The 237,456-nt window shown below is 59.8% G+C and overlaps 2 protein-coding genes across 6 annotated transcripts; both read left to right on the forward strand.

Annotated features, from left to right (window-relative positions):
• Window positions 1-8,816: 8,816 nt before the first annotated feature.
• ZNF469 (zinc finger protein 469) lies at window positions 8,817-129,032 on the forward strand. Of its 5 annotated transcripts, none has more exons than XM_055306721.1 (3): window positions 8,817-8,830; window positions 113,119-113,188; window positions 116,315-129,032. In XM_055306721.1, the coding sequence occupies exon 3, from the start codon at window positions 116,398-116,400 to the stop codon at window positions 127,693-127,695; it is 11,298 nt and encodes a 3,765-aa protein (XP_055162696.1). In that variant the 5' UTR covers window positions 8,817-8,830; window positions 113,119-113,188; window positions 116,315-116,397; the 3' UTR covers window positions 127,696-129,032. The 5 variants fall into 5 exon arrangements, with proteins under 5 accessions (XP_055162696.1, XP_055162692.1, XP_055162695.1 ...); XM_055306717.1 differs by lacking the exon at window positions 8,817-8,830 and adding an exon at window positions 78,670-78,736; XM_055306720.1 differs by lacking the exon at window positions 8,817-8,830 and adding an exon at window positions 78,694-78,736 and having other exon boundaries at window positions 113,122-113,188.
• Window positions 129,033-136,780: 7,748 nt separating this feature from the next.
• ZFPM1 (zinc finger protein, FOG family member 1) lies at window positions 136,781-205,313 on the forward strand. The gene is made up of 10 exons (XM_055307238.1): window positions 136,781-136,888; window positions 163,218-163,346; window positions 165,802-165,930; window positions 187,322-187,455; window positions 196,219-196,321; window positions 198,117-198,329; window positions 201,206-201,439; window positions 201,725-201,820; window positions 201,896-202,042; window positions 202,238-205,313. Exons 1-10 carry the CDS (start codon window positions 136,849-136,851, stop codon window positions 204,067-204,069), a joined length of 3,057 nt encoding a protein of 1,018 aa, XP_055163213.1. The 5' UTR covers window positions 136,781-136,848; the 3' UTR covers window positions 204,070-205,313.
• The last annotated feature ends 32,143 nt before the right edge of the window (window positions 205,314-237,456 follow it).

Here is a 237,456-nt window from a genome sequence, read left to right on the forward strand (position 1 = left end):
GACTCAGGTAGGTGCAGCGGCTGTGTGCGAGCCCCGCGCCATCCACAGTAACACCCCAGTGATTTGGCACCAGCCATCTGCCTGGCCAGAAAGTACACGATGTGGGATGAAGGGGTGAGCTGGGGGGCCTCTCACTTTCTAAAAAACACACAGGTTTTGCTGACCTGGTTTCTCTAATCAAAAGCTTCTCAGCAGCCTGTCGTTTTTGAAAAAGCTGGCACAGAGCCCCAAAACAAGCCCTGCTGCCCTTGTGCCACCATGGCGGAAACAGTAGCCTTGCCAGAGTCTGCCACCTCCACCCGGGGCGAGATGGCAGATGCTGGAGCACGAGGCCAAGGGGGACCCCAGACAAGTCCTGCCACGCTGTCGGCCAACTGCAGCGCTGGGCGGAGGTGGACGGGGGGTGCCTCACTCTGGGCTTCAGCAGAGTCTGGGGGCTGCGGCCCTTGGAGGTGTCAGTTAAGTGAGGGCAGGGGGACAATGCGTCGTCCCAAAGACTCCGCAGTGCAGGGCAGGGGTCCCACAGGCACCATTCAGTCCAGCGCTGCGCCCCAGCAGCGGGACTTCCCAGGCGCAGTTCCAAGAAGCCCCGCCCACACGGCCACCCCCCACTTCCAGTACCTGGTCCCCTCCTTGCGGCTGCCATACCAGCTTCACAGCGCCTCAGACCCTCCAGGCTAATGAGAGGAAGCCAGGGGAGGAAGTGGCAGTGCCAAATAATTTAGACCAAATTGCCCACTGGGTTCCAAGTTGGCTCGGCCCAGGGGAGGGGACACCAAGCAGGGGGATCACAGGTCTGGAAGCGCCTTGCCCATCCAGGATGGCCCGTCCTGCAGCTTCCAGGGGTTCTGAGTCCGCGCCCCACACAGAGGGGGAGGAGGCCCTGGGTCCTCCCAGGGACGGGGTGTGAGGGTGACCACGTGCTGGACTTGGGGTAGTCTGGCGGGGACAGAGCGGTGATGCAGGTCCTGGGGACTCCTGGGGGGGGACTCAGGGGCGGCATGTGCACTGCTCCAGGAAAGGGAAGCCCACAGCCGGCCTCCTCCCTGGTGTGGACGCCACACCTCGCCCCGAGGACGCTTGGTCTGGGTTTTCTGAGTCTGCGTCCTGGGTCCCCGACCTTGGCGCGCTGCCGCCCACACTCTGGCTCTAGCTGCTGCTGCTTTGTTGCCACGGCGCCCGACTGATGTCCCGCTCACCCCGCTGTGGGTCCGTGTGACTGTCCCATAGTGGCTTTGTGACTCCAGTCTTCTGCCGAGACTTTGCGAAAGCCTGCTGTTTCGTCAGATAACCTTTGGGGCTCCCAGTACATTTAGTGGACACCCCGAGGGAGGAGGGGGCGGCGACTATGCAGCCGTCTGTCAGGTCCATCCGCCCGGGCGGGTTGGCCCTGCGTCCTGGGGCTCCAGGGGTCCTGGGTTTTACTGGATTCCCATCTGGGATTTTGAGCAGTCTGCCCCCACCAACCTAAAGCCCACGCACGAGGCCTCTGTGCTCGGACACCAGATGGGGGCGCCGGTCACACAGAGGCAGCCACGCCCCAGCCTCCCTAGATTTCCCGTGACTCGCTTTTTCTTCCCGACTGTCACCCTGTCATCCTTACATCTGCCTTTCCTCCGTGTTTACATAACCCTGGGAAGAGAACCGCCTGGTTCTCCCGTCACCGCTGGGCTGTCTGTTCACGGTCCCTGTGTCCGTCTCACGTCACCCTGTCTGCCCCTCACCCTATCTCCCTGCAGGATGCAGTGTTGATGTCCTTTCTCTGACATCTGTTCCTCGGCATCCTACCGTAGGGAGGGGCCACCTGCCGGCCCTCGGGGGTGACCTGTGCGTCTCCTACCAGGACGGACACTAGGGTCACTGCATCCTATGCACCGTGCTGCTGCCAACGCAGGTGCTGGGGCTCATCCTCCACCCTCCCTGCCCCAGCACTCGGGGGGACTGTCTTCTAGAACCCAAGACTGAGAATCTGAGAAGGCCCAGACGCCGCTGTAACTAAAAAGCATACATCAGGACGCTTCCCCGCCGGTTTTCCAGCATGAGAACCATCGGCCAGAGTTGGCATCCGTCACTGGCTCCTTTCCTGCTCTGGAGGCAAAGTGAACACACAGAGTGGAAATCCCATATCTTGACAGCGCTATTGGGTTAAGTTCTGCTGTGTGCACCCAGCCAGCCGCCGTGGAGAAAGCGGCCGGCAGGATGAAGCTGCCTGGGGCCCTCACCGTCGGCCCCACCACCGACTGCATGCAGGAGGGACACACACCCCTGCCCCCTCCAGCATCACCCCACCCCCACCCCCCCAAGCCCAGGAGGCTCAGCGGACATCGCCTCCCCCCGTACACTGACACCTATGTCCACAGACTCCAGCTGGGTCAGTGCCCTTGTCTGTGTGAGGACACACGGACCATGGCTGGCCCCAGAGCCCCTGACCTGGGGCAGCTCCGGGGCCAGGTCTCATTTCCAGCAAGCTCCCAGGGGGCCAGTGCTGTTGGTGCTGGGACCCCATTTGGGGAATCACAGCTCTAAACACAGCTCTTAGTGCGAGTGGCCAAGGGCAGTGCCCTGCTGGGGGAAGCCCTGATCCTCCTGAGATGAAAGCTGACCCTCCACCCACCACGATGGACCCCCCAGGAAAGGAAGAGCCAGCACACAGTCTCCCACCCTCAAGGACCTCCACCCCCGGGGTCTCCTCACACTTGGGGCACCCCACTTTTAGGGTCCTGACTGAAGTGTTTCTCAAAGCGTGACCCTGCACCACCGAGGAGGCTGAGCAAGTACAGATCCCTGGGCCAGCCCCTAGGGCACTTGCCTCACCAGGTCAAGCAGGGACTGGGAATTTGTACATTAAGGAAGCCCCTTCCCCACAGGGTTCTGGTGAGCAACCCTGCCTCCTGAGCTCACCCCATGTCCAGCCTGGGCTCTGCCCCCACCCCTGGGACTCCCCCCCCATCTGGAGTCCCATGACATTGGCCCCCAATAAGCTTGGGGAGATTCTCAGCTTTCGGTAATTTGGGGGCCTCCTCCTCACCCACAACAGTGAATGAGGCAGCCCCGCACCTGGGTCCCAGGTCTATCCTTGCCCCAGTGGGACCCTGGGAGAGCAGGCTGGAGGCCCCTGCACGGTGGGCTGCTGGGGAGTGCCTGCTGACTGCAAGATGCCCCTCAATGTGCACATGTGCATTGTGTACACACGGGTGTTCACACGTAGGTGCATGTCACATGCACGCATGTGTGTGCTTATCTTCGAGGATCTCCCATGCACGGGCACCAGGGAGGGTCAGCAGCACTGCCTCTGAGGCCACACTCCATTGCTTGACATGCTGGGGGAGAGGCATCAGGAGGAGCTGGTGCCAGACCCTGAAGTCCCCTGTCTCCGTGTCTGGGCCCCCCATCCCTGCACCTGTCTGGGAGGCGCTTCCCTGGCTGGCTGTCCCTCCCTTGGCACTGCTGCCCGGGTGCCTCTTGGACGGGTCAGGCATCAGGCAGAAGGGGTGTTTCTGTGTGGCCTGTGATGTGCCATGGCCTTGCGATCACTTCTCTCTAGGCTTCGTCTGTGCTGTGACGTGACATAAGGATGCCTCGGTCTGGGGTCACTCTAGAGATTACAGGACATAACACCCCATGTCTGGCATGAGAGGTGCTTCCTGGATGCTGGCTGGACCCATCAGGGTGCATCCGACTCCCAGCCTGCCCCCGACTGCCAGGAAGCGCAGTGCTCGGGGGCAGCCACCCTGCTTCCCAAACTCCCTGACCCTTACTCTATGTCTGGTACTTCATGCCCAGCTGACAAACGGGACGAGGTCTCGGTTCCACCAAGGCACATCTCGACATGCCCCCCCCAAGTCCCTGCAGGAGAGCCCCACTCCTTCATGGGGAGCCCCAGAGCCAGGCAGTTCCCCAGGGGTCCCCTGGGAGGGCAGTACCTGCCCCTCAGCACCCGCACAGCAGAAGAGGGCAGGCACCTGCTCAGCGTCCTCACTCCTGTCGCCGCTGGCTGGGGCGGCCCACCAGGGCCTCTAGACAGAGCAGACGTCCAGGCTTGACTGTGGCCTTCCAGCCGTGTCCGAAAGCCCAGGGCGGCAGCAAGAGTGCCCGGCTGTGTCCCCTCTCCTAGCCTCCTTGTCTCATTTTAGCCTCACATGCTCTTCAGCCCAAAGCTCTGTCCTCAGGCCTAGGGCACGCCACAGCCGGAGTCCCTGTGCTGCCTTCTGTGGACTCTCCCTATTGCTCTTGACACATACCTCACCTCGTCACTACAAACAGAACTGCGCCCCATGTGCAAGACTTCCCACAGCCCCTGGGGGACACTGAGGCCCAGTGGGGCAAGGGCCCCCCAGCCCAACCTGGGGCTCTCGCCCCAACATCCTGACATCCCCCCATTCCGCCCCCGGCTGCAGCCCCTTCCCCAGCACAGATGGGGACAAACAACCAGCCCACAATGCTGCACTCGGGCTCTGGGTGAGTGCCAGCCTCCCGTGCCTGCAGAGTGAGTGGGACGTGGGACTGGCCCAGGGTCCAGGCATGGGGCCTGTTTGTCACCATGACTGTTCCCTGGCCTCCGTTAGCCATTACACTTTGTCCTGCAGCAGGGGAAATGGAAAGTAGATGACCCGATGTGTCCCAGCTGCACCTAGACACCCAGTACCCGAAGCAGTCACACTGGCTTGAAAGAAAGTGTGCACGGCTGTGTGCCTCTGCTCAGTACACGTCTGGCTTTTGCCTCCTGCTTCTTATCGCTCCTTTCCGGGAAGGAGAGGCGGCTGCTGGGTGGGCCGTGTCGTGTTGGGAGGCCCCGTGCGGAGGCTGACTGCAGAGCCCTCTGGCTTTGAGACGGGGACTAATGCCTGAGCCCTCTCTCATTCCTTGGCTCATCTATTCTGGTTTTCGGCCCCGGACGTAGTTTGGGCGTGGTCCCTGTCCAGGGCTGGAAGCCTGGAATCCTTGCTGTCCTTACTCGCTGTGTGGTTTGGGGCGACTTGCTTTGCCTCTCTGAGCCCCAGATGAGGGGTTCTCAGGAGTCAGTGAGACAGGCCTGGAACGTCCTGCCCAAGGGCTGGCTCCCAGCAGAGCTCAGCAGTGCAAGCCACCGTCATCTTGGTCGTTGTTGGTAACAGCTAACCCCATGGTAGCACTGCTGTTACAGGTTTGATGGAGCACACGGGGGCGCAGGGACAGGTCTGGCTGTCACCAGGGAGGGGCGGGCAAGGGACTCCGGTGCCTTCAGGGGCCATGGAGTATGAGCCCCGGGAAGGCGGTGCAGCCAGGACCAGCGCAGGCACAGGTACACGGCCAGATGCTCCAGTGCCTGGGGAGTGTGCGCGTGCAGGGCGGGCTCCTGGCTAGCCCAGGGGAGGTTTGCACTGTGGGGAAGGGAAGCCCGAGGGAGGGGGCAAAGCAGGGGCTGTGTCAGGCTCTTTAAGCCACACAGACTTGCGATCCTGGGTGAGTAAGTGAATGAATGAAGGAAGTTGCTAGTGGAAGCCATTAGGTGCGATCGGCCTGAGCATGTGTTAGGGAAAGAACTACCTTCAGAGAAAGACCAGGGTGGCTCTGACCCTGATAGCGCCTTCTCCACACAACAGGGGCCGTTATGCACAACACTTGTTTTTTAGGAAAAGACAAACACCCCAAGAGGAAAATGGACAAAAAGGTTGAATACACATTTCACAGAGAAAAGATCCAAACCAATAGTAAATGTAGGAAAAGGTGCTCCCGTTATTAGATCTCAGGAAATGTGATGAAAACCCCCTTGAGACACACCGTCCACTCACCAGGAGGCCTGGGGTGATCGGCCGTCCCCAGCATCCAGGGGACACGGAGAAGTGGAAGAGATGTGCATGCCCGGAGGGTGTGAACTGGGAAGCCACACACCTTCCCTGCCCACTCCATCCGTGGGGGGAAACACCTCCGTTAGCCCAAGCTGGACACCACCTATATGCTCATCAATAAATGCACAGACAAACTGTGTTCACACCATAGAACTTGCATGCAGACGTGGGCAAATCTTGCACATGGAAAGATGCTCCACATCCCTCAGAGTCAAGGAGACACACATGAAAAGCACCGTGAGACCCCCGATCATGCCCGTCAGGACAGCGCTGTTAGGAACACTCCGGAGTATGGGCGAGTGGGTAGAGAAGCTCATCCTTGCACCTGCTGCCGGGGTGCGAAGAGGGGCAGCTGCATGAGAATGGTCAGCGGTTACACTTCTGGTGCACCCCCAATGGAAGTGAAAGCAGGGTCTCATGTTTGCTCACCCACGTTCACAGCCTCTTAATTCACAACAGCCAACAGATGGGAACACCTGCATCCATCGATGGCTGAGCAGGTCCGCAGAGCATGCTACGCACAGTGGGGAAGAGGACTCAGCCCTAGAGGGGGAGAGGGCTTCCAACCCGGGAGACAGAGCAGGTGCACCCCAAGGTCATCAGGCATGCAGAGGTCAGAGCGCCACAGCCGGGCAGATCCCATGGGATTCCACGTATGCGAGGTCGCTGGATTCGTCAGATCCATAGGCACAGGGAGCAGACAGTGGAAGCAGGGCTGGGGAGGAGTGTGCAAGCTTCCGCTTTACAAGCTGAAAAGTCGGGCTGTGGGGACCGTCAGGGGCATAGCTGCACAGTGTCAGGAATACACTCAGTGCCACCAAGTCTACTCTTAAATATGGTTAGGATGGTAAATTTTATATATGTATATTTTACCACAATTATAAATAAGAATATTGGGGTGTCGGGGGCTCAGTCAGTTAGATTTGGCTCAGGTTTTGGCTCAGGTCATGATGTCAGGGTCATGGGCTTGAACCCCATGTGAGGTTCCACACTCATCGGAGAGTCTGCTTGAGGATTGTCTCTCCTCCCTCCTCCCACCCCCAGCTTGCACTCACTTGCAATCTCTCTCTCTCTCTCTAAAAGAAATAAATAAAAATATGATGACTCTCACAGTGGAATGACAGGAGCCACGCTGATTCCACTAAGAACAGGGTGAGCACCCCACCCTGCATCGGTGGTGGCCTGGCTCCAGGGAGCTCTGCTTACAAGGAGCACTCCGCGTGTGGAAACACAACATGCTGCGTGCTGCATGCTCACTTGTCTGTGCGTCTGCTACACGCGGGAACATCTCAACCACACGGAAGGGCTCTCATAGATTACAGGCTGCAGCTTCAAGGAAGACTCACCACATTGCCTTTGGTCTCTGGCCTCCACGGACCGAGAGCACGGCTTCTTGGGGCCGATGGGGCCCTCAGTCCTGCGTTGTGGGAAGCTGGCTTACCGAGCACCACCAGGCCCCGGGGAAACAGTGGGCTGTTTATAGACACATCCACGCATGCACGCACGCCCTGCGATGAAGTTAAAAGGAACGGGGGTCTGAGAGCCGCTCGCCCTCCCTCAAGGTCTGGGCCCTGGAGCCACTGGGCCCAGATGTCCCCGCCCCCCAACCTCAGTGCCCGGGAGACTATGAATTAGATGGCCGATGAGTTGGGAGCCCATGCCATATTTGGGCTCTGAAAGCAGCTATATTTTTTGTTTTACTGACAGTCGAGTGATTGCAGATAAAGTAGAAGAGGGTGCAGGGAGTCAGGAGCACCTGGGAGGACAGACATGCAGTCTTCATGAGGGCACAGCTGAGGCCTAAAGACCAAGCCCAGAGAGTCAGAGGAGAGGACCTCTGGGGCCTCTTCAGGTCAGAGTTGGTTCGCAAGACAGGTGCCAGGAGGACACAGGAGGGGCTGCACCCCAAGAGCACCCTTGAAGCCATGGCGTCCCCAGCCACACAGGCACAGCCAGAGCTGGAGGGCTCCCAGACCTACCCAGCAGTACTTCTGGAGACCCCACAGCTCCATTCCCCCTAGTGGCCACCCTGGGAGGAGGCTGGCACAGCTCCTGTGTTGGCATCCTCAGTGGATGCCCGGAGGCTCTAAAGGGTGGGCAAAAGACAGCTCCCTGGGAGTCTACCCAGAGGCTGGATGGAACATGGGCTCCCAACTCTGAGTTCTGTGCAGGTTCAGAGTACATGTTTGTCAGGGTGTTGCTTCCCCCATGCCCCCTCCAAGGCCTTCTGGAACTGTGGACAAGGACCAAGTGTCTGCTTGGCATCCAGCTTCTTGCCACTTTTGCTGTCCGACAAGAGGATGAGCAAGCTCAGAGGACCAACCAAGAGGGTTGGGGACCCCAGGAGGTGCCCAGAGCACAGCTGCTAGCCAGGAGTTCCGGTGTTTACTCAGAATCCCGGAGCAGGGCAAGCGGGCTGGCCAAGCCTCAGAGACCCACATGGACAAGGGTCCACTTGCAGAAGCCTGTAGAAGAGACCCTCCCTGGGCAGGGAGCCCTGCACAGGACAGTGAGTGAATGCCCATGGTGAGGGGGGCAGACAGGGACACCCCTCCTCCCAGGGACACTGCGCATTGACCACAAGAGTACATTAGATTTCTGCCCAAGGACTTGGGTGAGAGAAAGAAGGAAAGTATGAAGAAGGCAGTGCCAGAGAAGCCTGATCAGGCTGTGCCTGTAGGCGACTTCTTATGTCTTGTGTCCACAAGTGTCTGCATGTGACGGTGGCAGCGTGGAAGGAAACACAAACACTGCTCGGTTGCAGATATGGAGTTGGGCAGGCACAGGGAGGGTGACCCTGGGGAGCGCCATCCCTTAGGGCCCTGCCCCTCTGCTCCGGGGCCTGGAGTGTGGTGGTTCTGAGGCTGGCAGGCCCTGGTGCTGCTGCGTAGGCTTTTCCATCCTAACACCCGCTTAACCTCCACAGGGTCTGCTGGTGGCTAAGAGTCAACTGCGTGGACAGTGCCCAGCGGAAGTAGCGTCTGTGACTGGGGATCGCAAAGGTAAGGAGTGTCCTCTTCTCTCTGCAGTTTGATTTGGTGCCACATCCTGCCTTATTTTACAGACACTCATTATTAAGGGTTATGCTACGGATGGTTATTGTTGCACCAGTGCTGGCACCTGGTCAGCATCGAGCTGATGCTGATATGTGGGCAGGTTTCATGTAGATGCTGGTGTGTGGTCAGTGTAGAGCTGATGCGGGTTCATGGGTTAGTTTTGTGTAGATGCTGATTTGCGGTCAGTGTAGAGCTGATGGGTGTTATGGGTTAGTTTTGTGTAGATGCTGGCGTGTGGTCAGTGTGGAGCTGATGGGGATTCACACTGTAGGGTGGTCGTAGACAAAGAGATGTGAGGCAGACATTTGAGGGGTTCTCAATGGCATGGAGGGCGTCCGTCTTCAGCTGGGTCGGCGGCGAGTGGCAGGAGTGGCATAGAGCAGTGCTGGCTCTGTCTGCAGGAGGGCGGAAGGCGGCCCCAGGCGAGCACTGTGGACCACAGACGCCAGCGGGACATCATGACTCTTGGGTCTGCGTTTTCACCCTGAACTCCAGCTGAGCCATGGGGGTCATGTCAAAAGCTGGAGCTGAGCACCAGGTGGCAGCCACCTGCTGCTCAGTTGAGAAGCCCCCAGGGTCGCCTCTGGGCCTGGACAGGAGGCCGTGCCTGTATTGCCTGCTGTACCCTGGCCCCTGGCCTCTGCTTTTCAATTTTCCTTGGGAAGGGAATAACCCTCTGATGTCCACCAGCTGACAATCCTTTGGGGACATCTGGAGCTAGTGTGCATGGCGGGAGCATGTGTAAGACGTGGGGGGTGTTGCTGGGTCTGAGCGCAGCGCACAGCCAGCCCTCGTCCGAATGTCAGCTTCCAACCCAAGATCCTCATCTGCAAGCCGGTCTAAGTGACGGCATGTGGTGGGTTAGGTAAAGCACCACGAGAAAGCACTCGACCGTACACTTTTAAGGCTGTCCTGCCCACCGTGGGGGCCGGAGATCTTTGCTGTGAGCAGCAGCCGTGTCCCGGGGTCCCCAGGGTACAACCCTATCCCCAGGAAGCGGCTGCCCAGGCTCCCTTCTGATAAGGTTCATGAGGGGGCGCACGGGGTCCGGGGCTCCCCTACTTCCTGGCAGGCACACAGGATCCAAAGCATCTTGACATTGAGTGTAAAGGGCATGAGCAGGGCACAAGGGATCCCATTGGGAATGACCCAACAGTCACTTCAGGAGACTTGCCCACCCACCTTCTCATTTCTGGGGATTCAAGACATTGTTGCACAAATAGTCTGCTAGCCTTGGACATTTGTCAGAGCAACGCTGAGTGGTACGCAAGCAGCTGGCCATGTGATGGGCCTTGGAGGGGGTTGGCTGGGACACCTCTCTGGAGCCCTGGAAACCATCCCGACCCCGGCAGGGTTCGAGTCACACCAGGCGCCTCTGTCAGACCCGCTGACTGGCACACTTACAGTGCATTTCCCCTAAAAGGAAGCCTTGAGCAGATGCTGAGCTCTAGTTACGCACCGCGCGCGGGAGGGTTTGGGATGGTGCATGAGGCTGCTGCCCTTTCCTTTGAAATGTACCGAAAACTAAGATGGATCGATGGGCAGACAGGGGTGGCGAGGCACACAGATCTGTAGCAGGCGACGTGAGCTGTGGGGGTGAATCTGTGGCTCCGTCACACCATCCTTCCAGCGTTCCAGACTTGGAGGCCAAACGATGCCTTCAGGGTGTGGTTGTCACCTGCCCCCGAGCTTTGCTTGGGCTGCCCCGTGTCACCACCACCCAGGGCCAGGGGCGAGGGCCAGGCACCTGTCCCTGGACCAACCCGTGGTCTGAGCGGAGGCCAGGCACCTGCTCCTGTACGTGGATGGGGGCTGAGCGTGGGGCAGGGCTGCAGCCACGAGAATGGCAGGGCCACAGGTGTCTGTGCCAAAAACACCTGACCCGACAGATGCAGGGCCTCCTGGTGACTCACGGTCAGGCCACGCATCCCGTGTCATTTGCCTGGCCCACTGGAGACGCACAGTCTGAGAGGCCTGCATTTCCTTCTATCTCTGAACTATCTCCGCACGTCAACACTGGGTGGTCCTGGTCGGTGGGCCGGGGATGTGAGTCTCCTGCAATGACCATGCCTTGGTCCTTGGGGGTTTCACTCGTCCTGTCCCTACTGAGGTGGATGAATTCCTCCATGACATAGGTCCCCAGCTGGTCATCTGAGAAGCCCCATCCTTCCCCACAGAAGCCTTTACAGGTTAGGACTGAGGATCCATGATGCCTTCCCATGTGGCACAGAGGACTGGCTCCTTGAGTCCTGGGACCATGGTCCTAGTTGCCAAAATCTGAGGTTATGGGTGGTCTCAACCCCCAGGTGCTTTCTGCATCTGCCTGTTCGTGGTGACCTCCCCCAGGAGCCAGCCCCCTACACTCCTGCTGGGCACACAGGGGCTACAGACAACTATCCCCTCACACCTGGCTTGGGACCCTGCTGGTACTTTGTCTGGAGCAGATACAGGAGAGGATGCAGCGTCTGCACTGAGGACATGGTGTCTCTTGCCCGATGCCCAGGTGAGCCGCTCTGATCTCAGGAAGGAATGAAGAAATGCCCTCATGTCCCAGGTGCCACGCCCAACAGGGCCCCTTATGCCCCCAAAGCCACCCTCCATGCTCCCAATGTGGCCCACAGCACAGGCTGCTAAAAGGTCTGTGGCCTGCCCTCTTTTTACCCAGCCTGTTATGGAATGTTTGCCGCATTCAGGTGGATGCACACAAAGCCAGGAGAGCTGGATGCCCACCCCCCGGCCAAGACACAGACACCAACCACCCCATTGCAGCTCCTTGGGATTCACCTGCCCCCAGCTTTACCCCTGGAGGTAACCAGACTCCTAATGCTTTTCTTTGGTTTTACCGACAGTGTCCCTACCCCTCTGCACAGTCTGCCTTGCTTGTTGTGAGTTCTGTTACCACGGTGTCATCCGGGGGGCGGGGGGGGGGTCTCATTCTGGCCTCGCTCTATTGCATTGGAGAGCGTTTCTAAGGTGAGTCTGGGGAGCTGTCGGTAGCATGTTCACTGCTGTCTACTCTCCCGTTGGGTGAATCACCAGGCTTGTTTACCCCATCCTCCCACCTGTGGACACAGGGGAGCTTCCAGTGTTTCACTGCGGCCCGCAGACCTGCTAGGCGCACCCCAAGCCCCTGACGTGCCACGGTGTGTCCGGGTGTAAGCGTGCTGCAGATGCCGCATGCAGAGGACGTGCGTGCACAACCATGCCAGCCACGCCCCATGCTTCCAAAGGGGCTGCACCACTGTCCACAGCCACCAGTGGGCAGCTCCGGCTCCAGGTGCCACCAGGGCACCACCTCCTCTTCTTCAACAAAATGGTGGCAAATCTCACTTTTCATTTAGTCTACCTTTTTGCTGCAATTATAAATACACGTCATTTAGGAGAGGAAAGAGTTCTGTAAGGCTTGGATGAGAAACACTGTCCTCCCCAACCCCGACACCATTTCCCATCCTCTCGTAATTACACTCAGTTCATGGCGCTGATTCTCGTGGCCTTTGCCTCTGTGTGTGATGCCCCGTGGATTGCTACCCCTTGAAGTTCCTACCTGGATACTATGTTTGACCTCCTGCACCCCCGGTGAGGTCCATAGCAGTGCTGACGTCATGATGTTCACGCAGCCACGATTCGTGGCTGAGCTTGGTCACGTCTTTCCTTGTCTTACACCTTGTGTTGTGAGTATCTTGGGTTTGTGCTGGTTGGTTGGGGTGGGCTGGCTGGCCTTCCTGCATGCTGATCGCTCGCTCAAACCCGACTCCCTCCCTGTCGAGGGAGTCCCGTGCCAACATTGTCACACCCGCAGATCGTCTCCCATCTCATCCCCGTGAGAAAATCTCTTCTGGAGGTTTTGCTGCACCAGCCTTGACAAGACATCCTCTGTACCTGGTGCCCGAGTGACGCTCTGGGAGCCTCGTCTCCCCATGTTCCCAGAAAGTGTCCCCACCTTGCTCTCCCGTCAGATCCCCTGCTTCTGAGATCCATCATTCACTTTGCACTATCCCATTGTTTTCCTGGAACCTCCCAGGGACAAGTGGCCTGTCTCCAACATGGTTATTCCACTCCATCACTCAGGCCCCTTGGTGGCAGGCCCTGCTTCTGACTCATTACATGCACCTTTGCTCACTCCACTTCTCTTGCCTAGAACATTATCTCCTCCCCCTACACACGTCCAAATCTTTATTTGTCTTTCAGGCTAAATTCAACTGCCACCTCCTCCAGGAAGCCTTCCCAACTCCTCGGTCCTGAGCAGTTGCTTTTTTCTTGTAATCCTTATACTTATTATCTGCATCATTCCTTTGGCACACATGCTCGTATTTATTCACTAGTTCAGCATATGTTTCTTGATTACCTCTTATATGTGCAGTAGCCACCATCCATGAAACCTTAGTATACACAGGCCACAAAGACTGGTGCCATCGGGGACCAGTATTACTTAATCATTTTACGAGTGAAGAAACCGAGGCAGAGAAAAGAGCCTGGCTTATGAGAGTGGTGGAGCTGGGGCCGAGCTGCAGGTGTGACACTCTGGAGAGAGGCGTGTGCGGGCCAGCACGTGCCTGACTCTCTCTTGGTCTGTGCACCTCAGGATCCTGATAGCAGATGCTAGAAGTGCACGAGCCAGCAGACTCCACGGCAGGGTCTGCAGACTCAGTATGCAACCTTCCAAACCACACGCCGGTCTCCCGTTTTGTGTGGTGGGGGAGGGGACCCCTCGCAACATTGCCTACCAGGAAATAGTTTTCTCTGGCCAAGAAAACACTCTGTCATTGAAGGCGATGGGCATTCCTGAGTGTCCGGAGCCCGGGGCGTCTCGGAACACGGGGTGGGGGCAGCTCCCATCTGGGGACTGCATGTTCCCAAGGCACAACCGCCACACGCTCCCCTGGAGCTCCGACGGCAGCAGTGGACACAGGGTGGCCATGAGTGGGGTGACTCCATCCCAGAGAGACGGGGCATTTCCCGCAGACAAGGGGCCGTGGCCGCAGGCTCCTTCACGCCAGCAGGAACTCATATGCGCTCTGAGCCATGGCTGAGGCATCCGCTTGGCTTCGCATTTCCTCCGCAGCTGATGGATTTTCAGATGAAAGGCAAAATTTCCTGTGCTCTTGATCTCACAGTTGTCTCTTGGCTACTTCCCACTTCCTCTTGAACTGTGCCCATGAGGGCGGACAAAGATACATTTTTTTTTGCAGAAAAGGGGAGGATGTTGGAAGATCTCCCTGCACAGCAGGGAACACCCCTTCCCCAATGGACCTGTATCCCTGGACTGCACTCGTGTCATACAGTGAGCTAGTGGGGTTCGGTTCAAAGAGCCCTGAACAGCTGCATATTCAAGAGGGACTCTATCTCTTCCTAAGGGATTCTTCAAGATTCTAGGGCTCTCTATCCTTTCATATATGATTTCACTATAGTGAGCGTTGAGAATATAAACAATCCCAGCTCCCAGTGGGACACATAAGTCATTGTTGATACAGGTTCCTGTCTGGTCACAGCCCCGGGCTCTGCTGGGTCTGAGCTCATGCAGCCCTGCAGCCTCAGGGGCCTCAGCACCCCATGGGTTTTCAGTCCCCATCTGGGGAGTGAGTGAATGAAAGAATGAAGTAGTAGCTGGTCAGGTGGGGTGCTGAGGTGTAAGCCGGCGTCTCCGTGGTCATCCTAGAGTGAGAGGTGGCCTCCCTGGGCCTCTGCTCCCTGGCCGATGCAAGGGCACTGCCAGAACTGCCTCACAGGGCCGCAGTGGGAAGTCAGAGTCACATGTGTGGCGGCACCTTGCAGAAAAGCGCTATGTGGCAGGCGGGCAACAGTGATGGGCCAGACACGGGATGGCAACCGAGGGAGGCAGAGATGAGATGCCGGACATGGGGATTGATGTGGGGGAAGCGGCACCCCATGGACCTCAGGTGCACCTCACTGAGAGGCCAGACCCGCCACTGAGGGTCCTCCTGCTGCAGACCGGCTGTGTGCCCACACTGTGTCAGGGAAGTAGTGTCCAGGGCTCTCTGATCACTACCCTAAGCTATTTTTTCCATATATAAGCACCTCCAGCCTATTATAAAATATTTTCTTCTAGCTAAACTTGATTTTCATCCAAACTTACTTGAACTTTAATTCTCTGGTCCTGGATGGATCCTTTAACTGAAACTGGTCCACTAGACACAGTCCTTCTGAAGAGCAATCATGACCGTTCCAGCCCAGGGATGGCGATCGATGGCAGGAACCCTACAGCTGCCAGAAACATTCCGTTCTCCTGCATTGACTCACACTTGTGGATGGGTAGATGGGTAGGTGGGTTGATTGATAGATTGATCAATCAACTGACAGATCAACTAGTAGATTGGTGGGTGGGCCAATGAGTGGATATATTAAGATAGACGATAGATAGATGATAGATAGATAGATAGATAGATAGATAGATAGATAGATAGATGATAGGCAGTTGGATGATTGAATGTGTGGATGAATAGGTGGGTGGATGGATGGATGGATGGATGGATATGTGGATGGAATGATGTACTGATCAATCAATAGAACAATAGATGGATGTGTGGGTGGATGGATCGATGGACATGTAGACAGTTGGAAGGATGGATGGATGGATGGATGGATGGATGGATGGATGGATGGATAGGTATTTGAGTCAATGGATGGAGCCCCATGCTGCCTCCCTGCTTTCCCTGTGGTTTAGGGATGTAAACTTGGCCTTTTGTGCCATCTTGCAAACCCACTCATTCAATGCCCATCAAAAGCCTTTGCCCAACAATCTGCTGGATCTGTGACCTCCAGAACTCCCAGTGTAGCCAAGGACTCAGGCAAGACACACAAACTTGCAACATTGGGTGGCATGCTCTTTGAAGGAAGAAGTTGCCCATTCACAAAGCCTTTCCTGGTGAACTGACTCCCTTCCCCAGAGCATCCTGAGGTCCAGGGGCTGAAAACAAACACCTGCTTTTTCTCAAAGGACCCTTAAACCTGGGCCTTAGCCATCTCCACTGACCAGTCCTTAACACATAATTGTCTGTTCAGTGAGAGAGTGGGGCGGAGGTAACTTAGTACACCAAATGTCACTTAGGCAGTTCTCTCAGCACTCAAAGGGCATCACAGAGAAGACTGGCAACTATGTTTTTAGGATAAACAGCTGGTCCTTGTAATCACCGAAGAAGGATTTCCCACTGAGTACAGCCCAGGTTGGTGGGGTCATCCCGGGGCACAGTGACCATGAGAGCCCCTCAGTCCCCAGGATCAGCAGGGCCGAAGCCCATGGAGCATGTCAGTGGCTTTAGATGTCCCTCTGTTAAAGAGTTGGCTGTGACAGCTCTGTTGCTTGTGGGTTAGGTTTAGGGTTGCAGTCTGAGAGCGTTGGCTTGCAATGCAGCCTCTCTGCTGTGCGCACTGACACTGTGCCCCATGCACACATGAGAGATACACATGGGGAGGGGCCCAGACGAGGCCCCCAGGGTCAACCTTGTCCACCACTATGCTTTGTGGCACTGAGAGGGCTCATGCCATGAGAGTCATTTCTCCAAGACAGAAGACAGATGTGACATGACTGTCTGTGCTCCCTGCATGCCGGACCCGGCAGCAGATATGGATTCTGCTGTCGATGCACAGATTCCATCTGGCATGGGTCCTGCAACCCGCATCCAGGCAGCCTGGGCTCGCTAAGCCTCACCTCAGGCTCTGCTCTGCAAAGGATATTGCCTCTCAAGGGCAGGAAGTGGCCCCGCCTGGCGGTGCCTTCACAACCTCCCTTCCTCGAGCTGGAGGACCCTGACGTGTTGCAATAGCCCTGAGGCTCCAGAGCAGGACATCTGCTGGCTGCTCCCAGGGCCCAGGGGCGCGGGTGTGCTCCAGCTGTGTGGGGGTGGGGGCCCTGTGCCACTCTGATGCGGTTCCACATGCCGCTGTTTAGGCATGGGGAAATTTGGTGCCGATTGGGTCAGAAGTGAAAACACCGCTGTGGGATCAGCGTATCTCCCGAGCTCCAGTTCTCTGGAGACAGCCACCTGTCTGTCTCCCACCCACCAGCAGCCCCCCGGCCCCAGACACCCTTTCATGCGCGAGGACCGGACTCCACAGGAGCCCTGCAGCCTGCACTCAGTGTGTGTGCAGGCCCGCTGGCCTAGGAGGGGCTGGCATGAGGTAGAGCTTGAGCAGGTGCCCCAGCCAGGGTGGCTCCCCTCGTCTTACGGACAGCCTGGAGCACAGAGCGTGTTTGCAAGAGGCTGCAGTGCTTAGCAGGCACCTGACAGGGCAATGGCCCCAATGTGACAGGCCCACCCTCCATCCACGCCCACTTTTCCTGCAGCTTCTCCTGAGCATGTTTGCAAGCATGCGCTGTCATGAGGCTTCCCCCTGCGCTTCCACGCATGGCCCGGGGGTCACAGGTCTGCCCTGGGCCCTGTGTACCTCCCCCAGCACACAGCAAGCTGGCACAGAAGCTGTTGGACAAGGTCTCCCCTTATTCTATCTGCACCTCTCCTTCATCCTGGCACCCAGAAAGAAGGTCCTGCTCAGAGTAGGTGGACAGAGAGGGAGAAGGGTGAGCTTGGGGCAGTAGGGGCACAAGGGGCCTGCCACCCCAGAAAGCAGGTCCTTCTCTGTCTTTTCAGATTTGTAAAAGATCCAGATCCTTTAAAACCATACCCATAAACAGGACTTTACTGTCCTCTGACCTACCACCCACACGGCCACAGCGCCCAGGGGTGGGGACTGCAGCACTCTGCCTGGAACCTAAGGCTCCCCACACAGCCCCACCTCACTGCCCCTAAATTGAGGGAGGGACTCTGGCCCAGTCCCCAAGTGGCAGCCACCCAAGGGTGGCCTTCCTCCAGGGGTGGACTCTCCAAGCGCCCTACTCAATTAATTACAACTCCTATGGATGTCCCCGCCCAGCTCTCAGAGCCAGGTGTCACCATGCCCTCCCCCACCCCATTCCAAGGGGAGCCCTCTGCTGCCCAAGACCACCTGGGGAGCTCTGTGTAGAGCTCCATTTGACCTGTGTTGTTTGGGGAAAAAGAACTGGACTGTCTTCACTCTGTGGCTGGAGGACTTCCCTCGGCCCGTGGCCGCTTTGATTTCAACAAAGTTGATGACTTTCCTACAGAGACTGTGGGTAGCAGATGTCCGTGGATGGACCCACATTCAGAGCAAGGTCCCCATACACACCAGCAGCCTCACTGGCTTTGGCCTCATTCTGGATACGAGGCCTTCCCTTAGGCTGAGCCAGAACCCACACAGAGCAGAGGATGCGTGTTCTTCGGTAAATCTCGACAGTGCTCGATGGTGCTGCTGGGTCTTGCACACACAGTGCTTTGGCAGTTGACGGGTTATATGTGTCCCTGGCAGGGAGGGTCGGCATCCCTTGGAACGCCTAACATGCGAGTCTTCAGTGGCCTTCCTTGTAAAGTCCCAGCCCTGTGGGGGCCTCCACAGTGACCCCAGGAGTACTCATTGAGGTGGGGGACACGGGCCTTGCCTATGTACTGGCCAGTTGTTCTTTTGGAAGGTGTCTGCATGCAGCATGTGGAGGGTCTGCAGTCAGGAATCCCCAGGCACCATCGAAGGAATATTTTGGGGGGGTTGGGCATCCCTGGCAAGGATGGCTTGGTCTCTGCACACCCTCTCAATGGTCGGTGGGAACTGGGTGTGAGCCCCGCCTCCCTGACCTCCACAGGTCCCACCCAGGGCTCAGAGTCCCTGGCAGGGGATTAGTGTCAGGGCAGCAGTCCTAGCTCAGCAACTACTCCCAGGCACTTATCCTCACAGGAGCACTTTGATGATGGTACAATTGTACCCATTTTAAAGAGAGAGAAACTGAGGTTCAGACAAGCTCATGACTCCATATGGGTGTGGCCAAGCCTAGCTCAAACATGGCCTCTCCCTGTGGAGCCCACGGAGAACAAATGCCTCTGGAGATCTTGACCAGGAGGAGACCCCGGACATCACCGACACCAGGGCATGCATCGGAAGTAGTGGGGCAGAGGTCTGGCCCCGTGCCGTCTGATCCACCTCCTTGCCACTGCCTGGGGAGGCCCCAGACCCGCACACAACAGTTACATCTACGCCCAGACGGTATTAATGGTAAAAATATTTCATCTCTGAATCTGGCTGACAGAGTCTTTCAAGATAAAATTCATTCCTTTTCTGTTTTTCTAAGAGCAAATGTATTTAAATGTGCTGCTTCGTGTGTCCTAAAAAATCTATTTCGGCGGTTGCTTCCCTTGGCTGAGTAAGTGTGGCCCACCCTGCCGACTTCCCAGCATCCCGGCTGCCGGCTTTCTTCCATTATGAGGAAAGCGCATCCCGCCACCTCCCTCTGCTCACAGCTGCTCGTGCTCCTGGGCTCTGCGGTTGGAAAGGCGTCATCATTCTTCTGCAGGGGGGACTTTGGAACAGGACAGTGCATACAGAAGGTGCTCACAGCTGCTCGTGCTCCTGGGCTCTGCAGTTGGGAAGGCGTCATCGCCCTTCTGCAGGGGGGAAGCTGGGTCAGGGCTGTGCATACAGAGGTGCTCACAGCTGCTTGTGCTCCTGGGCTCTGCGGTTGGGAAGGCGTCATCGCCCTTCTGCAGGGGGGAAGCTGGGTCAGGGCTGTGCATACAGAGGTGCTCACAGCTGCTTGTGCTCCTGGGCTCTGCGGTTGGGAAGGCGTCATCATTCTTCTGCAGGGGGGACTTTGGAACAGGACTGTGCATACAGAAGGTGCTCACAGATGCTTTTGGCCAAGGGCGAACAGACCTGGGGAGGAGAGGAGCTGGGTACACTTCTCTTTCCCGGCTCAGGCTTTCTGTGTGGATGGCGAGGCCTGCCCTGCCTCGCGGGCCCTCCATCTGCCCGCTGCCCAGAGACCCCAGGCCTCTGCCTCCCAGCCCGGCTCCGTGGGGCCTGAGTCCCCCCGGATCCCTCCGCCTGGAGCTGGCTGCAGCGGGGCTTCCACCAAGGCGAGGCTCAGCGGCCATGGCAGAGCAGGTGTAAGAGGGTTCAGAGCCCCGTCCCCGAGTGCCCCGTCCCTAGCAGGGCATGGACCGCCAGCCTCCACAGTGTCCTCGCTCCAACTGGAGGGAAATGGAGAGTCTCCTCATTCCCTTGGTCTCTGTCTGTCAAGCCAGCACTTTCACCCCCCTGAGCCTGGGGCCCCAGATTAAAGCCTGAAATTCTGTCAGAGTAGTGGCCACTGGCCGCTTGTGGCTACTGACACGTAAGTGAATTACAATGAAATAAAGTAAAAAATTTGGGGGCGTCTGGGTGGCACAGTTGGTTGAGTGTCCGACTCTTGGTTTCGGCTCAAGTCGTGATCTTGGGGTTCTGGGATCAAGCCCCGTGGGGCTCCGTCATCCCTGGGGAACCTGCTTCTGCCTCTGCCCCACCCCCTGCTCTTTCTCTAAATCAATCAATCAATCTTTAAGAATTTCTCTCCCTCAGGGTGCTTGGCTGGCTCTGCTGGTACAGCCCGCAGCTCTTGAGCTCAGGGTCATGAGGCCGAACCCCATTGGGTGACATAGAGTTTACTTAAAATAAAATTATAAAAAATGTTTAAAAGTTCACATCCCCAGTCACACTGACCACCTTCCACAAGCTTCATCACTCAAGTTCCACCAACCGAACAGACGGTTGAGGCCTTGGAGATGGGTGCTCTCCTGCTCTGCAGCTCTGTGAGTGCCGTCTGTGTGGCGGGGGGGCCCCGTACCCTGGTCTCTGCAGGCCCTGCTGCCCTGCTCCCCCAAGCCTCACAGCCGTGGACACTGTACACCTGCTTCCCAAGGCAGCTCTGAAGAAACTCTCAGCACCCCACAGTTGGAAAGGATGTCCGGGCTCCGGGCTCCGGGCTCCGGGCTCAGCCCCCTCCTCCCGGGGGATGCCTCCAGCAGGCCCACAGCCCCCATCCACCTTGGGCTGACCTCCCTCCCTCATGCTCAGGTCGGAGCGCACAAGCTGCCCCCCAGGCAGACACAGGCTCCCTGGCCCTGGCAGCTCTCGCCACACCCCGCACCTGCTCACAGGAGCCACGTCCTCCTCCTGGGGGTGTCACACAAGTCAAACATGAGGTGTCATCCACTCTTGTCAGAGGTTGCTGACAACATCTGCAAGCTGCCCTGCTCTTGGTGGAGAGATGCCTTTGTATGAGGTGCTGGCCAGCAGGGTGCCATCCAGGGTGGTGGGCTGTGCCCACAGCTCCAGAGTTGTAACTTGGCCAGGGTGAGCTCAAAAAAGGGTCCACACGAGACTTTGAGGACCGGCAGCCCACCCAGATGGTGTGGAGAGAGCCCTAGGAACAGGACACACTGGGTCTATGGCCCTACTTATCTGCAGGTCACCCTGCCCCATAGCCCAGTGCAGTGGCCCCGACCGCACCCCAGGGAGCAGGGGCAGCTGAGCCCACACACTCCATGCAGCAGCCTGGAGCCATTTGGGAACAGGAATTGAAGGAGAAACGGACGCCGTGTGAGCACCGGGAAGGTTGTCCAGATGCCCCCTGAGCAGCGGGATCGGCGTGAGACCTGTGTGTCCACACCCAGCCAGCTGCCCTTGTGTATGTCTCATTCTCAGCCTCTAGGGACTGAAGCCGCGGAACAGGACAGGCAAGCATCAGCCCTGCCATCCTCCCTCACCTTGGTTTTATCCCCCCAAACCACATCTGACCCTGATGTCACAAAACCAGATTTGGGCTTTGGGCTGATTCTTTAGGAGATTTGCTTTGCCTCCTCTGGCCGAAGTGGAAGTTGTAACACATGTTGTCCCTGAAAGAAGGGACCCTGGTGCTGCCCATGCCTGGAGACCGATGGACTTGTGTCTCCTGCAAGGGTCTGGGGGCTGGTTCTGGCTCCTCCAGCTGCCGTTCTGATTTCTGGGCTAGTACAGAACATTCCATGTTCTGTCCCAGAGACACCACACAGCTGCTGCGTTGTGCAGGAGCCTCCTGGACGCCAGGGCAGCGTGGGCCAGGCTGGGAGCAGATGGGTCTCTGACACCCACCTGAGTGGCGCCCTGGAGGGTCTAATGCCCTGGCCTGGCTGTGGGCGGGACAAGTCCAGGCACTGCTGCGTGTCCAGTGTGCATGCATAGCACACCCACGCACACAAACATGCACAAGCATGAAACATACGTGTGCATACCACACACACATGGCCATGCACACAAGCACTCACACACACATCACTGCATAAAGATACTCCATACCCTTTAACCGCCATGCCCCATTGCACCTCCACTCTGGCCCCGACCCCTTTTTTTCCACTTGGGGACTCTGTGGGCTTCAGCCTGTATGGAAATGCAGTATAACAGGGGCCCTTTGGTGACTGGCTGCCTTCCATTAGCATGTGTTCAAGATTCTTCTATGCTGTGGCGTGTGTTAGCACCACGTGCAAGCTACACAATACTCCCTTGTATGGATGCACTGTGACGAGGTTACCCATTTCATGTACCGATGGGTGTCTGGGGTGCTTCCACTTCTTGGCTGTCGTGATTAATGCCGCTGTGAATATGCATGCATGTGCAAGTGTTTCTGTGGACCTGGGTCTTCGTCTCTCTTCAGCACACACTCAGGAAAAATAACATCATGAGGAGCCGCCAGGTTGTCCTCCAAGGTGGAGGTGTCCCTTTACACCCGCCCACAGGACAAGGGTTCTGACTGCCCTGCTTCTCACCTAAACTTGTTCTCTGTCTCTTTGATTCTAGCCATGCTGGTGGGTGTGAGGTGGGTCTCACTGTGGGTTCCATTTGCGTTTCCCCATGACTAGTGATATTGCACATCTTTTCACGTGCTGATTGGCCATCTACCTATCTTCTTTGGGAAGATATCTATTCAGATCATTTTGTTATCTTTGCCAAGATTTTCCCTTGGGTTTTTTGCATATTTTATCATTGAGTTGTAAAAGTTCTTTCTATATTCTGAATCCGAGTCCCTTCTCAGGTAGATGCTCTGTGTAAGATGCCTTCTTACAGACTTGGTGACATCATTTGTAGCAAGAAATTTTCAATTTGATCAAGTCCTGTTTTTCTACTTTTTCCTCTTGCCATTGGTACTTTGGATGTCAGAGCCAAGAAATCACCGCTTAGCCCAAGGTCATGAAGATTTCTTTCTGCTTTCCCCCAAGAGTCTCACACTTTCATCTCTTATATTTTGGTCATTGGTGCTTCCGTTAATTTCTCTGTGTGGTAAGAGGTAGGGATCCAGCTTCTTTCTCCCATATGTGGACAAACCGTTGGCCCAGCACCTTTGACTGGAGAGACCGTTCTCTCCCCACTGAGTCACCTGGCCGCCTTGTCAAGACTCACTTGACTATAAATGTGAGCATTTGCCTCTGGACTCTCCACTCCACTCCACTTACCCACATAGCTCTCATCCCAGCACCACACCATCGCGGCCACCGTGATCTTAGGTTAGGCTTGAAACTGGGATGTGTGAGTCTTCCAATGTTATCCTTCTTTTCCAAGATTGTTTTGGCCATTCTGTATCCCTTATATTTCCACATGAGATTTGGGATCAACTTGGCAATTTTTGGTTAAAAAAAAAGAACCCACTGGATAGGGATTGCATTTAATCAGAAATGGGACTTTACAGTTGTATGATACTTTGGGAGATTAGGGGAGGCCAGGGGAGTCTTTCTCCAATAATGAGTTAAAACTGAAAGGTCAGTGCCCAGCCCCATGGGGTGGGTGTGCTATGCCATCTCAGAAAGAGAAACCCAAGGCCCACAGGTGCTCCACTGGGGGCAGCTGCCCATGGCACAGACCCAGCAGGTTGTGGCCATTGCCGCTCCACCATTTCAGCCACATGGGTGCCTGACTCCTGGCTGGGCCCTGCAAGGCGGTGCTCGCCCCAACACCAGGATCCATAAGAGTATATGTATTCCTGTGACCAAGGGAGTGACCAAGTGGCATGGAAGACAGCCAGCAGGCTCTCAGGCTTTCCTGTAGCCACAGAAGGCAGAGATGAACACCCTGGGGACCCCCAACCTGAAATACCCCATCTCTCCTTCCTGCCAGAATTTCCAGGCAGTTTTGTCTTGTTTGGTTATAATGCTGCCATCCTGATCAAAACAGGCAGGGGTGGGTCCAGCAAGCCTTGTGAGGGGGCCAGGCCAGACACTTTGCCCCCAGTCCTCTTTGGTGGCCCTTCCATTCTCTGCCCCTGGCTTTGCTCATCCAAGAAACAGGCATAAGTCTAGTTGAGGGGCTGTTGTCCATGATGGAGAGACACAGATCACCCCCGACAGCAGGCCAGAGCACGGTCACCTCCACCAGTGAGCACAGAACACACATTTTAATGGAACACCTCATTCCCTGTCAGGCTGGGAGTCAGCTGAAAGCTGGAGCCTCTCCACAGAAGACGTATTAGCAGATAAAATTCCAATTCCTCACACATCCAAGCCCCAAACTCAGAGCTTCTGGCCTGAGCCTTCCTCTCCAGTAACGCTTAATCCAAATAAATACACCTTGGATGGCGGGGTTTGGATGGAGTCGTGGGTTAGTGGGTCGGAGAATTTAGGGGAGCGGCTGCGTGAACTGCCTCTTGCTTACGGTTGGAGAGGATCAAATCAATCCCAGGGCTGAAGCCCTTTACTCACAGGCTGACCCGGCCTCTTCCCAATCAGGCAGGACGCATCCACAGAACGTCACCTCTTTTGGTCAGCAGAAGCAGAAAATTGAGGAGCCGTCCACGTGCGCTCCTCCAACCTGACAAACTTCCACTCCTATGTCAGAGCCCCAGCCAGTCATCACCTTTTCTATGCAGACTTCTTCCTTCTCCCCAAGGCGGAGCACCCACAGCCCCTGGCATGTGTCTCCTTTTCCCATGTGCAAAGTGTGGCTTTAGAGGGTCCATGTGTCCACCTCACCCCCGGTCCCGCTTCCCCTTTGCACACCACAGGCAGAGGGTAAGGCCCTCAGGAGAGACTGGCTGGTGAACTGCTAGAGATTTGCATCCCCTCAGAGCAGAGGGAGGAGCACATGTGTGATCTGCAGAGAGAGCCCTGGGGTCTGCCCTGCACACCCCCTGCCCTGCTGCAGACACCACTGTCCTGTGGTTTCAGGCCACACCCATGTCCCCTCATGCCAGCCCTGCATGTACTGGCCCTGACTGGCCCCTGCCCTGCTCAGGCTTATGTTTTTCCCACTGATTCCCCGCTGCACATCTTTCCAACCTCAGGAAGTCTGTGTGAATGTTTTCCCAACTTGTCCTCACTGACCATTACCCCAGTCCCCAGGAACTCACAGGAACTTTCCAGAAATCTCCCTTTATCTCCCAGAGCCCATCTGGTTCCGTTTAAGGATTCACCATATTTCCTCCTGTTTTCTGAGCCGCTGAGCCTGGCCTGTCTCCGAGCTGAGCTGCCTCTTTCCGGGGCGGTGAGGAGCCCAGATTTCATGAGCTGCCGTGGGGGGCTCCCCATGCCTGCACATGCAGTGGAACCGCCTCAGGCCTGGCAGGCAGGGCTCTTCCTCCCCCGCCTAATCCAGTGACCGTCCCAGCCCCAGGCCGGACGCACAGGCCCCTCATCACAAGGATTGACCACAGATTCCAGCATCAAAGGCGTGTCCCCATATGACGAGAGGGACCTTCCCTCCCCCACCCCAGAGGCTCAACTGCGGCCCCTACGGGTCTGGATGGCCGGCTGGCAGCAGCCTCCATCTGACCAGGCCCCCTCTGCCTCCCAGAGCTGCTGGGCCGAGCTAGGGGGACGCTCCACAGAGTTACAGCTGCCCCCCTCAAGGATTAGGACACTGCAGCCACCCCCTCTGCTTGATGCTCTTCAGTCAGCCGGGTGAGCAGGGGGGAGCCTCGCCAGCCAGCACCCTTCTCACTGGCTTTGGGACCAGAAATCGCATCATGAGATCCAGTGACCTTCCTCCCGAGCCCTTTAGGAAGTTGAGATGCCATGGTTGTGCTGGCAGCTGGCAGGAGCATCCGGGAAGCGGGCCCGCTCTGTGTTCCGTTCTCATAAAGGAGATGCCTGGGCCCGTCCCTCAGCTACCTGGATGCGCTGTCCCCAGCGTATAGTGGACAGGGCAGGACCAGCATCTCAGAGTTAGTTGTTGTGCCACAGGGAGTGTCTCACGTGACCATCTCTGGAAAAGGAAAAGAAGCGTCCACGTAGAAGCATGCAGAGGCCACCTCCGGAGGGACCCGTGCCTGAGGGGGAGCCCTGCCGAGGCCCACCTCTGCACTGGTCAGGGCGTGGAGCAGACCGGCACCCACCCGGTCATCTCACGGAGGCTGGGAGGGACCTGCAGGGACCGAGCAAAGCCCAGGGATATGCCGATCTTTGCAGGGAGTCCAGGTTTATGGGGGAAATCAGACCGTTTGGTGTGTGGGTGCCAAACCAGCCTGGCGATCTGGTGTCCCCAAAGGACCTGGTGACAGAGTCGTGTTATTTGCTGCCAGGCTTCGGTGGGGTGGCTGGGAGCCTTGGCCTCTGGGGTTCTTTGAGGGGCGCACAGCTATGTCCTGCCTTGGGTGCTGGGATGCTGGATTTGGGGTTCCAGCTGCTGGGAGGCACACGGGTAGAGGATCTGGGGCATCCAGATAGGGCAAGCACGTGATCCCCTACCAGGTCGTCCTGAACCTTCACAGGGCAGTGGGCAGGGGTGCCCGGGGCAGGTGGCTCAGGAAAGCTGGACTTGCCGTCCCCACCCAACTGAGGCGTGTGGGCAGGCCCAATCCACCAGTAAGTAATCCAGACTGGGAACCCGTGTCCTGTTGGCCTCAACTCAAATGGGGGCCATGGAGACAGTAGGACTGGCCCCCAGTGTTCTCTAAATAGGGTACACATGGGACCCCATGGTGCTGAAAAAGGTTAGGGAGTCCCCTCGGGCAGAGCCGTGTCTGGGGAGGAGGGTGGCTTTCTGAGGCCTCCCGAGGGAGGTAACCCGCCTGGAGGGGGGCAAACGCCCACCCAGCAGCCAGTCCCAGCTATACCCTGCCCCTGGCCTTGGCCTACACCCCCCTCCAGCTCTGACAAGAGGTGGCAGGGTAACCCTGCCCAGACACGGTGGGCTTGGTCCCCCTCCTTGTCGCAGTGCCCCATCCCATCTCCCCCTGGCACTATTTCAGCCCCTCCCTGATGAGCACTGGCCCTCATCAGCATCAGCATCTGGTTCTGTCTGTATGCCCCCTGCCTGGCATGGACCTTCCTGCCAACCATTAATGGGGTGCAGGACCCTTCCCACCTTGTGGCTGGGAGACCTGAGGTTCTGCAGCTTGGAATTTGTGCCGCAGGTCAAGGGTCAGAGGTGAAAGGCCGCTCTGAGACCGTCCCTCTCAAGGCTTTTGCTTGATAGACAAAGAAACGTATAAAGTTCTCTAGAGACAGAGGGTTCCGTCGTCCCTAATCTTTACCGCTGCACAGCCCTAACTGCACGGAAGAGAAGGAACATGCTGGAAGATGTCCCAGGCAGTATTGTCGACAGAGTCGGACAGGAGCCCGGGCATAGGCCAGCGGTCAGTGGACCCCATCCAGGGCGGGTCCGGTCGACCCGAGGTGCGCAGCCCGGCGGGAGACGTCGAGGTGTCCTCTCTCAGAAGGCCAGGGGTGCGTCACGCGTGCTTACTGAGGGAGCTCGCGGAACCGCGTCACACCCCCCTTGGGATGTGAGAGTGTGAATGCCATTTTCAAAATGCCTCTGCTGTGTGGCATCGCCCTCACGGTGGAAAGCATGCACTTCTCAATACTTGCTGTTAATAGTGATGCCGTCCATGTTCATCATTTTAAAATGCGGACCCTGAGGGTCTGCACGGAGACACCGTGGTCTTGAATTCCATGTTGGCTCGACGGCCGTGTGCATACCTGTCCGTGTTAGTGAGGGGACCTCCCCAGCCCCGGGCTGGCAGGCAGCCCCCTGATGGGACGAAGGGGATGGGGGGCAGGGGGCTGCCTGCCAGCCCGGGGCTGGGACAGTTTTAGAAAAACAACATAACAATAAAATGGCTAGCCAGCTGGTCGACCAGCTAGCCAACAAACACGGGGCCTGGAGGTGTTGCCAGGTGACCTTGGGTGTCCCCAGAAGGCGCTGGACTGACTCATCTCTGATGTCCAGGTGGCTGTGCCCGCCTCAAGTCAACAGAGAGCTCGATCAGGCCCCGGGGCTTTGCAAATGGGCAGAGCGTGTGCAGGGTCAGGTGAGCAGTTGGAGGAAATGTTGGCCGGGAGGGTCCTCCTCACTCTGTCCTGGACTGACCAGGCTGCGGAGCGGGCCCAGCCTCCCGGCTGTGGGGAAAGGGGACACATCCTGATCTTCCAACCTCACACATTATCTGACAAGCCTGATCGTGAGCAAGAAGAGGTCAGGGCAAGAGGTGGGCTGGCCCATGCAGCCCTGGGGGCAAAACTGGCCCCGTGGGAAGTCACAGGGACCAGGCTTGTGTCTGGCAAGCCCCCGATCTGTAGAGCAGGGTGGACCCTCCCACAGGGGCTGGTGCTGCAGTCTGCAGGCAGGATTTTTTCACCTGGGGGAAATCTCCATGTTTGTTCCTAAGGCCTTCACCTGACTGGGCGAGGCCCACCCTCACTGTGCTGCGACATCTCTCAGGGTCAGCTGATGCTAGAGGTTACCCACGCCCCAGATACATCACGGCAGCACCCAGATGAGTGGAGGAAACAGCCTGGTCAGGCTGACACACAACCCTGACCACTGCACCCTGTGAGGCAGGATGGGGCAGCAGGCGGGCCAGCCACAGCATCACAGGATGACAGGCCACAGGAGCCGCAGGCCCTCTGCCCCTCCCCAGGCCCTAGCCTCTTCCTCCCAGCGTCAGGTGCCATGTCCTCACATATGAGGCCTCAGAACTTCAGAGCTGGGTCCCCCCCACCCACATTGCCCCCAGAAAACCAAGGCCCCTCAAAGAAGAGACTTACCCTGGCTGCCACAGCCGGTTTCGGGCAGACCTGGGCCGCATCTGTGGCACCCATGCACATGTCGCAAGAGGTGCACGTGAGGCCAGCCTCGGGGAGCCATGCTCATCCGCTGACCTCTGCCTGGCCCTCTCTCGCATGCTCTGGGCACATGGACCCTTGAGCCCTTGGCGGGAGCCACCCTCAACTGCCCTTGCTAACAGGGAACACCAAGTCACGGCTTTCTTGATAGCAAGCAGTACTTCGTGGCTCTGGCCCCAGACGGCAGGAGCAGCCGCAGCCAGTCCACTTAACCCTGAGGGGCTAGTTTACAGGGAGGGTTTGTGCGGGGTGGACTGAGGCCACCACTCCCAGGGACCCGGCCGCCGCCTCGCTGCTGTCCCAGCTCCGTGGCATGGAGGTGAGCTAAGCGTCTGCGGCCCCCACCCCGGGAGAGCATATGACCGACACGGTGCAGGTGCACACAGGCCCAGGAGCACGAGGCCCAGAACCAGGTGACCCCAGGCAGTGCCCAGGAGAGGGAGCTCAGATCCCAGGACCAGTGTCCCTGTGAGGATGGGACAACAGGACAGGCCATCTGGCTGCAGCCCTGCAGCTGTTAGCTGCCCTTGCCTTTGGGGCCAGGTAGGGCTTTGGTGTGCCCTGTCTGCGGAGTGGGGACAGCCACCCCTTAGCCGCTTTCTTGGCTTTCACACTGCACAAGCAGGTGCCAGGCTAAGTGACCACCTGCCACCTCTGACTCCAGGCAGCCACCCTCAGGCTCTCTGTGGGGCTCAGTGGGGATAGCCCCCGAGTCCTTCTATACTCTTAAGTCCCAGGTCTTCTGAGTCCTCTGTAAACTATGAAGTGCCAAGCAACTGGGGGTTGAGGACAACTCCTTCTCCACCACTGCAGTGAGCACTGCTGCCTGCACCTACCACCTGCCACCACACTAATCAGGCCAGTGCCTCAGCCTTGCAGCAGGTCAGTAGGGCCCTGTCACGACCTGAAATGGCGACTGCTTAGCCAGTGAACCTGAAAAGCCTGTGAGCACTCCCTCACTACCTACTCTGCATTGCGTTTGGAGAACTTCTCGTGTTGTGCAGCAGCATGAGGCATTGCGTCAGCCACAGGAGCCTTTGTGGGCAGGAGGCTGCTGCCATCACAGCAGCCTTAAGAACACGGGAAAGAGGGGCACCCGGGTGGCTCAGTGGTTGAGCATCGCCTTTGGCCCAGGAAGTGATCCTGGAGTCCTGGGATCGAGTCCCGCATCAGGCTGCCTGCATGGAGCCTGCTTCTCCCTCTGCCTGTGTCTCTGCTTCCCTCTTTCTCTGTGTCTCTCATGAATAAATAAAATCTTAAAAAAAAAAAAAGAAAAAGAACATGGGAATGTGGTATCTGCAGTGCCCAGGACCTGCTGGGAGATCAGGAAAGCAGAGGTCTCCCCCCCCCGCCCATGGTGGTGACGGTCATGCACCAGGATGGGCGCAGTCTGTCCCAGGCACATGCCGGAGCCCCTTTCACACACCCCACCCCCAACCACCTGCAAAGGCTCCTATTATTTCCATCCTACCGGTGAGGACAGTGAGGCACAGAGAGGGCAGCAAATTGTCCCGGGTCACACAGCCAGCACGATGGAGCCTCGATGGGTCCCATGATCTTGGCACTGGGGCCCGTGTCCCTCGATCTTCGCCACCTGAGTGGTCACCTGACAAAACACCCTGAAACTTCACTGCTGACAACAGCAGGAGTCCTTCCCATGCTCACCATCTGCCCGGGGCAGGGCCTGCGGGGAGCAGCCCTCCTCTGCACCATGGAGCAGCTGGACAGGGCTTACAGGTCCTCCTGCAAGACGGCGCCCCACAGTGGGCAGGCACGTGGTGCTGGGTACTGGGGCCTCTGCAGAGTCCTTCCTGGGGGAGCTAGGACCCCAGGAGGCAGGTTTCTCAAGGCCTGGGCCTAGGCGCCTACTCAGGGCACTTCTGCTGCTCCGTTTGGTAAAGTCCAGAAGTCCCATGGAAGGGGACAGAGGCCTCCCACGCCCCCCCTGTGGGGGAGTACGAGAGAACGGGAGCTGTGTCCATCTGGCCGCTGACCTGCCCAGAGATCTGCGGGTGGCAGGTGGCCGAGGGAGGGCCTGGACCTTTGGTCCTATGCCAGCCTCATGCATCAGCCTTGTCACCTGTAAGATGGTGGAGGGCGGGCTGGACCTGTTGCCCCGCGGACAACTCGGGGTCCCAGCTAAGCATATTGCCATGTGCGAGAGTCAGAAAGGGTGGAGAGTGGTCGCCGTGCCAGTGAATCTGGCTGCCACGGCCCCGCCCTGCCGCCTGCCAGGGGCTGCTGCCCACAGGTCCACCCGAGGCGGCCCACGCGCTCTGACGGAAGCCCGGGCCCTTTACCTGCTGTGTCCGGCCTCAGGCACAGTGAAGTGCAGGCTCCCGCCCACACCGCAGGGAGGGGGTCCCGAAGCTCCCCAGGTGCGTGACACGTAGCCTGCTGCAAGAGACGCCACCGAAGCCTGCCGGGCGGTGGCCACCTGCTGTGGGTGGAATCGTGCAAAACCTGTTGACAAGGCTTCCCGGGGTTCATTCGGGCACCGTGTCCACTACAGGATCTCTCTGAATAGTGGCCAGAGAGGGGACACGGTCCTGGCGTTTTGTTCACTGGGGATATTTTCAGGACTTATCTCCACCCCAGGACCAGCTGGTGGTCTCTGAGGGTCCCGGGAGGGGACAAGGCCAGGGGCCACAGAGGCACCCATGGGGATCATTCTCGGCTCGGACCCCAGCCCCCTGCCCAGGAGCGCTGGGCCCCTGCTGCACACCCGACGCTGCCCCTCTGCCCTGTGGGCTGGGGCCCGACGGCGATTGCCCAGGACGAGCGTCCACTCCAGATCCTGTTAAGTCACTTGCCACAGTGTAAACAGGAAATGGCATTAGCAGAAGGCGTGGTGCCACAGGAACCAGCCACAGGACAGCCACGGCCTCCCCGGGGCAGCTCCCCAGGCCCGGGCAGCACTGCCCACGGCCACTCAGCGCCTGGCTGCCCGACCGCCACCTGCTGCAGCCTTGTGTGTCTGTCCTGGACTCTGGGCGTTGGTGGAGGCCGGGCTGGACCACCCCGCTGCACAGACACGAGACCGAGTGTCAGAGCCTCCCACCCGGAGCCGCCATCTACAGGCGAGTAAGAGTCCACACCGAGCGCTGGCCCAGCAAGTTCCGCCTGCAGCCTCACCGCTCCCTGCTCACACTCCGACCACCGGCCACACAGGGCGCCCACGCTTCAGTTCACCAGAACTTGATAAAATTGTGGCACCGCACCGGCCATATCCCAAGCAGCCACCCATAACTGGTGCAGATCTAGAACACTCCATCCTCACAGAAAGCACTGTGTCTCGACCACGGGAGAGGTCCCCCCCCCGCAGCGCCATGTCCTGGGGCTCCCCTGGCTGAGTCCCATCCGTGACCGCAGTCCTTACTAGTGGGTGTCAGGCGCCACCACCACCCCTGCCCCAGGTGAGGCTGAGGCCCAGCTCACACCTCTAGGAATCCAGAGCACTGGGCTCAGACCAGGGCTATCCTGCAAGGCCACGCAGGTCAGTGCCCACCTGGAGGTGGCTGTTGGGACCACAGCGGGAGACTCAGGGCTTCTCTCAGAACATCTATTCTCCATTTGTGCCCAAACGGCAAGAAACACACTTCCCCAGTCGGACGGCAAGGCCCAGGCACCCTGGGGTCCAGGAGGGGATGTGGCCCAACACCAGCCCCAGGGGCACTAAGAGAGCCTGGCCAGGAGGGGCCTGGGGGTCCCTGGCCCCAGAGACAGGAGGGGCCTGCAGGGCTGTTGGTCCTGACCCAGCTGAGGCCCTAGGCCTTCCCCAAGGCCACCGCACAAATCCACAGGAAACCAGGCCGCCTCGTTCCACGGGCTCCACACACATACCCTTTCCCGATGCAAACCTACCCTCGCCTCTGTCCCACGCAGCCCACAGACAGAAAGGCAGAACTCTCGGCCCTCCTACACCGCGACCTCCTCTCCCCTTGGGCCTCGGTCCCTTGGCTGTGGGTCACTCAGCAGCAGGCCTGCAGTCATGGAAGCTGTGAGCCCTCGTGTGTCGTGCAGTGGCTTTTGCTCCTGCCATCACGTCCCCCTCCCACACAGAGCATCTGGGGTCACAGGGATTAAGATGAGTAACCTGTGTCTGACTGCGGCACGTACGCTAAGGGCAAGGGGTGATGACAGGGCCCGGCTGCTGCCTGGGGGTCCTGGCCTCAGGGTGCAGGTGAGCCTTCTCACACTCGAGGCTCACACTCCCGTGAGGCTCTCCCAGGGCCAGCGGGGACGCCATCCCTCGTGCCCTCCTCCCACCAGAGGGCTGGTGGCTCTGCTGCATACACAACACCCCTGCTTCCCTCCCTGGGGCTGACGCCACCCCCAGACGAGCCCACCGTCTCCACCCCACACACACACCCCTGTCTGACCAGGCTGTGACCCGTGCACCCTGGTGACCCTGGCAGGAGCAGAGGGCAGGAATGCTGATCCTGGTTGGTGACTCAGCACACGGGGTCCCTTTGTCCCGTCACCTCCCGACCCTGAGGCGTCTCAGCAGCTGAGCGGAGGTGGGCCCTGGGTCTGGGTCGGCTTCTCCACGTGGGCAGTGAGCGCGTCCCTGGGTCCCTGAGCACACAGCTCGGAGCCAGTGCTGGCACGGTGCAGCTGGGACCGTGTGCCATGTGCCACAGGGACAGGGGCTTTCTGCCGTGACCATCCTCCTCCTGACACACTGGACTCGTGGCTGCTCCTGAGAGGACTCAGAAGGGAACACGTTGCAGAGGGTCTGGGATTGGGTTTCCTTTGGTAAAGTCCACATAACGTAAAATGAACCATCTTAGTGATTCCTCCGTGTCCAGAACAAGGGTGTTGGGTACATTCATGTCACTGTGCAACCACCACACCGCCCATGGGCAGAGCTTCCTCATCTCTCCAAACTGGAGCTGGGTCCACATGAAGCTCTAATTCCCACCCGCGGCTCCTCTCCCTGTCCCCACGCCCTCTGGTTTGATGCCACGGCCCCACAAGGACAACAGCGTTGGTGTCCTACCCTCCTAGTGTCCTCCCGCAGGCTCTCCGGGGCCCACGCTCCATCCTGCCAGGGGGCCTGAGCAGTGTTGGGGGGACAGTGGGCGGCCCCGTCTCAGGTGACCTGGACCCTCAGAGAGGCTTTGTCCAGGGAACCCGGCATTCCGAGTAGACAGCTAAAGGTTCCCAGGGTTCATTGGATGGAGACGGGATTGCTCTGATGCGGGTTCCCTCCTCGGCTGCTGATGGGGAGCCTGACGGACCTACCCCTTCTCACACCAGGCCTGGGCTGTGCAGAGGTTTGACCCGCAAACAAACAGGGATTCAATTCCAGGAGAGAGAGCGGTAGGGCGTGGGGCTGCCCAGAAGTGCGGGAGCTGACACCGACCTGGTGACGCGTCCCCGCAGGGACCAGGCTCCCACCGGGCTGGGCCGCTTGGCCTGGGACAGCCCATCTGGGATGTGGGGAGAGAACTGGCCGTGGTTCTTGGTCACTTGAGTGGCATCTTTGAGGGGCGAGATGGGGCCAGGCCTTTGTGGGAGTGGAGTGTTCACATCTGACGTCCTGGGGCCAGCCGGGGCCATACCATGTACTGCCACCGATATGGGACGGCCAGTGTGGGAGGGGGCCATGCGGGCCCAGCGAGATGCGTCCTGCGAGACTGAGGGCCCAGTTGTGGCACCAAGTCCGCTCCTCCTGTCCTCCCGTCTGTCCTCGTGCTGCTCCCGCCCGCCTTACTCACACGCCTTCTGAAGACCCTCAGGAGGACCCAGCACCGCTGTCGGATGTGGGTTTGGGGTTTCCTTGTGGAAACAGCTGGCACCCACACAGCAGCAAGAGCACGGCGTGGAATAGCCGTTCAGAAGGCCAGGCGTGTGCATCGTGCTCAGCATCAAGTGTCCCTGACGATTCGTCACAGCCCCAACCCCACCTGCCCGCACAAGGGACTCCCTGTGGGGGTGTTACACAGCGACAGACACGCTCTGCCACAGCAGCACCTGCACACGGTGTGACTTCATGGTCCCCGTGTCGAGAGGACGTCAAGGAATCTGCAGTGTGACAAGCCACCAGGAACGTCCAGGGCAGGGAGGGGCGCCAAAGGGCAGTCTAGGCATCCTGGGGGCTCAGCACCTTCTGCTTCTCGCTTGGAACAACCAGCCGAGTGGACGCCGGAGGAAGTGTGCCCCTTTCTGTATGCATGCTATGGTCTGATTTTAAAGATTATCTAAAATGTTTTTTAAAAGAAAAAAATTCTCATCCCACCATCGACCTTGACCTTGGCTAAGCCACATAACCTCTCTGAACATCCACTTCCTGACCTGTGAAGAAGTGGGAATAATGGCAATGCCTTCTTCACAGCACCTGAGAAAACATCGCAGGCGCCCCCCCGTCCAGGCGCACCCCCCCCCCCAGGGCCTGGCCAGGCCAGCTAACATGAACAGATTTCAGTTGCCACGGAAACAAGCCTCTCCAGCCCCAGCATGAGAGCAGCAGTCAACTCGTTCTGCTTATCAGTCTGAGCAGATGGCACCTAGGGGCCAGCACAGCATCTCCAAGGTGTCCTGAACCCTAGCGGGTCCTCCCTGATGCTCTTATTTTTGCAATCCCTGGCTTTACCTCATGGTGCAAGATAACTGCTCAGCTCCTGCCATCACAGCTCCTCCCCACTTCCCCTAATCCAGATGCAGGCAGAGGAGGACAGCACTTGGTGTCACACACATCACTTGCCCACACTAACCAGAACCAGGCACATGCCACATCAGGTTGCTGGGAAAACCAGGAGATGGAGTCTTCCTCTAGGACAAGGCCTGTGGAAAGTTCTAGAAGGAGAGCATGGGCAGTCGTCACACCACACTCTCTCAGTGACAGCTGCAGTTACTCCTATGACAACCACCGGGTGGTGGGCACCAGAGGAGGGAAACAAGCTCTGGGGAGCCGGGGCCAGTGGGGGAGCTGGCCCAAGGCCGGGGAGGGCTCCCTTCCAGCCACAGCGAGCACCCGTGTGTGTTGGCTGGAACTCAGACACACGGAGGAGAGGCAAGGCTTCCAGGAGACAACTTCCCAGACGAGGTGATGGGTGCAGAGGATGTGCAGCTCCGCCAAAGGGCTGCAGCAGCAAAGGAAGGAGGAGAGCGGGGCACAGGGGCCTCCTCACACTGCGCGTGTCCCGCTGCTGCCTGTAGCAGGGTGGGGGGTCTTCCCAGGAAGCTCAGAGACTTCCCACCTCTAGACCTCCTGTGTTTTGTTAAAATCCAAGTGTCTGGGCCCTGCTGCTGCCGGCGCCCCCAAGCCGACCCGAAACACTGGCAATGGGGCCTGGGGTCTGCTGCCTGTACTGGGGAGCCACTGAAGACAAAAGAGCTGGGCAGTGGCATGGTCACCATTGTCTGTGACCCGGCTGAGGTGGGACTGTGGCAGGACGGCGCCCAGGCTCCCAAGGCCCAGACTGTCTGCTGGGCTCTGCTCCCTCAGCTTTGCAGAGTGCGTGGATGCACTGCTAATAGGGCAGGTCTGGTGGCCGTGGGTCCCCATGTGGACCCGGCCAGAGGATGAGAAGGCAGGATGCCTGTGATGTGATTATATACCCCCACTGATCCCTTGTCCAGACGCAGTGGGGTCATCCTCAGGTGCCCCAGTGTGGCAGGGCTGGGCGGGGTGGAGCAGGTTAGAGGAGCAGATGGGCACTCAGAGAGGCGACACCAGGGCCTGTGTCCCTGGTCCTCAGAGGCAAGCGCTCACTGTCCCGGGATGGGGCACCCAACTGCACCTGCATCCCAGGAACCCCTCGGTCCCAGATAAGGCAAAAGGTCGGTCACTTGGGCTGGGAGTTGGCTCTCGTTGAAAACAGCGCTCTCTCAGCTGTTTCGTGGGCTGCAGAGGGAGAGAGCGCCCAAGGCCGGGGAGGGTTCAGAGCTTACCCAGCGTGCTTCCAAAGCGATTGTGAGCCAAACACCAGGAAGGAACGACCCAGAGGTCGGTGGACCAATGCTAAACAAAATGCAGCACATTCGTACAGCGGAATTCTATTCACCCATGCAAGGAAGAAAGCGTGACACAGGCCACAGTGCAGATGAGCCTCATAAATGTCACACTGTGCAACAGAAGCCAGCACAAAGGACCACGCTGTAGGATCCCATTCCTGTGAAGTGTGGGGGAAGCAAACCCACAGAGCCAGAAACCAGGTCAGTGGTCACCAGGGGCCAGGGGTGGAGCAGGGGCCGAATGATGGAGAAGTTCTGGAATTCCATGGCATTGATGTTTGCCCGTGAACTGTGCGCTTGGAAAGGGGGAGTTTGACAGTCTGCAAATGATGTCTCCATAATAAGCAAACCAAAACCAAATTAAAAGAGTTAAAACTGCATGATTGCTCATTTCTGGCAGGTCATGGGGCTATTTCCCCAGCGAGCACACCCCAGGGACCTCCTGGGGCAACGACAGGTGCAGACCTCCTGGCCTCCTCCCTGTGCCCCTCCTGGAAGGCTCAGGGCCACCAGCAGGACCCAGCCCCGCTCAGCAGGGAGGTCCCGGGTACCACCTACCTTCCTGAGATGCCCTCATGCTGCCAGCAGGCAATCAAGGTTTTGAAAATCATACAAACTGAAATAGCAATGATAAGAAGCCCTAAACTGCTCACAGCATTTCACCTGGTAGCAGAGAAGCCTCCTTTTTGTAGGTTGGACATTTCCTCCTGTGGAGTATGACTCTGGTTACCTTTAAAGTCACAGAAGAGTGAGGTCCAAGTGAAGGAATACACCCCATGGCTCTGGTGTGTGTCAGACAGGCCCCGGGGCCAGGGGTGGGTGCCAGGCATCCAGCCCAGGCCTTCCAGGCCAGGTGATGCAGGAGCTCACATCCTCCCTTCCCACTCTTTGTTTTGGCAAAATAACTAGGAATTCTGCTAGAAGGAGAGAATTCAAAGAATTTAGGAATTTCTAGCCTGCATCAGCCTCTCACTTTCCTGGGTAGATGGCCTGGCACCCTGTGGCAGAGACCCAAGCACAGAAGCAGGTCCTGAGCTTGGGGCATACGGCGCTCAGAGGGATCAGCCGCAGCTCCAGGTCCCGGGAGACGAGGGGCGGAGGTTGGTCTGTCCCTGTGTCCATCTTCCTGATGCCCTCAGAGGCCAGCTGCACCCAGGTCTGTGTGGCCAGGTCTCCAAGGGGTCGGTTTCAGCATCACCCTCATAACTGGGGGCATGGTACCCCATCCCAGGCCAAGGGAATAAGACCTCAGGTGCCTCTTGCAGGGGGGTTCCCTGAGGGCCACAGAAGGGACTCTGGCCTCATTCCTTGGAGACCACATCAGTTCTCATTTCTGCCCTTCAGTCAGCAAGTGTCCAGCTCCTGCTCCATGCCCGACACTTTGCATGTTGACCAGAGAGGCTTGGCCCTGGTTACTTGGGGCCTGGCTGCTCGGGCTGAGCAGCCCTCAGCTGCTGAGCCACCTCAGCCCAGTCCCAGACCTCTCCCCCAGTAAGCACCCTCCTGACTGGCAGTGGTTTCCCCAGAGCAGGTGGCAGAGTGGTGGTTGGTTTTTGGAAGGCAGCCTGCCTTCCCAGGCTGCCCGCGTTCCCTTCCCTTCACCCAGGGGCACCGTCTCCAGGCAGCCCTCCATGGGCTTTGCTTTGGGAGAGCCCGTCCTGGTGCAAGAAAACCCAGATTCTGCTCTGCAAGTGCTGACATCTCTGAGAAGACTCCTGGCTGGTGACTTCGTCCCAGGAGGGGCTGATATTTTGGATGATTTGTGGTCATTTTCCTTTTAAAGGGACCATGACTGCTTCTAAACTGACAAGGACATTCCAAGAGCCGGGAGATGGGCTGGATGCAGACGGACAGGCCTCACTGCTGGCCCCCATGGCATCCCGGATGTGGAGACACATGTGCAAGGTCAAAAGGAGACTGGCCCCGAGGGACACAGTGAGATTCTCCATATTCTGAGGTCTCTGAGAAGTCCCCCTGCCCCCACGCAGGCAGGTGGGCAGTGAAGAAACACCCACGTGACAGCTGTCGATGCAGGGACCCTGGATTGGCAGCCCCCCCTGAGGAGCAGGCCAGAGACAAGCGCTCACCAGACCCTCAGAGATGCCGGCAGGGTCTTCCCATTGTGGCGCCCAGGGATGTGGGAGCTGAGTCACTGGGAGGGTTCCAGTGAGGCCCCCACGAGCCTCCCACGAAACCATCCCATCAGTCATCAGAGCCCTTGGAGTTTTCCTGAGAAGAGTATAGAGAACCAGATGGTATCTTGGCAGCCACCTAATTGCAGGGGTAGCAGCCATCTAATCGTGCATCCTAGGAGTGGCTGCACATGGGTTGGGGGCTGAGGGTCTTCCTCTTTGGAGCCCTTGTGGCCAGGCCATCACATCACCATCACCACCATCATCACCTTCACCAGATCATCACCATCACCACCATCACTATCACCACCATCATCACCATTACCATCATCACCATCACCACCCCTATCACCATCATCACCACCATCACCATCACCCCTCTGTGGAGACACCCATGAGTCCTGGAACCTCAGGTCACAGGCTTTGGGGCAGTCCCCTCTTTGTTCACAGGAAGACAGAGGCCCAGAGTGGCAGCACCTTGTCCCCTGGAGCTGTGCCTAGCTCTGGCCCCTTGGCCATGGGCCCTCCCCCCAGCATAGGCCTTTGGAGTTCCAGGATCCCTTTCAATAGACAACTGTCCTCATGGTCTTGGGAGCAGGCACAGGGGATGGGACTCTTGCCACCCCCTCCTTGGTGTTTGACTGTCATCCACAAAGCCACTGAAAGAGTATTTCGGAAACAAACAAAACTGCATATTCTGACAGATGAAGGATGGAAAATGAGTCATAGGGAACAGCATTCCAAATGCGCTGTCCCAGGAGGTATTAGGGGGTCGGGTTTCAGAGTAGTGTCCAAGAATGCTGCGGCTCATTGCAGGAGGGTGACGCCGTCCGTGCAGGGGGCTGGCCGGTGTGCCTGGGGCCCAGAAACACCCGTGGGAACTCTTGACACAGCTGTTGGCACACACTCTGCCCAGCCCGAAGGCTCTCATGGCTTCACAGGCACCTCCTTGCTGGGCACAGCCTTGCAGTCCTCATGAGCCTCGCCTGGGGCTGGCCTTGGGTCCCACTCTGGGTCTGAATCTGGGTTGTCTGCAGAGTCCATTTAGTAGGACTTCTGTGTGTCTATGGCAGGCGGCCACCAGGTGCGTGCTGTGGGGGTGGCAGCAGGAAGGCCTCCCTGCTAAACTCCGGGGTGCATGCATTGAGAAGGGGCAGACTGGAGGAAGGGATGGTGGGACCCTCTCCAATACCAAATGCCCAGGACCATGATGCCACAGCTTCAAATTCTCCCCTGGAGGATCTACACAAACCACCTTCGATGTGGGTACTGCTACCCCATTCCACAGATGAGAAGACTAAGGGTTCAGGTTGTACCTACAGTCTGGGTGCCCAAGATCCAGGGGTCCTGCCTCCCCACCCACAGCCCTTCCCGTGCCCTCAGAGCCCCTCAGCTACACTCCCAACAGGTGATGCCCACCCAGGCGAGCTACTGTCACCCCATCTGCCGTCGCAGTTTGGCTGTGATCCTCAGGATCCTCACTGGAAGGAGCCTGGATGAGCTTACATCACGCCCCCAGCCACACTCTGGCCCTAAGCAGAACGGGCGTCCTCATGTCCACCATCTACCCAGGAGCCCTCGCTGCCCCGTCCTGGGGACCAGTGGGTACAGCCAGCTCAGAGAGGGCTTTTGATTTGCTGGTCATGGAAGAGGGGTCCCCAGGTGACTCGGGGTGATGGTCAAGAACTTGGGGCAATTCCTTCCAGTCTGATGGACACAGGGTTAGAGACGTGCCAGGAAAGGGGACACTTCTGCACAACCCTCTCGGCCACACTGCCCACCTTCGGGAGGAAGGAGCTTCTGCTCCTCCAGTGCTGCAGCCTGGGAGGCTCCATGTCCTGCCGCCAGTGCTGGGGGCAGGGGCCTAGTGGGAGGGCGTGACACTTGGACACTGAGGGTCGGTGTGAGCTTGGAGGTGGTTTCAGTGCATGTGTGAAGGGGAGGCAGCCAGGACGTTTGAGCCGCTTTGCTCTGTGTCACAAATGTCATCCCCTCTTCCTGGGACACTGGGGACATGAGACACGGTCAAGTACTGATGAGGCAGGGCTGGCTCCCCTGGACGTCCCACGGCACCCTGCCCTAACCCTCAGCACACACCCGGCGGCCATGCTCTGCCGCACACATGTCGTGGGCCGCATCCCAGCCGAGTTGTGACAGCCTTCGAGATGTCATGGGCTGCCTGAAGAACCCATTCTCGCCCAGACGTTGAGCCTTTCAATGTGTCACATTTTGCTGTTGTGGAGGACGCTGTGGCCAGTCCCATGAACTTGGGATCCTCTGTTCACCATCTGCTTCTCCAGGTGGGATTCAGATCAAGGTGTTTTAAAAGCTGCAGGTCTGCTGACCCAGCTCCGAATGGTTTACAACAACACGACTCTGCCTGGCCGCGGAGAGGCCTGAGACCCGACCCTGCCAGTGCCTTTGGGGACTCACTGCAAGAAAGGAGGGTCAGAGGCCAAGCAGCCCGGTGGAAGCTTGACCCCGGGTGAGGCCAATGGCACAGTTGGGCTGGCGGAGTGTGAAAGGTCACTCACATGGGACCCACTGGGAACAGTGAGGGCGTCAGCCACCTCCGTGCTGACCTCGAAATCAGTTCTGGGGGTATGACAGTAGGAAAACAGTGAGAGGGACCAACCGCCCGCTGGGGAGACGCCACCTCACCAGGGGACCAGCAAAGCCACACAAGGGTGTGCATAGCCCACGAAGCTGGGAGCCATGAGCCAGACCTGCAGGGGGCCTGGTGGAACCATGCCCTTGAATGCACGTCCAGATGGAGGCTCAGCAGGTGCCTTTGCACGGTGTGATAAAGGTAAGCATCTTGAGATGAGACAAAGCTGGATCAACAAGGGCCCTAACTCCAATGGTGGGTGTCCTAAGAGGCAGGCAGAGGGAGCTTGAGACATAGACAAGGTGGAGGCAAAGGTGGAGCTATGCGGCCACAAACCCAGCTAGGAGAGGTGGGAAGGAACCTCCCCTGGAGCCTCTGCAGCGAGCACAGCCCGGGACACCTGGATCTCAGACGGCGGCCTCTAGAACCTTGAGCAGATGAGCTTCCATGGCTCCGAGCTGCGACGTTCATGGTGCTTGCTAGCGGCAGCCTCAGGACACTCGCAGGGGTCAGCTCGCTCAGCCGGCAGGAATGGCCGAGTCCAGTCCTGGGTTGTCCTTGCTGCAGAGCGACCTGGGGGCATGCCAGCCCCAAAAGGTCCTTCGTCCAGGATACCGTGGTAGGAGGGCCTGGAGCCCATAAGCCTTGGAGGCAGCCCCCCCAGTGCTTGGCAGCAGCCCGGAATCCACACCCACCTTGGGGGCTTGAGGACTTTACTGCCCTTCAGCTGCTCCTCCAACAGCCGCTGCTGCTGGTCCCTCACCGGTGCCGCAGGGTGAGTCCCTTGGGTCAGGACATCAGTTCCCAACTCTCGATGACACGCATGCTTCTTGGTTTTGCTCACCCCTCTCATGAGCATCCCTCTTGGGCTGGCCGGCAGCGGGTTCCCATGGCAGTGGTGAAGGCCAGGGTTTTCTGAGCTGGGACAGGCCAGCTGTAGCGTCCACACACAGGGTGCTGTGTGGGAGCCGCTTCAGCAAATACCTGGCCCCATGGTCCTAGGAAACAGATAGAAATCAGCCTTGGGCTTGCTCACGCATCACCCGTGTGGCCTTAAGACCCCTAATGGGTTGCCTGGACCACTTGGGTGGCATCTCACTCTTCAGTCAAAGGAAGCAGCCAAGAGCCCAGCCGTGTAGCCACTGGTGGCGGTGTCTCTGAGCCACCAGCACTCCCGCTTTTCTTTGTCCTGTGGTGCAGATTTTTCAGTTATGCAGTGTCCTCTCCCACCTCCGGAGTCAGAGGTGGGGTCTTTCCTTGCATCTCCTCCAGCTTCTGGAGTTGTCTTTGGTCCTTAGAGTTCTGTGGCCTATGGCCTGTCTCCCACGGCCTCCTTGCGAGGACACCGTCATTGGCTCGGGGCCACCTGAGGTCCAGTGTGATGTCATCTTAACTGAAATCCATCTGTGAAGATTCATAAATGACACCATGCTCGCAGGTTTTGGGTGGACGTGAATCGTAGGGGGGACTCCACAGGTGTGTCAAGGGAGGATAACCCACCCCGAAGCCAAGGCCTGAGCTCCCCGGGCAAATCAGAGGCCCAGGCGAGACCAGAACCCAGGACTCTGGCCCCCAGCCTGTGACCTCGCCGGCCGACCAGGCGCTGTAGCTCCCAGCTCACCCAGCTCGCCCAGTGACCAGGTGCAGTATACACACGTGCTTCCGCTGGCTTCTGTGCTTGCTTGCGTGAGGGCGCGGCCTGCAATAGGAGTGGAGCTTGCAGGCCAGCCTCCCCGGGCCTCCCCGTCGGTCTGCGGCTTCACTCAGCACCATCCTGGCAAAGTCATCAGCTCGGGCTGTGCCGCCTCTGCTAACGATGATGCCTGATGTCGGCCGGTCACTTTACAAAGTATTCTCCCAGACCTGTCTGCTCAGCCCTCAGCCCCTCCCCGTGTCCCCTCCTGCCTCCCTGGCCTCACCCCAGGCCCTGCTCCTGAGGACAATCATCACGGCCCCCTCAGGGCCAGGGGGGCATGCAGGTGCATTCTCTTAGGCAAACCCAAAAGGACTGAGCACTAGCAGAGCCACACAACCCAGCATGCTTCTACCTGCTGGAAATGGGCACCTGGGAGCCGTTTCTGGAAGCACCACAACTTTAAATGTTGCATGTGATGTGGTTGTGTTTTCAGATCAGTGCCAGGGACGGTCGGTCTACCCGCCAACCTCACATGGCACGTTCCCTGCCTCCACACGCAGGAAAGGAGGGCGAGCAATGGATAAGCACAGGTTGGGTTTGCTGCTGTGTAACAGCCACCCCAAAACTTAGCCCCATGATTGCCCATGTTACAGCATCCTTTGGTCCTATAGCAGGTCAAGAGCACGGGGAGGAAGGACAGGTTCTTCAGCTGGTGTTGGTGACGGTCACTCCGTGATGGGCAGGGGGCAGATGGGCTGCTCTGGAGGGTCCATGCACACTGGACTGGCCTGTCGCCTGGGGCCTGCAGCATGGGGGCTCGGCTGTCAGACCACCTCCATGTGTCAGCCAGGGGGGAGGGCTTCCTTTGGGGTCCTAGGGATTACAATCCGGAGACTCAGAGTGGACGGAAGGGAAAGTGTGTTCCAAGTTGCAGCAGGGAGAGCAGGCTGTAAACCGATGAGGTTCCATACTTGCTTCCAAGGAGTGAGGGTGGCTGCTGACAGCCTTCAACCATCCTCTAGGTCGGTTGGCTGTTCAGGTGACACATGGCTGTAGCTCTGTTTCACCCCGGGGAAGGGCCTGCTTCCCCAGCACCCTCTGGACCCTCTCTGAGCAATGCCTTCCTCACCTGTCACCCATCACTTGTCACTCGGGCATCTTCTCTCACAGCAGGTGGCTCAGACTCCTCGGGGGCCTAGAGATGACCGGGTGCTGGTACCTCCTTCCCACACCCCACAGGTCAGACACAGAGACCAGGAGGAGGGGAGGAGGAGGGGGGACCCTCCAGAGGGACCAGGGTCTGGGGGAGAGGGGAAGAGGAACAGGGAAAGGAGGAAAGGGGAAGAAGAATGGGGGGGACCCTCCAGAGGGACCAGGGCCTGGGTGGGGTAGGGGCTGGTGTCCAGGCTGGGGAACAAGGCTGCAGGGCTGCTGGCTGCCACCCGAGGTCCTCTCCCCCGTGGCCTGACTGCCCAGTACCTTCCTCCCTCCTAGAGGTTGCAAACTTTTCCTGTAAAAGGCCAAGGAGTGATAAATCTTTAAGGCTTTGCAGAATACATATGGCCTCCGTCACTTTTTTTCTTTTCTTCTCTTTTCTTTTTTTTTTTTTTTTTACAATCCTTTAAAACTGTAAAAACCATTTCTAGCTCACAGGCCGTATGAACAGCCTTTGGGCTCTTCCCCCTCCGAGTCTGCCGGCCAGCTCGTGGAGCAATTGCAGAGGGCTCACACCCTTCACCTCCCGCCCGGCAGTGACCGTCTCTCCTCGCTTGCTGCCGTCACAAAGGCGCTGAAGCTGCCCTCCTGGCGCCTGCTCCAAGCCCCGGGCAGAGACCCCACCATTGACCCGGGGCCGGGTGGCCAGAGGCCATGTCACAGATGGTTAAAATGAGCCCTTTCCTGCCTCAAACTCAACCAGGGGAGGTGACAAAGGACCTAAGACTTTCCTTCCCCTGGAGTGAGAGCACCGCCCCCAGCCCCACATGAAGTCCATGGGCCGAGGGAGAGGGGATGTGATGGGGCATGTGGTGCCTTGCTCTGCACCCCAGTGTGGACATGCTCTCTGGCCCAATAGCCCATCCAGGTAGCTGCTTCTCCCAGCAGATGTCGGGGTGGGGGCCTGTGCCGGGCAGTGGGGTGACAGAGGTTACATACCTGCTGTGGTGTCCTGTGCAGCAGTGCGAGCCTGCAGGCAGCCCCAGGCAGCCAGGGAGTGGCCCAGGAAGGCTTCCTGGAGGAAGGAGTTGAGTAGTCAATAAATGGGTGATAGGGACCCAGTTCACTGCTCCTTCTAGGCAGGCATAGAGACTGCAGCTAACCTCTGTGAGCATTCCATTTCTAGAGCGTGTCTGCAGAACATTCTAGGCTTCTTCTGACCAACACAGGGCTCCTGAGGCCAAAAAAAGACTGTGACTCACCTGGGACACATGGAAAGTCATGGCAGAGCTGGGGCTGGATTCCAGGTTCCGGGCAAGGGGCTGCTGGCAACTCACCGAGGGCCCACCCCGCTCAGGACCTGGGGGCCAGTTCCAGGGACCTCGTCAGGGGGTTGGGGAGACTTGGATGTGCCTCTTGCCATCCTGGTCTCGCCTGGGGGGCACTGTCTCCAGCAGTGGGACCTGGGGAGTAATGCCCTAAGAAACCAAGTTGGCCAGAAAAGCACATTTCCTTCCTCTGGGCTTCCTGCCGCCTCACAGGAGGAAGAGCAGGAGACCCAATGCTCAGGAGGTAACATGTCCATGAAGGGGATCTTATTTTTCCTAACAGACCTGGAAGGGGCAGCCCAGGGCGTGGGTGGGCTGCTTTCCCGGTGTGTTCTCGTGGGGATGGAGGGCTGCCGAGTGACAGCAAGTGGAAAGCTGGGCAAGGGACTTGGGGACCAAGGTCATGGCAGTGCCAGGGGCAAGGGGCTGCTGAGGGCAAGGGAATCGAGGTGCTGATGGCAAGGGAATCGGGGTGACTCAGTGTTGACATGTGGGCCTGGAGACATTGGGGATGGCCGGCTAGAGAGACAAAATGGGAGAGGATGGAGCCAGGGAGGACACGGGGAGGGACAGCCTCAGGCCGCAGCAAGGGGTGGTCCTGATGTTGCCGAACTAACCTCAGAGAGCCCCCATGCTGAGGCAAGTCCTGGCCCAGGAGAGAGGAAGAAATGGGGGGAGGAGACCACAGGAGGCAGGGAGGATGGGCTCCCAACCAGGGCCCCTCCCTGCACAAGGCTCCCCGTAGGAAGAAATGCTGGTGTGGCCAGCCGTGCCCTGGCTCCAGGCATGCACAGTTACAGGGTGACACACGCTCTGGCCGGAGACCCTGGTGGGAACCAGCCCCACTTACCTGGACGGGCAGTAGGACGGGCAAGGCTGGTGCCTGAGCCCCCAGCCTCCAGTGAGCCCAGCAGGCCGCTGTCCGGAGTCCCCCTGTCCAGTGGCAGGTCAGGAGGTGCGGGAGGCGGCCAGGGCATGGGCATGCTTGCCGTGTGACACACCACGCTGGGGCCCCCAGCTGGGTGCACTCAGGCCTGACACGGGAGACCTGCTCCTCCCGGGGAGAGCCTCTCAGTTCCCCGGCTTCCAAAATGGGCTTTACAGGCCGGGGAGGGGCTGACCCATGAGACCGGAGAGCGGCATTTCTACCAGACAAGGGACACGCATGAGCCTCATTCTCTGGCTGGCCAAGTCATTCCCCTTGGGGCTGCACACATCCCCGGGCTGACCAAGTGTGCACATGGCTGGTGGGCAGGCAGCCAGGACCTCATGGCTGGGGGCAGGTGGCAGAGAAGCGCAGGCCAAGCTGGGAGGGTCCGCTGGCCCTTGATAGGACTCGCAGCATCCGCGTGATGGCGTGTGCTGCTGACTCAGTTAAGGAAGGAAGTGTGGACTGTGTGTAGACACCATCAGCACACGTGTGCATGTGTATGCGTGTGCACTCGGGGCCGTGAGCACGCCCGCTGCACCGCTGGGACAGATGAAGGACGTGTGAGTGAGGAGGGACCTCAGTGCAGCTGTGGCAGATGCATGGCACCACCACCCGGTGGGCACAGTGAGGGAGCTGGAGGGCCAGGTGGGAGTCTCCGCACCCCACTTGTGACTTCTCAGGAAGCCAAAAAGGTGCAGAAAGTAAATGCTTATTTAGGAGCCGGGGCTCAGGGAGTGTGTCGGGCATATGGGCCAAGGTAGGCCCTCTGCAGAAACGAAGTCCGTGAGCCGCCCAGCCCGGGGTGGGATCCGCGTGAGGAGGGGCGCATTGCTACGGGGGGCTCAGACTATGTGTGGCAGAGGCGGACACAGGGCTCCGGAGGCGGAGCCCTCACCCTCTCTGGGCCTCTGTGATCACAGTGCATGAGGAATGTGGGGACAGCTCTCCCCAGGCCATGATGGATCTGGAATACAACCAGAAAGTACCCCCAAAGCATCCGGGCTCTGGAGAGGAGCTCCTTGAGGTTGACGTGTGTAGATGTATGCCCGTGTCCCAGTGGTGAGGCCAGGCTGGCCCTGCAGCTTCCCCCCAGACCATCTCCCCTTGCACCCACACCTCAGCCCCAGGACCCAGGCAGCTTGATCCCCTACATACTGCCCCTCTTTCGCCCTGTCTCCATCACCCAGCTTTTGGGATTTCCCGGGGCAGTCTAGACTTTGATGTGTGGCCCCGACAACCCCAAGGGGACAGCTGTGTCTGTCAGAGCCGTTGCCAGCTGGCCCAGAGACCCTGCAAGGTTCTGGAAGAGGCTGAGAAGACCACTCATCTTCCGCATCACCCGTCCTGCAGGTGACAAGCCTGAGATGTGCTGCGAGCTGACGTGGAGACCACGGTGCTCACGGTGACCGAGGCTACAGAGCTCACAGTGGCCAAGGCCGCGCTGGCCCATGGGCCCTCTGGGGCAGCCAGATGGCTGGCCTGAGTCCACACCCATAGGACTGTTGCATATGTGTGCACTCTAGCGCGCAGCCACCAGCCACAGGACGCGTGGAGCACTTGAAGAGTGCCTGGGTGAGAGAAGAATGAAATTTGCAGTTTCATCTAATTTAATCAGTTACATTTGAATCGCCACAGGTTAGCTAGTGGCCACCATATTAGATGGTGCTGGCGCATTGGCTGAACACATACACTCCGGGGACACATACATGGGCTCGGATCCCAGCTCTGCACTTTGTGGCCACGTGGCCTTGAGCAGCTCACTTCCCCAGTCTGAGCTCACTCCTCCAGTCTCAAATGGAGGAATAGCTGCTCCACAATAAGGAAGCGGGCCTATTGGTTTAAAAAAAATGAATAAATTTAAATAAATATAATTTTTAAAAAGGACATACAATCAGATGACCCCTGCAAGAGCGGGTATGCAGGAAGTGCTCTGCAGACTCTAGCTGCCCTCTCTCCCTGTGCCTACAGTCTTCACCAGCTCTCGATCGGTGTCCATCAGCTCTGGCTGTGTAACAAGTAAGCACAGGAGTCTCCGTGACAGGCAATAACCGTTTCTTCTCACTCACTCATCCCTGGGTCGGCCGTGATGCATCTGACCTGGACTGTGCTCGGTGGAGTGCGGCTCTGGGCTGCCCACGTCCTTCCTGGTCGGTGGGCCTCTAGGGCTTGCTCCTGTCCCAGACGAGGCCAGGAGCTCCCCAAGGAGCCTGGACATGCAGCTTCTCCTTAGAGCCCTAGCTCGGGACTCACGCATCATCCCGCCCACCCACATTTTATTGGCAATGACAGCATCCAGTCCTACCCCAGAGGCCAGGGAGGACGGAATGCATATTCGCTGAAAAATCTGACCTTCCCATCTGGTGTATGCTGATGAGGTCAGGTCACAGGCTCCACTTTTTCATCCAAAGGATGGTGCCAGTTTAGGGGGATGAAGGGTGAGGAGCCCTGAGTTGAGGTCCTCAGTGACTGCGTAGCAGTGACCGGGGCACACGGCTCCCCTGGGGACCCCAGGCCCACCTTGTAATGAGGGGCTGCTGGCACACGGTCCCAGGACCCCTCCATGTCAACATTTCGCAGCTCAAGCTCGGTCACTGCAGTCCGCTATTACCTCCCTTGGCCCCTTGGGGACCCCCCGCATGGCCTACTTCATGCAAATTCACCAAGAACTTCAGGATTACAACGCACGTAGGGTCATTTTCCAAGAGGCTCAGTGGAACATTGGCTGGACTTCCTCGCATGCTGATGAAGCTCCCAGGGCCTGAGAGGAAGGCAGATTCTGCGAGAGAGGTTTCTGGCGGGAGCTACCAGTGCCTTCGCCCCCGCCCACCCCTGCTGGGGTGTCACTCACCCTCCCCCCCCCACCCCCTGCAGTGCCCCTCCTGACCTTGCCTCTGCACACCTGACCTGTCCTGCTCTTCCCTGACCACTGCAGCCTTGCTGTGCCTCCCAGTCGAGTGACACCCTATGGCCTGGCCAGGCCACCTCGGAAGGACGGGAGGCAGATGGCCTCCTCCCTTTCTAGGGCTCTGGGGTGCCGGGGTGTGTGAGAGGTGGGGTTCTGGAAGGAGCCACGGTGTGAGCGCTCCACTCAGATTTCTGGCTAATGTGCTGAACTTAGCAGCCGAGAGCATTGAAAAGGGATTTTTATTCCATTTGTACTCTTCCCTTGCTAGTGCCCAGCTCATGTCTCCGGGGACAGAGATTCTTGGCTCCAACCCAGGCGCGTCTCCAGATGATGTCCCCACCCTGGGCCCCGCCCCGAGGCACCGGGCAGGGAGCAAGGGTCTGCTGCCCGGTCTGCTGGCTTCCAGATCACAGGCTTCCGGCACTGGCAGGGCGCTCTGGGAAACCGCGCCAGCGTGCCAGGACCTTCCCAGCCTGACCCGACCTGGGCCCTCCACAGTATCACCTCCCAGCAAGCGAACCCCCAAGGCAGGGACCAGGGGCTGCACTTCCAAGAAGAAGTGAGGGCTGCCTCGCCCACCCTGTCTGGCCCTGGGGCTCTGCACACCCTGTTCCTCCTGCTTCTTGACTCCTGGTCTCCGTTCACATCTCCTCCACCCCAGGGGCCCTCAGCAGAAGCCCAGGGCACAGCCACTGTCCCTGGGCTCTGGGGACCTGTGGAATTGTTCCAGTCCCCCTTAAGAGGCTGGGAGGGAGCAGCAGGCAGAAGGCCTCAGACCCTCTCATGCTTCCCAGAGATAGGCCAGCATCACCGCTGACCCCAGGGGCCTGAACGGACCTGCCACACTCCCCACAGCTGGGGGCAGCCTGGCTCAGCGGAGTGTAGATCTGGATTCAGTGCCCCAGAGGGCAGCAGGTGTCAGCATTTCTGCTCCCCCAGGAGGGAGGACAGCCCCCACACCGGTAGAAGTGTCCTGGGGCTGCCTAACAGAATAGCACAGGCTTAGACTATGGGCATCTCTTCCCTCCTAGTGTGGAGGCCGGGGTCTGAGATCCAGGTGGGGCAGGGCCACACTCCCTCGGGGGCTCCACAGGAGGGTCCTTCCCACCTCTTCCAGCTCTAGGGGGCTCCGGACGTCCCTAGACCTGGCCACATCCCTCCAGTCTCTGCCCCGTCTTCATGTGACCTCTCCTCTGTGTCTGTGTCCTAACCTCCTCCACTTACTGGGTCACTGGTCACAGGATCAGGGCCCACCCTACCCTCATGTGACCTCATCATAACCCGGTCACATCTGCAGAGACCCTATTTCCAGGTATAGGCACCATCCCAGGTACCAGGAGGTAGGATGGTGACACATCCGTCAAGGGCACCCCCACACACACTGACCTGCCAAGACTCACTATTTGCCTCACACTTGGGCCAGGCCATGGCCCCCCGGGACAGTGGGTGAGGGGCAAACCCTGTCCAGAAAGACCAGTCGGATGAGGGAGGGACAACCCCAAGCTGAACGCAGGAGCTGGTGTGCTGACCTGAGCCCGGAACCCTCTCTGGCACCTGAGCCCCTCCCAGGCAAACAGGATCCAAGGGGCCTCCTGATGGGACCGTTTGGGACTCAGGACCTGGAGTGGATGTAGGGGAGCCTTATATGCTCTCCCGCCTGACCTGGGACCCCAGGTATCCAGGCAAGGACCTCTTCCTTTCTGCAGACCCCGGATCTGTGGGAAAGGTCACAGGGGACACCACAGGGCCCTCAGCATCCCAGATGGGCACGTGCACATGTATGTACACATGGACCTTTCTCGGGGGCCAGGGCTAGCCCCGAGAAGGCTGGGGTGTGAGCCTGCCAGTTCCTCCCTCCCAGCTGTGGGCCCCGGGCAGATGGTCAACCCAAGCCCGGTTTCCATCACTTCACTTGGAAAGACCTGAAGGCACCCAGATGCTGCAGGGCCAGCATGGCCCCAGCCAGAAGGCAGAAGCTTCCAGCAATCTGGAAAAAGAAGCGGGGCAGCCGCTGGCCGCCTGCTTGCCAACATCTCAATTCCAGATACACAGCCTGTCATCTGGGCACGCCCCCACTGGACAGAGGGAAACTGAGTCTGAGAGTGAAAGGTCCTGCATCTCACCCTAGGCGCTTCAAACACAGCAGCACATGCCACATGCCACACATGCTATTTGCATGTGCTCCTCTCCATGCCCCACGCTTGGGGGGGACCCCATCCCAGGAGCCAGCAGGGCCCCTGTCGGCAGGCAGCCTCTCCCTAGCAAACCCCGTATTCCAGATGGTTCCTTCCCCTCACCCCTACCATAGGGGCTGACGGTGTAAACACAGAGCTGCTTTAGTTACTGCAGGAAAAATACTTTCCACATTTGAGGAGAAGACAGCCAGCCGCGGCCCCTCTGACTGCCTCCTCAGCTATCACTGCCTGCTCCCGCCCTCCGGGCCCAAAGGCGGCTTCCTCATCAGCCTCCCCCGACCCCCCCACCATCACCCCCTCGCCGGGCAGCCCGCATCCACACGAACCTCGGCCAAGCCACTCACAGCTGTGCTGGGCAGCTCACCTGGCCGCTCTGAGCCTGTTTCCCTTCGTGGAATGGCCACTCGGGAGCCTGTGGATGTGGGAGCACTCACGCCAAATGGGCTGGAGTTAAGTGAAGATATTGAGACAGTCGTGCAGGACGGGTGGGCGCAATGTCCTCACATGGTCCTCACGGAAGACGCAGGAAGGTCAGGGTCGGAGGGAAGGACTCATGAGGATTGAGGCCGGGGTCGGGGTGACACAGAGCCACCAGCCAAGGATGCAGCGCCTCTGGACGCTAGACGAGGCAAAGCAGTGGCTTCTCCCCTGGACCCTCCAGAAGGAAGCAGCCCCCACCCTGCGCCCGCACCTTGGCATCGGGCGAACCTGTGACACTGACTCTGGCCTCCTGACCGGCAGACCGGCACAAGAATCCATGCGTGTTGCCTTATCCACCTGTGTGATGTATTACGGCTCCGCCAGAAACCCAGGTGCCCCTGCCATGCTGTGTGACCTCGGACACAAGGTGTCCCCACCCTGCTGGGGCCTGGTCTCCTCGTCGTCCAGGGGTGGCAGCAGGTAGGCCCTCATGGTGGGGACTCCGCAAGCCATCGCCCCAGTCACCCAAAGCAGAGGGTGACGGGGACTGTCACATAGCTTCTCCTTGACCTCACACACACCCAGGCCCTCTGGCGGAGCTGGACAGCAGAGCGCCGTAGCAACGGGGGGGCCCAAGGCCAGGCCCTCCCTCCATACCTCCCCCCGCTGGCCCTGGTGCCCTTAGCATGGGATGGGGCTGCCCCAGCAGCCCCTGGTTCCATGGAGCTGGCGGTCTTCCCCTGACCCCTCTGTCCCTCAGGCTCTGTTGGCTTCCTCCCTGGAGCCTGGGGGTTTGTTGTCAAAAAACCTTACATTAAAGGACAAGGCCTCAGGAAGGCTCTGACCCTTCGGGCGCGTGCTTGCAGACGGCGACTGATGTTCTGGTTTCTCCCCTCTGTGTGGTCAGGGACACATGCTGGTGCCGGTCACCGTTTACAGAACCAGCAGCAGTCTCTGGGCTGGACATGGCCCCCGGCGGAGTCCACCCCCGTGCAGCGCCGGGCTGGCAGGGGGCGCAGGGGCTGGGGCGCGCCCGGGCGCCAGGGCCTGCCTCGTTTCTCCTGTGTGCGCGGGAGAGGCGGTGCATGCCTGACGTCCGACTCTGCCGTCCACAAGTTTCAGACCCAAGTCATTCAAGGGACAACGGACAAGATGTGGCCAAACCATACAACGAAACACTCCTGAGCCCTCAAAGGAGCGAAGCACTGATGCTTGCTAAAACCTGAAAGCCTGAAAAACCCGATACAAAGTGCGAGACACCCGCCACCATGTGATTCCATGCACGTGAAACATCCAGAACACGCAGGTCTGTGGTCGCCAGCCGCTGAGCCGGGAGGTGCAGAGATTAGGATCCACAGCTAACAGGTTTGGGGTTTGCTTTCATGGTGATGAGAGAGTCCTGGAACCAGGCAAAGGTGACAGTCACCTGGCCTACAAGTGAACCTAACGTCAATGGGTCGCACAGCTCCCTTACACTCAGCGGCAGGAGGGAAGTTTATCCGCGTGTATTTTCTGATAATAATAAAGTTCGTGCAAACACAGAGAAACAGCGAATGAAATTTCTCTCTAGCAGCATCTACAGCATCCGTCCTCGCCATCACCCAGAGTGCGCTGCAGAAGCGGAGACCCGTCCTCGGCATCACCGGAGGGCCAGGCACGGCTCTGCCCCATGCACCCACGGGGCTCTTTGGGCATCCAGCCTCCATCTCATCGTATGGACCACGGGGCTGCGTCAGGGCGCCATTGGAAGGGTTGTGTGATTGGCACGTTGGTAGTAAGCGGCCCTGAGTGTAACCCACGGTGGGAACAAGCCCTTCACCTCCCCGGCTGGCAGCAGCCATGGCCTTGAGGGTCTTTGCCCCTCCTTCCTCCCTCCCCGGGCAGCCCGCGGTCACAGGAAGATGTCCCAGCCCCGAGGACTGTGCGACCCCACAGTGTGGAGTACCCAGTGCAGAGTGCTGTGCCCTCCAGCTCCTGCCCACAGTGGGTTCCTGCAGGGGCGAGGGGCCGGCCTGGCCTGGGAAGTTGGAGTCATGCTGAGGTTTAGGCCTCAGGATCCTTGGGCTGTCCAGGCAAGGGTACGGCAAGGAGCAGGCCAGAGGGAAGCCAGGCTTCGGGCCAGACCCCCTGAGCCTGTGCCCTGCAGGAGGGAGTTCTGCTAAGCAGGCTACGGGGCCAGAGAGCTTTAGGAGAAGACAAGGATGGCCAGGAAATGCCAGGGCACCACCCCAACAGTCAAGTCGATGGTGTATGTGCTCAAGGTCCCAAATCCGACAGCAGAAGGGTTTTCCCAGTGCTCAGTCTTCTCATTCGGGATGCTACTCTCCCACTAGCTGCACAAGCAGCACAGGGATCCTGACCTCTTAAAACCCAAGCTGACTGGGTTCTCCTCTGGTCAGAAACCGCAGATGGCTTCTTCCCACCTCACTCAGGATACAGCCCAACATCGTTCCTCCTGTGACTGTGACCGAGGAGGCCCATGACTAAGAAGTCAGTGAGTCAGCCTCAGCCACACTGCCCTCCCTCTCAGCTCCCAGCAGCCTCCTGCTCGTTTCTCAAGCCACCAGTAGGTTCCTGCTTCAGGGCCTTTGCATGGCTGTGTCCTCCACAGGACACACTCTCCTTTCACTCAGGCCTCAACAGCACAGTCTCTGGCCTTCTCGGAGAGGCCTTCCCTGCCCACCCAGTCTCTCCTGTGGCACTTCCCACCTGTAGGAGGTTGAACTACTCCCTCTGAAAATTCATGTCCACCCAGAACCCATGGGCATCACCTTATTTGGAAATGGGGTTTTTGCAGTAGAATTAGTTAAGGATTCAAAGGAAGTTGTATCAGATTAGAGTGGGCCTGACACTCAACGGTTGGTATTTTTATAAGAGGAGAGGATGCAGAGATACCCAGGAGAGACAGGCATAGAGAGACACCTGGGCCCCCAAGCCTGCCCCACCCCAATTTCAGACTCGGGGCCTCTGCAACTGCAAGAGAATATATTTCTGCTGTCTTGAGCCATAAGGTTTGTCGTTTGTTGGGATAGCGGCAGAGAACTAACAGGCCACCGTGCCGAGGACAGGGGTGTGAGGGCGGGACATGGTCCCCCAGACGGTGGCTGTGTTCTCAGGATGGCTAACAGATGGCCATAGCTTAGCTTTAAGGTGTCCCATGATGCTCTGGTATGCGGAGGCAAGGCAAGACTGCGATCCTGTGGATCTGTCGACATGACCCTGTCAATCGCCTCACATGTTTGCTGTTTTGGGGGTGAGAATCGGTTAAGATCCACAGGACAATGCAAGTCCACAGGTCAGTGTAGTTCACTGTGGTCACCACAAGTCCCCAGAGCTTCTCCATCTTGTCTCCAGTAGTTTAGAACCTGTGCCCAACGCCTCCCCACATCTCCCTCCCCCGGTCCTGGATGACCACTGTTTTCCTGTTTCTATGAGTTTGACGTTTTTAGATTTCACATATAAGTGGGATCGTGCGGTATCTGTCCTGTGTCTAGCTCGTTGCATGCAGCATAATGCCTTCCAGGCTCATCGAGGTGTGATGACAGCAAATGGCGGGGTTTCCTTCCTTTATAGGGCTGAGTAATAGCGTCTTGTGTAAATACTGCGTTGTCTTTACCTGTCCTCCCGTCGGTGGGCACTCAGGTTGCCCCCTGTCCTGGCGGCGACAGTACACAGTGCTGCAAGGAGCATAGGGTGCAGACACCCCCTCACCATTCTGCGTTCATTCCTGCTGGATCTGTGGCTGGAAGTGGGATTGCCGGATCATGTGGCAGTTCTGTGTTCCACGTGCGACTGTTCCCACGTGCTTTCCTATATTGCACATGTGGAATGTCCTGTTCCCCCCCACCGAGTCTCCATGCCCTCACCGACGCCTATTACCCCACGTCTCTTTGATAAAAGCTGTTCTAGCAGATGTGAGGAGATAGCTGACCGTGGTTTTGATTCGCACTTTCCTGATGATGTGTGATGCACCTTTCCATACACCCGTTGATCATGTGTATGTCGTTGGGAAAACGTCTGTTGGGTACTTTGCTCGCATCTTAATCGGATTGTTCTTTGATTTTTTTGAAGGGTTTTTTTGTTTTGTTTTGTTTTGGTTTTTTTTTTTTTTTTTTTTTTTGCTATTGAGTTGTCTGAGTTTATTATCGTTTTTCTCTATTAACCACTTATCGGATGGATAGCTTGCAAATTTCCCCTCTTTTGCAGGTTGTCTGTTCACTTTGTTGATTCTCTCCTTTGCTGTGCAGAAGTTTCTTCATTGGATGTGGTACCAAAAGCCTATTTTTGCTTTTGTTGCCTCTGCTTTTCATGTCAGATCCAAGAAAGTCACTGCCAAGACCAGTGTCAAGGAGCTTTTCCCCTCTGTTTCTTTCTAGCATTTTTACGATCTCATATCTTACATTTAAGTCTCTTATCCATTTTGAGTTGATTTTTGTGGATGGCATCAGATGAGGGCTCAATTTTATGTGTGTGTATATGGTGTGTGGCTGGTCCACTTCCCCGACACCATTTATTGAAGAGACTGTCTTTCCTCCAGGGTGTATCCCTGGCTCCTTTGTGGATGATTAGTTGACAGTATGTGCCTGGCTTTGTTTCTGGGCTCTCTGCTCTGCTCCCTTGATCTATGTGTCTGTTTGTATGCCAGAACCACAGTGTTTTGATTACTAAAGCTTTGTAATATAGTTTGAAATCAGGAAATAGGATACCTCCTGCTTTTTTCTTCTTTCTCAGGATTGCTGTGGATTTGGGGTCTTTTGTGGTTCCGTTTGAATTTTAGGATTTTTTTCCATTTCTGTGAAAAATACTATTGGAATCTTTCTAGGGATTACATTGAAACTGTAGATTGTTTTGAGTGATAAACACATTTTAACATATTAAAATAGACATTTTAATCCTTCCAATCCATGTGCACAAGATGTCTTTCCACTTATTTTTGTGTCTTCTTAAATTTCTTTTATCAGTGTTTCAGATCTTTCACCTCCTTGTATAGTACTCCTCACTATTTTAAATGGAATTTTTTCCCTAATATCTTTTTCAGATAGTTTATTGTCAGTGTATAGAAACACAATTGGCATTTGTATGTTGAATTTATATCCTCCAACCTTACTGAATTTATCTATTAGTTCTAAGAATTGTTTGGTGCAGTCTTTACAATTTTCCACGTATAAGATCATGTCATATGCACACAGAGATGATTTGACATCTTCCTTTCCAATATTAATGATTTTTATTTATTTTTCTTGCCTAATTGCTCAGGCCAGGATTTCCAGTGCTCTGCTGCTTACACGTGGTGAGAGTAGGCCCTACTGTCTTGTTCCTGATCTTAGAGTTGTCATCACTCAACTGTAATGCTAGCTGTGGCCTTGTCATACATGGTCTTTACCACACTGAGGCACAATCCTTTACTTGGTTTGTTGAGTATTTTTATCATGAAAGACCGCTGAATTTTGTCAAGTGCTTTTTCTGTATTTATTGAGACAATCATGTCATTCCTATACTCCATTCAGTTAGTGTGGTGTATCACATTGGTCAATTTGCACAGAACGAACTGTCCTTGCATCCCAGAGATAGATCCCACTTGTTCACATGACGTACGATCCTTCCAATGTGCTGTTGGATTCCATGTGCTAGTATTCAGCTGGGGATTTCTGCATCTGTCTTCATCAGGGACGTTGGTATCTAGTTTTCTTATGGCATCCTTGTCCGAATTGGATGTGAGGCTGATGGAATGCTGGCTTTGTGAAACCATTTTGGGAGTGTTCCCTCCTCTTCAATTTTTTGTAAAAGTTAGAAAGGATTGGCATCAAATTTTACCTCAAATGTTTGGTGGACTCCACCAGTGGAGCTGTGTGTCTGGCGCTGGGCTCTTCTGTGTTGCACGTTTTTTGATTGCTGTTTCATCTTCACACTTGTTACTGTTCTGTTCACATTCTCTGTGTCTTCATGAGCCAGTCCCAGTAAGTTGTATATTTCAAGGAATGTATTCACGTCTCCCAGTTGTCCACTTTGCAGGCATATAATTGTCCATCCTCTGTATGCCTGTGGAATCAGCTCATTTCTGCTTTTACTTATTTGAGTCTCCTCTCTTTTTTCTTAGTCTAGCTAAAGGAGCCTACTTATCTTCTCAACAACATGGCTGTAAGTTTACTTGGGCTCCTCTAATTTCTTTATCATTTCATTTCTTTCTTCTCTGATCTTCATTGTCCCCGTCCTTTTGAGCTCTTCTGAGCACTTCTAGGACAGTGCTTAGCACACAGTAAGCACTCCATAAATGCTCGGGGATTCAATTGTTGAACGAATGGAGGGATGACTGAGAAGCCAAGGTAGCCCCCCCCCCCCGTGATGCCCCCGCACCAGAGACCTCTCCTTTATGGATAGAAACAAGGCCCTGGGGTAGGGGCACGTGGAAATCTGGAGCCCTGTATCAGGGCAGCAGGACCTGCTGGCATTCAAATTCTCATCCACCACTCCCCTATTAGGACATAAAGGGAGACAAGAGAGCAGTACTTCACATCCTGGCTTCCCTGGCAGCTCTCTGAGGTCCCCAGGAATCCAGGATGAGAGTCTGAAATGGCGAGGCTGGAATGAACACAGACGGGGGCACAGGCAGTCTTCACAGTAGTTACTAGTGCGTCTCTGAGAGCAGATGGAGCCAGATCAAGTCCTTGCTTTGTTCCTTATGAGACACACAGCCTTGAGTGAGCTGCACAAGCCCTCCACAGCCAGCATCCCTTGTAGAATGGGATGAGGAGTCTCCTTGAGAGCAACGTTCCCAGGATTAAATATAAGGACATGCGTGAAGGGCTTGAAGCTGTGCCAGGCTCGTTAGTGTGGATGGAATAGCAGCTGCTATTAGCAGCACTAATTCATCTAAACCCCTGCGAATCTCATTTCTATTTCTAGCCTCTCACCGAAACGAGGTTCCACAAGCTTCCTCTTCTGTGTCCTAGAACCACCTCTGCCGGCTTCAGAGGGGCTCCATAGGACTACTGTTCCCGCGTCTGATGGGCAGCTGAGAGCAGAGCGAGGTGCTGCCAGGGGAGAGCTGGAGATGAGACAAGCCTGGGGACCCGAGCAAGGGCACCTAGGGGCTGGAAAGACTTTGCCATCCAAGTTCCAGCCCGGCTTATCTCCCCAAGCCCTTATCTCCCCACCGTGATATGCGGGGAATGTGGACACACAGCCCCATTTCCCACAGATCTCAGGTGTGCAAGGCCAGGGGGGCGGGGTGCTGGCCAGAGCTGGATGCCGACTCCACCTGCATCCATCAGGTGAACTGCTGGCTGCTCGGTCCCACCGAGCCTGTCTCTCAGCTGTGCAACCGGAGCATCTCAACACCTCCATGGTATCCACAGTGTGGACACTGAACAGACCCGTGGTCCATGGCTCTCAAGAGCTGGGCCATCTGGTTTCCCCCTCCAGCTCCAGCAGCACAATCTTGAGTAACCCCCTGACCTCAGGGGCCTCTGTTTCCCCTGCTGCACCGCACAGACACTAAGATGTGCAAAGTCCTTATATCCCTTGCCACTCCAACCTCTGCAGCGCTCATCACTCCCTGTGTGCAGCCCCTCTCTTGGGTATGAAGCAACTTCACACCCACTTACCCGGTTGGCTCTGTGCCAGCCTGAGGGACTGAGCCTACCGGGAAAAAACAGAGTTAGTGCCTTGGGCTCCTATATGCTCAGGGGCGCTCTCACTGAGCCCAAGAGTGCAGCCTGCCCTACCTGCACCCAGCATGCATCCAGTCTGGGCCCACCCGCACCCACCTGCTCTCAGCCTGCACCCACTTGCTCCCTGCCTGCTCCCAGACCGCACCCACCTGCTCCTAGACTGTACCCACTTTCTCCCAGCCAACTCCCAGACTACACCCACCTTGCTCCGAGCCTGTACCCAGCCTCCACCTACCTGCACCCACCTGCTCCCAGTCTGTGCCCAGACTGCAAGGTGGGCCAGCTGCAAAACCCACTTGACAGAAGGGAAATCCTCAGGTTGCCACAGCTGGCAGTCCAGGCAGTGGGACAGGGAAGGCCTGCAGAGGACCAGGACAGGCCTGCCCTCCAGAAGTGTGGAGTCCTGCAGAGGAGCAAGACCTCAGGGCAACAATCTGCAGCATGATGTTTGCTCTGCATGACCATGAGCAGATGCAGTAGGAACAGGTAGGAGGGAATGTCAGAGGAGGTGTTCAGGCTAGACCTGCAGGGCAGGCAGGAATTCCCGAGAGAGGATAAGAACAAGGCTCTATACTGTAGGCACCCCCTCACCAGCTGCTGTCTGCTGCCCTCACCCTGTGCCAGGTGGGCCCTTCACAAAGGCTGGCCAAATGAGGGCTCAGGAAGAGCCTTTAGCCTTGTGAGGTCTCTCGTTATCATTCCGGGCATGGTCGTGTACCCCACACCTCTCCCAGGGAGACAGCACCCTGCAAGCTGGGACCAGTGGTCTTCTCGAGTTCTTTTAAGCGTCAACCAAACGACCTGGAGGCCCTCCCTGCTCTATTTATAGATCTGTGTGTTTTCACGAAAATCAGATTCATATGCTTAATTCCCTCACATACACGGCTCATGTCTGGGTTCCCCAAGTGGGGGCTTCTGCCTAAGGCTCGGGAGCCTTCCGTGCCCTGAGGACCTGTGCCCCACCCTGCCCCTCTGTAGGGGATCCAACGTGGGAGCCATGGAGCAGAGGCTGGAGTGGCATGCTTGTGGTCAGACCCCTCAGCTCTGGGTGACCTTGGGCATTTATGCTCTCTGAGCCTTGGTGGGCTTCCAAGGAAAGGGAATGAGCAGAGTCCCCATTTGTAGAGCAGTGTCAGGACTCAACCAACCATGAAAGAGCTGCTCTTGATTATGTGTACATGTGTGTTGGTGTGTGCATGTGTGCTTCTGTGTGTACCTGTGTGTGTGCTAGTGTGCATGTGTGTGCTGGTGTGTATCTTTGTGTGTGCATGTCTGCTGGTGTGTGTGGATATGTGCATGTGTGTATGTGCTGGTGTGTACCTGCATGTGTGTGTACCTGTGCATATGTGCCGGTGTGTACCTGTGTGGTTGTATAATTATCCTCATCATCACCATCATCACTATTTTCCACCAGCTAGCAATGGGTTCAGATCAGAGTTTGGGGACGACCAAGTCAAGGAGTGGCCAGGTGAATGAAGAAAGCAGCTTGGAGGAAGGGAGTTGCCCCCATCTCCATAGCCCTGTGTCACTGACCCCGCCTGTGTGTGGTGACAGCCAGGCAGGCTCCCCATCCCTGCGGGCCGCCTAAGACCACTCCAGGCAGGAGCCACAACCAGCTCCATGAGATGGGGAGAGTAACACCAGGCCAGGGGCCCACAGTCTTGCTAATAGCTATACAAGCTTGGGCGAGTACCAGACAGCCTTCCGGAAGCTCAGCTTGTTCCACTGTGAAATGGGGGTGGAGTTGTGCTTGTTCACACATGGTGGGCACCCACCCTTCCCTGTAGAGCCCCTAGAGGCCTCGGGCTGGGCTGCTCCTGGGGGCTTGAGCACTCCCCATGCTATCTTCCCCCAGCAGGTGGAGGTGGGGGGTGGGGAAAGCTGGGTGTGTCCCCAGGGAGGGCCCTGTGCTCTTCAAGAGTGTGAGACAGATGGGACTGGGGGGGGGTCCTCTTGGAGGCTGTGATGACCAGATGTCCTAAGGAGCTTTCAAAGCCAGCAGAAGCAGGACCCACCAGCAGTACAGCTGCGCAGGTGCAAACACAGCCCCTCGCCCACCCGCAGGGGACAGTCCCTAAGTCCCAGAGGTGGGAGGTCTCCATTCAGGGTCTCAGCCCACCATGTGTTCAGGAGTTCCATCCTGTCCCAGGGTCTGGGGGCAGCAGCAGGGAAGTGGAGGGTGGCCAGAGGTGTGCACAGGATGGCTCTGGGCTCCGAGGCAGCAGCCGGGAAGGTAGGGAAGCAGGCATATTTGGTTTGAGTTAGCTACAACTCAGCCCAAAAGCACGCCAAGTCTATTTTGAGGCTGTGCAGAGTTATTTTATTTCCCATCCACATTTATGGGAGATCATGATTCAATTAATCCTTTTGTTGCCCGTGCAATGAAAAAAATGTGCAATGTGCTTTAAATGTTTCCCAAACTGTGTTAGTCATTAAGTGAGCAACTCAGGCCTAGAGGAGGTGTAGACAGGGAGGCAGGAGGAAGCCGGTGGTGAAGACCGAGAGTCTGTAGCCTTCATCACCCCCGGGGGCAGCAGGCTGCCTGGAGGGGAGGAGAGCACAAGTACACACTCGGGCACCTTGGGCAGGCTCCTTGCCTGCCGGGCTCCACACAGCACCCTGCCTGCCCCGCCAGGCCTGACATCAGCCCAGGAAGAACAGAAGTGGTGTTGTGAGGAGGCCCAGCTAAGTCAACAGACCCTGGCTGAGGGCTCAGACCTCTGACCCCTGGGACCCCGCCAGCTGGAAGGTCCATGCACCAGAGCAAGGCTGGCCTTCCCATTGGCCTCCCAGGGCCTCCTCAGGCGGTGCACCATGAATGGAGCACCGTGCAAATATCAAATCATTTATATATAGAAAACCACACCCCGAATGTCTCCCAAGTGAACCCACCCATCCATGTGACAATCACCAAGATCCAGACATTCCAGTGACCCCGAACCCTGCCAACCAGGACACTCCCCAGAGTTACCCACTAGTACCCACTGTCTACCCTTCATCACCAGGGATCAGGCTCACGGTTTTGAATTTTCTGTACGTGAGATCATTCAGAATGTAGTATTTTGTGTCTGGCTTTCCTTTAACCAACACTGTGTGTCTGAGACTCAGCCACATCTCAGGGTGTATCGTATCCCATTGTGTGAAGGGACCACGTTTTATCATCCACCCTGCCGTTGGCAGGGATTGGGGTAGTTTCCTATCTTGGGCTCTTGCGACTTAACTGCCGTGAATGTTCTTGAACGTGTCTGTGGTGCTCACGGGCATGCCCATATTGGCAGGATGGTCCGGGAAGCAGAACTGTGGGTCGCTGGGCAGGCTTACACTAAGCCTACCCACATGCCACCAGCACACACTCAAAGCATTTGCATCAAGCTGCACCTCCACCCACCAAGCCCATGTACTCCGGTGGCTCTGTCCCCAGCCAGCTCTTGTACCATCCGTCCTCATGCTTTGTTCTGTTGCTTTTTCTCTTTGTCATTCTGATTTATGTGTGAAGGGACACAGTGTGTTGTCATCAACACCCCACTGTTATCTAAGGACATTCAGGGTTCTTGCATCTTATAGGCCATTGAGATTTCCTCTTGTGAAGTGTCTACTCGCCATTGCTTCATCCCTTCAGGTGCTGTTGTCTTTTTCTTACTGATTTTAGACATATTTAAAGATATTCCCTGAATACCAGCTCTTTGTTGGAAAAAGCATTCAAATATGTTGTCTGACTGTGTGGTTTTTGTTGTTTCTTCTTTTCTTTCCCAACATTTGGTTATAAAAATGTTCACACCTAAAGAAAGCTTCAAAGAATTTCACACGAGCGCCCATAGACCTCCAGCCACTCCTACAATTCACACTGAGCACACTGACTTTGTTATACCCTCTCTGCATCTATAAATGCATCAACCCATCTTATATTTTTTTGATGCATTTTGAAATAAAATACAGAGATTGGTGTGCATTGCCTAAGACACTTCAAATGTGCGTCATTCCCTAGAGCCAATGTTTGTTTATGGCTCTTCATATTCCCTCTTCAGGCAGACTTCACACACAATGCAATGCACAGATCTTAGGGATGCCATTTAATGAGTCCCAATGAACAGAAGCTGAAACCTGTCATGGTATGGAGCTCCGGGCAGTGTCCTCATGCCCGTCCCAGGGCATCCATAGGGACAACATACTACAGGGTACCCCTTACACAAAGATCTAACAAGCAAAGCTCCTCTCCGGTGGAAAAGATCAGAGAAGTGAATCAGAGTGATTTTCATTTACCTGTTGGTGACAGATGTGGGCACCTTCCTCCGTTTAGATGGGTTCCAACTCTGCTCATTTTTAAAAAATTTTGTTCTAGTTCTTTTCATAGCCAGGACACCTGTCCCACATCAGATACACGTTTTGCAAATATTTTCTCTCAGCCTGCAGCCTGCCTGTTCATTTTCTTAATGATGGCTTTTGTTTTTAATTTCATTGGAATCTAACTTAAAAGTATTTTTCATATATTGTATTGCTTTTTATGTCCTAGGAAACTTTTGTCCATCCCCCAAGCTGGGAAGATGCTCCTCTGTTTTGTTCTAAAGGCATGACAATCTTAGCCTTTCCCTTCAGTCCTGCAATCTGTATTGGATTGGTTTGGGGTGTAGACATCCAGTTGTGCAGCATCACTCTTTGGAAATGAAATAACCACATCAGCATGGGTCTGTCTCTAAAGTGTGGTTCTGTTCTGTCCACCTACATAGTGATGGCTGCACCGGGACCCTGCCCCCTGGTTTCTGAAGCTTTAGGATGAGAAGTCTTGAATTTACCTAGGATTGGTTCTTGAACTGTGCTCTTATTTTTTTATTTTATTTTATTTATTTATTTTTAAAGATTTTATTTATTTGTTCATGAGAGACATAGAAAGAGGCAGAGACACGGAGGGAGAAGCAGGCTCCCTGTAGGGAGCCCGATGTGGGACTCGATCCTGGACCCCAGGATCACACCCTGAACCAAAGGCAGACACTCAACCACTGAGTCACCCAGGTGCCCTGTGCTCTTATTCTTTAATGTTGCTTTGGATATTCTTGGTTCTTTGCATTCTCAAATCTGTTTTAAAATAAGTTTGTCAATCTCTAACAACAATGACAATTAACTCCCAGTAAGATTACCAATGGAATTGTATAAATTTAAGGATTCCTATAGGATACGGAACTCTGGGCAGAGCTGTGCTCCAGTCCTCACAACAATCCACCCACATGTCCACCAGTCCTGATGCCCCCTCTTCCTTCTTTTCAGAAGATCTGAATTTCCATCCATTTTTTTCCATCTCAAGAACTTTATTTGCATTTCTCCTAACACAGCTTAGCTGCTGATGAATTCCTTCATGAAATGTCTTTACTTCACCTTCATTCTCAAAGATTATTTTTGCTGCATGTAAAATTTGGGGTTAACAGTTTTCTATTGCCATTGTAGCACTTTAAAGATGATCTACTGTCTTCCAGATTTTAATGTGTTTAATGAGAAACTCAGTGGTCATTTGGATCATTATTCTCTAGATTTTGAGTGCCATTTACTTTTGGTTGCCTCCGAGATTTTGTCTGTATTTTTGGTTTTCAGAAGTTTGACTCTGAAGTCCCTAAGTGTTCTTTCCCTTGTATTTCTTCTGCTTGGGGTCCAGTGAGTTTCTTAAATGTATAAACCTATGTCTTTGACCAAAGTGGTGAAATTTTCAGCTGTTGTTGGTCTGAATAGTTTCTTTGCCCCATTCTCACCTCTCTCTCCTCCATGACACCAATCATACACATAATAGACCTTTCAATATTCTCTTGTAGATCCCTGGGTTCTGTTAGTTTTATTTTCAATATTTACCTCTCTGCTTCCAGATTAAATAGTTTCTATTGGTTTATGTTTAAATTCACTGACTTTCTCTCTGTCATCTCCATTCTTCTATGAATTCACGATGAAAATCTCGTGAATTTTTAAATCTCAGACATTGTATTTTTTTAGTCCTAGAATTTTCATTTGCTTCCTCTTCATAATTTTTAGTTCTCAGCTGAGATTTTCTGTCCTTTCACTTATTGCAAACATGATGTTTAATATTCTTGAGCATAGTAAAAATAACTCTGTGGAAATCCTTGCCTTCTGATTCCAACACCTGGACCACATCAGGGTTGGCTTCTGTTGGTTGTCTTCTCTCTTGAGAAAGTGTCATGTGTTTCGTGTGTCAAGTAATTTTGGATTGTATCCTGGACATTGTGAGTGACCTGTTTTAGAAATGCTACACTCTGTTTTATTTGTTCCTTCACGTTTCCACATAAATCTTAGAATCAGCTTGTTGACTTCAAAAAGACTGCTAGGATTTTGATTGGAATTGCATTCGATCCATAGATCAGTTTAGGAAGAATTGACATCTTCACGCAAGTGAGTCTCCCAACCCATGGATGTGGTATATCCCAACATTTATTTGGTTCCTATTTAAGTTCTCTCCGTGGTTAAGTTCTCACAGTTTTTCTGTGTAAAGGTCTTGCGCATCTTTCATGAGTTTATTCCTAGATACTTGATGTTTTGTGATGTTTCAAGTGGCATTGATTCTTAAATTTCATGTTCCAACTGTTTTTGGAGACATTGAAATAGCACTGTTTGGGGATCTCTGACTCAGGCCCCCACCCTTCTGAGTGTTAGCTGAGTAATCTTGGGCCGATCTCCAGACTTCCATTTTCTTATCTGCAGAGTGGAAGCCATGCCTATTGCTGGATATTTGCTGAGTTTTTAACCCTCTGCATGCAGTCTCCCTTCTTTTTTGGTTTACGTTGCTCTGCTTATCTTCTGGAGGTCAGGATGGTGTTGACCTCACCCATAACTCCATGGGTAGGCCTACAGTTCAGCCCATGCAATCAGAGCATCAGTCCCCTTGGCCACTATGATTGGCATGTGACTCACTTACAGACAGTGACTCTGTGCTCTAAGGCTGTTGGAGAGAAATCAGATACCATTTGCCACTAAACCAGAATGAGGAGGGCTTGATGCGAGGATTGTGGTACCTATCTCACTACCACCAGCAAGAGACTGCCACTGCGCTTTCCAATTTCATGAGCAAATATTCCCTTTCTAGCTTTGGTCCATTTGGGCTAGGTTTTGAGTTGCTTGCCACTAGAGGGTCCTGGCCATGAGCAGTCAACTCTAAGGACTTGGCTTGACTGCAGACTGAGCTTAATTGTGAATGTCCTCCACTATCCTTGTAGTTCCTGACAAATAAGATCTGTGATTGGGGCAAGTGAGAAGTGAAGGTCCCATTTAACTTTCACAGCAGAGGATGTGTGCCACCATACAAACCCTCACAAGGAAAGCAGAATTGGGCTGCTGGGTTCAGATCCCATGTCCTCCGTATCCATATAGTCATCATAGGCAGCTGATTTCTCCTCACTGTTAATGGACTGCTGCAGTATCAGTGGGATGGGGATAATTCTGCCTCCCTCAGAATTCTTGTAGGTAGTAGAATTCGACAATATATACAGCCTGACAGCTTGGCACATGGTTTGCACTCAAGACAACCCGACTCATTCTTATCACTACCACCTCAACCAGTATATGAATGTCCTGTGGCTACTTAACAAATAACCAGTTATCACAACTGGAGATCCTAGCTTGATTAAATCTGCAAAGACCCTTTTCCAAAGAAGGTCACAAGTTCCAGGTACATATGTCTTGGTGTAGAAAGGTACACTTCACCATCATCTTCATCACTACCACCACCATCATCATCACCATCATAATCACCACCATAATCACCATCATCACCATCACCATCATCACCGCCATCAACTTCTTTCACTTGAGGACAAGATCCACATCTTCCTTGTATGCTCTTGGCACCTACCATAGGGCCTGACTTACGGTGAGAACTCAGCAAATACCTATGGAGTAACTGAAAGAATTTAGCATATTAAGCTCCAGCTATATACCATGTTCTTCCTTTGAATACTAGTGGCATTGTATAGTGAGTTAGATGTTGGGACCTATGTTATGTCACATCACTCCTCAGGACAGTCAGCATTTTGAATCCATGTTATAGGTGAGGAAATCAAGGCACAGGAGAAGCTAGGCCCAAGGTCCCAGAAGTAGTGGTGGAGCTAGGATTTGAACACAGTCCAAGTGGCCTGGAGGCCTGTACTTTATCTCCACCAGGAAGCCCATGCAAAATGGCTTCTGCCCCTCCTCCCCTCATGCTTAGGGCACCGGAGCTCCTACCAGATAGCAAACATAGAAGGGGTTTGAGAACTTCAGAAGGAAGCATACATCCCAGCCGCTCTGATAAAACAGAACCGGCATTTAGGAATCAAAGCAGGCGACCTGTAGCCACAGAAGAGATCACTGTGTGAGCGCTCCTTGTGCTGGAATCAATCCTGAGTGTGTGCTGACCACCCACTATGCGCCAGGCACCGCCATCTCCCAGGGGTGCCTTCATGAGCCAGACTTACACTTGGTCACCAGCCAGTCCCTGGCTCTGGTCTCTGGGGCCTGGGCTCAGGGTTCCATCCAGAATGCTGAACAATCCGATGAAGAAACCAGCTTTCCAAAAGACTCACTTATTAAAGAACAAAAGCAGCCCTCTCCCAGAGTGGCCCCCACACTGGCGGACTTGGGGAACGTGGTGAGCACAAGTCCCCCGTGCCCGCACATGAAAGCACCCCTATCCAGCTCAATTCCGGACGAGCATCCTCCCTCCAAATTATGAGAGAGGAAATGCAATATTATTTTAGGACTTGCCTCCGCATAATAGCCGAGGAGGGCAGAGAGAACAATCCGGCACTTATATCAAACACAAACAAGCCTGCTCTGCTCTCCTTGCCTCTGCCCCAGGAAGGGGATTTGGCATCACGGTTCTGTGCCTTTCTGGACAGAGTCAGTCACAGCCTGATTGGAACCGAGGAGAGAAGCGTGAGGAGGAACCCAAAACCCGTCATGGGCAGCTGCACAGGGCTCTTCTGAAGACAGGACATGGCCCCTGCCACCACCTCAGACAGGAGGCAGGGCAGCTCTGTTGTTTCCCTGGGCTGGCCTGATGCCCTCTGGTCGCCCCTTCTCTGAGGACAGAGCTCAGTCATCGGCTACAGGGAGCCAGGGATGTGTGGCCTGGAGATTGTGACTATAGGAGACCATGGCCTTTGCACTCCTTCTAGCATCTGAGGGCTAGTCATCTCCATGTTCTTCCTTGGTGGGGGCAGTGGTGGGAGGGGCCTGGCTTTAGGAAGGGCATGAACCACTGACCTCCAGCCCCAATCTAGGAGTGAGCCCTTCCCCCGAGGAAGGTCCAGCATAGACATCTCTCCTGGGGCAGGGCTACCTCCTGCTGGGTGCCCACAGACAGGTCACCTGGCCTTCTGAGGCCTGGTGGCACTCCCACCAAGAGGACCCCATCCTGGCTGGCTCCAGTCTGGCAGCAAGGATCCAGAAGCGCACACAGCCTGTGACATGCATCCCACACACATCACCTGACCTAGAGAGTCCCTATTCAGCTGAATCACGTCAACGCCCACCTACCAGGCCATCCCCTGTCCCTACCCATCAAGTGATCATGGCCTTGCCTGACATGCAAGTGAAAAGCAAATGATGTGCCAATCCACCCCTCTGGCCCAAGGCCTGCTGTTTCTTCCCTGGGCTCCTCTGCGTTCCTCAGCAGGTAGGCAGAACTGTGTCTGTCCTGGTCGTTCTCAGGTCAGCGTGGTGCTGGCACAGGGGCTCCAGTGGGGGCTTCCCGGCAAGACGAGGATGGCAGAGGCAGCGCAGGCCATGCAGGAAGAGCATGGGAATTGAAATTGGACACAGCAGGGTTTGCTGCCAGCCCATGCCCATCCCTGTGTGACCTTGGACAATGCCTTGGCCTCTCTGGGCCCTGCCCCTCATCTGGTGGTGGAGTGCTAATGTCACAGTGCACGTTCACGTAGCTCTCCCCAAGCCTGTGGATGTTCTCCCATGGGAAGATGCTGTCCCACTGCCCCATCTCAGATGAGAGCAGGCTTTCATGGGGCTGGGCAGACAGGTGTCATGGGAGGCCTGGGGAGAAGCTCAGCCCCAGCTGCTGGAGGCTTGGGCACAGTCACAGCAACCTGCTCCCACTCTGCCTGCAGAAACCACACCGCCTGCTCCGTCCTGTCCTGAGACCCCACCTCCCACGTCCCCAGGAGCCAGCTGGTCCTGGCAGCAGAGGCTCTCAACACCTGGGCTAAAGCCACTGCTTGTAAATGCATTGCTTCCCTGTTTCAAAAGTAATGCCTGTTCTTTTTTTTTTTTTTTAATTTATGATAGTCGCACACACACACACACAGAGAGAGAGAGAGAGAGAGGCAGAGACACAGGCAGAGGGAGAAGCAGGCTCCATGCACCAGGAGCCTGATGTGGGACTCGATCCTGGGTCTCCAGGATCGCGCCCTGGGCCAAAGGCAGGCGCCAAACCGCTGTGCCACCCAGGGATCCCCGTAATGCCTGTTCTTTAGGCAAAGTGTAGAAACTACAGCAAAACCCAAACAGGGAAATTTCAAAATCACCCTTGATTTAAGGGCCCAGAGACCCCGGGACCGACTCTCCTGCAGGCACGCTGCCCCCAGGAGTGTGCACTGATTTTTGTTACCTCCATTATAGAACAGAAGTCCCTCATCACCGGCGTTTTACCCTTAACACATTCGGAGCGATCCCCTAGGACAGTGGCAGCGTGGCTTCCACAGGGCTCTCGGCTCCAGCATATCTAGCTAAGCTGCTCCTATTGCGGATGTTCATGCAGACTGCTTCCGCCTTTGATCCCACCAAGCGCAGCAGGGATGCCGCCTCACCCCCCAGCGGGATGCCACTGAATCTGATTGTTCCTCAGGACGAATTCACAAAATGAAAGAATGTTCCAGAAAATAGCAGGGCGTGCGTTCTTCATGTCCCACGTCCTGGCCCTCCCAGAGCATCCTTGATGATTTGCTGAGGAAGGCGGTATCACATCACGTCCTCTGACATCTCATCACGATGGGTGCAGGGCTCTGGGTACACTGCTGTTGCTGTGCACCTGCTTCTCACCCCTGGGCACCTCAGTGTCCCAGGCCAGCCCGAACAAAGGAGCACAGATTGGGCCTCTCAGGAAAAATAGAAACCTATGCTCTCCCAGTCTAGAGGCCAGAAGCCCAAAATTAACGTGTCACCAAAGGCTCTGGCGAGGGTCCTTCTTCCTCCCCCAGCCTCCAGGTCACCTCATTTAACCTGATCACACCTGCAAAGACCCTATTTCCAAGTAAGGCCACATCCACAGGTTCAGGGATTAAGCTTAACTGTGTCTTACAGGGGACACAACTGGACCCATGACATAGCACTTGTCTCCCAGTGAACGGAAAGAGAAGGCTTTTCAGAGACGACAGATCTGGGACCCGCTCCATGCCAGGCTCTGTGGGATCTGGGAGGGGCTCAGAGAGGAAAGACAAGCCCCCAGCTCTCGGATGATCACAGGTTGAGGATCCCAGGGACCAACCCTCCAGTCTGCAAGGATGGGATGACCTCTACCCCCTCGAGTATGTCCCAGTACCAGGAACAGTGGCCCCCAGATGTCTGCAGAGCGACAGGTTCTGTGCCTGGCTCTCCCCTGTCTGTCCCACATGTCCTCAGCCCTCCTTGAGAGGCGGGAACAGTCACTCTGAGGTCACCCTGAGGAGGAAACCAGGTCCAGGAAGTTCAAAGTATGCCCTCCAGGTCACCAAGGCTGGATTGCTGGTTCCACTGGACTCCCTAGAAACCCATGTCCTCCTGTACACTGCTTATTCCTTTTTCTCTGGAGATGGAGTGGCTCACCCAGGGTCACACAGCGAAGAAGCCTCAGAGCCAAGACTCAGAGGTGCCACAGATCCAGCCCCTCCCCTGACCTCAGCCCTGGGAGTGCACTTCCCTCCAAATGCAATGACCTGCAACCGCAGCTGGAGACACTTCCACTCTGCAGGCTGCAAGCTGGCCTGTCTGTGTGGCCTCCCGGGTGCAGGCCAGCCCAGCCGAGAAGCTGCATGCTTGTCCTCTGGCTGCTGGGCCACTCCAATCACATTCGTCTGTGCACACCCAAATATCTAGTCCCCGCGAAAGAAAGAGAGAAAGAAAGAAAGAAAGAAAGAAAGAAAGAAAGAAAGAAAGAAAGAAAGAAAGAAAAGAAAAGAAACACCATCACTTGGGGCTGGAGCCAGGTCAGCAGAATGCCCCTGGTATCCTACCCTGGGATGCCCTGTGACAGAGGAACACTCTGCATGTTGTCAGGCACTCAGACACTCTGCTCATGCCAGCCAACAGGCCCCTTCAGCAGGGCCAGCTGCCTGTCAGCCACAGGAAGACAGGCCGGGACAAGACAAACATCCCCTGAGGGAAGACACACCATGTTCCCCGCTCTCACCCCCAACACTAGCATAGAGAGCAAAGCTAGTAGGGGCTTCTGCCCCTGCCCCTGCTGCCTATAGAAAGTTCCAGAGCATCTGCTCCAGAGTGAACTAGAAGCTGCTTATGTCCATTTGAAGACATCACTGGCCCCTTCCTACCTTTTAAGAAAACTACGTTCTTTGCTCTGTGTAGAATAACAAAAACAATAATGAGGAAGAGGAAGGAGAATTCCTGGAGCTCTTGTTGTATGTGGGCACTGGGCAACATTATATCTCATTCAACCCTAATGTGCCCCAGGTAGAGGGTCTAGGATTAGAGATGCTAATTTGTCCTAAAATCCACGTCCAGCCACAACATGTACAATCAGCTTCACACATGGGGCTTGACTGTTCAAAGGGCTTGGCACACATCCAGTAGTCTGCCCCCCCATAATAACCTTGTGAGAGAGGCTAGGCAGGACTGACCATCTCCGCGTGAAAGATAGGGAAGCAAGCCTAAGCTCCAAGGGGTGGGGTGATTGGCTCGGTCTCCAGAACGCAAATCCACATCTTCTCATTTTTGTGTTGGAAAGCTATGCCATGGCTGACATGTGTTCATTGCCACCCTTGGAGCAGGTTTGGCTTGAGGGATTTGATGCTCCTGGTTCCTGCTCTTCTAGGTTGTTTAACTATGAGTGAACCCAGCCAGCCACCCAGTTCCCACAGTGGAGTTGGGCTGCTTACTCTAAGTGAAGTCGATGCATTTGTTATGCTTAATTTGGGGTTCTTGGAGGTGTCAGGTTACATACAATGGGGTGTCAGGAGTCTTCTGGGTGGGCATGCACATACACAGAGAAGTAACCTTGAATAGATGTGTCTCTGCACATGTCAAATGCCGATTTGTTGCTAGACGTCTGGGTGAAGGCATGACCAAGATAGGCTTTGTTGAAACACAGAAAATGCAAATGTCTGAAGGAGGGAGGACTCCTGTAAAACCACTGGGTGCTATAAAAAAAGCTGTTAGTTAGAAAACCTTAACCCTAAAAGAACCCTGTAGGCATTATCCAGCTCAATCCCATGATTTCATGGATAGGGAAGCCAGACCCCAGGAGGGGAGGCAGTGGAGCCAATGTCACCCAGAACATAGGTGCCCAGTCTGTTCCTGCTGTTGAGCTCTCTGCCCTCATGCACACTCCCATACCTGCCACCCAGCCAGAATTTAGCACCCCTGTGAGGTTCTGATGTAAGCAAGGCAGGTGAGAAATAGGAGTATTCTTTGAGGGAGAGAATTTGGGAGTACTGAAAACATTATCACCATCATCACCACCAACACCACCATCACCACCATCATCACCACCATCACCATTACCATCATTACCATCATCATCACTACCATCACCGTCATCACCATCACCACCACCGTAACCATCATCATCATCATCACTACCATCACCATCACCACCATCACCATCATCAGCACCATAATCACTACTATCATCACCATCACCACCACCATCACTATCACCACCATCACACCATCACCACCACCATCACCACCACCACCACCACCACCATCACCACCACCAGCACCATCATCACCATCATCATCACTACCATCACCATCACCATCATCATCATCATCACCATCCAAATCATCACCACCACCATCACAACCATCATCACCACCATAACTCTTGACCACCATCATTGCCATCAAAACTCTCATCACATAATGCATTAGCAGTCCACTGGCTCTGTGTCACTCTCTTAACCACTTTACACACATTATGTTATTGGACCATCTTGACAACCACATGAGTTAGTTTCTATATATTCCTCCAATTTGCACGGGAATGAACCAGAGCTCAAACAAGAAATGTGGTTTGCCCAAAGTTGTACAGCTGGCAAATGCAGGGCGGTCTCCCCCACTGCCCACAGTCACACATTGCTAGAGACACAGCGGCTCACTGATGTACAGCACATAGGGTGTCTCCCTGTGACAGTGGGAATATGTCCCAAGGACTGGGGGCAAGTAAAGTGAAACAAAGATGTGTAGAGAGTGAACAGAGCAAGACGGGGCGGACAGTGGTCAAACCCGTCAGCAGGACAAGATGGCAGTACTTCCCCTGGCAGGGATGGGTGGGGAGCCACACAGAGGGCCTCTTGGCTTCTTGACATCGACGCAAGATGTGAAGCCCCCTCAGAAGAGCTGGTCCAACCCTAGTTTGTTCCAAGCTGTCTCTGCCTCCCTGGGCCTCAATTTCTTTATCTGCAGAATGAAAAGTCTGGACCAGGGAAACCCGGGTGGCCCAGCGGTTTAGCGCCGCCTTTGGCCCAGGGCATGATCCTGGGGACCCGGGATCGAGTCCCGCTTTGGGCTCCCTGCATGGAGCCTACTTCTCCCTCTACCTGTGTCTCTGCCCCTCTGTGTGTGTGTGTGTGTGTCTCATGAATAAATAAATAAAATCTTTTTTTAAAAAAAAAAGTATGGACCAGGCTTCCTCCAAGAGTCTCCCACATGTCCCCCAAGGTGGCCCTAATATCCTCAGGTGCTGAGAACTGTCTGTGTCATGTGGTTATACCAGTATGAAGCACAAATGTTCCCTGGAGGGAACAGGCTTAAAAGAAGGGGTCTCAAGTGTCCAAGAGGAGATGTACATGTGGTGAAAGGACAGATTTAAGCCACCAGGGTGTGTGGAGCACCACACAGGGTCAGGCATCATCTGAGGAGTGGGGCATGTAAAGATGAGTAAGACCCAGCATCCCAAGGTCCGGCAGAGGAGACAGCCATGCAGACAGGAGGCAGGTGTAGGGTACAGCAGGATGTGTGCGTGCGGTGACCATGGGGTCTACAAGAGGAGGTGGCTTCTGAGTGCGTCTTGGAGGATGAATAGGAGTTTGCTAGACTGGCAAAGTGGGCAGGGGGAAGAAACAAGTACAGGGAAAGTGAGGGGCACTTAGAGTGACACGGAGCAGCTCAGTGAGGCCCAAGTCGAGGTGGGGAAGGCAGAGACGGGGAAGAGGAGACACAGGCCCTGGAGCAGGAAGGTAGATTGGGGCTGGTGTGGAAAGGCCTTGAGCCTCCAGCTGGGTGCGCCAGTCATCCCGTGGGCACTGGGAGGCCATGAGGGGCTGATGAGCAGGGCATGACATGACAAAGTCCATGTTCTAGAAGGACCGCCCTGTGGTGCTCATGGACGGTTCTGCAACAGGAAGGATGCAGTTCTGTTACTGACAGTCACCCACTCGTGCAATTCCCACATAACTAGAACTGTGATCACATGTGATCGCGCCGGGGTCCGGGACTACTGGTCCTGAGCAGCTGCATCCATGGCCCGGAGGCAAGCTGCTCCTTGTGGGGCTGGCAACGGCGCGGCTCCCTACGTGACGCAGAAGTATTTTGTTTGCTCGAACACCTGGCAGCAAGACACCCAGACAGCGCAGGGCCCAAGAGAACTGGCTGCCCTCGCCCAGACCTCGTGGACACAAGAACACCAGCTCTGTGGGCGTAGGTGGCAATGGGAAGCTAAGCATTCCCACGTCAGTGGGTCCAGTGCCCTGGCCAGGTGGTGACCACCAGGCCCCAGGTGCCCGCTCCCATCTGCAGAAAGACAGGGAGCGCGATGAGGACTGGGAGGTGGGAGGGCCGAGCTCGCTGGTTGAGTGGTACTGTCTGCCCTGCGTGCTGGAATGGAGCGATCTGAGCAGCAGTTCCATCATTCAATATTTCGTCTGATGCGACTCCTGGAGGGGATGGGGCATAAAGGAGCACGTGCAGTCTCCTCTAGTGGGTATGGAGGTTTTGTAGAATGAAACAAGCCTCCAGGAGATTGTCCTGCCCTACATGGAAGCATGTGTCCCTCAGGCAGCCCCAGCACCTCGGTGACCGTGGGCTGGTCGAGCGGTCAACGCTGGGGTCAGTGCAGGAGAGAAAATGCTCTCCTCTGGCTATGGTGACAAGGGTTTCTGGGGGCAGTCCCAGCCAGGAGACGCAGCTGGTGCAGGTCCTACAGAGGAGGGGCCCAGAGGCTGGAGGTGGGCAGAACTTGCCAGTTTTGGGACTCTTCTGATCACGCATAAGTGACGGCCCCTGTGGAGGTGTGAGGGCATGTGAAGGAGAAAATGGAGAAAACAAGTCCCCCAGGAAAGTTACTGAGAATGGTACCAACAGGTAGCACCCATTGGATTCCCAGTTCGTGGTGCAGCCGTCAGTAGCCTGCAGACCTCCAGGGCCAGGACTGGGAGACTGAGCCAAGGGGTGGGAAGTCCCCTCGCCAAGGTCTGCAGGGCTGTGAACCCAGAGCTCTGCGATACTACATCTCAGACCAGGCCCCGGGGCCCATACAGCCTGGCGGGTCCCCAGGTACCTTCACCTGGGGCCATGCCACCAGAGACACAGCGGTGACATGGCCCCACCCTCTCCATTGTCAACAGGATGCCCTCCCGCCATCCCCAAGCTCCTGTTCATTCGTTCACTCAACAAACAGTTTCCTGTGTCCAACCCTAGTGCAGGCACCGAGGTGTGAACACACGCTCACATGGGCATATGCACATGCACACTCACATGTGCACGCTGACACACACATGTGTGTGCACGTAATCACAGACATGCATTCCCTCTCATGCATACTCTCACATGCATGTGGACACAGGTGTATGCCCACACTGGCATGCACATATGCAACTACACACACACACACTCTCTGATAAAAACACGGGCACACACATCTTCTAATGCACACACAGAGCTGAGGTCAGCCCACCTACCCGTTGCCGTGTCCTCCTACCCGTTGCCGTGTCCTCCTGTTCTGGCGTTGGTGTCTTCCTGGAGGAGGTGTTCTTTCAGGCACCACCAGGGGAGGCAGCATCACCCTGTGGTGCCTGGTGGGGTGTGGGGTGGACACCAAGGACAGCCCGTGCTGGGGCCCAGGGCTGCCCGAATGTCTACCTATGTCCACAGCGGGACTGGGCTCAGCAGGCTGGTTCCAGACCCAAACCCACCAGCTCTGTGGTCAGACAGGGCCCCTACTCGCCTCTGCAGGCTGGACACCCCAAGGCCATCGGTCTATCCCTGTCCCTTCAGAGATTCACAGACATCTGACCACCAGCCTTTGTCCACCATGAAGCTGTCAGCGGGGCCAGAGCAGCAGGTGGCAGAGCCGGGGGCGCGATGTTCCTTTAATGTCACTAAATGGAAGAAGAGCTGGCCTGAGTTTGGGGCCAGAGAGGGATGGATAAGCCATTTGGAGAGAAAGTGATCCCAGGGAAACTTGCCACATTTTTTCTAGAAGAATGTTGGAAGTTTTGGTGGCCAGGTATGGAAAAAGAAACCCTCTGTACACTGAAGTCATTCACGGCGAGTGGAGCGGAGGCGTTTACACAGGCCCAGGTGGTGAGGGCACGCCGCTCACAGAGCCGCCCCTGCTACAAGGGCCGGTTGTGTCCGCACGCCTCAGCCAGTCACCCCGAGCAACACGAAAACACACATCAATGCGCCTTTTACAGCGGGGCCCTCCTCACAGGCTCCAAATACACGACCAAGCTGAACAAAATTTAAATTTGTAGTTATAGGAAAAAAAACAAGGACAGTGGCGTTTGGAGCAGGACAGCTGGCTCCTTTCCTGCAGCCGGGCCCAGTGTCAGGGGGCGTCCAGGATGCGGAGCGCGAGGAGGCTGGACCCGGAGGAGGCTGGACCCCGAGGCCCCAGGCCAGAGCTGAAGGCTGCTGTCCTGCCTGGGGCCTGCCCGGGGCACTACCACTCCTCCAGCCGTGCTTGGGTATCTCCACCGGGGCCCTCGCTCTGCAGCCACCCCATGAAAGGGCCCATTCATGCACCAGGCTGCTGGCTCGGGTTCCCGCGGCCTCTGTTTTCCTTTCATTAGAAGGATTCCCATATTGAAGGCCCGCAGCAGGCTGTGTCCAGGATGCTCTGCCGAATGCCGCGAGGCGCACAGCTGCCCAGCTGCCTGTGGGTCCCAGCATTTTCACGGACGAGTCTGGCTTACCAGGCCCGAGGGGGAGACTGAGGCCCAGGTCACATGGCTGGCAGATGGCAGAGTTGGGCATTGGACCTGGGCCACTAGTCGCCCACCGGCCCTGCCGGGAGGGGCTCAGGAAACACTGGCGTTCTAAGCCAGAGTGGAGGGCAGGGAGGGCTTCCTGGAGGCAGAGGAGCTGATCCCGGGAAGGGACAGAGGTGGGCGGTGGGCTCTGGGAAGTCCTGCGTGCCCAGACCCTCTCCCAGCCTGTGGGCCCCGTGACCCTGCCCGGCCCCTACGTGTCAAAGTGTGTCAGTGTTGGGGTGGCATGTGTCTGTGCCTGAGACCCTCCTCAGGAAGGGCGCCCCTCCACACTCCCTTTTTGCTCACAAATGGGGCCATTTAAAGACAGGAAGACAGGGGCAGAAAGCATCGGCTGGGGTCTGAGTCATGCGCCACCGTCAGTCTGGAATGTCTCCTTGGAAGGGCTCGCTGGGCTCTGGCCCCACCCGCCGCCACTCACCCAGCCTTGCTCCCTCCCTCCCGCCTCCTCCCTCCTCCCTCCCTCCCTTCCCATCTGCCACCCCCATCGCCATGGCCGCAGACCCCCGAAAATGCCAGGGTCTTCCATGTGGCCACACAGGAGCCGAGCTGCAGTGGACGCTGGGCCTTTGGTAGGTAAAGATTTTCATTTCCATGTGTGTGTTCCTTTCTGTGCTCTAGAGCCTGTAGGTTTTTCCTGATGCCCTAGACCCCGGGGCCAGGTACCAGAGGGCATGGGGGGCATCAGGGCTTGGCAGCGTCTGCTGGGGGACAAGCACTGGGATGGTAGGCTCACTTGCTCCTCCTCCTTGGATGCTGCTCTTGGATCTAGCTTTCCCCGAGACCCCCCCAGAGACCCCCAGCCACCATCAGGGGGAGCGGGGGCTGCTTCATCATGCCTCGGGGGGCTGGCACTGCCCTCCTAGACTCTCGGTTCTCCCTGAGGGGGAGCATGTCACTACTGCCAACTCCTAGGCAGGCAGGCAGAGACTCAGAGAGGTTGCTGACTTACGCAAGGGCACACAGCTAGTAGGGAGTGGGCAAGGCCAGGCCCTCCGAGTCGTTGGCTCCTTGGTGATTTCTGGCAATGTTGGTTGTGTTCCTACTTTCCAGTCATCGGGGCTAGGCGCACAGATAACTGGAAAGCCTCAGGTCCCATGTGCGCCCCTCTTTGCTGGTAGCTGCACTCACGTGTGACGATGTGACAAGGCATGAAAGCCTCCACGTCCACACGCTCTACCCAGCAGCCAAGACCCCCAGGGGGAGCAGTGGGAGGGCCCCTCTGTGATGCTGAAGTGTGCCCCCCCACACACCTCAGCCAGGGGCCCCACGGCCCCTCACAGCCCTGCCCTTGACCTGGGCTTGGCAAGGCGTCAGCAGGCGTAGGAGCAGCTGCTCAAGGGCCCGGATAGGCTGTGCCAGTAACTCCTGCCTCTCCAGCCTCTGTCTCCCTGGCTGGCAAATGGAGCTAAGGAGCCTGAGGGAGCCCACGGGTCACAGGTCACCTTGCCACGGAAGCTCCAGGAAGGCATAAACATCCAGCATGCCAGGTCACGGCCCCCAGCCTGCTCCCAGGTTAGAGTCCGGTCTCCCAGGGACGAGGGCCTCGGCCTTGGGGATCCCACCAGGTCTGGGGTGGACCTGCATACAGGGTAGGGGCTGGACATGGCTTTCAAGGTGTGAGGCCTCCCGTACGGATGGGTGTCCAAGGCCAAGGCGCTGTCAGTGTCAAGCTGGAGCGGCCATGTGACACTATGCCCCTGGAATTTGCCGGACGCTTCTCACTCCTCCCACCCCTGCTCTGGCTTTGAGTACGTGGTTTCATTTTGACATCAGGCAGAAGGCAAGGGGATGACTCAGGAGCACTGACCGGCTTTCCTGGCACACGCGGGGGCACAGGAAGCCTCTGCCCCTTGAGAGTGGCCAGTAGCGGGTGTCGGGCCCCGGGTGGCAGAGGAGGCATGGCCGGGGAAGGTGAGCTGGGCTTGAGCTCCGTGACTTCGGGCTAGTTGAGTCAGCACCTCCGCTGTGCCGACTCCTGGCGGAGAGCGAGATTCAGCACGGATGGGCATTTCCAGCCCTGTTACTTCTCAGAATAAGGGAGCAGGGACTCCGCTGGGCAAGACCCTGCCAGCCTACGCCACCCCGCATCCCCCGCATCCCCTCCCGCTGGGCAGCTTCTCCTGGGAGGGGTGGACGAAGCTTCCCTCAGCCTTTGGGAACTGGGAAGAGGGGAAGACGCTGCCTGCACCAGGCCGGGAAGTGCTTGGGGTCCACCCCCAGGAGACTGTACCCCTGCAGTATCACTGACATTTGGGGCCACATAGATAATTCTTTGTTCGGAGGCCATGCTGTGCATCATAGGAGGTCCAGCAGCCTCTCTGGTCTCTGCCTGGCAGATGCCATCACAGCTCCATAGTTGTGACAGTCAAAAATGTCTGCAGACATTGCTAAATGTCCCCATGGGGGGCATCATCGCCCCCAGGTGAAAATTGCTGGGTTATGTGAAGCAGGTGGGCCTGGAGGTTTGGAGCAGGAGCTCAGGGGCTGGCCTGGTCGCTGGTTGGAGGGCTAAGGCCCCCAGCTCTGTTGGACAGGGGCCCTGGGGCAGAAGAGGCACGTTCGAACCCTCCCTGTGCAGTGGGAAGTGTAGAAGCCCACCTCCTGGGGCTGTCAGGGCCATGGCTCAGCTCAGCACCTGGCCCAAGGGGGAGAGCCAGGCCGCTCTTCAGAATGCTGCGTGGGTGTGGCAGTAAGCGCGGCACTTGCTGACCCTCACACCTGAGGGGCGCTCAGGTGCACCATGGGCTGCCCACGCACGCACGCGTGCACACACACACACACACACACACACACACACAAGTTCTGAAACCATGGGCTTTCTTAGAAACAAGAAGAGGCCCAGTGGGAAGGCTCGGGAAGCAAATACCATCTGGAAACTTCGTCCGAGGCAGGGGACCCCCACGCCAGAAACATTAGGAAACCAACTTGATTGAAATACCGATTAACTGGAGGCGGGGGGTTCTTAGCCCCTTCCTGTGCCGATTTTCATGGAGAAGGAGATCCCAGGACCCGGAGGCCCAGAATGATGCCCCGGAAATGTGAGCTGAGGCTTGGGCTTTCTGAGTGCCCAGCAGGACTGGGCAGCGGGGGCCTCTGAGTCCCTTACCCCTGGTTCAGTTCAACTTGTCCAGTCCACCGGCAGAGATGTCCTTCCTCCACTGGAGCGAAGAGCCACAGGAAAATAGACCTTGATATGCGGTGTGTTTTAGCTTATCATAAATCGAATGTGGAGCTCAGAGCCCCAGCACATTGCCCTGGGGGGGCCGAGGGGCCAGGCCATTGGCTCCTCTCCAAGCAGCATGCAGGACTTGGGCCAAAGGCCCCGTGTGTCACCTATACCTTGCTTTACATGATAAAGGTGCTCCTGGGGGGGGGGTGAAATTTGAACTTGAGTAAGTTAAAGCTCCCTAGCAGGCTATCAGGGGGACACTGTTCACAGGACAGATTCTGCAGGGATGCCGTTCCACAGAGTGAAGAAACCCCCCCCCCATCAACTCCCACACCTGGTGCATCCACTCCGCGGGTTTTCTAAAGTAGAGGAGGGAAGACGGCTGTCCTCAGTGGGTGCCTCCCTGACCTGAAGGGGGCCCACGCTGGCACACCAGGGGCCAGGCCAGTGTCCCATGGCCTGAGCTGTGTGGCCTTGGGAAGGTCCCTTGACTTCTCTGAAGCTTGATGTCCTCATCTGTGAAGAAAGCCATGCCACGTGTGACATTTATGGGCCAACCCGCTCTAGGGCCCGCGTGGCTCCCACTCCCCACTGTCTGTGTTCCAGAATGCAGCAGGCCACTCTGTGGCAGGCCTGAGGCTGGGCCAGGGCACCCAGAGCAAAAGTGCTAAAGATTTAAGGTACGTCAGCTCCCACCTTTGAGACGTGGGCATCTCCTCCTGGAGTGCCTTCTAGGTGCTAAACTGCAGGACCACAGAAGTTCTCCCAGCAGGTGCCAGGTGGCGGTTGTGGCATGACCCCCACCCCCATCCTCCCTACTGAAGGGTGGGGGAGGGGGGGCGGGGATGCTTCAGACGCTGGTACCTCAGAAGGGCTGGGGAGGGAGGCCGGGAGGGGGTGGGGATGGAGGAGCTCTGGGAAACCACAGGGATACACACGGATACACTTAGGCCCCCAGATCTGAAACCCCTGCTGAATCCGCACCGAGAGCACAGCGCTGCCAGCCCGGCGTGGGCTGCCAAGGGGGCATGAGCGCTAATCTGGCGGCTCCATGCCTTCCCCGCCAGGGACCTCATCGCTAGAGCACATCCCGGGAAGCAAACACCTAGGAAGAGCAGGGCTGAAAACAGCCGGGGGGCCGCGGGCTGAAGCAGTGCCTGGGGCCGGGCGCTGGCCGGGGCTGGGCGGAGGGCCTCGGGAGCACCCCGCCGCCGGGCGCCTGTTCGCGAGGATTGGCCCCGCGCGCGGCCCGACCTGGGAAGCGGGTGGAGGCTGCTCCCCCCTCTCCCCACCCCGCCCGCAGGGGCAGAGCGCGGCGCAGCGGCGGCGGGGCGGCTCGGTGCCCGGCGGGCGGGCGGCCCGTCTGCGCGGCCCGGGCGGCCTGCGGTCGGGATGAGGACTGCCCTCCGCGCCCAGAGCGCCGGGGCCGCCGCGGCCGTGCCGGGAGCTCGATCGCGTCCGCCAGCGCGGCGACCGGAGCGGGGCCCTCGGAGCGGGAGGTGAGTGTGGCCGCCGGCCGGGCGGTGCGCGGGGACAGGGCTCGAGCGGCGGGGCACCTGGCTGCCCGCGCCCCGCCACGTCCCGGGCGCCCTCGGCGGCGCCCCCCGGCGGGGCCGGACGCCCCCCGCCCCCCCGCCCCCGACCCCGCGCGCCCGCCCGGGACGCGCCGCGCCGCCAACGCCAGGGCGCGCCGGGGGCTCGGCGGGGGCCGCGGCGCCTCGAGACCGGCCTCCGCCCTGCCCGGCGCGGCTGGCGCAGCCCCGGGAGGCTCCGCGGGGCACTCTGCAAAGTGCAGCCCGAGGTCTCGCAGCTGCGTGCCCGCCGGGGCCTCCGGGACGCCGGGCCTCGGGGAGCGGGGCCGGGAAGGGGGCGCGCGGCCGCGGGCCGGCTCATTCATTGCGGCCGGAGCCTCTGGGCCCCCGAGGCCGGCCGGCCGCCTCCTCCGGGCTGCCCCCCCGGGCGCGCCTCCCCGGGCGCTCCCCCGGGCGAGGGACGGCGGGGCGGCCGCGGGGCAGCGCGCGGGCCGGGGCGGGTCTCTCGGGAGGCGGGGGGCTCCGCGCGCTGCGCGCTGCGCGCCCGCGGGGTGGCCACGCGGCGCCCACCCCCGCCCGCGCCCGCGCCCGCGCCCGCGCCCCTGCCCCTGGCCCTGCCCCTGGCCCCGGCCGGCTGGGCGCGCCTAGGGAGTGGAGCCGGAGGGACCCGTGGGGACGCGGCGCCGCGCGGCGGCGGCCGGAAGGGAAGGCCGGCCCGGCTCGAGGGGACTTCCCGCGGTCACCCAGACCCTGCCCCTGCGCCCGGGGCAAGGAGGCGGCGGGTCCGAGGCACAGACTGGGGTTCGGTTGGACTGGGTCCTGCGCCCTGGCGGCGGCTGAGGCCGTTAACCCCTTCCAGGCCGGCCTTCAGCAGCCCTCGGCCCCGCGTAGGGACTGTGCCACGTGTAACTGTGTGGGAGCCTCACTCCAAGACATCGGTGCCACCCCGGCTAGTGAAGACACTGAGGCTCAGAGAGGTTAGGGGCCTGGGCCAGCGCTGCACAGCCAGCGAGCAGCAGGGCCTGCTGGCCTCTCCCCACCCTGACACAGAGACTTCTGCCCGAGACCGCCTGTCGGTGTCTGGAGGTGCCCAACTAACGTGTATGGAGCCCTCCCGGTGCCTCTCGCTGCCCTAGGAGCCCACAACCCAGCCAAGCCCCCTGTCTTCTGATAGCAAGCAAGATGAATGGGTAGAATGGCAAAATAGTGTCACCCCGGGGCGGTGGGCTGCTGGGAAGCCGGGCAGTCACCCCGTTAGGAAGGGCCACCTCTGAGCTGTCCCCACAAGAGGGCATGCCCTCGGGTGCCATGTGCCCAGCCTGGCAGGTTCCAGAACCACCGGAAGAGTGTGCCGAGAGCCTCACCTGGGAGTGGGAAGAGGGGAGGCTGGACCCCTTAGGGGAGCCCACAGCTCCCCTGTGGCACATTGGCCCCAGGAAGCGTGGGTGAGGGTGTGCAGCCCCCCTGCCTGGGCTCCAGGCCGCTGTTGCGGGGGGCCGTGTGGAAGCCAGCGAGTGCCAGGACTTCAGGGTCAAAGAGAGCTTGGAGGTTCTTCAACTCCCTCATCACTGCGAGGTCTCCAGGTTACTGATGCTGCTTGAATACCCCCAGCAATGGGGACCTCACTCCCTATCACAGCAGCCCACCCCACGGTCTCACCCCTGCAGTATGCCAAAGATTCCCGGAAGGTTCTGTTGCACGTTGAGGGGGAAGCCTCCTACCTGTGGTTTCTGTTGAATGGTCCTGTCATCCTGAGCAGCACACAGCACATCACGTTAACTCTTACACTCGGTTGCCTTTGGAGAATGTTAATAGAGAGATTATGTCCCCTTTAGGCCTCATCGTGTCAGGCCCTGCGCCTTTTCTGACTTGACATTCCATGTCAGGCACCATCCTGCCTCCCTTCCCAGGAGAAAGTCAGTAGGTCTCTTCCCTGGCTGCACATTTGTGGAGAATACCAGGGTGGCCTGGAAGCAGGACCTGCTCCCACCTCCTTGCCTCTGGAACCTCTCCACCCCTGATGGTGCCAAGGATGCATGTGCTGCTTGACATCAGTTCACGCTGCAAATTCCTCCAGAGCCCAGAGACTTCCCAGCCAAGCCCCACCCCCACCGTCCTCCAGGACTTGACTGTTGCTCAGATTCAGTTACCCGTCTGCTTCCTGATCCAAAATGAGGGGCTCAGACTTTGGGGCAGGTGATGTCGTGCTTAGGGGTGCAGGCTCCAGAAGCAGCTGCCCAGGGGTTGTGTGGGCAAGTCCCCCACGTCTCCGAGCTTGATTTCTCCATTGGGAGAATGGGGGGACCTCACAAGTACCAGGGGTGGGCTGAGGTACAGGGCACCCATATAGCAAGGGCCTACCTCCTGCAGTTATGAGCACGGCAGACGCTGGCTCCTATGGTTCCTACACACACAGCTGGGGACACCCCACGGGGCCTTGGGAAAGGGCTCTGCAGGTGCAAAGGGCCAGGAAGGGTACACGGTGCTGGCAGCACTAGTCCAGCAGGGAAGGCCTCTTAGGGCATGGTGGTGAAGCCCAGGGCCTGCTGAAGGCTGCCTTCTTGACTTCTCCATGGTCCACCTCCACCTGGGTTCATTCTAGATGCGTGCAGGAGGATTGAACCTGGGCAGGGTATGACCAGCCCACCATTCCACCCCCTGCCTTCTAGGCTGACCGCCATCCCACTCTGCTCTCCTCCAGTGACAGCCATGGAGTCCATTCTTAGGGTGCTGCTTCCCCTGCCCACCTACTGCCCTGGACACCCAGCATCCTGTCCTCCACCTCCAGCAGCTGGCCACCTTCTTGCCATAGCGGGTGGTCCTCTGCCCCATCAGAACTGCCCTATCTGCTCAACCCTCAGCCCTTCTAGCACCCCACCTTTCCCTTGTGCATGGACATCCCCACCTCTCAGCCACACAACACCTTTAGAGCCCCGTCCCCACCAAGCCAGACGTAGTGGCCCTCAGCACACACAGCTGGGGGACTGTCACCCCTTCCCTGATAGCATAGGTTCAGGATGCACTGGAGAGTAGCCTCAGCCTGGGGGAGGATTTGGAATGGAGAGGGGTGAGCACTGAGATGGATGGCCTGGCCGGCACCCGGGGCCCTGCCCTCAGCCTCTCCCTTGCTAGCGTCGCCTCACCATTTGCCCTGGCAGCCGTGCCTGGGGTGGAAGACACTGTCCTCAGGGACTGATCTTGTACTTTGGTCCCACAGTGAGGTCCACTAGGGAGCCACCATTTCCCTGGGCCTGTACTTTGAGCAGGCTGTTCGCTGCACAAAGGCACCCAGCCCATGCCCTGCTCAGCAGGCCTCAGCACACCAAGGGGCTGTATCCATCCTAAGGAGCCGCCCAGAGGCCCCAGACCCGACCGGTGGCCCCACGTTAGACAAATGTGCTATGAGCCGGGGCCACGGTTCTGCTCCTGAGGACATCACACCCCCTCATGTGTGCACACTGGAAACTGCCCCTCGAGATTCCTTCCCCCTCATCAGGTGCTCTCAGGCCTCCGGGACCCTCGATGTCATTCTGGGTGGACATGGTCCCTGGGCCCAGGCGCATCAGGCCAGTCTGGGGAGGGTAGGAAGCAGGCTGGCATGCCTGGCAGGGACGCACCCAGGGATGCTGGGGGCCGCCGTGAGCTCAGCCAGCTCCTGCCCGCGGATGTTCATCAAAGCCTGCGGCTCCGCCCCCCCGCGCTGCCCTGCGGTTTCTGGTCCCGCTTCCCAACCACCAGAAAGTGAGCTCAGCAGCTACACTGGCAGGAGTTTGGGGGCTGTGACCCCAGCGTCAAACTATAGGTTTTCTGCTCATTACTCCTCTGGCTCCTGTCGGGTTTGAGGTGGTCTCTGAGAATTACCTCCTGGTTTAAACAGAGCTGGCTTTCGGAAGGAGAGCCCCAAATATGAGTTCCTGGCATGCCTGTGGGCGGAGCCTGAAGGTGGAGGTGGGAAGGCAGGGCTTGTGCAGGGGCTCTGGGGTCCCCCTGCCCTTCCTGGGGTGCTGGGCCCTGGCCCCCTGCCCACCCATTCTCCCCACACCTAGCACTCCATGTAAGGCCCCCTCCCACCCCCGCCTGCCCCCAAGGGCTGGCAGCAGAGCTGTCCTCCCATCCCCCAGGGTGGCTGTCACTCCCGGTGAGGGTGGACAAGGGCCTCGGGGACAAGCAATGTGGGCTTGGGGGGCCCCCAGAGCCCTCGGTCAGGTCCCACTCTCTGGCTGCAAGGCCCCTGTCTTCCAGGCACACCCCGACCCCGAAGACCACAGCCAGCAAGGGCTGGAGGCCGCATGCGTGCATGCGTGCAAGTGCGTGGACAGGTGGGCGCCCACGCCAGCAGCCCCCTCCTCGTTCCTTGCCCCCTCCTGACCGGCGGGCTGGAGCCAGGGCAGGACGGGGACATTCCATCCCTGGCCGCCTGCTCATAGCTTCTGTCCCGACTCAGGGCTGCTCACAGGGCCTGTGTCCCAGCCAAACAGGCCAAACAAAATCCACATTCATGAACGGCCATTGAGGCTTTCTGGCGGCCTGGGCACAGATGCCGCCTGCAGATGTGACCGTTGCCTTTCCCACATTCCTTCGGGGCTGCCGGGCCAGGGTGGCTGTGTGTAAACAGGGCCTGCCCCTCCCGGCCCTGCATGCGGCTGGCTGGGCGCTGCCCTCTGGGGACACTGTGGAGCAGGGCTTCCCTGGGATCCTGGCAGGAGCAGGGGTCGTCAGTGCAGAGATGCCATGACCCGGGCTGGGTGGAGTGCGGGAGCCAGGACTGGGTCCCGGTACTGGAGGAAGTGCCTCCTTGGCAGGGGCCATGGTACCAGCTGCTGACGGGCATCCCGGGTTCTAGACTAGCCCCACTGGGCAGGGCCTTCTCGGGTGTGAACGTAGCTCACAGAGCATAAACTGGTGGTTTGGACCATGTGCACGAGTTCATGCAAGCACCCCCGCCGTCTCCTCCTGGAACACATTCATTCCCCCCAAAAAGAAACCCTGTACCCTCTGGCGGTCACCCCCCCACAAGCTCCCCAGCCCTGGAAACCACGAATCTCCCTCCTGCCTCTGTGGATTTGCCTATTCAGGACATTTCACATGAATGAAATCACACAGTATTTTTCTTTTTGTGGCCGCCTTACTTCGCTCATCATAGCGCTGTCACGGGGTGTCCACGTCGTCGTAGGCTGCCCTGGGGCCTTGTTCCTCTTTACAGCCGAGTAATATTCCACGGGGTGGGTGGGCTACGCTTTGCGCGTCCATCATCTGCTGTCAGACTTCCGGCTGTTGTGATGAGAGTTGCTGTGAGATCTGTGAGGACATCCTGGTGGGGCACGTGTTTGTTTCTCTAGGATGGAGTCTGGGCGTGGGTCGTTGGGCTCCGCTTCCCGCCGGCACCAGCCTGTGAGGCTGTGAGGGCCTCTCCTCCCCCCGTCTGTGCACATGGAAGTCGGGACAGAGAGGCAAAGGCACTGGCTCAGGGTCACATGTCAGGGCAATGGGGCCCTGGATTCAACCTCTGCCCGAGCGCCAGAGTCGTGAGCACACAGATGGGGAAGTCAAGGCAGAGAAAGTGGCAGTCACAGCCTCAGGGACCTTCCTGCGGGAGGCTCTGCCCTCTGGCCCCTGCCCTGTCCTGAGGCTTCTCCTGGGCACTTAGCACCCACAACCCCACTGTCCTCACGATGTCCTTCGATCCAAGGGCCTAGACCCTCAGGGAAGGACCCTACTCCACCACCAGAAATGTCCATGTCTTGTTCTCCCAGCCTCCCCCACAGGGACCTCTGGCCCATTCCCAGGATGACAGCACAATGCACAAAAGGCAGAACCGCATGGGTCTGGGACACTGATCCCAGGACGCTTGAATATCACTCCCTGAGGTCCGGTGGTCAGGGGCTCCGGCCTGCCCCAGAGTGGGCCCAAGGAGCCCTGAGCCTGTCCCATGGCTAGTTCCACAGCTCCAGCATGCACGATCGGAATGGCATATCCACAGCTTCTACCCCAGAGAGGTGAAGTCACTTCCCGAAGCGCACCCAGCTTGGAGGCCCAGGCCAGACCTCTAAACCTGACACAGGGCAAGAGCGCACACACCTTCCCCAACTCCTGCGGGCCATGGGCATGGGGGCCCCTGCCCTGGGTAGTCCCAGCTTGGCTCTTGCTGATAGGGGTCTCACATGTACACAACCACATCAGAGAGACAGGTGCTGGGGCTCAGCGGCCCCCCAGGGCAGGCTGGCTTTTCGTTAGCCATACATAAACTCTGCTCGGAGTTGGAGAGGACAATGTCCTCCCCAGGACAGCCACAGAGCTAGGCAGTCACCTGCAGAAGCCCCTGTGGGACCTGGCCACACACCTCTACCACGGCAGGAGCTCGTGGTCTGGCTGGGTGGGGAGGGTGTCTAGCGGGACCGGGGGAGCCTAGGATGAGATGCAGTAGGGAGGAGCTGAGTGTTCTGGCCCCAGAAAGAGGAAAGCAGGACGAGGGGAAGCTGGGAGGTGGCACAGGTGTGGCCTGTCCAACCCTGGGATAGTCGCCACTCCCCCACTCGGTCGTCCAGAGCTGGTCTGCACACCGGTAGGAAGCTGGGCACTTGGGCAGGTGGCAGAGTGAGCGCTGTCTGTCTCCCTCACCCGGGAAGGTAGGCGGCTGTAGCCACGCTACAGGGGAGGAAACAAGTACAGAGACGGGAAGGGACTGACCACAGCCTAGGAGCAGGCCAGGCAATGGGCAGGTCCTCCAGCCCCCATCCCCGCCAGCAAGAATCCATCTAAAGGGCCGGCACTGTGCAGGGCTGACCAGGACCAAGAAAGCCAGCGACCAAAGCCTCCTCCTGTCCCACCGTCCATCCCGCAGCATGTGGCCATCAGGGCAAGGCGGTGTGTGAGCATGTGTGAGCATGTTCGCATGCACACGGGACGGCACCTGTCCCCAGGAGCATTGCTCCCCTTGTTCACCTCCCACTGCACGTGCTCCTCATGCTATCTAGAAAACTCCTAACCATCCTGCAGAACCCACCTCCAGTACTGTGCTGCCTCTCCTCTGGAAAGGCTTCCCTCCCAAGGCACCACGGTCCCTTCCCCTCCTGGTGCCTTTTAAAATCTGCCGTGTGTGTGTAGGTCCTGCGTGCCCGGTTCCTGGAGGGCCCGCCCTCTTTGAGCTCTTGGAGCCTGGCCAGGCACAGGCATGGAGCAGCCTCGGAGCATAGATGCGGAATGGATTTGGGCCCTCGTGGGTGGAATAGGCTCTCTGCAATCTCAGTAAACATCTGGCCACAGGACCTGGCAGGAAGCTGACCTCGAGGGTACCACTCGGCTGGCAGCTGTGCCCCATTTATAAATACATGCTAAACTCAGAGCAGCCCACATGCATTCCTGCTCCCCGCCCTGGAGCGCCCTCCCAGCGGAAGAGAGACAGCCGGCGGCCCTCTGCGCCTGGCCACGGCGGTCACTCCTGGTGAGTGGGAGCGTGCCCGGTCCAGGGTCAGCTCAGGGCCTGCGGAATCCGATTGTTATCTGAGTGCGCTCGCCGACCTGCCCAGCGCCGAGGCTGCATTTAGCGCTGGGAAAGGCTCCCCGAACCGGCAGCGTGCTTTTCTTGGATGTCTAGGCTGTATTTATGCCGGGTTGGTGCCTAGGGGAGTAATTAAAGTCTCCAAGCTCCCGGAGGGGCCTGCGCACCGTTGGGCAGTGGCACCTGGGTCTCCTGTGTCCCTCGGAGCCTGTTGGGTAAAAGGGCACAGCTGGACCCTACCAGGCAGCTCTAAGCTGAGCCCCACAGCAACCCAGGGACCCGGTCACAAGGAGGGGCTGGGGGTACAGCTCAGCGGGCAGGTGTGGGGTTCCGTCACAATACGTTCCCACCTGTCCTGCCTCCCAAGATGGAGACGAGGGCCTGTGTGGCTACGAGAAGCCTGGAAATGAGCCTGGTCCATGGCATTGTTCCAACAGGAGGCGAAGTGGATGCCGTCTCCCCAGCCTATGGTGTCTTGAGCGTGTGCCCTCAGCAAGAGCGGCAGGGGCCCCAAGTGGAGGCAGCCCGCCGTCTACACCAGTGCCAGCAAGAGAAATGGGATGCGGGTCACGGGGTCATTTCAGACTTCTCATGGCCACATGTGGAAAAGAGAGGGGAGCTGTGAATTTCATAACAGTTTCCTTAACCAACATAACCATGCACTTTCAACCCCACACATGGTCTGCACCCGTGAGAATGATCCAGGAGACGCTTCAAACCTTTTGGACTCGGTGTTGAGGGCAGGGTAGATTCACAGGCGTGGGGGCATCGTGGCCTGGCAGCGGCCAGGACACCCCGCGTCTGCCCTGTGCTACCTACCCCTGGTCACATGAGTGTGTTCCCTGCTGGCCGGTCAGGCCCGCTCATTTCTTGACCCTGGAGGCCAGGATATGTGCCGTGTCCAGGGAGTGACTGAACGAGAAACTCGGTGTGCAGGGATCGTCAGCACCAACACATCCCTGCAGTCTCTGTCCTCATGGTCCCCACAGGCACCTGGCCCATCCCAGGGTGCCCAAACTTCCCGACCTGTCCTGGACTCCCTCGATGCTCCCCTGGACAACCATTGTACCACACCTTGACCCCTGGGACAGCGCTGCAGCCCTTGCACCTAGGCTTCACAGCCATACCTTAGCATGGGCAGCCCCAGCGGGCTTGGGGAGCCCCCAGGCATGAGCTGATCCTGGCACCCCTCTACCTGGTGGCACACTCCATAGGCAGGACCTCAGCAAATGGTAGCATGGGGATTTCTCCTATGATCAGGGATAGCCAGCCTGGACAGTGGAGGTCAGTGCATTTACACATGCAGGCGTGCGTTAGTGTCCATGACGTGTGTGTAAATGCAGTGTCGTATCCATGCATGTATCACACTACACGTTACATGTGCTGCTGTGTGTGGGACTCGCTATCAACTACGTGACTGTGTGCACATGTGTGCACAGGCCGTGTAAACGGCCTGTTTGGCCTACCATGTGCCACACCTGGGTGCCAGGCGCCGTGCTGGGACTGTGTCCAGGTCACTGGCGTGGCACCCATAGGACCCGCCTGTGGAGACGATGCTGCGATCTGCTGCCTGGAGGCTCTGAGATGCATGCGCAGCACCCGTCGAGGGTTTAAGCCCTGATGTGCAAATCTAAAGTCCCTCCTCACCTGTGTTTGGTCGGGACACAGACTGGGGCGGCTGAAGTCTGTGCCCATGGCCCCACGTCCTCTGCGCCAGGACCTTGTTCTTATCAGTCCTGCCAAGTGGCCCTGATGGGTCAAGAGTACCTGCTGCGTTCAGACGGCCCCGCACCCCCTCTAGACACCAGTCTCTGAGGTCACGACCCTTGGCTCTCCGTGGTGAGCTCTGCCACCCCTCCCCTGGCTGGTCAGGCCACAGCAGGCACAGGCTGCTCCTGGGGCGCTCTCGGGGGGACGGAGTCAGGCCTGCATGGGGCAGCTGCCCACAGGAATGCCTACCACCCTGCAGCACTCCCAGCTCCTGCCTTCTCCTCGTTGCCCCACTGGTAGCTTGGCCTTCCGCTGTGTTTTACATGTCCTTATGCTTGGGGTGGCTTGCAAGTGAGAGACACAGTTCACACAGCATGCAAGGGATCTACTGGCTATAAAGCCCTGGAATAATAGATGGGCTTCAGGCGCTGCTGGATCCAGGTTCCCAGACAGTGCCTCAGGAGACAGCCTCTCTGCATCTCATGGCTCTGCCTTCCTCTGTGTTAGTGCCTCTCTCGGGAGACCTTCCTCAGGGTGGCAAAGAGGCCCCCAGGGCTCCAGCCTCTGTCCCACCCCAGCAAGAGGTGCCAGGGAAACCTCTCATTGGTGGATCCATGCCCATTGCTCATCCAGTCAGCATGGCCCACGCAGGGCGTGGGACAGATCTGGGTCTTATGGGCTCACCCTTCTTTCCCCCTCCCTCATTCTTTGTCCCATTGTCATGTGGGTCTGCTATGAGGGAAGTTACAGTAAAGAAGGAGGGGTATTGAGCTGGGAAAATCCAGGGCTTTTCAGGGACTGGGAGGGCAGGACTGTGCATCTTCTTTGTCAGTGATCTTTGCCCAAGTGAATATCAATCCAGTCATCTAGATGGCTGTTACGTAAGTATATGTGAGACAGAGCAGCAGTGGCAGGGAGGAGAGAGATGATAGAGGCTCCTCCGCAGAGTTTCTTTCAGTTGTTTGAACCAATGTTTCAGTTGGGAAACTAGTCCAGGATGACCTCAGGCTTCTCCTGGCCTGCTGTCTCTGGGCCCCTTCCTGTCCCCTGTCCTGTCCCTGGCTGCCTTCCCTGGGCCTGCTTGCCATGCTGGGACAAGGACCCTCGGGTACAGGTCAGTGCCACACATGGAAGCAGGTACCACACCAGTCAGCCTGGCAGCGCAAGGCCTCGTCAGCACGCTGGACAAAGCCGGGTCAGAGAAGACAAAACAAAAGCCTCAGAAAGCACTTTCTACAGGCAACTAATGAAAATGCCAGAAGAAGCCATCCCCCTGCTTACCCAGGTGGGGCCTCTGATCCCAGCTTCCCCGGCCGTGCAATCAGAAGGACCCTCTGTGACGTCTGGCCCTTCACGGTGACCGGCGTGGTGATGGGGGTCCGGGTCCTCCTGCCCCTCATATCCGCGCTGGCTCTGGGCTCAGGACACAGATGCCGAGTCAGGCATGGGGGCCAGGCGAGCGAACGGTGCCCCAGGATGGAGACAGCACTTTCGCAGAGGAACTTGGATCTGGACCTCTTGCTCAGCCAGAGCGTCCAGGGTGGGCCTGTGACCAGACAGCCACATGGGACCCAGGACCCTTCCCCACTGCAAAGCAGTCATGTTCGTGGGTGATGACACCCGGGAACAAAGCAGGTGATGATGACGCCGAAGCCGCAGCCGTGTGGCGGCACATACCCTGCTGATAGCCTGACCCACCCCGTCTCGTTTCCTGCCCAGCCGCCCCGTGTTTACAGATGAGAATGCAGTGGAGAGCCCTTGAGAACCACAGCTCCCGATTGCCGGGTAACAAACAACCCCAGACCCAGGGCCTTCAGACAGTTCATCACCTTTTGTGACTCCACAGGCTGGTGGCGGTGCTGCTGCCGCCTTTGCCCTGGCCACTTGGGGGCTGCGTCCAGTTGGCATGTGGCCCTAGGGTTCGAGCAGAGGCCAGCGGGTGCTCTGAGAGCACCTCGGCCAAGCAGCCATCTCCCCAGGCACCCCTCCTAGGAAGAGGGCCAGGCTGAGCCCATGGGCCAGCAGGAGCTCCTGGACCCCAGGACAGGGAACCCAGAAGGCAAGGGCCCCACTCCAGAAGCCCCATTGGCCCAAGAGTGACACAAACACCGTGGGCCCTGACCCCCTGGGCTGTGTGACTGCAGGCAAGTCTCTGCACTTCTCTGCACCTCAATTTCCCACCGAGAAGGGGATTACATCATCACGACAGCCTTTTGAATTAGCATGAGAATCAGCCAGGGCAGTGCAAGTGGAGGGTCAGGGCAAGGTGCTCGTCATCCACACCTGCCGGCACAGCCATCAACGGGCAGCATGAGCCATCTTGGGTGCATCCAGTCCTGATGCTTCCCTAGCCCACAGAGTGACCTTTGAACCCCCACGTCCTTGTGACCCCACTTTGCTGAAACAGCTGAGCGAAATCTGCTGCGTGAACTCATGCTGGCATTCCAGCTCCCTCCTGGACCTGGCAGCTCAAAGCCTCTGCTGCAAAATGAGCCACCAGGGATGGCAGTGCTATTGTCCAGGTGGGGGAACCGAGGCCCCTGTTGGCAGGCTCAGACCTTTAGGGTGACTTCTGCTGCTCACAGGGGGATTTCCAGCTGGGCAGGGCTGAGGGCTAAGGGCCAGGCCAGAAAAGAATAGGCGGTCCCTACAGGCTCCTTCCCTAGATCAACCGCTCTGTGGGAATGGCAGCAGCGACAGGCCTCGGGCTGGCCCGTGGATCGGCTGGTGGCTACAGCATAGGGTCTCCCCTCAGACTGAGGGGAGCTGGGGGGCCAGGCCTCTCAGTGTTCTAGGCCGGTCACTCTGCTGATTCAGTAAGCTCTGTTCTCGGGGTAGAACAGGAGAGTCTTCCAGGGCCCCAGCATGGTAAGCAGGCCCAGGGAAGGCAGCCAGGGACAGGACAGGGGACAGGAAGGGGCCCAAAGACAGCAGACCAGTGTCTCCTAGGGGATGGAGGAGCATCTACTCCAGGGGAAGGACAGACCAAGTTGTGTGTCAAGTGTGGCTCCCCAATCCCTAGCTTCAGCTCTGGCCTGCATGGGGCCCTCCAGAGGCTCAAGCAGAAAGGGGATCCAGACTCCAGATGGCGGCATAAGGTCTCTCCTCCCATAGGACCCCATGCTGACTGGGAGTGAGCCCAGGGCAGGGGACAGCTTGTCTCTTCTTCCAGCCATGGGACAGAAGCTGTTGGTGATAGTGCTGTGGACACCCATGCCACCCAACTCCACTCACATCAGGTCCTCTTTCCAGGTGGTGAAGGTTACATGGTGGGGCAATTGCCTACTCCAAGATTTTGCTTCTTCAGCTGTACAGTGAGCCAATGGCTAAAGTATAGCCCTCAAGACCCCAAGACCTGAATTCCAGTCCTGATGATGGAGAGATGGATGATGAATAGATGGATGGATGGATGGATGGATGGATAGGTGGGTGGATGGATGAGTGGATGGATGGTTAGATGGGTGGGTAGATGGATGGATGATGAATAGATGGATGGATGATAAATAGATGGATAGGTGGGTGGATGGATGGGCGGATGGATGGATAGGTGGGTGGGTGGATGAGTGGATGACTATGCTCTCCAGGCAGTGTGCCAGGCAGAGACACAACTGTGCACCTGTCTGACTAGGCCCTGTCCCCCAGGAGCTTCCAATCTAACACAGGAAGCCAGTTAATCCAGGTGAACAGGTGTGTGGAGGACTCTGAGTCATGAACAGGCACTGCACATGTTGCTGGATAATGAAATCTCAGCAGTGTGATGAGGGAGGATGACAAGGAATCCATCTAGGGACACTGCAGTGGGGAGAGGCTGCTACGTGACCATGTCAAGTTTGAAGGGCCACGTGGACAGACATTGTGCATCCCAGAAGAGCCTCAGTTTCCCCTGGCCAATGCCTGTGCCCCAGGCCTCCACGGTTACCCACTTCCTCTGTGGCCTCACAAAGGCTGACTCTGCCAGGAACTGGGGGTACAGAGAGGGACCAGGCCTCGTGCATGCTCTGGGTACCTTCCCTCCTATTCCTGGGACCTCTCTGTCCGGATATACCCCCATATGTCTCCCTCACCCAGTTCATCCCATGGTAGAGAAGCCAGCTGGGGAGGGTGGCTGGGGACAAAGCCCGGGTCACGCGGCTAGTCAGGCTTTCCTGGGTCTGCTGATTCTCCCATGTGACCAGCCTGCACAGAACAGAACGACCCCATAAAAAACTCTGCTCACCCTCGGAAGATAAAACTGTAAATGCCAACACCCAGCCACACATACCAGAGGTCAAATATGTGGGAGATACGTATAGATCAGGACACTTTCAACTTTTACAAGGTCCAGACCCTTGGAGGGGGAGGAGGGCGGGTGGAATGCAGGGGTCTAGGAGAGAAGCGCAGAGCCCAGGACCCCATGTCCCCAGGCTGGGACTGGGGCACTAGTGGGTGCACCAGTCCCGTGGGGTCTACCCAGACTGGTCCCTGCCGCCTGACACCCCATGTGGCTTAGCAGTCACCCCGGGTTTTTCTCTGACACCAGAGGGTTGATAGCCGTGCAAACCGCTCCAACTGGGTTTGGTAGCCCTGCCCTTATTCTTGCTGCATTTTTAAAAGCAACTCCCAGATGCCAGATCGTTTTGCCTGTAAAGACTTCCAGAAAAGCAGTGGGCCCTCCAGGGACAAACCAGTGGTCAGCAGTTGGGTGTTTCCAAGAGCATATTAACGAGTTACCCGTGCAAATGAGTCGTTGGCCTTTTTCATTTAAACTAGAATGAATCTGAGGCCCTCCCTGTGGCCATATCCCCTTTCAGCCCCTGTTCCGTTGGGTCCTCTTGGCAGGAGAGGAAGGGGAAGGTCAGGAAACCCAGTCGTAACAGAGCCGCTGGAAGCGACAGTCCCTGGAGCGTGGATGTCGGTGTCAGGTCTCATGGGAAGATCCGAAGCCTTAGAGAACTTTGGATGCCTCTGGTGCAGGGTGGTTGCTTCGAGGTGTGTGCGGCAGGTACAGGGGATGCACCAGTGCATGAAGGGATGTGCTCATAGGTGGCCTGTCCCTCTGAGGGGCAGGGTGGCAGAGATGGGGGCAGGGGGGCAGCAGAAAGGAGGCACCCACCACTGGGACAAGTGGCCACGTGGGGAGAAAGGTAAAAAGGCAAGTCACAGGGTGGGCCAGGCCCCTCAGGACAGCCAACTGCCCATGGACAATAAGACCAACGCCCAGCAGAGTGACCTATGAGGCCCCGGATGACGCTGTATTGGTCAGGACATTTTTCAAGCCACAAGAGAAGAGAACTCAACTCAAAATAGATTAAGCAAAAAGGAGACCACTTGGCTCACAGAACTGGGCTACACAGACATGCTTCAGGCATGGCTGGATCCAGATGTAACAATAGTGGCTTCAGAGTCCAGTCTAATGGGAAGAGGAGGGTCACCCTGCTGGAAGCGCATGTATAGAGAGGAGAGGAGGGTGCACCCCAAAGCAAAGCCAAGGTACCATTGCCAGAAACAGGAAGATGGGTGCTGGGCCCGCAAGAAACAGGTATCCACACAGAAGACCATCTGCAGCTGCAAGGATGGCCCAGGGGTAGAAATGGGGCCAAGCAGGAAGATGCAAGCCCTGAAGCTTAGGGTGCAGCCCTGTGCAGGATGGGGACTACAAGCTGGCAGCGCTGGGTCGGATCCACCCAGTATGTGTGTCTGCTTTGGCCACAAGCTGTTTTTAAAATCACAGAAGTCCACACGAATCCCCAGGCCTCTGTTGGAAACCCAAAGAAGGCGTCCCCGCTGGGGCCGCGATGCCACCAGGACACGTGGGTGGGGCCGAGCAGCTCGGCGCCCCAGAGGGAGGCAGGAACGGGCCACCACACTCCCCGCGGCCACCCCAGCTCCTGCCTCCCTTGTTTCCACCGGGCCGCTGGGGGCCTGCCGGGGTCTGTGGCTGAGGTGCCCGGCACGGCTGGTAGAAATAAGACTTTGCTGCACGTACGTGGGAGCAGAGCAGGGGCTTCGGGGAGTCCCGGGGGTTCTGTGTGTTCAGGGGCCCCCCGGAAATGCAGGCAAGGTCGGAGTCTCGGGCGTCCAGGCCAGCTCCCCCCTCCGCCCCCGTGGGGCCGCAGCGTCCTTGCCAGGCAGCGCCGGCCGCCCCGGGACCCCGGCCAGAAGTGCCCTCCGCCCCGTGCTCTTGGCCCAGAAGCGGCAAAGCCCCTGCGGCTCAGCAACGCGAGCTGGCTTCTGCGGCCCCCGACGCCCACCTCCCGCCCCCCAGACACACACACTGGAGCGTCTTGGCAGCTGGCGGGCGCTAACGTGGCTCCGTTGCTTTGGGGGACTTTGAAGGGAACTAATTAAAACCAGCTGAGATGTGAAGAGATGGAAGGTGGCAGGAGCCAGGGACAACTTTCCACAGGGCCCGGAGCGAGCTGCCCCGCCGCCGAGAGCCGCCGCGTCCGGCCGGGCCTGCGATGGGCCAGGGCCGGGCGGCTGCCCCTCTGCGCCCAGGGCGGGGGGCCGGGGGGGGCGGTGTGGCAGGAGCGTGCACGTGCCCAGGGCTCAGGGTGGCCGCCGTGGGAGCAGGTGGGCGGTGACTCGCCATGACCCCTGGAGTGGCTGCCCCCACACTGAGCTCAGCCCCTCCCGGAGGCCCCCAGCAGAGGGGATCCCTCCCGCCCACCACAGCCCAGCAGCCTCTCGGGGTCTGTGGAAGACACGCTCTTCCCTGCTCTGTGCTAGAAAGCCAGACACTGACCTTTGAGTGAGAACTTACAGACCCTCCTGCCCTCGGCCTGTTAGCAACTCCGACTGCGCCGTGTGCGCTGCTGCATTGATACAGGGTGGGCATCTGCAGGCACCCACCACTCTCCCTCTCTCCATGAGGCTTCGGGGACCAGGCTGTCAATGCCATTTCGGGGTGCCAGGGTGCTTTGCTTTTATGTCCTACAGTCTCCTCCTTACATAAAAATCAGCGTAGATGTTTTATTTGAGGGGAAAGGACCACCAAGGTGTGCATACAGCATGGGAGGTGGTGACATGTCCCAGTGAGCCCCCCCTGACACCCAGGGCCGGTGCACCCTGACAGCGGCTGGAGGACTCCTGTCCCTGTGACCCCTACAGGACCACAACCGAGCCGGGAGCCCAGTGCTGGTTGCCGGCCGTGACTTGGCAAGTGGGAGTGGCGTGGAGACCACAGAGGCTTGGCTGGCCCAGAGGTACCTGGGGCCTCGTGTCCACAGCGTGTGCTCACACCTGGTCCATGGGGCAGCCACATCTGGGAAACCCTGGGGAGCCAGGAGCAGGGTGACACAGCTGTGCATGGGGTCCCTGCCCAGAGAGAGGCCTGTATGGCCTCTGCTCCACGTGAGCCTGGGAAGAGGTGTGCCCCGTCCCCGGCACTGCCTGTCCCTGGCACTGCTGCTGCCCAGTGTTGCTGGTTTTGCATGATTCCATGTCTGAGTCAACTACCATCTCACTGAGGGTCCACCAGGTGTCCAGGCCAGAGTAGATCCCCGACTGCGCCATCTCTGAGACTCCCTGATGCTCACTGTCATGCTCCCCATTGTTTGTGGGGGGACATTGAGGTGTTGACAGAGGCATCATGACCCACAAGGCTGGATTCCATACTTGCACCAAAAATTCCACATTTGGAGAGAGTTCCCAGCCACCTCCCATCAGCAACCCCAAAGTTCAGGCAGTGGTGCCCTGGGCCCTGCAGACGCCCCTGGCTCCAAGCCGCAGAGCCCACTGTTTTGCACGTTGGGACCTTAGCAGAACAGGGGAACCCTATGTGTGTACACACAGCCTGAGTGTGTGCAAATGAACACGCACACAGGCACACGCACACACAACCTGGGCATGCACACACACAGGTTCACACACGCACACACACACACAGAGCCTGGGCATGCACATGGCCCCACACACTGGGCACGAATACACACACAGGCTCACACACATACACACACACAAACACACACACACTGAGCATGCACACACACTCCCACACACAGGCTCACACACACACAGTCTGGCCGTACACACGGACTCGCACACAGGCTCGCACACAGACACACACACAGCCTGGATGTGCACACACACTCCCACACACAGGCTCACACACACAGCCTGCATGTACACACGGACTCACACACAGGCTCACACACACACAGCGCCCTGGCTCCTGCCTTCCTCAGAGCGGCCCTGAGGCAGGAACCTTGTATTAGGCACCACCTGCTGGACGGCTAAGGGGACGGGAGGCCAAGGACCTGGTGAGACCCCAGCCCCTGGGAACTGGCCCAGCCCAAGCGCCACCCTACTGGCCAGAGTCCCAGGGCTGGGCAGGCGTGGGTGATACTTCTTCTCATGGGGAAATAGGGTCCCAGAGACATTTTATAACATCACTTTCTAAATATCTAAATTCCTATCTTACGTCTAGGTCAGTCCCTGCATCCTGAGGGCAGTGATTGATGGATCATTATAAAAATAATAGTAATGTGATAATAACTTTCACTGAGGCATATCACGAACCAAATGCTTGACAAATACTGTCTGATGTGACCCAACAGATCCCATGAGCAAGGGCAGTCGTCAGACCCATTTACAGCTGGGTAAATGAGGCTCAGAGAGGCTAAATCAGCTACCTGAGGTCACACAGCAAGGAAATGGTGGTGCCTGCACTTTGACCACAGCTCTCTGCTCCTTCAGGCCCACTCTCCCGGTGGGGGACTGACTGGCCTGTGGCCCCCAGTCCTGAGACGGGCCAGGACCCCTCTCTCTGGGTCCATTGCCTTACCCGGTTCACACAACAGTGGGGGGAGGGCAGAGTGTGGCTTTCTAGTGTATGGAGTGGGGTTCACTCTGCTGCCCTGGAAGAGGAGGGATCCTGGGGACATGATGGTGGGGTGGGGAGCGTGGATAAGCATGTGGCCTCTGCTTCCTCTCCATCTCCTGCAGCAAGCACAGGCCCTGGCACCCTCACCCCGCAGCAGCAGGAGGTGCAGGCTAGGCTCCAAGGCAGGGTCACCCGGGCTGGGGCTGAAACACCTGGAGGGTCACCTTCCTGCAGCAAGGTGTGTGCTGCCCCATCCTTCCCTACCTGACGTGCTCCCCACTCACGAGCCTCTAATAATCTGGGCCTCTCCAGTGGTCCCTCCTAGTGGAGTGAGAAGCCCCCAGCAGCCTGGGAGAGCAGGACCTCATTGTGGCAGGTCCCCCTGCCCACAGGCCCCCAGGCACCCCACCTCATTCGGGGAGGGACCCAGACTGGGTGACTGGAGCCACTGCACCTCTCGGGCTCCTATGTGGGCCTCACCCTTGCAGATCCTCACTCTTGCCTCATCTCCTCAAAGGCCAGAGGGCAGGGATGCCGGTGTCAGGCACCCCACACACTACCAAAGAAAATCACAGTCACGGTGCCTGTTTCGGCCCCTGGCAGATGTCCTGCTTTCTTCCCACTTTGTCTCCAGCTGATGACAGTGAAACGCCCAGAGCGCCGGCAGGGACGGCCCTTCTGCGGGGTGCGCCCAGAGCCCACACCCCCTCTGATGCCAGCAGAGCCAGGGCTTGTCTGGGATCAATACCAGCTTCATTCCACTGTGCCCCGGTGGCCCCTATTCCCAGCAGCCCTTCTGCAGAGGCACCTGGGACTGGGCTGGGCCTGCGAGGGGCCATGGCAGGGGTTGCGCAGCCAGAGCCCCCAGAGCGTGGCTGGACTTGGAGGTACCTGCCCATAGATGTCCCCCCTGGCTGCCCTGGCCTCAGGTCATTGTGCTGGGAAAAGAAATCCCCTATCTCACCATGACTCAGTTTCCTCGCCTGCAAAATAAGGGGACCCCAGAGAGCCCCCCATGAAATGGGGGTCACAGCTGTGTGCATCCCTTGGTGACACTGGCAGATGGGGTGAGGGGGTCCTGAGACTGGGGTGGCCAGTCACATGAGCAGAGACCAGCCGTGGCTATCTGGGCACAGAGCTCCAGGTGGACAGAAGGGCTGAGGGCTCCGGGGGGTAGGCTGCTGCTGTCTGGTCTGCATCTGTGAGGCTGGCTCTGGTGGCTGGTGGCCTACAGGATGGGGGGTGAGCAGGTGCAGAAGCAGGGGAGCCAGCGGGTGGAAGGGATGGGGGGGAGGGGACAGATGTGAGCCCCAGGATTTGGGCCATAGCAGGCTGGGGAAGAGTGGGCCATTTATGCAGAAGTGAGGGGTGCCACCCTCGTTGGCACCAGGGGAGGGTCCTTCCCACCTCTTCCAGGTCCTGGGGGCTCCGGGGTCCCTCGGCTGCTGCCACGTCATTCCATCCCTATGTCCTGTTCCTGCGCCCTGACCCAGGTCACACGCACTCACAACTCCCACTGTCCCCGTCTGCCACAGCACCCCAGCAAGGACAACTCTGGCGGTGGGAGAGCCAGCCAGCCTGACCCAGACCCTTGTATGTGAGCCACTGCAAGGAGAGGACCCTCGAGCAGAGGCTTCCAGAGCCAGAAGCAGCTGGGCTGGGAAGCTTTAGGGGAAGCATTCCAGGCAGAGGAACTGGCCAGTGCAAGTGCCCTGAGGTGCATGTGGCCTTGGGCTTTCTAGAAGGCCCAGGGGCAGGACCCTGAGGTGCAGGGGCTGTGGACCAGGGCAGAACCAGGTGGAAGGTAGCCTTGTCTGCACCTAGAAAGATCCCTCTGGCTGCTTTGGGGAGGATAGGAAGCCTGACACGGCGTCACTGTCATCCAGGAGGGAGATGCTGGGGGCCTGCAGCCTCTCAGCTGTCCCTCCACCTCACTTGCAGGATGCAGATGGAGCCCCCACCTAAGGGCTCTGTTCCTGCCACATGGCTGAACAGGCCACAGCATGGTCCTCGAACCCCCTCCCCCCTTTCAGTGTCCTGGGGACCCAGTGAGACCCCTTCTGCCCCAGGGAGGGACTCAGTCCTCACCAGGCGGGGCAGCAGATGGCGGGGCAGGGGAGGAGCAGGGTCCACATGCTGGTTGTTGGTGGTCGGGGTGAGGGCAAGAGGCCACAGGCTTTAGCCCGCCACCCTTGCAACCACAGCCCAGGGAGGGGCCAGCCCACCCCTAGCCTCCCCAGGGAACCGACCTGGCTCCTGCCTGAGGCCCCCACCACTCGGCCCACCTCCTATCTGTGCAGCCCCTGTGGCCCGAGCCCTGAGTGCACCCTCTGGGTCCGCTGCCCACAGCTGTGTGATGTGGGTGTGGGCTTCCCGACTCCTGCGGGGGACACACCAGCTTCTTTTTGAGGAAGGATTTCCCACTCCATGGGGCTTCTGGAAATCCTAAGAACTTTCCAGGGTACAGCCTGTCTTTTGTTAGCTGTGAGGTGAAGAGACCTGTGTTCTGAGGACCTGACTACCCTACCTGGGGCCCCCAGGGGTGTCAGCCGGGTGGGGTGACATCTGTGTCCCCATCCGCAGTCACGTCCCAGTGCCGGACAGAGGCTCGTGGTTGAGATTCCCGGAGCTAGTGAGGGAGGAACCACGGGGCCAGCGGGTGAGGGCGTCTGTGGGTGGGCACAGCCTGGATTGCGCACCGCCCGACCGCAGAGAGGGCACGGGAGACCCGCCCAGGCCCACCCCGGCTCCCGCGGCTTCAGCCCGCCCAGTAGTTAGTTTTATGCGAGTTTGTAGTCGAAGGTTGAAAATGAGCAGATAGCGCCCTAACAGCTGGGCTTCTGGCCTTTCCTGGGGCTCCAGAGGGCCTGCGGCTGGGCCAGATCATGGGGTGCACGGCCGAGGGACTTGGGGAGCCGCGGGCCTGGGGCCAGTGCAGCCGTGACCCTGCGTGTGCAGCGGGTGCCAACGGGGTGGCCCCAGGGCCCTCCTGGAAGAAGCATGTGATCTCAGCCCTGTCCAGGCCCCGGGGACCCTGAGGCACGTGCAGAACAGAGGAGCTCGGGCCCCAGGATGAATGGCTGAGCCGGCAGGGCCGGGGCCGAACCAGCATGCCTGGGGGTGCGGGGGGAGGCCGTGGGCAGGACCAGGTGGGCCCCCGGGCCTCTTCCGCCCCTGGCGCCACCCCCACCCAGGGCACCACTGTCCAGTGGCTTTGGCGGGGCAGGCGGCTTCTGGCCTCTGCCCCTGGCAGGCGGAGCAGAGCACATAAAGAGCTGGTAAATTAAAGCCCAGACAGGGCAACTTTCAGGAGGCTGCGGCCACGAGACCTGGTGGCCCTCCTGTGCCGCAGAGGACATGTCTGCTGACTTTCTATGAAAGGAGAGCTCACCGGGCTGTGCGGAGGCCCTGCGCTGGCCGGGGAGGGAAGGCACCCCTGAGTACCCGTCCCCGGGGCCTAAGCTCACTGCACAGCATGCTGGGCCTCGGTGTCCCCTCTGCACAAGCTGGGGGGTGCTGTGACGGCAGGGGACCAGGAGAGCCGGAGGCGAGGTCGTGGCAGGCATGGGCTCTGTGGCCTTGGCCTCTGTTCCATCCTCTGTGAAAGGGGAGACAGTGGCAGTGCCAACACAGCTGGGGGCAGAGGGTCGCAGGAGCCGCAGAAGACCCCACTGCTCGGGTCCACACGGAGTGCTTGCAGGATCACAGGCCCTTGAGGGGCTCTGGGGACAGTGGGGAGGGAGCCCAGTCCTGGGGGCCCCCACTCTGCCTTGTTTGCTAGGAGGGCAGGTGATGGGCACTGTCGGGGGAAGCATTGAGAGGCCAGGGTGGCTGGGGGAGGCGAGCTGCTCCCAGGGTCCTTGAAACCCCCCTGGAGGTTGTGGCTGGAGAAATTCTGGGCCCCTTGGTGTCAGGAGTTGGGGGCCCCCTGGGGGGCAGGCAGAGCTGCAGGGCCCTCAGGCTGGCCCCTGGGGTTTATCACCCCCTCGGGAGGGGGAGAGCCCGCATGTCCCCAGGAGGGCAGAAGGCTCTTGTGTCGAGGCCCAGCAGTCGCCGCCCACAGGAGCCTCTGGGTCTGTGGCCCCCAGAGCTCCCATTACCCACAGGCTTTCCTCGGAGAAACACTGAGTGTTGCCCTTACACGTGAGCATCTGCTGCACATCAGGCAAGAGTATGGGCAAAGGGTGGACACGGCCTGGCCCAGTGGACGGCTGGCAGGGGAGAGCACGAGGCAAGTCGTGGGTCCTCAGAAGTCCAGGGAGGCTGTGGGGCTATGAGAGCCGGGACTGGAAAGGCGTCCAGATGGCAGCTTCAGGAAAAGGATGGTGACGGGCAAAGGCTCTGTGGCAGGTGGGAGGATCCAGAGCGAGGCCCATGGAGTAGGGCACCCCCAGGGCTCATCAGGGCCAGAGGCTCACCGAGCACACAGCTCAGCACCCCCAGTGGGAGAGTCACCTGCCCGCAGGAAAGGCACCCTTGGGAACACCACTCAGAGGGCAGTGGTCAGCTAGATGAGATGGGCCCGAGAACAGTGTGGCCAGGCCACCCGACTGGGGCTGCCCAGAGCCTGGCCAAGACCTCATGAGGAGGACAGCAGGGCATCTGGTCCTGGACCCCAGGGAGCCTCCCCGAGAACAGAAGCAGGAAGGTGACTGCCCTGAGCTGTGACAAGGAGGCCCCCACCCCAGGTGCAGCCTTGAAAGGGTCACTTTTCCTGTCAGGGCTCATGTCTCTCATCTGAGCAACAGGGAGAATGGAGGAACCAGACCCTCCTGCCCTCCCCCAGGCCTCCTGGCCTCCTCCCAGGGACCCACCTGGCCTCCTCCCCAAGACCTCCTGGCCTCCACCCAGGGACCCTCCCAGCCTCCCCCCAGGGACCCTTCTGGCTTCTCCCCCAGGACCCTCCTGGCCTCCCCAAGACCCTCCCAACCTCCTCCCAGGGACCCTTCTGGCTTCCCCCCAGGGATCCTCCTGGCCTCCCCGCCAGGACCCTCTTCCAGCAGGAATTCCAACTGTTCAGCTCCATCTGCGAACACAGACCCAGCTTGTCCCAGCGGGCAGCAAGAGGCCACAAGATGGTGGATGGAGCTCGAAAGTGTCACAAGCCCCGGCCCCCCACGTGGCCCCCATGACCTTGAGCCCACCCCCTATACTCTGAGCCTCAGTTTCAGCTCCTGTAAACTGGGGTTCAGTGCCTATTTCCCACAGCTATGGCCGAGGGGCCCAGGGTGCAACTGGCACCTCACTGGGTGGGTTGCCTGCGAATGCCTCCCCTAGCCCACAGTCTGCACCCACTTAGGGCCTGCATCCCCCCAATGGGTCCCAGCTGTGGAGGCGAGTTACCCCGACTCAGCAGGCCCTGAGCGCTCAGGGCCCCTCCCCAACCCAGCTGCCCACCAGCATGCTGCTAATCCTTTCCTCTTTGGAAAGTGAAATTATAATCACTTTTAATTGAAAAAGGAGGTTGATAGGATCCTGAACCTGACGGGAGTAATTAACGCAGCCACCGGGCCTCCAGGGAAGCTCATTCATCACATCACTCAGGAGACAGCTCATTAAACCCCGCTGTCCCCACGTCCCCAGCACCGAGGGGAGAAGGACTCCTGTGGAGGCCTCACTCAGCACCGGATCCCTCTGTCCACAAACGTCTGAGGTCTCCCGGCCTTCCCTGGGGGTGTCGGGGTGCTGGTGGGAATCCCGCAGCCGTCTGCCAGCTCACGACCCTCCCTCAGCCTCAGCTTCTTTGTCTGTGAACCTGGCCCTCGAGGGCAGCCCCACTGGCTGGAAGCAGGGAGGACAGACCCCCGGCCCGGGGTAGCAGGAGCCAGGCCCAGGCCAGCCAGCTCCCCCGTGCCGGGGCCTACCCATTCCAGGGTCAGCGCCCAGCTCCGGGGTCTCTCTCTAACCGGGACCTGACTTCCGTGCCCACAGGGCTTCTCCCTATGCCACAGTCAGGGTCACACAGAGCAGGTGATAGCCTGCAAGTTTCCCGAGGCCCAGAGGGTCTGGGTGACCCCCAGACTGTCCTTCCAGGTCCTCTGCCCACCACTGGCCACAAAGTCTGGGGACCGCTTGTGCCCTAAAGCCCCCAGGAAAGTGAGAGCTAACAATGGACTTTTATCACCAACAGTTGCGGGCTGAGTTGTCTGCAAGAAGGGACGATGACCATCTATCTTTCCCCCATAATCAGAGCCTTGGGAAACTTTGAACACCCTGTACCCTAGAGGCCTTCCTGGGGGGCCAAGGCCAGCTGGGGGAGGGGGGCACTGAGCTTCCTGCCCCCCCCCATGCTGGGGCCCTGATGTGGGTCGTGGGGAAGGACAGCTACCAGGTCTCCAGGAGGGGATGTCCGCTCCCACAGAGTGCAGGGGGACTTCAGGCCTGCAACCGTGGTGGGGACTGAGGGCTCCAGGTACCTCCCAGCTTCCTCCTCTGCCTTTTGGCCGCTGTTCCCTGCCTGGCTGGCAGGGACAGTGTCCATCAGGCTGGCAGCCCCCACATGGGGGGCAGGCCTGGCTGGTGCCAGTCCTTCTCCAGACCAGCGGCTCAGCACCCAGTGTGTCTTCCCTCCTCTGGGGGGCCAGGAGCAGGGACCCCACCCCAGCCCCCACTCCTGCCAACAGCTGCTTCCAGCTTCACTGGAATGTTACCCCTGCCAGGAGCCCAGGCCTGGCCGCTGTGTGGCCTCGAGCAAGCCAGCACCCTCTCTGAGCAGCAGCTCCCCGTCTATGAGGGGAGCACAGTAAACCAGGTGCCCCCACAGGTCCTCATTCTAGAATCATAGAATCACAAGGCCAAGCTGCTCACTAGGCTTTAGTTTTCTTTCTTTCTTTTTTTTTTTTTTTAGGCTTTAGTTTTCAACTGTTAGTGCGTCCTAACAATCCATCAGCCTCCACATCCTGACCCGCTGCCCTGGGGGAGCTGTCTTTCAGCTTTGGGGCAGCAGGCACTTGTTCCATACACCCCTGGCATGGCTGGTGGCTTCCTGGGGCCACTGAATCCCAGTGTGACCCCAGCGTGCCCAGCCCCAGCAGGGAGCGCCCCAAAAGGCTGCCACCACCCCCACGGTCCCTGTCCCTCTCAGCCGGTCAAGGAATAGGTCAGGGGCCAGCCAGAGTATGCCAGGTCGATCTAGGTACAGTGTTAACAAGTAGGATATAGGATGCGCTCCCAAAACCAGTGTTGGCTTTGCCACCAGACGTACCTGCCCTCGGGTGCCAGGGCAGAGGTGGAGAGCCCAGAGCACCACCTCTCCTAGGGCAGCGCCTCCTGCCTGCTGGTGCCTCCCAGAGGAACGGGGTCCAGGGCCTGAGAGCGTGAGGCCCCCCCACAGCCTTGTGGAGGGCCCATGGGAACCCGGGTGAATGCATAGGTAGAGGTGTGCACGTATGTGGGGTGGGGGTGTGCTGAGAGGGGGATCTGACCCATCTCACAGACAGACAGCCTGAGGACTGCAAGGACTAGACAGACCCAGGCCCTCTGCAGCCTCTGCTGGACCCTGAGAGTGGGGCCTAGACCTCATGCTGCCTGCAGTGGAGGTTGGGGCAGTGTAGCAGTACGCCTCGGAGGGCCAGAGAGTGACCTCGGGCAGTGGCCGGGCTAACTCCATGGTCAGGGAGGATTTCCTGGAGGAGGTGGCGTTGGAGCTACACCAGGAGAAGAGGGAAAGGAGACACATCCTGGGAAGGAAATGACCAGTGCGGGAGGCGGGAGCTGGCCTGGTGTGCAGTGATGTGGAGAGTGGCAGAGCGCGAGCAGGTGCCAGGGAGGGGGTGGGGTGAGAGCAGAGGGCAGCAGGGCAGCAAGAGCAGGGCAGTGTGGTGGATGTGCAGATCTCTCAGCCATGTGGCACCTGAACCAGGAGCTTAGACACAAAGGCACAGGATTCCCTACAGCCCCTGGCGCCTGGGTCCCCAGCAGGCTGCCCTCCAGAAGACTTTCAATTCCCCAGCCTCCCTCTGTGGCCCTTCCCTCCCCACCTGTAGGGGATGGTGTGGTCACTCCCATCCTGCAGGTGAGGGCTCAGAGGTCCCTAGAGAGACATCCAGGCTCCTACCACCTGGGACTGCTGGTGCCTGGGGTTTTAGAGGGCACCCGTCAGCGCGGGCATCCATCAGGGACCGCCCCAGCCAGCACAACCCCATCACAGGCTGGTCAGACCCTGCCAGTCCCTGCCTGGGACCCCAGGGCTCCCACTTCCCCGGGGGGCCAGGTGTGCTGCCCTGCCCAGAGGAGGGGGCGTGCTGTCTGGGAGGGGCCAGGGTTCGTCTGACCAGCGGACACCTAAAGTCGGGGAGCTGAACAGCTGCTGCCAGGAGTATTCTTGGCGGAACAAAAGGCCAGGACCAGGGGCCTATCTGTGCCACAGGGTGGGTGACAGCTCCGTCCCACAGCAAGGGTCCCTGCCACCCCACCCGTCCCCTCCCTGTCATTTTCGAAGACTTCATCTTCTCCCCATGTGCTGCTCTTATCTCCCTCTTGTTAAAGGATCTCAAATATGCACCCCGATAAGGCGGACAAACACGCTTCCCGGCCCCTTGCAACGCCTGCGTCCACTTTCCCCAAAGTAATTAAGATAAATGCAGCCGATAATTTGCACTGTATTCTTAAGCGTACCCTCGGGCCGTATCATAGATATAATTCCACCTGCACGGGTTTATCTGAGCGCTCGGGTAACAGATAGTTTTTAAGCAAAGCGGCGGCGTTTGAAGGAAAAGGAAAGGAGAGTATTTGTGGAAGGAATGTCACGGGAGCCACGCCGTAGCGCCTGGAGCCCCGGCTGGTGACGGGCAGCCCCGGCATGGCTCAGACCACTGCGCTTGGTCCCCCAGCACTCGGGGCGCGCCCGGCTGCTCGGCCGCCCGGGACAGGGGCTGGGACCGGCGTGGGCACTGGTGGTGTGGCCTCTGCGGGCAGGGCCTGGGCCTGGGGGCGGGTGGGGTGGCCCTGCTGCTCGTGGAGGACCTGGAGCCACAGGCCACACCCTACAGAGCCGGCAGCAGGGTCCCTGCCTGCCTGTCCACTGCCCTGTACCCCGGGGAGCAGCCACAAGCCAAGAGTGGGGCGTACTCGGGCAGGCGGGCAGCAGGGCCAGGGGCTGGGGCAGAGGCAGAGCAGGGACCAGCGGGCAGGTGCCTCCCTGCCTGTGGTGTGGGGGTGATGGGGGTGGATAAGGGGAGCCCCAGTCCCTGACGATGTGCTTGAGAGGCTCTGCACTGCCTGTCGGGCCCCGTGCCCTCACTGGACCTGCTCCCACCTTTTGCCGCATCACGGCAGCTGCTGCCACGTGTTCTGTCCCAGCCCCCAGCACCCCCGCACCTGCCTGTGCCTCCCTTGGCTGCCCCACCGAGCGAGGGGCCTGTTTCCCGTCTGTCATCTGTGAGGGGAGGATACGGGATAGCACAGGCCTCTCAGGGCGGCCTGGAGACCACGTGGGGAAAGGCGCACAAAGCACCAGTATGGGGTCTCGGGGGCTGAGGGCGCCGTGCAGAGGGCTGGCACAGGAACCTGTGTTGGCGGCCTTGTATGCATGTCCCGACCTGCCTGACCCCACCCCCCAGCTCATCCTACCACTGGCTGACGGTTCTGGAACTCCAGGTGAGGGCGGGCTGGGGTGCACAGAGTACCCAGGAAGGGGCTCACCCCTGGGCACAGTCTACCCCTCCCAAAGTACCCCCCTCTGAGACCACCACACTGTACCTGACAGCCAGAATGAGGGGACAGGAGGACAGATAGCTCTGACAGCTGAGGAGATCGCCAGTAACTGCGGGCTAACCAGTATCTCACGGGTGGATACACTTCCAACCAGGAGGGCTTCTGGGAAGAGGTGGACGGGAGAGGACCACGGAGTGCAGACGTTCGCAGGTGCCTCCTATGTACTGGTCTGCATGGAAGATGGGATGTCCACCACCCCCTGACGCCAGGACTCTGACGGTCCCTAGTTTACAGGTGAGGGATGGTGGGCTGGCCCCACTGACCCCATCGCGCACAATCTCCCTGGAAGTGGATGGGAAAGAAGGGAAGAAGGCATCCTGGGGGGCGGATGGGGGTCTCAGGAGGAACGGCCAGAGGAGGAAGGGACAGGAGAGCTCTCGGTGGATAGAGGAGCCAGGATAAAATAGGGCAAATAGAATGAGGAGGAGCAGGAGCAGAAGCCAGATACCCTGCAAGGGCTCGAGGGGTCATGGGGGGGGGGGTCCCGGGAGGGTAAGGATCCAGGCCTATGGCAGGACCACCTCTAACCAGGAGCCACTGCCCCACACCCTGGCCAGGGCCAGCTGGCACGACCATGGTCTTGAGTTACCCAGGCAAGGGGCCGGGTAGTGTTTCTGAGGGAAAAGGAGGTGCCCGCACTCCTGGGGGTTCCCTGGGGCAGACTGCATGTGAGAGATTGGATCTCCTGACTTCAAAGGGGCCCAAGCCCACTGAAACCCACACCAATGCACACCGAGGGGCCTTGCCAAGAGCCCAGGGCAGGGGCGGGAAACCGAGACCCTGGGCATGCACACTGCCCCGCCCAGCCCACAGCCTAAGCCCCATGGGTGCCGTGGGCATAGAGCGCCCTTGGCTCCTCCAGGCAGAATGTCTGGCCCCTGTCCTGGGGCCAAGTAAAGAGGGTGCTGGGTGGCTCAGCTCTGCCCATGGGCTCAGCACCCCCAGAGGGGAAGGGGTCGCTGGGACGGGGCCCACAGTGCAGAGCACGGTCTCCAGTGGGCCTGCTTCTTGTCACCACGCTCCACTATGTGCTGTGACAGACAAACCGTGCCACCTTCTGTAGTTGTCTGACTGCCCAACAGACTCCAAGAGGGAGACACAGGAACCACCTCACATGGCATCCGGCACAAATATAAAGATGTCTGAACAAATGTGTGGCCGCACGGAAAGGTGTCATGATGGCCCTGCATTGGGCCAGCCTGACAGCTCTGGGGCCAGGCACACTTCCTGCTCGGGTGCAGGACTCAGATCAGAGCCTGGGATCACAGGAGGAATCTGAGTCGTGTAGGCAGGCAGATGAGCTGCCGTTGCTGTGTGACAAATGGCAGTGGGAAGCAACAACCATCTGCTCTCTCAGTTTCAAAGGTTGGAAATCCAGAAGAGGCACAGCGGGGCGGGCTGGCACAAGGCCTCCCTGGAGGTTATGCTGGCAGGTTGGGGCAGCCGGCTCATCCGGAGGCCCGAGTGGGGCTAGGGAGCCACGTCCCCCCGTGGCTGCTCACACAGCTGCAGGCAGGAGGCCTCGTGCGCTCAGTGTCCTGCAATGTGGCTGCCAGTGGACCTCCAGTGGGCTGCTGACCGCAAGCAGGATGGAAGCCCCAGGGCCTCGTATGACCTGATTTCTAAAGCTGGACACCCTCGATTGCCCCCTATTCTGAACATTAGCGAGCACCGAGTCCAGACAACGTTGAATGGGAGGGAAAAGCAGAGAATTTGTGGCTGTATTTTGTAGCCTCCACGGGGCTGCTTTGCCAGGCTCTCTCCAGATCTCCCCACCCTTTGACCGCCATCTCTTTTTCAATGTTATCACCTGCAGGCTCTTTGTCACCCTGCTGTTTGCGGGAGCCGTGGGGGGGCGGGGGCGCCACAGGCATTGTCTGTTCATCCTGCGGAATATCCCGTAGCTGCGTGTGGGTGGAGAGAGTAGCAGGCAGACGCATACGCAGCAGGCTCCTTGGGGAGTCCCGTGCAATTGTGTCCAAAATACGTTGTCAAGGGTAAATAGGAAGGAAGGGGACGCTGAGTGTGGCAGACCATCATTGGTTGAAGAAAGGGGGGAAATGTGAACATTACTCATATTTGCTGGTATTTACATCAGGACGCTCTGGAAGGGAACACACGCACCTGCCCCCAGTGCTGACTCAGCAGGACACGAGGCAGAGGGCGCCCGGGGCCCGGGCCCGGCATGAAGCTTCTCTCTGCAGACCTTTGAGCATCATCTCGGGGTTGGGAACCACACGGATGTATCCTCTCTGCACACATTTCCTAACAGAAGGAGATATAAAGTAATCACCAGAGCTGGGGAAATGCAGGCAGCTGACCCCAGCCCTGCAGGGACCCCCAGGCTCAGCCTCTCAAGCTCACCCATCTCCCCGCAGCCCCCCTGGCAGCCCTGCTGGCTCTGCACGCATGGGTGGGGTTGGGGGGGGACCCTACTTGGAGCCACTCCCTCCAGCCAGCTCCTCTGGGCCTCTCTACCCCAGCCACGCACCACATGGATTCTGACACACTTTTCGTTCTCTCAGCAGCCAAGAAATCCTCATTCCTCAGGAAACTGACCTGCGCAGCCTCCCAGCTGAGGGCCTGACTCCCCAGGTATGTAGCTGAGGACAGCTGGACGCTGTCAGGCCTGCACCTGGCCAGCTCCCTCCATCTCCCCACCCTACCTCCCCGAGAGACCTTCCCCCAAATTCTGCTGTCGGGGGTGGCCACAGGGCTCCAAACCACAGCCCTGAGCCCGGGAGGGGGTGTGGGCAGCAGGGCATCAGCAGCCAGGCCCCTCCCTCTGCAACATCTCCACAGCATCTACCTGTGCCAGCGATGGAACAGTTAGGGTTTTAATCAGGAAAATATGTCGGTTCCCAAACGCTTTCTGTTAGATGTCTCAGGAGGAGGCATTGGCTTATCTCACCCCCTGCCATGACCCTCTGAAAAGGTTCTGGTATTACCAGGTCACAGAGGGAGAGACCAAGGCTAAGGGAGGCTGGATGGCATGCCATCATGGGGCGGGGGATCTGAGCAGGGGCTGCTGACCCTGTGAGCCCCTCACCACCCACTCACCCTGCCCTGTGGACACAGCTTGGGGCCTGGGTCTGCAGGGCCTTCATGCTATCGCTCCTCCAACCTCACCTGCCACCCTCTGGAAGCCACACCAGTGTCCCAGGGGCTGGTGGGCTCAGGGCTGTGAGGAAGGCCCCATGAGGTCAGAGGCGCTCACTCACCCATCCACACACCTGATCCCATGGGCCTCAAGGCCTTTCACCCTGGAAGCCCTGGGCCTGGGGCTGGTGCTGGATCAGCCTGAGTCCTGCCCCCTTGGACTGTCTGGGGGCTCAGGAGGGGAGGTCCCACAGGCCAGAGCCCTTCTCCACTCCTAATGAAGGCAGACACCAGCCCCTGGGGGTTCTGGACAGCCACCCTAAAAATGGGGACACGCTCTGGCTGTGAGGTGTCCCTGCCGTCGATGGCAGTTGGTGGGGGTACCTCAAGAGATGCCCTGGCTGGGGTCAGAATGCACAGAGACGGTGCCACACACTTGCCCATTGAGTTCACTGGCTGCTCACTGTGGGCCCCACTTCACATCCTCCAGGGGCCACACTGTCACATGTGGCCCCACTTCACATCCTACAGGGGCCGATCCAGCTCCCTTGGTCGCTTCCCAGGACGCAGGACCCTTCCTAAGTGTCCCCAAGCTGCCCTGTACCTGCCTATGCCCACAGTCCCAATTCCTGGGTGCCCTCTCCATCCTGGTACCCTAAGGCTGGCCATCTGCACCAGCAGAGCCAATGCCACCTCCTCCAGGAAGCTTCCTTTGATCCCACAAAATGGCCAAGCACCCCAGCCACAGTTGGTGAGCTCAGGCTTCACAAAGGCAGCAGGAGGGAGTCTGCTCAGCAGTAGCATGAGTCACTGCTGCTCACATCTAGTGACCACATGGAGCCGTGTGGCCAAGCCTGCTGGCCGAGGAACAGGCTGGGACAGGCTGGGATGGCCCTTCTACCCCCCAGCGCCCCAGAGGGAGTCTTCAGAGCAGAGCTTGGGGACACTGGTGCTCAGAGTGAAGAGTATGCCCTGTGGCTGCAGAGCCCCCGAGAGCAAGTGGGGCTGTGGGACCAGAAGCTTCTGCTCCCCCTTAAACCCCACAAAGGATGCCCAGGTAACCCAGCTCCTGGGTGGTATCACAGCCTGGGTGGGGTGGGGGGCGGCCAACAGACCCAGACTCTCACTGGGCCCTAGGAAGCCTAGGAGAAGCACTTGGAAGTCCATCAACCATTGAACCTTAAGAGAGGACCCCGTGGGGGCATCCCTGCAAGGTTGAGGGTGTGGAAGCTGACCTTTCCCAGCCATGAATGCCGCTGTGTGTGAAATCCCAGACCCCGGCAGGCCCAAGGTGCCAACTCCCTGCCCCCGGGGGCCCGGGATCCACATACACAGAACTAAGCAAACCACTCAAGCAGCACCCCTTCTTTGAGGGGCCTGTCCTGCATCTGGGGCACAGTGACCAATGTCATCTGCAGTGGCACCAGCCGGGGGACTCCACCGAGACCCCCACGTTCCAGAGGCCAGGAAGCTGAGGGCCTTGCCCCCAGGTCACACAGCTGGGAAAGTCCAGGAGGGGGTCGGCATCACAAAGGCCTTGCCCCCTCCCCCAGACAGCGCTGCTCTAGAGCTCAGGAGGCTCTGCAAGGGGTCCTGGCCCGGAGCACATGTCTGGACCATGTGTGACATGGCCCAGCCTGGAAACGGGGCTGTGTGGGCATCCCTGGGACCCGGTACCCTCCACCAGCCAGGAGGCCCCTGGCTCCGTTCCCCACCCAGGAACCAGGTTGGCAGGAACAGCTCTGGCCTCCCAGGCCAGCAAGAGAACAGAAGTAAATGACAGCAGCTACTCAGAAGGAGCACAGTGCTCCTCTTACTATCATGTATTCGTTTGACAAACTTCACCCAGAAGCCTTTGCCCCAAGGTCTCCCCATTCCCAGAGGGAGAAGAGAGTCGAGGACAGCCCCCCCAGCAGGCTGGAGGAAGGGGCAATGGGATGTGGGAGGCCCCTAGGATATGGGAGTGGCACCCTCTGCCAACAGCACTAGAAGCACACCTGCCCAGGAGACCACGGGGAGCTCGTGCCCCAAATGCCCTGACACCCCTCCCCAGGGGGCACTCCCCAGCAGGCCTCCAAACGCAGGGAGGAAGCAGAGCCTGGCGCCCCTAGAGACACCGATGCAGGCCCCACCCTGGGGTACTGACCAGTGGGTCCCCAGAGCGTGGGCAGGGCCAGGCACAAGGGCCAGATGTGAGCCTGAGGCCAGATGCAGGCGTGCGTAGCCTTACCTCCTTCGTTCCCACAGCTCTGCCCCCCAAGTGAGGCCCCTCCTCCCCGTCCCTGGGTTCACTCCTGATCCTACCCAGGTTTATCCCACTTGGATGGCCCCCGGGTGCCCATCATCCCCACCGCGGGGCCTCCACAGATCTAGGAGCTTGTGTGCCATGTGGGGTCCTCCCACCTAGCAGGGCTGCTTTAAAGGTGGCCGGGGTCTTCCTGGATCCTCTCCCCAACAAAGGGAACCTCCTCTCAGTCTCTCAAGAACCCTCTCCCTCACCTGTGAAGATGCCACTAGATGCCACTAGAGCCAAGCCCCCACCCCCAGGCAGGGGCCTCCGAGCAGCCTCCAGGGAGCCACAGAGCCCCCAGGCTCCCCCCTCACCCTGTGCTTTCCTTGCAGGCTCCATTCAGGACCATGACAGCAGGCTTCTCCAGGGGCCCCCTTGGACCACCACATCCTCCCAGTGCCCAGACAGAGGGGCCATGCCTGGGGAGCAGCCCCGCCAAGCACCGCCCCCAACCATGACCCGAGACCTGCAGCCCTGCCAAGCAGCTGGTGGCACAGGGGGCTCCTCCCAGCCCCCTGGTGAGGACGGTGCCCCAGCCAGCAGGCCCACCAAGGCCACAGGCAACGGAGCCCAGGCTGTGGAGCCTCCAGAAACCCGGCCGTGGCAGGCTGGGGACGTGGAGCCCAAAGCCCCGCTCCTGAGAACCCAGTCCCTAAGCAGCCTCCCGGGGAAGGGAGGCAGCCCCCGGGCCCCCCCGGGGAGGGGCTATGCACAGGCCCTACCACAGCAGGCCAGCAGGGCAGACGGCAGCCCTCAGCAGCTCTACACTCTGAGCATCTCCGGTTCAAGGGCCAGACCCACGTTGGACAAGACTCCCGAGGGCCCACGGGTCGAGGACCCTGGCCCCCCAGAGGCCAAGGCTCCACCGACCCCGGAAGAGCTGAGTTTCCAAAGGTGCTTCCAGGAGACCCCCCCCAGCTTTACCTCCACCGACTATACCTCACCGAATGCCACCTCCGGGCTCCCGCCGCTCAGGGCCCCCCCGGGCAGCAACGCCAGGCCCTGCAGGCCAGCCACCTACTCGAGATTCCAGGCCAGCAGGGCAGATGCCTGGCCTCCCACTGTTGAGAACAGCTTCCCAGGTGCTAGATTCGGGGTCCCTGCTGCCAAGCCAGAGCCTTTTCCTGAAGGGGGCAGCCCCAGGGTGGCCTCCTTCCAGTACCCCTTCCTGGCCCTGCACGGGGCCGGCCCAAAACCCTTCCCTGAGGACGCAGAGAGGGCGCTGGGGTTTGCTTTCCGCCAGCCTAGGGGAGCATGGCCAGAGGAGGCGGGGGGCACAGGCACGGCCTACCCCCTGCCTGCCCTGCCTGCTCCCCAGCCCTCACCCTGCTACCCTGGCCACCCTACCCTAGACCCCCCTGGTGACCTCGGTTGTGCTCCCGCACAGCCTGGTGCTGCTCACCCGGCCCCCAGCCCCTTCTCGGAGAGCACAGCCACCTTTCCGGACAGTTTGCACAAGAGCCTGACCAAAGCACTCCCTGAGAGACCGCCTTCAGCCCATGATGACACGCTGGGGAGCCCCAGGGGGCCCCCAAACTCTCTGCCACAGAGGCACTTTCCCGGGCAGGCCTATGGAAGCCCTGGAGCCAGTGGAGTGGGTACCAGCCCGGGGTCTCTGGACACGGAGCTGGCCACTCCAGGGCCCCTGGCCACCCGACTGCCCCAGCTGTGGGACCCTGCTACAGCCCCTTACCCCACACCCCCCCTGGGCCCCCCAGCCACCACCAGGAGTGCGTTCTTTGAAGGCCAGCCCAGCCTGGACCCACATCTTGGCCTCCCCCGGAGTCCCCCGCTGCCCTGGCCCCAGGTGCTCCCAGCCACCGGGCCTGGCCCCCACCGAATGGAGGTGCTGAGCCGGCTGCCTTTCCCCCCCGGGGCCCCAGAGTGGCAGAGGGGTGGCCAGGGAGCCCTGGGCACCGCCGGCAAGACTCCCGGGCCAGGGGAGAAGCTGGCAGTCCTGAGAAACAGCCCCGGCCAGCACGGCGGCAGCTCCCCAGGACTGTTTGCCTACAATGGGCTGAAGGACCCCGGAGCCCAGCCCCTATTCTATGGGGTGACCCAGTCCCAGGTGTCACCCCGGGCGACCCCCGGCCTGCCCCCTCCCAGAGTGGTGGGTGCCTCTCCCTGCGAGTCCCCACTGCCCTCACCTGCCACCAACACGGCCAGCAGCAGCTCCTGCTCATCTCTGTCCCCGCTATCCAGCAGCCCAGCCAACCCCAGCTCAGAGGAGAGTCAGCTCCCTGGCCCCCTCGGGCCCTCCACCTTCTTCCACCCTGCCACTCGCCCCCAGGAGACCAGCAGCCCCTACCCATCCCCTGAGCCCCCACACGCCATCCCCATGCACTATCCGCCAGAGCCCGTCAGAGCCTTTCCGTTCCCCGCAGAGGGGCTGGGGGCCGAGGGCGCCTTCAAATGCCTAGAGCAGGCCCCATTCCCAGGCTCAGGCCCCAAGGTGGACAGCGGGGGGCTGGAGGACTTCCCCCAGGAGCCGCCCCCCTACCCCACCCACCACTTCCCCCTCAGCAGTGCCAGCCTGGACCAGCTGGACGTGCTGCTCACCTGCAGGCAGTGCGACCAGAACTACAGCAGCCTGGCCGCCTTCCTGGGGCATCGGCAGTTCTGCAGCGCGCTCCTGGCCAAGACCAAGGATGGCCACCCACAGCCCCCGGGGCTCCCCGGCCCCCCCACCACCCCCAAAGCACCAGCCAGCGGGAACCCAAGCCCACTCAGCCACACCAAGACAGTCCCCTTCCTGCTAGGTGGGGACCTCCGGGCCGAAGGCAAAGATGACCCCCTGAGGACGAGTTTCCTCCCTGGCCTGGCTGCCGCCCCCTTCCCCCTCCCGGCCACCGAGCTGGACCCGGAGGATGATGCCAAGCTGGACAGCCTCATCACCGAGGCGCTCAATGGCCTGGGGTACCAGTCAGACAACCCTGAGATCGACAGCAGCTTCATCGACGTCTTTGCTGACGAGGAGCCCTCTGGCCCCAGAGGTCCAGGTGCCGGGCAGCCCCCCAAGACCAGGGTGGGGACCATGCCAGAGAACAGAGCCCAGCCCCCACTCCCTGGCGAGGCCGCCCCGCCAGAGCCCCAGGGCCCCCGCCCAGGGAATGGGGGCTGCCTGGCCCGCAGCAGGCCCAAAACCCGCTCCCTGGGCCCAGCCCCCGCACAGGCAGATGGAGTTGGCCTGGCCAGCCAGCAGAGGAGAGGGAAGCGGTTGACGTTGTACCAGAAAGAGCTGGACACACCCAGCACCACCAGGAGCCAGAGAGGCCCCAAAGCCCCATGCCTGAGGCCGAGGAGGAAAGGCCACGGGGCTGACCCCACCCCGCCCCGTCCCCGGGACCTCAGAACCCAGACCCCCAAGAGCCACGCAGATCACGCCCGACAGGCCCTGCCGGTGGAGACCAGGAGCTCTCGGCGTCTCCGCCTCTCCCCGGGGAAGGACTCCAGGAGGAGGAAGCTGCGTGGCAGCACCTGGAGCAAGGAGCTCATCCACAAAATCGTGCAGCAGAAGAACAAGCGCCACAAACGGCAGGTGCGGTGCGGCCAGGGTGGGCGCCTCTCCCTGGTACCCCCCAGGCCCCTGCCTGGCAGCGCAGAGGACCAGAGCCTCGGAGAGCACCCCTGTGCCTCAGAGTCCGAGGAGGAGGATGGCTCACGGCCGCAGGGCTCCCGCAGCAGAGGCCGGCCCCGCCAGGGCTACGGGCGGTGGCGCCGAGGCGCCAAGCAGGAGGTGGATATGACCCTGGGTCCCCAGGAGGACGGAGGGCAGCAGAGGCCCAGGGAGGTTGTGAGGCAGGAGGCCACAACCGTTAGGGGCTCCCCGGACCCAGAGGAGAACCGTCCAGCACTGGACTCCTCCCAAGAGACCCAGAACCCCAAAACTGCTGAGGAGCTCCCTCCAGATGCCACAGAACCTCCCAGAGGGGCTCCAGGCCCGTCTCCAGCCTCCCGTGGTGAGAGCCCCCGCCCCCCAGCCCCGGAGCAGCCAGCACCGGCCAGAAACGACCACCATGTGTCCCGTGGGGGCTCCCCAGCTCCGGGGGTGGACAGTCTGCCGGGTGCCTCTGCGTGCACGGAGCCAGCCATCTCCCCCCACGGAGAGGACCCCCCTGCCTACCCGGCAGGAGAACTGCTGGTGCCTGTCCCTCCCGCTGCTGACCCCACCTACCTTGAATCTGCTGTCCTGTTTCTGAAGAGCCCTGATCTCTGTTGTGGCCCTGCTCTCTTTAACGGAGACTTTCTGGAGGATCCAATGGCCAAAAAGGGGCCCCAGCCCTACAGCAGCCCCCACAGCAAATTGTTCCTTGGACCCAAAGACCTGCCTGGCTGTTTCCAAGAAGACCTGTACTCCAAGCCCTTAGCTCTGGACACTCCGCCCACCAGCAGCATGCACCCTCTCAAAGATGGTGTGGGCACCGATTCCCTTGAGCCAAAACCACCCAGGAATCCACCCTACACGATCCACGCAAGCCCCAGCAAAGCCGAATCACTGCTGACTCTGGAGTCCACGCCACTCTTCTCGGGGCTGACCATGGACAGATTTGACCCGCCAATCTACAGCAGCCTACCTGGAAGTGAAGGCACCCACTCGTCGTTGGTGTGTGCCAACCCTCCCCCAAGGAAACCCCAGTTAGAGCCGCCATACTCCCCGTTTCTGCCTGATAAGGGTTGGTCCCTGCTGGAGGAGTCCCCAGTGCTGGCCAGCCACATGGGTCATCTTCCTGACCTCTTGGGGGAAAAGGCATTCTGTAGGAGGTGCCCTGGGGAAGGGGCAGGGGCCACCAGCCCTCCCTCTCTGCCTGGCAAGGTCGGCGAATGTGGCATTGCTTTTATGGGCAACCTGTCCGAAGACGAGTTAGAAATCAAAAGGCTGGTCGCTGAGTTAGAGAGTCAGCTGCAGAGTAAAGGTGTGCACGACACCCCAGAACTGCTGTGCGCGGCTGGGCACGCAGGCAGGACGCACACGGGCACTGACGCCCCTCTGCCCACGCATCAGGCTGCCTCGCCTCCCAGGGACTCATTCCCTGAGGCTGACCTCACCGGCCTTGGGGAGTCAACTCCACACCCAGAAGGGGCAGAAGCAGCAGCGGCCACCACGGCAAGGGCTTCGAGGAGCACCCAGGAGGAGTGGCCCTCACCCCACCCAGGGGAGACATCCCCCTCCCCCCATGCGCGTGCAGATGGGGCATCTGGGGCGCTTGTAAATCTCAGTGGGGCTGACCGCAGCTTCCAAGCAGAGTCGAGAGCCAGAGTCTCCAAGACAGGCCCCCCCAAGGCTGAAGGGGACTGCAGGGTCCACCCAGAAGTCTCTCTGCCCAGCTCTAGAGAGCTCTTTAAGCCTCCACTGGACATGAGGAGCTTAGCAAAGTGCAGCCCCAACCGAGAGCCTTTACTTCCCAAAAATAACAGAGCCTCCAAGATGCGGCAAAGCACGGTCCTGCTCCTTCCCAGCACGCGGACAGGTGGTCCCCTCCAAGAGCCCAGTGAGCTGGAAGCGTTCGGCAGCCCACTTGCCCAGCTGGCACCCGACTTGGCACTTCGGGGTGCCGGGGTTCTGCCTCCAGCTGCCACCCCCTCTTGTGGTACCAGTCATAAAGATGTCCCCCAAGGATACTCTGTAAGCAGAGCAGGCCAGCCAGAAAGAGCTGGCCTCCCCCACTCTGGGGTGGGAGACATAGGCCTCAAGGGTAATGAGGAGTCTGTACCAGTGGGGGCCTCCCCAGGTCCTGCCTGTGTGCCCCACACCAGTCCTGGCAGGAAGCCCCAGGACCCAGCCACAAGCCCCCTGCGTCAGCTCCAGCTCCTGGTGGCCAGAGCAGCTGGGAGTGAGGAGGGTGCTGACACCCAGAGCCCTCGACACAATGAGTCCTCAGACCTGGAAGGGGACAGCGTGGAAGGTGGGGATCTAGCCTACAGCCCCACCCAGGATGTCCCTACAGCAGCCCGAGGTCAGTTGGAGCCTGAGGCTGATGGACACCTGGACTCTGTCAGCCAGGCTGAGATGCTCAAGGGCCAGGGCAGAGTCACGGTCAGTGTCAAGGCTGAAGCAGCACTGGCCAAGCTGGCCGGGGATGCAGACCGGCTAGGGGGGCAGCTCCAGGCAAACGGGGTGGTCTTGGGCCTTCAAAAAGAGGCATGGGCCACCCCAAGCCCTGCCTCCTCTGATGCAGAATCCTTGGTACCGGCCTTGGTGGTATCCCACGTCCAAAATGGGCCTGAAGGCCAGACTGCAGAGGGGGCAGCCAGCCCGGGCCTTGAGAAGCAGCTGCTGCTGGCCGGAGAGAGCCCTGCACCCCCCATCAGAGGCCCGACCACTGGGACCCGCTCACCCACTTTTGCAGCCTCTCCCATTCCCTGCGGCCCAGAGCACCTGCCCCAGGAAGACCCTTCAGGCGAGCTGAGGGGGCTGCTCCCAGCACCTTCACCCTGCAGGGACCCCAGCAGCCTGCAGCTCCCACCAGCCCCCTCCCCTGCCTGGCAGCCTCCACAAAGGGCTAATTGCGCCCCAGCCAGCACAGAGACCGGGGCTATGCGACCTCTGTCAGCTCCCCCATCTCCAAAGACAAGCCCCAGTGGCTTCAAGGGAAGCCTGGCTCACCACCCTCTCCTGGGGGACCACAGGCCCCTGGAAGACCCTCCTTCGGGCCAGACTGGCTTTATCAGTATCTTCACTCCTGCCCATGGGGAGGACCGCCCTGAAGGCAGCACATCAGGACCTCTAGAGGGTTCCAGAAAAGAGAAGCCAAGGAGATTACCTGCATCTACCACCCACTCTCCCCCACTGAGGGCCAGCTCCCCGAGAGTGACCATGGGAGCCACTACCCTGCCCGATATGTCTGCCACTGATGACATGGGGGCAGCCAGAGGCCCCAGTGTCGATCCTCCAGACCGCCGCTGCAGGGGAGCTCCACCCAATGCCAGCCCCAACAGGCTGCCCATGGGCTCTGCCTCCTCAGACCTTTCAGGCAGCAGAAAAGGCCAGGGTGTCATCGCTGTGCCCACCGACCCTTCCACATGGGGGACCCCAGGGCCAGGTTCCTATGCCTGCCCAGAAGGCATGGCGGGGGCCGGCCGCTCTGGTGCCATGAAGGCCACTGGAGCTGCCAGCAGGGCCCCAGCTGCCACCTGCCCGTCCACGGAGCTCCGCAGGGGCAGAGCCACATCTCCCGGGAGCACAGCCAGTGTCTCCAGACCCAGCAACCTCAGAACTGCTCACCACACCCCCCAAAGGGACCCCATCAGTCCCCAGGGCACCCCACAGAAGCCCATGTCCCCAGGAAATGCCCCCCAGGACCAAGCCCCCAGCAGGCGGCTCATGACTTGTGATGTGTGTGCAGCCTCCTTCCGCTCGGGGCCGGGCCTGAGCCGCCACAAAGCCCGGAAGCACGGGCCACGCCAGGGTGCTACCACCCAGCCCAGCCCACCGGACCCTCCGGCTCCCCGGCCCCGGGCCTGCCATACCCCTGGGAAGAAACGCCGCAGGGTACCTGGGAAGGAGAAGCTGAGGCAGGAGCCGAGTGGCCCCAGACGAGCTCTCAGGACGCCTCCTGATCAGGCCACAGAGGCTCCTGAGGATGCATTGGGTCCTCAGAAAGCCCAAGGACTCGGTGTGGGGGACACACAAGGCTGTTACCGCAGGGGGGATCCACGCCCCCCAGGCCCAGGCGAGCCAGGAGTGGACAGGAGGCCTGCGGAGCCCAGGAAGCAGGGCCGGTTGGTGAGGGACAAGCGCGGTCCCAAACAGGCAGAGAAAGGAGGGGGCCAGAGGCGGGGCAGGGCGCCCACGGACGTCCCCAGCAAGTCGGAGGGGAAATCGCAGGAAAAGGTGAGAAAGCCGAGACCAAGAAGGTTCCAGCAGGCAAGTGGTCCTCCAGTCTGTCTGGGTGAGATTTCTGACAGAAACCACTGGGATCCGTCCACTGCGATGGCCAGTCCCCCAGGGCCTCTGGGTAGCCACCTCTCGACGGGAGCCGAGCTAGATGCCGACGCCACCAGACCCAGGGTGATGGAGAACACAGGGGGCACAGATGCAAAGGAGACGCCAGCACAGAGGTCACCCCGGGATTGGATGGCTTGTCCTGAGGGGATGGAGTGGGTGCCTCCTGGGGACGGGCCCAGGGGACAGAACACAGCCTCGGCCAGGGGGTGCTGTGGACCCAGGGAGACCAGCATGTCGAACATCTGTGAAGAGCCGTCGAGGACAGCCAGGGCTGAGCCCGCAGGGACCAGCAGAGCAGGAGAGAGCGGGTCAGGGCAAGGAGCCCAGGAGGGGCACGGGCCCCCCTCGCACCCCCCAGGCCCTCATGAGACCTGCAGTTCTGGCGGCACCAGTAGCAGCTGCCCCCAGGGCCCATTACAAGACCCAGAGGCACAGGCCGGGGTCCAGGAGCAGGAGGGCACTGGTCCTGATGCCCCCGGCCCGAGTCTTGGAAACCCTCTGAGCATGTTTGATGATGAAGCCTCCTTTTCGCAGCTCTTCCCTCTGGGCGACCGCCTGACTCGGAAGAAGAACCCCCGTGTCTACGGAAAGCGCTGTAAAAAGCCAAAGGCGCCACCACCACTGGAGCTCCATGGCAAGGTGGAGGGCAGCATGGTGCTGGCCTCTGCCCGCTTGCCCACAGACCTCAGCGACTCGGGCTCACTCTGCCTCTCTCTCAAGGACCCGTGGGGTGATGAGGCCACAGGTCTGCCGGAGTCCTTTCTCCTGGAGGGCTTCCTGAGCAGCAAAGTGCCCGGCATTGACCCCTGGGCCCCCAGCCCAAGCCTGTGGGCCCTGGAGCCCAACCCAGAGGCAGACTGCACAGAGGACCACCGGTCAGAGAACATTCCTGAGCTGCACATGGTCCCGGCATCATGGCGAGACCTGGAGCTACAGGCCCCTGCTGAAGAGATGGCCTCCTCTCTAGGAGACGTGAGCCCAGAGCCCCCCGACCTGGAGCAGGAGCGATATGACAGCGGGCTGCCCAGGAATGCCGTGGATCTTGAGATACTCAGTGCCAAACTGGAGATGCAAGACCTGTGCTTCTTGGGACCCTGTGACGATCCTGTGGGTGTCCCCAGCACAAGCTTCTTAGACTTTGGGGCCGCGGTGACCTCCCGGGGGCCACAGAGCAAAAGGCCACAGGATGCGCGTAGGGCAAGAGAGGAACCAGGCCGGGACCGGCACACCAAGGCCAGGAGGGCATCGTACAAGTGCAAGGTGTGCTTCCAGCGCTTCCGCGGCCTGGGTGAGCTGGACCTCCACAAGCTGGCCCACAGCCCCTCGCCACCGCCCACCTGCTACATGTGCGTGGAGCGCAGATTCGGCTCCCGAGAGCTGCTGCGGGAGCACCTGCAGGAGAAGCACGTGCAGAGCAAGGCGGGTCGCTGGGCTTGCGGCATGTGCCTGAGGGAGGTCACCGACGTCTGGATGTACAATGAGCATCTTCGGGAGCATGCCCTGCAGTTTGCCCGCAAGGGGCAGGCACGAAGGTCCCTGGGGCACTGGGAGGGGGACAGGACCGTCACACACTTCCTGGGCAGCATCATGGGACATGCGTCCAGACCCAGTGGGGACAAACGCTCAACTGGCAAGTCAAACGGGGGCCCCGTAGAGGCATTGGGGCAACAGACAGGAGCTGGGAAGGAGTTCCAGAGGGAGAGGGTGAAGCCCAAGGCCCCTGCCAACACCTCAAACCCAGACGCCACCCTGACACCAGGCGGGGCTTTGGCCGCCAGCAGCCCGATGGCCTGCGGGAACCCCACTCTTCCCAGCGGCTCCACCAAGATGCCCCCCAGCCTGTCCCCGGAGCCCTGCCCTGGCAGCGAGCAGCTCCTCCAATCTATCCCCATGCACGAGGGCTGCAAAGACCCCTCCCGTGATTGCCACCACTGCGGGAAGCGGTTCCCCAAGCCCTTCAAACTGCAGCGCCACCTGGCGGTGCACAGCCCTCAGCGCGTCTACCTGTGCCCCCAGTGCCCACGGGTCTACTCTGAGCACAGCGAGCTGCGAGCACACCTGGGGGAGGCGCACGGGGTGAGGGAGGAGCTGGAGCTGCCGCACACCCCGCTGTATGCCTGCGAGCTCTGTGCCAACGTCACGCACATCAGCAGGCGGTCCTTCGTCTGCAGCTCCTGCAACTACACCTTCGCCAAGAAAGAGCAGTTTGACCGGCACATGGACAAGCATCTGAGGAAGGGGCAGCAGCCCTTCACGTTCCGTGGCGTTCGCAGGCCTGGCGCACCTGGGCAGAAGGCCCCGACCCGCGAGGGCACACTGCCCAGCAAACGGCGCAGGGTGGCCGCACCCAGCAGCCCCCCCAGGCCTGGCGCCAATGGGCCTTTGTCCTGGGGCAGCAGCCCCACCCAGAGCGAGGGGTCACTCCCGGGCCTGCTGCAGCCCTGCCCGGAGGCGGCTCCTGGCGCCACCAAAGGGCAGCCCAGGACCCCGGAGAAGCCTTTGGATCCTGTGGGCCACCTGGTCACAGGTGGCGATGTGCCCTCTGACCTCCAGGAGCTCCTGCCCCCGGCTCTGTCTCCTTTCCCCGCAGCCTCTGCTGATGGCCAAGGTGGCTGCAAGCCGGATGGAGCCCTGGGGAGGTCTGAGGGTGAAGCTTCTCCAGGCAGCCCCGGGCCTCTTCTGCAACAGGCTCTCCCACTGGGGGGTGCTGTGCCCCGGCCAGGGGCCAGAGGCCAAGATGTAGAAGAAAAGAGGGCTACAGGCCCATTCTCAGGGAAACGCAGGACCCCAAGTGCCCCTGGCAGGTGCGCCCCTGACCACTGCCTGGAAGCCCCCTCCTTGCTCCAGAAGGAGAAGCAGGTGTCCACATGCCACATGGTGCCTGAGGGAGGTCCAGGGGCCCCCTCCCACAAGGGCAGTGCCATCAAGCATTGGGGCTGCCGGAGTTCGTCAAAGGATGGGTCAGTTCTGTCCACATCCAGCAAAGCTCCCAGGTTCCCGCTGCAACCCAAGAAGGCTGTGGCCAGTCCGACACCCAGAGAGCTAGTCCACGGCACTGAGGACAGGCCAAAGCCCACCACCCTCAAAGCCAAGCCGAGCCCCAGCTCCCAGGGTGGTGGAGGCCCACGGCACAGCACCAAGATAGGTGGCAGCCAGGCCCAGCCAGCCAGCGGGCAGCTCCAGAGTGAGACAGCCACCACCCCAGCCAAGCCCAACTGCCCAAGCCAGGGCTCCGCCCCAGACAAGCACCCCCCTCGAGCCAAGGGCTCTCCCAAGGGGCCAAAGGAAGCTAGTGACCAGGAGCCCCGAGGAAACCTGGGCATGAGGGAGAATGAGGAAGTCAGCGAGAAGAAGAGGAAGGGCCGGGCCCCAGGGTCAAGCAGGATCGAGAGTGTGGGGGGCTTGGGGAGAGCCCACCTGGTCCCTGACAAGCATCACCGGGCCCCCCGAAAGCAGGCAACGCCTAGCCGTGTGCTCCCCACCAAGGCCAGGCCCGGTAGCCAGAATGGCACAATGCCACCCCAGCCCTCGGGGCCCGGACACGCCCACGGGGACTGCAGACGTGGCAAGGAGGGGCAGGGCAAGTTCTGCCCCCAGGGGAGACCCCTGCAGAAGCCCTCCAAGAGGGACAGGGCTGTCCACAGTGCTGAACCTGCCCATTCGCGTGCCTGCAGGACCGCCGCATCCCAGAGTGACCTGCTCAGCCAGCTCTTTGGGCAGAAACTGACCAGCTTCAAGATCCCTTTAAGGAAGGACCCTCCTGAGTAATTTGTAGATGCAAGTGAGTGCCTGGGAGCAGGGCTTGGAACGACCCGGTGAGAGGGGGCTCCTGTCCATGCTGATGCGCCTCCGTCCTGAGAGTATTGGGTGGCAGCCACATGGTAACCCGCTTGACTTCTGCAAGCGCCAGGTGGCTGGGATTAGGGCTGAGACTGTGACACTTCAAGTAGGGCGCAGGGTGGACAACAGTCTCTCTCTAGATGGAAGCTGAGGGTGAGTCCCTTCAACACCAAGCAGCTCTTTCCTCGAGGCCAAGAACTGGAAGAGGGAGCCACCCACCCCATGTGCCCCATCGCCCAGGCGCAGTACGCCACGGATGCTCCACCTGAGGGTTTGCACGGGGTCACCCTCCCCCCTCCCCGAGTCACCTAGCAGGAAAGCGAGCCCAGGCCACCAGTCACCGCTTCCAGTCAGGTGCTGGCTGGTGGCCCTGAGTGTTGTTCCTGCTGTTGCTGGAATCCCATTGACACTGCATGTGGGGGCAGGGCTATACCCTGGAAGAGTTGATTGTGAGCCCCCCTCCCCCCGTGGCCCCAAAGCGCACCAGGCCTGGCGGTGGCCACTGTCTGTGCTGCTGATGGAAACGCTCATGCACCTCGACCCCTGGGGATGTAGAGAAAGCTGCTCGCCAGCCAGCTCCCTCCGGCTCTCCCTCCCCAGCCCCCTGCCTCTGCCGAAGCCCTTTCTAGAGCCTTCTTCCCACAAGGAGCTCTCCGCTGCAAGTATCAGCAATTTTACTCTGAATTTCTGGTGCTATTTCATGTTGTAATGTGAATTCAGGCTTCCTTGGTGTGTTTTACCTGGGGGATTGGGTGGGGAGACCGGCCGGGGAGGCGCCGCACCACGGGCCCACCAACGCGGGCGGCCCAACAAGTCTTTCACTGGCTCCCCGGCTGCTGGCAGGCTCCAGTCCCATGGTCTGGTCGCGGTCTCGATCCACCACGGTCGGAGCTGCCAAGTGGGACACTGCGGCCGGGGCGTGGCGCTGCCGCCCAGTCAGGGAGGCATCTCGTGCACTGACATGACCCAGGGGTCGGCGCGCATGTCCTGTATATGGAATCGTGTCTTCAAAGGGGGCAGGAGGGTAGGAAAGGCTTCCTTCTGTTCTTAGGTATCTCTGAGGTTCGTGGTTTGTGTTGTTCTGTTGTTGTTTTATTTTCTTTTTTACCTTGGGTGCAATGTGTGTGTCAAAAGTTTTTATTTTGATATTTTGAAAGAGACCAAATTGGGCCCAAATTGCCTTTCTAGAAGGTGCTGTGTGCCACTCAGAATGCCTTTAGTGCTGATGAATAAAACACGGGGACTCTGAGGTTGTACTGTGCAAATCATAGTGAACTCAACCTGTCAAATATATCCTCACTATTTTCACAGAAAGTCTCCAGCTGTGGCATCTGTCCTCCCGCCGGCCCATCCTGCCAACCCCACGTGAGCCCAGGGCCTAGTCGTAAAGTGCCAGCCTCAGCTGTCACCAGGGCCCCATGGTCCTGCAGTCACACACACACCCCACCCAGCTGGGGACCCCGGGGATGTCAGGAAATCGTAAGCATGGCTCAGTCTAGGGGACCGGGGAAGGCAGCAAGGGCAGTATGAAAGGTCAAGGCAGGAGACACCACCCCACTGCAGGCTCAGACCCTGAGGTCCCCATGTCCTGAGGATAACCCCCAAAGACTCCAGTGTCCAGGACAAGTGCCTGCAGAGCACGCAGGGCTGTCCAGAGTCAAGCACCAATCCCCTGTCATGCCCCTGGCAGCCCAGGGCACGAGGAGACACTCAGAGGGGGATTGTGTGCGGGGAAGGGGGGTCCACAGGTGAAGCCGTAAGTGGGGTATCCACACTTCTGCCCCAGCCCACAGGGCCCCCACCCACTCCTGTGCCCCTTCCTCAGCCAGGAACACCCCTCCCAGGTGCTCCCGCCCCTCCCATCCGTGCACCCCCAGCCCTGGGGGCCCAGGTCATCCCTCTGGCATTTGCACCTACTGTGTGCTGGGAAATGAGGCAGATGCCATCTCTGCCTTTGGGGGCTTCCAGACAGATTCTGTGAGGGGGGGGGGCTTTGGTTTTCTTGGGAGTTCTCTGTAGCAGGGCCTCAGATGCGGGCACAATAGGGCACAGGGCTGGAGTCTGGGGTTGGGGTGGAGTGAGCCTGGGCTGTGTTTGACAACAGCCATCTGGTGACTTGGGGATGCAGACCCCTGGGGCCCGGGCAGCTCGCAGACCTGGGGCAGCCGGGCACCTGCGGCAGCCCAGTCCCAGGGAACAGCCCAGATCGTCATCAGATGTGGTCAGCGCCCGCCTGGCCAGCAGGTGGCAGCATTGGCCCGGCGCGGTCGCTAAGGCGGCTCAGCCGCTGTCGCCTCAGGCAGGGTGCCACCAGCAACCACACGCCAACCCCAAGCGTGCGGGCACCCCAGCCTCATCGCCAGGCTCAGAGACCCAGGCTGACTGCACAGCTTCCCCCACACCCACCTCACCCCGACTCCCTGCGAGGCAGGTGATGTGGTGCATCAGGGGTGCCTTCCAGAGGGCCTATGCACGCCTCCCAGAGCGCCCCATCTGATCCTTCTGGACAAAGACAGGGGAGGGTTGGGTCAGGAGCAGCCGGGAACAGACCCCAGACAGGGACATGGCTCCCTGAGGCTCCCAGGAGGTAGCTGCTTCTGCCCTGGGGCTCTAGGAAGCCAGCATGTGCGGGCTCACCCCTTCCCAGCAGGGTCCCTCCAGGGGCTGCCTCAGGCAGGCAGGGTGGGCAGGGGGAGACCATGTGTTAGCTGCAAGGTCACATAAATGACTGTACTGTTCAGTTGCATCTATACTAGGCCCAAAGCTGACCCTAGGGTCCCCTTGGCCCCACCAGCCCAGAGGCAGGTTGGAGAGATGGTTCCTGGGACCAGGTGAGGGCATGCAGGTGCAGGGACTGGATGGGTGAGCACCTGGACTCGCCAGAGCCAGAAGGGGGTTGGGGCAGCTGCCTGTGGACTGGCCACCAGAGGGAGGGAAGCTGCTGGTAGAAGCAGGCTGTGGCCTCCTGCCCCAGTCCCGTACAAGGGGAGGCTTCCCACACAACCACAGGCTTCCCACAGCATCCCTGGAGAACACGGCAGGCTTCCTAAACTTCGGGGCCACAGAGAATCCTGTTTCCCAGGAGAGTGTGTGGACTGCCACACTCACGTGGTGGGAAGACACGGGTCTGAAAGGACCCCACAGAGACAGAGAAGCAAAGAGCCTCCAGTGAAAGATGGAACCTTGCAGTCTGGGGCATTCCCCAGGGCTGGAGCTCCTGGAAGCACCCCCACAACAAGGGGTTGGGATTGGGGGACCCCTGGGTATTGCCCCATCCCCTGTGACTGTGCTGTGTGGGGGCCCCAGGGATCCAGGCCATGTCCCTGCACCTCATTTCTCCCCGTCCAGTGGGTGGGCAGCAGGCACCTCATGTCCTGGGGAGCGGGAGCCACAGCCCTGGGCCCAGGGTCCCACCACCAAAGGAGTGACAGGCTGAGCAGCTCCCTGCCTGGGCACCTGGAGCCACAGCCCCCTTCCCACCTGGAGCCCTCTGGCAGGGAGGGGGCAGGCAGGGCCTTCCCGAGGCCCAGCGTTTGCTGGGCCCAGGCCTTGGTTTGCTGCTGAGAGACACCCAGCTCATACCTGGGCCCGTGTGCAGTGCCACAGTGAGTACCAAGGGGCAGCAGGGCCGGGAGGCAGAGGGTGGACCTAAACCATCCCCTCTAGACCTCAGCGCTCTCAGCCACCAGTGGGCACAAGAATCACCAACAGCTCTTCCAGCCCTGACATCCAGGGGCTCCCTCTGAGGACTAAGAGCCAGGGCCTGATGGACCCTCCCGCCACAGCCATCCCGGTGTCACCTTCCCCTCCCTCAGGCCTCTGCCCAAGACGTGGGCTCCAGAACCCCCGTGGATCACAGTAGCCTCCCACAGTGCCCCCACCCCCTCCCTGCTTTATTTATAGCCCATTTCCCCCTGCCAGGAGCCCCTGGGCGCCCTCCTCCTGCTGCCCTGAGCCACGCAGCGCACCGTGTACGTGTTGTTCAGGGTCATCCCCATGTTGCCTGGACTCTGCAGTGGGGAGAAGGGAGGAAGGGCGTAGGGCAGGAGGGGAGGCAGGAAGCAGTGCGGAGAGAAGGAGAAGGAAAGGCAGGAGGCCAGTGGGGACTTGAGCGTTTCCTATCTGGTGATGTCACATGACCCCAACTCTCAGGGATTGGGAAATATCCAGATAATATTTCCTGTCTGCGCCCAACACGGCCTTGCCTGGCGGCGTGAATGGCCACACGTGGGCAGCTGCATGAAAGGGGGCCTCTCACAAACCCCTGAGCCCCAACCGCAGCCCAGAGCCCTCATGTCCCAGGATATCTGAGACGCTGGACTCACAGAGGACCATAGGCCCCAGGGCAGGAAAGGCCAGTCCGGTGGGGTCCCGGCCCCGCTCTCCCTGTCCCTCAGACATCCTGGAGGTCAGACAGGATCCTCAGCTGTGGGCAGATGCCTGAGCCACCCACCACCCTGCCAAGTAGGCGACGGAGGCGGCAGCGCCCCCCCACACCCGCCTGCCGAGGGTGGCCCGGTTGACACCTCACTGTCACCAAAGCTGTCTGGGCTCCTCCCCTGCCCCTCCCGCAGGCGGCCTCCTGATTCCTAACTTAATTTATTTTGACATCCTCGCTGCCGTTTGACCTCCTTACAGAGTCACGTGGCGCTTAAAACTCATTATCCCCCCATTGCAACAGGAAGTTAATTAAACCCTTCACAGAGCCAGTGTTGATGAATGTCAGGACAGGCCAGCCGGCTGCCGGCTGCTCCAGGGCCTGCGGCGACCGGGGCGAGGCGGGGCGGAGCACGGCCAGCAGCGCAGGGTCCCCTCTCCGCCAAGGCGCCCACCACTGCCGGCATCCGTTCTGGAACAGAGTGTGCACACTCCCTGGCCCTGTGGAGGCCCAGGCTCTGCCACTCACCTGTTGTGGCCTTGGGCAAGAGACTTATTTCACTTCTTTGAGCCTCAATTTACTCTTCCAGCAAATGGGAATTCTAACAGTCCCTTCTTCAGAAGGCCATTATGCGCAGGCAACGCATTGACCTGTTAGTGCTCGTCACATGTGTGCCAGGCGCCAAGGACACCCACACCCCGCCACTGGTATAAGGTGATGGAGCTCCAGGTGCCCCCAGAAGAGACGCCAGGCCCCACAAGCTGGAGCAGAGACGAGAGCTTGATCTTGTCTGGAGCAGTTGTGGGCTTCCCAGAGGAAGGGCTTTCTGGCAGCAGGAACAGCTTGTGCAAGGGCCCGTGGACCCATAGACGAGGAAGTTCAGAGGAGGAGGTAGAGATGGGCAGGGCTGAGCCCAAGACCATTATAAATGGCTTCTGGGAAGATCCCACTGGCTTCAGTCTGCAGTGAGGATGGCACTGACCTTGTGGGGTCCAGCGGAGTGGGCAGCAGTGGTGGTGCTATGAGTGGGGTGACGAGGACAGGGGCTTGGAGCAGGGTGGGGTGGGGGCACTGTATCAGGGTGCGTCTCACAGCTATAAGTAGGTGAAGCCCTGCTTACGGGGAGGGCAAGTGTCTCAGAAAGAAGGCCCCTCATCCATCCTGGCCTCCATAAATGCTCCGCGGTCTGCTCCGGCCCCAGGCTCCCCCCAGCCTCTGCACCTGCTCTTCCCTTAGCAAGGATGCCCTTGGCACCACTCTTCTGTGAGCATCCTCTTCCTCCTTCAAGGGCAAACTTAGGTTTCTAGAACAAGCTGTGGTTCCCTTGTCACAGCCTGAAAACCAGTGCAGGGCCTGGCTAGTGGGAGCCCCTACAGCCTGAAAACCAGTGCAGGGCCTGGCTAGTGGGAGCCCCTTCCCCACCCCAGCAACTGCCCAAACTGGGGCAGCCCTCCCAGGGTCTGGGGCAGCACAGAGCACACCCTCAGGCAGCCAGCCCACAGGCCAGAGGACAGAGGTGGACCAGGACAAGAGCCCAGAACTGCAGAGGCATCCAGGCCAGAGGAACCCTGAGGGGTCTCACCCCCACCCCCACTTACATACGAGGAAACCAAGGGCCCCGGAGAGGGTCATACCCTCCAAAGTGGCAGAACCGGGATTTGGACCCACTTTTTCCTGGTCCTAGGTCAGGCTTCAGCATGTGGGCTCTGGAGTTCAGCAGCCTGGGGTCACATCCCAGCGTCACCCTGCCTGAGCCTCCGCGTCTTCGTCACCCCCATCGCAGCCCACTGGGTCCCAGTTCCAGCTCAGCCACTTTCTGCCGGTCCTAACCACCAGAGCACAGCAAAAGGACATCGTGAGAAGATATGAACCAGCCCGAAGGATGGGCTCACGAAGGTGGGGCGCATGGGGATGATGACCACCCTGAGAGCCGGTGCCCCAGTCAAAGCCATGCCAGGAGAGGCCTGGGCCCAGACACCCTGGGCGCCTACCCAGGTGGCCTCCGGGAAGCTTTGCAACCCCAGCCAGCAGGCAGCTACCAAAAGCTCAGATCCAGTGAGCAGGGAACAGCCAGGGTGTGGTTGGGCAACCCAGCTCCACATCAGGCACTGCCAACCGCGCACACGGCCTGCACGCAATATTATGTTCTTCACCAGTGGCTTTGGGATGTGAACCCTAGCATTCCTTGCAGACATGCAGGAGCCAGAGGGAATGGGCTCACAGTGGGCTTAACCTGCACACTCTCAGCAACTCCACACCCTGCATCTCCTCTCCCACCTGATCAGGGGCCCCTTCAAAGCTGCACTCAGATGTCACCTTCTCCAGGCAGCCTACCTTGAATTCCTCAGGCAGAGGTGGTGGCTCCTACTCTGGGCTCACATAGCCTGTCCTTTCAGCAGTGTTTCCTGCTCCTTGTTCCTGAGTATCAACAGGCCTCCCCCGATGTGTGGCAGCCTGTGCCAGCAAGGTCCTATGGCATTGCCACTAGTCCTAAACAGGCTGCAGTTTCTTCTTCTGGGCCATGGGGTAATAATATCTTCCCACGGGGCGGACAGAAGGGGCAAAGTACAGAAGGAAACTGCTCCAGAAACAGCTCTGTCCTGGGTCAGGACCTTTCGGCGCCTCAGGGAGGTGTGACCCGTGCAGGAATGTGGGGTCCTGCGCTTGGTTTAACGCTCTAATTTGGCTGCCCTGAAATTCTTAGTTTTTAAGCAAGAAGCCCCATGTTTTCCTTCTGCACTAAGACCCCAAAATAGTAGTGGGTCCTAGTCAGCAGTTTCTGCTCCTGGACCACCCCTGCCTCTGCGGCACTGGGAGAGGTGGATGTGTCCTTGGGAAACAAGTAGCCAAAGTGACAGCCATCTTTCCCTGTGGCCTAGACAGGCACCACTGAGAAAGCATGGCTGTCTCTCTTTTGCGCACCCTCTGCATCCTACTCAGCGCAGATCCCCAGCCTTTGCAGCAGCGCCAGCCTGAGTGCCACATACTGTGCATGGAGCCTCACACCCAGCCCTGGTGCCAGCTCACAGCCCCTCCTTTGGGACTCCTTCCATCTCCCAGGTCCTCGTTCTGTAGTAAGGCCCTACTTTGGGAATGACAGCAAGGCTGTCTTCTTTACAAAAGTCTTCTGCTTAGCCCCTAGGCCTCGCTCACCCCCTATTTCTTCTGAATACGAGGCAGAGGGAGCAGGTACCAAATGCAAGTCAAGAATATGAAAATAAGAGAACACTATTCAACCTGGGGGCACAGTTCCTAATGCAGTGTAACGTGAGCTTCAGTAGAAAATGGGGGCCTCTGGGAGACCGTGAATATGTCCCCAAAGACAGGAGGGTCAGTGTCCACTTCCAGGACTGGAACAGACGACACTGAGCCTGTTCCAGGCTGGGAGGGGACGCAGGTGTCCGCTCAGCCCCGTGGCGGGGCCTCCTCCTTGGGCAAGGACTCCCTGGGAAGTCACAGCCTACTGAGGACAGTGCGGGGCTGAGTGGGGGAGGAGTGCTGCAGGGGCAGCAGGGAAAGGCTGCTGGCTTCTGCAGGCTTCCCGACTTCCAGCCAGACCAGAGCCCAAGGGAGGAAGGCCCGAGGTCCCCATTCTCCATGTGGGGATCGCACCAGGGGATGCTGCTTCCACCTGTCTCGGACAGATCCCCACTCAGCCACAGACAACTGCACACCTGAAATCTGGCCCAAGGCACTGTGGGGAGTCGAGGCCTCGGGCTTCCTGACCCGGCCCCACCGCGCTCGTCCTGCAGCTGGAGGGGGCGGTCTGGAGGGCAGGGGTCCTGGGCGGGGCCGACGGCCTGGGGGCGGAGCCACGGGGGTCAGGGGCGGGGCGCAGGGGTGAGCAGAGCCAGGCGGGGTCAGACTTCGGGGCGGAGCTAGCGCCGAGGGGCGGAGCCAGGGCGGCCCGAAGCGCGGCCGGACGCGGTGCCGCGGGCGGCGGGACAGAGTAGGTGGTTGAATCAGAGCTGGGCCTGAAGACAAAGCTGCGGGACCCAAGGAGGAGCCGAGGAAGCCCGAGGTCTAGCCAGGGCCGGGGGAGGGGCCAGCGGGGCGGGGCCAGCGGGGGCGGGGCCAGCGGGGGGCGGGGCCGTACCGTAGGGAACCAGGATCCTCCGGGGGCGGGGCCAGCGGGGGGCGGGGCCAGCGCGGGAGCGGGGCCGTATCGTAGGGAACCAGGATCCTCCGGGGTCGGGGCCAGCGGGGGGCGGGGCCAGCGCGGGGGCGGGGCCGTATCGTAGGGAACCAGGATCCTCCGGGGGCGGGGCCAGCGCGGGGGCGGGGCCAGCGCGGGGGCGGGCCGGAGGTGCGGCGCCGGGGACGCGCAGGCCCCGCCCCCTCGGCGCCGGCCCGCCCGCCCGCCGGGAGCGCCCCGGCCGCGGCAGCCCGGTTCTCCGCGCGCTGCCCGCAGGTTCCATTGAGAAAAGCCGAGCGGGTGCGGCGGCGGCGTCTGCGCGGGAGCCGAGGAGCCGGCAGCAGCCCGCCGCCCCCGGCGGTCGGCGCGCCCGCAGCGCAGGGCCTGGCCTCCGGCCTCCGCAGCGGCTCCGGGCCGGGCGCGGCGGGCTGGGGCGCGGGCCGGGGCGGCCGCGGAGCCCGGGGGCCGGGGGCATGAGCCGCCCCGCGGCCCCGCCGCGCCCCCGCCGCCCGCCGCCGCCCGCCAGGGGCTAGAGGCGGCCGCCGGGAGGGCGCGCGGCGCCGGAGACATGTCCAGGAGGAAACAGAGCAACCCCCGGCAGATCAAGCGTGAGTCAAACTTTGCCCGCCGGCCGCGACCCCCGGTGCCCCCGCCGGCCCGCCCCCGCACGCTCACCCGCTGGGCTCCCGGCGCCCGCGACCTTCACCCCGCGCCGCGCGCCCCCCGCGCTGTGCGCCGAGCGCGCGGTCATCTAACCTCCGCCGGCCCGGCCCCGCGTCTCGGCGCTCGCAACGGGGTCCGGCCCGCAGGGGGGCCCGCCCGGGGCGGGGGGGGCCGCAGCGGGGCGGCTGGGGGTGCGGCCACCTCGCGTCCTGCCCCTCCCCCGCATCCCCGAGATGGTGCGGCGATAAGGCGGCCCCGATCTGGGCTCAGATAAAGTTTAAAATATTCCATTCTGCAAGTCCCATCCTGATAAGATCGCTCTGTCGGGACGGGCTGAAATTGTGATCTTATCTCGCAGCGCGGTTGACTCTCCCAGGCTTTGTATCTAGAGGGAGAAACAGAGACCGGGAGGGAGCGGGGGCACCCGGGCCGCGTGGAAATGCGTGCCCAAGTGGCGGAGCCGGCCCGTGCCCACCGCCTCTCCGGCTGGCCCCAGAACCCGCGTGACCGGGGTGGGGGCGGGGGCGGCCCCCGCAGCCCGTGCGCTCGGCTCCGACCCCGCGCCCGGCCGCCCGGGTCTCACTCGAGCCTTGCCTGCCTAGGGACAGCCCCTGGAGGTCCGACCTTACTCCCTGCCCCGGCCAAGGCCGCACGTGCTGCAGGCAGGTAGCCCCCACCCCCCCTTATCCCAGGGGCTTCTCCAAACCAGGAAAAGGGGGCTTCTGGGGACCCAGCCCCAGGTCATGACTGCCTCTGTGCTTTTCCCAAGTTTCTCGCCTATTCCGGCCTGTGGGTCACTCCCCAGGGGACTGCGCAGCAGCGGAGTTCAAGCTGCCAGTGCCCCATGATAAAAGCGCCGCGCACTTTGGGCCACTCGGCTGCGCGACAAGCGAGAGAGCGAGCACACAGGAAGCGCCGCTCCCCACCCCACACCAGTAACTTCGCGCCTCTGGGCCACGGCCCGAGGTCGAGGTTTCCTCCTCCGGGGGTCGCATCTCCCAGGCCCGCTGGGAGGTGAGAGGGTGCCTCCAGCCCTCTGACCAGCCCGAGGCACCCGGGCATTGCCTCGTCTGTCCACACCATCAAGGCCACCGGGATACCATGTGCGCGCCTGGGGGGAGTGTCTACCCCCAGGTCCTAGCTCGGGGGATGCAAGCATGGATCTGGATTTCCGTAACCCACTCCCCTAATGTGCACGCGGGACCTGTTTTCCGAAAGTCGCCTTCTATCAAGTCAACTTAAGTATTCGAACCACCCACAGGTCCCGATCGGCGCCGGGTCTCTGGTTTCTCTTTCCCCTCCTCCCCTGTGCGCCTCTGCTCGGTCTGTTCTCTGTGCGTGTGTATGTGTTTCAGCGTGATGAGAGATACAGATAGCGCGGGCAGGGAGATCTCAGGCTGGGAACCGATCGACAGCGCCGATAAGGCCTCGAGCAGGGCGAGCGCCGGCCGGGCCGGGTCGGTGGAGCGCTGCGCCTTGGGGACATGGACCGCGTGGGGCCCGCGGGCCAGCCCCCGCTGCTGACCCTCTGCGCGGCCAGGATCCAGCCAGGGGCAGGGACGCGGCAGGCGGGCCGGGCACCCTCCCTGCGGCCCCCCGCCCCGGGCGCCTCCTCCCTCTGGCAGATCTCGGCGCGTTAAGATGCGAGCGCTGATTGTCACCAAGCGGCGGCGGCGGCACCCGCCCGCCCGCCCGCCCTCTGCCCGCGGCGGTGCGTGCGGCCCTGGCAGCTGCGCGCCCGCCGCGCCGGCCTCACCTGCGACCAGGCCGCGCGGGTGTGGAAGGGAGGGGGCCGGGCGTTTGGGGCCACCGCCCCCCGCGCCCTCACCGAAGCCAGGGCGCAGCTGCCCGCGCCTCCGTGCGCCTTTTGTTCCGCGCGGAGATAGATGTGCCGTGCGATAAGGCGCGCAACCGATGGCGGAGGCGATAGGCGCTTCCATTTATTAACTTCAAACGTGGGAGCGGGGGAGGGCGAGGCAGGAGCGCGGCCTTGGCCGGCCAGATGGCCGAGACGATAGGCCCGGCGGGCTGGCGGGGAGCGCGGGGCAGAGCCCTGCCCGGGGACCCCCGGCCCGCCGAGCTTGCCTCCCTCCCGGGTCGATGGGAGCTCAGATAAGCGCGGGGCCGGTCGGCCGGATGGCGATCGCCAGGAGCGATAAGAGGCCTTATCTGTGGCCACCAGGCCCGGCCGGGTTCGAGGCAACAACAGCACGGGGGAGTCTGGGCGGGGAGAGTGGGGCTCGGACCTGGGCCAGGGCGGGGTGGGGGGGGCGGGTCTGCGCCCGGTCGTCTCCACGAGTTTTCTTCCCAAACATACTTAATTGCCAAGAAGTTGATCCTCCCCTGCGGGTGGTACAGTCCGTCAAAATGAAAGGAAAGTGGCTCTGCTGGCCCCGAGCTCATGGCCAGGGGAGGGGACACCCTCCGGATTCCTAGTTGATGGTGTGAGATAGCCAGAGGTGGGGCTTGTCACCTCCAGGAGGGAGCATGTTTCCCCTTGAATGGCGTTGGGGGTGGTGTGTGTTCTGGCAAGTGGGAGGTGTCCCTGCTTGGAGTTTAGCTGAAAAAAATCAAGGTGATTTCCGTTTCCCAGGCTGGGGGGGGTGGGTTGTAGGGGGGAGCCAGGGTGCTGATGGTCTTTCCAAGCAGGTCCCCCAGATCAGGATGGGAGACCTGCCTCGGTTCACTCAGCAGGTCTTTATTGAGCACTTGCTGTATGCATGCCCTGGGTCCCAGCCCTGGCTTAGGTGGAGGATCCTAAGTAGAAGTCCAGCTGGGGGCATGTCCCATGTACCTCCAGCGAGCTCAGTAGTAGGCCTGCCATGGAGGTGCCTCCAGGGTCAATGGGCTGCCCTCAAGTTCCCCCTCTGAAAAATAGGATGATGATTCCCAGCTGTTGTCGGGGGTGTGAAGGGCTCAGAGGCACCGGACGGACGCTAGGGAAAAGACAGATGCCTGTGTGAGGAGGTGAGGAGGAGGGTGGTCCAGGCCTCAGGTTCCCCCTCTGAAACATGCTGACAGGAGTCAGCCGCCAGGTCAAACTGGTGATGCCGTGGGGCCCACTTGGCAGGAGGGGCCCTTCAGGGACATGGGCCTGGATGCCAAGTGGAAACCCAGGCCCGCCAGGTAGGAGGGGGCTTCTCTGCATGCCCCGCCCATCCCCCTCCAGCAGCCACCCAATCTCCTGGGAGGGCGTTGTTCACACATTCTCGGAGTTTGATTAAACGAATTATTGGTGGCCACAGGATGACTAATTCACTCCATGCTTCAGACTCAGCCTGCACTGTCGAGCCACTCAGCACCTGCCTGTGGGGCTGGCGGTACCTTCTGGTGGTGAGGCCAGTTCCAGAAAGCGGGTGAGGCCCAGGAGGGAGAAGGGGTGGTCCGTCCTTGAGTTTTTGGGAACTCTGCACAGAGCCAAGCACATTCTCCTCCCAAGTACGGAAGCCCCCGGGCCACTTGGCAGTGCCTGCATCTCGCCAGGATGGCAGAGGGGTAAGGAAAGAGGGAAATTGGCCACCTGGCCGGTCCTGATGCAGAGCCACCATGGGCAATTCACTTGCCTTCCACAGCCTCAGTTTACACTCTGTGAAAGATAGGTGTGATCACCTGCCATCCAGGGGTCAGCAGGGACATGAGTCCTCCGCTGACCTTGGCCCCCTCTTCAGAGTCGTGGGAGCATGGGGACCCTCCTCTAGTGAGCCAAGGGGACAAAGGGCTGAGAGTCTAGGAGGACCTTGCTCACAGGGCTGCGGCCTGCCCCCAGGCCTACGTGGGCCAGGTGGACACCAGAGCCCAGCTGCGCCCCCTGAGGCTGGCTTCCACCCTGGCTCTAGATAGTCCTTGGTTTTCCTGCACTCCTGGGCCTCAGGAAAGATGAGCAGTTCACTGATGCACCGGACAGTAATAATATTAACAATAGCTAACATAGACATTACTCTGGGCCTTCACATATCAATTGAAAATAGGTCCTGTTCTTATCACCTTTACGTCTGGGGAAACTGAGCACAGGTTGCTTCGGTTTCTCCCCCAGAGAAGTGGGAAAGCAGAGTAGGACCGCAGGTAGCCCAGCCCCAAGCTCCGAAGCAGCCTGCCTGTGGGCATCATCTACCTTCCTCTTGTCCATCTGCCCCCAGGCTTCTCTGGCTTCAGTCTCCACATCTGTGAAATGGGTCTCTGGGAGCGGAGCCACTCTGGGGTCCAGTGCAGCCCTGGCCAGGTTTCCCAAGGGCCTCCTTCCTGAGAGGCTGCTGCACAGGGGTGCTCCTTGGGGAGCCTCCTGCCAGCCCTGCCCAGGGGCCTGAGCCCTGGCCGAGCCCTGCCTGCCCAGCCAGCCCCTCCCTGGAGGTCACTGGGAGCCCAGCATGGCACCAGCCCCGCCAGGGATTTAAATGGGTCACTTGGGGAAGAAAGGAGGAGGGAATGTGATGCCATTAATTGTACCCCTTATCTCCTGTTTCTATGCCAACCAGACGTTCCCGGGGCTGGACGGCCCGTGAATAATACTCTCCGCGGCCTATCTGCCATCGACGGGCCTCCTCCTGGGGGCAGCTGCTGCCCGCTGATTGGTATCGCCAAACCTGGGGACCCTGGCTGGGCTCCTGCCCTCCTGGCCAACCGCACCCCTAGAGCTGCTGCAGGGTCCCTGTTCCCATTGCACAGAAGGGGAACCTGAGGCCACAGCCCATGTTTATTCCACTGCTTCCCAAGCCGCAGGAGGCCTGGGATGGAAGGGGATTCCAGAAGTGGGCGCAGCAACACCTGCAGAGGGAGTCGGCCTCCATGTGTACTTCCTGGAACCCTCAGCTGTGGCAGGAGGAGGCAGATGGCCTGTGGGTGAGGGCTCGGCTGCTGTCCATCTATTCTTGGTGTGTTCCTATGAGAAAAGGAGCATTGGGCTAGGGAGTTAGGGGGCTAAGGGGCCAGGGGGAGACAGCTCCCATCAGGCAGGAGCCCCTCACCAGGGCCTGTGTTCCAGCTGAGAGGGGAGGATTTCTCACTGGCTTGTTTTAGTTCCTCTCGCCCCAGGGCCTTTGCACAAGCAGCTTAGATCTCTGCTATCTGGGAGTGGGGACTAGGTCTGTCCTAGTCCACATAGTGGGCTTTCCACATAAATAACCTAATGGATATGCAGTGTGAAATGGACGTGGGACTATGGGCAAGGTCCACCCAAGTGACCCATCTGCAAAATAGGGATGATGGCACTGCTGGCCCTTGAGCACAATCATGAGAATCCAAGGGAAATTCACATCCCACCTCCCCTCCCCTCAACTTCCCAGCTGAGTGACCTTGGCGAGCATCTCTGTCCTTCCCAGTCCTGGTTTTCTCATCAGTAGAATGGGTATGACACGGCACCTGCTCCCGTGGCTGTGCCGAGTGCCCAGGCAGGGCTGGGATGCTGTGGTACTCAATAAACAGCAGTATTTGGAGCACACCCAGGGTCCCAGCTCGGGTCCAGAGCCTAGGCTGTTTGTTGCTGGAGGACATGTTGCTTCCACCCACCCCTGCTGACCGGGGGCCAGTGGGCGGGCTGGGGACAGAGACTCTTCCCCCTGGGACCCCAGAGCTTCCATCCCCCCATGTCCCCACACAGGGAGCAGAGGCTGAGGCTGCCCTCATATCCAGAGTAGGAGGCCACCTCAGTGGGGGCCACTGCTTGGCCTTGGCCCTGGCCCCGCCGCAACCCTGTGGACAAATGACTTCTCTCATCCCAGTTCTCACTTCGGAAACAAGAGCTTAATAATGGCACCTCCTTCCCAGGGTCTTTATATGAGGTCTGTGAGATCCCGAATGCGAACTATAAAGTGCTGTCCCAAGGTCATGTCCTTGGATGTGGCAGCCCTGGGAGCTGCTGGTTGCATTACTAAGATTTTGCCAGAAGCCCAGAGGGCTGGACACTTCACACAGAATCCTGTCTCTGGCCTTCCCCCTCCTCCTGCCTTCGGGTGTTAGTTTTTGAAGGGCCTTATGGGCGGGTGCCCTGACTGTACCACACCCCAGGCCAGACCAGGCCGGACGCACACCCCCATCGGTCCTCTTCCTGCCCAAGGATCTTACCTGCCCTTAGCTCATCGGCATTAGGCATTACTGGCTCACCCATCTTCCAGGTAAGACATCCGAGGCCCTAGGGCCTTGTGATGTGCTCAAGGCCACAGGGGAGCTGGGTCTGTGGACCCCAGTGGTGGGCTGGGCCTCTCAGCCCCCCAGGCCACCTGTCCCAGGGCCTCACCAGCCCCCTCCACCCCTCCTCCTTCTCCCTCTTCCTAGGCCCCATGTTTGGGAGAAGGCAGTGTCCCCGCTGGGTCAGGAATGTGACAGCTGACCTTGGGCCAGAGCTGGGTTAGGCAGATAAGCTAGCCCCTCCCCTCCACCCCCTGTCCCTCCTGTCTGCCTCCCCTGGACTAGAGGCTGTGGACTCCCAGGGCCTGGCTTTCCCCAGCTGCAAAAGAGGGGACAGGGTGCCTGTGTACTGCTTCCAGGAGCCCAAGCACAGTCAGACCTCAGAGCAGCCCTGCTTTCCCTTGGCCCAGGAGCTGCAGAAACCCAGCCACCCACAGCTGATAGCTTCCCACTGCTAAGCATTTTGCAGGCATCCACCCCTACCCCTCAACCCCCACCCCGGTGATTCTCCAGGAGACCCTCGAAGGCTGGGCTTCTCAACCTGTTACTCACAGAGAAACGGAGGACCAAAGAGGATGGATGACTCCACCAGGGTCACACAGCACATGAGCAGAATATTAATAGGTTTGAGGAGGTGGTCAGCAGAAGGCCTGCCACAGTTTCCAGGCCGGGGGTCCTGTGTCCAAGGCCCCCCAGAACTGGCAGGCACGCTGCTTCCTGGGCAGGAAGGCCACAGTGTGGGCTCTGCACATGGGTGCCTCTAGGAGCTTCCCTGTGGGTGGCCACAGCCAAGGACGGGCCAGAATCCTGGGGTTCAGGGTAAAATGTCACCTGCCTCCCCAAGACTCAGGCTTCACCTTTGCAAGACGGGGATGTTGTGGGGATGCCCAGCTGGGCTCTGAGGGTGCCTACGCCTCCTGTAAGTCGCTGAGCTTCAGTTTCCCCCACAAGTGGAACATTGGTGCTGATGGTGCAGAGTAGGGAGGCGGATAAGACCTGGTGTAGGAGGTGCAGCCTGGCCCCGGGGTTGGGGTGCCATCGGGGTTGCCTGGCAGGATTAAAGTGGACAGAGGGTCATTTCTCTGTTCCTCAGTCCTTGGGCCTCCTTCCTGCCACTTTTCCCTGGTGTATGACTCAAGCTGTCCAGCTGTCCCGGTCTGCCCTGCTTGCCCCTATCACAGCATCCTGCCTCAGTTTCCCTTTTCTCTTTCAAGCTCCACCCTGCGAATTAGACCCAGGGAGCAGGAGGGGAGGAGGGCCAGGACCAGGGGGTTGCAGCTCCATCCTGCAGTGGGCCTTCCGCTGGGGACAGGGCCTCACAGGCTGTGGCAGTTCAGTCTGGGGCTCTGCTGGATCCTCAGCCCCGTGGTGGGCTTGGGGGACCACTTGGGCATCAGGTCCTTGGACGCTTGAGACCAAAGAGAAGGTGTCTGCTCAGGGCCTCAGGCGGCCACGGGACTTCATATGGCTCCGCCAATCCTGACCCAGCTTGTCTGGGGCCCTGGCTCACCCAGCCATCAACCCCAGCTGTCAGCCTTGGGCTTGCCAGGCACTGTCATCCATAAGCACCACCTGAATACTTACTATGTGCCTGCTGTGTACCCGAGACCTGCAGACACTTGCTCCAGCCACTTTGAGGGATGCTCAGTGATTAGTCCAGTGCATGGGGGGGGGAGACTGAGGCTTGGTTGGTTTAAAGGTCAGATGCAGGTCTATAGCCTTGGCTCCCCACCCTGGGGAGGGGAGGGGGATGGCCACAGGGCTGGTTTCCAGGGGTAGAGCTCTCCTGGCTCCCTGCTGGCCTGGTAACATCCATGCTCAAGTCCAGGAAACCGAGGCCTTCCTGTGGTTCCAGGCAGTGTCCAGCTGTGGTCACCAGGCTATTTCTCACTGGCTATATGACCTTGGGTGAGTCCCTTCCCTGCTCCGGGCTCCGGTGTCTGCTGCCCTGCCCTCCAGCTGCAAGAGAGAGACCAGAGCCCCAGCAGATGGGGTCCATACTGGGACAGTGCCTGGAGCCCTCAGAATCTGAGGGGGGGACTCACATCGGTGGGCAGCCTGTGGGGGAGACTCTTGCTCCACACTCAGACACTTGACCACAAAATCCTCAGGGGGCTGGAATGCGTGGAATGGGGTCCCTTTCTTTGAATGAACAGAAATGTTCTTTATAGGCCGTGGGTGCCCTCCCCTGGGGTGTCCCATGCAGGCAGCCCCAAGGTGGTGGGAAGCCCTTTAACCTTTGAGGGGTGCATTGAATGTACCCCAGGCTGCCAAGGGGCTATGAAGCCAGCCTCAGGTCAGGGCCTGCAGGGCAGAGCCCACCAGGATGTCCCCACCCTACACTCTTTGTTACTGACATTTCCTGCTCCTGGGCTTAGGTCCTGGAAGAGGCCTCAGGACGAGCCACAGGTAGGAGTCATGGTGTTCCCATCCCATCCCCACCTGTTGTGCCCTCATACCACACTCTTCAATTCATGGGCATGGCACAGCTTGGGAGGGCCTGGGACCCCTGGGACCCTGAGCTGACTTCCTGCCTCAGTTTCCCCTCCTGTGCAACATGCTCATGTCCAGCTCTGCCAAATCCAAACATGTTCCCGGAAAAGAGGGATTCTCGATGTTCACTGTGGTAGTCTTGCTGGTCAGGGGGCACCCGGGCCCTCAGGGGCCCCACCCAGGCCAGCTGTCCCCCTCCCTCGGCTTTGCCAGCTGAAGCCCAGTCCGCCCGGAACTGTCTGCCGGCCGGGCCTCTGGCGGGCGCAGGTTTCAGCTCCTGTGATAACTCGGAAAGTTGAACTGGCCCCATTACTGCACTGAGATGGTTGGCGAGATACGGCCTTGATAATGGGGGAGATACGGTGTCTCCGTGGCCAATAGCCCAGCCTCTCCACCCATTAACATTCCCTACCAGCGATCCGTTCCTGCGGCCTATCTCCTCCGTTTCCACTCCTCCCGCAGATAAGAATGGAAATTCTGACTTCATAGCTCACTGATTAAAGTGTCTGGATTTCTTGATAATACACAGATAAATTATGTTTTTGAAAAAGAAGGTAGGGAGGAGGGTGGGGATGGTGGGGGCCCTGGAGGGGAGCCCTTGGCCGTCTCTGCCAGCCTGTCCTGGCCCCCGGGGCCAGCCATGAACCTCTGCGCGCCCTGCCTGCACCTCCCAGGCCTCCGCACCGAGGCAGCAACTGGGGGCCCAGCAAGGAGGGGACAGCTCGGGCCTCCCCTAGAAACGAAGCAGCAGGAGGAGGATGTGTGTTGGGGGGAACAGTGCCTCTGGCCTAAGGGCTGAGGCTCTGGATGGAAGGGAGGATTCAAGGCACCGCGCTACAGCTGGGCGTCCGTACCAGCCGCCCCGGCTCTGACCCTGGGCACGTCTGCCGCACTTCCAGCCCTCAGATTGGCCCCAGCTGTCCAGAAGATGCGGCACCCCAAGGCCAGGGTCCCCACTGTCTGCTGGCACCTAGAGCAGTACCTGGACACACAGTACGTGCCTGGAAATGTTGAGCAGTGGGGTGGGCTCCCGCTCCCTGCCTTCCCCGGCCCGCCAGCCTGGCTGCCACTTGTGACAGTCGACGCCCAGATGGGACTACGGTGCCATCTCCGCGTCTGTCTGGATAAAGCCGCCTCCTTCAGCTGATCCGAGATCCTGCGGTGATGGTGGTGCGATTAGCAGCGATTAGGGCCATGCGTGTGGCTAATCCTCCTGCTGAGGGACAGGTACAGCGGCCTGTGGGTACCAGGCTCCCACAGGGCTACGCCCACCCCCAGCAGTGCCAGAGGGGACACCGGGGCCTCGGGGGTCATCACACCCCCTGGGCAGTGCCTGGGGCCCCTCGGAGGGACTGCCTGGGGCTCCCAGCAGACACAGCACCCATGGCCATTGTTCCCCCTTTCTGTGTTAAATTTTTTAAATGACTCTCAAGAAAGGAGATTTCTCTGTGATCCCCAGAGACAGGAGGCCTGAGTGGGCAGTCAGCAACATTTCTGAGATGTTCTAGGACTGCACAGTCCTAACAATCCTACTGGTGGCCATTGTTAGCTGGTAGCTCCCCTCCCTTTCTGTATGCCAGGCTTGGGCTTAACCTGTGTGACCCTGTAGAGTCCCAGCAGCGCTAGAAAGACCACCTCTGACTTCATTTCTTCTCAGAAGAGGACTCGAGGCTCAGAGAGGTTGAGCAACTCATCCAAGGTCACACAGCACAGAAGGGAGCAGTAAAGACTGACCTAAAGGCCTAGTCAAGGTCTAGGTCTCCATCAGAGCTGGTGGTTCTGGGTTGTTTGTAGCCATTGCCCCTCCCCTCCCCTAAGAGGTCTGCTCCCTCCATTTAGGGGAGAAAGGCCCAAGCACAGAGAGGGTGAGTAAGTACCTGGGAGCACACAGCCCTGTCTAGGATCAGGAGATGATGGGGTGCCTCTACTTCTGCTTCTCTCTGGGGGTCATTTCATCTGTCCCCAGAAAATAGGTCCCTTTGGTGATAAAACTGGTTTCTTTCTGTCTTTTGGGTTTTGTTTTGTTTCAATATTCTAAAGGAAGTCAGCTATTTCCAGTAAAATGGGTGCATGTGTGGGGGAGGAGGACAAGCGTAGTATGGGGTGACCAGGGTTCAAAGCCTGCCCCTTGGGGTGGGTAGCCTGGGCTAGAGACTTAATGTCTCCGGACCCCAGCTCCTTCACCTGTGCTCTGGGCACAATCATAATTCTGACCAGAGACAAAGGCAGGAGAAAAGGGGGAAAGCGTCCTGGGCTCGTGTGTTTTAGGGACTGTGTTCTCCAGGGACTTGGCAGGGGTTGGGGTCTCCAGGGCTGGGACTGCCTCCCCAAGCCCTCCCTGCCAGCTGCACTCCCTCTGTGAACCCCACCGGCAGCCTTCTTCCTGGCCTGATTTTGGAAATAGCTCTAGGGTACAGAGGTGTGGGGCCCGTGTCACACAGTGCTGTGGGTGGTTCTGGAACACGTGTCCTGTGGCCTTGGTAGCCAGAGGAATACAGAGGGAATGTGGGGGTCCAGCCTGCCCCTGCACCTCTGGCTCACAGCCATATTCCTGTTTTGCAGCTCAGTTTCTACATCTGTAAAATGGGGCTGAAGATGCTCAGTCCTGCCCTAGAGGCCTGAGGCTGGGGCGGGGGGGGGGGGGGGTCTCTGTCCTGCCCCACCGGTCCCAAGAGGGCTCACAGGGCTTCCCAGAGAGAGGGGCCCAGCCTCCCAGTCTCTCAGCCACTAGCCCCCAGGCACGCCCCTCCCTTGCCCATCACCTCTCTGGGCCTCCCTGCCCTCATCATTCCCCCTAGGGCCCTCCATGAAGCCATGAGGGCAGAAGCACCACGCCGCTGCCTTCCCCGCTGTGACCACAGCCCTTGGGACCCCCACCCTTCCGGTCTGGAGCTCTGGGCCAGGGCTGTGGGTGTGCTGGACAGAGCAGCAGGCATGTGAGCAAGGGAGGCCCCCACCCCAGTTCTCTGGCTTGGGGGCTGGGGGTGGGATGTGTTCCACCTTACCCACCCACCCCCCAACAAGAAAGAAAGAAAAGGGAACTCTGATAAAAGGCGATAGGCCTGTGTGGTGGAGGAACCCTATCGCCTTATCTATCTGCCTGCTCTCTCTGAGCCGGTCTGTTGTTCCCCTTATCTCACCCCACCAAAATGCCAGGAACAAAAGCCCGTGCACACTCACACTCACACTCGCGAGCCCACCACCCTGCAGTTCCCGGAGCCCCAAGAAAATGATGCCACTAGATCTGCTGGGGGAGGGGGAGGGGGGGAGGTGCTGGTCCTCTTAAAATCCTCGTGATCCTCATCATTATTTTGCAAAGGAAACTAAAAAATAGCCCTCCCTGAGAAGAGGCAGCTATAAATGAGAAGTTGCCCTGATCGCCTTCCCTGGAGGGAAGGAGCCCAGTCTTGGGATGAGGGGTGAGGTCCCAGCTGCGCCGCCACCACCACGTCCTGGCTCTGTGACCTTGGGTCAGTATCTTTCCCCCTCTGAGTCATTCACAATGGGCGGGGTTGGGGGGAGTTTGAGGATTTAACCGAGCTTTAGAGGAAAAGGAAGAGCCTGTACTATAACCAAAGACCTCCCCGTGTGCAGGTGGCCATTTTGTGTCCCAGACCTGGGTCCGGGGCAGGTCATCCAGAGCTTGGTACTCCCAGAATCTGCTGCCTCAGAGGCCAGAGCCCGGCTCCCCAGCGCCCAGCCCAGCCCCCTCCAGCACCCTCGACCAGCTACCCCAGAGCCCAGCGCGCAGCTCAGCCCTCCCCAGAGCCCCTAGCCTCGGCCCCCCAGAGCCCAGCGTACCCCCAGCCCCCACCAGCGCCCCTAGTCCGGCCGCCCCTCAGTGCCCAGCTCTGCCCTCTCCAGAACCCCTAGCCTGGCCCCCCAGAGCCCAGAGTACCCCCCAGCCCACATGCCCCCCAGCGCCCAGCCCGGCTCCCCCAGTCCACACTCCCCGCCCCTGGCGCCCAGCCCAGCACCCCTCGACCAGCTCCCCCCGAGCCCAGCCCCACAACTCTCCCCAGGCCCCGCCCCCGCAGCCTGGGAATGTCCTAATCTCTATGCCTGCAGCCAATGGAAATAGACATGCAAATGAGTGGGAGTGAGGCCTGCGGATTGGCTGAGCTCCATGTGTGAGGCGGGGCGTCTCTGGAGGGGGCGGGGCTCTTCTAGGAGCAGCCCTTAATTTATGGAGGCGGGGGGCAGTGTCTTGCCCAGACCTAGATCTCCTGATGGAAATCCCCACCCCCACCCCGCTCTGGAAGGGCCAGCCTTTCCGTGGCCTTGCTGCTGAGGCCATCCGTTTGGCCAGGCGCATGGGGATGGACAGTTGGGCCTTTGGATGACCTCCTGCTGACCCTCAGAGCCCAGACCCCACAGCCTGAATTGGGGGACCAGGACTTGGTCGTTCCCGAGATCAGCCCTGCCAACTCTGACTCCCAGATGGGAACACTGAGTTCAAAAATGGGGCGGGGCAGCTCAAGGCCAGCAAGCTCCCCCTCCCCCAGTCTGAGGCACCTCCAGACTGTGCATGCTGACCACCATCTCTGCCCACCCTCTCTACCCCCACCCCACCCCCACTGTGATCTTTACCTCACACTGCCAGGCTCACTGTGGCTCCAGGCTGGGATGGCCCGGATCCATTTGCCAAACCTACCTTCCTCCCAGTGAAATGGGAGTATCTGCCCTGGCTGCCTCCCAGGGCAGGGTCTGCACTCTCCGACAAGCACCGGCTGCTCCCTGGGCCTCAGTTTCCCCGACCACACAATGAGGATGGAAACAGGAATATCTCAGGGGGTTCCTTAGTCTATCCATGGCTGTGGTGTATTCTAGAAACCTGGGGTCTTTCGGATTATCCATTTTCAGAAATTTACATGACCAGAGACCATGTCTGCAGGAAGTGCTAAAGAAACTTTGGGGGATTCTCATGTGTTCAAGGTCACTTTGCACCCCACAGATTGGTCGGTGAGATGGGGTATAGGTAGGCCCAACTGCCCCAGGGCCTGGCTGGAGGCTCCCCCAGTTCCACAGCACCTGCCAGGCTCCGTGACCTGAAAACCAGCCACAGGCGTGGGCGTTTCACAAAAATGCATAAGTGGAAAATAGTAGAGGGGCAAGGAGGGGACATGTTGGCTGAGATCTAAGGGGAGGAAACAGGGTGGGGGCTATTGGACCAGAACCAGACTGCTGCTGTGTGACCTCAGCTAAGTGCCTTCACCCCCGACACGATGGGGTGATCTGTGTCCCAGGGCACGGAGCAAGAGGGGCCCAGCACTCAGGAGTGGAAGGACAGCACCTGGGGAGGGGTCCCTCCAGCACCTGCCTCAGAGTCTCTCCACGAGGGCCCCCATTCTAGAGCAGCTCTGTCTCTCCCAGGACAGTGCAGAGCATACAGTTAGGTGCTCGATAAATATTCCCTCAGTTGATTTCAAAACTTCCCCACCCCAGCCTCTGTGCCAGGATAGCAAAGCAAACCCCTGGGAAAGAGGAAAGTGGAGAAAAGTCAGTGCCTTCCAGCCAGCACTGCCATGGGCAGAGCTGTAGAGGCCAGGGAGTCCAGGTCCTCACCAGCTGCCAGGGAGGACCCCCACCTTGCAGCAGGGCTGAGGCTCACTTCCTGGGGGTGCTGTGTGCCTGGAATAGGGACCGCAGGCTGACTTCTGGGTGTCTGTGCTCTGTCCCTGCTGTCACAGAGCCCCTGGCTGCTGGAAAATAGAGAGGGAGCACCCGAAATGAACTTTAAGGACAGAGGGACCCTCCTGTAGCTGGGGTCTAGGGTAACGAAAGCCTGGTAGCCTCTGGAGCTGACTGGTGTTGTGTGTAGGAAAGAGCCATCCTGGCAGAGAGAACAGCAAAGGCAAAGGCTCTGAGAAGCGATGAGCTAGCACGGTGGGGAGAAGTAAGAGCCCCTGCCATGCTGACCAGCTCAAGCAGGGCTCGGCTCCCATCCCGGCGCTGCCCCAGGACAGGCCCTCCCTTCCTGTGTGCCCTTGGCAACCACATCACAGGCAGGCCCAGGATGTGAGGTAGGACCCAGGAACTTCGAGGCTCCTCCTCTCCCTCCTCCTCCTCATGGACCAGACTTTTCCTCTCCACTTACTCTGTCCCAGCCAGCTGGGCTTGAGGAATCCAGATGCAAGCAGGGTTCTTGACCCACCAGGCTCATCCTCAGGCCAGCAGCCAGATTTGGTTCAAAAGCTATAATGTCCAGGCCCTGAGATGACCACCATCACCATGGCTCTCATTCAGCCTAAAGGGGTCAAGGCCATGGGCTGTGGAGCCACACAGCGGGCTGCAAATCCCAGCCCCACTGCTCAGCGGGTCCCCTGGGGCAGGTCACTAAGACCCCCAAGCCTCAGCCCCCTTCATGAGAGACCAACAGGGCCAGGCCCTGACTAGCAGCAGAGGCTTGCCCAGGACCATCCATAGCATAAGCCAGTGGTTCGGCCTCCCTCCTAGCCTTGATACAGCTCCTGGCGTCCCCCAGCCCACCAGCAGTGCAGGGCCAGGCCCCTGCAAGCCCTGGCCTCAGTCTCCATGGCCAGCAAGTGTCCTGAGGCAGAGAGCTGGTGGGGAAGGCCATGTCACTGTGGAGGGCTGTGCACACAGATAGGGATGTGTATCTCTGCATCCCCTAGGACAGGACCAGGCACTTAGGGAGTACCTGCTGTGTACTCCTGGGCACTGGGCTAAAGACTTTTTTTTGTTTTTTTTCACTGTGGACAAAGATCCCAACAGAAACTGTCCCCAACGAGCACTAAATCCCCCATGCTGTCTCACTGTCTCTCCTTCCTTCCTTGGCCCCTGGCAGCCTCTGTTCTACTCTTTCCAGAAACGTGAGGCTGATTTTCAACCCTTAGTTTTCATTTGAGGCAAGTAGGCCTGGTAGGGTTTGAGTCCAGGTGGACCAGATCCTGTGGCTGTCCTGGCCCCCGTGTGCCTCAGTTTCCCTATCTGTGCAGTGGGAACAGGGTAGAGTCGCTGCTTGGGACCTGTCCACACCGCAGAAAGGGCTAGCCCAGAGGACCCCACTTCTGCCTCCCTGCGTGGCATCCCCAGGGGCTGGAGACACAGCTCGGGGATAATGGTCACCAGTCCGGACACTGGTCTGCCCGGCCTGGGTGTGCACCCGGCCCCTGACCCCCAGGGCATCGGGGCCGGCCTGGAAGAGGGGCTGCGGTGCCCCGGCGGGAACGCAGTCCTGGACGTGGGGCAGCAGGGCCCAGAGTCCGCTCCACTGTGCAGCAGCTGAGGAGGTGCCTAGGAGGCCCGTCCCAACCCCCACCCCCGCATCCCCGCCCCCCCATGGCAGGGTCCCGTCACCCTGGAGCCCTGGCCCCTTCCGGGAAGCCATCTGCCAACATCCAGCTGACGCGTGGGCCGCGCCGCCGGCTCCATTAGCCCGGCCCCGCTCTCATCCATCAGCCTTATCCGGCCATCTGCAGAATCAGTGCGCAGCCCGCGGCGCCCTCGCGGGCGCTACTTCCCTGTCTCCGCCCCAGGGCGGCCGCGCCCGCCTCCTCCCCGGGCCTCCCGGGCGCGCCGTGGTCTCTGCCCGGCCACGTGGTGCGCGCCCCGCCCAGGAGTGTCCGCGATCGGCTGGGGCTGCGGCAATCTCGGGTAATCTATCAGCGGCTATCGGGCCCATCGGAGGGCCGGGAGCGGCCGGGCCCAGAGATGGCGCCAACCCCTAGCGGTGATAAAGTCTCCGAGTTCAGCGGTGATGAATGCCGAGTGAGTGCAGGCCGCGGATAGGATGTGGACTTGGCAGCCCGCAGCTCCGGCTGAAACCAATCTCTCCCTATCAGGCAGGCCGGGCTTTCCCAGGCCCGCTCCCCTTCTCTCTGCCTCGCCTGGCCCGGCCCCTGTCCCTGGGGAGGGGGCGGGGGCTGGCCCACTGGCCCTGGCCAGAGAGAGGATCCATCCTGAGCCTGAGCCTGAGCCTGGCGGAGGGCTGCCTGGGGGCCGTGGCTGGCCTGGGTCTCCCAAAGCCCAGCGCTCACCTTGCTTCCCACAGGGGAAGGATCCCAAGCAAGGCCATGGAGGTGGCACCCAGCTGGGGGCTGCCTGGAGGTGGTGGCTGGCCTTGCTTCCCTGGATGTGAGAATAAAACCCTGGGGAATGAGATCCCCCTGCCTCTTCCCCACCCATCCTTAGCCACCACGCAGGACCCCTTGGCACTCTCAGTTCTGGGACTTGGTCCTGGCAGTTCCCTCTGCCCCGGGGCATTAATGATCGCAGCATAAGCAGCACCTCCCCTAAGAAGCCCTTGCTGCGCACCCCCCACCCCCTGGCCCGTCCTCCCCACCGTTCTGCATCTTGCACCCGTCCTTGCACATCATGGTATCTGGGATGGGTGTCCCGCCCTGGTGGGCCCCATGTGCTCACCGCTGACCCGACACAGCACAGAGGAGCCCTGGTGGAAGAAATCCCAGTGTGCCTTTGGGGGAGCAGTGGTGGGAGGCATCTTTACCTCCCACAAAGCCCTCTCCCTCCCTCCCACCAGCACCTCTGCAAGGTTGGTGGGTGGGTCAGTCCCTGTGTGTCACATGTGTAAACCAAGCCCTGGGTGGGTCCCCTAGGCTGGCAGCCCAATGGGCCTCCATTGTGCCCTGCCCTGCAATGGCCGCAGACCTCTGATGGGACAGGTGGGGTCTGCGGTGGCTGTTCTCTGCCTGTTTCCTCTGCTCAGTGGAGCCTGTTTCCCTACAGGCTGGTGCTGCTGAGAGTCCTGGTGGAGCTTTGTAAACTGTCGAGGGCTGTGTACACGAGTCCATAGCTCCTGCCAGGAGAGGGACCCAGGTGCCGCCCCTGCCAATGCCCCTCCCCCACAGCAGAGAGGTGGATGGCCGTGCCCAAGTGGCAGAGAGGGGTGCGCTGGCCTGGGTCATGCAGTGCATAGCTGGTAGAGCCTGGGTCCTCCTCAGGGAACAGACATCAGAGGGAGGCCAAGCAGTGGTCACGCAGCAACCAGGCAGGGAGTTGAGAATGAGGAAGGCAGGGAGGGCTCTGTGAGCCACAGTGTTGCAGAGCCAGGAAAGGAAACTGAGTCCCAGTGAGGGGAGCCACGAGAGATCTGGGTCCTGACCCCCTCCCCCAGCAGAGGAGGAATGGGTGAGGCCCAGGCAGGAAACACCACGTGTAGGGCAGGGCTCAGGACGAGGAACAGACAGGCCACTTGTCCACTGCCCAACTGGGAGACCTTGGGCGCGTCCCCATCTGTGTGGCTGTGTCCCCAGAAGCAGGCCTGTTTCTCCTGCCCAGCTGCCCGTAGGCCTTCCTGCCCTGAGAGGCCTCCAGGGGCAATGTCTGCAGGGAGTGCCGGGCTCACCCTGGGCCCCCGTGGGGCGTGGCCATGGGGCTGGGGCAGTTGAGCCCCCCCGGGTTCCGCCTGTCGGTTACGGGGCTGGCCACAGGAGGAAGTGGTGGTGGCTGGGGCTGGGATATGGATGAGGACCCCCCCGGGTGTCAGCACCCTATCTCCCTTTGTCTCATGTCCCCAGCCTGGAGTCCCCACACCTACCCAGGCCCTAGAGACCCCAGGGAGGGCCATCCTGGCTTGTGTGTTGCCCCTGGGGACCGGTGGCAGACTTCTGCCCCCCCCCAAGCCTATGGGCAGCAGTGCTCCCTGGGCACCTACTGTGTGCCACGCGCCACCCAGAGTGGGGTGAAGCTAACACTCTGTGGACACGGTGGGCGCAGTGGCGTCGGCAGAGCCAGGCAGGGGTGGAAGCTCAGGCCAGGATAAGATGGGTGCTGGTGTGGGCTGCAGTGGGCCACGCCCCGTAAGAGTTTGGCTTTCACTCCAGGAGGGACCGGGAGCTGGGGAGGTGAATGAGCAGAGGTGGGCAGATGGAGGCGTGGCTTGGCAAATGTGAGTCAGGAGGTGGGTGTGGTGTTAGAATCCATGCTGACGGCCCCAGGAAGGGGCTGGGGAAGCTGACTGGTGCGTGCGGGGAGGGGTGGCCGCAGGGTGAGGGGTGCCCGAGGCCCCGGGACGTGGTCTTCCCAGCGCTCTTGGTTACAACACCCCAGGCCACACGGAGACAGGAGACATGGGACAAGACAGCCACATGAGCGCTTGTTGGCCTTCCCCCCGCCTGCCGTCTCCCCCGGGAAGGTTCTTTTGTGTCCTGGGCACCCTGCAGTGAGTTCTGGTCATTGCCAGCCCTCCTGTGAGGGAGGGTCAGAGAGGCTGTGGGCAGGAGCCCTGGGAGGGCGCGATGACTGAGGGCGTGGATGGTGGCAGGGGGCGGGTGCTGTGAAGGGCCCCCAGTTCTACCTGGCTCCTGGAGGGTGGGGGGCGGTGGGCGACGCCCCCACTGCTGGCAGGCCCTGGCTGCATGGGACCCCACCCGTCTTTCATCAGCGCTCCTTTGCAAGCTGAACCACCCTGCAAAGGATTCATCTCTGTATGTGAAGGATGTCTCAATAAAAGACTTCCAATCCACTGAACGCTGAGCAGGTCATAGCACTCTTGCTCCTGGGTTCCCGGAGAGTGTGGGGCCACGGCACCATTGGGAGCACCGCAAGTTCTTTCTTGATGCTGAGGGCATTTCCTCGCCCTCCAACGGCCCAGCTTGTGGGGACAGCAGCCCGCCGGCCACCCGTGGCCCAGCTCACCTTGGACAGCACCAGCCCCCCCACTCACTCCCCAGCGTGACCTGAGGGCTTGCTGGCCCAGTGGCTACGTGTTGGGGTCTGGCGCACAGACCCAGAGCAAGGCAAATGATCGTTTATGCACAGCCTCCATCAGGATGGCCTGACCCGCCCCTGCCCCCACTCCCCCCCCCCCAAAGGTGGGGTTGGCTAGGGCGAGGCCTGAGAAGTAGAGGGTCTGGGACTCAGATGTCTGGAAGAGGAGTAGTGAGCTTCACGTTGCAGGGCACATGTGAGCACCATCAAACTGACCCTTAGTGGGAAAGTAGAGAGCCCAGCTGCCCAGCCCTGACCGCTGCAGGCGGCCCACTCAGAGTTGGGAACAGAACTGGTGTGGAAGGGTAACCCCCAGCACATGCGGAGGTGCAGACACCTGGTCCCCACTCTGAGCCAAGGTGCCTTCTCGAATAAGCCAAGATTATCTCGCCAACATCCTCTTGTGGTTGCCCTGAGCTGTCAGCGGGGACTGACCCTGGGTTGAAGAAGCCGCTGGCGGGCCACTGTCAACCTCATGGCCCTGGGGCAGGCAGGGGTGGCTTCACCACCTCCCCGTCCCCCTACCCTGGCCAGGGAGAGCCAGGCTCCATGCAGGGTCTGTGCTGGGCCTCCCCAGAGCTCCAGCTCCCTCTCCTGGGTGCCTGCACCTCTCCCAGGTGGACCCTACCCCTTTAGGGCTATAAGCTCCTAGGAGGCAGTGAGCCAGGAACCTGCCTCTGATCTAAACCTTAGAGAAGCTTCTTAAGTTCTCCGTGAAATGGACTCCTCCCCCCTCCCTGGCCTCTGTAGCTTTCACTGGGGGCCTAGACCTGCCCCTTGTCGCTCCTGCCACCTGTGCCCACCCATTGCCCACCATGCCCCTGCCACCCACCAGCAGCACAAGCCCGACCTCATGGGACCCAAGCTGTCTGGGGCTGCTCTGCGCTGGGCTCTGGGGCTTGGGTGTGGAGACACCTTTGCCTTCAGCGGCACCTCATATACCAGCTCCCACTGCTCCTCCTAGGCTGGCCTCACCCCCAGCCCTGCTCCAAATACCCTGCTTCCACCTTGCTTCTCTCTCTCCACCTCGGCCTGGGAATCAGCTCAGCTGCTTGTCAGGATTGTGTGTGAAGCACAAGTCCCTGGGCCCCGAAGGCCAAGGGTGCCAGGCCAGCACAGCAGCTGCCCCTGTGGTCTGTGCCTCAGTGTCCCTGTCCATCAGACACCAGCTGCATTAGAGACCCTCCTTCCTGGGAGGGGACTTAGGAGTGTCCCATCCAGCTCACCAGGCCCAGGGAAGGGAGCACTTCACCAGAGGTCACCCTGTCTCCTGCCAGCAGGTCGGGCTTTCAACCCAACCCTGTGTGCTTAGGGGTCCTGGGCCCCTGAGATGGCCAGCCACGGCCCCCAGCCACCCAGAGCTCCAGGAGCAAGGCCCCCTCGGGGGAGCAGGGTGTCCCCTCCATGGCCTGAGCTGCACCCCCGCCCCCGGTGGGAAAGGCTGAATCTGTTGCAATTTTCCCTGTGTTATCGGGGCCTTATCTGGCCACCATGTGCCACCCAGAGGCCAGGGTCTCTCTCCTGGCAGCACTGCACCCCCACCCACCCACCGACTGCCCAGGGCCAGTGAGACAGGAGGCCAAGGCCTGCCAGCACTGCCCCCTTCCAGGCCTCGGCCCTGCCCACCAGCCCCCACCCCCAGAGGGCAGGTGTGGCACACCCCCCCCCCCGGAGAGTTGAAACAGTAACAGCAGTTGTAGTTGTAATAATAACCTGTCTGTGCTCCGTACCAGGGCACCACCGTGCTGAACCCTGACCCCAGCCCTGCTTTCCATGTGGAAACCAGGCCCAGGGAGGTGTGGCCTGCACAGAGCCACCTGCCTCCATGTCCTGCTCTACCTTCTGCCTGGAATGCTTTTCCCTGGGCCAGTTCCAGGCCACTCCCTATCCCCTTCTAGATCTCTATCACTTGTTGCCTCCTCCAGGAAGCCTTCCCTGACTGGCACCTACACCTCTCCTTCATGGCAGTGGCCGCACTTGCATTTTTATTTTTTATTTTATTTTATTTTATTTTTTATGATAGCCACAGAGAGAGAGAGAGAGAGAGAGGCAGAGACACAGGCATAGGGAGAAGCAGGCTCCATGCACCGGGAGCCTGACGTGGGATTCGATCCCGGGTCTCCAGGATCGCGCCCTGGGCCAAAGGCAGGCGCCAAACCGCTGCGCCACCCAGGGATCCCCGCACTTGCATTTTTAAATTTGCTTTCTTGGAGAGTATATTCTGGTTACCCTGGGGTCTCCAAGGCCTGGGACAGAGTCCGGCCCTCGGTGGACCCAGGAAAGGTTGGCTGGGTTAATGAATGAGGGAGTCAAGGAGGGGTGAATGAGAAAGCAGTGGTTGAGGATCAGGCCCAGGGTGAGGGCCGCAGGCACTCCAGCAAGAGGGGCAGGGCTCCATGGCCCATCAGCGTCTACCCACCCCCAGGCCAAGGGGCCTGCCTTCAAAAGCCAGCCCTGATGCAGGAGGGCCTCTGGGGCAGTTGTGTGCCCCTCTCTCTTCTCTGTAAATGGGATATAAGAAGCACTTCCCCAGAGGGGCATAAACAACCCCAGTGCTAGGGGGGCACAGGTCAGGGCTACAGGTAGACTCAAGTCTGTGGTCAGGCCCCGAGTTGGGTGGGGGGCTCCAGGGGATTGCTGTGGTCATGGAGTGCACGTACAGTCACCTCCACTGGATATGGGTATAGTGTGTGGATCAGCCAGGAGGCCCGGGGCCTCTGGACTCCCCGCCCAGTGCTCGGAGACACCCTCACCAACTCCCTGCCTGACAGGTCCACCCAGGGCCCAGCATCTCAGGGGATTTTGCTCCCTCCACAGAGACCAACTCCGGCTTCCTTAGAGGCGGTCATTCAAAGGGCCCCCCCACCAGCTGCCTCGCCATCAAAGCCAGGAGGGGCCATTAGCTGTGCAGCTCCGGGACTCGGAAGGGAGCGGGGATCATCCCACTGCACAGAGCCTGTCTCCGTAATTCAGTCTTAAAGCATGAAGAACGGGAGTTGATGAAATTCTGCTATCAGCGCCCAGCCAATATGCAAACTATCTCGCCCCCAATCAAATAGCTATTATGTTTTCATTTCCATTTCCACGTCCGGCTTAATGAGCAGGAGACGGATCGGCGCGGGGCGTCTGCTCGCCATGATAACTGAGGGGCTCCGGGCAGCAGGGGCAGCGCTGTGACTGCCATCATTACCGCCGATGCCCCCAGACAGGGTCCAGCCTTGGGCACTGGCCTCTCTGCCCTGCTGGTCCATGTGGTCGGTGTCACCCTCGATCCAGGTGCCCAGAGGGAGAAGGGAGGCATGGGGCCACCCCTGTGCAGCCGAGGGCTTTGCCTGAGCCAGTGTCTGCAAGGGGGCCGTCCGTGTTTGCAGAGGGTCCTGGCCTGCCTATCCCCACCATTTCTTCCTCAAGGGCGCTGTGGACAAGTCACCTCGCTTGCTGGACCTCAGTTTACTCATTTGCAAAGTGGGCGTGACCTCTGGGCAGTGTTGAGGGGCCTCAGAGGAGATCTGCCCATGGGGACTGGCTCAGGGCACTGCCTGCCGTCCACACACACTTTCCCCACCACCCCTACACTCTGGACCACCGGGCAGGGGTGATTAAGGGAGAACACTGTAAATGCTGAGCACAGGGCTGGTGTGTGACAGTGGTGCTTTGTAAGAGCACGTGCCACCCCCAGGCCCCGACCCCATCCCCCAGGCCCTGCTGCACAGCAGGCGGTGACAGCTAATGATGTTTAGTGCTCACTTACTATGTGCCAGGTCCTGAGCTCAGTCGCTTCACCCTGTGAGGTAGGAGCTATTGTGGTTTCCGAGCACTGAGAGGTAGAGTGCCTAGCCTGAGGTCACACAGCAAGGACACTTGCCATGTGTGGACTGGCCTAGCTCTTGAGGTCTTTGGTCAGAGAGTGCCCCCAGGGGCCAGGCAGGGGTCATTCCTGGCACAGGGCAGCCAGGGAAGCAGCAGTGTCCCCTGATGCGTGGCCAGTGGAGGGACCTTCCTCCCTGAGCCGTGGGTGGAGTGGAACCCCAGGGTGTCCCGGGGGCGAGGTGGCAAGCTCTCGGGTGCCTTTGCCATGGCACATCCCGCTCGTGGGCTCAGAGCGATTTGCTGCTTGGCGGCTGTCTCTGGCATTATCAGAGCGGCTTTAATTGTGCTGGAACTGAATTAGCGGCATTAGAATAAATTGCAGCAGCCCGGCAGCCTCTTTCTTCACGCTCGTCGTCACGCCTTTGTGCGGAGCGGGGGCCTTTGTTCTCTCATAAACGGACCCGCCACGAGCTTGGGGCCTCCCTGGGTGGCGGAGGCCCACCTGAGCGAGGCTCCGGGAGTCGGGGCTGTGTCCCCAGGGTCAGGCCCGGGTGGGGAGGGGGTGGTGGGCTGTGCCCCGGCATCTGCCCCCGTGCCGGCCCTGAGAGCGGGGGGCTTCATACTGGTCTAGCAGAGCAGGCGGCCAGGTCCTACGGCCATTCAGCAGGAGGGACCGCAGCTCAGGCCCATCCGCTTGCAGCTCTACACGGGCCACAGGAGGTACGGGAAGGTCTTGGAGGGTCCGGCTAGAGGGCTGACCCCAGAGGCCGGGTTGGCTGCAAGCCTGCTGGCCACTGTGACCAGCTCAGGGCCAACCCCAGCTGGAGGCCAGCCTCCACCGCAGCCTCTGCTTCCCTGCCCAGATCACGCCAAAGGAGGTCACAGCAGGTCAGGCTTCCCACCTGCCCCAGGGGCACAAGGTGGACCGGTCGGGGGTGTGCCCGGTCCTCCTCAGAGCCTTCTCGGTCCATGTGAGTGCGTCGACAAGAAAGCAGGAGACTTGACCTGGGGCTGGTGCTGGGCAGTCTCAGCCCGGCCACTGGGTGGAGAGCACCTGCCCATCTCCTGTAATTACGGCTCTGGAGTGTCCCGGAGGGTGGGACTCAGGTCGGGAGCTGGAATCCAGATGGCTGCAGCTGGGAAACACCCTGCCTGGGACTCTCTATGGCTCCCCAGTGCCTCTGGGACTAGGACCTGCTCCTCCCCCGGCCTCTCTCCAGCCTCAAAGCCTAGCTCAGTCCATCCCCAGGGCCTCAGCCCAGAGCCCTCTTCCCACTGTCTGCCCCTCTGAGCCCTGCGGTGGCATCGCCCCTGTGCTCTCCTCCTTCATTTACTCCCATTCCTCACTCAACAGCACTTCCTGTTTGAGGCCTGTCTCTGGTTCTTGATGGTCTTCCCAGGGGGCCTGGGAGTACCCTGCAGAGTCCAGGTGTCCGGGGTACCCCTGCCCCCGGATGTCAGCGGGAGGTAGGAAGGGCGTCCACCCCGCTGTGGACACTTGGTTTTCCTTGCTGAGGCCAGTCACGTCTGCCTGGGACCAGGGATTTGAGCTGAAAGGCAAACAAAACGAGCTTGCCTACCTCCCTGCTCCATGGAAATTGCTAGACTGGGAGAGTCAGGCTGGAGCCTCATTTCTCACAATATTGCTCATTCCATCAGAGTCTCCCTGGACCACTGCCACGAGCCAGCTCCCGTGGCCCGTGGTGGATGCTGGCTGGCAGCAGCAGGCTTCACCCCTGGGTAAATGCAGCAAAGGAGGGGAGTGAGACAGGACTCCAGGAAGAAGACTAGGGGTTTGGTGAGAAGCCTCTGAAACTGGACAAATTCTGGTCTCTCTCGGTGTTTTCTGGGGAGAAGGCACAGGCCTTCACCAGGTCCCCACACGGGTCATGATGCACAAGAGGTCACAGAGGCATGAGTCCTGTCAGATCTCCATCAACCACTGCTTGCTTGCCGCCAGGGACGGGGAGCTCAGCCTCTGAGAGGTGGCCCTTCTGTTCCATGTGTCTCGGGTGCCATCGAGAGCGAGCCCCGTTCCGTCCCTCGGGCACTCCTGACGAGTGGTTTGCAGGTGTTGTCATGGCTTCCAAGTGTTTCTTCTTGCTCTTTCCTCAGAGCTGGGGGACCTGGCTGCTATGGGGTTGGCATCCAGGCCCCAGAGGGACCCTGCCCCAGGGCCACACCCAGATGGCAGCGTCATCTCCCAGACGACCGGGGGGCAGAGTAGGGGCAGGACAGGTGGCTAGAGGAGCAATTTGGGAAGGTAGCTAGGGCAGGAGGCAGCTCTGGGCCACAGGCCCAGGCTGAGAGTGTGGGATGAGGAAGGGCACCTGCTCACCACTGTTCCCTCTGCCCGCCCCCTGGACACATGGCTCTGACCTCAGGGATGGAGGCTGCTGTCCTGACCAGCAGTGGGGGTGCCCTGGCGGGGCTGGCCTCTCAGCTAGCTGTAAGGCAGGCTCTGCGAGCACCCCCTGCAGGAGCCCCCCAGGGAAGGTGGGGGCTGGGATGAGGTGGCCAGGCCTGTGCCCCATCAGCCATTTCTTCCTCCTGTCAGTTTTTCTGAGCACTTCCTGTGTGCTGGACAGGGGGCCTGCCCTCTGGAAACTCCCAGACCTCAGCACCTAAGTGCGGGGCTTCTCAGAGGACCTGTTCTGGGCCCAGGCTGGGGGGCTTACCCTCATGTCTCAGGGGCTATGGATGTGCTTTGGGGCTCTGTGCACCCCAGAAATATGTACCTATGGGTCAGGCAAGGGCTGTGGTTCATGCAGCCCTCAGAAGCCCCCAAACCAGCGGAGGCACCATTGCTGGTCTCACAGCTTAGAACAGAGTGGAGGGGATGGCGTGCCATCCCCTGGTTCTAGCGAGACCCCAGGAGGGGCCAGGACTACCACCCTGGCAGGAGGGGGTCAGTGGCCAGCAGAGATACAGAGCTGGTGGGGTCAGGCAGCTGGGGTGACCCCAGGAGCTGGAACCGTGGCAAATATTGGGGTTGATACACAGGTGGGGTGTGAAGACAACCTGGGGGTGCCCCCTCACAGCCTCTGGCCCTGTGGGGTGGGAAAGCCTGTGTGCCCATCTGTGCCCAGGACGGGGTCAGGAGCCCAGGTGCCATTGCCCCTCAGAGCCTCATGGATGCCCTCCGGGCTGTGTCTGCAGGTTCCCTTGGAGACGTGGAGGCTTCAGAAGAGGCCCAGGCCATGGACACCAGCCTCCCAGAGCAAGAGGCAGGAGCACCAGAGCCTGAGGCCGTGGGAGAGCCCGAGCCCCTGAGCCCTTCCAGTCCAGGTGAGTCAGTGGTGGGTACACGGCAGGCCAAGCCTGATAGCCTGCGCTGCCCCACGCCTTCCCATGTCCTCACCTGTGCCTTCACGGGAGCTGGGATCTTCTGGGGACGCTGTTTCCTCCTCTGTGAAGTGTGCGTGAAGCCTGCTGATGTCTGGCGCTGGCTGCTGGGCAGCGGGTGGCCAGGGGCCTGACCCTTGGGGGCCTGGCGGGCCAGGGGCAAGAGATGTGTACACCCATACCACAAGGGGCTCTAGTACAGATGGGGAGACACAGGCCCCGATAGAGAAGGTCTAGCCATGGCCACAGAGTGACCTCAAGAAAGCCACACCCTTTGCTAGCCTCCATTTACCCACTGTGGGAGCAGGCAGTGGGCTTCAGCACACATGGTCTCAGAGCATAGCAGGTTCTCCTGCTGTTTTACAGACAAGGGAATGAGGCCCAGAGAGGTTAAGTGACTTGCGCATGGTCACACAGCCTGGAAAGCAACAGTGCAGCGATCCAGCCCCAGGTCTGGGTTTAGGTTGATTTCCCTCCATATCATGTCTGCTTCCCCCGCCCCCACCCCTGGCACCAAAACCTTTCCTTGGGCCTCCTTGGTGGCAGTTTCAGGGGTGGGGGGTACTGCTGGGGAGACACTGGGGGTGAATCAACCTGACACCAGGAAGCCTGCTCTGGACAGGTCCCCAGCAGACCTCAAAGGGAGGGCAACTTCTCTAGCCAGCTGTATCCCAGACGCCCCTGGGAGGCGAGAGCTCCCAAGGTGGAGGTGGTGTGGGGGTGGTCAGCACCCTCACCCCTGTTTTCCTGAGGAGTAAGTTTGGCATGGGGGATCCAGTCTGCCTGCTGAGCCCGACTTCTCTCCCTGCCTGCCTGCTGTTGGCCATGGCCGGGGTATCTTACCCCCACTCAGTGCTGGGATGCTCTTTGCTCACAGAGGCTGAGTGACCCCCAGGCCGTAGTGTGGCTGGGAGATGTAGCCCTGAAGTGGGCTGTCTCGGGAAGGCCATGGTGGGTGGCATGACCAGGAGTGCGGGAGAGAGGGGGTAGAGGGTGGTGACACTGAGCAGAGACTGGAAAGATGCCCAGAGAAGGTGTACCAGGTGGCCGCCGACCCCTGCCAGTCCCTTCGGGACCTTTGCCCTGGCGAGTGGGTGGCAGAGCTCTGCTGGTGGGGCTGGGGTGCAGAGATCTCAGGCAGTCTGTGCTCACTCCGGACACCCCACCCCCAGCATTTCCCTATCTTGAAGCATCTGCCCCCCCACCCCAGGATGGCCACAGGCCAGGCACCCAACAAACCCCATCCTCTGAGATCTGCTGGCCCCTGTGCCCCTTTCCACAGTGGCAGGCTCATTAGGAGTGGGGACTGAGGCTCCCATCCCCCAGTGCTCCCAGGGACAGTGGCCGGGGTGTCCTTGTCATTCATGACTATGCCCTCTGCCACCTGCCTCATCATCCAGGCTGGTGGTGCAGCCCGTGTGCCCCCAGCTTTTCCCCAGGACCCGAGCCTCGCTGTCTGTGACCATGTCTGGGTGTCTGCAGCAGTGCACAAGGGGCCCCTTATCACCACTGCCATCATTGCTGCTGTGAGGTGCTGTGCACTAACGGGGGCGCCCCGATCTGCCAAAGGGCAAGTGGCTCTTACTGGTGGACTTTGACCCGGTGGCTTTCCAGGGGAGCCAGGCCCCTTATCTGATCAGCTAGCCAGGGCTGTGCAGGATGGGGGCGGGGCCCGGGAAGGAGCTGGAAAAAACAGCCGGGGTTGCACCTGGCACAGGCCATGGTGATAACGCAGCGAGCGATGGGGGAGATAAGGCGGCAGGAGCAATATCTGCCTCTCGGGCGGGCCCTGCACGGCTCCCGCGCGATGGCTGGAGCTCAAATACCAGCCACGTTGATTTATAGCCAAAAATAATAGGACTTTTATACTGTGTGATTGATTTATTTGATGTTAATCACAGCCCTTATCTTGGGTATTAATAATCTGCTGGGCATGTGACGTCACCAAGGGGGGGCTTTTATGGGAGCTCATCGATTGGGGGCTGCGGGAGTTATCTGGCTCAGCAGGGAAGGCAAATATGCCCTTTGGGCTGGAATTGGGTGCAGGGCCTGGCTTGAGGGGCCCCCAGCTGCCGATGGAGGAGACCAGGGAGCCAGAACCTGCACGTGTGCCCGCTGGCCTGGGTGTGCCTTTGAGGCCACCCTGCCCTCTAATTATTAACTGCAGCCGGAATAGCAACCACAGCTGCAATTAATGAGGGGATGAGGGGTTCTAAAGGCTGAGGACAAAATTGAGGGGTCTCTCCCCCCTTTAGAGCTAACCTGGGTACGGGGTGACCTTGGGCATGCACCCACCCACTTGGGCCTCTGTGTCTCTCCTGGCCACAGGGTGAGGTGGGCAGGTTGGGAGAGTCGGCGCCCAGGGATGGCAGGGCCTGACGGTGTTCTCTGTCTGCAGACGCTAACCCCCCACCCCCACCATCGCCACAGCCCCCCACGCCCCCAGGAGGCCCTGAGGAGATGGAGGGGCAGGAGGAGCCAGAGACCATGCTGGAAGAGGAGTCTGGTGTCTCCTGGAGTGGGCCAGGTAAACCACACCTGTGGTCAGGGGTCGGGGTCTGGCAGCCCCAAGACCCAGTCTTCTGGAAGTCCTGATGGCATGGGTGGGACGGGCCTCCTTCGCCTTCTGGCTGAGGAGGTTACTGGCGACCCTCTGGGCCAGGACCTATACTCATGCCAAAGTCCAGCCAGCCTGTGGGGCCAGTGACACCACTGGGGGCCATACCAGTCCGTCGAGCTACACCCGGTGCCCACATGTCCTGAGGGTTCTGGGGAGGCATTCCCATCAGATTGGAAAAGAGGGTGGGGAAAAGCACGAATGGAACTGGGGACAGCCAATGCCAGGGAGGTGGTGTGCCTGGAGAGCCATCCCAGGGTGCGGAGGGGAGTTTGGCAGTGCAGGATGCAGGCCTTGGCTCCACCTGCCCAAGGCTGCAGCGCAGGGAGTGTCTTGAGGATGGTCTTGTGCCACCGTTGTCACCCTGACCACCAGTTTGCAGCCAAAATTCTGACTGTGGCAGTTGTGGGAGACATGTCCTCCCTCCTACCCATTGTGAGGAGGGGGATCCTGGGCGTGCCATGTGTTTCCATTCTGCATAACTCTGGGGAATGTGGGACTGCATGTTCCATCTTTGGGCACCCGTATAGCTGGTCCTCAAGGGCTTGGGGCAGGGTCTTTGGGGAGTGGAGGCCGTGTACTCGTGCCAGGCGTGTGCAGACACAGGAAGCATTCATTGAGTACCTGCTGTGTACCAGACACACAGCGTGAGCAGGTGGTCCTCAGGGAGTATGCAGGCAGGTATAATAAGAGTGAGGCTCAGGGACAGTGGGGAAGAGCCCACGGTAGGGCCTTGCCTTGCTGTAGGGTCAGGGGACCCTCATTCCTCCTTTCAGGCCATGGAGGGACAGGTTGGCCTGGCAGTCACAACCAGGATAGTGACCCCCAACCCCATGCGGAAAGCACGTCTGCTCTCAGCCTCTCTCACCTGGATGGGCCTGGTGTTGCCCAGGAGCAGAGCATCCTGAGTAAGACAATCCTGGGGGGATCCCCTCTTCTGCCCCCAGCAAGGAAGCAACACTGCTGCTCCTCAAAAGAGATGTGGCTCCGTGTCCCTCAGCCCCCACACCCCCCATCTTGGGGTCCCACTGATGGCAGAGGAGGGGCCCGTGCCCTGGCAGAGAACATGGCAGCAGTGTGTCCTGTCTCCACCGAGGAGCAGCTGGCCAGGGGCAGGACCTGGGACTATGTGTCCTTAAGGCCCTCAGTGCCTAGTCAGGCACCACTAAACCTGACACCTGTGAGTGCTGGGGTCTACCCTGGGGCCTTTCTGCACACAGGGCAGTGCTGTGAGGCGGGGCAGGGACCCTGTGGTCAGGCTGCCTCAGTTTCCCCAGCTGCAGATGAGGCAATAGTAAGGGCCCCACAGAAGCTAGGTCAGCCCTGCCCCGGGTCCAGTGGCCTGTCACATTCCAGTCTTTATCAGGAAACTTTGTGCTGAGATGGGGGGGAGGTAGGTACCATCTACTGGCCTGAGAGGCCCTGACTGGCCGCTGGGCAGGTGGCAGGCTGAGGCCACAGCCGTGGAGGAGAGTGGCCGTGGGGAGGAGAGCACAGGAGACCCCACACCAGCCTGAGGTGGGCATGGGGGTAACCTCTCCCAGTTTATGGAGGACACTTGGGCACAATGTGACCAAGGGGCTTATCCATGCTCACCCAGCTGGGAAGCAGCAGAGTAAGGGACAGACCCAGCACCCGGCTCCAGAGCAGGGCCCCCCTCACCCTACAGGGTTAGAATCATCACCCCCGTTTTTATAGATGGAGCCACAGAGGCCTCTAGAGACTGGAAGCTGACCCCAGGGCAAGGTTGGCCAAGGGTGGCCATGGTTGAGGGCTGGGGTGCATCCTCTGGGGCCAGGGGGCTCCCTATCATCCTCCGCAGATAGAAATTTCTGTGCAGTGGGCAGCGATGGGCCGATAAGCTGCCGCTGGCCAACCGCCGTGGTGCCTGCCCCCTATCAGACCCCAGACAGGCCACACTTATCGTCCGCCAGGGAAGCCAGAGAGGCCCAGCGGGTCCTTATCTCAGGGGCCGCCCGTGCCAGCGATGGGACAGTGGGGCTTTGCCAGGGCCTGGCCAGGCCACTGTCCCCAAAGACAATGCCCACCCCAGTGACCTGCTATGGGCACGGGGAGGGCAATCGCGGCCTCTGCCCACAGTCCTGGCCTGCCCACCCCCCTTCTCTGAGCCTGAACCGCTCCGCCCATCCTGGGAGAGCACCTCCACTCCCTGTGTCTCAGGGTCTGTGTCTTGTCTATGGCTTGCAGCCACTGCTCTGTCCCCACCACCCAGCTTGGGGACCTGGCTTATGAAGGCAGCCTGGGGGACATCAGCCAGCTTGAGCCCCAGTGCACCTTGCATTGTCTGGCTTTAGAGCAGTGACTGGGCCCCTAGCATCTCCCATCTGGCCTGCGTGAGGCAGGACGCGGTCACCTCCCAGAGCCTAGGGCTCAGCACACATCTGGCACAACGCGCACTGCTTACATACACCTCTCTATGGCTGTCATCTGCTGGCCAGGGTCAGGGTTCACGGGGCTTTCGGAGACCCCGTCCCTTCCCCCTCTATGGGACCCATCACCCAGGGAGCCCCAGGAGCAGGTGACTGCAGCCCAGCAGAGTGACCGGGCCTCAGGGCCTCTCTGCCCCAGCACAGCGGGTCCAGTGGGGCCGCCCTGCCTGAGGTCAAGGCCCAGAGCAGATGGCCACGAGCGCCCCCAGGAGGCACCCCCAGGGCACCAGGCAGGACACACCACAAACACAGGGGCGGTCCTAGATGTGCAGGGGCGTCACAAACACTGGAGTGTGGATCTGGGACTCAAGAGGGAATTCACTGTCTCCTTGATCTGTTCCTGCCCCCACCTGATACCTGGTGACTCCAGAGCCCCAAAAACAGTCTAGGGAAGTGCTCAGGGATGTGTCTTCATTTTAAAAAGTTGTGAGCTGTGTTGGCAGCTGGTGGCTTAGTTCTCAGGAGTTGCTGGTCACCTGGGAACCACTGGCTCTGCTGAGAGGCAGGGTGTGCCCTGGACCATGTCCAGCTTTGCTGAGCAACTGTGGGCTGGTTGCTGACCTCTCAGGGCCTCTAAGAAGAGCAGTAGCTTCAGGGCAGCCTGTGAAGAGGTCATCCCCACAGCACACAGAGCGCAAGCCCCAGCATCCTCCTCCTGCCCGGGTAGCCTGGGTTCCTCTGGGAGCTGAGGTATAGGCAGGAGCCCCAGGAAGGAGGCACTCAGGGCAAAAGGCACTGCACCCCTCAGCCAGCCCAGCCACGTGGCCCCAAGGCAGGGGAAGGCCTCTCTTCGCAGTGTGGTCTCGTCCCCCCAGACACTGTCCCGGGCCCTGGACACAGGAGTCCCCCACTGCACCTGGAGCCAGCTCTCCTGCCACTCAGGAGCCTGGGGCCAGGCTAGGCTGGAGACCCAGCTCAGCACTACTGTGTAGTCTCAGGGGTGTCCCCTCTGTCTTCTGAGCAGTGGACAGTAGCTGCCACCACAGGGGGTGAGGGCCTACACCCACTGCTAGATGAATGCCCTCTGCAGTGAAACGGGTTGGTGTGCTAGGATGTCGTCCACACCGTGAGCTCAGACCAGCCAGCCAGTGAACTCGGAAGTATGCGAGGAGGGAGGTGATCCCGGTGGGAGGGAGGCACCCCCTGCACAGCCCTATAGGGCAAGGAGAACCTATGGTACAAGTGGAGAGCCTGTATAGGGCCTCAGGGGTGCGAGGGAGGCCCCGGGCCTGAGCGAGGTGCAGGGAGGGCAGGGAAGGGGTTACAGCCCAAGGTGGCAAAGGTACCCCCAAGGGCTCGGGGAGGGGGTGCTGGGCTGGGGGCTTTGAAGAGAAAAGGAATTGGAGGCAGGAAGGGGGCGAGCTCAGTATTTTTATCTTTGAAATGACCTTGTGTGCTGGAGGGGCTGGCTGTTTAAAATTCTGATATGCAAATGCCTGAGAGCTGTAATCTGTAATCCCCAAAGCATGTCTGGAGGGCAGCTGGCCAGGAGCTCTCTGCCTATGAGGGGTCGGCCCCCCTGCCACCATCCCATTCCCTGCCCCCCTCCGTCTCCCCACCCAACATCTAGAAAGAGCAGGAAGGCAAGCAGGCAGGCAGCCCCTGTTGGACTGAGAGCCTCCAGGATCCCATCCTGAGCGAGAGTCCCAGGCCCATCACCTATCTCCTGGTCCCCATCTGAGCCTCTGTCCAGTGGCAGTTAGTATGCCCTTGGCCTGCCTGGCCAGGTCCCAGGGAACCAGATGAAGGGAACAGCTGTGTGTTGTGGGGTGGGGGGTTCCAGGGGCATCCTGGAGCCTCCTCTGCAACCAGCCTCGTGGGGTCCCCTCTGGCCTGAGCAGACCCTCAGCCAGCAGAGGGAGGGGGACATTCCCTGGCTGCCTGGGGCGGGGCGGCCTCCTCTGGCTTCCCTCCCTCCCTCCGTCCCTGCCTGCTGTGCCTGGCACAGGGCAGCCAAGAACCGCTCTCCATCTGCCCCCCTGGGAGGCAAGGTCCAGAAGCCCTGGATGGGGAGCAGCATCACCAGCTGCTGAGTGCAGGGCTGTCCGCTACAGGTGCCATGCCAGGCAGGGAGCCAACAGTGAACCTGTAAGACACACAGGGGCTCCCCACCAGCTCTGGGGAAGGAAGAAGGCAGGCGGTGGTGAGGGCACACACGGTGGCCAGCTTTGTGATCAGAGCCCCAGGAGTGGGGTTTCATTCACCCACAAGTGCCTTGGAGTCTGGAACTCTTTCCTGATGACCACTGTTTATGAAACAAAATCTGATTGGCCAGCATCAGGTGTTACTTCTTTTGTCCTCATCTCAGGCCCTGGAGGCAGAGATGGGGAGGCTGGCCATGTCCTCAGAGCCCTGCAGGTCAGCAGAAGCTTCCCCACGCTGAGGCCTAAAGGACCAACAGGAGTGGTGTGCCGGTGTCCAGACAGTGAGCTGACATGTGCAAAGGCCCTGAGGTTTGAGCAGCGTGGGTGTGGCTGGCGCATTAGACAGGATGGGTGCAGATGGGTCAAGGTTTGGGCTCGGTGCCATGGAGCATAGGGAGATGCCGTTGCTGTCTTGCCTATAAAATGAGGGACTGGAAGGTTTTAAGTGAGCTGTTTGGTTTGCTGCCTTGCCGGGGGCACAGTGCTGTGAGGGGCCAGAGGAGGCAGCTGCTTCCTGCTGGAGCTCTGGAGTCTGTCCCCACCGACCCCTGGGGTCCTGGAGAGCCTGCTGGAATCTCCACCCCTGGAGTGTAAGCAAGGGCGTTGGGCTGCCTATCTGGGCCGTGCTCGGCTGACTAATCTCACTACTGGAGTTTCTAGGCAAACCTCAAGGTTTGTTATCGGGCAGCGGGCGGTCGGGCTGCCGAGGCAGGACAGGCTGTCCTGATGGACAGCCCGGGAGATGGACCGATAGGGCCTGGCCGCACATCCCCTCCCACCAGCTCGGCATGTGTGGGTGGGAAAAATCATTTCAGCTATTTGGCGTTATCGTGGGGCCTGGCACTGCAGCCCGATAGGCCTATTTGTCTTAGATTAACAAGTGGGGGAGGGGTGAGGGAAAGGGCAACGGCGGATGGCAAGGGTCAGCCTGGGGTCAGCTCCATGACCAGACTCAGGGGCTGGGTCAGGAGCCAGCTCTTGGTGTCCCAGGGAAGGGCGTCCACATGATGGGGCCCCTGGGGGACGTGTGCCAGAGACCCACACAGCAGGCCCTCCCCGTGTCCTGAGCCTCCCCTCTTCACAGCTGAGCAGACCGACTCCAAAAGATGGGGGGCAGTCCTGAGGGGGAGTGTTGTGCACCCCTGGGTCGGGCACACCGCAGTTGCTGGTGACAGTGGGGGTGGTTCCCCCTTAGGGGTGTGTCATGGGGGTGACACAGGCCATGGAACCAGAAGAGCACAGTACCTATGGCCCAGCAGTAGGCAAGAGGAGGCCATTTATTCACTCCACAAACACTTGTACATGTGTTAAACACCTGCCTGGAGCCAGCAGTCAGGTGGCTGGGGAGACAGACTGCCTGGAATGGGGGCAGTGATGTCACGCGAGGAGGAGCCATGCCCCACCAAGCCCACCCTGCACCCAGACCAAGAGGCGAGAGCCACTGCTCTGGGGCTGGTACACCAGGCAGAGGGCATGGTCAAGGCGAGAGCCCCAAGGCCGGAGCATGCCCCACTAGGTCCAGGGTGAGTGCAGGGGTGAGGAGGGAGGAGGCAAGCTCAGAGCAAGGGGGCTGCATCGCAGAGGTGGTTGTCTTGGAAACGGAGTTCAGCTGTCACAGGTTCCGCCAGCACAGGCCCAGGGTGGCTGACTGATCGATGGCCACCTTGGCTGCCCACTGCCCCTGGCCCTGAGCCAGAGCTTTAGTCCCTGGGCCAGGGGAGGGGCCTGAACCCTCCACCTGTCCACCTCTCTGAGCAAAGCTCTATAGACAGGGCCCCCAGACCAGGGCTGACAGGGGGGCCATGCATGAGCTGGGGGCCTATAATCTGTGGCTGGCCGGGCCCACACACATGCCCGGTGGGCACTGGGGGCCGGGCGCCAGGCTACACACAGCACCTCGGGAAGGCCAGGTGCAGAGGGGGGTCTGCAGCAAGACCTCCTTGTCTCCCTCTGGTGGGGGCCCTTGAGGCATGGAGCTGGCCCCAGTTGCCCCCGGGGCTGGGCTGCTGACCCCTTGACCTGGGGCAGCTCCTCACTACGATTAGTGGCTCCTTACCATGGAGGTGCCACCCACCTGGCATCCAGATGGGCCCTTGGCTAGTTCTGTCTTCCACCCCCAGCAAAGACGCCTGGGTCCCAGGTCCCCTAGGGGACCTATGAGGGGGCAGATGGCCAGTGAGCAGCTCTTCAGCAAGACTCAGACCACCGTCCTGCCAGAACTCATCCCCATTTGCTCACTTGCTTGTGCTTTGGTTCATTGAGCACCTACTACTAGACCACCTACTGTCACCTACTATCTAGTCCCTGGACTAGACAATGGGGTCACAGCATGAATAAAACAGCCTGGCCACTGCCCTCCCGGAGCCACAGCCCATGGCAGAGAGACAAGGACTAGACACTAACACCAGGAATGTTGACCAAGGAGAGCAGAGGGAAGGGGGTGGCACCCATGGGGATGTGCACAGACCACACACGGCGACCGCACACAATGGGGGAACCACCCTATGGGGTTCAGCCCAGCAAATGCCCTGCATTGGGTCTGCGGGGTGGAGGGAGGGCTGGGGGCTGGGGCTGACCACTGTCGGGGCTGGGCTGGATGGGTTCAAGGGTGGACTTGAGATCCCTATGAGATGCTGCACTCTGTTCTACAGATATGGACATTGAGGCTGCCCCAGTGCTACTGCTGGACACTAGCACTGGAGGTGCTAGACCCCCATGGGGGGACTGAGCCGCCTCCTGGGGAGTAGCCCTCTCCTAGCCCCATCATGCGCAGTCCTCAGGGACTCTCCCAGCCCCTCCCCTGGTGTAGACACTGCCTGATGGAGGGCAGACGGGCAGCACAGTGGCCGACAGGGAGCATGGTCAGGGCCCGAGTCCTCCGCCATCCGCAGCGCATGGAGGCCCAGCCTGGCCGCCTGCCCTGTACTGCCCGCTGACCTCACCGGCCTTCCGGGAGCGGCTATCTGTGGCCAGGGTGGCCTATCTCGGCCGCAGGCGCTAATCGAGCCCGGCTTCCTCCTCCGCCCTCCCACCCGGCTTCCTGCCCCAGCCAGACCGCCCCCTGGCCCCAGGCTGTGTCTGTGCTGCCGCCTGGGCCCTGCCAGCGCCTCCCAGATGTCAGGGCGCTGCCAGTCTGGGTCTGCCTGGCTGCACCTGGGGGGCCCCTTCCAGAACTTTCCTTCCCTGTCCTCCTCCTAGACCCAAACCCAGACTCTCCCCAGCCAGGCCATGTGGCTGGGCTGCATCAGCTCAGTGTGCTCAGCCTGTGGCCTCCACAGTGAGTGGGCCACAGACACGGGCCTGGGAGACACCCAGGGGACAACAGGGTGGCATCTGACACAGGCCCTTCCTGCCACAGCCTTGCTGTCACCTACGCACCAACCAGCAGGGCTCCTGCCCTGAGACCAGCACTGGTCCTACCACTTGGACTCCTCTTGGTGTCACTATTGGCGACACTAATGGTGGTACTGTCCCTATCGTGTTAGCCCTGACCAGTGGGGTCCCCACCATGAGCCTCCACCTGTCCCCCCTCACTGGGCTCCTAGGCCTACTGTGCCCGTCCGTGGGCTTGGGCTGCTCCTCGGGGACAGGGACAGGGTATCTGGGCTGCCTGGAGGCATGAGGAGGGCTGGGGCTGGGCTGGGGTTGGCGGGCAGCAGGAGGGCTGCACAGGCAGGGCGCAGCAGCCCCTGGGCACGGTGTGGGCCCTCCCTGTGGCCATGCAGCCTCTGCTGGGGTGGGCCAGCATCTCCATCAGGCTGTCCCCCCTGCCCCGGGACGGAGACCAAGGCAGTGCTGCCCTGGTGCCGGCCACCGGCTGTCACAGGATCCACCCCAGCCCAAGAAGTGGGTGTCAGTCATGCCCACCTGACAGATAGGGAAACTGAGGCTGGGGGACATGCAGCGGCCCTCTCAGAGCCAGGATGGGAGCCGGGCCCTGCCTGCAGCCCTCCTGCCCGCCCCTCGGGCTTTGACACGTGGTTCTCCGAGACCCCCTCCCCTGCTGCCAGCCAGAGCTCGCTCTGTATTTATTTATTTATTATTCCTCTATCTTTGTACGTAACTTCTGATTTCCTCACCGTGTTTTTCCATTACGGCGGCGGTGGACGCGGCCGATAAGATCGGTCCCCGGAGATGGGACAAAGGGGCCGCCATTGGCTCGAGGGCTGGTCATATCCTGCCCGAAAGGGCCGGGCTGGGCCCGAGATGTGGCGTGATGCTATCACTGGGGCTTTTGTGTGTCGTCGTGGGGAGGGGGCCCCTTGTCCGCCCACCCCCCTGCCCCAGACCCGCCTTCACCCCAGACAGAAGGCAGATGCCCCTCCTCGCCACCCCGCCCCCAGAGGACCAGGCCGTGGCCAGGCAGGTGCTTGTAGGTCAGGGCCTGCACGGGGCGGGCTGCTGGGCCCTCGGCTTCCCTGAGCCTGGGTCGTACCCCTGCCGCCAGCGCTCACAGACACCCGAGTGCTCTGGCTGGAGCTCCAGCTTCTAGGAGTTTATCCCAGAAGAGTCCCCTCCCCATGGACAGGCCGAGGGTGGCGAGGAGCGCCCTCATGGCCATCTTGATGATAGGAAGCCATTATTTATTTTTTGCTGACCTACGAAATCTCTGTGAGAAGAGGGAGAAATGATTCTAAAAGAAGCAAATTCCCCACGAATCCCTAGACGTTTTTCCCTTGTGCGCACCTCCCTGCACACGCTCGCATGGGTTGGCCATAGGCAGCACTGAAGGCTGCAGGCAGTAACAGCGGAGCTGGGGCTGACGTCGGGTGGCCGCGCTACCGCCGCCTTGGTCCCCACTCTCCCAGCCTTTACTGGTTCTGCTGAATTCCCCTTGCCCCGCCCCAGGCCTGGGGCAGCCGCAGCCCCTCCCCTGATGGCCTGGGCACCTTGCCGGGTCTTCGAGGGCACGTGCTGCCACCCTGGCACATGAGCAACAGGCAGGGGTGGAGGTGGGAGCGAGCCCCGCACTGCTGAAGCAGAGACACCGTCGGGGTGTCAGCCATGGGCTCAGCGAGAAGGTGCAGAGACCCGATTTGGGGCCCTCTGGGGTGAAGAGGTGAGGTGGAAAGGAGCTGTATGTGCTTCATGTGGAGGGCAGGGCTTTCTGTGTCCAGGCCTCTCGCCCCCCTTTCCCAGGCCCCAGCCCAGCACTGTGCCCTGCCTCCGCATCCAAGGACCTGAGGGACAGAGCACTGGATAGGGCTGGACCCCTTGAACTCAGCCACCCACCTTTCCATGTGGCCAGGTCCTCTCTGACCCTCGGTCTCGCCTGTGAAGGGGGAGAACCACCCCCACTATGGCATGGTGGGAGGGGGAGGGGGCCCTGAAAGCAGGTGTCTGCAGCTTCCACACAGTGCGGGCCACTCCCTGGGACCCAGCTTCCCTCCCATGTGCAGGGGCGTCCTTTGTTGGGTGGGACCAGTGAGAGATGCAGGACTTGTAAAGGATCTGCAGGTGCTCTGGGATTATTGCCTTTTCTGGGAGGATCTCCATAACCCCAAGGGGTTCACTGGGCCATAGACAGGGGCTCTGTCCCATTCTCCATGACGGCGGCTAACCTCAGTGCTTGCTGTTACCCAGGCCCCACCCCTGGCCCCTGGCAGTGACAGCAGGAGGAGGGCTGTCCCTTCACCCTTGCACCCTCTGCTTCTGCCCAGACCTCTCCCTTCCCACCCACCTACCCGTCCACTTACACAGGAGAGTCTGGGCCTGGACCCCTGGCCACGTCCCAGCCCAGGCAGGGAGCAGGGTGGGCTGGCCAGGCTGGAGGCCAGGAGCTGGTGAACTGGAGGCCAGTTGGGAAGGAAGGGCCCTCAGTGGCATTGCCCCCTGGGGGCCAGGACACCAATAGGAGCCAGAGGAGCTGTTTGCACAGGAGGCATTTCTTTGCCTTATCACACATCCTGCTTCCAGCCTGCTGCCAAGACAGAACAGGGCTGGGAGGGCCGGAGACCCCCACCCTGGCTCCCAGGCCTCAGGGTCTCCCAAGGCCAGAGTAGCCAGGCCTGGGGACTGATGGGACTCCTTCTGCCCACTTCCTTGCTGGGAAGACTGAGGCCGGGAGACCCAGGGCAGCTGGCTCTTCATGAAGGCCGGAGGGACTGTGAGTTCTCAAACAGTGAAGTGCCAGGAAGGTGGCATCTCAGGACTCTTCAGAAACCTTGGGGTGATGCAGGGCAGCAGCCAGGGCCCAGCGTGCAGACCACCCCGTCTCTCCTTCCTGCCCATTGAGCTGCTCGTGGCTTTGTGGGGGGGCGGGGGGGAAGGCATAGTATCTGGGAGCACAGCCCTCCCCCAGAAACCCTGGGTTGGAGGTCCAGATGGGGCGACCAGAGCTTGAGGCAGCCCTGCCATAACGTCCCCCAGACCTGCCTCTGAGCTGCCTGCAGGGCCTCTTCCAAGGCTCGCCCTGTCCCAGCCCTGCAGACCCCCTTCCCTTAGGGCCGTCACCCCATGGATCCCCACAGGATCCCCACAGGCCCCACCCTGCACTGCCCGAGGATCCCTGGAGGCCCCAGCTCCGCCATTAGCTGGGGCCAGGGTTCAGCCCGATAAAGATGGGCTGTTGTTCTGTGTCAAAAAATCAATACTTTCCAGCGATGTTCCAGCGATAGCAAGAGAAGTTCCCAGGCACCAGCTGGTGGGTGGGGCGGGGGCAGAGCTGGGGGCTGCAGCGCCCCGGGCTGCCCTCCCTGCCCATCCTGCCCCCTGGTCAGGGCTGTAGACCCACAGAGGGGACCTCAGTGCCCAGCCTCCCGCCCTTGCTACCCCGGGGCCGGGCAGGGTATTGTGGGGAGGTTCTGGGCCATGGCCCTTCTCCCGGGCCTATGGCTCGTCGGCTGCTCTGGGGTGTCTGGCACTGACTCTGCTTCATGCCACCACCCTCCAACCCAGCTGCCACTGGGTCCCAGGCTCTGCAAGGGCCTCCCAGACACAGCCGTCCATAACCCCGGCCTGAAGGTCCAACGGCCCACGGGAGAGGCTGAGTGAATGGAACAGAGCGTTCCCCCCCCCCCGCCCCAGCTTTAGGTCAGAGGGTGGGACTCGGGGGTGCAGCAGAGCAGGATGCCAATGACATCGCCCCCACTGCCAAACCAGGCATACAGAGGTCCCAGCCAGGGAGGGTGTCGATAGCCATGTCCTGTGGTGGCACTGTGCCCGGCACCCGCTGGCCCACAGCAGAGCCGACCTCTGTGTGCCCCGGCCAGCGCCCCCCACAGCTGGTGCCCAGGAATGTCGCCTGCCTGCCAGCTCCACCCCCAGGCTCAGGCCCGCCCCACGTGATACAGCCAGAGACAGGCTGGGCTGGGCGAGCCTCACTGAGCGGCAGAAGGAGGGTTAGGACACGTGGCACCACGCCCAGTGGGCGGGCACATGGGATATAGGGCCACATCCAGTGGAAAGTACCCCCAGGCAGGTGCAGTGGGCCAGGCAGCCCGCTGGGGGCTCCTGGCAGACAGGCCCCCGCCCCAGGGAGGAGCTCCTGATGAGGCCTCAGGGTCTGAGGGCTGGGACCCACCGGCTCCAGCCTCGCCCCGCTGCTTAGGAAGGAAGGTTCTGGGCTTGAAACCCTTTGAAAACCTCAGGCCTGGATGAGAAAGAAAGCCTCCTCCAGGGAGGCCTCAGGCTCTGCACACCCCACCCAGCCTGGACACTTGGGGTGCCTGGGGACCAGGTGAGGCTAGACACCTACAACCAGGCCTAGAGGCCAGTGGGGGGCCTCTGAGGGCAGAGGGCACCAGGGGCCAGGGCCGAGAAGCCAGGAGGCCCTGCGCAGCAGGTCAAGATGCTCCCCGGGAATGATCTCTCTGACTCCCCATCCAGGACATGGGCACTGGCCTTGGTCTGGGTCATATCTCCAGTGTCCAGCACTCCGTACGGAAGCTAACACAAAGATGGCTGAGGACTGGCCCTGTGGCAGCACCCAGAATAGGTGCAGGGGGTGGGCCGTTGTCCCCGGGAAAGGCGTTCACTCTGAGCAGCCACAGCCCTGCAGGAATGTGAGCCTGGCTCTGCCACGCGTGAGCCCAGAAGTCCCAGATCGTAGGTGAAACCTGATTTTTGAATGATGACAGCCAGGGTCCTTGTTTGTATACGTGTTCTCAGGTCACAGGTCCTGGCCCTCCCACCGGGGTCTGGCGCTCCCAGGCATGCTCTGTGGGGCAGCCTGGGTGGACAGCCTCACCCTGGGCCCCTGGGAGCCACTAAAACTCTAAGACTTTAGGTGACTTGAGCTGGTGATCCAGTGTGCATCTGTGGCCCCTACCTGGTCTGATCTGGCCGACAGCGGCGCACATCAGATGCCCTGGGGCCTGGGCATCAGGATCCTCTCCCATCTGCCCCACTCCATCTCGTTGCTCCTACCTGTGAAATGGGGACAGGGCTGTGCTCCTGGTCTGGGGCGCCCCACCACTTGGTGTGCCAGGTTCACTGTGAGTGAGGACATGCTGCCTGAGTTGGGGTCACTGGGCTCTGTGGCCTCAGACAATCCCTCAACTTTTCCAAGCCTTGCTTTTCTCAGCTGTCAGAGAGCAAGGGAGATGGACCCTAGCACTTTATCCCTGTTGTTCAGGTGTGGGAGCCTGGGGCCTGAGGTGGGGTGGGGTCTTCCCAAAGGTACTATGCCCCCTATCACCATGACAGGGAGGGCTGGAATCAGGCTCCGCCCCTTTCTTCCTGTGGCATTCAGGTGTGGCTTGATCCAGGGGACATGCTGGCTGGCTGGTGCCCGTAGCTCTGAGTCTCCTGGTCCTGGGGGCCCAGACTGTGCCCTATCTGCATTCCCCATGCCCTGCAAGGTGGGGTAGCACTAAAGACAGCCCCAAGCCTGTCAGCACCCTGGGGCAGGGGGTTCCCATTGCCCCAGGCCTAAAGAGGCCAGCCCAGGGGAGAGGCAGCAGCAGGACAGGCTCCTATGCAGCAGCTGGCAGCCCACCATGCACAGAGACATTGCTGATCCCCCTGAACATGCCCCACACCTTCCTTGTGCCCCCAGACAGGGGCCTCCTGCTCAGCCTGCCCCCAGCCCCCTCCTCTGGCCTCATTACCGCATCTGTAATTAGGAAGCAAAATAGCGGCCAATGGGATAGGCCCAGCAGGTCAGGATGTTCCCAGGAACTGATGGGAACTTGCCCCCTCCAACCAGATCAGGGAAGGACTGCACACGCTGTGGCACCACCACCCCCATCCCGGCTAGCAGGCTTCGTGGCCACAGGCCTGGGGCTCCTGAGCTTCAGCTGGTGCCCACCCACCTGGCTGGGCTCTCAGCTCATCTCAAGGTGATCATCCAGGAGGTGGCCCTCCATGCCTGCCCATGGCCCCTGATTGGGGCATGCACGTGACCAGGTTCTGCCCGCGCCCCTCATGTGCAGGTCCAGGTCTCCCCATGTGCTGAGCCAGGGGTACCCAGGTGGGCTGGTGGTGGCTCAGAGGCGGGAGTGGGGGCCGTGTGGTGCTATACTTGAGCCCATAGGAAGCCCCCTCACCACCCAGAGCAGGCTCTGGTGTCGTCTGTTTTAAGAGTGGGTCACCCCATGGCCCAAAAGGCTGAGAGCCCTGACTGCTGGGGGGCCGTGCTCGCTGCAGTGCTCACGGAGCGCTCGCTGTCCGGCCTGTCCTGGGCTCATCTCACAGCGGCAGAAGCCAGGGCGGGGAGGAAGTGACCGTCCAGCGGGGAGATGGCCATTGTGGGACACAGACCCGGGTTCTAGAGCTCTTGGGGCTGGCAGAGGCTTCACCACGCCCACCTCAAAGCAGCACCGTTCCAGTAGGATGGTCAGCCCCTGGACAGTGGCCACATGGGGCAGGAGGAGGAGCTCCCCGGCCTCTCCCTGTCCTCCTAGGACCCCACCTGCCACCGAGCTCATGGCTGTTTCAGGAGGGTTATGCTGAGGGCCGGGGAAAGGACTTTCAGCCAGGAACCTGGGCAGGTCACTCCACGCACAGGCCCCAAGGCTGGTGCTCCAGGTCACCAGGGTCCAGGGAGCAGCATCTGCAGTGGGAGGGGCTGAGCGAGTGAGGAAGGGGTCTTCCCGGCTCCTCGTCCTGGGACAGCGTGTGCCGGCTGACCCCGGACCGCCCTGCGTCTGCCCTGTGACCTTGGAGAGCTGTTCACCCTCTCTGGGCCTGGTTTCCATGCTGGCACAGGACGTTTGGAACCACACATGGCTTCCTAGCCTGCCCCGCTCTGGGCCACACCCACAGAGAGTTCTGGAACCCCACAGGGTGGGGCCAGCTCGCTCCTGGGGCTTTCTTCCTTTCCTTCTCCCTCTTTTTCTCTCCCTTTTTGGTGACTTTTATCAAAGGCAAACAGCGTGATCCCCGAGATAGGGCCACTCCTGACAAGGCTGGGGCCAGCTGGCCCATGGGAGCCACAGGGTGGGGCCAGGCGATGGGCCGGTTAGATCAGTGAGTGCTGGCGGTGACCCGAGTCCAGTGTGAGGGCTGGGGCTGCAGGGCAGCTGGACTCTGTGCTCTGCTCTGGGGGCCACTGGCCATTAGCACGAGCGCAGCCGGCAGGGTGCAGAGGCAGCCCCCGAGCTCAGACACTCCCACAGACCACTGGGCTCCCCCTGTCAGAGCCACAAGCTAGCCTGGCGGCCGGGGGTGGGGGCTGAGGCCTGGCGGGCTCTGGAGCCTGGTGGTCTGGGTCAGAGCCCCGGCCCATCCATCAGCAAGGTCTGGTCAGGGCTGGGCATGATTCTGCAGACCAGAGCGTCCTCACTGGCTCACCCTGCACGTTGTGGAGGCTGGCGCCCAAGGGCTCTGCAGGCTGTGAGGCGGGGCGGGGCGGGGGCTGGGGCTCAGTGGCCACCCCGGGCTGCGCCACACCACCCGGGACAGCCCAGGGAGGAAGAGCAGTGCTGGCCTCAGACTGACATGCTCGCTTTACCCAGAGCTACCAGCCCAGCAGGTAAACTGAGGCCGGCAGGCACAGGGCAGAGACAGGACCTGGCCCCGGCCTGCTGATTCCAGACCCTCGTTCTCTCCCATGACACCGGCTCTGTCAGGACCCCAGAGGTGGGCCTGGAGCCGGCCTGGGGTGGCCAGCAACGCTCAGCCCGGCCTCCTTTGTCCTCTCAGGACGCCGTCTGAGAGCTTTGGGACCCAAACAGACGTTAAATCGTATAAATATGCAAGGGCTGGATCTGTCATCTGCTTCCTCACAGATGCTTGGGGGGCGAAATTGAATCCCCGTGCAGTGTGTTTGTTCTGGAAATAACGTGCGTGGGGTTGTTTGCCGGCATAAATTAGTCTTCGTCCTGATGCTGCGTCTGTAGTGATAGCCTGACCCCTGTGGGGCCCCTATGGGGCAACCCCCTCCCCAAGGAGGCCCCTGCAGAGGAGAACCAAGGACAGGGACAGGGCAGGTAGGGGCCCGGCTGCGCTCCTGCCTCACGCCCAGCAGTGTCCCTGCCTCCCCACTGCAGCTGTGTCCCCACCTCCCCCCCAGCAGTGTCCCCACATCCCTTCCAGCCATGTCCCCAATTCCCCACCAGCCGTGTCCCCACCTCCCCCCCAGCAGTGCCCCCACGTCCCTCCCAGCTGTGTCCCCACTTCCCCCCAGCCGTGTCCCCACCTCCCCCCAGCTGTGTCTCCACCTCCCCCCAGCAGAGTCCCCATCTTCTCCCCCCCAGCAGTGTCCCCATCTTCTCCCCCAAGTAGTGACCCCGCCTCCCCCCACAGCAGAGTCCCTGTCTTCTCCACCCCCAGCAATGTCTCCCAGTACAGGGAAGGGGGTCAGGACCTGACCGTGAGTGTGGCTGGGGCTCTGGTCCCCAACTCCCCTCCCTGTTGCAGGTCTTGAGCCAGCAGTGTAGCCGCACTACGCCTCAATTTCCCCCTCGGCGCCTGGGGGGGAGCTTGAGTGTGACGGGGAGGACTCCTGCAGACGGTACCAGGCGCGAGGCTAAGGCTCAATAAAGGGGGGCCAGGGATCGGGTTGGGATCATGCGTTCTCAGGGCAGATGGTGTCACCCCATGTCTGACTGAGCGGGTGGAAGCCATGGGAGGACGTGAGGGGATTGGGAGGCTGTGGAGGGCCAAGGGGGGACCTGGAGGGACAAGGGGGTTATGGAGGCCGTGGGAGGACATGGGGGGATGTGGAGGCCATGGGAAGATGTGGAGGGCCGAGGGGGAACCTGAGGGGACGAAGGGGTCGTGGAGGCCATGGGAGGATGTGGGGGGGATGTGTGAGGATCTGGGGGGACGAGGGGGTCGTGGAGGCCGTGGCGGGACGTGGGGGGATGTGGGAGGACCTAGAGGGACGAGGGGGGCTGTGGAGGCTATGGGAGGACATGAGGGGATGTGGAGGCTGTGGGAGGACATGGAGGGCCGTGGAAGGATGTGGGAGGACCTGGGGGTTGAGGGGGTCTTGGAGGCCGTGGGGGGACATGGGATGTGGAGGCTGTGGGAGGATGCGGAGGCTGTCGGAGGATGTGAGGGGATATGGAGGATGTGGGGGGATGTGGAGGCTGTGGGAGGACATGGAGGACATGGGGGGATGTGGAGGTAGGATGTGGAGGCCATGGGGGGACGGGGGGAGGGCGTGGGAGGATGTGGGGGAATGAGGAGGACGTGGAGGGCCGAGGGGGGACATGAAAGGATGTGGGGGGATGTGGAGGATGTGGGGGGATGAGGGGTGCTGTGGAGGACGTGGGGGGACGTGGGGGGCTCAGGAGGACCTGGCTGGTGCAGGAAGAGAACCTAGGGATGGAAGGAGGCTGCCTGGGAGGAGGACACCGCCACCGGGAAGCCCACCCCAACCGGCCCACCATCACAGCTGCCGCCGCCCAGGTTTCCTAGGAGACGCGGGGCAGAGAGGTTCTGCCTCCCTCATCCCCCTGCCAGGTGCCCCCCTGGGGTTTTGTGAGTGAGCGAGCACTGAGCCAGAGTCCAGAGACGCAGCCTGCCGTGTGGCTCGGGAGCTCTGGCTCTTCTCGAGGCTGTTTAAAAATAACCATGTCTCCCTGCCTGTCGGTCCCCCCACCCCCACCCCCTGCCAGCTCCCACCCCCAGCCCCGCGTCCCCCACCCCTAAGCCCCTTGCCCTCACTCATCTGCACTTTTATTCCCTCTTGCCCTTGAGCTGAATTCACCTCATGAGGTTCCCCGCCTGCCAGGATTGGGTGGCCCCAACCACCCCCACTTTTCTGATGCAATTTTGCTTCTGGTTGAGAGAGGGTCTCTGGTAGGTGCTAACTGGGCTCTAATACAGCTTGACCCTATTTATGCTATGCAAGGGATTGGACAGGAACTGTTTGCTGGAAATAAGTTGTCTGAGTAGATGGATGTTGAGTGTCGCCAGGGCCACCACGTACAGTTGCACAGGTTGTGCACTATAACAAGGGCTCTTGGTGAGCTGGGGCTGAGATCCAGCCATGTTCCCTTCACCCAGCCTGGTATCTGCCATAGCCCTGCATGTCCCCACAGGGGGTGCCCTTCCTAATACACAGCACCTGGGAACCGGCCTCCCCAAAGCAGGAAGTGGGTTTTCACAGGGACCATTGCTCTATTCCCAGCCCAAGTTCCTGGGCTCCCTGGCCTCCTCACCTCTCCCAGGCCTTAACCAGCCCCCAGCAAGCTCTGAGTGGTGGGTTCTGCCCTGAGGCCTGCAGAATGGCAGCCTTTATCGGGAGCCAGCCCTCCCTCTGGCAGTGCATGATACCCAGAAGATGGAGTGGCTGCCGTGGGAAACGCCAGCCACGCTGTTATCTGGGAGGCTCGGCCCGCCGGCCCTGGGGCTCCGATTAGGCAGCGTGGCTGTTTGCCTGTGGGTGCCCGCGTGGGCGGGGCGGGGAGGCACCCTGGCTCCCTCCTTCCCTGCATCACTAGGAGGGCCAGGCCCTGAGACAGAAAGCTCAGGACAGCACAGCCTGGGAAGCCTGGGGCTGCCCACATCCCCCTCAGCTCTCGGGGACCCCCCGGGCCAGCCCCCCACGTGCTGAGGGATGGTGGGCCTCCAGCCTCAGTGAAAGGTGCCCTCTCCTGATGGGGCCTCCCTGTCCCATGAGTCCTTCCACATGTTCTGGACGCTAGCAGGGAGCTCAGTGGAAATGGAGGGGCTCTGGGTCACCATCCATGTGGTGTCTGTGGTCCCAGCAGGAGAGATGGAGTCCAGAGAGGCGCGCGGGCTTCCCTGTTCTGATGCCCACATGCAGGCGGACCCCCGGATTCTTAGAGGCTTCTGGTCACCTGCAGAGGGGCAGGCCACAGCATGAGGACACTGGACGATGCCCCCCTGACCTACCGCCATGAGCTGGGAGCCGGGAGTGCGGTGCCCAGCCAGGCTCAGTCCATCGTGGGCTCCCACGCATCAGTTGGCTTGACGGACGGCCGGGTGGACAGACCATGCATCCCCAGCCAGCTTGCCTTTAGATAGCTTTATGCTCCTCCCTCCGTCCCTCACACATGCCAGTCCCCTGAGGGCCAGCCGGGCAGGGAATCAGGGACCCACATACACCCAGGGCCCTGGGTCAGCGCTACAGTGGGGTGGCCTGGGTTCAGATCCTGACCTCCTGCTGCGTGGCCTCTCGGGACCTCAGTGTCCTCATCTGGATCGGGGATGTGAAGAGAGGACCAACTTCATGGGACCATTTGAGCGGGCGTGGGTGACCTTGTGGCAGCTAGACATACTCCCATCCCTGAGGATGGGCCCTGCAGGGCCAGGGAGGGGGTGGCCCATGGGCAGAGCCCTGGGCTGGGGCCCCAGTGTCCTGGCAGGCTGGCAAGGGACGTGGCCCCTCATGGGCAAGCTGCAAAGTGACAGAGCCTGCCTCTGCCCCCCTCTCTGGGGGGCTGATAAAGGGGCGCCGGTCTCCTCGGCCTCGTCCTGGTCCCCTGCCATCTTATCTGCCCCAGGGAAGACAAGGACCCAGTTAGAACGTTTTAGCTGGGCCTCCTGGCGTATTTACACGTTATCTCTGCCATTAGGCCGGCAGTTATCTGATAATCGGGCCCATTAAGGCCACAGCCTGCCCGATCGGGGCTCCAGGAAGTGGGGCCGCCGCCACAGCCTCGCTTGGGGACCAGGCCAGGCCACGTGAGGCCTCCATGGGCCCAGGCAGCCCAGATGGCACCCGATGCACGAGGTTGCTGGGCCTTCCTAGGCAGAGGGTGTGGGATCTGGAAAGGGTCCCCCAATTGAGGGCATGACCACCCCGGTCCCCTTGTCCCATGAGGATGCAGAGGCAGGCACATGGGCAGGTAATGTGCCAGGTGTGAAGCTCCCAGGGCAGCCTTAAACTGGGGCCTTGGGGCCTTAAACTCTGAGAAATCTGGGCCAGACATCCCCGATGGAGGTGTGCCAGGATTGTGTGCCCTTTGGCAGCTCTGGGGGATGGTCCTTCCTGGCTCTCAGGGCTTTGGGGGCTCCTGGGCAGCTTCCTCCTTGCCCGTCACGTAGTCCCTGCCTGTCTGCATGCAGCCTTCCCCCCATGTCTCTTCTGTATGTTGTTTATAAGGACATGTGTCTTGGGATTTAGGGTCCCACCAGGTAATCCGGCATGGTCTCCTCTCGAGCTCCTAATGTAATTGCATCTGCAAAACCCTTTTTCCAAATAAGGGCTCGTTCACAATTTCAAAGTGGTTGTATCTTTGGGGCGCTCACATTCATGTGGGTCACATGGTGAGGCTGGGCTGAACCAGGAGCCTGACTGCAGACCCTCTTGGACCCCAAGTCCCACCCTAGGGAGATTGACTGCCTCCGGGGCTCACAGAGGCCCATATGTCTGTTTTAATGTAGCTACACCTTGGGGTGGCCCTGCAACAGGCACCATGGGAGCCGCTGCCTGGGCCACAGGTGCCATCAGAGCCCAGAGAGTCTGCTGCCCCCACGTGGCACAGGCAGCTGCAGCCGCCCCCCCCCCCCCCCCAGCCTCTTACACCTCTAGGAGAGGCCGGGCAGAGAGGCAGCACAACACAGGACCCCAACCTTTCCAGAAAGTGAGAGGAGGTCCTGGGATGGGCAGCCACACTGGGGTCCCTGCTGATCCCCGAACCTGCTGATTCACAGGGAGAGAACGGAGCCTATGTCAGGGCCACCCAGGTGCAAATTCTGGCTTTGCCGAGGGCCTTGGGGTGGAGCATGGCTCTTTGACTTGGTTTCCCCTCTGTGAGCTCTGTGCTGAGCATAGTGGTGGGTGAACAAGCCCTGTGCAGCCTGAGGAAGCAGGGAGTGCTGGGGTCCCCACCTTAGAGATGTGGAAATCAAGGTCCAGCATTTCCACGGCTACCTCACAGGCTTGCTCTATGGATCTGGGGGCTCCAGCCAATGGGGAGGGGCAGGAGGCAAGCCTTATCAATGCCGCCGTCCACCATGTGCCTTCCATGACATAAGCTGCAGGGATGAGCCGGCTCTATGCGCACGTTCCGGGCGGCCTCATGGCCGCCACCCTGTGCTACATGAGACGTGTGTCCTAACGGGGCAGCATGGTCCACCTGCTCAGTCCAGCTCCAGGCACCCCATCCTGCCACCTGCTGTCCCTCCCCAACAGGGCCTTGCTGCAGGCGCTGGCTGGGCTCCCAGCATCCAGGCACTGACCGCTGTCCCCATATCACAGGCCCAGGCCACAGGGCGCCCCCCACCACCCGGGCAGCTGCTCCTGGGGGGCCGGGGACTGCACAGCTGGACCACACCCGGGCAGGTGGCAGGGCGGGATGGTCCCCTCAGCTGGGCATGCCTCATACCCGATACTTCTCCCCACAGACGAGCTGGAGCTGGTGCTGCAGGACGGGCAGAGGTGCGTGCGAGCTCGACACAGCCTCTCCGAGGGCCTGTCCTGGGGCCCCTTCCATGGGAACATCCAGAGCAGAGCCTCGTCCCCTGGGCAGGTGGAACCGGTAAGGAGCCCTGACCCCAGCAGCCCACCCACCAGCTGCAGGACAGCAGCCAGGGCAGTCTGGCCCAGGGCACAGAGCCCTGCCACCCCTGGAGCCAAGCCCCAGTTATACTCCAGCCCAGAAGTGCCTGCCCCTCTGAGTGCGTCAGGAGATGGGCACCTAAGGCCTTGGGACCAGGGCAGCAGGAAGCAGTTGACTGGGAGTACATGGAAGGCTTCCTGGAGGAGGTGGCACAAAGAGGGCTTCCTGGAGGAGGATTCTTTAAGTGGGCCCTTAACAGAAGAGTAGAAGTTGGCAAGACAGAGAAAGAAGGTGTTTGAAGTAAGGAGGCAGCAAGGGGCCACATGGTGGCTGGATGTGGCCTTTGTGGGCAGGGCAAGCAATGAGGTTTTCCAGGAGCTGCAGCAGAGGCTGAGGTCCGCAGAGGCTGAAGTCTATTCTGTCCCTGTGGGTCTTTCTGATGATGGGGGGGGGGATGTTACCTCCCCCTGTAACTATGAAGCCCACCTGGGCAGTGACCTCCCGCTAGACCCTGCCATCACCAAGCAGTCACTCGTGTCGGGGTTACTCCTAGGCTGCCTCTGGACAGCAGGGTGGCTCTGCATCCTCTCACAGGGGCACAAAGGCTCCTTTTAACATACGTTTCAGTGAAGAAAGGGCACCGATGCACCGGAAATGGGTCAGCACGTCAGGCAACCGAGTGGGCAGCACACGGTGAGACAAGAACCAGGAGGCCCCTCCCAGCCCTGACGCCGGCCACTCGAAAGGCCAGGAGGCACCCTAGGTGGGTCCCCTAAGTCCAGGCTCAGGCACCCAGACATGCAGGCATAGCCATGGCCCAGGCCCTCCCTGAGTCCCGATGTGGCATCCAGGTGCACCCTGTGGTGCTGGCCTCTGGTCAGCAGGCAGTGGCAGGACTGCAGGGAGAGGTCTCCCCACATCTAGAGGCCAGATGCTGCCCTGACAGTGACATCCAGCTCCAGCCTGGTGCTCCGAGCCCCATGTCTCAGCCACAGAAACCAGGGCCCGGGAACTCGGCCTACAGCAGCATCCCAGGGCTGGTGGACAGTTGCAGGTGCTCAGTCTGCCATTCACAGTGCCCACCGCATCAGAATCTGGGCTGGAGCCTGGGCCTCCGGAGATGGGGCTGTCTCCCAGGGTCTAAACGTGCAGCCCAGCTGTGCCCCCCCCCTCCCCGGGCCATCCACACAGCCCATCACAGCCAAGTGCCCAGGCTCAGAGGGGTACATGCCGGCCTCAGCTGCTCAGCAAGAGGCTGGCCCAGGACCAAGGGCCTCCACCCCCATGACCAGGTCATCCCTGTGGCACAGGGTCCAGATCCCAACACTTCCCTCATGGCTGTTTCCTTCCCTGGCAGGCTCCTAAGCTACTTGAGCTTCTGCTTCCTGAGCCCATGGGGCCTCAAGGGGACACAGGGAGTCCCTGAAGGGTCCCTGGGGCCCAAGCCTGCAGACCCTCCAACATCCCTGCAGAGGAGAGGGTAGGCGGGCAAAACTGCAGCTTAACTGCAAAGTGGGGCAGCTGGTGGCATGCCCACCTCCCAGGGCAGCTGGGCAGGTAAATGAGGTGGTGCCTGCAAGGTGGTTACCACAGGGCAGGGCTTGCTCAGCTTGCTCTTGCCCTGTGGCCCAAGCAGAAAGAAAATAGCGGAAATCAACTGCAAGGCATGATTTGGCTCCAAGGAGGGGACGGAGACTATGGTGTTCAGAGCAGTTCCTTGAGGCAGTGAGCTCCCCATCACTGGAGGCATGCAAGCAGCAGTTGACTTTTCAAAGGGTGGGCTGTTGGGGGGCAGTTCAGGGCTGGGAGGAGGAGTGGCTGGCTGGGCTGGAGCTCCCTGGCTCTGAATTCTCATAAGCAGTGACAAGATAAAAGTGTGCAGCTGTGTGTGGCCACACCCCTCTCATCAGCTCCCTCCTGTGGGGCAGTCAGCCCCTTCCAGGACAGGTGTCACTCACTGCACACACTAAGGAGCACCCATTCTTACGCATGGGCCCTGGTCTTCCCTGCCCGCACCCTGTGAGGCATGCTCCCCATTTTACAGATGAGGAAACTGAGTATCCGGCAGGTTAAGTGACTTGGTATACTCACCAGGATCAAATAGCAGAAGTAGAATTGCAACCCCTCTGCCCAAGCCAAGACCCCTGCAGGCTCTGTAAGGACAGGGCGGAGCCGGCCCCAGGGTCTGTGCCCCGCCCTTCTCTCTGAGGGTTTTGTCCTCCTTGGGCCCAGGGCGCAGGTCAGCCTGGGGAGACCTGGCACGAGGTTGGAGACGCTCTCCAGGCGGAGAGATAATGTCCACAGGGAGCGAGGGACTAGCGCCAGGGAAGCCAGTGGCCTTTGAGGCTCTTGCCGAGGAGCTGAGGGAGGAAGGAGCCTCGCCTGCTCTTCCCTGCAGCTTTATCTCCTACAGAATTAAATCCTTGATTAACCCTTATCTCCCCAGCAGGCGCTATCTGCGCCTTGGCGCCGAGTGTCCAGACACACCGTACACGATGATTGATTTCTTAAAGATAGCGCGCTTTTCCGATACTTCATTTATTGTCTAAATATTTTTGCTAACATTTCAGCGAGCCCCTTATCGAGCTCAGCTGATGGGTCCCAGTTCTCTCCCCCATGCACCTCCCGCCCCAGATGGTCCTATCAGCCGCCAGACGGTTTCTTAGCTGTTTGGAAGGGAGAAGGGGCCCTGATGGAGTATGGCAACCCTTCCCTGCTGGTTTCCTTAGGCCAAGAGCTACTTGCAGGGGATGGGGGTGGCTCCTCCCATGAGACTTTGGGGATGGGAACCCCAGGAAGTATGCAGAGCAAGTGCACATAGCCTGGCAGGAGTCAAGAGTGGTTCCTGCACCAACTTTCAGTGTGACCTTGGGCTGGTCCCTCCCTGATCCAGCTGAGGCTTCTACTTCCCAGGGTTTGGAAACCCAGCCAACTCTAAAATTTGCAATCAGATACAAAAAAAAATGTTCAGAATTGTTGGGTGGATAGATGACTGGGTGGGTGGGTAGGTGGACAATGGATGAATGGATGGATGGATAGCTGATAGATGGATGAGTGGGTAGGTGGATAGATGGATGGGTGGGTAGGTAGGTGGATGGATGAATGGATAGATAAATGGATGGCAGATGGGCAGGTGGGTAGATGGACAGATGGAGTGGATGAATGGATGGGTGTGTGGATGGATGAATGGACAGACAGATGGATAAATGGATGGCAGATGGGCGAGTGGACAGATGGATGGATGAGTAGATGGATGAATGGATGGGTAGGTGGATGGATGAGTGGACGGACAGATGGATGGATAAATGGATAGCAGATGTGCGGGTGGATGAATGAATGAGTAGATGAGCTCATGAAGAGTGAGTGAATTCTCATGCCCAGTGTGGTCCCCAGTGGTTCGGCCCATCTATCTGTCCAGTAATCCCCCCAGGGCTTACCCACTGTAGCTAGAGGCCATCATGACATCAGTGAGACCAGGAAGGCAGCAGGTCGGCTGGGGAGAGGCCCCTTCCAGAGCAGCTGGAATGAGACCAGCTGGGCCCCACCTTGCCTTGCATCTTCATGCAGGCATCAGCATAGAGGGGCCTTAGGTGAGTCTCCTCCATCCTTTAGCTAGAGATAGGGTGGGGCTGGGGCCCTTGGGGCCCATGGGCTCTAAGCAGCCCTCGTGCAAGAAGCCCTGAGGCTGGCAAGAGGGTCATTGCCCGACAGAGCCCAGCCTCCCATCAGGGCCACCCAGCTCTGCCTCTCTGCTCTTGTAAGGACATTTGTCACTGGATTTAGGACACACCTGGATAATCTAAGAGGATGTTCTCTGGGTTGTCTTTAATCACATCTGCCAAGACCTTTTTCCAAATAAGGCCATGTCCACAGGTGGACATATATTTTGGGATCATACAGCCAGCTCCAGAAAGCTAGCAAGCTGCAGAACCAGGGTCCAGCCCGTGTTGGCCCCTGACCCTCCACGGGGCAGCCCCTGAGGGGATGGTCAGGTTGGGGCTCTGCTGGAGCACCAGGTAGTGAGGAGGTAGTGCCCTTAGGTGGGCATCCTCTGGGACAAGCCCCAGAAAGGAGGCCTGCCACTGACCTTCTGGGGTCCCTGACTCCCTTCCTCCCCACGCCTCAGCCTCTCTGCCAGGAGTTGTAGGATCAGGGTCTGGGAAATGCTGTGGGTGCAAAGGGCTGACTCATACCATCCTCCTGGAGGCCTAGGAGGAGCAACCACCTGGTCTCAGAGACCCTGGGACCCCTCCCACCACACTGGAAAGACTGGAACTCTAAGGAGTGGGAGAGGCCTCTCCTCCTGGGACCAGGAAAGCCATCTGCACCAGACCCACCCTTACAGCTGGCTCCCTCCCTGGGCCCAAGGGCCACCCAAAGAAGAGGGCTGGGGGCCATATGGGAGCTGTCCAAGCAGCTCACTCCCGCCATACCTCATGTTGTTCTCAGCTTGTCTCTCTAGCTCGTTCTGCCTCCAGCCTTCCATTGGTGGTTTCTTAACGGCCTCCCCACTCCAGCATCCACACTGGGAGACCAGGATGGCATGTTCTGTTTATGGCACCCACACGCCAGGCACACGCCAGGCTCTGTTCAACAAACGAGCAGACGGATGGGTGGAGGCAGAAAGGGAAGGATAGGTGTATGGAGGAGTGAACAGATGGTAGATGGATGGGTGGGTGGGTGGATAGGTAGGTAGTGGAGGGGTGAATAGATGGTGGATGGAAGGAGGGAAGGGTGGATGGGTGGGTAGGTGGGTAGATGGGTAGATGAGTTAGATGGATATGTGAATGGGCAGGTGGATGGAGGGGTAAATGGATGATGGAGGGAGAGAGGGAAGAGTAGATGGTTAGATGAGTGGATGGATGTGTGAATTGGGTAGGTGGGTGGAAGGGTAAATGGATGGTAGATGGAGGAGTGGGTGGGTGGATAGGTAGGTGGTGGAGGAGTGGGTGGGTAGATAGATGGGTAGGTGAATGGAGGGGCTAATGGATGGTAGGTGGATGGAGGGAAGGAAGGATGGATGGATGGATAGATGGATGGTAGATGGAGGGAGGGAAGGTGGATGGATGTAAGGAAGCTGAGATCATGCAGACCCAGGTTCTAGTCCTGTGTGCACACAGCCACTTCCTGTGACCTGGGCATCACTCAGCTCTGTGAGCCTCAGTTCTCATCTGTGAAATACTTTCTTCTCAGGGTCTGGGGGAGACAAGGAGCCAAGGACAGAAAGGCGGTTGCCTCTGGGAGGGTGAGCAGGACAGGGACAAGACATCTCAGGATAAGCTGAAGGAGGGAGGTGGGTGGGGGCCCCCATCAGAGCCCAGACTGAGCCTGCCCCAGCCCTGACCTCCCGTGAACCTCCCCACAGTGGCCCCGGGGGAGGCCTGGGCAGCCCCCACTGCCCTTCTGCAGGGCCGTCTGGCTTGCTCAGCTGGGCCACCCCCTTCCCCTGCCAGAATGGAGCTCCTACCTCCCCTTAATGCCGCTCCGTGAGATGGCCAGCAAGGTTTGGGAACAGCCTCAGATAAAGTCGCAGCGGATGGGGCCGAGATAGAGTTTCCGATGGTTATCAGCAGGCACAGAATCCAGACACTGACCTCTTTGTTGGGGGAAACAAGGAGTGGTCTCAGATGCACCCGGAGAACTTGAAGTGGACGCCCGTTATCTCAGGGCCGGGTGGGGCCATCCTGCAGCTGGCAGGAACAGACAGCACCCCAAAGGGCTGCAGGCAGGGTGGGTGGAGGGACTTCTTTTGACCCCGACACAGCCTGTCCAGGGTGAGCTGGACCCACACCGGCACAGGGGCGGCTACAGAGGGAGGGTGGCTGGCAGCACGCACGTCTCTGGGAGTTGGGGCAGAAGGGCTGGGCAGTGGGGGGGTGCCAGCCCCTCCCAGGCTTACGCCCCTCGTCAGTGCCCACGGGCAGCATGGGGTCGGCTAGGACGGGGCCTGCATCTGCCCAATGCCTGCAACCAGCAGAGGAAGGGATTCCTGTCCCACTCCAACTAGAGGGGAAAACTGACAGGGGGGCAGCCAGGCGGGTGGCGGCCCCAGATCTCCCGGCCCCTCTGCTCCTGGCCTGCCCGTGCCCTCCTGCGCCCCCTCCCCGGGCAGCTGCTGCCACGCAGGCGCTGGGCCCGGGCGGGACCGTGGCGCCGCCGCCTTCGCTCGGGGGAAGTACACGGAGAACTAGGGTTCTGCAGTGTCAGCAAAGCCGTGTGCGTTTTTATCATGCCAGGAGCACGCTGCTCCTGCGAGTGATAAGCATTAAACCTACCGGGAGGCTGTCAGTCTCAGTTTGAGGGTTAGAAATATTGGGACGAATAATTAGATTTCATATCGTTACCACAGCGCCAATCGGAGAATCAGGCAGATTAATTTTTTTCACCCTCCTCTGCTCATTAATATTCATTAGAGACTCAGGAGGCCCGGCCCCGCCTTGCTGCAGGCTGCTGGCCAGGTCGGCCCAGCCAGGACACGGGGGCCACCAGTCACCTGCCACTATGGCAGCCCTGCCAGCCACTGTGCCCCCCCCCCCCGTGGCTGTGACCCACTGGAAGCCTCCTGAGCCGGCGGGGACCCCCAGCCGACGTCCTGTTCTGCCGCTGTGGGCACAGCAAAAAGCAGGGTGTTGCCTGTTGCCAGCCTGCCCTGAGCAGGCTCCTTGGTGGGGACATTCTCCCCAAGCTGACAAGTGGCAGCAGCTGGCCTGGGGCCCCAGTGGACCCCACCCTTCCGGGCGGCCCAAATGCACAGTTCCTGCTCGCTGGGTCCTGCTGGCCAAAGGGAAGGCAAGAGCAGGGAGCGGGGGGGCGGGGGGCAGGCTCCTGTTTGCGATGTGCTGGTTGTGTGCCAGGTGGGCACCACTGGAAGGGAGGGCTTCACACAGATGGGTACTTCCCAGTGCCCTAGGAGGGGCTGAGCTGCAGAGAGAGAAAGACCGAGCCCCCCAGCCCTACCCCGAGAGCAGGTGGCAGGACGATGGCAGGTCTGGAACAAGCATGTGGGTTGGCTCACAGCTCCAAGCAGGAGGGGCATCATCACCCATTTGCAGAGAGGGCCAGCATGGGTGCAGGCTGGTTCTGCTCCCAGGGCCAGGGCTCTCCCTTCTGACCACTAGTCTCCACTTGCCCCTCCCATGGCCAAGCCACATAGCGGCTCCACTGGCCACGATGTGCCAACCTCGTTGGGAGCTGTCCCCAGGAGTGCTGGGCTTGTAGGCCTGATCTTCCTGGGTCCTTGAGTCGGCTGCAGGGTGGGGACAAGCAGCCAGAGTGCAGAGAGGGGCCGCCTCGGGTTGCAGGGTGGTACTTGGCTCAAGGTCACAGCGAGGGAGGCCAAGCCCAGACTGGACCCGAGTGCCCAGCTCTGGAGCCCGTGTCATCCCTGAACAGTAGGCAAAGCCCCTGGTCTTGGACCTGGCAAGGAGGTACCCAGAATCTGTCAGAGGACACCTCATACACCATCATTTGACTGGCTGTAACACCAGGGTGGTGTCCCGGCCGGCTGCTGTGTGTGCCCCTGGTCTAGGTGGCAGCATTTCCAGGTGATACTGGTTCTCCAGATCAAGGTCCTGATGCACCATTTCTGAATAAAAGGTGCTTATTTGCATAAAACAGAAGTACCCAAAATGGATACGTACTGTGCCTTTGCACATGGTACCTGGTGGCTGAGCTTGGGCACCCCTGGTCAGAGCAGCCTGGGGCCGTGGGCCTGGGTATGGCAGCCATCACCCCAACTTCCTAGTGCAAAGCAAGGTCAGGCAAAGCAAGGTCATGGCAAAACCCCCGCTGCCAGCCCTTCACAGCCCTGTGCCGCTCTCTCCACGTCTGACCAGGGCCGGGCCATGGAGTGGGGCCGCAGGCAGCCTCGCCCTCCCCAGCACCAGGCTGTTTCCTCCCCTGCTGGGGTGGCCCTGGGTGTCAGAAATCAGACCCCCCACCCCCACTCTGCAGGCCCACAGCAGCAGCCTCATGGGCGGAACCCAGAGCACTCTTGCCCTGTGGGCACTATGAGGGCCCAGCTTGCAGGGAACAGGGGACACAACGTGGCTGGGTAAGGTGGTACTCACCCCACACGCCCACTTCCCCCTCCCCCAGCCCACTTCCCCTCCTTCAGGCGGGGGAAGGGCTAACCCCAGTGACGGCAGCCTCAGGGGAGCCCCGGGGAGGTGACCAGGTGCTGAGCCGGCCTTGGCCTGGGGAACTCAGAGGATGTTCTGGTGTCTGCTGTGTGCTGGCCTTGGGCTAGAGGGGACAGAGGTGGGCCTGCCATGCCCTGCAGCAGGCAGGGACCCACCACACACACATACCTTGGGGAGGACACAGAAGCCCCTCTCTGGGGAGACACCGTCTCCCCAAGGCCAATCTCAGCCTCTGTTCACGGAGCTCGCTTTGGGGGCCTATGCAGGACAACCTGTGTGCGGGGTGGCCTATGCACCCCGTGGACCACCAGAGGAAGGAGGCAGGGAGAGAATCCCTGCTCTGCAGCCCCCTGGCTGTGTGACCCTGAGTGAGTAGTTTGACCTCTCTTGGAAGAGCACCCGGTGCTCCGTGCAAGGAAGATCAGCTCCCTGCTGCCGCTGCTGGCTGCCGGCTCCGTGGTGCTGAAGGGGGAGCAGGGGGCTGCAGCCCGGCCACCCTGCTGGGGCCTCTCAGGCTCTTCCCTCTGCACTACGCGGGACCCCTAGCCAGGCTCTTCCTGTGCTGTGTCCCTGACAAGCCCCCTTGCTTCCCCACCCCCAGGGCCCGGCCCTGACCCTGCTGCTGGGGGATGAGCCCTGCTGGCTGAGGACGCTGCCCCAGGCCCTGACCGAGGCTGAAGCCAACGCGGAGATCTACAGGAAGGGTTGGTATCACGGCGCTTCCCTCCTGGTCCCTCGCGGCCTTCCGGCAGGTGGGGCTCACTCAGCTGTCCCTGGGCTGGCCCTTAAAGGGAAAGCAGCCTGCTTGGGCTGAGCAGCCTCTGATGAGGCTGATGAAAGGAGCGGCCCTGGGGTTTCAGGGCCAGGATGCTGCTGCTCGACTGCTCTCAGGGCCTCTTGGAGATCACCAGGGTCCACAGGGAATCCCAGGATTTGGAGACCACCAGGGTCAGCAGACAGTCCCAGACGAGGTGGGCTGAGGTGCCGACTAGACCACAGCCCATTCCAGGGAAGAGCAGGAGGGCCATGTTCAGACCTAGCCACATGGGGCCTGGGCCACATCCCCTGGCCTTCTTGGACATCTGTTTCTTTAAGAGACTGAGAGCTCATCCAGACCCAGGGGCTTCTGCGCCTACCTGCCTGCACCGTCTAGAAGGAGCATCCCCCCTGCCTACACGCAGCCAGTTCAGAGGGCTCAGGAGCTTCCATTTCCAGAGCCAAGGTCCTGCCTGCCTGGGAGGTTTGACCCTGAAGTGAAGTGTGACACAGCCTTGCCAGTGTATGTCAGGGCAGTGGGGACCCCCGACCACCCCATCACAGACAGGAAGGCTCAGGCCCAAGGGGATGATGTAAGCACAAAATTGTGGCAATTTCTCCAACCAGGCCAGGTCTGTCCGGCCCAGCGCAGCCATCAGGAAGGTGTATGCCCACCACCCATAGGACATGGCCTCATTCTCCTGTGGGGGCCTGCGCTTTGCCGGAATGTTCAGGGTGGGGGGGCACAGCCACATTGCCTCCCTGCATGCAGCATATTCAGCTGAGTAATCCCAGCAGAGGCATAGCTTTGTCCTGAGGGCAGCTCTCATTTCAGGAGGAGCCAGAGGCCTTCGGGGGCAGGGCAGGGGACACGAGGTCATGGCATCCTCTCACTCCAGCCCATGCCCACCTGGGGCCTCCCCAGCATGATGGAGGTACAGCACAGGTGCTGAGCCCAGCATCTGGGAACCTGGCCTGCGCTTTGTCCTCTGTACCTGCTCCCCCCGCCCTCCTCCCATCGAGGTGATGCTCAAAGGACCCAGACAGCAGCCAGAAGGGACTGAAGGCCCCAGTGTTGGCAGTGAGTGGCCAGACACGTGTCTGCTGCCCAGCCAGGACACGGGCCATTAGTGCTGCCTGGCCCATCCTCCCGCCCTGGTCAGCAGGGCTCCAGCCACAGTGTGCCAGGCAGGACAAGGTCCTCACGGAGCTGACGGGGTGAGGCTGGCCTGGGAGGTAGAGGGCAGGGCCGTGTTCCTGGCAGTCTGGAGGTGGACGCAAAGGTGGGCAGGCGGGTGCCTGGTGGCTGGCGGAGGCTGCCCCCTGCCGGCTCCTGTGGGAACAGCCGCTCCTAGGGGAGCTGTGAGGAGAACACCTGCTTAGCAGCTGCCTGCCCTGACCCCTGCCCCTGGGCCCTGCTGTGCCTGGCCCTCAAGCCACCCCTCTCCTGGACAAAAGGACCGGCACTGCTGTCTTTAGGGCCCTCCTACTAGGCAGGAGCAAGCAGACCTGAGAAGCCACCGGTCGGGTGAGGCAGGGTGGCTTATTACAGAGACAGGCCTGACACACCCCCTGACCAGGGCCCTGGCTCTATCCCCCATGTCGAACCTCAAAACCCTGGCCTCCAGGAGGAGGCAGTACAGTGGGGCTCAGGACAGCAGGGGGTGGGCAGCACCTTAGAGGGGCAGTGGTGAGCCCCCAACGGCCAAGGCCCTCCCGTCACCCAGGATTCCGCCCCTGCAGATGAAGCCCTCTGGTGCAGAGTCACCAAGCCGGTGCCGGCAGGCGGGCTGCTGAGCGTGCTCCTCATGGTGGCCGAGCCCCGTGGCACCCCCAGCCACCCTGTGAAGAAGGAGCCAGCAGAGCCCGAGTGCCCGACCCCTGCACACGCCGACATCCAGCTCCTGCCCCAGCAGGCCGGCATGGCATCCATCCTGGCCACAGCAGTCATCAACAGTGAGTATGCTATCGTGCCACCTGGGCTCCGTGACAGTGCCAGGACCACCCCCAGGACTTCAGGGTACACAAAGATAGGTGACCACTGAGGTCTGAGCAGGGTGGAGGGGTGTGCTGCAACAGCTGAGCATGGGGGGATGGGGCAGGTGCCAGGCTACCCCGGCAGGGTCCCCACCAGCTGGACAGGCAGCCAGGCCCAGCTGCGGAGCAGAGCAGGCTTCTTAACTGCAGCAGCATGGACATGCCCAGGGTGGGATGCTGAGCAGCAGCCTGGTTCCCGCCCCACAGATGCTGCAGCCACATCCACACCCGCCCCTACCTCAGGACAGAACTGCCCCATGAGAATAGCTGGGGTGGAAGGACTGCCACTAGCTCCCTGCCACGATGCACATTAAGGGTTTATTCTGCACCCTGCACATCCACACTGAACCCAGTGGTCCAGGACCCAAAGTCACCACGGTGGGGGTGCCGGCCTGGCCCCAGGGCACCACTACCCTGAGCAGCACAAGGCAGCCTGACTAGGAGGGGGCAGTGGCCTCCAGCACGGCACATCTCCCCAAGCGCTTCCAGGCAAGGATTGCTTCTCAGAAAAACAGAACACAACAAGGGTTTAGATCCAAGTGCTTTGATATCACCCTGGCTGCTAGGTGACAACTGTAAAGCAGCAAACTTGGGGAAAAGTGGGCTTTTGGGGAAGTCAGACAGGAAGATGGCTTGAAGCATGTGGAAGCAGCTGAGGCCCAGGCCCAATGGGGCACCGGAGCCCACAGGGACTAGCCCTGTCCCCTTAGTATCCCCACTGTGAGCATCCTGACCCCCAGATGCCCATGGGACACTGAAGGGGAGGCTTGGAGGCGGCCAGGGGACAGGCAGCAGCAGCTGAGGGCAGTGGGGTGCCTGCATCCTGGCCACGGACAGACCAAGGGCAGCAGCATGACCACTGGGCAAACCTGACAGAGCTAAGTGAGCAGGAGGGAAGAAGTGTGCAGAGGGGACACAGCTTGCATTGCTGGAACTCAGGTGTGAGGTTGTGGGTTGGCAGAAATGACTCAGGGACACCAGAGTTCACGGGGATCAGCTGCAGCTGTGAGATTCACCCACACACACACACCCTTGTGGGAACATGGGTCCCCAGGAGGACTGGGTGCAGGCCCGAGGGGGTTCCTGAGCAAGCAGGACCCCATTCAGACACTGGGGTGGCAGGGGAGAAGGGAGATGGGAAGGGGCTCTCAGGGGCCAGGACGGCCGCCTCATCAGCACAGACACGTGTGCATATAAAGCCCATAGTGGCACAACAGGCTCAGTCGGGTCCCCAGGGCTGAGGCGTGGGCCCCCGTCTTCTCTGTCCAGGCTGCTCCAAGGAGGTCAAGGGAGTCCCAGGCACCAGGAGGGCTTTCTCCCTTTGGTCTGAGGCTTTGGTGTCCACGCCTCACTGGGAAGCAGCAAGAATGCTGCTGTCGTGGGCTACACACCTTGTTCACAATCCACCCCCCACCCCACCCCCACCCAAGCATGGGCCTGTCTGCCTCTGGGCCTAGAGAAGCCTTAATACAGAGTCCATCATACCTCGTTTCATTTTTGAAACGCGACCACTCTGGGCCTCTGTTTTCTCACCCATGAGATGGGGGCAGTGGTAGCACCAGGTTACCTGGCACAACCAGAACGTGGCCCAAGGTCAGCCCTGGGGCTGTGGGACCCTAACAATCCTCACTAAACCTCAGGGCTATGGCCAGGGCCTGGATGGGCCTGAGGCCCTCACCCTTCTCCCTACCCATGGCCCAAGGTACTGTTCCCAGCCCTGGCCCCCAGGTACAGAAACAAGCCCACCAGTGGCCTTTCAGATCCTGTTCCCAGCTCAGGGCCTCAGTGAACAGGACAGAGCTGGCTTGAAGCCCCCAAATAAAAGCAAACTTTAAAGGGAGGAAGGGAACCCCCTCTACCTTAACTGTGGACCCAGAATAAACATCAGAAAGGCCAGGGTGAGAAGCACATGCTAACATGCAGTCAAGCCTGGAACAGGCCATGGAGACAAACAGCATTCCTTTAAGTTCTGCCCTAGACACTGAGGACCACCCCTTAGAGAAACCAGGGAAACCTTCACCAGCCGCAGTGCGAGCTAAGTCACAGCCACCTGTCTGCGATAGACGGGGTGAATTAAGCAATTCTGACATATCGGTAACAGATGGGAAACCACTGGGGGAGGAGTGAGGGGTGGACAGCAAGGGCTCCTCCTCCTCTGCAGCCCCCAGCCTCATCCCCACCCGGGAGGCCACCCAGAGCAGGCTTCGAGACTCAGGCACAGGGGTTCCCTGTGCACCTGCCACTCATACCTGCTCAGGGAAACACACACGTTTCCTCTTCCACGGGGACCCAGGTCCATGCCATCCCTCACGCTCCCTCACAGCACACGTTCATCCACATGTACCTACCTGCGCACACCTACACGTGTGCCCCTGCCCCCTGCCGACTCGTATACACACCACAGGCGCCAGCCCACCCCCACCCCCCACCACCACCACCCCCCCTCCGGTGTCTGTGAGCATGACCACACCTCTTCTGCCGGGATCCCATGAGGCGACGGCATCTCCTTTTGGGGTTCACTGTTGGGAGGTGGTGTAGGTCCCAGCCTGGGGGGTTATGCCAAGACCCCATCCATGTAGTCCTGTGGCATCCTGGAGAGCTACACAGAGAGAAGACAGGTTTATGAGGGAACCAGTGAGAGTAAAGAGCTGTGACCAGGAGGGGAGGCCCCGATCACAAACCTCAGTCCTCAGCATGGCAGGGGCAGGTAGGGCCAAGTCCTCCATTTTTGGAGGCAGCCGCCACTCTGCCGCCTGGGTGCCCCCCCTCAGCCTGTGCCCCCCTCACCCCCGCAGAAGATGTCTTCCCCTGCAAAGACTGTGGCATCTGGTACCGGAGTGAGAGAAACCTACAAGCCCACCTCCTCTACTATTGCGCCAGCCGCCAGAGCACCGGCTCCCCAGCGACCACCGCCGCAGACGAGAAGCCCAAGGAGACCTACCCCAACGAGCGGGTCTGCCCCTTTCCGCAGTGCCGCAAAAGCTGCCCCAGCGCCAGCTCCCTGGAGATCCACATGCGCAGCCACAGTGGTGAGGCCCCATGCCCCCTCCCCAGGATGCCCACTGGTGCCCACTCAAGCAGCGCATGATGCTGCATCTGCCCAGGGTGCCCACCCTGCCACAGATGCCCCTGTGTGATCTTCCCATCGCACCTCACGGTGCGTCAGAATGGTCAGCTCAGGACCAGGCCCTGGCCATAGTCCCAGGAGTCAAGGAGGCAGGGTTTAAACAGCCCCCCCACCCACCCACACCCGTCACAGGTCGTTGGCCAGCTGGGCTCCAGGAGCCCACCCCTCACTCAGCCCTGTGTTCCAGGAGAACGCCCCTTCGTATGTCTCATCTGCCTGTCGGCCTTTACCACCAAGGCCAACTGTGAACGGCACCTCAAGGTGCACACAGACACCCTGAGCGGTAGGTGAGGGCTGGGAAGGGGCTGGTGGAGGGGGCACCCCACCCCAGGGCCCTGATACCACAGCCTGCCTGCAGGTGTCTGCCACAGCTGTGGCTTCATCTCCACCACAAGGGACATCCTCTACAGCCACCTGGTGACCAACCACATGGTCTGCCAGCCAGGCTCCAAGGCGGAGATCTACTCGCCCGGGGCTGGGCACCCCACTGCCAAGCTCCCCCCAGGTGAGGCCCTGGGCTTCCCCTGAGGACCGGGAAGGGATGGGGTTTGTCCAAAGGGCAACCAGGGGTAGTAGATTTGAGTGTTGGCCCTCCACCACCTCTGCCCAGGCCAGCTCTCCCCCCTTCCCTCAGGTCTGGCCCAAGTAGGTCCTGCTCCCTCCCCCACCCTTAAGTGCGGCTCCTGGGGTCTCCCCGCAGACAGCCTGGCCAGCTTCCAGCAGCACACGGCCCTGCACGGCCCCCTGGCTTCTGCCGACCTGGGCCTAGCGCCCACCCCGTCGCCAGGACTGGACAGAAAGGCGCTGACCGAGGCCACCAACGGAGAGGCCAGGGCCACCCCCCAGAACGGGGGCAGCAGCGAGCCCTCGGCAGCACCGCGGGCCATCAAGACGGAGGCGTCGACGGAGGAGGCGGATGCGGAGCCACGACCCCCGGCCGCGGCGCGCACACCCTCGCCGCCCAGCCCCGGCCCCGGCCCGGCCCGGGTGAAGGCCGAGCTGTCCAGCCCCACGCCCGGCTCCAGCCCGGGCCCCGGCGCACTCTTCCTGCCGCAATTCCCCGCCGCGCCGCCGGCCTCCGAGATCCTGGCCAAGATGTCCGAGCTGGTGCACAGCCGGCTGCAGGCGGGCCCCGGGGCGCAGGCGGGGACGCAGGCCGGCCTCTTTGCGGGGGCCCCCAAGGGCGCCACATGCTTCGAGTGCGACATCACCTTCAACAACGTCAACAACTTCTACGTGCACAAGCGCCTCTACTGCTCGGGCCGCCGGGCCCCCGACGACGTGCCCCCGCGCAGGGCCAAGGTGCCACCCGGCCCCGCCCGTGCGCCCCCGCCCGAGGCCGACGGGGGGCGCGCATCGCCGGGATGCGGGGCGCGCGAGGACGAGGCGGCGGGCGCGGCCACCCCCGAGGCCGAGGCGGAGGCCGAGGGGGGCGGCGGCCGGGGTCGGGAGGGCAGCCCGGGCAGCCCGAGCCCGGGCAGCGGGGCGGACGAGGACGACGACCCCCGCCGGACGCTGTGCGAGGCCTGCAACATCCGCTTCAGCCGCCACGAGACCTACACGGTGCACAAGCGCTACTACTGCGCCTCGCGCCACGACCCGCCGCCGCGCCGGCCCGCGCCCGCGGGGACCCCGGGCGCCCCCGGCACCGCCGCGCCCGCCCCCGCGCCCCCGCCCGCGCCGCCCGCCGCGCCGCCCGTGCGCACGCGCAGACGCCGCAAGCTGTACGAGCTGCACGCGGCCGGCCCGGCCCCGCCCCCCGCCCCGCCCCCCGCCGGCGGCCCCGCCCCCGCGCCCGCCTCGCCGTCGCCGTCGCGGTCGCCGCGGCCCGGGAGCGGGGGCGGGGCCGGGGGCGGGGCCGGGGGGCCTGACGCCGCCGACGGCCCCATCGACCTGAGCAAGAAGCCGCGGCGCCAGGCGCCCGTGGCCGCCGCCGGGCTGCCCGCGCTGGCCGACTACCACGAGTGCACGGCCTGCCGCGTCAGCTTCCACAGCCTCGAGGCCTACCTGGCGCACAAGAAGTTCTCGTGCCCCGCCGCCCCGCGCCACCTGCGCGCCGCCCCCGAGGACGCGCCGGCCGGCGCCGCGCTCTGCCCCTACTGCCCGCCCAACGGGCTGGTGCGCGGCGACCTCGTGGAGCACTTCCGCCGGGCGCACGGCCTGCTGCTCGGCCCGCCCCCCGCCGGCCCCGGCCCCGGCCCCGGCCCCGGCCCCGGCGCCCGGACGCCCTCGCCCGCCGCCCCCAGCGACGGCCTCAACGGCCGCGAGCCCCGGGAGCCCGCCCCCGGCGCGTCGGACGGCGGCAGCCCCCGGCCCGGACCCCCGCCCGCCCCGAGCCCCGAGCCCGTGCCGCCGCCCCCCTCCCACTCGGACAAGGGCGTGCAGACCCCCGGCAAGGGGCCGCCCGCGCCCGCGGCCGCCGGCAGCCACCGCTACTGCCGCTTGTGCAACATCAGGTTCAGCAGCCTGTCCACCTTCATCGCGCACAAGAAGTATTACTGCTCCTCCCACGCGGCCGAGCACGTCAAGTGAGCGGCGGCCACGCTCCGGCCGCACCGAGGCCCGCGGCACCTGAAACAGAAGGGGAGCGCGGGAGCGCGGGAGCGCGGGGCCGGGGCGGGTGCGAGCATGCGCGTCCGCCGCCACCCGTCGGGGGTTTGGGGGAGCGAGACCCCGGCCGAACCCCAGGTCAGCCTGAGCCGCGGGGTCAGGGGCGCCAGAGCTGGGCCGAGCCCCAGGTCAGCCTGAGGCTGCTGCACAGCGTGGTAAGCGCTGCCCCCCGGCTGCCCTCCAGGATGCTACTACCAGCTCGACTTTGACCACCACATACCAAAGGGAAGGACTCCATACTGGCCAGCCGGCAGAGGACGACCCAGCCTTGTGCTTGCCAAAGCTAGTGGGGCCAGAGGGGACACCAGGGCTCCCCGCGACCAGAGAAAGCAAATCCTCAACTGGAGCTAGCATGACACCTGTGCTGGCTACAGTGCGTGTGAGGGGCGGGGGCAGCCCACCCCAGTTGGCCCAGCTGGCGCCGTGGGGGGTATGCATGCCGGGGCTGGCCCCGAGCAGTGCTTGGCAGCACCCAAGCAGAGTCCGGCCATGGTCTTGCCCCTGTGCAGCGGGGTACTGTGGGCACCCTCAGCCTGGTGTCCCCACTAGAAAACACCCATCAGTCCCTTTCCAACTTCGAAGGAGCAGAGCATTTCTTCCAATTTTACCCAGCAGCCTCTGGTGGATGATGTGAACTCTTCGACCTTCCTCTGTTTTGAAATAACAGAGGTGCTTCCTGCCATCCCCCCACCAGGCCCACTTTCCTGCCCAGTCCCTGTGGGGCTTCAGAGCTTCACAGCTGTTTGGACAGGATCAGTCGCCGGCATCACGCACAGGACCCTGCCCACTGACAGACGTCCCTCGCTGGCCCTGAGGACCAGGGCCCAGCAGCCAGGGCCCCCAGACTCTCCTAGGGTCTGCTCTAGGGAAGTCCGTGAGGGAGGGTCCTGGGGGAGCCAAGCTGTCTCCTTCCAGGATTCCCAGGGCTCTGCCAGGGTTGGGGGTTAGGGGCTGGGGCGGAGGAAGCCCACGGACCCTGGGCCTGGCTCTGCATTTGCATTGTTCCGCATGAATTTGCATGGACGGTTCAAGAGGCTCAGCTTCTGAGTCAGACCACCAGATGGAAGCAGACGTGACCGATGTCCACGCGTACTGTTATTAAAAAAAAATTAAATCTAATACAGAATCGATTTCACTGTATATAAATCGTAAAATAAAAAATTTTTAAAGGGTGCTGGGAAACATCAGGGACACAGCTCCCAAGGAACAACAGATGCTGAAAGGGGAAAATCCAAAAGATGGGGTGGCTTGAGGGAGGCAGGTGCAGAGTGAATGGGAGGGCCCCACCAGGAGAGGGCCTCGGGGTCTTGCCTGTAGGTGAGGGGATGGGGCTCCATCATCCGGAAGCCTCTTCTACGGGTTCAGGAGGCAGACCCTGTGACTCCCATTGCAGGACTGGACAGGGGCCAGACTGACCTCTGTTCCCAGGGAGCTCTTGGGCCCTGCAGCCCATGCCTCCACCCCGGTCTCAGGAGCCCCCCTCCCACCAAAGAGGCTAGGCTTGGGGTCCTGGGCCGCATCACCCCCTGGTGCTCCCCCAGCAGAGGACTGGGCACACCCACTCCCCTCACCCAGCTCAGTGCCCCCAGTCCCACACCCTCCCTGCCCCAGACTCCAGGTTTCCCACCCCTGCACACACCACCAGTGGCCATGCCTCCTGCTTGAGCCCCCTCCACCTCCCTTGCCCCCACGCTGTCCCAGCTCTGCCCAGGGCTTCAGAGAGCCCTCTCCAGGAAATGGGAGGCTTCCTGCCCCCAGACCTGCTGCTTCTCTAACTAGGAGGATGTGAGGCTCTCCGTACCCATCCCGACCCTTCCCTGCACACTGTCCCCGGGAGGACGCATGGATTGCAGTGCCCCTGAATCCCTCTCTAGCCCAGCCTCCTCTGAGCCCCAGACCTACCAGTCCCTCCAGAGCCCCACTCCCTCCCCTCCTGCTGCCCAAACACAGCCATTGCCAGCAACCTTTGCTCCTTAAGCCAGTGATGTTACCACCCTCACCCACTCGCACCTCCCTTTCAAAAGCAGCTCTGGATTTCCCCAGGTGCACCTTCCTCTGTCCACCACCTGCATCTGGCTCCCGCATCTGCAACTTGGCCTTGATCCTCCCTCAGCTTGCAAACATATCCATGAGTCTGATAGGTTTCTACCTCCCGGGACAGCTGCCGCTGCTTCTGTGCTCCCAGCTGTATCCCGCCCAGTGGATGGGTCACTGCCCCAGCAGCTGCTGCTCTTCCCACTGTGGGAAATCCCATGGCCTCCCACCCAGCTTCAGGCTCTCAGGAGTTCCTGCCATACAGAGGTGGTGTCCAAGCCCCGCTCAGCCACTGCGCCCCTCCACATCACCTTCGCCACTAGGGTCTGCTCCCCAGGAAGGGCTGCACTTCACATCACGTGACTCAGCTTAGGGACCTTCCCTGCTTCTCCATCCTGACGATAATAGTCATGCTCGTTGCCCCGCCCCTCACCCCTTCCCCACTGTCCTTGCCTGCTGTGACTGGTGGTTCCTGGGCACCTGGCATCTGGCCTGGCACCAGGAGGGGCATTTGGATCACTGATGTGATGAGGGACTGAGAGACAATCAAGTGAGCACGTCCTTCCCCCACATCCAGAAGCCAGCCCCGCCTGTGCACACCCAGGACACCTTCCTGATCCCAATCCTGTTCTTCCACCGGCCTCCTGCCTTTGGCTGCCCCTCATGCTGCACTGACTGCATCCCCTAGAGCCAGCTTTGACCAGACATGTCCTGCCACAGCTGCCTGGCACGCACAGCACAGAGTCCACATTCACAGTCACCACCTAACCCCAACTCCTCCTAGAGTCAGACGTGCAGCCCCGGGCCCCCGTCACCGCCATCCACTGCCCACGCTGCCTGCTCACCTGCTCACCCCGTGTGCGGGCAACAGCCCGGCTCAATGGCTCTAGCAGTTGCTGCAAGTGGACATTCCCGACGCCAGGGGTCAGCAACGACTCATTTCTACAGGCCAGCGGGCAGGGTGGCAGGAGCCTCCTGCCCTATCATGCACTCCAAGTATCCTGCCCCTTGTTCTCCCACCATGGGGTGGGAGGCAGTGTGGTCCCAGCTGGGATGGACACAGGGGAACACAGGGGGGAGGCAGCAGCGGCCAGCACAGGAAGGTCCAAGCTGGGCTTGGGCCCTGGTCAAAGGAGCACTGGAAAGGGAAGGCCAGGCAGTCATAAATGCTTCCACAGAGTCCCTGGAGGTCAACCTCTGATGGAAGGGGTGGCAGGAGGAGAGTGTGGGGACAGGACTTGCCATCACATGAGTGACCCCTGGAGCACACGCAGCCCCAGTCTTGGCACACCAGACCCTCCGCCAGCCAACCCCCCGTCTGCCACCAGGGTCTCCTCTGAACCCAGGACCCGGCCTTGCGCAGCAGGCCTGCCCCTCACATGCTCTCATTGGATTTCCCTATACTTCCCTTCCTGTCCTGCCAGAAACAGCCTCCTCCCTCATCTGACAGCCACCCTTCCTTACTGCCTAGGGAGAGCATCCCTGACCCAGGAGAATACAGGTTCCGGCCCTTCCTGCTGGGCTGCAGAAGCCAGCGCCTGGCATTGTGCACTTCATCACCTCCCAGCAGATTCCTTTCCTGCAAATTTGAGAAATGCCCACACAGCAGTTGCTCCGAGCTTGTTAGCATCGTTCTTTTTTTTTTTAATAGAAGAGGAGGGAACACTTCCCTTTAAAAATTTTTTTTTAATTTATTTATTCATGAGAGACACACAGAGAGAGGCAGAGACATAGGCAGAGGGAGAGGGAGAAGCAGGCTCCATGCAGGGAGCCTGATGTGGGACTGGATCCCAGGACTCCAGGAACATGCTCTGGGCTAAAGGCAGGCGCTAAACCACTGAGCCACCCAGATGTCCCAAGTTAGCACCTTTCTAATCAGCATAACAGGAGCCTATATCAAGAGATGGGGAGGGGAGGGGAGGGGAGGGGAGGGGGAGAAGGAGGGGAGGGGGAGAAGGAGGGGAGGAGAAGAGGGGGAGGTGGGAGGAAGCAGAGGGGGGAGGAGAGGGAAGGGAAGGGGGCCCAGGTGTCAGCTCTTGGAAAGGGAGAGGTGGTGGGAGGGGGAATGACAAGCCCGCAAAGCCTGTGCTTGAACCCTGCCCCCTTCCAGCGCCCCATCCCACTACCACTCTGCTGTTCATCCAACCTGCAGCTGAGCCTTCAGAAGTCCAGCCTCTTCCGGGGAACAGAAGGGCTAGGGGGCAGCAGCTCCGCCCACAAAGCTGGAAGGACACCCTCCCTCAGCACCCGGCTACCACCCCTCCCATCCCCAAAACACAACCTCTGAAAAAACCGGAGTCCTCCCATAGCCCTAAGCGTTGCTCATGGGAGCTCTCTAAGGTGCCAGCCTGTGTTTCCAGCCTGTTAACACCCCGTGGGTAAGATCCCCTTGCACGTATCCGACTCTGTCAGGCACCTACACGAGCTCCGCTAGTGGCAACCCCACCCAAGAGGGGCCTGGGGAGAGAGGCACTCCCACGGGGAGGACAAGAAGCCCCTTCTGACAGCTGTGTTTGCGGGCAGCACCGGGACTCATTGGAGGTAGACAGGGGCAAGCTCTCTCGGGAAGGCGTGGCTCCCACAAACCCAAGGGTGGCCATGGCCCATGGTCCGTTACTGCCAGCCTTGGGGCTGTCACACTCACCCCCTGACCACACAGGGCATGGTGGGTCCCGCCCCTCTACGTGGGGGCACAGACCTATTGGCCTGACAAGCCAGTGCCTGTACCACCTCACTTGTCCAGGGAGGCCTGCCAGCGCCTCACTAAGCGTGGAACATCCAGAGAATGTGGATGGGGCCCAGTTTACCAGTGCACCAGAGCGCTGGCTGTGTGCTCTCAGGTCTGCAGGGGCCAGCCCCAGTGACCCCGCTGTCCCCACGCTGGAGGCCACCGACCCTGGTCCCAACGCGACTGACCAGCACAGTCTGGAGAGGGAAGTGGCCATGTAGAGTCTGGCCATCAGGGATGGCTGCTGCACACCTTCCCAAGGTCAGAGGTCCAATCAGTGGGGATAATAGAGAACTAGAAACAAACTCCAAACTGTATGCATATCCAGACCCAAAATATTTTACAAGCACCTGGCTGGCTGTGTGCTGCTTCTCACGCCACAGAAGTACAACAATGCGCTGTATTTCCAAAGACCCCAAATGCATAACCATGTACAACCCCAGAATCTGAAGACCACAGTTTTTAAAGACACAGGCGACCTGACCGCCCCGCCCCCGGGGGGGGCCGCCCAGGTCCCAGGTCACTGTGTCAATCAGAATCAAAGCAGAGAGAGGCTGCATGATTAGGGAGAGCCACGCATGCCCCAGGCACCTCAAGACACAGGGCAAACCCCTTCCCCTGATTACGAGGACCTGTATGGTCAAACCTGCCCCATCTCCTCTGAGTGACTAAGGCAGGGACTCAAAGCCAATGGAAGACACGGGATGAAGCCCAGCCCCTCCGTCAGATCTATGGTGGTCCCATAGATCTGTCACTTCTTTGACCATAGCAACCAGGCTGCCCTGATTTCGCCCCAGTGCACAGAGGCCCCACCAACAGCAAATCCAAAGAATTCTCAGCAGTCCCTGGTCCAACACTTAGAATTCCATCGTTAAATGCTCTCTGGCCAGACCCATGGCAAGAAAGGCATCTGACATCCCAACCTGTCCACAGATGCTCAGAACCCACCATGGCTACCGCCCAGCCTGAGCACAGGCCATGCACAGAGTGTGCTCCATGGAGAGGATGCGCTCCTCAGCCCAGCAGCAAGCCCGCGAGGCACCCACAGCCAGCCACCATCCCCACACTGCACACCCCTCCAGCGGCCTGCTCTCAGCCAGCAGAAAATGCAGCATGGCAGTAAAAGGAAGAAAAAGCCAGCCTGGCACCCAGTCCACTTACAGGTGGTGGGGGTCTGCCCACGCCCCATCCTCTGCCCATGCTCTGTCCTCTGCCAACACAAGCCACATGGTTTCTGAGCCTGTCAGCAGGGACACAGCACATATACACCCTGCCTGTGACTACGAAGGGCACAGCCAGCTGGATTACCTCCTTGAAGGAGCACTGTAACCAGAGCTCCCTGTAGCTGTGGCTGGGTCTGCACGCACCTCTGTGGGTTTTCCTGGGCTTCCTGAATGTCCCCTTCCACTCCCCCAGGGGCCCTTGCAGTGACATCGCTTGCAGGCAGGTTTCCAACACTTAACAATGAGAAAGTGGAAAGATCTCGGAGGTCCTGCAGCCTCCCCAGGCTCTCTGCAGCTGACATGAGAGCCATTTATCATGTTGAGGCACAAGCCAAGCCAGACCAGCCACTTCATTAGGTCCTGTGAAAACAGAGGCAACTTTCGGCTCCAGAGACATCACATCTCTATGCTCCAGGGTGTGATGGGGCTGGCTCTGTGAGTCAGCACGGGCAATCTCAGCAGCAATGCTAAAATGGAAGTGCCTTTTAGGGGTGCAGAGTTGCCTACATAGCTAGGGACTCAAGTGCAGGCTGCCAGGCTGTGAAAAACTGCAAGGAGCAGGGTGCAATGGGTCGAACACTCTGCAGAGCTATCCGCGTCCTACTCCCCAGAACCCACAAGTATGTTGCCTACACAGAAAACTGGAATCAAGGTTGCTAGTCAGGTGGGAGGTCAATCCCAGAGGGACAAGCATGTGCAGTGAGCAAGGCCCAGCAAGGCCCAGGCTGACTGGCCAGTCAGGCAGAGCAGTGAGCCCCTGCTGACCCAGGCTTATCTGGGATGGGAAGAAACCAGCCACACTTGCCACCAGTCATGGGCCACCATAACATATCTGAGCCTGAATGCTCCCAGATTCAACAGCCCCTCCCACCCCAAGGGCTCCCTGAGTTTGCAGCCAGACTGAAATCCTGCAGTGGACAGATGTGTCCTAGGCCCCTGCAGAGCGCAGTGGTGTGAGCTCGCCTTCCAGATGTCTGCAGCCCCAGGCAAAGGGAGCAGGGCTACCACCCAGTCCCGGTCCACTTCCGCTGCTAAGGACAAGGGCATCTCCCCTTCAGAGGTGGAGAGACATGGCCCCAGATGCTCTGCGCTTGGATCTGGAGCTCTGAGGGCCCGCAACCCACAGCCAAAGCAATTCCGCACTGCGGAGCAGACGGACGATCCAGCCGCCCAACAGAGACCACAGCGGGAAGGAAAAAGAAAACACACCCCTGCCATGTCTATACACCAGTGCGTGCTCCAGGGACCCCGAGGGAGACCCAGAGCCCCCTTGGAGGGTCTGTGGGATCCCATCCTGACCCATTTCTGCACAAACCTAGTAGGCCTAACAAACGGACCTCTGCACAGATCGAGGCTGCCACCCAGACCGTGGAGGTGGCCGCTTCTCTCCGCCCCGCACCCATGGTAAAACAACAAAACCTGATTTGGGTTAAGGAGGTCTTTGATGAAGCAGTTAAATTGATGAATGACGCTAAATCTCAATGTTGAGCACACTGTATTTACTATTTGTGTGATGACCTGCAAAGCTCAGGAAAAGCCCACGGGAGACTTGGCTGAGCGTCGAGTCCCTGACATCCCTGGGGACCTGACAGAGGGACAGAAGACAGAGCCGACTCGGGGGCTGAGGGGGCAGCAAGATATTTTCGAAACCTGACCACCCACCTGTTGCTTCAAGGGAAACAGTTGGTGGTATTTGCCGCATGTTGAGATTGGAGCTTTCAGATGAAGATGAGAATTTGGGGCTGCAGCCACCCATCACTGAACAACTTCTCAATATTTAAAGACTTTTGATGAGGCAGGTAGAGATACCAAATTTTTCCTTTTCTTACGTTGTGAGATGAAGGTGCTCCTCTTGGGATGTGCTGGGTGATGCAGATCCCTCATCTTCCCCACAACAGATGCAGGGTGTCCGAACAATGTGGGGGTGGGAGACGTACCACAAGGAGGGAACGGACCAGCCAGTCTAGGGTGACGCAGAAGACCACGGCTGGCTTGTCCTCGGATGAGGACCTGGATGAGTCCAGAAGACAAAACTGTCAGGTCTTTAAAGAAGGGAAGGAAACCGTCAGTGTCCACCTGGGATTCTAGACTCACAGAACGTCCTTCCAGAACAGGAGCCCGACGGTCATTCTGTGATATGTGAGAGCAGAAGGTGGACCCATGAAGTTCTCCCAGTGGCAGGGACATGAGACCAGTAGGGACCGGGCTCCACAGGATGAAAGGAAGCAGACGGAAATAAAACCTTACACTTCCTAAAGGTCAAATGCTGAAATCACAAGTGACAGTGACATCTCAGGGTGCATAGCATACACAGAGGCGAAGCTACACTTCTCCTGTGTGAAGTGCCCCAATTGTGGGAGCCAGTGAGCCCACCGCAGGACCCCGCAGTGAACATGGGGAACACTGCTGTCCGCAGAGGCTGCCTTTCCTTCCCGTCCCTGGGGCTGCAAGCGAACATCAGCGCCCTTCCCAGGTGACTCCACCGTCGTCATAGGCAGGAGCCTGGGGCTCGAGGAGGTGATGAGGCACACATACGACTATGCGGCACGTGGTCCTCTGGACGCTGCGGCCCTCACCCCGGAAGAAAACACATGTCCTTCCCACCCAAAGGAAGATGAGGGTGACAGTGCCCGGGGGCAGTTCTGGGGAAGGGCCTGACCAGTAGTGGACCAGCTGCCCTCCAGAAGCAAAGGATCAGCATGTTCAACACTCAGCTGGTCACTCCATGAAAGAGAAAACCAGAGTGTTGGCATGACTGCCCGAGTCACCAAATTGGGGGATCCCCAAGGTGCTGGCAGGCAGTTGAGAAAAGCACTGGATGCAGGAGGGACCATCTGGCTGCAAGGGGCGTGTGGGCAAAGGGCCTTGGGGTCTGGAGCCTCAGGAAGATTCTAGAAGGCTCCAACTCCATACCCTGCACAGCCCAGTAACCAGGCATCTGCCGGAGCCACATCCCTCTGCGGATGCCGTGGGGAGAGGACACAAGGCCAGGAGTCAGCCTGGACCACAGGGCTGTGCCTCACCTGCCTCCGAGCCCCTCCCTGTGTAGCCCCCTTCCCTGATGCGTATCCTGGGCCAAAACAAGAGACGTACTGTCTCCCAGTTTGAAGCCAGAGTCCAGCATCACAGGGCAAGCAGGGCCACCTCCTCTGGGAAGCCTCCAGGGGCGGGTCTTCTCCAGGTCTCCCCTCCCGATGCTGCCCATGGCTTTCATGTCCTGTGGCACATAGACCTGTCACTCTGCTCTCTGCCTCTGTGTCTTCAGGTGGTATCCCCTCTGGTCCCTCCAAGTATCCCTTGTAGACACGCTCACTGGACCTCAGCTCCATCCTTATTTACATCCAAACGAGGACATATCTGAGGTTCCAGGTGCCCATGAATTTGGGGAGCCACCACTCACCCTGCTACTCCCTGAGGCCGTGAGGGGGACAGAGGCTTCCCTGCTCCCCAAGGAGCTTCTGAACCTGCAGGAGTCCTTTGTCAATGGACGGCCTCCAGTCTGTCCTGACCCCATGGCATATCCAGGTTGTGAGCAGGACTGTCCTCAGACACCTGCTGGAAGGTGGACAGTGCTCACCAGGCCACACAGGTGCTGACAACCCCTCACCCTCAACACTTGTGGACACAGCCACGTTGTAACGGGAGGAACTTGGGAGGAGGTCCCTTGGCTTTCGACCACACCAGTGGTTTCCAGACTCTGCTCCCATGAGGTCGCTTGGGTGCTCTGGAAAGGGACAAGGAGGCAGCCCACCATCAGGGACAGGAAGAGCCCCAGTGATCCCATTGCCCACAATGGGCTGCACGTGGCTTCACAGCTAATGCAGAGGAGAACCAGGCAGGACACTCGCTAGCCAACGTCAGGTGCACTACCTTCTGTGAGGCCGTTCACAATCTGGACCTCCACCTATTGTCCCGGCAGCACTTCAGCATGGGTCCCATCAGCGCCAAGTCGCCACCAGCGAATGGCCGCAGCTGCCGTCCCTGTGCGTGTATCTGCGTGTCCTGGTGTCATAGTCAGCCATCTCTGTGCAACCTTGGCCATGCGTGAGCTCTGCACTCCTGACAGCCATCATCCAGGGCTCTACCGCAGCCCTGTCGCCCACAGGAAAATGAACTCTGCCCCCACCGTGGGGCACAGAGGGTGGCCTCCCTCTTCCTCCAGCCTGTACCTAAGTGAGTTCTGAGTCTACTGCCAGCCAGCACCACTGGGAGGGAGGAGAGGGGAATGAGGGAGAGAAGAGGAGAGGGAGGGAGGGGAGGAGGGAGAGAAGGAATGGGAGAAGGGAGAGGTGGAAGGGGAGGAGGGAGAGAGGAAGGAGGGGAGGAAGGAGGGGAGGAAGGAGGGGGAGAGAAGAAGAGGGAGGAGGGATGGGAAGGAGGAGGGAGGAGAAAGCAGGGAAGAGTGAAGGGGAGAGGGAGGAGGGAGGTCTCACAGAAGAACATGGGGTCCCTCCCACCCCCACTACTAGAGGTGACAGGGTAAGGGGCACAGAAACATGGTGCCCTGCATGGGGCTGCAGGATCATCCTAGGGCCCTGGGGGCAGCCATCCACCCTCCAGAGCCAGGGGCTCACTTCCCTCAGCTCCCAAGGGACGGCTGAGCACCCAAGCCCTGGCTGGCTGTGCCCTGGACCCTCCGGCATCTCAGGGATCCATCATACTGACCCTCAGTTTCTCAGAATGATCCCCAGAGGCTGAGGCAACAGGTCTTTCTAGCAGCTTTACTGAGATGCCACTTACCTGCCATATCATCCACCCACTTAAGTGGACAACTGAGTGGCCATCGCCCGTGCCCTCAGCCATGGCCCCCGCCAGTCCCCTCCCCTGCCCTGGGCCACCTGCCTTCTGACCCTGTGGACCTGCCTGTCGCAGGCACCTCGCACATGCAGGTTCCACAGCCCCCAGCCCCTGTATCTGGCTCCCCACACCGTAGAGAGGGTCAGAGTTTCACTGGTGTGGGGCTGGACGCTGCTGGACCATGTCTCGCTCATTCAGTGGGTAACAGATGCTTGGGCCTTTCACACGGTTTTGCGGTTATGAATGAGGTTGTCACAGATGTCCATATGCAGGTGTTCCTGTGGACATGGCTCTGGCTTCACCATGGGGGGACTTGCGGCCGTGGGGCTGCTGGGTCAGGTGGGGACACAAGGGTTCACCTTCACAGGACCCGCAGATGGTCCTAGGTGGCGGCTGCCCCAGTCCATATCGCCAGCAGCCGTGTGCGAGGGTCCCCACCCCATGCTTGTGGGTGGTGGGGTCTAGCTGTAGTTTTGAGATGTGTTTCCCTGATGGCTCAGCCACCTCTTTGCCACCCATGTAGCTTTGGAGAAATGTCTGTGCTGACCCTCTAACCATCCCTACAACTATTACATTCATTTTGGAGGTGAGAAGACAGGAGCTAAAGATCATCTGAGTCTAGAAATTATAGGAATGACCTCTGGCCACAGATTCCGCTGGCTCCTTCCCACCCTGGCACCTGACTTGGACCGTTCACCTCCTGGACCCCTGGTGCCCTCACCAGTCCAACAGGTAATGAAGACGTGACCCTGTCCAGGTCTGTAAGCACCAGGCGAGTGGGGCACCCAAAGCCAGCAGGTACTGATTGCTCCGTGGCAGAAACAACGCCTTTTCCCATGGGGACAGAGCCGCGCTGGGGGCACACCTGACCTGAGAGGTCCCATCTGGGGGGGACTGACTGCCCATTGCCCCTATGATCCAGCCGCACTGGCAGCCAGGCCCCCAGCTCCTCTGCCACCCGGTTCATCTGAGTAGATCAGCACCAGCTCTTGGAGTTGGGCGCTGGAAAGGACAAGCCCCTACAGCGGATCTTCAGACTTTAGAAATTCACAGGCCAAGGACGCCTGGGTGGCTCAGCATTTGAGCCTCTGCCTTTGGCTCAGGGTATGATTCTGGGGTCCTGGGATCAAGTCCCACATCAGGCTCCCCGCATGGAGCCTGCTTTTCCCTCTGCCTATGTCTCTGCCTCTCTCTCTCTCTCTCTCTCTCTCTCTCTCTCTCTCTGTCTCTCATGAATAAATAAAATCTTTAAAAAAAATTCAGAGACCAGAGAACTGTCAGCAACTACTGTGGGGTTACGTGGGCCTGACCTGTTCCTGTTTTTCCAGATACTGACTCTTTAAACTACAGGTTAATCACCTTGGTGTTTCCTAATAATGCATTTTAAATCACAAATGTTAGGAAGACATACTCCAAACAAAGGACAGTTTTTTAATAAGAAACTAATTCAATTTCATGAAATCCTCAACCTTTCTTTTTCTCATTTCGTGACAGATTGATATAAATGTTCACACAGAAAAAAAATAAATGTTCACACAGAAGCACAGGTCCACAGACCGGGTTTTGGGAACATCTGCTCCCATCCAAATGCTTTCAGCCCACTTTGTTTCACAGAAGAGGAGACAGAGGGTCCTAGTGGTTAAAGGCACAGGCAGGAGCCCCTGTGCTGCTCTAATGCATCGCAAGTGGGCAGTCAAATCTTTCTGCTTAAGAAACCACGAAAACTCCCATGACGGAGAAGAGGCTTGGGTTTCAAAATACGCTAAAAATACCAAAGCAGAATAAAGTCAGTTTCTCTGTCTAAAAATAGGTCCCATGTTAGAGTCAACTGCACAAAAGGAGTCGTCATGCTGTCTCATTCTAACTGTAGCATCTAAAATGCTTCGGCTCTGATTCTAAAGTGCTCACTCGAAACAACAGAGGCAAGTGGCTCTGTGTCCACCCCACGTTAGATGGTCAGTAATGTAGTGTCTGGGGAACACTCATTTAAACAGCACCTCACACTTCTGGGGTGGTCTGAGGTCTGGGGAGGGGTGAGCTGGTCCAGCTTGGGTGCCGCGGGGCTGTGGAGACCAGAGCAGGGCTGGGCACTCTGCGCCGCACTCCTGGGACCACCTCGGTCCTGTCCTGAGCCTGCAGCCCCCTCCGGGGCCCTGATCAGAACCCCACCATCTGGGAAGACACAGGACTCTTGTGTACTAAGCCCCCACCATGCTCTTCCCTCTCCCCAGAGACACCTGTCCATGTGCTACCTTCCTGAGAACCCCCCACCCCAGCTCACTCCCTCAAAGCCAGCTCTGCACCCCTCTGCACCCCCTCCTCAAAGGCTCAAAGGAAGGGACCTTCCTCCGTGTCTCCTGTCATGAAGCATCTCCCACCCCCAGGACCATGAGAGCCTCAGGGGTGACGACTGTTCTATCCCCTCCCACCTGGGGCTGGTGCCCACGGACAGGGCCAGCTCCAACAGACCCCAGCAGGGCACAGGTCACCCAGGGACACACCCCAGCCTCCTCTTGTAACATCCACTCTCTTCATGTGCATGATTCAGCGGCATTCAGCAAATCAGCAGTGACGAGTGACACCACCTTGAATTCCATCACGCCCCCAAAGAAACCCTGTTCCTACTGGCGTCACTGTCTTGTCCCCACGCCCTACCCCCAGTCACCAGTCATCCACTTCCCGGCCACACAGCTTTCCCACTCTGGACGCTCCGTGCACGTGAAATCAAGCGCCCAGGGCCCCGGCGCCTGGTTCCCTCGCTGCCACGCTCCCAGGTCCGTCCAGCTGCAGAGCGCCAGAGCTTTGTTCCATTTTAAGACTGAGCACTATTCCATCGTGTGGACAAGCCACATTTTGCTGGGGCCCATGCGTGGACAGGCATCTGTCCTGTTTTATTTTATTTTTTTTATTTTTTATTTATTTATGATAGAGAGAGAGAGAGAGAGAGAGAGAGAAGCAGGCTCCATGCACCGGGAGCCCGACATGGGACTCGATCCTGGGTCTCCAGGATCGCGCCCTGGGCCAAAGGCAGGCGCCAAACCGCTGCGCCACCCAGGGATCCCCATCTGTCCTGTTTTAAATGTGCTCGTAGGCAGTTGGCAGGGACAGCTCTGAGTCATGAGATCAGTCATGCCTAGGTGTCACCCACCCGAACCCTGGCTCTCCTGGCTCCCTGTCCTCTTCTCTAGGGACAGTGTACACAGCCAGGCTGTCTCTCCAGGAAGCAGTGAACTCATGCAGGGCTTCTGTTGTGTGACGTCCAGCTGGCCCAGCTCCTCTGTGACTCAGGACACCTGATCACAAGACCCAGCCTGCGAGCCCTTGCTGCCCCCACAAAGCCCCCCATGCCTTTCTACCTGCTGTCCCCTCTATCCAGGCACCCTTCCATATCTTCTCCACACCAAACTCCCACCCATTCCTCTGAAGCCTCGTTTGGGGGCCAAGGTGGTTGGTATGTCCACATGCTAACCCTCAGCACCCATGACTGTAACTCAATCTGCAAAGAGGATCTTTCCAGAGATGATCAGGGCAAGAGGAGGTCATGCTGGAGTAGAGGTGTCCTCAGAAAAGGACAGACACACTGCACTCTGTGGGACAACAGAGGCAGGGCCAGCGGCCTTGAGCCAAGGGATGCTGAGGACAGCCCTCCCCACGGGCACCAGGAGAGGAAAGCCGCAGCCTCCCTGACAGCAGCCTGCCCACACCTGGCTCGCGGCCTTGCAGCCGCCACCACAACCCAGGAGAGGGGAAAACATGGTCCTGTGGCATCTCACTGCCTGACTGTGTGGCCCTTTTTTACGGCAGCTGCAGGAAACACTCGGGGGGGCCCCATGGTACTCGTACCAGGAGTGACTGCTGTTTATGTGAAGATTTTACCTCCTGCAACAGACACAGGTTCCGCGAAGACAAAACCTGCATTTCCAATCATTACACGGGCAACTGGCACAGTGCACAGCTGCAGGGCGGTGGGGGGGGCTCACTCCACGTATCTAGCACCACACACAAGGACCGACGCTAGGAGGCTCACGGTCCCAAAAGTTATGGTTCTCCTACACCTTTCCTCAAAGCCATGCTTTTTCAGCACTACTAGTGAAGAGACACTTTTGCCCTCAAAGCTGCTACAGAACGCTGGCCAAATAGGCACATGGAGGCCGCGGCCTTCGCCATCCGAGAAAGCCACATGCACAGACATCGTGCCAGCCGCAGTTCGCAAGAGTCAGGAGCTTGCACGCTTCCAGCTAAAGGATAATTTACGTGGAAGGAAAGGTTGTGCAGGGTGGAGGACACATCCCTGTGTCTGGGGGACCCAGGGAGGAAGGAGACTCCGGGTCGGGTCAGGGCTCCCCGGGCAGAGTCTGGAGCCCGTCTGGATGGACACATGCCATGTGGAGCCAGAGCCACCGGGATGGGAAGCCCACCTGGGAAGGGGCAGACCTCCGCTGCACTCAGAGCGCTCTCTCCCACTGTCCCTCCCTGGGGTGGATGGGCTGGGAGGGCTTCTTGGGCCCATCTGAAGAGGTGACAGGCAGTTCTGCTCAATGAGAAGCTGTCTCCAGGGGCCTCTGCTCAGGATGGTCTGGACACTCGCCCGCTGAGGGACAACGTGCTCCATCCCTTGCTGGCGGCCTCAGCACAGATACAATGTTGACAACCCTCCAGCAAGGAGATGAACCAGGATCCAAGTGGGTCACCGGGGGCCCCTGGCTAGACCAGACGGTATACCTGTGGGAGTTTCCTGTGGCCTTGCCCCCGCCCCACCCCATCCAGGTCAGGCCTCGGCCTGACTGACACGGTACCCAGCATCCCTCTCCTGCCACCAGACAGGCTCCACTAGCACAGGTGTGTGTTTCCCCTCATGGCAGGGCTCACGTGTGGGAGTCAGTGAGTGAGTGAAGGACTCCCACTCTCATCTGGGCCTCTCCCCTCCGCTCTGGCTCCAGCTCCTTCTCCTGTGCCTGTCACCTCTGTCCATCCGTCTGTCCGTCTGTCCACCCACAGAGCCTTTCCATCTTCCCAAACTCCATCCCATGAAACACTGACTCCCCAGCCCCAGATGCCCCATCTATTCCTGGCTCCATGGGTCTGACTCCCCAGGGAACCCATGTACATGGGATCCTGCAGGGTCTGTCCCCCGTGATGGGTTGACCTCATAAAGCATGGTTCCCCCCAGGCCCACCCATGGCATGCTGTGGCAGGCATCATGGTGTCCTTCCTTCTCAAGGCTGTGTGTGGATGGGCCACGCTTTGCTTTTGGGTTCATCCAAACATGGGTGCTGGGGTTGCTTCCACTATGACTGTTGTAATACTGCTGTGAACATGGGGTGCAAAGAGTTCTCCAGGACACTGCTTCCAAGCCTCGTGGGCATGCACGCAGCCGCGGAACTGCCATGTCATGTGGTAGTTCTGGTTTTCCGTATTTATGTTTTTTAGGAAATGCCACACTGTTTTCCATGGCAGGGCAAGGAATTCTCAATTTCTCCACACCCTCACCACACTGGTGTTTTGGACAGTGGCTGTGCTAACGGCTGTGATGCCCCAACGATGGGCAACATGGAACATCTTGTGTGCTCACTGGCCACTTGGACATCATCTTCAGAGAACCCTGTACTCAAGGCCTTCGCCCGTATCTGTGTCGGATATCCAGTTTTGCTGTTGGGTTTTCTCTGTATTCTGGGTGTTGATCTCCAATTAGCCCCCTGTGGTTTTCTCCCTTTCTGCGGACCACATCCTGGACAGCTCCCCCCTGGACCCGAGCAGACACACACCTGCTGGGCCCACCAGGCATCTGAGCATAGGCAGACCAAGGGGCTCGCTCAGACAAGCAGGCCTCCTGGACATGAGGTGGCTACCAAAGTGTGCCATCAGGCCCCACCTCAAGGCCCCCAGCCCTACCAACACACGCACCATGGTTGACAAAGCACTTCCACCAAAATCTGCTCCTCTGACCTCACAAGGAGGCCAGGCCTTCATTCCCATCCCTGTTTTATGACTAAGCTCCCCATTTTTTGGAGCTCATAGCTGCCAGGCTGCTACCAAGTGCTCTGCCTGCAGCATCTTGTTCCAGGGCACATTGGTGAGGCTCTGCTTATAGCCCTATTTACAGGAAAAGCAGCAAAACTCAGGTGGCTCAGGTAACTTGTCACCTGGCTCATTAGTGGAGAGCCAGGACAGGGGGTGATTCAGATGTCGGCCCCAGCCTGAGCTAACCACGGCACTGCAGGGAGAGAAAGCAAGGCACAGACACACCCAGAGCCACATGAGCACCCACTAAGGGGCCACTGTTCTTATTCCTCCTGCTAACCTTGTGGCATCGCACATAGACCATGGGGCGGCCCCGATCAGATGCTGGTCTTGATGTTCACACATGCTGTGGTCAGTGTAGTAGTGGCCCCTAAAACAGAGCCTCATCCCCAGAACCTACAAATGTGATCTTATTTGGAAAAGGGATCTCTGCAGAAGTGACTACATCAGAGGTCTTGAGACGAGGCAATTATCCTGGACTCTGGGAGGGCCCAACTCCATTCCTTGTCATAGGAGGGAGGGCAGAGGAGACTCCACACATATCGCATCAAGTCGGCAGGAAGGATGAGCAGCTCACAGGGCCAGTTTGGACTCTGGCTATGTAAACACTTGGAACTGGAGCCGCCCTGCTGTGGATGGGGCTGTAGCTGAGCCATCTCATAAAGGGAAGCCACCCCTCCCTGCCCTGGCCTCAGAGTCCAGCTTCAGGGACACTTCAGGGCCAGGCAGCTGAGAGGCAGGCAGGGGTGGCTGCCCTTTATGGGCTCCAGCAGGACCAGGAACCCTGTCTACCCTCCAGGGTTACAGAACCCACAGCAGATGCCTCCCCATTGCTGCGGACACACAACGCTGCCAGCAAGCCGAGGGGGACCCCTGGGGAGCATCCTGGACTCAGTGAGGCCTTGCTGTGACGGATGCCATCCATGAGCATCAGGACAGCCAGGCCTGCACCACGACCTGTGTACAACCTGGGCCAGTCGCCTCCTCGCCTGGGACCCCAGTTTCCCAGCTGTGAGAACAGAGCTCTGTTCTGCTTAGCCGGCAGGCAGGGATGAGGGCCCTGGGCTGCTGGCCGTGAGACCTACTGGCATGGTGGCTGCAGATGCAGCTGGGCTGTGTTCAAGAGACACCTGATGAGTATTTTGAACTCAGGGCAGCTCTCCTTATGCCTCACAGACATTCTTGTTCAAACCATATGGGGAGGTACTCACAGTTGACCTTTCAAAGATTCAGAATCTGAAGAGTGGAGAAGGCCAGGAAAGCTAGGATGTGCAGAGGACCCAGGACGTTGGAGAGTTCAGAGCTGCAGGCCCTGCTGGGGAAGTTGATTTGGCCATGTTGCTCTATGACCTTCTACTCCTGCCATCAGCAAAGCAGCGGCCTCCCTGCCTCCAGGTTACTGGGAGGGACACACAAGCTCATTGCCTGGACCGGGTTCATGCTGGGAGACACTAACCCCCTGATGAGGTAGAGCTGTGCACCCAGAGCTGAGGTCAGAAGGACCCACCAAGCTGACTTCTGCAGGGCTCGGAGCCGCAGGTGACCACACCTGGTACGGGAGGGGCTGCCACAGCAGGACTTCATGCATAATGGCCCTCTGCTCTTCCTCTTTCAGACTGAAACTCATATAAGATTGCCTATCACAAAGTGAACGGTGCCGTGCAACCACCACCTCTAGTGAGTCCAGAACATTCTCAGCTCCCCACAAGGAGACCCTGTGCCCATTAACCCTCACTCCCGTTCCCTTCCCACAACTGCCAGCCTGCTTGGCGTCTCTGGGAGTCTTTTCTGGACATTTCCTATAGATGGCATCATGTGCCACGTGGCCCTTTGTGATGGCTTCTGTGACAGCTTCTGTGGCCAGCATGTCATTCACCCCGTGTGATCACGTGTGTCCGTGCTTCGTTCCTCTTTTCAGCTCTGCAGCATTCCGCCGTGTGGCAGAGCTCGCTGTGCGTTCTGCATCTACTGTCTGCGGACGGACGCTGGAGCTGAGTCCCATTCTGACGCCTACGGACGGTGCACATGAACACCTGGGTACAAGCGCCCCTTTGTGATACTGGCTTTCGGGTCTCTGGGGGGCCAGCCAGGAGGGGAGTGGCGGGGTCACGTGGCAGTTCTGTTTCACTTTCCCAGGAAGTATGTACTCACTTGTACTGCACTTTTCACTCAAGCAAACAAGCACACTGCTCACAGGAAAGGAGACGAGGAAGTCGCAGGGTCACTCCTGGGGCGGCCCCAGGCATGACACTCAGCACCTCGTCCTCCTGCTTTGCAACCAATGGTAAATGCTGTACACTCTGGGTGACTTCCCATTTTGTCACTACAAAAACATTTTTTAAAAATTCGAGGGACACCAGGGTGGAGCATCTGCCTTCAGCTCAGGTCATGATTCCGGGGTCCTGGGATCCAACCCACATCGGGCTCTCTGCTCCGTGGGGCATCTGCTTCTCCACTTCCCTCTGCCCCTCCTGTCACTCATGCTTGCTGTGCTCGCTCTCTCTCTCTCTCTCTCTCTCTCTCTCTCTCAAATGCATAGATAAAATCTTAAAAACAACAACAACAAAAAGAACTTAAGACTGGAAACCACTGCCCCATGTAGGCTGGTCTCAGGGGAAGCTGCGTTTCCTTCCCCATGCACTCGGAGCCCTGAACGCAGCCTGGGTTGCAGCCACTTTGCCCCCGCAGGACAAAGGTCAGCTTGTGGAAAAGACAAGGCGGCTGTTCCCGATGTCACAGACCTTGAGGGTTCTGTGGGCCACACTTTGAGAACTGCTAGATTAAACACTTCCTGGCCCCCACCCCTGACCCCCAGGTCATAGGATGAGCCCTGTTCTGCCAAAAAAGGAACTGGAGGCTGAGTGATGTTAATGCGGTATGTGCAGAGCCTGAGACTCATGTCTCACATGCCCGGGGGATCCTGGAGTCCTGCCCTTCTAGTCTCTGCGGCAGGAATCTGGGAAGACTGCCCACCTTGCACAGGGCCAGGCAAGGGGCATCTCTGCAGCCCCCAGTCACAAGAGTCCAGTCCTTCATCCTGACCCCCCACACCTCTACTAGGGCCTCCCTTCCAGGTCACCTCTTTAGGGCTGGGGTCCCCCACGTAGGAAGTGGCCTCCACTGGCCCAGGCCACTGAGCCAGGTCCCAATGCCCCCCCTCCCCACCAATGTGAGTCCTGGACTGCCTTCTCTCATCCTCAGACCGGCAAGAGGGCCATCCAAGTAGAAAATGAGGGATGGGGCTCAGATGGGTGCTCTGGCCACCCAGCCACTCCTGCCCCTAGAGTGACTCTAACCCCACTTCCCCCACTTCTCCCCAGCCTCTGTCCCCCCAGGCTCTACTTTGGGGAGCCACCACTGGGAGGGATCAAAAGAGGGCTGGGGATTCACGTCACCACAGGCACCAGTCCCTCTTGGGCTAAGAGTGGCACATCAACCCCAGGCTCCAGAGTCCCTGAGCAGCACGTGCTGCTCAACCACAGGACAGGTTGAAGTCTGGCCAAGTCCCCAGGCCCTCCTCCACAGAGGACTAAGGCAACTTCCCACCCCCCAGACAATTCCTGTGGACTCACCAAATCTCTCTGTGTAAGCCAGATGGAGTCAGAGGCCTCATGGAGGCAACCTTGCTCTTCTGATAAAGCACAGGGAACTCCATGCCCAGGCTGGGTGGAGTGCACCTGCCTAGAGCCAACCCCTCTTCCTAGCGCTCCATCACTTATCCCTGCCCAGCCGCTCCCGCAGCCCACTGGTGTGGTCTGGACCAGAGTCAGCACCTAGTCTGGGGTGGAGGGAGGAGGAAGGAGAGGTCACCTCCGCTCATAACAGCAGACAGTGGGTACAGGGTGACAGGAGCCTTCAGAAAATGCACCGCCTCCAATGAGCAGCGGCACGCACCAGGGCACACTGGGGAGCAGAGGGTTCTGAAGCTGTTTGGCCTCGGCAGGTGACAGAGTCAATGTGTTCCCCCGTGGGAGGTGGGGAGGGTGCAGATGGCCTGACAATATTCCAGAACCCAGCGGGGAAGCCTGTGTCCTGCCTACTCCCAGCCGGCCCCTGCGGTGGCTACCTGGCTCCTAGGACAGCATGGGGTGATCTACAGGTGAGCAGATTTAGGAGCAAATCAGGTGCTATTTACATGTGTTTGGATGTCGTTAATCAGTCTCCTGGAGGAAGGTTCTGCGCCGTGTTCTCCTCTGTGATTTAATTCGTGAAATCTCAGGCCCTCCAGGACCAGCTCTGTTCACAAAGCAGGGCAATGCAAAGTCCCCAAGGCCTTGCTGAGGGCAGGGCCCCACCTCGAGGGCTCTGACCCAGGCCGCTGACCCGACCCCACCTGGAGCAGTGAGCCTGTCTCCACCCCTCACCAGAGCCCCCAAGGAAAGGGGCCTCCCCGTGCTCACCCAACCACACACACCGCCCAGAGTGAGACCCAGACCCAGCGTTAGGGGACATCCGTGCCACCAGCACTAGAGACAAGGATTCAAAGGCACAAGCAAACTGGTCACTACCCCCGGGCAGTTTCAGTCTCCAACGAGAGAGCCGCCACAAAAGCCCACAACCGACCACAGGAGCACAGGTGAAAAGTCCCGGGGCCTCAGAAGGGCTGGGAAGAGACGCCACATTAGGCTGGGAGCTGCCCCCAGGCCTTCCTAGAGGAGGTTCCTGGCAAAGGCAGCACAGGCACCACCCTGCGGAGCAACCCCCCCCTCCAAGGGCTGCTTGTGAAGTTCCCCAAAGCAGAGGACGGTCACCCCCACCACCACCACCACCACACAGTGCCTGCTCTCCTGGACCTCCTGCGAAAAGCGCTGAGCATCTGCACAAGGGACATGGAATGGCAGACTGGCGTCTTACCTCCACTAGGGCCCCACTGTGCTCCTCGGGGACTTCAGGCCGCTCTAAACGCCAACGGCTCCGCACATCCCAGGACCACCAAACACTGTCCTGAAAACACCCAAGATGCGGGGGTAGGCGGACAATGGAGCTTGAGAGGAAAGGGCTGTGGTGCCTGCTGGGGGCCTGAGCTACTGAGTGGACACATGAGGCCCACCTGCCAGCCCCACTGACCAGGAGGAGGGGTGAGAGAAAGGGCCACGTGGGTCCCCCCACACTGACCCCCAGAATGCCGCCTGCCTCCAACAGAGGCTGCGGTGCAGACGGGGTAGAGGCTGGTTGCAAAGGTGAGACAGGCCAAGAACGTCTTCAGCTAGATGATGCCAGACACAGAACCAGAAGAACCTTGATTCCACTCAGGCCATTACAATAGGGAAGGCTCTGTGGGGCTGAAGACCTCCCGTCCTGGCAGGTGGTTTTGCCTGGGACTCATGTGGGGAAGAGCAGACAGGTAATGTGGGGGAAGAGTACAGGTGACAGGGAGTGATGTACAGGTGACAGGGGTGGTGTACAGGTAATGGGGTGGTGTACAGGTGATACGGTGGTATGCAGGTGACATATGGGTGGTGTACAGGTGATGGGGTGGTGTACAGGTGATGGGATGGTATGTTGGTGACAGATGAGTGGTGTACAGGTGATGGGGTGATGTACAGGTGACAGATGGGTGGTATACAGGTGACAAGGGTGGTGCACAGATGACAGGGGTGGTGTACAGGTGAGGGGGTTAGTCTACAGCTGGGCTTGTCTTGCAGTCAGGGGAATCTGGGTCAGCTAACCAGGAAATGGTCTCCTCGTCTAGGGAGGTAAGCTGGAGGGTCTAGCCTGGCCTGGTGCCAGGTGACCTAGGGGTTCACCTGTGGGCCTCATAGAGCCACAAGGAAGAGCAGACTGGAGTGTCCTGTAAGTCACCAGGGGAAGAAGTTCTCTGCAGTAAACTAGCCCCTGGGGTACTTTGGAAAACGAGAGGTTGGTGAAGGCTTGACCGTCCCTGTTTTCTGGATGCTCCGGCACAGGCGAAGCTCCCCATCATCCTAGGAAGGCACAGAGGGGGCCCAGCTGGGCCAGCCATTTCCACGAGGGAAGCCCACTGCTGCCCAAGCCCTACACTGTGCCAGAGACCACACAGCCCCTCGCACACCCTCTGTTCTTAGAGCGGGGGGCAGGGGGGAAGGAGGCCAATGCAGCCTCTGCCAGGGTCATGTGGTCATGTGGTCTGCCTGCATGCCCCGGGCCCTGTCCCCTCCCCACACAGGCCACACCCACCAGAGAGCAGGAGCACCGTGCCCCAGGCCTCCCATGGCTTCACCCCCTGCCCTGTGACTCCGCATCACGGACACTCTGGGTGCAGATTCTGGGCCTGTTCCCAACACACGCTCACCCTCTGAGGGGGGAGCTGACTGCTGTGCTCACCCTCCTCTGGCGGTCGTCACCGGGACAGTGCACATCCGAGCTGCAGCAGAATGAATTTCATGCAGAAATCAGAATTCCATACACATCTGCGGATTTCGCAGCCAGCTGTGACCACTGGTCACGCCTTCACACACCAAAGCTTTTCCACTGTTTTAGCCACTTGGGGTGGGGAACTGACCCCGGGCATCGCACACAGTCCGGTTGCACACAGTCCAGTTGCTCGAATGGGGCCTTGCCTATTAGTGGGTGCTGGCACAGCTTCAGGGGTGGGGGGCCCAGCCCACCCCATCACCCCCTCCCTGCGTGCTTCTTAACGCAGAGTTGGTTGTCCCAGTTTTCTGCTTCATGGAAGCTGTGGCTTATCACAGCTGCCACGGAGCAGCTCCTCATCCATCTGTCACAGACACCCAGGACTCGAAGCCCCAGCTACATTCTGTGTTTCCGACACAGTCCCCAGGAGACCCCTGGCAATTGCTGTCCTGGTCCACGCATGAGAACCAGCAAACAGAAGCCGGGATGAGTGAGGGCCTCCACTTGAGAGAAGTAGCAACAGGAACGAGGAGGGGCTGGTGCACATGAGCTCCAGAGACCCCTGAGAGCTGTGTGCAAAATAAAGGTAGGAGCAGGGGACTCACTCCTGGGCACCACTTTTTGTTGGCAGAGGGGTGGTAGGCAGGCTGCATGAATTATTTCCTATGTCCTGGGTAAGGGACACTGACACAGCCTCCCTATCAGTAAGATGTTCCCATGGAAAAAAACTGACTCAGGACTGGCCTCAGAGCATTTAGGACGTTCCTCAACCTTGACAAGCTGGAGGAGGTGCTAACATCCAGATGCCTTTGCCCTCTGAATTGGGTCACAAGGTCACAGGTATGGGTGCCTGTTGTCTGGCAAGGCCTCACCATCCCATCCCCTCCTCCCCTTCTGACCTCTGGGTTTAGTCCAGCTAGAGACACAACTCCTCACAATCAACTCCATGGAAAAGCTGCTTTTAATGGACACCACAGAGGCCAGGAGGAAAGCAATCTCGAAAGGATTGGGGATAGGGTCGGGGGTGCAGCGGCTCACCCACAGGAGGCCAGGCGCTGCCTGCCTGGAGGCATCCAGGCCTCATGCACACGTCAGGGACAATGGGAGTCCCACTCAGGCTGTTGCTGGGGTGAGAGCAGCAGGCTGGGCCTAGTACCCAGAGCCTCCCATCATCAAGTACCACCAGAGGGAGGTGGTCCTGCCTCCTCCATGGCTCCCTGCTCACCCCGGTCTCCCCAGCTCCTGCTTAGCACATTGGCAGTGACAGTGGCATGGCAGTGGAGCAGGGAAGGGGCCACCCTGCTGACCCCTCGAGGGGAAATGTCTTTCAAGCTGGGGCACCAGGGCATCAGGGTGACCTGGGTTCAGGGCTCCCCTGCCCTATGATGTATCGCTGGGTGTCAGTGGCGGAAGCTGGATATCCTTTCAATTAGGCCCCAGGAAATGTCAATCTGCATTGGAATACGCCTTCCCCAGGCAGGCTCCACACACAGCTGAGGATAATGTTGCAAGGACTTGAAGCTTGGTGCTTTAATGCCCTCAGGGCTTTCCCCTGGAAAAGATGCTTAACACACTGATGACGGGTAGGAGGTCGTAAGGTCACACCTTGAAGCCTTTGACACTGTGCGCCTGACTCTGCCTCTCTCTGTCTCTCTCTGTGTCTCTGTCTCTAGCTCTGTCTCTCTCTGTGTTTCTGTCTCTGCCTCTATCTCTCTCTCTCCATCTCTGTATCTCTGGCTCTCTCTGTATCTCCATCTCTGTCTCTCTTTCTCTGTCTCTTCATCTCTGTCTCTATCTCCATCTGTTTTTTTCTCTGTCTCCATCTCTGTCTCTGTCTCTATCTCTATATCTCTGAGTGTCACTCTCTCCTCTCATCCATCCGTGGCTCAGTCACAGGTGTCTCCTTTCCTCCATGTGTGCACCTATCTCAGGCTCCCCACGTGTGGGGCCCCCACTTTCAGAGCCCCGTGGCTGCCCCTGCTTCCCTGAGGTCAAAGCCACAAGCTCCCAGCCATTCATGCTGCTTCCAACCCAGCGCACAAGGCCTGTGTCTGTCTCCAGGCCTGGCGCTGCCCCTCCCCCCTCCCCCCCACCGGGGGGCTTCCAGGCACATGCTTGGCCGCCTCCTGGCCAGCCTCAGACCTGTATTCAACTGTCACCTCCACGAGGCCTCTCTACGTCTCCCTAAGCCCTGTCCCGCATCCTCTGGTCCCCCAACCCCTCAAAGGCCATGTGTGAGCCTGCACTGTGACGCTCAGTCCCAACACCCAGAACCAGGTAGGGATGAGCGCCTGCATCCCCGCTCTACCCTGCTCTGCCAAGCCACATCTCTGGGCCTCTCTTCCCACCAGCCCCTCCTCTCCTGCCCTCCAGCTCCCCTCCAGCCACCCCAACCTATCTCCACCCGAGACCTCACCCACCTGCTTCTTGGAAGATGTGGGGCCTCCACTGGCCCCCACAGTTGCCTCTCTGGGGTTCCTGCCTCCTATCAGGCCTCCCCACGCTGGCCCCGAGTGGGGCAAGTGGGGCAGCACAGTCTGGAACAAGATTCTCCCAATGAGCCTGTAGAGGACTGTGGCTACCAGCTCATGGCCCCAGTTGGCCTATCAGGTTCCCCATGTGGTCCTTTCATGAAGGACTCAAGGGCCGTGAAGGCTCAGGGGGCTGGGTGGCCGTGTTGAGGGCGTGGGATGTGCTGCCACTAGGGAACCCCACCCCTGGAGGTCCCCAGGCTCAGTCATGTCTGCTGCAGGGCCAGGGACCCCAGGGCCCCTTCAAAGACTTTTGGCCTCTGTGAGAACCCCAGAGGTTTTTTAATTACCCACTTCCAAAGGTCATCAACTGAGGCAGCCAGTGACATCACATGACCCTAATGGCCAGGCTCATGGCTTAGACCCATGTCCCCACACAGCCATGGCCATGGGGTCACTCAGCATGGGCAGGAGATGGCAGCCACTGGAGCCCAGAGAGCCACAGCCCACAAGAACCAGGACGGGCCAGTATTTGGATGTCAGAAGGCCTCAATTGTGTCTCAATTCTGTGTGGCCCTGGACAAGCTGCCTAGCCCATGGGCCAGCCTCCCCAAGACCATGCAGCTAGGAAGGGACAGAGGTTGCTTTGAATCCAGTCAGCAGGCTTCAGAGTCCACATGCCTAACCCTGGGCTACACTGCCTCTTGGGGCTAAGATCAGAGCATGCAGGAAACCCCAGAGAACATCCAATCCAAATGTCCACTTCCCAGGCTGGAAAATGTAAGATTGCCTTGGCATCTCAAGGCAAGTTTGCAGCAGAGTTGAGAGACGAGCCCTTCTAACCCCTGCTACCTGGGCCAGGTCTTCCAGGGTCCCACCCCAGCTCCCCTCTCTGGAGAGGGGGACTAGAACCTTAGCTCAGCTGAGGCTTTTTCTGAGGATCCCAGCCAGGAAGTCCTGGCTGCATTGCTTTGTGTTGAGGGAGATTCATGCAGGGCAGGGCAGGGCCAGGGAGCACCCATTTTTCCACGGTGAATGCCAGGATGGAGCAGGAGAAGATGTTGATGCCCGGGTACTGCAAGTAGGTGATGCCCAGGCAGCCAGCATGCCCATAGGCCCAATGCCCAGGCAAGTTGTCAGAGACATTGGACAGCCCCGTGGCCACCAACACAGTGAGGTCAGCCAGGGCCAGGCTGACCAGGTAGCAGTTGGTGGGGGTGTGCATTGGCCAGGATGCCCATCACGCACACCAGGAGCACCAGGGAAGCTGAGACCATCTTGTACTTGGCCAGGCCCAGGACAGCCTCTCTGCATGCCAGTGACATGTTGCTGTCCAGCTTGCTCCCGCTGTCCATGCTGGCTGACCAGCTGCTGGAGGGGACAGGAAGAAGGAGCTCCAGGAGGGGCTCACGGTGGTGGGGTCAGGGCTTTTGCACCTGCAGAGCCCTACAAGCCAAGCCCCCAGGGACACGCAGGGACCAGGTGCTTGCCCAGCCAGGAGACAGAATGACTCCTCTGAGGATCAGTTAGCCACTCTGCAAGCCTGTTTCCCAGAGCGTCAATATAGGTGACAACCATACCTCACACAGAAGATGGAGGGCGGGAGTAATCCGGGGAAGTGCATGTCAGGCCCTCAGCCTCGCACACCCAGAGTGCTCAGAAGTCAGCTCCCCTGTGCTGGGAGGAAGCCGCACATCATCTCAGTCTCAACAAGCTCATCTGTGAGATGGGGAGACTAGACATCCCTGCTTTGCAGGAACTTAGTGATTTTCTTAAGAAATACAAGGCCCAGAAAGCTGTGGACCTGGTGCCTGGTTACTATTACAGCTCCAACCTCTCTGAGCCTCAGCATCCCTGTCTGTCAGCAGAGATGACAACAGCAGCTCCCTCCTTGGGTGCTGCAGGGAGCGAGCTAGAGCAATACGCCTAGGGGTCATGGAATGCCCCGTCTGGGTCTCCCAGGAGCAGAGCCAGAAGCCAGTGACTGGCTCTTGCCCACAAGCCCCAGGCCATGGCCACGGCAGACCCTTTCTGGAAACGGCCCAGGATCATCCCTCCTCTCCACTGGCAGCCCCACCCTGCCTCCCCACCAGCCAGGCCCACCCACTCTAGGACCTGAAACAGGGGCAGGTGAGAAGCAGGTGAGGTTAAGGCAGACCACACCCAGAGACGGTGGCCAGGCCAGGTTCCTGGCCCACAGCCACCTGGTCTGAGAGGTTAGAAACCCCCACTGCAGCCCCCATGGGGCAGAGGCCAGGGCACAGAATTAGGGCAGGGCTGGGAGAGAAGTGGTGGGCCCTAGGATGGTGCCCACACACCTGCACACACACAATACAGGCAGCACACACCTGTACATGCAGCCATACACACAGGCTTCACACACCTGTAAGTGCACCTGCGCACACAGGAGGCACACACCTGCCTACATACACAACATACAGACACGTTTCCAGGCATTCACACAAAGAGGTAGCCTGTGGCTCCCCCCCCCACATACACCAAGACGCAGACACGCAGACATACAAGCACACATACACATACAAACATTCATGAACCAAACTCCCCTCCACAGCAGACCCAGCACAGGTGGCCACACACACAGACACACAGACCCTGACACACACACATGCCACACACACTTCTTCATGGACACCAACTTGAAGCATCCCCCCCACCCTATACCTAAAACACACAGAGCCAAATGCACACATGTGTGTAAATCACAACATATGCTCACTCACATCCCCATCACACAGGTGTGCATACCTTAACTACAGCTACACCATGCACTCTCTTGCAGAAATGCCTAGAATACACCCCCCACACCTGGACTCATAGACACCTGCACACCCAGACCCACATGAGGCCCCCAGGCCCCTTGCTATCCTGAAAATGAGCTTCCATTTCTGTTTAGCCAAAATGACAATCAGCCCGGGATCCCAGCACAGCAACTGTGGGTACCCCCCCAAGGGCCACACTTGCCTCCTGCCGAGGAGGCCAGCAGCCCCAGGACTGAACCCACAGTCCTCACAGCAGCCCCCCTGCAGCTAGGGGCTTGCCCCAGCCCTGCCTCCCCAGCATCTCAGAGGACCCCATCCTCCCAGCTCCATCACCCAGCCCCACCTGCGTGCTAGCCTTTCTGCATAAAACATTCAGGCAGGTGCGAGGCCACCAGAGCTGGCTCCCAGCCCAGTCCCCAGGAGAAACTTGGAAGTTCAGAGAACTTACTCGATGAGGAGCCTTATCGCCTTCCTCCTCCTCCAGAGACTGGCAGAGGGGGAATAAGCCCCGACACCTCAGGCTTTCCGCGGATAGAGGCTGCTCATCCAGCAGGCTGCAGTGCTGTGCGCAAACGCACCGTGTACACTCATGCACACGGCCCTGCCAATTTTTCTCTGCTCCCCCACACCCCTCGCCCACCCCCTGCAGGACTGACTGCCAACCCTGAGGCTGCTGCTGTGGCTCCCCCAGCAGGAGACCCCTTCTGCCACCCTTGCCTCCCCTCCCAGGCCAGGGGAAGGGGCTCCCTGGGAGTTCATCAGGCTGAGGAGGACCCCGTTAGCCAGCTGAGCCATTGGCAGTCTAACAGGAGAAGGCAGAAATCCAAGGAGGAGGTGGGGAGGGCATGGACAGGCCCTCTTACCCTGAGAGGCCAGGCTGGGAGTCACTGGGAAGCGCTCCAGTGTCTACAATCTGCAGGTGACTCTGGCGAGGAGTCCACCCACCGAGGACCCTTTGCAGTGCTGTGGGGAGGAAGGAATGATGCCCTCCCTATGCACCAGTGTGAGCCAGAGGGGACACAGGCCTGGCGGGGGTAGCACTGGCTCAGGCTGAGAGGAAGGACCACAGCCCGAGTCTGAGGGCTCTGAGAAGCCCCTTGCTGCCGTGTGCCCCACAAAGGGTCATGGTTGGCACACCTTCTCTTGGCTAGCCCTTAGGTAGAGACCACAAAGGAGCCCCTGAAATGCCCTGGGAAGCAGAAGTCCCAGACTGTTTCCCCCACAAGGACAGGGCCTGGCTCTTCCAAGGCATTTCAAATGCAGATTTCAGGAGCACCTGTCTGGCTCTGTTGGTAGAGCATGCAACTCTTGATCTCAGGGGTCCAGGATCAGTGAGTTCGAGGAGTCACAGGCAAGCACCTCAGAACCAAGAAAGGACCCAGTTAGTGTGTGAATTCCTGACCACGAATTGAATGACCAGCAACAGTGCCCTTGCATATGTGCTTTAACACCTTCTCCCTCATAAAGTCTGATGACCCCTAGTGACTTTCTCTCTTTTATTTTTTCACTTTGAAGTATAACAAACATACAGAAAGGTACACCAAACATAAGTTAATGGTTGAATGAATAAGGTGAGCCTGGTCTCCTAGTCCCTGCCCACCCTCTGCAGATGGTCACCATTTCCCTGGCCTGCAGGCCCAAATGCTAGTCTTTATCTTGCCTGCCAGGGAGCTTTCTGTAACCAGAACCACACATCATGATTTGTGTCCTGCTTATTCTCAGCCTCACTTTGAGAGATTCATCGTTGCTGAGTGTGACTGTCACTTATCCGTGCCCATGGCTGTGTGATACTCTGCTGTAGGACCCACTGCGATGTGTCCATGTACAATGGACTGTTGATGGACTTCTGGGTGGTTCCCAGTATGGGGGAATCACAGAACACACAGTGAGAACTTCCCTGCACGCGAGCTCAGGCTGAGTGGCATTTTCACCAGCTTTTTCCCAAAACTGCGATTTCCAGCACCTGGCTGAGCTCAAGACTACAGAGATCAGGGGAGAGTGCTGAGAGGCACAGAAGACACCTGTACTCAGGCTCAGTCCCTCATGCCCCTGAGCATGGCACCCCAGTTCTGCACCCCTGGGAAGGCTGTGATCCTGCGAGCCACCATCATACGGCAGGGTCCCTGCTCCCAGCTGCAGGGCATGTATCTGTGTCCCACCATCCCTGCGGCAATGGCCCCGCGGACCCCACGTCTGGGGCCCACTTCCAGTGGGCACCCCCACCCGTGAATTCAGCCCATGGACAGCTCTGGGCGCTGTCCTCCTGCGCTAGTGCTGAAGCCACCTATTGCCTTATCTGCAGCCTTCCAGAAGCCTCAGGCATGGTGACCTCGGGAGAGAACCGAATCAGGTGACACAGAAGGGCCTAAAAGCCCATCACCACCAAGGCCCGTGGAAGTGAAAACAGGTACAGAGAAGGAAGTGGCTCGCCTGATTGTGCAGTTAACAACAGCAAATGCGATCGGCGGTGGCGACAAGTATGATTCTGGAAACAATCACTACCCCACATACTGTGCTGTGTGTGCACCACACCTTGGCCCATCCTGAAGGGCAGGATGCCTTCAACAGAGGAGAAGCAGCAGAGCTGGGGCGAGAACCTACCTCAGCCTCACTTGGGGCTCCTCCCCATTCCACTCCCCTTGGCCTTAGTCTTGGGGGATCAGAAAGAGACGGCACCACTGCCTAGAACCTGGGCACAGAGTGGGTTCTCCCAGCCACTAGCTCATCAGTAGACAGACCACACTTCACAGATGAGTCTCCACTGTCTGTGCTCCAGGGGCCCTGCAGCCAACAGCCTCTCAAGAAAACCCCAGTGGATCTCCTGGGGTTATGTAGCAGTTACACAGCTTTTGTTTATAATAAGACCCCTTACTGACAACTTAAATGTCCATTCAGAGTGGTAAGAGCAGTAAGATGCTCTGTCCCCACAGCAGAACATCTGGCTGTGAAAACCGATGAACTGACTGTCATGGAAAGGAGTTCACAACAGAGTGAGAGGAAAAGCATCCATAAGGAATAGGCGAGAATGTGTTCATCTCTACTTGCAACCACCATCAGGAGCATGCCAGGTGCCAGGTGCGAGGCATGGCCCACAGTATTTTCTGTGGCTATCTCAACCATCCCTGCATGCTGGCAACTGTTACCACCACTGTTTTTCAGAAGAGAAAGCAGAGTCTCAGGAAGGCAAGGAATGCCTCACAGGGAGACTGGCAGGCTGGGGTTGACAGGGGTGGCAAAGCCCCACCCTCTGTGCAGTCAGGGGGCCTCGCCTCTCCATGTGGCCATGCCAGCAGAGAAGCTGGATGTCCTACAGCAGCCCAGGGCCCCAAGGGCACACAGTGACTTTCCCCGCCCCTGCCAGCTCAAGCCATCATGGGCCAGCACAGATCAAGGGCCTGGTCCAGAGCATGAGTCCCAGTAGCCAGGGCTCCCCAGGGCCATCTTGGAGACTGCCTACCACAGTCCCCTTGTCTCCAGAAAGGGCTTCACTGACAGCTGGGATGGGTAAGCCACTGACTGCATTGCAGCATGGAACGAGGATGCTGTGCCCACTCTGTCACTGTGGGAAGAAGTCCTGGCCCCAGGTAAAGGCTGCAAATTGGGAACTAAACTGACATTCATTCATGCAATCATTTGTTCATTGATTCACTCATTCATCCACACCAGAGAGGAGAGAGCAGGCAGCCACTGCTCAGCTGGGGCTGAGGGTCATCCCTGGATGTATCCAGGAACAAAAAGGGAGAGGCCAGGGGGTCAGTGATGGACAGCCTTTGGGAGTCTGAGACAAGGCCTAGAGGGCACAGGGGTCCCCCACGAATCAGGGGGGCCCTTCCTGCAAGCCACATCTGTAGCTGTCTCCCAGGAGTGAATTCCAAATACAGAAAAAAGCTGAAAAGAAATGTGTACTTCCATTAATTTACTCATGAAGCTGGAGAAAGAACTTCTGGTCGAAGATGAAAGAAAATGTGTGTGCATGTGCATGCCCCTGGCCAGGTGGGAATGGACAGCACGGGAACATACAGGAGCTGAGGCCTGCCCTGCCTTCCTGGCATCATCAAGGGGCCACCTAGAGAATGAGAAGGGCTGAGGCATCCAAGCAGCTAGAGCAGCCCCCGCCAGCCCCCACCCCATCCCACATCCCGCTCCGAGGAGCAGAAAACACCTGGGTTAGCGTGCCCTCTGGTGGCTGCTTGAGAAAATAGCAGAGGTTCATGCGCAGGCATTGCCACCTTAAAGAAATGAGAACGTCGGTGACCCCCAACCTTGGCCCCTCCACCTGCTAAAATCACCTGTAAAAGCCCAACGTACTGATACAACTGCATATACGCATTTGGAGGGTAGCCAATACGGGCAGCTTGTGAGGCTGTGACCTCTAAACAAAGAGAAACGACAAAGTGAGCCCCACATCCCCTAGGGGTGGGGGAGAGCAGTGGGGCATAGACAGCAGCAAGCGTGGCCTTGTTGAGCTGAGGAGACAGTGTCTAAACCGTCTGGAACTTGAGAGGAAAGCCTACAGGGAAGGAGCCCAGAATCCTCAGGTGGTGGCAAAGTGCTGTGCTGCTCACCCAACTGGGGAAACTGTGAGAACTAGCAGAGAAGGGACCCTGGGGAGACAAAGAGGTGATGGAGCAGCATGGCAGAGGAGAAGCAGATTGCAGATCAAGCCTGAGGACGCGGAGCTGGGGCGGATGGCGCTGACCATCCTCTAAGAGCACAGGCACTCCACTCCCAGGAGTATGGAGGAAGCCTAGAAACTAGATTTAACTGGGCCCAGCAATGGGCTGACACCACCTGCCCATGCAAATAAAGCCTCACCCCCTTTGGGAGAAGATAAGGCCATCCCAGCACCCCACAAAAAAAGTATCCACAATGTCCAATGTCAAATAAAAAGTACAAGGCATGCTATAAATGGGGACCAGATC

Source organism: Nyctereutes procyonoides, unplaced genomic scaffold (genome assembly GCF_905146905.1).
Source record: "Nyctereutes procyonoides isolate TBG_1078 unplaced genomic scaffold, NYPRO_anot_genome, whole genome shotgun sequence".
Classification (NCBI taxonomy): domain Eukaryota; kingdom Metazoa; phylum Chordata; class Mammalia; order Carnivora; family Canidae; genus Nyctereutes; species Nyctereutes procyonoides.

Coding starts and splice junctions, on each gene's coding strand:
- ZNF469 (XM_055306721.1), top strand. CDS start 116,398: ATGCCTGGGGAGCAGCCCCGCCAAGCACCGCCCCCAACCATGACCCGA.
- ZFPM1 (XM_055307238.1), top strand. CDS start 136,849: ATGTCCAGGAGGAAACAGAGCAACCCCCGGCAGATCAAGC. Junction 198,330..201,205: donor GGCCACAGCAGTCATCAACA/GTGAGTATGCTA, acceptor TCACCCCCGCAG/AAGATGTCTTCCCCTGCAAA. Junction 201,440..201,724: donor CCACATGCGCAGCCACAGTG/GTGAGGCCCCAT, acceptor CCTGTGTTCCAG/GAGAACGCCCCTTCGTATGT.